At 37.0% G+C, this 227,183-nt stretch overlaps 13 protein-coding genes and 2 long non-coding RNA genes across 26 annotated transcripts; 7 read left to right on the top strand and 8 right to left on the bottom strand.

The window, feature by feature from the left end:
• Positions 1-13,582: 13,582 nt before the first annotated feature.
• Positions 13,583-27,553, bottom strand: klf13 (Kruppel like factor 13). The gene is made up of 2 exons (XM_083545905.1): positions 26,677-27,553; positions 13,583-14,725 (listed from the first exon to the last, which is right to left on the bottom strand). Exons 1-2 carry the CDS (start codon positions 27,122-27,124, stop codon positions 14,325-14,327), a joined length of 849 nt encoding a protein of 282 aa, XP_083402031.1. The 5' UTR covers positions 27,125-27,553; the 3' UTR covers positions 13,583-14,324.
• A 13-nt stretch (positions 27,554-27,566) lies between these two features.
• LOC310728481 lies at positions 27,567-52,733 on the top strand. The gene is made up of 3 exons (XR_014534269.1): positions 27,567-27,766; positions 44,936-44,986; positions 52,639-52,733. It is a non-coding gene; the product is annotated as an uncharacterized lncRNA (long non-coding RNA).
• On the bottom strand, positions 28,099-34,136 carry LOC310728478. 2 transcript variants are annotated; one of them, XR_014534265.1, is made up of 3 exons: positions 34,031-34,136; positions 33,535-33,647; positions 28,099-29,026 (listed from the first exon to the last, which is right to left on the bottom strand). It is a non-coding gene; the product is annotated as an uncharacterized lncRNA (long non-coding RNA). The 2 variants fall into 2 exon arrangements; XR_014534266.1 differs by lacking the exon at positions 34,031-34,136 and having other exon boundaries at positions 33,535-33,660.
• A 3,117-nt stretch (positions 52,734-55,850) lies between the features above and the next one.
• LOC310728452 (transient receptor potential cation channel subfamily M member 1-like) lies at positions 55,851-73,209 on the top strand. 3 transcript variants are annotated; one of them, XM_083545860.1, is made up of 27 exons: positions 55,851-56,240; positions 57,370-57,446; positions 57,891-58,074; positions 58,226-58,439; positions 58,523-58,647; positions 58,742-58,913; positions 59,402-59,576; positions 59,661-59,784; positions 64,387-64,459; positions 64,542-64,642; positions 64,742-64,906; positions 65,054-65,188; positions 65,339-65,389; positions 65,846-65,986; positions 66,065-66,094; positions 66,187-66,473; positions 67,194-67,422; positions 67,596-67,721; positions 68,238-68,369; positions 68,507-68,635; positions 69,351-69,602; positions 69,825-69,999; positions 70,641-70,661; positions 70,757-70,901; positions 71,062-71,264; positions 71,579-71,711; positions 71,906-73,209. In XM_083545860.1, exons 3-27 carry the CDS (start codon positions 58,072-58,074, stop codon positions 73,077-73,079), a joined length of 4,515 nt encoding a protein of 1,504 aa, XP_083401986.1. In that variant the 5' UTR covers positions 55,851-56,240; positions 57,370-57,446; positions 57,891-58,071; the 3' UTR covers positions 73,080-73,209. The 3 variants fall into 3 exon arrangements, with proteins under 3 accessions (XP_083401986.1, XP_083401984.1, XP_083401985.1); XM_083545858.1 differs by having other exon boundaries at positions 69,825-70,017; XM_083545859.1 differs by having other exon boundaries at positions 56,103-56,240; positions 59,408-59,576; positions 69,825-70,017.
• A 589-nt stretch (positions 73,210-73,798) lies between these two features.
• On the bottom strand, positions 73,799-82,086 carry LOC310728474 (ras-related protein Rab-8B). Its single transcript, XM_083545909.1, has 7 exons — positions 81,859-82,086; positions 79,158-79,218; positions 77,345-77,405; positions 77,170-77,247; positions 76,868-76,957; positions 75,849-75,965; positions 73,799-75,729 (listed from the first exon to the last, which is right to left on the bottom strand). Exons 1-7 carry the CDS (start codon positions 81,980-81,982, stop codon positions 75,637-75,639), a joined length of 624 nt encoding a protein of 207 aa, XP_083402035.1. The 5' UTR covers positions 81,983-82,086; the 3' UTR covers positions 73,799-75,636.
• Positions 82,087-86,399: 4,313 nt separating this feature from the next.
• Positions 86,400-87,921, top strand: rps27l (ribosomal protein S27 like). The gene is made up of 4 exons (XM_083545778.1): positions 86,400-86,518; positions 87,153-87,261; positions 87,500-87,610; positions 87,736-87,921. The coding sequence occupies exons 1-4, from the start codon at positions 86,513-86,515 to the stop codon at positions 87,759-87,761; spliced, it is 252 nt and encodes an 83-aa protein (XP_083401904.1). The 5' UTR covers positions 86,400-86,512; the 3' UTR covers positions 87,762-87,921.
• A 409-nt stretch (positions 87,922-88,330) lies between these two features.
• Positions 88,331-92,142, bottom strand: dnaja (DnaJ heat shock protein family (Hsp40) member A). The gene is made up of 8 exons (XM_083545777.1): positions 91,989-92,142; positions 91,590-91,732; positions 90,855-91,035; positions 90,237-90,341; positions 89,675-89,902; positions 89,322-89,552; positions 89,131-89,231; positions 88,331-89,020 (listed from the first exon to the last, which is right to left on the bottom strand). The coding sequence occupies exons 2-8, from the start codon at positions 91,719-91,721 to the stop codon at positions 88,808-88,810; spliced, it is 1,191 nt and encodes a 396-aa protein (XP_083401903.1). The 5' UTR covers positions 91,722-91,732; positions 91,989-92,142; the 3' UTR covers positions 88,331-88,807.
• Positions 92,143-98,742: 6,600 nt separating this feature from the next.
• Positions 98,743-106,593, top strand: acsbg1 (acyl-CoA synthetase bubblegum family member 1). Of its 2 annotated transcripts, none has more exons than XM_083545883.1 (14): positions 98,743-98,806; positions 100,513-100,577; positions 100,782-101,053; positions 101,190-101,278; positions 101,360-101,480; positions 101,560-101,640; positions 101,725-101,874; positions 102,588-102,764; positions 102,885-103,054; positions 103,156-103,386; positions 105,121-105,335; positions 105,426-105,565; positions 105,684-105,930; positions 106,005-106,193. In XM_083545883.1, exons 2-14 carry the CDS (start codon positions 100,529-100,531, stop codon positions 106,079-106,081), a joined length of 2,019 nt encoding a protein of 672 aa, XP_083402009.1. In that variant the 5' UTR covers positions 98,743-98,806; positions 100,513-100,528; the 3' UTR covers positions 106,082-106,193. The 2 variants fall into 2 exon arrangements, with proteins under 2 accessions (XP_083402009.1, XP_083402008.1); XM_083545882.1 differs by having other exon boundaries at positions 98,750-98,892; positions 106,005-106,593.
• Positions 106,594-113,761, bottom strand: idh3a (isocitrate dehydrogenase (NAD(+)) 3 catalytic subunit alpha). The gene is made up of 11 exons (XM_083545900.1): positions 113,622-113,761; positions 111,565-111,624; positions 110,511-110,594; positions 110,148-110,262; positions 109,883-110,070; positions 108,849-108,982; positions 108,636-108,738; positions 107,757-107,821; positions 107,528-107,612; positions 107,246-107,398; positions 106,594-107,087 (listed from the first exon to the last, which is right to left on the bottom strand). Exons 1-11 carry the CDS (start codon positions 113,646-113,648, stop codon positions 107,004-107,006), a joined length of 1,098 nt encoding a protein of 365 aa, XP_083402026.1. The 5' UTR covers positions 113,649-113,761; the 3' UTR covers positions 106,594-107,003.
• Positions 113,762-115,553: 1,792 nt separating this feature from the next.
• lrrc61 (leucine rich repeat containing 61) lies at positions 115,554-119,144 on the bottom strand. Of its 2 annotated transcripts, none has more exons than XM_083545907.1 (9): positions 118,863-119,144; positions 117,912-118,007; positions 117,678-117,824; positions 117,517-117,577; positions 117,343-117,428; positions 117,181-117,246; positions 117,010-117,078; positions 116,477-116,602; positions 115,554-116,302 (listed from the first exon to the last, which is right to left on the bottom strand). In XM_083545907.1, exons 1-9 carry the CDS (start codon positions 118,888-118,890, stop codon positions 116,196-116,198), a joined length of 786 nt encoding a protein of 261 aa, XP_083402033.1. In that variant the 5' UTR covers positions 118,891-119,144; the 3' UTR covers positions 115,554-116,195. The 2 variants fall into 2 exon arrangements, with proteins under 2 accessions (XP_083402033.1, XP_083402034.1); XM_083545908.1 differs by having other exon boundaries at positions 116,477-116,599; positions 118,863-119,088.
• A 1,694-nt stretch (positions 119,145-120,838) lies between these two features.
• On the top strand, positions 120,839-140,427 carry cib2 (calcium and integrin binding family member 2). The gene is made up of 6 exons (XM_083545910.1): positions 120,839-121,270; positions 123,897-123,931; positions 131,139-131,250; positions 135,958-136,105; positions 136,306-136,501; positions 139,418-140,427. The coding sequence occupies exons 1-6, from the start codon at positions 121,220-121,222 to the stop codon at positions 139,437-139,439; spliced, it is 564 nt and encodes a 187-aa protein (XP_083402036.1). The 5' UTR covers positions 120,839-121,219; the 3' UTR covers positions 139,440-140,427.
• A 5,185-nt stretch (positions 140,428-145,612) lies between these two features.
• Positions 145,613-150,199, bottom strand: sh2d7 (SH2 domain containing 7). Its single transcript, XM_083545855.1, has 8 exons — positions 149,972-150,199; positions 149,451-149,581; positions 148,452-148,600; positions 148,005-148,094; positions 147,612-147,777; positions 147,315-147,476; positions 146,119-146,808; positions 145,613-145,910 (listed from the first exon to the last, which is right to left on the bottom strand). The coding sequence occupies exons 1-8, from the start codon at positions 150,111-150,113 to the stop codon at positions 145,866-145,868; spliced, it is 1,575 nt and encodes a 524-aa protein (XP_083401981.1). The 5' UTR covers positions 150,114-150,199; the 3' UTR covers positions 145,613-145,865.
• Positions 150,200-153,217: 3,018 nt separating this feature from the next.
• Positions 153,218-175,757, top strand: tbc1d2b (TBC1 domain family, member 2B). The gene is made up of 13 exons (XM_083546657.1): positions 153,218-153,783; positions 157,085-157,235; positions 158,012-158,162; positions 160,151-160,323; positions 160,523-160,749; positions 165,969-166,316; positions 167,518-167,628; positions 167,818-168,014; positions 168,495-168,989; positions 169,178-169,295; positions 171,735-171,920; positions 173,094-173,215; positions 173,307-175,757. The coding sequence occupies exons 1-13, from the start codon at positions 153,442-153,444 to the stop codon at positions 173,500-173,502; spliced, it is 2,817 nt and encodes a 938-aa protein (XP_083402783.1). The 5' UTR covers positions 153,218-153,441; the 3' UTR covers positions 173,503-175,757.
• Positions 175,758-176,122: 365 nt separating this feature from the next.
• Positions 176,123-193,839, top strand: dapk2b (death-associated protein kinase 2b). Of its 7 annotated transcripts, none has more exons than XM_083546633.1 (12): positions 176,123-176,580; positions 177,526-177,691; positions 184,219-184,440; positions 185,340-185,478; positions 186,696-186,825; positions 187,013-187,061; positions 187,160-187,186; positions 187,465-187,617; positions 187,886-187,931; positions 191,593-191,682; positions 191,839-191,898; positions 192,175-193,839. In XM_083546633.1, the coding sequence occupies exons 2-12, from the start codon at positions 177,615-177,617 to the stop codon at positions 192,286-192,288; spliced, it is 1,107 nt and encodes a 368-aa protein (XP_083402759.1). In that variant the 5' UTR covers positions 176,123-176,580; positions 177,526-177,614; the 3' UTR covers positions 192,289-193,839. The 7 variants fall into 7 exon arrangements, with proteins under 7 accessions (XP_083402759.1, XP_083402758.1, XP_083402755.1 ...); XM_083546632.1 differs by having other exon boundaries at positions 192,172-193,839; XM_083546634.1 differs by having other exon boundaries at positions 176,436-176,580; positions 177,542-177,691; positions 192,172-193,839.
• A 16,223-nt stretch (positions 193,840-210,062) lies between these two features.
• Positions 210,063-221,515, bottom strand: ciartb (circadian associated repressor of transcription b). The gene is made up of 6 exons (XM_083546637.1): positions 221,354-221,515; positions 218,462-218,900; positions 217,874-217,949; positions 216,349-216,427; positions 214,303-214,432; positions 210,063-211,612 (listed from the first exon to the last, which is right to left on the bottom strand). Exons 2-6 carry the CDS (start codon positions 218,891-218,893, stop codon positions 211,196-211,198), a joined length of 1,134 nt encoding a protein of 377 aa, XP_083402763.1. The 5' UTR covers positions 218,894-218,900; positions 221,354-221,515; the 3' UTR covers positions 210,063-211,195.
• Between the last annotated feature and the right edge of the window lie 5,668 nt (positions 221,516-227,183).

The following is a 227,183-nucleotide window of genomic DNA, read 5'->3' as shown; positions in this document are numbered from 1 at the left end:
TTAGAATAGCTGGCTTCTACTCTGGGACTTGCACCAAAAAAAAAAAAAAAAACAAAGAATTGAACGAGATAGCGGTTTTTACTTTCATGTGGATGAGGGGTCAGATATAAAATTTGTGGGCATGACCAGCTGGTGAGATCTGAAGCTTGCAGGACAAATGAAGACTTCATTCATTAGCATGAACTATGCAGTGTTTTCTCATTCATCCTTAATAGCTGCCTGTTCAGTATAATGTTGTTTTAAAATAATTACATTTTTTGGGAACCCAAATGAAAGTCTTAATAAATATCATGGGGAGGAAAAAAAAAAAAAGAACTGCATAAATGCAATTTCCAAAGTACTCCAAAAACCAAACCAAGATCCGTCCTGGGCTATGTGATGCCCACTTTGGATTTATATCAGAATATAGATGTAGATACAAATATTTAAAACACTTTTGTACAATATAATACACATATTGTGTATAAACATACAAAGTTGTATTAGTACTACCTATTTCTTTTAACTTTAGAATTATGACCAATATGGAAAAGTACTTCTCAGTACTTCATTTGGAAAAGAATGCCAAATTGATACCATGAGTGCATCACATTCCATTTGGAGTTTTATGGGCTGCCCATTAGATTATGGTTCCTGTTGTATTTTTATAAGATAGCACTTGTTATATGAATCTCACATACCTTTTTTGGCAGTTTTGGGGATTACATGGCCTCTTACAGATGTTATGGAAATTTTACAATTATATGTGCTTCAGGTATCTTTTGAGTTCTAGGTGACTCATCGTGGAAAAGGGAATATGATTACTTTTTATGGCACCTCCTATACATCCTACCTCATGTAGTTCCTATGAGTTTACATGGCGTTCCCATGGTGACCCATGAATTGCAATGGGAATATTCTTTAGGGGCATCCTTACAGTGCAGCAAAGACAACTGCCTGCAATATCACTTTCAATAGTGCGGTTAAAAAGTGTTAAACATGCTTGTAATTCTGTAGTAAAATGTGGAATAATTATATTATTAAAGAGACATCAGCAAAACTGTGATTCACAATATTGAATTTCAGTCTTATTAATTTTATTTCAGATTTCTGTTTACAAATTTCTGGCCCAGCAGTAACTTTTATTCACTGTTTAAAAAAAAAAAAAAAGGTAATCTCTCAGTATGCCTGTTCTATTTACTTAAAATAACCCCCAAAGCATAGGTACTTTTAACAGAGGGGTGGGGTCAATGTTTTCATTGCAATTACAATTTGCCTTGCATATAACAGAGGCTATGAAAATGACAAAAAAAGCTTCTTAAAGTTATATTGAGTTGTAGTGGAGCTTTGTTTCAAACATCTGCCTGTTATATGCTTTGGATCATGACGACAGCAGTGCAAATTCTGTATGATATTAACCTAAGTTCATACCAAAATGTGAATTGAATGTGAATGAAAGAAAATGAGGGAAGGATAAGGTCATCATTTGCATGCCACAAGACCTTTTGTGTTCATGAGAGTGTGTGTCTCTTTGGGTACAGTAGCCTGTGTTAGATGAGTGAGTATGTCTCTAGTGCATTGTTAGAGAAAGAGACAGAGTGGGAGACAGTCTGGGGGAGGCACGATACCATGTGTGCGTAGTGTGAACGTTACTGCAGGATCTCGTGACTAGGCTGCGGCTTTAATGAGCTGTGCTGGTTTGTGCACTGCACAGATTGAGCTCCATTGTACACAGCTCATACCACACTGAGCCGGGTCAGGGGGACAGAGTCAGGTCATGCTTTCCACTACAAAAAAACAAAGGTCTCTGTTTACTAAATGACTGGTGTTTTTTATGACACTGTTTTACCATGGCCTTGATTTAAAAAAAGTTTTTTTGAGTATGAGACATTTTAAATTGCACTATATAATAGATGATGCAACTTACTTAAAGATGTAACTACAGCATTTAGCAAAATCAGTGTTGTTGGTTTTGATATATCAAATGAGATCCACTGCAAAAACAGACTGTGTAAACCTGCTGACACTGAAGAGGCCACGTGGAAGAGGAGAGAGGAGACACAGTGGAAACAGCTAAACACTTTCTGCTGGTGTGTGTGTGTGTGTGTGTGTGTGTGTGTGTGTGTGTGTGTGTGTGTGTGTGTGTGTGTGGAGAGAGGAAGGATGGAGGGAGGTTTCATGCATACCCTCCCTTTGTATTTTTTCATAATTGATGGTAGACAGAGACACTAGCTCCAGACACAACACACATAACACACACTTGATAGGAATGACAATGAAGCACAGTGCGAGACCTCTGTTGCCACTTGTGCAGGAATAATTTCCCTATGAGTGCTTATCAAAAACACTAATTATCATCTTTGCTTTCATGTCAGTTGCAGACACATCTGTCCCTGCTCTCACGTAACAAGACAAAAAAAGGAATTTAAATACCTCTGATAAATATTGATGCCTATCTGGCGCCCAGTTCTGCTTTAAAGCTTACAGAATGAAACATGAGGCCTTGATGTGATTTCAAATGGAATTCAGTGCAGCATGTTTCAACATACATCCTCCTTTTGCTTTCTTAATGAAATTTTTTTAAGCTTTTAAAAGGGGGCCTTAAAATTGTGATCTGGTTTTGGTGAAGTTTTGCAAACTTTTAGAAACTTGTAGAAATCAGTTTATATATTAAAGTTACTGAATAATTGTTGGGATGTGGACCCATAAGGTAAGCAAGCAACTGAAAAGGAAGAAAGAAAGAATTAAATGGAAATAGAAATGTTAGACTTTTTGATAAAGAGTTCTTTCTTGCTCTCTAGTAATTTTCAGCATAAGCAGCAGTGTGTGTGTGTGTGTGTGTGTGTGTGTGTGTGTGTGTGTGTGCCAATGCCAGCCAGTGTTGCCCCCACACAGATCGAGAGAGAGAGAGAGAGAGAGAGAGAGCAAAAGAGGAAGCCCAGAGAGGTCACACCTCAGCAACACCCACTGCAAGACGCCCACACACAGTCTGAACTCAAAGTCTGTCTGCCTGGTTGCCTCTGAGAGCTCTGGGCACCACTAGCCTACAACAACCCACTCTCTCTCTCTCTCTCTCTCTCTCTCTCTCTCTCTCTCTCTCTCTCTCTCACTGCCTTACTCACAAATGCATACACACATGCACAACCACACACTCAGACTGCCCACACTCTACTCTTTGTATCATTTCATAGATTATAAATTTAGCAGTACTGACCGATTCCTCTCTTAGCCATGACACCTGATATGCTTGACATCCCTGCAGGTAAAGGAAGCATTTATATGTTGATTTGTTGTTTCCATCTTGCACTAATTAACTGCAGTTTATGCAGATAACAGGCAGTGGTACAATAGAAAAAAATAAAGCAGAAAAACTGTCCTTATCTCTTCACCCTAAAACACATGAACACATGCACACACCCCTCCACCCACTTGTCATGCTCAGTAGAGGAACACTGTGTTCTCTGGGTTTGTAAAGCTGTCCTCACATGGCCCCTCCTGCTGCAGTGTACTCATTCACTGTGGAGGAGAGATTGCAGATCGTGAGAGTTCATGGTTTGGTTTCTGATATAATCAACAGTCTCCTGTTTTTTGAAACAATTTTACAGACTAAGGCCAAACAATACCATTACTAGTATATTAGTTTTACAACAGTGTAACTATTTAGTACTTATGTCATTAGCATCTATACATTACATATGACATAATATTACTTTATAAAGCAACTGATATGAAGTAACTGTGAACTCCTACAAACACAGACTGTTCCAAATAAATACTGCATTGTGCAACAATGAAATGCAGTACAAACCTTTTTTGAAAGTAAATAAGTATGAATTGTTTTTTATTACCAGACACTTACATATTAAATATGTACTTACATACTAGATACTTCCTGTAAAATGTAGGTTTAACCAGTAAGGTAATTTCTTTCCAAATCTCAAGGAAGTATGACATTGTCTCTAAAAAATGTTTTAGAAGTATACAAACAGTTTTTTTTTATCATATGCAGAATTTTACAGTTACATCAGTATGAAAGGGGCACGGCATAACACTCACTAGACTATAAGGTGTAAGTCCAACCCAATATTAAAAATAGCAAAGAACATATTAAATAAAACAAAAAAAAATAGCAAGGCCTAAAATAATTCATCATAGTAAAAACATTATGCTTTTTCCCCATGTCAAAGCAGCAGCCAAACTTCTAAACAAACCTGTTCAGTCAATATGATGATAAGAAGATATGGCTTACTGTGAATAATGGATGAATGGGTGTATCCATTAGAGTTGAAAAGATAGACATGCCACATTTTGCAAGGTAAGTTGACTGTCTAACTGGCTAATCATTATGTACATTTACATTGTATATGGATTATAATTTGAATGACAGTGTTTTTTCATTGCTATATATAATTGCATCCATTCAACAAATGTCCATCTAAACATAGATTTTGTCTACTTTTTTGAGTAACACATTTTTTTGCTATTTGACAGGTATTGATGCCATCCATTTATTTGCTTACACTTCTAGATATTAAAAAATTGTGGGACAGCAAGCTCACTGCTCATTCCAATAGGGAATATGTCATTCTGCCCCATATTCGCTATATGAACACTTCAAGTGTTGAGTGGAGAAGGAAGCAGCAAACAGGACTGTTAATCACAGCTTTTGTAGAGATGTAAGTTTTGCCAACTGCTGTAGTTTATGGGTGCTAAAATAGCTTTATAGCAAATAATGTGGAAATTAATTGAAATATATATCAATAAGTCTAAGTGCAGATTTGTATGTCTAATGCATCTTAAAAACATTCATCTATATTTTATTACCTCTCAAATGAGCTAATTTAACAATCTACTATAGGACAAATCCTGTTAATTTAGTTTTAAACCATTATTATTTTGTTATATGATTGTTATCCTGCCCTCCCAAAGTCTGGTGAAATAATAATAACATCCAACTACAGAGATATTATGTAAATTTTTCAAGCAGTGCTAAAAAATTTAAGTAAGCCAAATAAAGAACCAAACCTATGAATAGGTTTAAGACTGTAGTAATCTGTATTTAAAAAAGAATTATAAAATGTCTAATCTTTGCCTAGAGCTTTGGAACACTGTCCATCAAACATCTACCGTGTGAGTTGCAGGAGACCTTCCAGACTTACAGCGCATCTGCTTCAACCAAATTCTTTTGGTAGACTATATTACTTTAGAAGTTTATTAAGATACTGTAGAAGGAGAAATCCAGCTAATAAGCAAGATTGTTTAGTAATTTCAAAAATATATAATTGGCAATCGTTTAAAAAATATATATCTGGAGTGCTTGAGCATTTTGTTCAAATCTATGCTGGAAATGACATTATAAATTATTAAACATAGAGGTGCAAATGAGGCACTCTATAATACACTATGGCTTGACCTGCAATTAACCTTTCTTACTTCAATTTTCCAAAATTGACATTCTGATTTCTGCTATAAATAGAAAGAGCTGTTGACCTCAAGTGATTGTCTTCCTTTAGACACATTTTCTATGGCAACAAGACCTCATCTTGCCATAATTATTCTCACGTTTGAGGTAAATTGTCGCTTGCAGGTTAGCATATAGTTATGCCAAATAAACAATAGCATATAGTTTCTTATATAGCACTATATGCTATATAAACTATAGCATATAGTTTCTCGGAGAGAAGGGGTTGAGGTAACAGAGGCTTCCAGTGTACTCATCATAATAACAGAAAGACAGTAAAATTCCCAAGCTATCATCTGAGCTACATAAGCCTACCACACACTTTGTAATTAAATTTAAGAGGGAAATAAATTAACTGTTATAGCATAAACACACACATGCAGGCACATGATCCCACAGACCCCTTTTTTTCCCTCCCACCACACACCAGCTAACTGGCATGACCATGGTATGGACAGACAGAGAGACAGGAGGTGGGCAGACTGAGCAGGGAACACACCAACCTTCTCTCTGAATATTTTTAGCATGTTCTTCCTTCCTGTTCATCTCCAAAGTGAGGGATACTAACAGAACAAGGATGAAGCAGTTGGTGGGTGCCTCTGAATGTATTCAATACATTTTTTTCTTATATAACCTGGATATAAGCTATTACTGGGTTGTCAGCTTTATTCACTCATAAGTTGTATGCTTAAATATTTTATATCACAGAGAGGACATATGTGAACTCACACACATATTTCAACCCACACGTGTATCACAGCAAACATATTTCATTGTCATTGTTATTAAGCTATGTACAGGTTCCTTTGCTATATGCAATTGCTTCATTAAGGAAGTTTATTTCACATCACTTACAGTAAATATTTGCATGGGTGCAGACACAGGAACAAGGTGTACTTCCTGTATAGATGCAACCTAAGTCAGCAGGGCACAGTCTTTCCCACAACTGACATCAATAGAGGTGTTCATGCATTTTCCGCTTTCATTGAAACCCTGATAAACAACAACTGCATCCGTTGGCTGTTGTAAAAACACCTAATATACGTATACACTCCAATCTATTAATATGTGATTAATAAAAATATCTAATATATGAATACTATAACATTTTTAGTAACTACTGTAAATAAGTCAGCAACTGATATTAAAGTGATAAAAAAAAACATGTAGTTGGAAGAATAGAGAATGCAAATGTAAACCCACCAACAGGTTTTTAGATTAGCTAGTTCAAATGGTTGATCAAGTACAAGATTTTTAATTGCCAAAACTGTTGTATACTTTATCTTTTGAACAAATGCCAGTGACAAATATCATTATACTAGACACCATCTGTTGACAGAAAAAACAACAATTAAAGATAATAAATAACTCACACTTCACCACACTAAATCTGATTATTTATGCATTTATTTTCAAATGTAAACTTCACTATTTCATGCATACAAGTTGACACATACATTATTTGACAAATTCTTGTTAATTCTCATATTTGCATAGGACAGAGTCACAATATATCGTCTAGAATGTAAAAAATAATGTCATAAAAAGATACAGCAGAGCAACCATGACCAGCAACATTAAGAGTTGTTATAATTTATGGAACTGTACAGCTGTAATACTTCACTGTAGTGATTTGGTTGATTGAGTGAAAAAAAAAGTTATCATGATTCAACTGAAAAGAGGAACTGGCCATAGTTGAAATATGAGTTATTTTGTACAAAGCGCTTTATAGCTGCGCTATAGTCACAGGAACAGGCATTGCATGGTGATAGAAAATAAAGACTAATACATATATCAGGAAGGCAAGCCAATTATAGACATAAAAGTTGAGGATAGCTTGAAGCATCTATGACATCCTGAAAATTCTTTATACAACATCTGTGTTTAGCTATTTTAAGAATGGAGATTTATGGTCAGTACAAAACTAATGTGCATTATCTTTGGTACATGGTGTACCAAAGCACAAAGACATAATTAGTTGTGGCCATTGAATGACAGTAATTAATGTCTCTAATCTGTAGATTTTGGGTATCCAGCTACAAGAGAATCCTCATATATATATATATATATATATATATATATATATATATATATATATATATATATATATATAGAGAGAGAGAGAGAGAGAGAGAGAGAGAGAGAGAGAGAAATGAGAAGCCTTGAAGAAAATGAGACAAGTAAATTTCTTGTCTATTCTGTGCCAATATCATAGGTGTTGGGCCTTATAGATGTTTTAAATACAACTGGTTTGCTGAGTGGACAGCTCAAAAAGGAAACAAAAGTAGGGGTGGTTCATAATTTGAACCTCATATACTAATCCAGTCATGCATGCTTGTTAACAGCTGCTACAACAGCAGCCTTGTCCCTGCTGACTCCACTGGATGCTGCATGCTTCTCATTGGATCATGTGTTTGAGTCTGAAACTGACACAAACAACCAGATGCTTTAAAAGCATCAGTCATCTTCAGTGACCAAGAATAAGAGCGTGACTATTTTGCAAGCCTTCACATCCAGTAAAAATATACAGATTTTTCCCCCATATTTGAAATATTTTTTAGCAATTAATTGTTATCAACATTATGTCAACAACAACAACAAAACCATATTTTTCCCCCTGGTAAACATGTTAATTTTTGTTTGGAGTATATTTCCAGTCATTCCTTAAATGTGCTTGCACTTAATGTCAAAGGGTTTTTCCCTGCCAAGTCACACAATGACTGAATAGCAGTTATGCTGTCGATCATGGGTTCTTTGGAGAAAAATCTACCTGCACAAACATAGTGTATTCTACCTGTAGACACCCTTTATTTTGGGGATAGACTGTCCAGAAGAGCCCTCAGGCAATAACGGGCAAACAACAGTATACGCAAGTCTTTACAAATATGCGCTACTGGAACAATTAACACATTGAGCGAGCCATTCTGTTTATCGTGGCTTTGTTCGTCACTCTTTTGTTTCCTGAACTTCCTGGCAGACACATTTGGGAATAACCCTCTGAGTCATATGATTTGACGAATAAACTTTTTCTGTTCAGTTAAAAGCATTCTAATGTGCTTTTTGAAAGGACACGCTGAATTCCAGCAAACATCCCCACATATATCCACTCTAAAGAAGTCTTTGGTGATAAACCCAGTGAGGCTCTAGTTACAGGAACCCAGTACTGAACATCAGTTAATTGTACAATGTGGGTTCATTTGCTTAATGGCTCAAGTGGCAGGTGCTTTGTACCACTTTGGCCCCTGTTTCGTGCAACAGTTCAATGGGCTTAAACCTTGTTTTGCATGTCAGTCTTGCACTTATCATGGGAATGGCTACAAAATAATATGCACACCTGCATGTACACAAAAAGCAGGCTTGCAAAATCCCTTTTATGAGAGGCTCAGAGTTTACTGCTTATCCTGTCCTGACATGAATGGCTGTGTCTATTTTGTCCAGTAGGCACCATCATATATAATATAAGCGCATTGTCAGAACAGCAGGAAAACAAAGTAGTAGCAATGTTAAAAAAGTACCCAAATGAACTAGTCATAAATGTATTTCTGTAAAATACATCACAGTCCAAAACATAATATAAAATAAATACATAAAAGTAATGTTGCTTCTATGCATTGGTTTCATATAAGCAGCACATTTACAGCAAGTGAAATTGCAATCCTTTGGAATGGTTGGGTTTCTGATTAATATAACATTAATAGCATCCAAGAGTTTTGGATATTTAACCATGTATATTCTAAATTGTACAGCATAAAACAAATTAAGAAAACAAATCAGACAAAAACCAACATAAAGCTAAATTAATGTCACACCAAACGAAAAAAACAAAACAAAAAAAACCGGTAAAACTTAAGAATACTTGGTATCTAATGCACATCATTCAGTCCTGTACACGTACTTAAAAACACATCACTCATAGAAAACTGTACAAGGTTATTTAGTTAATGTCACCTATTATGGAATATGCATTAATTTTCTAAGGGTTTCTCCTTTAATTGCTACTTTAATGCCTTTGGCACTTATTATCAAAGCTAATGTGCTATTCACAAAATATTAGTGACATTTAGCAAAATCTAAATCTACTATAATTGATTAGTATAATTCTGGCAACAAATAGAAAATAAATTATGCTAAATTGGGAAATTTGTTTAATTCAACTGTGATTTATGATTAACATTAAAGAATCAGAAACATGAAACATCATGAAACATTCACTTATCTTCTTTTCTCACTAGCTTTACAGTTTGAGTTAATGAATGTGAATAAAATCGTTAATGTTGACATGATAGTTGGCCCATAGTTTCAGTTATACCGCTCTAATAACAAAATACTTCATACTTCATAACCTTCTGAGTTGCTTTATAAAGTACAAGTTTAAAAAACATAATGAGTAACACAATGGTCATCTATAACCAAGGAGAGGATAATATAATGTAACAGTAATAATAGCATGGGACTACACTACCTATTCACAATGCTATGGTCTCTATGGTTATGTGTAATTTTAAAATGAAGATAATTATATAAATCATGTGCAAGGCATTAAAGAAGAAAAGATTAGCCTTAGAAAAGTGAACTTTACCCCTTTATCTCGCTTCTCTCTACGACTTAAAAAAAAAAATATATATATATCATACCAAAGGTTATAACAAAGGTTCAGTGTCTGCATAAAGATGGAACTGGGTTTTTTTTTCTTCCTCAAGGCTTCAAATAACTGTGATTATGAAATGAAATCAAAAATAATTCTCAAGAAATGTGAACTAAATATGCTTTTATCATTCAGAAACTGGAAATAATAATAACAATAATAATTATCATTATTATAAAAAAACAACAACAACAAAGAAATACATATCACAAATAAACAAAGCCAGATGTATACATCCATGATCTATAATCACACGTTAAGTTGAATTGTAAGCTAAGGACAGAGCAAGTACAGTTTTACTCTAGACATACCACAATCTATGTTCAATGGTCTCGTTTCTGATTCAAGTTGTTTCAGTACAGTGAATATATGAAGTGATGATGTCTCACACTGACCTGGACTAAACGGGGACTAAGTGACTAAAGTGGATGCCGGAGATTGGAAAAATCCGAACAATATACCACACCAGTACCCAACATAGTGAGAACAATTTAAAGACCAGTCCTGATCATGGGTGCTATTTGAATATGCTACTGGCTTTGGACAGAGGAGGAATCACTATGTTCTCTGATCAACAGCAAAGAGCACATGGAAATGACCTACTGCACTTCCACTGTACTGCAACACTCAGCTCTATGTTGGTATGAGTAAAAGCTTATGGTCAGCATATGTCAGCAAAATGAATAGAAAGGTGTTATTATCTCCTCTTTGGGGTTGTTTGATTACAGGTGAGCCTAGAGAGTGTGTAGCTAATAAGTACTTTCTAAATTAGTGTTCCAGTGTTAGCTATAACAGAGTGGAATTGGTTATCACTTTGATTCCAACACCTCTGGAATCTGTTTAAAATGACCTAATAGTGAGAAAGCATTATGTGTGGTCTTGCTGCAGGAGTAACGCATGTCTGATGCTGTTTCATTTTGTTATGGTTGTTTTCTTTAGAGAGGGAAGAGAGAGAGAAGAGAGAAAGCTTTGATTATGTGTGCTGTTTTGAAAGACTCTGGCTGCGAGAACATGGGGGAAGGGAAGGGAAGGGAAGGAAGGGATGAGAAAAAAACAGGGAGGGAGGGAGAGAGTGAAAAGAGGGACAAGGCCTAGTATTCACAGGCCTTCACCTGCTCCTGCAGTCCAGAGATACAACATTCCCAGCTGGATTGTGCCACAGTACCCCAGTCCCATCTCCCTTCATGAGGTGATAAGTGTCAATGGGAATAATCACGTGCCTGACAAGTGAGAAAAGGATAACAGAGAGCATGTGAAAGTGAATTGACAAGTGTGAGATGGGTGAAAAATTATGTGCATCAGTGTGTAAGTATGTGCACGTGTGTGTGAGGCAGGTGCCAAAATAGTTTAGACATTGAAGCCTCTATTCATGGTAGGTTTTTTGAGCCTGAGCTGGTGAGGCATAGCTGTGACAAATGGCTTGTAAAAACATAAGACCACTTTCTTACAAGGGTCCTTCATCTTCCCAAACTTCTGCAAGCAAAGGACGGTAAACTGCTGTTTGTTAAAATGATATGTATTTGTTACTGCATGGATTTGGAAGCAACAATTTTTATTAGACTAATGCCCCTTGAATGAGGATCAAGTTTGAAAGCAGCTGCTTTAATGGTTATTGAGGTAAAATGTTTAGCAGCAACACTGACCGTTTCAATCAGTGTCTCTGCAACAGTCTGTGTAGAGGTCTGGATACGTAAAGAATGTAAAAAGTTCATAGAGTCTTATAGCTGTGTGCTGTCTCATCTTATTGTTTTGAGTCTGATCTATACAACTGTCTTTAAGGCAGTCGTCCAAAGAAAAAAAGAAAGATGTGTCTGAGTAAAGTCTGGAAGGTCTTAGTACTGGAAAACAATAAATTTATCTTTCTTTTCATCTCCAAGGATTCAGAATTCCAGATCTGACAGGATATGTTTGAAATTTTAATTGATACCATAAGCATTCTCATTGTTCATAAGCCCTTAACTCCTTTGTTCAACTTCCTTTCTTATGAAATCCAATGTCCTCAAACTTTGCAGGCATCCAAACAGAGAAGCTCCACCACCCTGCAGAACAGTGATAGATGACGGGATGCTCTTCTTTCCGTTAGTGCTTAGCGGGTGGGCAGGAAGAGGGGCAGCACGCATGGGAGTGGAGAGTTGTGTTCCAGTCTGAGGGCCAGAGGGGAGAGCTGACTGGATGTCTCTTCCGCTGAATTGTTCATCTTATGATAAAGACATGGGCTTTATCTGGCTCCCTGGGGGTCAACTCTTTTTCTCATGCCTCGTCCAGATAGCTGCTTTTGTTCTTTAGGCAAGCTTTAATCTGCCCCAGCAACCCAGCCCAGTAATTCTCCTTCAACCCAGTAAATTACTTCTCTCTGAAGACATGCAGTCTTCCAGGCTGCATTTAGCCTGCTAAAGCACAAACCCTGGGGAGACCCTTCAGCACTCCATCCATCCTCTCACTGTCAGCCTCTTTTTCGGAGGAGTGGGAGAAGCACAATGAGGAAAGCATCATTGCAGTGACTCTCTAACATGATATGAATAGCCTGGTTTTGAACATAGTGGCAGGTGGCAGTGAGTAAGGTGTTTAAGGCCACACGGCCGAGGCATCTGTCGTTACCTGAGACTGCCAATGTATCTCCCTTCCCCCAGCACTGGATATCACTGGCAAAAAAAGCTTCTCTATTCTCACCTTCAAACGTTCTAGTCTTTGGTGGTTTCTTCTTATGTGCTTTTCCTTTTAATTGTCTTTTAATACAAAAACAAAAAAACAAACAAACAAAGGGATCCAAGTGTGTGATAAACCTGTACTGTTGTGGAAAAAACCTGAAGCTGATGCATGTGCAGTCTTTATGGTGCAGTGCTGCTGCTTTGAAACTTTATCCTCCACATTTTAGGGGATTTGGTTCAGTCCTGTAAGGAGAACAGTGAGATCTATTCTACTCAAAGGGAAGGTGGTTTTATCTCCTACATTCACACATTGTAGGGATTTTCTTTTGCTATGTGCACACAATAAGCAATGTGGCTCGAATCAGATTCTTTGCCTTGACGGTTCGCACTTGTGTTTGTATGTGACCTTTATCTGTTCTTACTGTGTGAACAGAGTTGCACCCTGAAATGTGGCACACACATCATACTTATGAAATCAATAACATTATGAGGACGATCCACCATAATTGTGCCATGAAGTTATAAAGCATGTGCAGTGAAGTGAAAAGAAAAAAAATTATATAATCCTCCTCATGGTTTTATGACCACATATATTTTCAGACTAGATGCACAAATGATAGACCAAAAAGTTTTTGGTCATGCAAACCAAAAAATTGGATTTATGCCACTATGACATAGCCTTTAAAATGAGGACCTATCCAGAACAACCCACACAGTTTTGTGTGTGGAAGAAAAAAAAGAAAAAGAAAAACGAAAAGAGTTACTTCCAGTCTCAATACACAATGACTTCCACTCCATTCTAGTCCCTATTCCGTGGTACCACGTCTTACAGCCAGATCAGATATTGAGTTTTACGACTTAAAACTAGTAATATTTTCACATAGTGTGAAAACCAAATAATAAAAAAAAGACAAAAGGAAGAGTGCAATTTTTTTTTTTTTTTTTTTGAGTGTAAGGCTGTTTTATGTATGTTTTCTCTTCATGTTCATTCTTTCAAGCTAACAAGGCCATCCCTGAGCAGGGCACAAAATTCAACCCGTTGAATTTCTGAGTAAAGTGATTCTTGTATTGTGCAGTCAGTGTGAATATTAAAGGAGAAGGAAAGTAAAACAACTGTCTAAAATCCTGAGGTGTGTGTGTGTGTGTGTGTGTGCGCCACTCCCCCTAACCAGTCATAAATAAAAAAAAAAAGCGAGAAAAAAAACAAATTTATACCTGTTAATTCTGTCTACATGTTTGTTCACTTGAACAGATTTGATCAAAAGAGAGCAACAAAAATACAATGGAATCTGGCTGAGGCCAGAGGCTATAAAAATACAGACATATGGTACATCATGTAAATATTGCCATGGAAAAGGCATTCTCTGTTTTCTGTTTTTCTCTTTTATGAACTTGGTGAGAAAAAATTGCACTACAGGAAGCAGTTATGTACAGTAGAGTACACCACAGCAAGCAAAAGGATTAGCAAAGAGAGGTGGCGGGCTAACAAGTGTGCAACATCACTACTTTTGACAGAAAATTGTAGGTTTAAAAAAAAATTATAAATCAGCAATGAGCTGCAGGGGGCAGAAGGCCGAAAGTGCAGGCGGGTTTAAGGCGAGTTGGCTGGGCTGAGTGTGGGGCTGAGTGTGGGGCTGAGTGTGGGGCTGAGTGTGGGGCTGAGTGTGGGGCTGAGTGTGGGGCTGAGTGTGGGGCTGAGTGTGGGGCTGGAGGCATCCGATCGACTGTAGTCGCTCAGCGATCCGGGTCGTGTGCTGCCGACCACGCTCAGAGTGCTGCTGCCACTTTGCTGCCTCTTCAGCATGGCTGGCTGGAAGTCGGAATGGCGGCGAGCGTGCTTCATCAGGTGGTCACTGCGCATAAAGCGCTTGTCGCACAGTGGGCAGCCAAACTTCTTTTCTCCCGTGTGTGTGCGGTAGTGGCGTGCCAGCTCATCAGAGCGAGCAAACTTCTTACTGCAGTCAGGCCAGGTGCACGGGAAGGGGCGTTCTCCTGCATCACACACAAACACACACAGCTGTCAGTATTTACTCAGCACCAACATAGACCTCTAACAAGGGTATTTTCAAAACACAAAGAACAGCACTACATAGATTCAATATCAATGTATCCACAATACAATGTTATTTAAAAACATTAACATGTCAAGGTTTGTATTTCCACCTGGGCAAAGATCACCTAGATGTTTGTTTCTGATAAAAAGTGATTCAGGCCTGATGTTCATTTGACAGTTCTCTGAACCCATTGCAAGAGTGCTATGAAGGCTTCAAGTCATCCGCGCATACATTGCTAACAGTAGGGGAATCTGTGCCAGCTGATGATACCCTAGCAGTTTTTTCTACCCTTATGTAGACAAAGGGTTCTTTTAGAAACCACCAAGTCCTGCCATGCCCCTTTGTATCCCGGATTGCCTGTATTAAACAACTACAGACTTTCTGTTTCAGTAAAACTTGCTTATTTGTGTCGAGTTCATTTTTCACTACTTGAATCTATATAAGCATATAACAGAAGTTCCCACTGTTTCTATTACAGTGGTTTAAAGAAGGACCTGAATATTGGATGGAAACTTTGGGCCAGATATATACAATCATTTTGTGAAGATGTCTGGCTCCGACTATAGGACTCAAAGGAACATAACCGTGAATTAACGAAGTGCCACTTCTGGGTTTAACCTACTCATTCAGCATGTAGATTACAAATGAACACCCTGCATACAAATATAAAGGTTCTGATGCTTTTTAACATTACACTGAGGCACTACAGAAAATGCACTGACTTTATAATTTGTCCCCCAGCTGCAAAAATAGCCTTTACAGCCTTTAGTTTACAGTTGTTAAATTGGGTGAAAAGCCTCTAAACATTAAGTGAGGAATGTTAAGCATTAGATAAGAGAATAGTGTGCAGAAAAAACTGTCATATTAACTGAAGAAAAGTTAATAACAGACTTACTAATATATATATATATATATATATATATATATATATATATATATATATATATATATATATATATATATATATATATATAGTATAATAAGAAAAAAAAATTATATAAAAAATATAAAAAATTATATATATATTAGTTTTATATATATATATATATATATATATATATATATATATATATATATATATATATATATATATATATATATAAGTTTTATAGTATATATTATATTTAATAAAAGACTTTAAGAATTATACCTCCTCTCCCCCCTCACATCAAACGATAAAATGAGACTTTAATAGTAATCTACACTGGATATGATGCCAGAGGTGCCTATATGTTCTATATATCTATTTATCTATCAGTATATGCAGTCTATACAAGCATCTTACATCAGCTTACTTTAGTCACCGCTCTTTCTGACATGTTAGCTTATGAGCTAATGTTGGAACTTTTCCAACAGTGCTTCTGACACAGAGGTGTGTTACAAGGTATGGTTGCTGAAAGTGTTAACTTACAGTCTTAGACATTAAAAATGAAAGCAGTAGTGGAAAAGAAAGAAGCCAGACCTTTTAGTCATTATGCAAGGAAGTTAGACAAAGCAGAAAATATATATATATATAGAGGGCCAGACAGGCCAGTGCAACTTTGTTTTGTGGTTATTTCCCATAGATCCCAGTGAAAATTCACTGTGCTACTTCAAACACACATTCAGTATGATGCCAGATTGGCATGAGAGACGTTGGAGTCCCTTCCCCCACAGCAGAATAGTTGTAAGTGGACAGGGTCTATACTCGGTTCATGTCCTGCCATTCTCATGCACAGACCCAGTGGAGTTTCCCACTCTCTCCCTCCTGCACGCACGCACACACACACACACACACACACACACACACACACACACACACACACACACACACACACACACAGAAATACATAAACAACACTGTCTGGCCATTTGAGCTTTCAGAATTCAGTATTCAGACTGTCTGCACTCAAAATGTGCAAAAGACACAGACTGTGCATCCACTATCCATATTTTACCCATAGTATTTTATCAAGTCACAAATAACCAAGGCCATAACAGGTCCTGCACACCCACCTAAATATACCGATCCTCATGCCAGAACAAAATAGTCTCTAAAGTATTTTCCTTCACAAACAAACCACTACTAAATCCTCATTGCTTTTCATATAAACAAGTGTCCATAGACACAAAATATTAATCTTGCTCCTCTCTTCCATTTATCACTCACATACTGTTGAGATAATCAGGAAAGGGCACTCTCATTTCAGTCGTTTAAACATCCTGCCTCTATCCATTGTGTAATATAAACATTAGCCTAATAGCTCAAATCCAAGATTAATAATTTTCTAAAAGTAAAAAGGTTAATAATGACACAATAACCTATGACCTACAGTATTAATAATTAAGGAAGCAGTGTGGTCACATATAGCTATACACGTATGGATGCAATGGAATAAAAACCACTTAAATAGCTTCTATGTATTCTTTAAATTACCTTAAGGCAAATGAAAACAGATCCAAAAACAAATATTTAACTGGCTATAAGAAAAATGATTAGGCTCAGAACCTTTATGACATTACAGTCCTGCTTAAATGCACAATGCACATAGAAAACTAAACAAGAGCATGTTAAATTGACAAACCTCATTTAAGAGAAAGAAGTGTAAAAGAATAGGAAATGAAAACACCAAGATAATGTGGGAGTCTAAAAAGAAAATGTGCCACACCAGCATTAGTAGTGATTTAACTGCAGATTAAATTCCTGCTCATTCTGGAGCACATTCACACTGGAGCACACCCTGTCTGATATCCTTTGTGCTGTACCATGCTATATGGTGATTGTCCAGAACACTCCTGAGTGAAGAGGAAGCGTGTGTGTGTGTGTGTGTGTGTGTGTGTGTGTGTGTGTGTGTGTGTGTGTGTGTGTGTGTGTGTGTGTGTGTGTAGTCAGGTAAAACCTCCAGACAAAGGTGTCACGCAGTGTCACCACACATCTGAAACAAGAGCAAGCTGTCAATTCGAAAGAACTGCTGAGCTCAGGACTTTCTGACCGACCGTGTATCTATCTGTGACCATTGAATAACACTGGCACAAAGGCTAGTTTACTTGTTATTTACCTGAATTCTAGACTTAAAATAAAGAAGCAGCACTGACACTGGGCAGTTGCAGAATCTCGAGAACAAACAAAATTACCATCAGGGGTCTTTTGAGAAATCCCCTTTTGTTTCTGTGGGAAAACTATAGCGAGGCCATGGAAATGTGCTTCGCCAGACTTGCTCCACCCTCCCTTCCATGTACTTGCATAGATCACATCTCCCCTAGGCTTTTCCTTCACTTATATCATTATTACCAGACTTCAAGACCGGGGGGGGGTTGCTTGCAGTGTTGCTGTTGCATTGTTGTATTACATGACCTGGGTTGCAGGTGGTGGTCAGAGACCGCTAGTATGCTCAACTCTCCGTGGCAGGGAGCCAGCAGGACCATGTGTCCCTGTATTTCTAAGAACACAGGGCAGTAATTAGGGAAGGCTTTTGTTGTGTGCTCTGCACTAACGAACACAGTGACCCAGTTACCTAGAGAGGCAGTTACATCACAGAGTACTGAGAACAGAGCAGCAAATGTCTCCCCTTTGAGATGATACAATTATGTCACAAGTAGCAGACTTACATAAATAAAGCAGACTTTTAAAAGTTCTGATTAGCAGGCACATGAGGCCTACTAGGCCCATCGTTTAATACAGTAGTGAGATTGCATCTATCCTGAATGGATAGATTCCAGATGGATCAGTGGGAAACAGGAGAAAGGCTTTTTCAGGCCAACCGTCTGCTCCATGGACATCTGATCAGCCCTGTATCTGAGCAACACTAAACGAGACTGAATGACGAGCCACAAGACTTAACGTCAGTCACCTGTTCTAAGAAGAGCAAAGATAAAATTCCACCAGTCTCTTCAGTCGTGAAACTTTACAGCCAGCAGGAGAGTGAGACAGCTAACTAGGGAGTCAGACATGAACGACAGGAGGTCCAACTAATCTGCACTGACGGTTCAGAACTATAAGTATCATAAAGTACACTTCCTAGGCCATATTATTCCATTTTAAAGTCTTCTGAAGAAACCATATAAAAGTGTATATTTAACTTTTCTTGAGTTTAAACTTTGTTGGCTACCTATCAACCAGTGTCTCCTAGGAAGAGGGTCTACTGAAAGCTTGTCTTTAGTTAATGTGTGTGTGTGTTAAACCAAGAATTCTCACTGAACTGAGACATTTAGAAGACTTTTAAAAAGACATACCTTGTTGAACTTGCTGATGTCTGCTGATGATTTCAACTAAACACTTGCACTTTGCAACTGGCAAAAATATGATATTTTATACGTGGTTGGGGCAAATCTAGCCTGCCCCAACCTGCCTTTAATCTGATTTGAGACCTGATCCTTGCTGTGCTTAACAAAAATACAAAATATAAAATAACTCGTACTTAAGCATTTTTTATATAGAGTCAGGAGAAAGCCGTGCTCTCACCAGCACAAACCCACCTATAATAGTAGTTTGATGATGTCATGAAGTTGGCTTGCGGGATCAGGCAAGTGTTGGTTAGACCCTTCTGAATGAGGAACACGACACTCACCACATTGAGGTCCACTGAGCGAGCCCAATCATATCCATAGCAGGCCAAGTCAAATGTGAGTCCCAGACCGGCACCACAAGTGAAGTATCAGCCCTCATCAGAGGGATGTAATTTATTCCTGCAATTATAGATATGGCTGAGAGCCAGACAGGAGCGAGCCAACCCCACTTCTCCACAGTGAGTTAATGACAAGACTGCTGTGGAAGCTGCAGCCTCTGCAAGGGGTATAGTCTGCCTTTTTGTTCAAAATCCAAGATCAGCTTGTCATATCCAAATCCTCATTATGAACAGATAATAACACTGAACTGTTCTCAGATAAACCTTCATGACAAATCAGCTTCATGATACAATATTAGTCTATCAGAGTCGGTCATTATGAGAGTGCCGGCACTTTTATGCAAAATCCACACCAGCAGAATATTGTGGGTCACACCCACCACCTAGAGCAACAAGCCAAGAAATGAGCTCAGTGTAGCCATATATACCATACAGGCAAAAATACACGAACACTGGCCCAAAAACAACTTGTAATAAAGCCATGACTGTCTTTAATTGATCAGAAAGAAGAGCATTAACACCACACACTGTGTGAACAAATGAAACTGTTTTTGCTGACCAAAAAAATAAAATAAAAAATTATATATATATATATATATATATATATATATATATATATATTAGCTCAGATTAAAAAACAGACACTAAGAAGAATTGGTGGGTCTGTGTCAACATCTGTATGCATGTGTATGGAGTATGGAGAAGGGGCTGTATTATCACACACACAAAGAATGAAAAGGTTTTAGTCCACTGTCTGCTTTCACTGGTTTGCCCTGGACAAATATGCGATTAATGTTGTGTGAAATTTAGGTGGAACAAAGATGAGTGGTATATGGGTGAGCTGAAATTGTCTTGAAGACAGACTGGATGGAAAAAACACCTAAAAAAAAATCGCTTTTGAACTGTGAGTCTCATCTTGTGGTTTCGGGAGTGTCTGGGTATGAACAATAGCATCAGCCTTGTGTACTAGGGGAGGGTCTTTTCTGTCAGCCATTTCACTGTTCCATTTGTGATAACCATAATCCACTCCACCCACCATCTACACCACTCAGAAGAACTCAAACGCAGTAGAGTCAGGCAGTTACACTCAGATAAGTTCTAACTTCTTTCTACAAGAAAGAGGCAGGTTTGGAAGAATTCTACACCACAACATATTAGACTCATTAATTAACTGTATACTATAAAGGCCTTACAGGCTTTCCTTGCTGCAGATTGTGATCTAATCTTTTTAAGCCTGCTTAACTAAGGACACAGACAGCTGCTGTTATTATGAGCTGTTTATATCTACAGAAGTGCTGGCATGGACAGGAGGATGCTGAGCACCTTGAGTGTGTGTCTCTGTCATGCCCCCTGTTTGATTAAAAACAATATGATATAATTGTCCATGCAATCCAATCCAAAATAACACAGTAATCGATAATTAAAGATAAAGCGCTAAAGAGATATGCATTAAATAAAGCGCTAAGACATATGCAGACCCTTATTAGTGTCATCAGTTATCCCACTCACAAAATTAAAGCATTCAGAAAGAGTCTGAGGTCTTTTTACTCTGTATGAGAAATAGTAGAGCAATCCTCAAGTCCCCCACCCCTAAAGCCACTGCCCGTCAGATTGAATGCGCCTTTTCATCTTTGCCATAACCACCTCCCACACCGCATGCTACTCAGGATCCTCTGCTCATAATGTATTAACAGGGAGGGGTCAACCACCTTGCAGACTACAGTTAAAGTAAATATGACAGCCTGGAGACACAGCAAACCATCCACACAATAAATAAAGGCACATATACATCATCCCCCCTCTCTTTGCTCTCTTAGTTCCAAAATGAACAGGCTGAAGAGACCCAAATCAGACTGCCTGCAGCTGCAGCTGCACAAATGACCTACATCAACAGGGTGGGGGGGCATTTACATCAACTCATCCCCCATCCCCTGTGGGTCCACTCTGTACAGCATGTTCCAAGCAAGGCAAAGTGAGCAGCCAGGGCCAAACTTTGTGTTAGACCCTCCACTGGTGGCTCTATTAATCACCAAAAAGGCTTAAAAATACATGGCAGCCTTAGATCCTCTCTTTACTGCCAGGAGAAACTGACACCCTTAGGTCACATGCAACTAGAGGTCAAGAGAGGCCAGGCCCGGCCAAGTACAAAACACCTCAGCATCTCATTTTCTTAAAACCCTGGCAGCTAGGGAAATAGGACACAAGGCTAAGGGGGCGGAGTATTTTTTATAAGGTTCTGCCAAAGCTAACTAAAGGATATGTGAGCTCAAGACTATGTGAAGGACAGTATATGAGGAGGTTGAAAACCAGATATGAACTTTTATACCTCCCAGCCCCTTGTGTAAACTTTATACAACTTTTTGAGAAATAAAGTGTTTTATTATATTAATGCAAATAAATTCCATATTTAAACATTCTTGTCTGTGGATTAGTACAAAAAAGGTGCCTTGTGCTAGTACCACAAAAACACAAAGACACAGAAAGCCTCTAAAAACAATATAAAACAATATAAGTGCAATAATATAAGTGCATAAGCAGTGTGCAAAAACAAAAATAAAAAAATACACACTGTGAAAGGTGACATATTCAATTATGTCTTTGGTTAGACTGTGTGATTACTTGTGAGGACTATCAAAAGTTAATGTAGTTAAAACATGTCAAAAACATTGGGAATCATGAGAATTAGAGGTGCCTCGTCAATTTGTCTACACTAACCAAATATTACTTGACATGACGTGACCTTATTCGTGTTATTCAATTTCAGCATGACAATAAAAGTATTTTATTTAATTAGGCTCTGCAAAAGATTATGTGGGTTTATGAACAAGCAAGCATTGCAACATCCGTGAGATATGGAAGAAGCGTCACCAAACAGACCACCATCCCCATTGTGTAGAATCTCCCCACTAAAAAAAGCTGCTTTAGCTAATCTCTTGTCAATTTATTACTTTTTTACTTTGTTTTCCATAGCTAAGCTGTTTAAAGGAAGAGGAACCCACGCCCCACCTTTATGAGATGTCAGACAAATCTGTCTAGTAACCTTAGACCCTCTGAAGCCGTGCAAACCCATGAAGTATAACGAGCCATTAGTATTCAACACATACCCTTGAAAATGTCATGTCTTAACACACCTTTGACCTACATCCTGTAATTTAGTGCTAAGAAAAAGAAAAGAAGTGAGTACATAACAGCTGCCTAAAACCTCTTTGTGATTCAGGTAAACCCCTGCTTCAGTCTTTTAGACATTCACATAAACAACAGCAAAACAGCAAAAAGCCAGATGATAACTAGGAAATATACAAGACCATATTATGTTGAAAGAGGTTATTCCAGAACATGCATATATACCCTTTACAATCATAAGATTCCATCTTGGGTTTGCTAATCAAACACATTCGACCTTCCAGTATTTTTATAGAGGACAGTTATCAATGAGAATATCAAACCCAAGTTATATAAACCACAGATTATTATTATTATTATTATTATTATTATGATATATATATATATATATATATATATATATATATATATATATATATATATATATATATATATATATATATATATATAGGAGAAGAGATAAGAGGCTGAGGATGTGGCTTTGCACCTTATACAGGTGACAATTAAAAAAATACTGCTGTAAAGAATTTAAGAAACAGACCTTAAATGCACTATAAGCATTGTGTGTCAGACCAAAGCGTAAGAGTATCAGCTTTATGAACTTCCTGTAAATATGTAACTGTCTAATTGCACTGAAATTCTGGTTTCTGATATAGACCTCCACCCATTCCATCTCACATACACACAACATACTGCAACAAAGCAGTACTGATCGTTTCTGTTTCCTCTTCGGTGTATTACAAAAATAAAAATTAGCTACATTCTCAACCTGCAAGCATATTACATCACACATGAGACAACACATGTAGTGCTAGTCAGCCATCTGTGTGGGTGATTATAATTTATGAGCTTTGTACAAAACAACTTCATGTTCTAAAAAACTTAGCTTTTCTCCTACATCTCTCCAATCTATAAACGTTTTCCAATCAAAATGTTATTGGTATATTTATGACTTAAGATTAAAGCACCCCAATTTATGTTGGTGTGTAATATCATCTTTTGTTTCTCTATTCCCTGCATCACAACTCATCCACTTGCTTCTGGTTATCTAATGAATATAACGACAACTATTGTGAAATCTTAAGGACAAAGACAATGAGCAAAACAATCCTCAAGAACAAAAGTTCAATTTTAACTTCTGTACTCAGAGTAAGCCAAAGTCTGGCTGTACAGTCAAGCTAAGCTATAACAGATTTCTTGGGAAGCCACCTCAAGGTCATTCCACTAACCTTATCTCAAACAGGAACATTTTGTTACCACAGGTCACCACAGGATTACAGGGAATGGCCGAATGAACTTCAGACAGATGGGTCAATTATACAGAACAGCACTGCAAACACCCAAAAGCTAAAACAGTCAACAAGCTGAATTTGCATATGCTCTAGATGTGTGGAAAGCAGTGTGGAAAGCAATGTGGCAGTCACTCAATGATTGAAATAATGTTTGCATAGATATTGTCATTAGTTACCCTTCCAACCCCTTCCAATCTGAGAGATAAAATAAACAGTGATGGATAATCTTAATACTGTGATACAGCCAACAAAAACAGCAAACCTTTTTTTTATATATATATTTGTGAGATAACATTTAATATTTAACATTGTTCATACTATATTTGCATTTCAATGCATACAGTACTGCAATCCCCTTCAAAGCAGCGTGTCAAGCCCTCTGTCACATGATTCAAACTAGCATTTGATCACAATAGTACATCTGCTCAAGCTCCATCGTAAAACTTCTTTTCTCACAGCAAGCTAGAACATGTGACGACTGGCTTCCCAGCCACTCCAAAGAATACAGTGTATGTATGTATGTAAATTTGCAAAAACTAATACTGAAGAGGGAAAAACAACTCATTATTTTAATATTACCTCATGTCAAAAACATTAGCAGCCATCTAAAAAGAAAAAATACTGAGCTCTAAGTATTCTTTTAATTCGTCGAGAAATAGAGGTCTTTGCCGAGATTCTGAAACAGGAGGACAGATGGTCCAACATGGAGTTCAAACCAAAGTCGGCACAGAGTTCAGGGTGTTGCTAAAGTCAAATAAGGACTCCAGCCCACTTGGCTCACCGGTCTGTTTTTATAACACAGTGTTCCCCCTTCTTTTAGACTGTGGTGTTTAGGTGGGAGAGAAATCCATTTTCTCCTTGATCTACTGGTTCAGACTGAGACAAAATCTGCTGAGTGCTTTGGAAAAGACTAGGTGCACATAGCAGTTTGGGAAAGTCTGGATTTCTGAACTCAAGTGACCCATATTCTCCGATTACCAAAACAAATGAGACGGAATACTCATTATTCAAGCAGAACACCACCCTATTGCAAGACTGAACATTAAGTACGGGCCAATAAAAATCAGTAACTATTTTAGTATATATGTATATGATAGGCCACATTCCACAGACTGTGGTGATACCACGTGATGCATTACATCAGCCTCTGTGGGAATTCTAAACAAGAAAGTGTGATCTCATGCAATACACAGTGCAAATTATATACAGTAGGTGTGTGTGTGTGTGTGTGTGTGTGTGTGTGTGTGTGATATATATATATATATATATATATATATAAACACACAAACAAGGCTCAGAGAAGCAAGTGGAAGAGGCACAGAAGAAAATGAGTAATAAGTTAAATAAAGTGAATTATTTCCTTTGAAATTAACTATCCAGCTTGTGGACTTTCTTTAGCATTGCCTTGACTCCAGCCTTGTTCTAGCCTGCCACTGAAAGCTACATTAACCAAAAAACCTCTCCACTGCTGCTCACATGGTGCATCCCGTCTGCACTCACTGTCGCATCTGCAGAGGGTGTGCCATGGCAGCATGTACATCTAAATGGGTGTGTATTCTGCTAGCCACGTCAAGGAAAAACCTTATGGTGATCTCTACTTTTATGATGCCAGATGTGCTTAATGATATAATCCAAGATTTATATATTTATTTATTTTATTTATTTATTTATGTATTTTTTTTTGGGGGGGGGGGACTTTTTTGTTGCCTTTGTTGTATAAAATTTTTTTCATGGGGCATTATTGATCAAACAGCTCTGGAAGGTAAAATAAATACATCATTGGTTAAGGATATACAACTTGCTTGCTTTTAAAATATTTCTCTCTTTTTTTTCATGGGCAAAAGCTTTAAACGAGCAGAAGAAGGGTGGTGCTGTGTGCTTGTGCTCGGAGCTCGTCTAGCTGAGTCTGTTGCTGGCCAGATCAGCTGGCAGTGGAGCGCGCGGGGGTGTGGCACTTAACAACAAAGGGCTTCAGAAGCACCCACAGCTACACAACTCCAACCGAGCCCCACCCCCCTATTTTTTTTGTTGTTGTTATATATACTCGTTTATTCTAATAATTGCATGCTTTGGATTATCACGCAGAATGACAAAAAAAGAGAAGTTTTGGTCGCGTGAGGATGACGGCGCTACTGCGGGTGGGGGCGTCGCGCGCACTCCTAGGCTATCGGCTAGCTGCTCAGGTGACCTTCCAGTGTTGCCCGTTTAGACAATTTTTTTTTTTTTTCTTGCATAGGAAACACGCTTTCTGGAGCGTATAGGCTTTGGGTATAACTTCTTCCGTCCGTGGGTATGGGCGTGTGTGCTGATTGTAGGTTACGCGAGGTTTTGTTTACTGTCTGGAAAAGGACAAGTGGTAACCGCGCGCTAATTCCGCATTGACTTCCAGCACTTGGTGCCAGGACACAGTGTCCCCCAACCCTGAATACCTCCTACACACCAAGTTGATTGTGATCTCATCAGTATAGACGACACCGGATGTGTTGTCGTGAGTTAAATCGGTAGGAAACTGTTGCTATATGGACTACAGGCTTCTCCTGTGGGCGTGACGTTATTTACTGCGCCGCGCCCGACAGTCAAATAACGTATTAACCTACTTTTACTATAAAGAAAGTCTAACCTGAGCGAATTTGGGTGTCTGTGAAAAATTGTTTGGCATCTCTGTTTTATTTTAAGTATGCAAAAAAACAAACAAAAAAAAAACATGCTTGACGCACGCGGTGTTATTGACGGTGAGGGAGAGGCACTCAGAAATCCTCGTGCACTCGGCGATTTGAGTCCCAAACCGGGGGTTTTCAGTGGCCGCAGCGCTTCAATACACGAGCTGCAAAATGACAAAGCAGTTGCTGCAACGCGAAACAAAAACTGACCTGTATGTGTCCTTAGGTGAGCTTTGAGATGTGACGATTTGCCATAAACTTTTTCGCAGCCAGAATAGTGGCATTTGTGCTTTTTCTGTGGGGACTCTTGCTCAGCGCGAGCCCTCCATCGCTTGCCCCTTTGTTTGAGGGCAGAGTCGGCAGGGACGGCGGTAGGTGTGGCAGAGTTTCCATCCTCTCGCGCTGGGGTCGGTGGCGTGCTCTCTTCTTTCGCTTTTGCCTGCTCGGCGAAATTATTAGGACTCTGCTGGTTGAAATCCGCCAGAATTCGGGCCACGACGAAAAGCGAAGAGTTGTCCTTCACCAGCGCTTCCTTGGTCTCTTCTCCATTCCTGGGTGAAGCCGCAGTTTCGGCTCGGTTCTCCCGGTTCCCTTTAGGAGCGTGAACAATCGCGCGGCTGGACATGGAGACAAGGCACTCTGCTGCTAAATGTTCCATTTTGTTCAACACGCAAAACACAAACGGTGTTTCTTTATGACATTCAAACGCGAAATGACACTTTTCGAAAGCGCCCAGCTCCGTCGTCGATCCCTTTTTTGTATGATGCTGAACATCCAGCAAAACTCCCACTGTATGCTTACCGGCTTTTCAAGAGACCTGACATCCTGAATAAAAGCACGCGGAGATCCGAACCGTACAAACGCCGCACTCACTTTTTTTTTTTTTATCACGAGGGTTCAGGCAGCAAGAGACTGAGAAACTTGTGCTGGCTGAATATGAAAACTCCCCATCGTGGTCGAAAAGTCCATAACCCACGTAAAGTGACAGTATTGTGCTCCGCGCAGACCGGAGCTGTCGGTATCCACGCTGGGGGCGTGGTGGCCCGGAGTGTCGTCACACCGCGCGCGAGCTCATTGGCCCCCGCACAGTGTCCCAAAGTGCACTGGGCTCAAACTTCACCAAGTGTACTCGGATCCATCCCAAACCGGACACGACAATACCAATTAGTGTGCCTATCTAGTAGCCTACCAAATGGGGTAAAGTATTTAGTTTTTATATTCAGGATCTAGTGCAGTGTCAGTAGTTCGAAAGAGAATATATCCAGGCATATCACCTGGTTTCAAGAACACTAATATCCTGGTCAGTATACTGTCTGGTATATTCTACTAAGCGGATGCACTTCATAAGAACATGCACTCATATTAATTCAGTAATTTGTTTAAGATTTACAAAGTGTGAGGATTTTGGGAAATTTTTTGCTAAATTGTTTTGTATCATTAAAAGATCATTAAAATCACTTGTCAGAAATCACAACAAAATATAGTTTTTGCCTTTGCAACTATTTTTCTACATGCTATTGTTCACAACTGAGCTGCAGCAGTAATAATAATAATATTAATTTGTATTGTGGTTGGTTGTATATGAGAGTAAAACTATGGGAAAATATGATGTAAAAGATCAAAATAGGCCAATTTGAAGTTTTTAATCTGTATTATAAAAATAATAAAAAAGAGCTATACACATCAGGTTAAAGAAGTACAGGGCTTGACCCAGTATCACAAGGTTTAATGCCTATAGTAATAAGTTACATAAACATAAATGTGACTATGGAATGATGAGGTTCACTGCAAGTGTACCTTGCATGACAAAATGTTCTATTGCTGCTATTAGATGAAATGATTGTTCATTTCTGCTCAGCAGTCATAAGGAAGTAGTGTTTTATAACGCAAAATCGGACATTGTTTAAATAATCTGTTAGAGAAGATAAAGAGCTAGTTGTCATAAAAGTGCAAGCAGAGCCATGATACACTGACTGGCCCTCACATCAAAAACCATGTAAAAAAAAAAAAAAAAAAAAGCAAAAAAATTAGACTGTTTTAATTAGTCAAATTAATGTTCTAGGTTTTAACAGTAGAGAGGCTAATTATGAAATAAATAGATACAACACACTTGAAAGACCATCTTTATGAAAACAACCTTCATTGTTTGAAGGTTTGCTTTTAATTATTTAAACCAGAGAAGCAGACAGAAGACAGAAAAGCAGTATGAAATTTCAGAGTATTTTCTTATTTTAAAATCTGATGTTCAAAGATGATTTGGGGGGAAAGGTGAGAGAAGAAAAGCAAAGATGTAGTCGCGCACCCTTGAACACAAGTGCTGTTCATCTCTCCTGTGGGAAAGTGTGTACTCTCATTTCTGTTCACAAAAGGCTCTGGAAAGTTCCTGAATTCAGAGGGCCATCTGTCTGTATTACTTTACATATTCTTTCACCACAAGGACTGGGTGTTCTTGCATTTCATGTGGTTCTTCAGAGGCGCACTCCATGACAGCACAACAAGGGGGCAGTTCCTCTTTCACAAGATGGCTGCCTCAGAACGGGGGGTGCGCTTATCCGTCTGTCTACAGCAGACAGATAAGCAGGAGAAATGCATGAAAAGTAAATACCAGGTTACTGTTTACTGCATGTCTGTTTCAAAAACATTTTGGCTTGTTTTTTTATTAGACTTACAGTAATGCAGATATCAGATAACTGTATCAAGTGCAAACATTAATATGCCTTATTCTAATGCTTATAGACGTAATATAAAATTAAGCCCGAACACTGTACAAGAAGTACAGTATGAAATTTTGAATAGCTCTCACTTCACCCACACACATCCCACTGGGTGGCCTTTTACTGATGATCTGAGCTCACACAATATAAAAAATTTAGATGGTGGGTGTGATCTCTCCCACTACATGTCCCCTGCAGTGAAAGGATTTGTCTCATTTTGCTATTTTAATAGTTAGTACTGATTAATAGAGTTTTAGAGACTAGTTTTCAGTTTAAGTTCACAACAAAGCGATTCGCTTCAACAAAATGAGGCCTTTCAATATTCTTTATGCATTATCTGCTGTTATTTTAGTTAAATAAAAGTATATTATATACTAGGTCTGCAAAGTCTGACTATGTGCACCACTGTCATACTATTTATTTTAGACCATTGTTTTATAGAACATGCGGCTCTGTTGCCTGATTTGTAAGCAGTATGGGGGTCATATGGATGCACCCTATTCAATGTAATGTGACTGCTTTGTGTTTACATGACATTGCATAGAAACATGGGATAAAGTTCGGAAATTAAGTAGCACTAACAGTAAAAGTTTATAAGCGGTTGTGTGCATTTCCTTTCAGTTTCTTCCAAGGAATCCACTTGGAATAAACAGCCCTTCAGGTGTTTATACCATAAGAGACTGCACTTTTCCCTACAATATGTCAGAGTGCTCTGATGATCTCAATGATAACAAATCAGAAGGCTGAAGGTTATACGGCAATGCTACTTTAACTAGAGCAACCATCGTTCTGTAGACACATTATCTTGATATGTCCTAATGCTGACTACAAGCATAGTCTTTTTAAATAAGCTTTTTGAGTTTAGTCTGCTCAGTTAATAGATGTCTCATTTATGTGTTCAATAGAAGCATGCAGCGTTTAAATGTCAATGCACATCTTTTGACATAGACAAGACCCAGAGGTTGTTTACTTCTTGTGGTTTAGCTTTGTTCTGTCATTGTTGGGAAATGTCTCGTTTCCCATCATGGGCGCAAATACTCTCTTCCTGCTCAGAAAAGTCTGCATTTTTACTGATTTTATATCATAATGCCATGGCTGTGTCGCAGACTTAACTACTGCAGGAAACAGCAAGGCTGCTTTTATAGCAGTAGACTATGTGAGAGCTAGCTTTTCATGTGAAAGGCTTTGCACGACATTTAAACACAAAAAGAAGTGCCCACATAACACATACACACAAAGTATTACTACTACTTTCACTCTTTCAACAGCCCCTCCCCCCAGGGTGAATTTGTCTTTAAGAGCACAACCGTCTCCTCAGTGCATTTGCCACTGGTGTTCACAGGGCCTCTTATTGGCAACTCCCCACGACCTTTCTGGTCAATCATTACACATACTGATGTTTTCCTCTCACTTCTTTGGATGGCTGAAGTGGGTAAGAGTCTTGTACTTGTATCAGTGAGCTATCCAGCATGATGAAATTATATACCATACGTGTCCCAGTGTTTCACAGGCTGGTACAGTAGCCCATCGTGTTGCTTTTCAGATTGGTTCACACAGGAAACACAGGAATAGTTGTTCACAAATGAAGGTTTACCTATGAAAGGGAATAATGCTAAAGTAACAAATATACAAATAAGTATAAATACAAGTAATAGTGTTCAGGAATGACTGAAAGGATAAGGGGAAAAAATGGAAATCTACTGTCTCACTGGTAACCTGTGGTGAATATTAAGGTTATTACATTTAAAGTGAGTGTGGGAAGGAAACAAGTTTTTATATCAGACCAGCATGTAATACATACATTAATTCATTATTATATTCTGTACTTTGTTCTGGAAAAAAAATTCAAAAAAATAAAACAATTAAGATACACTTACAGACTAGTCTGGAACTAAAAACTAAATAATTAAAAGGGTCTCTGAAATATAAACAAATAAATATAGACAAGGAGCTCCATTTTAATATCATGTTTTTTTTGTTTCTTGGTGGGGGCTGAAGTTAGTCAGGTCTCAACAGACCTGTGCTGAAGGTAAGGTCGGTGAGTCAAATAAAGCCATGTCAGAATGTGTCATAGTAAAAGACAAACAAGTTGAGACTGTGTTACCACGGAGTACTACATTTTTCATGCATGATATAAAAAAAAGGCATGGACCTTAAATGTATATCCATCCCATAAACACTCTAATATCCATGTGACCTTCTTAGTTAATAATTGAATAATGTGGAGGAGATGAACACGACCATATTTACCACATTTATTGTAAGTAAATGTCATAATTATAGATGCATAATATAGTAAATTTGTGCAACAGCTGTGGTTAATAAAAATCCCGTTGACCACAATGCAGCAGAGCAGGACATTACCAATAGCACTGAATAGAATGAGGACAAATCAAACATTTTCATTCTCTGGCCTGTGTGAATTCTCTTTGGAGAGGATTAAGCAATGAACTGGGATTGTGGGATGTGTCTTGTTGAGTCTTGTTGGGTTGCAGTGAGGCAGCTGTATTTCTCATCCTCCCCACTCACGCTATACCATGTTACCCCTATAAGCTGTATTTACACAGTCCAATGACTAAGTTGATAAAAGCCTTCTTTGCTGTAGTTAGTTGCCTAGTTTGACCTCTAGGCGACATAATATTGATTAATGCTAACAGCCATTACTTTTATCTAGGAATCATCTACTGACTATTTTTTACAGACTCCATATTGACATAAACTTTTAATTAAAAAAATTTGGGGGTGCAAATGATCATATTTTATAACCTGCTTACTAACAGTGGATGAGTATCATGAAAACCAAATGATCAGTGACTTATATTTATATATATATATATATATATATATATATATATATATATATATATATATATATATATATATATATATATATATATATTAAGGCCATTATATTAACAGTGGTTAATATAACAATCATGGGAAAAAAAAGTGAAAGTGAATTTACTATCAATTCTTTAAAAAAAAAAATACAGATTCTATAATGGTTCTTGGAATTCCTTTTTAATTGAAAAACACTGGGTTTTACAGAGGGCCTTTTAGGATACCTCAGAAATAGGTCAACTCTTTTCCGATACCGTGTATTTATGGTGAGCACACAATAAAAGAGGATTAAAATAGGAGCAAATTTGGCAAAGGTTATGATTCAAATTATGTTTATGTAATTATGTAAATCTCTTTTTGTAATCTATTCTAGTAATCGCACATTTTCCCTATTAGCAAAGTAATGTAGGAAACTTAGTAGCCTGAAAAAAATGACTATCCAACAAAATAATTCAATATGCAGAAGTAAAACTTAATGAGCTTAATAATATTGAGTAGTTATTGCACTAGTCTACAACCAGTATCTACAACCTATACATTATACCTATACTTACACTTATTTAAACCATATGAAATGTAAATATATTGTTTACAGTGTTGTGTTTTCTTTAATATATCTTTATTGACTACAAAAGCCTGGAAAAAAAAACCCTAAAATGAGTATTGCAGCTGATAACACATTTGTGAGTCTTGGAAATGTTATGGCTGTTTTGGCCAAGAGGCCAGCTGTTTTGTTCAGGAGCATTGTATGTGGGACCACGTATGGGAAAGCAATTCTATTGTAATTTCCTTGTAACACTTAGTAGGATTAGGATTAGTGTTAATTGTTAACTGGTGCATGTGAAAAACATAAAAAAACGTCTTTACATGTAATGAGCGTGACATGAGTGGAACTATAGTAAGCCTGATTATATTGTTATTTTATACTGTGTATGTTGTAAAATGTGTGGTTTTAATAATTGTAGGGGTTTGTTGTTTTAAAGGCATGTTCACATGTAAGGGTGTCTGAAGGGGATAAATGTCCTTTTAGTAATGCAACACCTGTTGATTTGTGTTTGAGTGTTATGTTGTTAAGGTAAAATGCCATTCTCTCCTTCTTAATTCTGGAAATAATCTATAGACATTTTGGATGTATGTAGCTAGAGCATAATGAATGAAATGCCTCTCTGGTAATTCAGTCTGTAAATAAGCAAATAAAAAAAGTCACTCGTCTTCTAATTAAATGCAGCATTTATCATTAGCTCATTTAGAATTCATTTGCTGTAATTAGGATCAAGCAAAGCGCATTTTAACCGTCCGGTTTACAACAAAAAAAAGCTACAAAAATAGTTGCTATTTATTAATTAATCTTAACAAAACATGCATGTAAAGGAGTGATTCAAAAAAGCAATTTAGAAATGTAAAATAAAAGCATCTATTTATATTACTTTTATATTGTATGCTTGAGTAGATGAAATAAATTAGCATTAATAGATAAAAATTATATTTTTCTATACAGTACTGTATCTGTTACCTTACAGCGCTGAGGTTTCCATTTCAATTCTGATCTTGGATACTGTCTGCTTCAGCATGTTCTCACCACATGCCTGTGTAGGTTTCCTCTGAATTCTCCAGTTTTCCACCCACCTAACAAAAAGGCCCCAGGTGTGAATTAGTTTGGGACTGGTGTCCCCTTCCTGGGTGTATTCCTGCCTCATGCCCAGAGTTTCCAGAGAATAATCCTGACCTGGATAAACCAGTTACTTATTATGGAAGAATGAGCAATATAATATCATGAAAATCTGTTTCTTGATCATGTAGAGTCAACCATTCAATCCATAACAAAAAATACACATGCTAATTAATGTATTTTGTTACTATCATTGCTTGTAATGTTTATTTCAGTATAATCATCATTGCCAAATGTGTTGAAGTTTGCCAACAATTTTGTACTGGGTTTGTGTAATTGTGTCTATACGTGCAGTATGTATGCCAATGACCTTTCCATGACCTTAATTGCTTACACCAACCCGGATAGAAGCTTGGAAAAAAAGGTGTTCTGAGATCGTGTGCAGCTCACACCCAGCCAAACACACACACCCCCGCGCGCGCGCCCGCGTTCTCGAGTGGTTGTTTTGATCGGAGAGCAACAAGTCATTGGGTTCAGGAGTGGGTGGGGCTTCAAGGCTTCCACTGTGCAAACGCGCCCACTTCGTGTTTCGTCGTCCGCGAGCCCCTTGTCGCCGCGTGGATTTTGTCGTGTCCGTCCTGCGGCTCGCGCCGCGTGCGCCGGAGCAGACCAAAATATATGACGCACAAGACGCCACTTGGCCGTCGCGGTGCTGCAGAAACCAGTGCGCCACACTCCCCGAAAGTCGTTTTGCTCTTGTCCTCTGGTGAACCCGGCGCTGCCGAGAACATCCCGTTCCTGTGATATTAATAGCTCCCCCTGCGTCACAGGATTGTGCTCTGAGTGCCGCGCTAGACACGCGATGGGACTCAGCACGCGCGCCTGCCCGCAGCCACATACACAGTTATGAAACACAAAGTCAGCAGCAGCAGCAGTGTGCACCGAAATGCAGCTCTCACTTCTCAAACTCCGCAAATTCTACCTTCAGCACCAAACACATTGGACATTTAAATGTTATCAGTAACTACGTTTTCAAAGTAAACTATAACAACTCAACTAAACTACCCAAAAAAAAATCTCTTCAGTGTGTGTTGCTATTGAAATGTTAATCATACATATGTGGACCTGGCATGCAAGCCCTCAATTGCAATATGGTCATTCTTTTGATTGATATATATATCTATATATATATATATATATATATATATATATATATATATATATATATATATATATATATATATATATATATATAATATATAATTATTTCAGCTCGTGGTTCTTTGCTTATTTGGGAATTTCTAGCAATCTTAATGTTCATCAAATATGCATTATTTAAAAACAGCCTTGTGGAGGATGACTACAGACATTTGACACTGGAGTTCATCCAACATCAAATAAGTTAAAGTGCTGGTGGCTTTTAAAGATAAACCAGCTTGCATTAGTCAGCAGTTGGCTGTATCTCTAGACCCTTGCGTGTATATATAAACGCAATCCTGCCCTATTTGTGTTGGCTGCTCTCAACAGAAAGGGGTCAAAGAGTAGCTGCATTTCAGCACAATAACTTTAGAGCCATAACATAGCATAATAACACACAACATGTCACCAACTCTACATGGGTATAAAAAATAATCTAAGCAACGCAGTATGACCTTCAGGAAAGGTCTAATAGCAGGTTGTGAATCAACACCCTTTTCTATGTGTCAACACCCTTCATTATGACTTGCAAGATTATTGCCATGAGGCTGTTAATTTCAAATGCGAAAAAGCATTTTAGCTGACTGGAAACTGTGGCATCATCACATCGCACCCTCTATTTCACAATTAGCTTGTGGGAAAATGTGCCCTGAGGATAGAATATTAGCACAATTATCAAACTTTTGAACGCAGTTAAATGGATAAAAATATTTAACATTGTATATAACAGCAAAATGTTTAAAATTAAATACCAAGCTTTGTTTTAATAATTAAAACAATTCTGGTTTGTGTTGTCCAACAAAGCATCATAACAGATGATGGTGACCTCATCCCTTCCCCCATTCACAAGCATCATAGTAGACCTTAAAGCTGAGTTGCAGTGGGAGCTTTGCCCAGCCCTTGGGAAAAGAGGAGGATAGTGGGAAGGTGGAGGAAGGGACTGTGTGAGATAAACAGACAGAGGGAGGTAATTCTCTCAGTTGCTAGCTTCTGTGTTTTACAGAGTGGGGGTTTGATTTAAAACTTGGCCAAGCTTGCTACACCAAAGTCCAGGCCAACTATGTCAATGCAATTTCTTTACGGCACGTTTGTTTGATTAATAACTAAACCCATCACACTGTGGAAGTGTATTTTCCCAGCGAGTATATCTGTACACCACTTGATTTTCAGTAAGAGGGAACAAAGAGTAGGTGTTGACGCACGCCAAACCACTTCCTCTTAAGGCTCAATGTCATATACCAGTGACCTTATGTAATACCAGATTTGTATGACAAAATTGCACAAGAATCATGATGTGCCATCTATTGAAAAGCCAAAAGCTTCTAGTGCTGACAGCATTGTTTAAGTAGTAGAAAATCTCATATGGTATATCTGTAAACCTCTCAATTCTGTGTAGTTTATCAAACCAGCAATTACAGGTCTTAGTGACCCACATCAGTGCTCCATGGCTCAGTACAGCCTCACCCAGACGATTGGCACCATGCAAATTATAGTGCAACTCCAAACACGCCCACCGACAATTATGAGTGAGACACCAACCCCTATGGAAGGCAAATGCTCTGTCTCTGTCCCAGACAGAGGCACATGCAGAACTGGAATGACAACTGTGTGTACTTTGAGTCTTTAAATCATGAAGTGAAGGAGTCTCACTTTTGGTTTCTTTATTTTTTATTGTTATTATCTTTGCGTGGGTACTTATTGTACTGTCAATATAATGCTTTCTTTTCCCAACCCCACATGTTCACACTGAGCCTCAAACTCTTATAAAGTTTATACTGTTCACAAGAAAATCAGAAAATGTGCAGAAAAATGACAATCTGGGCCGATATTGTCTATTAAAGTTATTAAAGGTAAACAGTACACTTCTGTTTTTATGGTTCTGCTGAATAGCTCATGATTCCTTTCAGAATTGTTTCCCAGTTTCTAAGAAAATAATTATATCCTATGCGCATGACCTTATTTCATCATAGATACTGTAGAATGATAATATGATTAATCAAAAGCTGCTTAACAGTTTAACTAGCAATAGTTCAAACAGTAGTTAAAACCATGCTTGACATGCCTTGGAAATGAATCATTGGTTGTACTTTTGTTACTACTGTTTAACCAAAATGCTGTCGGAAGACATCGATTTAACATTTAACTCCCAAACTTCAGGAAGTTACAGTAGGTATTCAGGAAAGACAGGTTTGCACTTTTCAGATTCTATGTAAAACGACATGCTTTGTCTTTTTTTCAGGAGTAAAGAAAGAAAACAATAAAGGAGCCGATGAAGTAGAGATTGTTTATAATTGCTCTAATGTTAATAATAAGAGAAACTTATCTCAAAGGCAACCACATTATATGTATCTGTAAACATTTAAATGTTATGCCATTTATTAATAAATTGTAATCATTGGCGAACCACTGTGGTATAATTGGATTATTTTCCTGGAACAGCAGACCCAGTAATTTTTATTATTAGCTAACAGTTTTCATTACGCACAGGAAGTTTTCAGACCTCGATTAACATTGGCAGCTAGAATACCATTTTATTTCTTATTCTATAAACATTTTCTTATATAAACACATTCGCCTTACCCTACATTAGTCCTACCCTATAAGATACATTATAAAATTAATCTCTAGCACTGCTGAAGTAATTTTTTCACTTTTCTTAACTTCTTTATTTAGGGAGATTACATTGGATTCCGGTGTGAAATGTAATTGTTCATATTTTCATCATTTTCTAGCCATTCCAACATGGACTTGGCTATTGTATTTAGATCATTGTCTTGCTTGTGGACTCAAGTAGACTTTAGATTCAGCTCATTTCCATTGATAATGGCAAAATGGGCTTCTTGAGTTTTAGAACTGGCAACTTAAACTCAAATACATGAGGTTTATATTGAGCAGCACTGCAATCAAGCCTGGCTGTTTTCAGTCAGCTGACTCTAATTATTCCTTTGAGCGAGTTGATTCAACTGGGAAAAATTTTACACAGGACCGAATGGTGCTGGATGACCTTTTGAATTTATCACGTCAAGAAAACATCATCCAGGTTTTCTTAATTTTGAACATTGTTTTGTTCCCAAGGAGACCGTAAACATATTAGCACCATAAAGGTGAAAAAAGAAGTGAATACACAGAACTGTGAGTGCCTAATAGAAATAACGCCCTAATTTAGCAGCTTTAATCTCATCAGCAACACACCATTCCACCTGATTGTGCTAATAGTGCTAGCTAAGCTGTTACCTTCTCTAATTTTGCTTCTTCAGCTGTAGCTAAAATTAAAAAGTATCATATCAAGCAATAAGAATTATGCTCTGGCAAGCTAGATCTATTACAGTTTTTCTCAGTTGATTTGGAGTGTTTCTCAGATAAGAAATTAAATTCTCAAAACTACTTGTTCAACCTCCACATAATTTAGTCACTTGTGCTCATCATGAAAACATTTCTTGTTTCTTTGATCAGATTGCGAATGCTTCATTACATTAATTTAATTGATTGTGTACAATTGTCTGCTGTTTCCTACATTATCAGTTGTTAATGTCATGTTGATTAAAATATATTATACTGGTTTCACCTTAATAGTTTAAAACCCCCAAAAAATCTTGGCATCAGCTCATTGCATAAGTCATTGAATGCAAAATAGTTAAACCAGTTGTCATCATCTATCATCAAACATTTCTATTAAACTTTATCTGTAAATGTGACTTCAATTGATGAATTGGGCAGATGAATATTGTTACTAATAAAGTAGTGTATGGCATCAGATCAACTAATAATCAACTAGAATGAACACTTGTATAGTACAGTAAAAGTATGAATCCTGTCCTGTTTCTTGCAATCAATATAAATCAAATATGCAATCGAATGAATAAATTTGAGCTGTTGAAATTCATAAATATCATACAGAAGGAGGTCCTATTTTGTGCATTTTTAATCATTGTAACCCAAACCGTAGTTTACATCAGGAAATACTGAAATTGTGCAGCATCATACTGACAACATGACTAAACATTTTGATGATCTTGTTTGTGAACAATGACAAAGGGACTTTTCATTCTGATGGGACTGATATATTCATTGACACAAATATTTACTTTTGAGCAATGAACTAAGGATTTTTAGAAAAGTATATATGCAAGAAATCCAATGTATTGTGCTGCTTGTACAAATTCTTTTAAGAATGCACTTACTGATTTGCAAATATTAAGGATGAATCGAGAAATGCTCCAAAGCAGCTGAGAAAAACTATACTGTGTCGAACAGTTGTCAAGATTTGTCAACCACTACATTATTTTATTGTGTAAGAATTATTGCAGTATCTAATGTTACTAATTTTGAGAACAAGTGTTTGTGTCATGTGGATAAAAACCTGCAGCTTTACCAGCTGCTTTGCATATTAGATCGCACACGCCTGCATTGTGGGTTCCTCTATTTAAAATAAGCTGTACATCCTAGTATTCCACTCAGTTCTCATCAGCATCCGCATGTATGTATCAGCATCAGCATTTTTTATACTCTAAAACTTTAAGTGAACATAGAAGTATGTGCTGCAGCAAGTTCTGAGAGTTATGATGGAGAGAATTAAAAAATTGGTCTAATAAAAGAACGTGTTCAGTAATCAGTACATCAACGGTTTATTGTATTACATATTAAATTGTGTCTTTTTACATCAGTGTTCTGTCAAAAAAAATGAAAATGACTATCCTGTGCTTATATTATCAAAGAACATGATTTTGCCTTATTGACAAAAATGGGTTGCATGAATTGAAACATTCTTTAAAGTGAGCTTGAGTTAATATGTTGATTTTTTTTTTTCTATTGGCATGTTTTATTTACATTTTGACATTGCATCTACATTATTTGTAGCTGTTTTGTGAACAGCACATCATCATATGCTGTCTCTTATTAGTCGCTTTTAAACAAGTATCATAGCAGCAGTCACGTTCATAATTAAATATATTTTTGACACTGCTATTGGCTTTCTATTTAAGCCACACAGTACTAAATCAGTCGCTGGTACATTCATCACATCTTGTGTCCAACGACAATCAAAACATTCTTCTAAAACATGCAATTTGTGTGTGTGACAGCAAAATCGGGCCCAAAACTACACAATATCAAGCTAGCTTTACAATATTTTCACAGGTACTAAATTATCTTTACCTTTTTTAGTTAAGTGAAACAGCAGTTTCACCAACACAGTACAAGATCAGCAGCTTACTAATGACATCTTTGTTCAGAATAGCCTTCAGTAAGCTGCTCATGTGTGAGCTAAAGCCTGTTCGAGCAGGTAGTCCTATAGATTGTGCACTCACCTAGACCATAGCCAATTATTTCAACTCATCCTGATTATCTGGGGGTCTCAGCACCATCTGTAGCTTAGATCACCCAACTCACTTCCAATTAATAGAGCCACATATAAGGCTCCATAAATACAGGGCAAGACAGCTATCATCAGCAAGATTAGACAGATGCTAATAGATTGTCTCTGAGAGGGGCTTTCTCAAGGTTCAAACATCTTGACTAATCCATGCCTTGGACAAAAACTGTTTGTGCTGACAGAAATACTGAGTTTGTGCTGAGTGGTACTTTTGTAAATAGGAGCAAACCAAATCTTGCTGCTGAATTAGTTTACTATTATATACTTTTTTTTCTGAACTCTTGTGCAGAAAGTGTTTATCTCTGTAAACTTAGTGCCATACATTTTCCCGAAGACAACATTATGAGGTATGTGCCTTTTATAGGTTTTTTTAAAATAGTTGTTATTTTCATTCCCGTTGCCTCTTATTCTTGCATCTTAGCTTGGTCTGTAACCAAATAAGTCAAGAGTGCTTGCTCCTCTGATAAACAAGCAATTGTCTTTGGCCCTATCTCCACCGAATGTCCTTGTGCCGTTCATCTCTTAGTTAGATAATAACCTGCCTTCATGATCACAGACAAATTGTTTCATGTTGCACCTACAATTACATGCTTTGAATTTCAAGTGTATTCATGATTTAAACCTGAATTAAAGGTTATGTTCATGTCCGAACATCATAAAACAAAGTTAGTTTCAGTGTTATAAAAATGTACTATGCATAGTAGACTAAGGATAATGTGAATAATGCATGGTAATGCATTTTGTAGTGTCACTCTAGTTTCTTTTATATTAGGCTTTACTACTGATTTCCTGGTTTATAAGCTATCAGTGTATGTGATATATTGTACTCATTGTGTACACAGTGAATGTGTATAAAGTTAGTAGGTGGGATTTATATGGGACAGGAAGTGAACAGTAATTTCCTCAAAGTTTATGTGATTAAAGCAAGAAAAGTGGGCAGCTGTAATGAACTGAGAAGGGCCAAATTGTGATGGCTAGATTAATTGGTCAGAGCATCTAAAAAAATAACAGGTTTTATGGGGTGTTCCTGAAATGCAGTCATTAGCAGATACCCATAGTTGTCCACAGAAGGCCACTGGTGATAGGCATGGGGACCCAAGGCTTACTGATGAGTGTGGGAACTGAAGGCTGGCCCATCTGGTCTGATCCCACAGAAGAGCTTCTCTAGCACAAATTGCTGAAAAGGTTAAAGCTGGTTTTGATGGAAAGGTGTCCGAACACATGGTGCATTGCAGCTCGTTGCAAATGGGGCTTTGTTTAAAACAAATACATTTTGTTAGTTTTAACGAATGTTCCTTTATTAATATTTCAGGGTGATTTATTAAATAATATATACAAATGTGTTAGCAGTGAAAGAAATATTCAAAATTTGTACTTCCCTGATAAAAATATTAAAAAAAAAATCTAATTATGTGGCTGTCCACTTTTACCTTTATAACTGACTCCATTATATTTTATAATTGTGGTAGCTTTTGGATGCTATCAACTAAATATGGTATAAAATATAATAATATGTATGCAGAAATGTCAGCCATCTATGCTGACATAAATGCATTTTTTTTTACCTCATATGTAGGATAACCTTAGGGTTTAAAACCAGTGTAAGAAGTAAAAGTCACAATGCTCATGTTATTTTAGTCTTTGCTGTCTTGCAGACATGGAAATAACCATTGTTCCTCTCAGCAGTTCACTTGTGACATAAATATCCAAGCAATGCACTTGTAGTGTCTACAGTAAATGATAGCTAAGCACTGTTTGTAAAAGTTTCAATGGCTGTCTCTACTGCTGCTCTTTTCCAAAGGAAAAGGAAAACAACACCATGCGAGAAAAAATTGTGGAAATAATGTGCTTAATCCAGCCCTCTCAGGTCCACTATCTGGCTCTGGGGACTGTGCAGTAGATTGTGGTTTGATTCTGGAAGTTTACGCAGCTGACACAGGCATTAAGGCCTTGAAGTTCTCTTTTCTCCACAGTCTGTGAAGAATGTTTTTTTTCCAATTGAACCTTGAAATAGGGTTTGACCAAATATGACTTAGTTTACTGAAATCCCAGAGGGTTTGAGCCACTTCACACCAGAGAGAGACAGGGGGCCCTCCGAGTTGTGGATAAATTGTGACATACAGCTGAATAGAACAGGGTTGGGTAAAAGGTCATGTTAAACTGCTGGATTTATAGCACGTGGATAACTGAAAGACATGCCCCCAATTCCCTCTGCTGGTGAAAAGTGCTCCACATGTTTGACCAGTTTTCGGTGTCTATTATAACAAATTATACTGAGTTTTGAACATAAGGAGTTGGTCCAATGATTTTATCTTTATTCTACATAGAGTCAGGTACAAGAGAAGATGAAAATCATTCAGAGGTATTTCCTTGCTGGAATAAGTTACTAAGAACTGTTTACATAAGTTCTAATTGCCAATTCCTGGGACAGAGGAAGAGTCAGGGAGGGGGGTAAAATTAAAGACTTCTTTTGCTAAGTAGCCAAGAATATGGGCTGTGTTCAAAATACCACTACACTAATATGGCTTTAAGCATTAATTACATATAGTGTGTTCTCTAGTTTAAGAATTTTAGTTTTTAACTCTAACTTTGTTAAAACAGAAATATCACAGAATTGTGTTCATAATGTTCATCATTATGTAATCTGTAAACAATTGTAATACACTTATTGCCAAATCCATTTATGCTGGGATGTTAGGTAATTTTTTATTTACAGCGGTTAATATGACATGGCTGAGCTTCAACCATAGCCTTAGGTCAAACTTTCATCCAGCCACAGGTGGCATGTTTTTTTTCTCCTATTTGCATGTTTCCAGAGACACTCCTCCTTTTGTGAGCCTCAAGCACCTCCTCTCTGTTGCTCTGTTCTTTCTTCAGTTCTACTGGCTCCAAGCCAACCCCACCCCATCTCTTCTAAAGCAAGTTCAGAGTCTGACACCTTTGAAGCTATTAAGATATACACACCAACACAGGAGGAGTTTCAATTCATAGAGAACACCTGCTTGGTTCAGTTGGTTCAACCCCTCTGTCAACTACTTAAAAATTATTGCAGGTTTAATTATTTTTACATACATACATACATACATACATATATACATACATACATACATACATACATACATACAATGATATAATGCTGTTCTTTATTTCTCTCTTTCTCCTGTTCTTCCTTTGTGCCCTGATCAGTCCTCACAGGAAACACTGATCATCAAACAGTCATCCTCATCATTTCATTCCCTTATTTTTACTACTTTGTTGAAGCTTGCTCAGTGGCAGAAACTTGACAAAACCAGCTGCTGAAGGCTCTCATCCTGAAAACATGGGGTCCTCAGTCACCACACACAAAAACAAATGCTGTGTGAGCAGCATTTTATTTTTGTCCAAAAGTGTCTATATTGGCATCACCAACAAATAAATATTTTTTTTTTTTTGTCTCCTAAATTTTCAAATATTTTTTCAGTCTTTAAAAACAAGGCAAAATTGTTTAGCTCTCTGCTTTATAAAGGTCCGAAACTTAAGTTGATTTTATTCCTATTTTTTTCTTAATTTGTTTGTTTTAAGTCTAAGCGAATGCATTTTTAAAGCATTTAAAGTTGATAATGCATTAGTAGCCTTACCAACTATGTATTTATCAGCTTATAAGCTTCCTTTTGTTGCGCTCGTTTCGGACAGTTCCTTGACAACAGGAAAACATTGCCAAATGTTGTGGCCTCATTGTTGCCAGGAATGCAAAAGGAAATGCTTGCAGAGCTAAACACTAAAAACGATAATGACTATACACTCATGGCCAAATACTCAAACAGTACGATGTATAAAAAATATAAATAAAAATGTCTAGACAATGGACTAAATTAGAAAGAAGTGTATACGTTACTGATACCATGAAAGAGATATGAAAAGATATGGTGCAGATATATCTTCTTTCGCTTTAACCACACACACACTGTATAACAGGCATTAATGTACACATGTGATTAAGCAGAAATGACTTTGGGTGGTTGCAAGGTCCACATTAAACATAATTCTACAAATAGGCTTGATTCTGTTTTACAGACATTTGATACATTTAACATTATAGACACAACTGATTCACTGTCACCATTATGTCATACATAACTTATATGGATAATTAAGTATACAAAACATTCTTTGGGTTTGGTATTAACTGAACTTTGACCCTTTAAAGCTTGTGTTATACTCTAAAACCCCCGACAATTTTCATACTTTTCCTGCATTTTGGTCACACAGTTCATGTCCAGCACTCCACTTTCCGAACTCAGAGAGATCTTCAATACCACTGGCTGGGTAATGTGTCCTAACATGCCCAAGTATCCTTTCCATGCTAAAGCACCATTTTTCCCTCTGGAGTCTCTTAGACTGGAGTCAGTGCTTGGCATACATTCTCATAACCATGAAGAAAAACCCAAACAGAGTAAATCTCATACAACATATCCAATACTCTCACTCTGATGTTACTGAAACCAACGCCTAAAAATGTGTTTGTTTCCCTGTCCAGACTATTTCAGACTTTAGAAGGTTAAAAATAAAGGTATGACATGTTCACGTGCTCCTACTCTCTTTGTTCACACACACACACACACACACACACACACACACACACACACACACACACACACACACACACACACACACACACACATACACACACATACACACACACATACACACACACACAGTTATGGGACTGAACTCACTATGCACTCATTGTCCCTGCAGGGCCAGAAGTCTGTCTCCATACCAACCAGGTGGATCTGTCTGCTCTCGCAGGTAAGGCAGACACCTGCTGCATTATTGACTAGTCATGTAGGCCCACAGCCACATGTAATCTGATCAAATAGCAGTATCCCTTCTTTTGCCTATTGTCTGCCTCATCCTGGGACATCAGGCCACTGAAAAGGCTTAAATTAGGCCCCTTTTGCATTCTGTTTTTCCATAGTTTATTGCATATGGAGCCAATTTTTGGTTTCAACCTGCCTAACAGCTGTTCCCAATTTTCTCCCTTCTCCCGCCTTCAACAATAAGACATGTCACGAAGAAAAAAACATTGGCAAATTAACAAGTAGGAATCACAACAATACAAGCACGTGAGGTGCAGGAAAGGCTACATGGAAAACAACATTGCCCTCTATGTGCAAGTTAGTGCTTGTCAGGACTTTTCCACTCTAGAGCAAATAAAACTTCTGTAAGGATTAACTGTCGAAACTCCGAATAGAAAACCTGGTGGCTCTGAAAGGCTTTGTAATTAGCACACATTTGTATGAGTTCTTAATTTGGAAGAGAAAGACAAAAATAGACGATGACACTTGAGTGAAGACACTGACTACCACTTCTAGGACTCATTGATGCATGCCATGATTTACCCTGACACTAATCCATGACCTTTAACAAGCACACCAGGACAGGCTCTTCACCTGCTGTGTCTTTCACAGATGGAAGCACATTCAATTTCTGGGATGTGTAAAAAAAAAAATAAATGAGTAAAAAAAAAAAACGAAAAGAAAAACAAATTAAGTTGACATAGAATCAGGGAACTATCGTTGTCTGTCATTTTAACCAAATTATTTAGACAGAAATCGTTCAGACAAAGGAAAACGAGAAGGACAATGAGGTCATGCTATAGCACTGCACCCCTTGCGCGCCCTCTGGTGGATAATAATAATTACGACATGGCAAAAAAAAACAAAACAATAATGTCAATGTTTGAAAATTCATATTCAAAGATGATGATTAAACAACATTCTTGATTACTTTTTATGATAAAACAATAATTAGTAATTAACTGGATTTTACATTGCAGAACAGAAATGCTCTGAAAATGTCCTAAAGAAGAAATTATAAATCTTCTATCTTTACTTTTATTTAAAGTTGCATGAGATGTTTTTTTAATTAGCGTTTAGAGTAACTTTATAGGTAAGTCAGTGGCCCTTAAGGTCATATATATATATATATATATATATATATATATATATATATATATATATATATATATATATATATATATATATATATATATATAACCCAGCCATTGCGCTAGGAAGGGCATCCAGCGTAAAACATGTGCCAAATCAAATATGCGGATCACAAATAAGAATTTCATACCGGATCGGTCGAGGCCCGGGTTAACAACGACCGCCACAGGTATCGTTAGCCGACAGGGTACCGGGGGAAATTGGGCTACTGTTGGCCGAAGGAGGAGAAGGAGAGGAGGAAGACGTCTACAGAGACGGCAGGAAAAGGAGCAGTGTAGGAGAGTAGAGGTTCGGGTTGGTACTTTAAATGTTGGTACTATGACGGGTAAAGGGAGAGAGGTAGCTGATATGATGGAGAGGAGAAAGGTAGATATGCTGTGTGTTCAGGAGACCAAGTGGAAAGGGAGTAAGGCCAGGAACATTGGAGGTGGGTTTAAACTGTTTTATCATGGTGTGGATGGAAAGAGAAATGGTGTAGGGGTGATTCTGAAGGAAGAGTACAGTAAGAGTGTAGTGGAGGTGAAGAGAGTTTCTGATAGGGTGATGATCGTGAAGGTGGAAGTTGAAGGGATGATGATAAATGTCATCAGTGCCTATGCTCCACAAGTTGGCTGTGAGATGGAGGAGAAGGAAAGATTCTGGAGTGAATTAGATGAAGTGGTAGATGGTGTACCTAGGAAAGAACGATTGGTGATTGGGGCAGACTTTAATGGGCATGTAGGTGAAGGGAACAGAGGTGATGAGGAGGTGATGGGTAGGTATGGTTTTAAGGAGAGGAATGTGGAAGGGCAGATGGTGGTAGATTTTGCTAAAAGGATGGAAATGGCAGTGGTGAACACGTATTTTAGGAAGAAGGAGGATCATAGGGTGACGTATAAGAGTGGAGGAAGGTGCACACAGGTGGATTATGTTCTGTGTAGGAGATGCAACCTAAAGGAGATTGGAGACTGTAAGGTGTTGGCGGGAGACAGTGTAGCTAGACAGCATCGGATGGTGGTCTGTAGGATGGTTTTGGAGGCGAAGAAGAAGAGGAAAGTAAGGATTGAAAGAAGAATAAGATGGTGGAAACTAAAGGAGAAAGAGTGTAGTGTGAGGTTCAGGGAAGAGGTCAGACAGGGGCTTGGTGGTGGTGAAGAGGTGCCGGATGATTGGGCAACTACTGCAGGAGTGATGAGGGAGGCAGCTAGAAAAGTACTTAGTGTGACATCTGGAAATAGAAAGCAAGATAAGGAGACGTGGTGGTGGAATGAGGAAGTGCAGGAGAGCATTAGGGGAAAGAGGTTGGCAAAACAGACGTGGGATCAACAGAGCGATGAGAAAAGTAGGCAGGAGTACAAGGAGATGCAGCAGCAGGTATAAGAGGTTGGACACTAAGGAAGGAGAAAAGGATTTATACCGATTGGCCAGGCAGAAAGACCGAGCTGGGAAGGATGTACTGCAAGTTGGAGCAATAAAGGGTGGAGAGGGAAATGTGTTGACTAGTGAGGAGAGTGTCTTGAGAAGATGGAGGGAGTATTTTGAGCAGCTGATGAATGAGGAAAATCAGAGAGAGAGAGAAGGTTGGAGGATGTGGAGTTGGTGAAGCAGGATGTAGATAGGATTAGTAAGGAGGAAGTGAGAGCAGCGATTAAGAGGATGAAGAATGGAAAGTCGGTTGGACCAGATGACATACCGGTAGAAGCGTGGAGATGTTTAGGAGAGATGGCAGTGGAGTTTTTAACCAGATTGTTTAACAGGATTCTGGAAGGGGAGAGGATGCCTGAGGAATGGAGAAGGAGTGTGCTGGTACCGATCTTTAAGCATAAGGGAGATGTGCAGACCTGCAGTAACTACAGGGGAATAAAGTTGATCAGTCACACCATGAAGTTATGGGAAAGAGTAGTGGAAGCCAGGCTGAGAGAAGAGGTGACCATCTGTGAGCAACAGTATGGTTTCATGCCGAGGAAGAGCACCACAGATGCCTTATTTGCTTTGAGGATGTTGATGGAGAAGTATAGAGAAGGACAGATGGAATTGCATTGTGTATTTGTGGATTTAGAGAAGGCGTACGACAGGGTGCCGAGAGAGGAGTTGTGGTATTGTATGAGGAAGTCAGGTGTGTCAGAGAAGTATGTGAGGGTGGTGCAGGACATGTATGAGGACAGTGTGACGGCTGTGAAGTGTGCAGTAGGTACGACAGACTGGTTCAGGGTGAAGGTTGGACTGCATCAAGGATCGGCCCTGAGCCCTTTCCTGTTTGCAGTGGTGATGGACAGGTTGACGGACGAGGTCAGACAGGAGTCTCCCTGGACTATGATGTTTGCAGATGATATTGTGATTTGTGGTGAGAGTAGAGAGCAGGTTGAGAAGAGCCTGGAGAGGTGAAGATATGCGCTGGAGAGAAGGGGAATGAAAGTCAGTAGGAGTAAGACAGAGTACATGTGTGTAAATGAGAGGGAGGGCAGTGGAGTGATGCGGTTGCAGGGAGAAGAGGTGGAGAAGGTGGAGTAGTTCAGGTACCTGGGGTCAACAGTGCAAAGTAATGGAGAGTGTGTTAGAGAAGTAAAGAAAAGAGTGCAGGCAGGGTGGAGTGGGTGGAGAAGAGTGACAGGAGTGATTTGTGATAGAAGGGTATCTGCAAGAATGAAAGGGAAAGTTTATAGGACTGTGGTGAGACCTGCGATGTTGTATGGATTAGAGACAGTGGCATTGAGTAAAAGACAGGAGGTGGAGCTGGAGGTAGCAGAGCTGAAGATGTTAAGGTTTTCATTGGGTGTGACAAGGATGGACAATATTAGAAATGAGTTTATTAGAGGGACAGCACATGTAGGATGTTTTGATGACAAGGTGAGGGAGGCGAGATTGAGATGGTTTGGACATGTGCAGAGAAGGGACATAAATTATATTGGTAGAAAAATGCTGAAGATGGAGCCACCAGGTAGGAGGAAAAGAGGAAGGCCAAGGAGGAGGTTCATGGATGTGGTGAGGGAAGACATGCAGGTAGTTGGTGTGAAAGAGGCAGATGTAGAGGACAGGGTGGTATGGAGACGGATGATCCGCTGTGGCGACCCCTAATGGGAGCAGCCGAAAGAAGAAGAAGATATATATATATATATATATATATATATATATATATATATATATATATATATATATATATATATCTTCTTCTTCTTTCGGCTGCTCCCATTAGGGGTCGCCACAGCGGATATATATATATATATATATATATATATATATATATATATAGCGGATATATATATATATAAATAAATAATAAAAAAAAAAAATATATATATATATATATATATATATATATATATATATATATATATATATATATATATATATGTATGTATGTATGTATGTATGTATATATATATATATATATATATATATATATATATATATATATATATATATATATATATATATATATGTATGTTTCTTGAATGTTTGAATGTTTCTTGAATGTTTCTTGAATTGATGAATTGTGCAGATGAATCTTAAATTTCACTAATGAAGGCAAGTGTACAGCTTCAAATCAAGCTATAATCAACTTGTTCTCATTAACAAGTCAGAGGTGAATTTTGTGAACTTTCAGATGGTGAGCATATACAGACAGAGCAAAACACAGAATTACAATTTCTGAAAATAGATAAACAATTAAGAAATAAACGAACACTTGTATAGTACAGTAAAAGTGTGAATCCTGTTCGGTCTCTTGCAATTATTATAAATAAAAAATGCAGTCAAATAAATACATTTGTGATGCTGACATCTATAAATACAATACAAAATACATTCAGCCTTGTGCATTTTCAATCATTGTAATCCAAACCGTAGTTTGCATCAGGAAATACTGACATTGTGCAGCATCATACTGACAACATGACGAACAACTGACAAAAAAACACACCCAAGATGCACCCCAGTGCATCTCAAATCCATCTCTGCATTTTAAGGTGTATGCTAGATGACTGTCCTGCACACAGACAGAATGTTGATAAAAGAGCAGGTGTAGCCTGCATTATACCTACAGTAATGTTCCTCTGGTTGTGACTTGTACTTATAAAGCAGTAGACACCAAAAAACGTGCCCAATATTAATAATAAAGTACAGATCCAAATAACTGATATTGCACATTCACACCGAAACTAAAAAAACTATATTTTTAGGGGCATGTAAAACTATGATTAGGTGTTGGAAATCAGTTTTTGAAGCTGATATTACACATCCATGGCTTTTTTGTAGTAAGAAAGCCAGTCTTTTGTATTATATTTCGTGCCCAAGGATGTTTGAGTACACTTAATGAATGGACGGAACTGGTGGACACATTCTGTGATGTGTGATGGGTCTTCAGCTCTGCCAAGCATTAGCATGTGGGGCATTAGACTTAGTGACTGATTACGGGAGAGTGCGCTACAGCTTATCAAGCTAATTTGTATCTTCTTGCACAGAGTAATTATGCAGTATCTTAAGGCAATTGCAAAATGCAGATATGATCATAGAAGAAGATATGCAGTGTATTTTTACCATATTGACACAGATGGGGAAATAAGTTTCTCTTCTATGTGGATTTGTGATTCTCAATGCAGGTAAGACCTGCACACTTATGTCACATGCACTAGTGCAACATTACTGTAATATGTGTAAAGTTATACAATGTGTAAATCTTTAAATGACAGTCAAACTGCTATAACACAATTTAAGCTTTTCAAAACTATAGGTATAGTAGTATAGTGTCTAATAATTTTTTTATTTTATGTCTTTTGTCCTGATATAAACATTTTTTATCCTCTCATCTGTATATAGTGATATGTATATTTGTGTGTGTGTGTGTGTGTGTGTGTGTGTGTGTGTGTATATATATATATTTATATTTGAGACTTGTTGCATCAGTTAAACAAATGTGTATATATATATATATATATATATATATATATATATATATATATATATATATATATATATATATATACTGTGTGTTTAAGTGTGTGTGTATCTTTGTAGATCTTTTCTTGAGGTAGATTACCATATGATTGATCCTCTTAGTGTGAGAGGAGATGATGCGTACATGCTTGGTGTCCTTGTTTGCAATGTTTACACACCATAGCTGATTTGTAATCTATGCTTAGCAGGCCCAATACAATATCCTTTTTTTTTTTTTTTTTTTTTTTTTAAATAACAGAATATGAGAAATGGGAGTACCTCTTCACATAAATATTAACCGTGCACACATTTTTATTGATACTACAATGGCCAGAAGAGGGTGAACTTGTTCCTTGAAACCAGGGGTATTCACATTTTTCACAAGACTTGTTACATGTATTACTATTACAAATTATGTGACATATTTTCAGCTTTAATTTAAAGCATTTACATCCAAATTGTATGAACAATGTAAGAATTTTTCTTTGTGCCCTTCTGACGTATTTAAGGACAACAATTATTCGGACAAACATTTGATTAAATTGACATTTTTTAATTTTGGTAGAATTAAATACACTTTAGTACAGGACTCCTTCAAGTTTTTTTTTATTCCCATGATTTGTTGCTCCAACAATCCCATGACACATCAAGGCATTTGCTATAGATCTTGATTTAAAAAAAAAAAGGTGTTCTTGTTTCCAAAGCATTGACTTTGACTTCTGACTATTAACTTTGCACATTTTGTCTGTAGCCATGACTTAATATCCTTTAGAAAATGTATTTTGTGTAGTTGTCAGAGGTGTCTTAAAACAGTCTGATGCCATAATCATGTGTTGGCTGCCAGGCCACCTATTATAAGAGAATTGTCTGCAAGCTGGATTTGACCAGATTTGGATTCATGCTTTAAAGTGTAAACCTGAATACATGATAGTGCTTACAGAAAAAAAGGACAAAAACAAACAGATCCACCCAAACAAATAATAACTCACTGGTCATGCACATAGATTACTTTTATGTGTGAGCTTGATCTAAATTCAAAAAGGCCAAAATGTTTTGCAGTATTATACAGTAATCAGTAAACAGTGTTATTGTGTGTGCATGTACACAGTTGCTTACCTAAGCCCATTGAGGCTTAGGCAGAATTTTTAGGTGTAAAATCAGAAACTGACATCTGATGACATCTGTCTCACTCTTCTTTTTATTTTTCTATAAGCCATCTGCCTTTCCTTCTCAAACTTTAAGTCTCCAAGCCATTTTATTCAGGGCTATGGCATCCTAAAATAGGTTTATGTCCTATAACCATTTATGAAATCTCCATCCATTTAAATCAGACGCTTCCAAGAGCCAGTGCATTAAGCCTGATTATATTGTGCCAGGCGGCGGAAATGGGTCTATGTGTTGAGCTTGTCAGCAAAAGATTTTTATCCCTTGTTGCTGTCTGTCTTGTCAGTTGGAAATATTGGGATGAGAGAGAGAAAGAAATGATGCTGTGAGTAAAAGCACTGTGTGGTTCAGTAAGGACTTTTTATGCATGTGCAGGACAAACATGAATGTATGAAAGACTCATGGAGAGAGGAGCACGAAAAACGAGTGGCTCTTTCAGGAGGGCCTCTATCAGCCGCAACAGCTCAAAGGTAAGGGTTTGCAGCTAGAGTCATAAACATGTTCATCTGAAGTTGAATTGGTGGTGAGCTGGTATTTAACTGATGCCAGTGATAGGGGCTGGCTAGATCTGGTCTAGATCAGCGGTACGTGCACAGAGGTATGAACAATGGCGTTTGTTTAATTGTTTAAAGGAAACAGGATTATTTTGAGAAATTTGAATTGCCTTTTTTCCACATCTTGAACAATTTAGTGTAAGGTATACAACCAAAAATGCAGTCTGCATGACCCTTGGCAAGCCAGCAGTTTTCAAATTTGTTATAGTGAATTCATTTTTCTCTTTGTGAAATGCCTTTAGAGTAAAAAATAGAATTTAAACTCTACTAACCCTTCAAGAGTCTTTAGATATACATAATTTATTATTATTATTACTAAGACTTGAACATTTAGTACATTTAGATATTTAGGGATTTGTTTCATTTTAAAATACATTTATATGTTATTTATTTAAATTAATTCAGAAAATCTATGTCTGAGATTATTATGGAACGTTTTTGCAGCCAATGTTGAAATCACACTACACACTTGTTTACAGTCCTGGTTAGTTCTATGTACCTATAGTCCTGTTTATTCTGTTCTATGTATTGTTCTGCACTTGTCCCATGCTGTTATATATTTCACATTATGTAGACTTGCTGTTCTTTGTTGCACCCTAGTCCTGCAAAAATTATATTTTGTTCCAATTACTATAAGATATATAGAGGAAAGGCAATGCAACAAACTTCACTTCAGATTTGATTCTGAAGTATTCTTAAATATACACACAAAACACCATGTGTAATTAACACATGGCTTTATTATCTATTGCAGTCATGTGAAATATCAGCAATTCCAGTTCTCTGTATTAGGGGGAAGTAATGGGCAAGTGTGAAGGAAGCTGTTGTGTGCTAGTGTGAGAGTTTAAGAGCATGTGACTCACTACCACACTGCTGCTCAAAAGCAACAGGAGAAATTACTTGGTTTAAAAGTTGTACTTTAACGCATGTTTCCCAGTCAAACCTTTAACTTGACCTTCTTAACCCTATCAGAAACCTCTGAACCATTCTCAATACCAGCACAAAGAGGCTGTCTGATCCATCTGCATCTCTAATCTTCCGTAATGGCTGAGTATGAGCACACGCAGCTGGGCCAGATTAAGCCCTTTACTTTCTAATGTCAAAACCACAAAAATTAAGACCTTCCAAACTGCTATATAGGGTGTTGTATAATATATAATGTAGCTTGTAGTGTTGTAGAAATATGAATATTACACATTTTATTTTCCATAGATTAATGGTTTAAGGAATATTATTATACATTTAAATACAAATAATTAACACAGATTTTCTGTGTCACACAGATTAACTTTAATTTCAAATTGAATTTTTTTATATTAAGTGCTAAAAAAATATGTCAAAACTGTTGGATGTTTTAATAATATACAAAAAAAAACCAACATAGCTGACATTAAAATGGATCTTATGACTCTGAGGCTAAACAGTGGCATGTCGTGTCCATGTGATGATGGTTAACTGGATATTAAGCCACAGACACAATGAGTCTTTTTACAGACAGGGTGCTGCATTTTAGTGAGTTAAAACAAATTAAGTCAAACATGCCTATGTGACTTTAGGCAAAGTTGCAATTCCTAAAATGCTTACTTCCGACACCACAATTTTCTGAGTGTTCAAGCAAACACACACATAGGCAAACACACACATTTTATGAACTACTGAGTGCTAAATGTTAATATTTATATATATGTATGTAATCACACAAGTTATTTAGGTGTTTGTTGGTTTTTAACAGCTATGCAATTATTCACATTTATTTTTACACTTTCCTTGTCTTAGATTCCCTCCCCTGTTTTTGCCAATCTATTTTATTACAATTTTTTGTATTTTAATATATTTCTAATTTAATTTGAACTTTAATATCTGAATTCATGTACTCTCAAAGACTTATGCAGAGGAAATGTAAAATTAAGATAGAAGCGAATGCAGAATTAAAATATTTACATCTTTGCATGTAATAAACATAGAGAGAGTTAGCTTAAGAAAACCAAACCCAAGTTAAATAAATAAATACAGAAAAAAATTGATAAAGAAATAATATTTCTTACTGTGTTCCAAAGCCGAAAGTAAAGGAAATGCTTAAAATTACATCTCAATCGATTTCTTTATATTTCTGAAAAGCTTTAGGGGCATTCACAATCAGGTTTTTTTTTTTTTTTTTAATCTTAGAGCCTAATCATGTATAAATGATCTTTTGTTTTGAGAAACAGCTTCTACTAATGGCTTATAAAATAACTGAATACCGTTGATTGTTGCCAGGTTTGTTATAGGCTTTATTTATTTGTATGGAGCAAAAAAATCCAATCCTGTTCTAGAATTTAGTCCTCCCTTTCTCAGATAACTAACAAGGCCACAAGTTTTAAAGAGATTTGGGTTTTAAATTGTGTGGATATTTGGGGGAAAGTTAACTGAAGTAAAGTGCATCACTATAGCTGAACACAGCACAAGCTAGTAGCCTATGTCTTCCTTCAGACATATGTAAAGTAAATAAACAAACCATAGATAAATTACAATACTTAAAAGCAGCATAATAATTAAAGGAATTAAGCAGATGTAGTATAATGTATATCAGAACGAACATTATTCTAAAAGATATTCCCTCCCTCTCTCACACTGGTGTTGTGTTCATATTTCCAGGATGTTAATATTTACTTAATGAATACTTAAATAAATAAATGCCATGTCTAGTCAAGACATACTGTACTTTAAGTTTCAAGTTTTACTCCACTATAACATCGTTAATTTATTTGCAATTAGCAACAGATGACCTTATCTTCAGTTGGAGTCCAGTCATTTCTTAACAAAAGGATTTTTTTTTTTTCTTGTATTAGAATGTCTGGGCCAATTCTCTCAATTATGCAAATGGGTTTGAAGTGAAAGTAGTTAAGGATGGTGACACATCGGATAAAATCCTCTCACTATAGTGCCCATAGCTGTTTCTCGTGATTTTTCCCTCTCCTCACTTTGTTTTGGTACATCAACTCTTTTGTAGTGGTTACCCTATCACAGATTCTGGCTTTGAGCTGCTTGGCTAAGATGAAAATCCTCAAAAAGGAGTCACAGGAATTGGAAGATTAAGGCAAGAAGGAGGGGTTGAGGCTATCAAAGCAGATTTGCTGCTCTCCTTGTTCTAGCAGGAGATGAAAATACCCTGTAGGCACAGGGAGAGCGGTCATGGGACTCCCAAAAGGATTACCTTGAACTGGAATCATGAGACTTTTTGTGAACAAAGAGCCTGCTCACATGCTCATCATATGAACAGCCCCTCATAAAGTGGTGAAGTTTCATGTCCAGTAGGATTCAGTGGGCACTTACACACTGAGAGAGAAAGCTGCCCTGACCAGAGGAGCAGGAAAGAGGACACTGATGCTAAAAGCTGAGAGCATTGATTTCTCCTCTTTCTCTTTTACATGATAGGCTGCACAGGTAGGATTTGTTTTCAGTTGCTGAAACTTGAAAAAAACATTCACTTTTTATACTGCGAGTAAGTGCTTATTGAAGCAATTTATGGTGGGAATATGGATTAGAATTGGTGGTTTATGTTTAATGTTGATTTTGCTTTTGTATTTTCTTTGGTGTTTATGGTAATGTATGAAAGCATGCCAAACTGCCTTGTTGGCATTTACAATTACAACTTTGAGCTATTAACAGAATCTGTGATGCAGATTTCACAAATGAATTAGAACTTTAGTAACTTTAGGTTGGCCAACCAACTAAAATTATATTTTATCTACAAGCCTCAAATATAACTTAATTAACCAAATAAATCATATAATTCAATAAATTACTTTCTATTAAGGTATTGAGTTATTTAAAATAAGTGCTGGAGAATATTACTGAAAAAAAGGTTAAAAGATTACTTCTTTCTTGGTCTCTGGAGGAAGGATTTACACAAAAGAATAGCAGGGGGTAAGTCATGTTTACGTGGGTTTATAACTACCTCTTTTTCACTTTCTCATCTACTTCTCTTCATTTAAATGTACAGAAGAGATTTACTTCAAAGGCTTTCATCTTAAGTAGGACTGAACTGACAAGAAAGGCCTGTGCAAAAGGAGTTGTTTTCAAGTTATTTTCATTGAGTTACTGGAGCACAATCAAAAACCTAACTTTGCAGGCACTGACGTCCATTTAAAAATAAAAGTTAGTTTTTGTTTCACTTGATTCTCTTTGCTTTTTTTTTTTTTGTAATTGAAAAGAGGGCAATGACAATGTTCAGAGCAGTTCCGAGGTCTAATTTGCTATGCACTAATAATTTCAGGTCAAACCAAAAATGTACCAAAAAAATTATTTTTAGAATACCGATTTAAAATATGCTTATATGTGTCAAGGGATATGCTTGTGTTTCAGGGTAAATCTTACCCTTGTGTACTGGATTACTTAAAATTTGTTTAGCAAAGTTTATAACTTTAGTTATATACAGAAAATACATTAGAGACTAAAAGAACTGTAAAAGACTGTAACAGCACCTGGCATTTTAAATTAAATATTTATAAACTTGAATATAATAAAATATTTTATGATCTGTTTTTAAACTCTTTGTTGTTTTTTTTTGCAGGGGCTGAAAGCTTGGATTGAGAGGACATTTCAGAAAAGAGAATGCATTCACATCATTCTATCTAAGGATTCAAATCGGTAAACTTATTTGCCTAACTGAAACATAAATTTGAATAAATTCTCAGAAATTTCATCATAGGCATCAGCGGCTAAATATATGATCATACTGGTAAGGGCATATGGGGCATCTAACTGCTTTGCAGCTGTATGTGACTGGGTAAAAGGATCAAAAAAAAAAAACTGCTTAAGCAACAATCCACAGCCAGGTGACGAGCTCCCAGTGAAAATAACTAATGTAAACAAGTAAACATTTATTAAAAAGTACAGCTTGGACCCAGATAGTCAGCATTGAGGGCCAGACTTTTCGTGTACCATACAAACTATTTAAAAGTATTTTGATGGAGCAGTGTTGATAATCAGTATTTAATCAGAGAGGAATTTTCCCAGAGTGCCATTTTACAGCTTTATAACTTATATGCACACAGCTTAAAACTCTTTACCAACAACTTTTTTTCCCCTAAGGTGTGCCTGTGGTCAGCTGGTGCCCCAGCATGAAGCTATCCAAAATGAAAAAAGGGAGGACCTGCTAGTGCAGGTGAACACCCTTCAAGAGAAATGGACTGTACTCAAACACACACAGGTTTCCTCTACAGATGCTTATGGTACTATCGAGTTTCAAGGAGGAGGATTTATCAATAAGGCCATGGTATATATACATTTTATTACATTTCTTTAAGTATGATTGCATTTTATATAAGGTGATTGTCAGATAGACATCATTGACAAACATTATTCATGTTTTAAAATGTGTCTATTGATGAAAATCTTCTGTTAAAATATCAAAATCTTTATTTCAGTACATCAGAGTATCTCATGACACTAAACCAGACAACTTGTTGCACCTAATGGTAAAAGAATGGCATCTAGAACTGCCAACACTCCTTATATCTGTTCATGGAGGCCTACAGAATTTTGATCTGCAGCCCAGACTAAAGCAGGTCTTTGGCAAAGGCCTGATTAAAGCTGCAGTGACTACAGGAGCTTGGATTTTCACTGCAGGAATTAACACAGGTAGGCATATTTATCAGTTAGGACTAACACGCTACATACAGTACATAATGACACTTATAATAATTTTGTTAACTAATCTTCAGGGGTGATTCGCCATGTTGGAGATGCCTTGAAAGACCATTGCTCTAAATCCAGAGGAAAGGTCTGTGCCATTGGGATTGCACCATGGGGAATCCTGGAGAGCAAAGAGGATCTCATTGGAAAAGATGTGGGACTAAGCACAATTTATTGATTAGTATTCTCACTCTTATACCGGATGCCAAATTCTAGTTGTTCCATTAATCTCTTTGTGTTGTTTCCAGGTGACCAGACCTTACCAGACAATGTCTAACCCTCTGAGCAAGTTGGCCATTCTAAACAGCAGCCACTCTCATTTCATTCTGTGTGATAATGGCACATGTGGGAAGTATGGGGCAGAGGTCAAACTGCGTCGACAGCTGGAAAAGCACATATCACTACAGAAAATTAACACCCGTAAGCATTTTAAGGCAATCCATTAATGCCGTTCCATTTGCTGCTAATGCATCACTGAGTTCTTTTAATGTAAATGTCTGTTATGGCTATTTTTTAATAGCTTATAAATGGTGTCAGCATTATTAGAGTTTGCTAGCAGATATTGTATCATATCACATAGTATAAACAAAAAAAAAGATCTTGTCTGTGACCTGTGGGTTTCCCTTTGTCATCCTATGCCTGGGATTTGGAATAAGGCAGGGACAGCAAAGGGATGCTCAGCTGTCACCACTCACATCACATGCCAACCAGATCAAGCCACAGTATAATGCACTATTCAAATTGACCAATAAGGTCTCTGTTTATTAGTATGTTAGCTTTGGGAAGCCCAGGTGTGCTTTTTTCTCCTCGGCTTCTGTTAACTTTATTGTTTTAAGTTTAAACAGGTTTTTACATATTTAATTAATAAATACTGTTTTGTTTTGTTTTGTTTTTTTGCTGTGTCTGAGGTTTAGGTCAGGGTGTGCCACTAGTATGTCTGATTGTAGAAGGAGGACCAAACATGATCACCGTGGTACTGGAGAGCTTGTGCGAGGAACCTCCTGTGCCTGTAGTGGTGTGTGATGGCAGTGGCAGAGCCTCAGACATCCTCTCCTTTGCCCACAAACACTCAGAGAATGACAGGTAAGGGTAGGTTTAGTCAATGCAGTAAGGACTGACAGTTGCAAATGACAAACCAGCAGAATAAAACATACTTTTTGTTTACAGGACAATAAGTGACGATGCCCGAGACCAGCTAATGGTTAGCATTCAGAAGACCTTCAACTACAGCAAGAGTCAGTCTCAGCAGATCTTTCTTTTGATCATGGAGTGCATGAAGAAAAGGGAGCTGGTGAGTATGTGTACCATATACATATTGCAATTAGCAGAACCATGTCTAAAATGGATAGTTTACATTTTAATGTACATTGTATGTACACTGAAGAACAATATATATTATACATGTATATTTTCTTGCCCCAAACACTGTAATTGCACCTTCAAAATTATACAAGAGTTAAAAAAAAGAAAATTTGTATTTGTTAATAATTGGTATACAGTTATGTTCCTGTAACTAAAAGGAAAAATTACCCTCACAAGATAAACCTAGGGGCAAGTATGTGTACCTTTTCCTGAGAGTGTAGTGTTTGTATAGATATTCTATACAAATTTTATTTTTTATGAATGTTTATTTGGAAGTGGAGACCACACCCTCTATTAAATTACATATAGAGTGATTGTAGAACTAAAGAATGTAGGGAGAACATAGTAGAGATTCAGGCATGTTGCTTTCGCCCAAACATTAGCTATTAATACATACACTGTAGATATCTATTGTATTTACTACAATACTACGTAACTATAAATCGCTTTGTAATCAAATAGCAGCATATGTTGTGAAAAATGGACTGTTCCGCTATTTGTTTTTTATCTTAAAAATCTTTATTTAAGTATTAATTGTTTTGTATTTTGTGTAGCTTTTCTTAAATAAACACTATTCTAATTTTCACTGTCCTACATCTTCATTATCATTTGTGTACTTTCCATTATCTCGTAAAAAGAAAAACATCATCTCCCTGTGATCATTTGTAAATAAAGTCTACTTCCCTTCATCTTTTTCCAAACTGTGTGTGCTGCATTATATTAATTCTGACATCTTTGGGCTAATTATAGCTCATATGTAGCCCAGATCCTTAGACATTGAGAAGTAGCAGGTTTATGTTGTTATCCAAGCTCAGCCACAAATACATTTATGATATAATAATTTTTATAGTGTCTTTTAATATATTTAAATATATTTGCATAACACTAAAGAATATTTGTTGAAGGGGGTGCATAAACTTTTAATGTAATTTATATAGGTTTTATGGTGTATTCAGGGAATGAGTCTGCATTTCTGCCTGCTCCTGCACTAAATAACATATAAATAAAAGATTTACCCTTTGGAATAGTGAATTTCTTAATGACCAGCATAAAGGTACAGTGAATTCTTTCCAATCCAGAGGTCTGTACAGAGTTCCAGATACTTTAACTCCTGGGTCATTACCTGCATGTGAAGCTACTGTAGACATATTATTTAAGAAAGGCCATTATATGAGCTCTAAGAAGGGCTTTATGACAAGCATGAAGTCCTCACTCATTTCCAGATATAAAGGTTTTAGCTCAGTCTAATTTATTATTTTGCACAGTTAATGCAGTGTTTATATATTCTTTGTCCAGTAAAAATAACTAGCACTTATTTGTGGTGTGGACAGCCAATGGCAACAACATTTGCACTCCTGCAGTAGATTTGACAGATGGTAAATTATGTGAGGACAGAAAATAACGAGGATGAGTGCAGCACCACCTGCTTCAACCATGTTTAGTCCTTCTGCTGCTCAACAAAACATGGAAGAGAGGCACCACCTCTTCATAATCTAACCTCCTTCTTCATTTATTCAAATATGTTGCTTTATACATGGCTTTCATTAGATTATAGTAATTGAATGTGTAAAAAGCACAGTAAACAGTATGTTCAGTTATGCCTTGTTATTTGATGCATATTTTCATCGTTTTTACTGGTATCTGGTATTAGAAGTAGATATTCGGAAATCTGAATATGATTCAAAAGAATTTTAAAGAAACCTATATAAGAAATGAACAAAAAGAACACCATGCTATTAATTGTCTCTGATCCTGAATGTAGAAGGTAGAGTTCACCCTGAGGTTTGCCACAAGTATAATATAAGCACTAATGTCTGATTACAATGAACAGGCTATCAAGGATATAGGGTTGGGCCAAATGGCCATTTGATAAATGATATAAAACAGAAAATCAATATAATTTTTTTTTTTTTTTTTTTTTTCGGGACGGTGCTGTGAGGATTGGGCAGCAGTCGAAGGCGGGGGCCTGCTTAGACTGCTGCCCCCGCGACCCGAATTACGGATAAGCGGGAGAAAATGAATGAATGAATATAATTTTTCAAAATATTTTATATTTATGGTAATATAGAAATGTACAGAAATGTTGTCACTTTTAATCTCTTATTTATACTCATATCTAAATATTTACATGATGTCACAAAGATTCTTAAGCATGGGAAAAGGTGTATATAATTTCATTAATGTTTTGTTTTCATTACTTAATTAAAATGTACAGTGGGTACGGAAAGTATTCAGACCCCCTTACATTTTTCACTCTTTGTTATACTGCAGCCATTTGCTAAAATCATTTAGGTTCATTCTTCTTCCTCATGAATGTACACACAGCTCCCCATATTGACAGAAAAACACAGAATTGTTGACATTGTTGCAGATTTATTAAAAAAGAAAAACTGAAATATCACATGGTCCTAAGTATTCAGACCCTTTGCTGTGACACTCATATATTTAACTCAGGTGCTTTCCATTTCTTCTGATCATCCTTGAGATGGTTCTACACCTTCATTTGAGTCCAGCTGTGTTTGATTATACTGATTGGACTTGATTAGGAAAGCCACACACCTGTCTATATAAGACCTTCCAGATCACAATGCATGTCAGAGCAAATGAGAATCATGAGGTCAAAGGAACTGCCTGAAGAGCTCAGAGACAGAATTGTGGCAAGGTACAGATCTGGCCAAGGTTACAAAAAGATTTCTGCTGCACTAAGGTTCCTAAGAGCACAATGGCCTCCATAATCCTCAAATGGAAGACGTTTGGGATGACCAGAACCCTTTCTAGAGCTGGCAGTCCGGCCAAACTGAGCTATCGGGGGAGAAGAGCCTTGGTGAGAGAGGTAAAGAAGAACCCAAAGATCACTGTGGCTGAGCTCCAGAGATGCAGTCAGGAGATGGGAGAAAGTTATAGAAAGTCAACCATCACTGCAGCCCTCCACCAGTCGGGGTTTTATGGCAAAGTGGCCCGACGGAAGCCTCTCCTCAGTGTAAGACACATGAAAGCCTGCATGGAGTTTGCTAAAAAACACCTGAAGGACTCCAAGATGGTGAGAAATAAGATTCTCTGGTCTAATGAGACCAAAATAGAACTTTTTGGCCTTAATTCTAAGCGGGATGTGTGGAGAAAACCAGGCACTGCTCATCACCTGTCCAATACAGTCCCAACAGTGAAGCATGGTGGTGGCAGCATCATGCTGTGGGGGTGTTTTTCAGCTGCAGGGACAGGACGACTGGTTGCAATCGAGGGAAAGATGAATGCGGCCAAGTACAGGGATATCCTGGACAAAAACCTTCTCCAGAGTGCTCTGGACCTCAGACTGGGCCGGAGGTTTACCTTCCAACAAGACAATGACCCTAAGCACACAGCTAAAATAACCAAGGAGTGGCTTCACAACAACTCCGTGACTGTTCTTGAATGGCCCAGCCAGAGCCCTGACTTAAACCCAATTGAGCATCTCTGGAGAGACCTGAAAATGGCTGTCCGCCAACGTTTACCATCCAACCTGACAGAACTGGAGAGGACCTGCAAGGAGGAATGGCAGAGGATCCCCAAATCCAGGTGTGAAAGACTTGTTGCATCTTTCCCAAAAAGACTCCTGGCTGTATTAGATCAAAAGGGGGCTTCTACTAAATACTGAGCAAAGGGTCTGAATACTTAGGACCATGTGATATTTCAGTTTTTCTTTTTTAATAAATCTGCAACAATGTCAACAATTCTGTGTTTTTCTGTCAGTATGGGGTGCTATGTGTACATTCATGAGGAAGAAGAATGAACCTAAATGATTTTAGCAAATGGCTGCAATATAACAAAGAGTGAAAAATTTAAGGGGGTCTGAATACTTTCTGTACCCACTGTATATATAACATAATGTGTAGTTTAAACAATATATTTAGTCTTTTTATTTTATATAAAATTAAACAAAAATATATGACCTGCATTATTATTATTAAGATAAGGGTTAATGGTGTTAATAGACTCTCTTTACATTTACATTTGCGGCATTTATCAGACGCCCTTGTTCAGAGCGACGTACAAAAGTGCTTTGAGGCTCTAGCTATGAATAAATCTACACATCTGATTTTTACAAAGCAAATCTATTAAAAAAAAAACCCTAGTCCCTTAAACTCTTTGACATTGTGCCACATATTCATACCAGCTCAATCACACTTAGCATTTCTCCACATGTGACTGCATCTCTGATGGAGTGGTATTTAATACAAGCATCCTAAAATGCTTGATCCGAGCAAAGAAAAGCTCTATTCTGCTCTGCTAAATACAGTGTATTATATATATATATATATATATATATATATATATATATATATATATATATATATATATATATATATATATATATATATATATATATATATATATATTTTTTTTTTACTTTTATTTTTTTTTTTTTTTCATTTTTTTTTCATTCCTCCATTCATTCATTCATTAAATATTTTGTTCACTCATTCATTCACTTTTTATTTATCTTATTTTATTTAGATTAAGTTTAAGGTTTTTTTAATAAATTCTCCTACTGTAGATTACAGTCTTTCGATTGGGTTCAGAGGGGCAGCAAGACATTGAGATGTCCATTCTAACAGCTTTACTTAAAGGTACTCCCCAAATTTCACAAAATTTGACATTCTTAGCCAATCCCAAGTCTCCTTTATCTGTGCATGTACTCTGCTTTGTCAGGCACAAATGCTTCAGCCTCCGACCAACTGAGTTTGGCCCTGGCTTGGAACCGGGTTGATATAGCACGCAACCAAATTTTTGCCTACGGACACAACCTGCCAGTTAGTTGCATTTCGTACCCTACCTTTGTGCCATTTGTTGAAAAAGAAATACAATTGTTGTGCTTCACATCAATGGTCAACACTTCTTTGGTATTATAGCCTGCAAGTGCAGTGGCTAGTGCTACATCCACCGTGAAACCCAAAAGCTCCCCTGCAGCCTCACAGGGCACAGCAAAGGGCAGAGGTAAGAAGAGCAAAGGGGGGAATTCCAGGGGAGATGTTCAAGAGGAAAAGGATCCTAGAAAGCTAGAATTACTCAACTGGGTAAAGATTATGGAGCATACTATACTGTACTTTTGTTTTTGTGATAAATCATGTCACTCAGAATTGTACAATAGCAACTAATATATTTTCAAACAGCCATGCTTTATAGACACTGACATGTGACATCTTAACTGGTGCCCTCATCAGGTGAACTCCTTAGAGCAGGCGATGATGGATGCGCTGGTGCTGGACAGAGTAGATTTTGTTAAGCTCTTGATTGAAAATGGGGTCAATATTCATCATTTCCTCACCATCCCACGACTAGAGGAATTATATAACACGGTAAGCACCACAGAAAAAGCTGCCAAAGAGTATGTGAAATTGAAATTTTTAATCTTCAGAAAAAAATATTCACCCACTCTGATGTCACATGGGCTTAATTATTTGCCATTTTTTCCATTTTGCTATTTATTGAAAAAAAATAATCTTCAGAAGCTTGGACCTGTCAACACACTGAATGCTGTAGTTCGAGATGTTAAAAAAGTAAGTGTTTGATTTCGATAACACAAAAAATGTTTTTGTTAATTTAAAGATAAAAAGAGGATGCATTTTCAGAGGCTGTACTGTTTTGAAAATGTCTACATACTGGAAAAAGACGAAATTACTCCTTTTAATGTCTTTATAATGAAAATAATTTATAATGTGTTATTTAACATATACATGTGGTAAGGCCTGACTCTTGAATTATGAATCTTGAATCTTTTCATGTGTCTATTAATAGAAATTAACATATTGAAACTGTTTAAGGACAATTTAATTCCCATTCCTCTGACCTTACATTTATTTTGAAATGGCTTTTTCAATTTTTTTTCCTAACTAGGCTACTGTACATCCAAATAATTAAACTTTTCTTTTTTTTTTAAGTTCCTGTTTGTGGTGTTTGGTCTCTAATCACCAAGTACATGATTTTAATCACAGCAGTCTTCTCTGATATTTTAGGGTAACCTTCCACCAGATTATCAAATTACACTTATTGACATTGGCCTAGTGATGGAGTATCTTATGGGAGGGGCCTATCGCTGTAACTACACAAGAAAAGGTTTCCGTGCTCTTTACAACAACCTTTATGGTCTTAAAAGAGTGAGTAGGAGCAGCAGGTGTTTTTATGTATAATCTCAACACACACAAGTATAACTTTCTTTATTCTTATATTTACAGCCAAAAGCTTTAAAACTTCTTGGGATGGAGGTATTATTAATATTTTGCAGTTTGCTGTTAATTTACCTGTTCTGTAGTGAACCTGTAGCAGTTTATCCTTCATTTATTAATGACCCTTTTAGGATGATGAACCAAATAAGAAAGGCAAAAAGAAAAAGAAGAAAGAAGAGGAGGTGGACATTGATGTTGACGACCCTGAGGTCAGCCGTTTCCAGTACCCATTCCACGAGCTGATAGTTTGGGCTGTGCTAACAAGGAGGCAGAAGATGGCTCTGTTCCTGTGGCAGAGGGGAGAGGAGGCCATGGCTAAGGCTTTGGTGGCCTGTAAACTTTATAAAGCCATGGCCCATGAATCTTCTGTCAGCCAGCTTGTGGATGATATTTTTCAAGATCTAGATAACAACTCCAAGTGAGTGTTAAGTGGGTATAAAAAGACCAGGAGTTACGTGACACTCTAAGTTACTAATTATAACTTTTTTTTGCGGAGAAAAATACCATATATGCATAGTAGGTTGTGTTTATCTCACAACTGGTAGCTTTGTTTCATCCTGAACTATAATGCTCCAAATATCCATGTACAGTATATATACTCCGGGTCCTCTTGCTTCCACTTCCAAAACTGTTCTAAATTGCTCTAAATTCTAAATATATTGTGTCTGTGAATGTGTAAATGCAGAAAGGTGTCCTGCAGTGGAGTAGCATCCAATCTGACTGTGTTCTCATGATTGGCTTCAGTCACACAGTGTCCCTGATCAGTACTAATTGTTCAATGAAAATGAACAAAACATTTCTTCACAGCTTCTTGGGCTACATCAGAAAACAAATTTGAGTTTTGATGTGGTGTAATGTTTATACAGTACCTATATTTATGCATTTTTTATACACTTATACTAAAGATTCTTTAAAAAACAGTGGGACCATGATGTCATTGGTCTGTGTTTACACTTTTGCAAGATTACATCTTGCACCTAATAGTGGTCATAAATTTGGTTTTATGTGGAAGTCATAGAAAAGATTCACATGTTTATTACTTGCTGATGAACAGTAAACAAATGTTGTAAAACGTTGTAAGAGATTAATTTTTGTTGGCTTGCTTTAGAAAAGTTTCAGCATCAGATTTCTCTTTTAGGGAGTTTGGAATTTTGGCTTATGAGCTTCTGGACCAGGCATACAAACACGATGAACAGGTGGCCATGAAGCTGCTGACCTATGAGCTTAAGAACTGGAGTAACTCCACCTGCCTGAAACTAGCAGTGGCTGCCAAACACAGAGACTTTATTGCACACACATGCAGCCAGATGCTCCTTACTGACATGTGGATGGGCTGCCTGAGGGTTGGCAAAAATCCTGGACTCAAGGTGATTGTTTTTATAATAAGGCAGGCACCTTTATGTTCCCATCTATAATATATTATAATACTTCACTTATTTATCAACTTTGTGTTCTATGTGAAGAACAATGTGCCATTATACAAAAATATACAAGGCATATACATATATTGTTTCTCAACCATAAAAGTGCATCTCTTTAGGTGATTGCAGGCATTATCCTTCCTCCTTCAATTCTGCTCCTCGGTTTCCGTGTGGCTGATGACACCTACCAAGTCTCTAATGACAAATCATGTGCCAAGGACACGGAAGATGAGAATAAATCTAGGGTAACACTTGTCCTTTTTAAAGTTTTTTTTTCTTTCTTTCTATTTAGTAAGATAAGATAGTAAGTCTTTGTTTAGTTGGTTGTAATGAAATTTCATTATCCCAATCTTCAGGTAATATTTATATTCAGGTAAAAACTTGAAGGGGATGTGAAGAAGTTAATTTTATTTGTAGGATCCCTAACAAAAGCACAAGCTGAAATGCTAAAACTGTCAGAGTGGACTGTGAATTCTGGCCCAGACAATTCCTCAGCTTTTTCATTACAGAGATTTCAACCCTGACCAGGCAGTTACAAAGGCAGAATGAATGAATCCTCTAAAGAAAAACCCACGGAACATGTACATCTTTTATTGTATCTTATAGAATCCTGGTCCTGATGTGCATGTCTTTCTAAGAATCTTTAAAAAAATAAATAAAAATGTGTATTTGTTTAGAACACTTTTTCTTTCTTTGGCATTCCTATTTCTTTCTATCAAAATATTGAAATCTTCTCAACAACATGGCCTATGTTATTTCAGGATGCCAATACAGATACACATTCCAAGAAAGGCGATGAAGAAGATGTCATTAAGAGGCCGAGACATGTATCCATTGGAAAGAAGATCTATGAGTTCTACAATGCACCATTCACCAAATTTTGGTTTAATACAGTAAGCAGAAAACTATTTTCATTGATTATCATATTAAATATAGTAATTTCATAGTAATAGTTTATATTTTTATAGTAATAGTTAATATGAAAATTTCATATGAAATGATTGCTTTGCTTTGTATATATTTGTATTAGATCTCGTACCTTGGGTATCTTATGCTGTACAATTACATTGTCCTGGTAAAGATGGAACGTTGGCCACTGATGCAAGAGTGGTTGGTCATTTCCTACATATTGACACTCGGTTTAGAGAAAGTGAGACAGGTGAGGTTTGAATTTTCTTTAGAATAACAACCACAATATATTTCCCCTCAAAAAAAAAAAAAAAAAAAAAAGGAACTTCAGATTATGGATCCATCCACTATTTGCATGTCATGTATTTATATAGTGCATTTGTTTTTATTTTAACACGTGTTTTTTCACATGATGTACAAATGTTTCATGATTATTTACATGTAGAGTCTGCAGATTAATTTTTCACATTGACACGGTAGTCACATGTTTACTGGATGCTGCTGTTTATAGCTTGCCCTTTTGATCATGCACTTTACTTATATATTTAGGTGACTGGAATGATGATAGAGTATTATGCATGCCAGAATCAGATTAGAGGGAATTTCATCTCTTGGCTGAGAAGACAGATTTGTATAACCAGCAAGTGCATTAAAATGTCATGGTGAACTAGAAATGTCACAATGACACAAAAAAAGATTGGAAATATGGTCAAATAATTGGTGTTAGAATAACCATGATATAAACTGGGTGTTGAAGCAAGTAGAGTCTGCGTGTTTTTTCTAGACTGTTTGTGAAAGCTCTATCATGCTCAAAAAATCTATGTTGTGTAGGGCACTCCACTTTTAGGTTGCAGCGTGAATTCTACACTTTTGTCTTATGTTAAAATGGATATGTTGTTAAAGACAGTTTTAAAAGGAATGTAAATAGAGTGAATGTAGACCGGTTATGCTTTCATTTGTTTTAGATTCTGATGTCAGAGCCTGGTAAGCTCAAGCAAAAGATTAACGTGTGGTTAGAGGAGTACTGGAACATCACAGACCTGGTTGCCATCTCTATATTTCTGCTGGGTCTCCTCCTCAGACTACAGCCTGAACCTTACATGGGCTATGGTCGGGTTATATACTGTGTGGATATTATCTTCTGGTATATTCGTGTGTTAGATATTTTTGGAGTCAACAAGTACCTTGGGCCCTATGTCATGATGATTGGCAAGATGGTAAGTAATGGTAGATCACGCAAATAAAGAAAGCAAACTTTTGTGAGTTTGTGGTTTTATAGACTTTTTCAATTTATCATATTTTGCCAGTTATTACAGACTGAATTAACGTTTTAAACTGTTTGATTCTTTAGACCATTTTAGAAGGTATATTTGCATTTTCTAAAAAATGTGGAAAGCCTACAATGCCGCAACATTATTGTTGTGGGGTTTATTTTTCAGATGATTGACATGTTGTACTTTGTGGTGATTATGTTGGTGGTCCTCATGAGCTTTGGGGTCGCACGGCAGGCCATTCTACACCCAGATGAAGAGCCCACTTGGCGTTTAGCCCGAAACATTTTCTACATGCCCTACTGGATGATCTATGGAGAGGTGTTTGCAGACTCAATAGACCGTAAGACCAGAATTGATAGTAAGATTCTTTTTCCTGCCTCCAGGGCACATATTCAGTCTTATCTGTGCTTTTCTCTAACTTACTGAGTTACTGAGTGTATTGTAGTCACATGTACAGATAAATAATTTCATACTTATTGATTTCACTTATTTTACAAGTTGTTTTACAAATTGTTGTTAACTACAAATCTGTCAGTTTAGGGTTGTAACCTATTACAATAAATATCTCTTTTTTTGAAGCAGAAATTTCCAAAAAGTCCAGACCATTTATTTTTTCCCCTCTTCTCACTTAAATAAGTTAACATCAAAACAGCAGCTTGATTGATGTACATCGTCACTCTAATTACATATAGAACATTTGGAGATCATTCAGTAAATATGCAATAGCACTAGACCAATGATGTGTGTGTGTGTGTGTGTGTGTGTGTGTGTGTGTGTGTGTGTGTGTGTGTGTGTGTGTGTGTGTGTGTGTGTGTGTGTGTGGGTGGGTGGGTGGGTGGGTGGGTCGGTGGGTGGTTGGTTGTGTCCCATTTTCCTATTTATAGTTTTTTTTTTCTTAATTTTGTTAGAATTTATAGTAAATATTTGCTTCCTTTTTCCTGCTTTATCTCCGTCAATGTTCTTCTCTGGAATGCGCTCCAGTTTATGCCATGGAAATAAATCGTATGTAAACATTACATTCCACCATTTGTAATTTTGTTTAAAAATGGCAATATTAGCACTGCTATTCTGAACTGAGATGTGAGGTCTTTACCCAGCCCCATGTGGAGATAATATGTATGATGAGGATGGAAAGAAACTGCCCCCCTGTATTCCTGGTGCATGGCTCACACCAGCTATCATGGCCTGCTATTTGCTAGTGGCCAACATCCTCCTTGTCAACCTGCTTATTGCTGTCTTCAAGTAAGTGTACAAATCAGTATACAAATTTTTAATTATGACAGAGAAAAAAAGACAATGGAATTTTCACATTTACTAAACTACTCCTGAAAACACTAAGAAGACAGAAATTGTACAAAGTAAATACAACTGTAGTTATAAACCATGTTTGTATCCTTAACAGTAACACATTCTTTGAGGTGAAATCAATCTCAAACCAGGTGTGGAAGTTCCAGCGGTATCAGCTGATCATGACTTTCCATGACAGACCAGTGCTTCCTCCTCCTCTCATCATCTTCAGCCACATTTACATTCTTATTAGACGAATCTGCTGCAGTTGTGGCAAGAAAAAAGAGGGAGAACTGGACGAAAAGGACAAAGGACTAAGTGAATAAATTATACACAAATCCTTGTGACCACAAGAAACTGGGCTATTTGTTAGACTTTTGTACATTCAGTGTCAGTCATTGTTAGTGCAGTTATGTCAATGATCATCTATTCCCAATGAAAAGAACTATTACAGAGCACATGGCCATGTTCATTTGCTACAATACAGGCTCATATAACTGCTGAAGAATTTTTATTTGTATATCAATATCACTGAATCTCAACATGAATGTAGACAAAAACATAATCATACAAAATTACATTTTCAGGAGTCTGCATCATTGACAAATCATGGCATCTTTATTTCCTCGCAGAGCTTATCCTAACTTTTGAGGAGCTAAGGTGCCTGTATGAATTTGAGGAGCAGTGTGTGGAGGAATACTTCAGAGAGAAAGAAGATGAACAGCAGTCCTCAAATGATGAAAGGATAAGGGTGACATGTGAAAGGTAATAAAATATGTAAATCATTTTAATCATGTATGTTAATTGATTGTCTTACAATGGTAAAAAAGTGTAAACTGGACTTAATATAATAAAATTTTTCCACAAGGGTTCACAAGGAACAAATACAAATGTGTGATTTTTACCTGGCAATTAATTTTTTTTAATTGTTCTTTTTAAACTATTTTATTTTATGACAGGGTTGAAAACATGTCCATGCACCTAGAGGAAGTGAATGAGAGAGAGAACAATATGAAGGGTTCTTTGCAGACTGTGGATCTGAGACTAGCTCAGTTGGAGGACATCTATTCCCGCATGATGACAGCATTGGAGAAACTGGCTGGAATTGACCACAGTGAACTGAAGAGGACACAATCACGGACGTCATCTGTTAGTGGCTTTTCGCCTCTTTTCCGCACTGGCAGTGTTAACAGCAATGATGGATACAGCATTTATTGTTACCATATGGATGACTGTCCAGCTACTGAGGAGAAGGACAGGACCAATTCAAGCCAACTGCCTGTGGCAAATGTGAAGCAGCCTTTAAACACCCCTACATTCAATCCAAATGATTTTGGGCTGAATTTGGAGGTGGATGTTCCAGTAGTAAGGATCTATCCAAACTCATGTGGGAACACCTGGATCCCCTCTTCTGAGACGACAGACAAATCTATAGCTCAGGGTGAAACAGCACATAAAGCGTCATTATATTTGGTCCAACGGTCTAGTAGCACCAGCTTGTATAGTTCAACTGCAAGAGAATGTTTAATGCAGAGAGCCAATGAAGCCAATTCTCTTCAAAAAGGAATTGCAAGATCTTCAACTGCACGGCGGTGGAGTGCTGGCTCTGAGTATAAAGTGCAGCCTAATGTTTTTGGCCAGCCACCTCCAAACCTCCACATTAGTAAAACCATAGAGGCAAATGAAGCAAGTAAATCTGAGGGTCACCTGATACCAAGCATTACAAATATTCTTAGCACAGAAATGAGAACTCAAGAAGGCCAGAGAGGAATGAATAATATTATACAAGTGGACAGAATAGAGAATGGCTCAGAGGAAAGTCTAAATATGGTGGATAACAAAGAAGAAAAAGACAGAGACCCGAGCAAGACAAATGAAATATGGGGGAAAGCAGTTCAGGATGGAGGAATAAACATGCATGAAAAAATTCCTGACTCTTTTCATCTTCTGGTACCTGAAGAGAGAATGTTTCCACCAGGAAGATCCAAGAGCTGGAACACAAAATGTCACAAATCCTTAAGGGAAGGTACAGATAAGCCCCGGGGCTCCAGCAGTGAAAGAAGCCTTTTATATGGAAGTTCCCTAGAGAGGTCTGGAGAAGAATGTGGGAAAGTGTCACGGAAGGATGAATAAAAGAAAAAGATAAATCTGATGTCAAGAGATGACTGCTTAAAAAACAACTTTCTGTAACACAACTTAAATATGAATTCATCCATCCATTTACAGTGCCGTAGTCAAGAGTTTCAATAGGCGAAAGGTTGCAAGGTAGAAAGAAACCCTGGAAAAATGGTATTTCATACCAAGAAATCAAGAACATAGTATTACATTAAAACAGTTGCAGTGTCGTTGCAATTTCAGTCTCGTAACCATTTTATATTTGGTGTTTTGTAGATCACCCTACATGTGTGATTATGTAATTAACAATTTCCAATGTAGAGTTCTATATACTGTATGTATACTACATGATGTTGTAGCAATTAGTCTTTGTATATTGCAAGGAAAATTGTATGATCTTGCCTTAAATTTGGCTTAACTGTTTTAATTATTGTCAACACTCGCAGATTTGTTAACAGGCATGCAAAATATTCACTGTTATAATTTGTTGTAAACCCACTGTTATTGTCCAATTAAATTAGTTAAGTTATGGAACTACATGATTCATGTACAATAGTGCAAACTGTCTGCATGCAACATTTTAAGACAATTTTCTGAACATGTTGGAGTGCACAAAAGAGATTGTGTGCTGCTAATATTAAAAAGCACAATAGCACTCTCTAGTGTTTAGTAAGCATATTACAAAAACATTCCCGTAGTCGCGTATTAGGTCATGAAACAAAACGCACACATAAACCTTAAGGCTATGCAATTTTACTTTGGTTATGTGGTACAAAAATGTTTCACAATTAATAAAAATCACACTAGAAATTAGAGGTTACACGCTGTTCTTTTTTCAAACAATCATTTGCCTACCAGATGAGCAGGCTGTTTAAGAATAATTTCCTTTCTGAAATGATAGACGGTAATACATTGTGAACAATCACAAAAAACATTTCAAATGAATACACTCAGAAAACAGCTGCATATATGTATGGTCTCTGATGACACTGATCACAATGGTCCCATCTGAACAGCAAGGCTGGAATAATTATAATACATTTGCTTGGTAAGCAATTTTAAGGTAAGCGCAAAAGCATTGACGCTAGTGCATTATCTGTGCGAGTAAAATACTGACTTATGTACAGACATTTTCAAGGCCTCAACTTTTGGGCTGAAAAGAGGAAACAAAAATCTTAGCAAGAACTTTTTCTTGCTGACTCAATCTGTCAGTCTATTTTTTGCTATTCTTCTTCTTTCAAAACTTTGGTGCAGCTCACTACACTTTGATATTGACTATTTGAACTCACCCTCAAATTTCAGCTACAAAAGAGCATTTAAATGACTGCTACTTATGACATGTAACTGGGTACAGAATATGTAGCTATTAACATGAATTCACCCGAATACAAACTGACACACAACACAAACAGCAACAAATAACTGTCTATTTGATAATTCTATTTTCCTTCAAAAAGATACTAGTAATCGATATCACAGGTTATGATGTGTGTAAACCAAAAGTACTTTGGGCTTTAAACAAACAGCAATAAGAATAGGTGGTACTTTGTTAATATACATAGCAGCAAGAATGCCAACAAGTAAAATTAATAGCACATTATACATACAACAATAAAAGCATGCATTAGTGGTTTTCCTATACATTCATATACAGATATTCTATATTTTTTTATCATTCAGACATGCAAACCTTTGCCAATCACACAAGGTGTGTAAGGTGAATTAATTAACCAGTGATGCATGTAAATAATGCTACCCTTCCCTACATACAAAACCATAATCCAGCACAGATTAATGATTTTCCTGCTATCTATTAACTTTAGGTTTATTTAAATGTCTTTTGACAGGAGAATCAGCAAGCTTTGTTGGACTACAGACCAACACACAAGATCACAGCTGGGACCCTTGAACTAACGTGTGCTTTATACATTGTCACTTGTTTTGACTGCCTGCTGCTTTAAAGAGACATGGACAGACTGTACATGCGTACTTTTACCCATCATGCTCTTTAGCTGTCATGTTCTATATTTGAAGTCTCCACACTTTTGGGGAGTGTAGGATCTCTGTCAGTGCTATACATGGTTATGTGCCTGTGAGACAAACCGTAAGACACAACCCTTATTTTAATCTTTAAAAGGTGCCCTTTAATTATACACACAATTTTCCTAGTCATACTATAGATTTTAGAGATACTCATCTGCCCATAAACAATGTGTAATGGCAGTATAACACGTTATGCTTATAAAAGCTTTATAAAATATGAATAAAGGCTCTATAAAAGGAATAATTCAAGCTTTGATATTATAAAAAAAATGACAGTCAAACTCAAATATGTGCTTTGATTATCACAAAAAAAGGCCAAAAGAAACAATGACATTTCACAAACTAGAAACTTTGAACCCCTACAGTATCCTTTTTGCCAACTCAACGGTTGGTCTGTATGAACAGGAGTCTTCCTGCTCAGTAAGAACATGAGCGCGCACCTCTCAGTAGAGGCTCAAATGACCTTCCATACCAGCTGATTCTGCAGCTAGAGAGATCAAGTCCATAGTTGCATTCCAATCGATGGAGTCCATTAAATGAGTGTGCACCTGAATAAGCCGTGCTTCTTGGAACGCTTCTCTGTGATCTTAATTGGTGCCCCACCTTCTGAATTGCTGCCATCGTTCTAGAAATAGAAGAAGAGAAGTGACCACTCAACAAGAATGAAAATGCAAATAAGTCAATGATGTATAGTAGTTCTATTCAGATGCTTAACAATATAGCAGTGTTGTTTCCATTGCTCACCATTTTTCTGTTGAGTCTGGCCATAATGTCTCTCGCTAGGGTGAAAAAGGCCTCTTCTACATTTACACTGGTTTTTGCGCTGGTTTCTAAAAACTTGATTCCGTAATCTATTGCCAACTAGAAAACAAAAGGTAAGGAACAATACAATTTAAATCACAAAAACTGAAGCAAACTGTGATTTTGATGTGTAAATATTAAGGCAAAAGAGCTGAACTAATATGTATTATCTTTAGAGCCAAATTCCATCATGAGACACTGGATCACAATCTCATTAGATTTGGTAAAAGTGTCAAACCATTGACAATTTATCACTTAAATCCATGTAATTTCAAATAAATTAGTGATATTTTCACTTTGAGGGAAATCACTTATTGCTGAAAGTTTTGTTGAAAATGAAAATAAGCCCCATTCTGAAGGATTTTGTCTTTAGGAAAACAAATGATGTGAGTTTTATTGCCATGTTGCAGCTGTAACTGCTTTAGTTGGCTAATAGCCTCAATTAATAATCTTTTTTTTTTCTTATATATAGTTCAAGACATAGCCTGTGTTGGTTGAGTTGTTTGCTAAGTAGTCCAATCACAGTGAATCAAATTAATCTTTTATGAATTGTCGATGTATATTTTGCATGGCATATGAAAAAGGGAGAGTGTCATAAAGGGAAACAAAGACGTTTCACAAGGTGCAAAGTTCACACAGGTTTTATGAAACTCCTTTAGGTAAAAAAATAATAATAATAAAATTAAAAAATAAAAGGAAAATATACAGACAAAAAAGGAAGATACAGACAAAAAAAAAATCTAAACAAAGGTCCTTAAAGTATGTCGAGAGTCGACTTGGCTATAATTAGGAATTCAGTTTTAGATCAGGATAATGTACTGCTCAGTTATCAGAGCTTTGCTATTGGTATTGCATCAAAAATGGAATTTCATAATGGCACTATCTTTACATTACCTATTTATAGTGGGCTTTGTATTCACTGAGAATGGAAAGTAATAAAAAAAAAAAATGAAAAGCTGTACCTTCTCCCCTCTCTCCTTAGACACCTGTCTCTTCTCGTTCATGTCACATTTATTTCCGAGGATCATCCGCTCTACGTCTGATGATGCATGCTAAAGAGAGCAATAAACATGTAGCACATTCAACTCATTAATAGTGAAAATATTGAGACAATAATGTCTCCAGTTCATAATTTGACTGAATAAACATAAAACACATTACGAGAAGATTTGTAGTGTTTAAGCACTAATTAAGAATTGCATTTAATAAAAGACCTTTAGGTCATTTATGTCTGCTTTATGTCATCGTGGCTCCCAAAACTCACCTCCTCAATGTTCCGAATCCAGTTCTTAATGTTTTCAAAGGACTTTTCACTAGTGATATCGTACACAAGCATAATCCCCTAGCAGAGAGACCCAGACAAAAATAGGACAGATTTACACCTCATGTGTACCTAAGGATATTTTAACAGTATGATGGGAATAAAGATGTGGGCTCACCATTGCTCCTCTGTAGTATGCCGTAGTGATAGTCCTAAATCTCTCCTGTCCTGCTGTGTCCCTTTAACAAACCACAGTGAATGCATTTAAAATCAAGTCGAAAAGCTTTTATTGTCATTTCAACCATATGCAGTACACAGTGAAATGAAACAACGTTTCTCCAGAACCCTGATGCTACATAAAACAACATAAAACAACAATTACAGAAACAGAAAAACACAGGACTAGTAAGTGTCCTCGCCACATAAAGTGCATGTGTGCAACCTGGTGCAAACAGTGCAAAGACAACACAGGACAGTGCAAGACAATACACAAACCACAAAATAGCTCCGCCAGTAAACCTGTTGTAACGAGACAAAGTGAACAGTAACAAAAATGTAAACAAAATATTGTACAGCCCACTTTAGACCAGATACAGAGGTCATCATTAACCTTTCTTGGATTTCCTTGTCTTAGTTAGTTCTAAAAGAGGCCCACCCTTCCCAACCCCAACGTTTCTAACCTACACATCCTGTAAACAGAGCAGCCACACTTTTCACTGCACTATTGTGTGCATATCCTAAGCATTAGTCACAGAATGCCTGGGCCAGGCTTATAAGCACAGTGACCCCCAACAGGAAGACCAGCCTGTTTCCTGACATCATTTCTCTCGCACTTATAAAAATCTCCTAAAGGGTGCTGACACCAACTTATGAAGCTGTCACAGAATTACATAATTGACTAACGATTGAATCGTTTATTTTTGTTGACTTTTTTACATTTGTTTTTGTTATACAGGCTACCTGTAGTGTACTGTAACACAAGATATTTTGTCTTTATAACTTCAAGAGAAAAAAGGGAAGGCCTTATTATTAATAAAAGAATAAAACATCACTTAGATTTCATTATACGTTATAAAATTTTAGATAAAGAGTATTTCCTTCAGCTGCCTCTTTTTTTTTTTTTATTATTTCTCTTAAGGTTAATAAGACAAAATGTAGCTTGTCAAAATGACTTCTGCAATGAAGGCACCCCTAAATTAGTTGTACTGCTGCCTGTTACTGTAGCGCATAATCTACAAACTTCTTCTAAAGATACAAACTAAACTGCTCCTTGCATTACACATCGCCATATAAAAAAATACAGACGTTTTAATCCATCCAGTCATGTGGAGTTTTTGCTATATTTTTCTTGTGCATCTTGTTACTATAGAAATGACTTCATATTAGAATATGCTGTGCAGCTGAAACTACTGTAAAAGCTGCTGTTAGAGAAAATCAATCAACCAATTATTTTCAGCAACCAGAATCTGGACTCAATGGTAGAAAGAGACATACGACCCCAAGAATTTACTGCTTACTTTATTTTAAACAAATAGTCTTTTTTACTCATCAGTGTATGAAAAAATAGAGAAATGCAAGAACATTGCATTGGTGCTGTAGAGGATTTTATTCCAGGGACCTTATTTTGTTCCAAAAAGGTCATTTTGTTCACAAGTTTGTCTTTGTCAAATACCAAAGTAGGAATGTATGCATAACCCTAATGATTCTGAAGCTTATGGTCTGATCACAGAAGAAGCAGTGTAAGTAGATCACATTATACACAAAGACTACTATATTATATACCATATTATTTTATTATAAACTATTAAAAAAATAATATCAACAATATTATATTATTGTCCTCAATAAGCTCACATGAACTTGTGATATACTTCAGATCAGGCATGTAAAACTAATTTGTAGTCTGCAATGTAATACTTTTTTTCAAGATGCTTTACCAAAACACACAAAACAGCTAATAAAACTGTACATATAAAAGCTGTAGTGCTTACCATATCTGGAGTTTGATTTTCTTTCCATTTAACTCTATTGTCCGGATTTTAAAGTCAATTCCTAAAATGAGAATAAAAGAAACAATTACACCACATGGTAAATGCTAAATGAGGTCTTCGTGATTGACAATTGATTGTATGTCTGTATCAAATTATATTTGCTTTTCTAGTCATACTGAAAAATGTATGTGTGCCCTTAACAAAGATAAATGCAAAGCTCCTCAAAGATAAACAATTACTGATTGATGTATTCACAAGGAAGCTTCATGGAATGTCTTATCTTCGGTATGAATATCACCACGGTGCAAAGCTAACAGCAACTGAAACAGAAACTATTTTCTGCTTTCTGTCTACTTTTTTCCAAGTTGAAGAAAAAAAAAAACCCTTAACAAATATATGAACAGGTACTTTCTGCATGAAACAACTCACATTTTCAGTGTGGTAATAAACTGCTTTTTCCGTAAACAGTTTAGTCAGGAGGCAGCGCCATTTCCTGAGGTGCACGCATGTACTATAACACACTTTGTAATGACTCATTTGAGTAGTGGGAAAGTCCAGAATATTTAAATGTGACGCTTTGATCAAATCAAAATCCATATCTAAGACTATTTTTGAACAATCACCTCATAAACACGTTCTGTTGTAATAAAAGAGAAGGTGGTTACTAACCCCTGTTATAAACCACAGTTTCCTGAAAACATCAGACATAAAACTTCAACACTGTGTTAATCCCTTAAAAAGTCTTTGCTAATTCAAGCTTCATCACAATCGACAGACTTAATATAGCCCTCCGAAAAATTCACTCATATAAATGCTAGGAAAGTTTAATATAACAAGGGTAGACATTTGTGTATGTATTTCTTTTAAAATAACAAAAATCTGACTGATGTTACAGTTGATTAGCAACAGCCAAAGTTGATAAACAATCTGTAAAAAAAAAAAAAATTTAAAAATGAGAAGTTGAAATTAAGAACAAAACTCTGACAAAAGAGACACCCAGAGGAAGTAGCTAGCTAGGTAATGCGCTATCTGGCTTTCCTTTTACAGGAAAACAGCGAGCATTCAGATACGTATTGCTGCTTGTTTATTACTATGAAAGGTCAGACTAACTGGATTAACTTGTTGAACAAAATGCACCCCGAAGCGTACACTTGCTGGTTAACTTTATTCATCTGCCTCGGGTTAAAACTAGATAATAATTTCAGACATGTATACAAATAAAGATGCTTTGGTCACCTTTTGAATAACCTGAACAAGATAAGCAAAGTATTAACAGACCAAGAGAGTCAGAGGAAGCACTGGTGAATATCTCCTGTGCTCTGCAGGGAGTTAGCAGGGAAGCCTGCACTATGGCCAACACCGGGGTCAACCACCTCCTGGCACATGGAAGTAGCTGCCCATCACGCCTCTGCTTACTGCATTGTCTGTACAATGAAGGCGTGAACAAGCTGAATGTCACAAGGCCCAAAGTGGCTTTAAACAGTGTGGTCTGTGTTCAAGGACAGGCCTGATTCTGTGAGACAGAAGGCCTTTCCCAGCACAACAGGCCTTGGAATGACCAATGCATTACCATGAAATCTGCAGTCTATTGTTGTAAATTTGACATATGAGCATATATGTTGTGCTTAAATTTTAAAGCACAAAAAACATTTCATCTTTGCATAATGACAATAATATGAGCTTTAAAAATAGAATAACATTAAATACAAATCTGAGATTTAGAGACACTAAGATACACAACTTAAAAAGTGCCCTTTTTTCTATGTTCTGTATGTAAGACGTTTCTTGCACAATAATAATAATAATAATAATAATAATAATAATAATAATAATAATAAAAGATAATTCAAGAAAATTCTGGGTTTATCTTTGATTCATTTAAAACCAAATAAAATCAGGTTTACTTAATCAGACCAAAACCCTAGAAGCTAAATTCAAATAAAAGCAAACTAATATATATATATATATATATATATATATATATATATATATATATATATATATATATATATATATATATATATATATATCAAAGACCAAAACTGTACATCACTAAGTATCAGTTCACCCGATATTAAATATTAATATTCTTGATAATAAAAAGTCAAACATATCTCAGTTTTGAACGTTGAGTATTTGCATTGCCGTGATGCTGATTAGTGGTGAAATGTTGGTTGGTATCACACTAAAATGGTGGTACTTGATACGCAACTGTCTGTTGACCTAATACTACACTTCAACATGTAGACTGGCAGGTAAATACCAGAATACATCTGACTTCTGTTTAATAGTCCATGCCACATATCTGCTGCTGCGAAAGAACAAATGCATCTCCTTTTAAGGAGCTTCCATCGCTTGCACGTGTGCATTATTTGGACTCTTTCAATGAATTTCCATAGTTTACATTCCTTGCTCAAGATGTTTCAAGAAGATGACAGCATGCCTGGTTTTCAAAAATAAGCCTGATCTAAAGGCCTTTATTGTAACATAATATAAACCAACTTCCTGTTTCTCTTGACTATAGATAACGGTTTCCTCACAACCTCACATGACCTGCAGATAAAAATAAACATTATAATACAGCAAACCGGGTTGGTATGTTGGATTTAACAGAGAAACGCCCTAAGTCTGAAGCTGAACGAGCCCTATGGTGCACCGCCCACCCGACCCGACCCGACACGACCCGGCCCGGCGAACTGACCGATGGTGGAGATAAAGGTGGTGTTGAACGCGTCCTCGCTGAAGCGGAACAGAAGACACGTCTTTCCAACTCCGCTGTCTCCGATAAGCAAGAGCTTGAAGAGGTAATCGTAGGTTTTAGCCATTTGCCACACCGGAGCTCCAACCGTGAACGTGTGATCGCAGTGAGCGTCCTGGCCATACCACTGACACTAATTCATACAAGACAGGACGAGGGGGCGGGGTTTTACCTCTGACGTCAATGGCCTTCTATGGCGCGCGGATGGTCGCTGTAGACATTTTGGAGTCGGTTCTGATTCCCGATTCCAGGTTTTATTAATAAACATAACACCAATAATAATAATAATAATAATAATAATAATAATGATGATGATAATAAAATAATAATAATAATAATAATAATAATAATAATAATAATAATAACAATACATTTAAAAAGAAAACTAAATAAGATTTGTCATAACTTTCCCAGGACATCTTGCAAAACTGTGTTGCAAAAATGTGCCATGCGAATTAAATGATTGTTAATATCGCACAGGCAAGAGTCCAGTTGTATCAGTCACAAACAGCTGGGAACACGTTGCTTTTAAATAACAACTATATTAAATTTTATGCATTGAGCATATTGACAGTATATTAAGTAAAAGACATCAGACACGTGGCCTTTTTTGCTCTGGCAGTGAAAATATTTTAATACAAAGCTACAGTTGGATATAGCATTGCATCTTACTGTGGCAAGACTACCTTACAGCCTGTAGTGATGGTTATAACAAATAACCTATATAATATAGGTTATGATATATCATATCAAAACCTTGTGCTCCAGTACATCTGATCAAATGCACATTATCAAGGTTTGCTTGTTAATATTATGAATAGCAGCTATGCTAATTATTCTCCACTGCTTTTCGTTTCTTTCCATCCTGAGGTTGCACAAGTTCCAGTTGTGTCCCTCCTCAGAAGGATTATGTTCCTTCAAAGAAGTAGATGCCAACCCAGTAAACACCCCGAAACATCTAGAGACCGACCAGTGCCGTTTGGGTTCGACTTCATGTAGAGTTTGGCATTAGACCTCTTCTAATTTTTAAAGGCTCTGATATGAAGGGGTGGATGTTGGATGCATGATTATCTCAAATGTTGGGCTATTTATGAGTTGCTCAGTAGCTCCTGGTTCCACAACATCAACTGACTATAAAAAAGGACATTATTAATAATCACACACACTCTGGTACTCATTGTAATTCTCACTCTTCAGTGGTTTGTATTGTTTAAAGACTATAATCACGCCCTTGATATCACCCAAATGAGGATGGGTTCGGTTTTTGAGTCTGGTTCCTCTCAAGGTTCCTTTCTCATTCATCTCGGGAGTTTTTTCTTGTCACGGGCAACCCAGGCTTGCTCATCAGGGATAAATACACATAATTCACTTTAATTCTTAAGTTCTGTTAAGCTGCTTTGAGACAATGTCCATTGCAAAAAGCGCTGTAGAAATAAATAAACTTGAACTTGAACTTAAACTTAAACTTAAAATGTAACAGACTCCTGCTAGTCATGGAGGTATTTGTGGTGAAGCGAGACAAGTGGAGTGATACTGTTATCTCAGTGCTGTTATACTACATATCAACACTCTTGAAGTGGCACTTGTCCAAACAAATCTGTCGACTAAAACTAGCTTTTGCATTTTATAGATTTACATTTATTAACTTTAGTAACTTTTCTTATTAAATATCTTAACTGACATTAAATAGTTTCTACTATGAAACGAAACTAAGTGATTTCTGCTTGGCTGTGATTTGTAGAAGTGGTAGTTCAGTTGTTAAGTCTCTTAATAGCACTTAGTGCTCATATCTTAGTGGTTTAACTCTCAATGGCTCAGTTGTAAGTCAATCTGTATAGGGGTGCCTGCCAAAATCTGTAAATATATATGACTGGTTTAAAAGTTTTATTTAATTACACATCTGTAGCTGTTTTTACTGCTCATATGCTGCCCACATGGAAATAAAATGGGCACTCTGAGGTGTTATATGTTTCTGCAATGTGAGCTCTGTGCACAAGTTGAGCTAAACTGAGTCAAATACAGAATCGACTCCTGGTAATTGATTTAGTGTCCTAAGATTTTGTTTAATATGTTGTATCTCGTGCTACATTTGACTACTAATAAAATATCTACAAAAGCTTTATAAGATCATGAACATTTTGAAACTTTTGCACCTGGAATAAAACTTTGGGCTGCTGTGGAATGAGGGGAAAACTACTTTACAACTATGCAAATAACATTTACATATTTCTGTTATAAAATTAGATTTATAATTTACATAACTGGAGTAGAACAGTATGAATCTTTTATAAGTTATGAGGAAACAAGAGGAAGTTTTATATATTAAAACAAAGCGAATATCTTATCTCCGTCTCATTTTCGAAGTGTCTGAAATGTTTTCAAAGCTATCTCCATTTTACAGATATGCTCAATTTTATCTTTTTATTTTTGCTATGATTTTTTTTTCATGCTTTATTTTATGTTTTCTATGATGGCTGGGTATTTTTATTTAATTTTCTTTCTCACTTGTGTAACCGTGTGTATAAGGAAGTGATCACTTCCGATTGTCTCCCGGGGTTGCCAGTTGTTGAACTATATTGAATACCCCGCACTCGGTATCATATCAATTGTATTTATTTTTATTTACAGTTTTTCTCAGTTGCTGTGGAGCATTTGTCGAATTATTCTTAATATTTGCAAACCAGTAAGTGCATTCTCAAAACAATGTGTACAAACAGCACAACACATTGGATTTCTAGCAAAACGCCTGTACTTTTCTTAAAATCCTAAGTACATCTCTCAAAAGTAAGTATTTGTGTCAATGACAATCTCATTCCCATTAAGAATAAAAAGGCCCTTTGTCATTGTTCACAAACAAGATCGTCAAAATGGTAAGTCATGTTGTCAGTATGACAAACGACGGTTATGATAAACCACGGTTTGGATTACAATGATTGAAAATGCACAAAGTTGAATTTCTTCTGTACGGCATCTATGAATATCAGCAGCACAAATTTCTTTTTTTGATTGCATATTTGATTTATATTGATTGCAAGAGACCGGACAGGATTCAAACTTTTATTGTACTGTAAGAGTGTCCAATCATTTCTTGGTTGTTTATCCATTTTCAGAATTTGTAATTCTGTGTTTTGCTCTGTTGCCAAATCAAGGTTCACGAGATTCACCTTTTACCTGTTTGGAGAACCAGTTGATCTTTGGTTGATCTGATGCCGTTCACTTGCCGTCATTAGTAAAATTCAAAATTTATTTGCACAATTCATCAATTCAAGTCACATTTACCAAAAAAAATTGTTTCATAGAAATTTTAGATGGCAGATGATGACAACTGGTTTAACCATTTTGCAGTCAATGACTTATGCAATGAGCTGATGCCAAGATGTTTTTGGGGGTTAAGACTATTCAGGTGAAACCAGTATAATATATATTGATCAACATGACATAAACAACTGATAATGTAGGAAACAGCAGGGAAAAGTACACAATCAATTAAATTAATATACCGATCCAATAGCAATTTGATTAAAGCAACAAGAAATGTTCTTATGATGAGCACAATTGACTAAATGATGTGGAGGTTGAACAAGTAGTTTTGTGAATTTCATTTCTGATCTGAGAAATGCCACAAAGCAACTGAGAAACACTGTATTATCTGATAGAAAATATGGTAGAAAAGACATGTGGATTAGAAAAGCCTATGGCTTAAATAGTATAAGGACGCAATCCCTATACAGGGCAGGAAACAGGGATTAGATTTGTGAAACTTTACTGATAATAGAACTGAGTGGTTGTGGTTATGGAAGTTGTGCTATGAAAATGTTATTTTTATACTGTTATTAATGTTAAAATTATGGTTAGATCTCAATGTAGACTGCATATTTTGGAATATCAGGTATTTAGGTGCCATTAATGAATTTTATCAATTTATTACATCTTTCTAATCTTAAAAATATTGTACAACAGTGTTGCTTAAGTTTCAGTTCTGATTAGCCAGACGTTTATGCTTAATTTTCTGTAACAGTAACTCTGTCAGTGGTACCATCTGTAATATACAGAAAATCACAGTTATAGATAAATATGCTTGCTGTATGTTATCATTCATCATCCATCATGCAAGTACCTGAACAATGGATGCGTAATTTAAGTAATCTAAGGTTAATAAGAAACATATCGAAATAATATTGATTAATCACAACATATAATATATGATGATATGTTTATTAAACTTTCATAAAAAGGAGTCTCCAGTGTCAGGGTTAAAAGTGCTCCATAATGTAAGAGTATTCAGGACTGGATTATTCCCACTGTGGAATTTTTTTACTGTCACAGACCATTCCGTCATATTGTAACCAATACTTATCATGTATAATCTGAGAAATAAACCGATGAGGTAACATGGCATTTCAGATGGTCTGGCAATTTTTTTAACGTACATGTGGTTTGTCATTACCGGCATGCCTGGGCATGTCTACACATTCAATACAATAGAAAGACTGAGTTGCGGGGATTTATATAAAGTGGGTGGCAACCCAGAGTTGCTCTACTTTGGAAATCAGACACCGAGCTGCGCACATCGGGGAGAAAACGCTTGCTAGTCAACATGCCTGTAAGTACGCATTTTTTTTTCGGTACACATAAACATATGAAAGTGACAGCGGCACCCTCCTAACCCTGCTGTATTTTACTCTATTACAATATTAACTGTGTTATGAAATGGGTTTGTGAAACTTTTGCTGTAGGTTCACATGGCGTCTTTAAGTGGAGGTCTGAGGGCCTGCTCTTTCTCTTTTACCCATGTACCAGTACCAGGCAGCTGTTATGTGCTTGTTCGCCTTTTAAATGTGATTATCTGGGCAACATGTAGAATATTTACAAACTTTATTTTTCTTTAATCAATGTTTATATAAAATAAACCTTTACAGCCATTTTGTTTATTAGTACTTCAGTGTAAAATGTAAAATTGTGTATATGATATAAATATGCAATAAAAAAAATGTCCAATTTAATTGTGGACATTCCTACCATTTTGTTTAGATTATACTTTCATTTTTTTACTCTTTCAATGCAGAAAATGTTTTCGGATGTGACGTAATCAGCAGGTGCATAAAGTATAACACCTGTCCTATGACGTTAACAATTTTTTCCAACATAATTTAAAGTGCTGTTCAATATTGATTATTTTGATCATTGTGAATGAGAGCCTATTATTGAGCACTATTTTTGGTTTGCGTGTAAAACAGCTGGCTGAAGATTTACTAAACCCGAGTCTCGACATCGAGAGGAGGCAACATAAAAAGAAGAGACTTGTGCAGAGTCCAAACTCCTACTTCATGGATGTGAAATGCCCAGGTATACTACACCCCTATTGGTCATACGTGTTAATTCATCAAACATGCCTGCTGTACAAAGGATTTGATTTGGTGGTGTCAAAACATCTGTGGATGAGTAAATGTACACTGGGCTGTAACAATACAAAACTAAGCTGCTTAACAAATTCCAAAGTCTTCTGTCATATTTAATCAAGTCAAGGCCAAATTTATAATTTTGAAAATGTTAAGTGTTTGCTATATTATCCATCTGTCTGCAGGTTGTTATAAAATCACAACAGTGTTTAGCCATGCTCAGAGCGTGGTGTTGTGTGTTGGGTGTTCCACAGTGCTCTGCCAGCCTACAGGAGGAAAGGCCAGACTAACTGAAGGTGAGTGAAGCATTTCTAGACTATTTACATGTATGCATATTATAAGCATGATACCAAAACCTTTTAATTGTGCTGTAGTCATTTGGTACGAACCTAATTATTCATCTTTTTTTGTATTTCAACAGGTTGTTCTTTCCGAAGAAAACACTAATGAAAATAATCAAATTGGGTCTTTTGAATAAAAAGAAATTGTTAGTTTCCTTATCTTTCATTGATTGCAATGAGTGAAATACCACTACAGTGATTATTATGTGGAAGATTATTTCTACTGGATCACTTTTCTGAATAAAGTCTGAGCAGAGCATCTTTAAGATTTGTGTTTTCTTTTTTATTATACAGGCATTAATTTCATATTGTCATACTTTTTTGACCACTTTTTAATGTGTGACCTGAGTTTTGATCGCTTGCTGCAGCTGGCTTTGTAAAAAAAAAAAAAACTTTTTTATATATATTTATGCTTTATTGCACATAACCACAAAACATATTTTGAGCTAATGAATGAGCATAAAAGTGGTTCTTGTGAACAAAACAGATGTGATGCGCTTATTACAAGTTCAAAGCGTTTCCATTTTCAACAATTTGTAAGGTAAAGCTGGTTCTGAGTTTTCTGGTGTGCTTTAGTAACAAGCATTTGTCATTCGTTTGGTAAGTTATGCTTACAAATTTTTGGCATTTTAATCATTTAAAAGAGGACCAGAAATCAACAGGGAAAAAAAAAGAATCAGAAATTTGTTTTATTTGAGGAAAATTCTTTCCTTTGTTACACAGGTATTGTAAGGGGTGTTACCTTCATAGAAAGCATACAGATACCCTTCTTCAGTAGCTTGAGCTTTTTCATGTGGGAGAAAACAAGCAAATTACAGTTACAAATAAGAGACTCAAGTGTACAGAATGCAAACACCCATGAACATGCATTCAAAAGAGAAGCATAAATGTACTATAATAAATTTTAAAAAAACTTAAAGCAACATACAGATTATTCAATAATTTTCCATGTTGGATTGTGTAAATACACACTGATCTACTGAGGTGCTATTAGTCAGTATTACCTGTCCTTTCCACTTCAATGATTAACAGATTTCAGCATCAAGGAAAGTTCTAGGTTGCTAGAGCACTTTGAGACCCAGAGTTTTCAAATCAGGTATCAAATGTACACAGAAAAAGGAAGTGTTTTAATGGATTTGGTGAATAAAAGTTTCACTGAGTTTGACACTGTACTCCATGGCTTCTGGGACCATCATCTTCATATGCTTCTCTACTGTATTTTCTCCTCTGGGATTCATGGTCCACCTCACAAAGGTCTACCTCTTCCATATCATCAGTCAGCATGACTTCATCCTGCCTGGGCAGCAGGGTCTCCAGCTTGGAAAACATATTCTCTGGAAGCCAGTGATTCTCTGGGAACTCAACCTGGAGAATGCACAACAAAAAAATTTAAACATTCCCAGTCGAAAAGCAAAATGATACAGTTATCATTATGTAATCAAGTTTTCTTACAGGGGTCTATGTTACAAACTCACCTCAAACTGAATGATGAGCAGTCCTTTCTCATATGGATCTCTGTACACAGGCATTCCCTCATTCTGAATACACTTTGAGTCATTGTGTTTTATTACTTGACCTAAAAAGAAAATATGAACCATGTTTGGGTTTTCTTTTACTACCAACTGTATGTTATTGGATTTGGCCTTGAAACCAAAGCAGTATGTACCTGGAGGTGAGCTGATTATGAGCACTCTGTTATCTAGTGTTTGTATTGTCTTCTTGAATCCACAGAGAGCCTCAACCAGCTTTATCTGCATCTTCATAATTAGGTTATCTTCTTGCCTTTGATATACAGGATGGTCCTTTTGGTCCAGGACAATGATTACATCACCAGGCTCCAAGCCTGGTTCCTGATCACCTTCTCCATGGAATGTAATCTTTTGGCCATCTTTCATACCTTTAAAAAAAAGAAAAAAGGAAAATACTTTAAGTCTAGACATAGCTAATGAAAACATAGTAATAATATGCAGCCAGTATCTATAAACTAATCAGTCCATTATTAATCATTGGCACATGTACCTTTGTCAATGTGGACCTCAAGAATCTTCTTTTTGCGCTCCACTTTGTGCCCATTGCAGTTTTTGCATCGATCCTTGGCACTGAACCGCTCACCTTGTCCCTGGCATTCTGAACACATGCTCTGAATCTGCTGAATCATTCCTGGTCCAATCTGTTGTACCTGGATTTGTACTCCTTTGCCTTTGCAATTTGAGCATTTCTCAAGAGTTCCTTTCTTTCCTCCATAACCTGGTGAACAGAGTCATAAATTTAGTAGCATATTTGCACAAAACTTCCAAGTTATTTTTCTCTTGTTTTAGTCACCTAAATACTGTAACTGAATCTAGCATCAAAAGCACATATTACAGCACTAAATACCACTTCAAAAATAGTTTACTACCAGAAACAATACTACTATACACAATGTGGAATATAGTTTTTTGGGTTTTTTTGTTTATTACTTAGTGTGTTAGTTTTTTATGTAGTTACCTCATTTGGCTGTTGTTGCTCAGAACACTTGCTGAAGGAAAAACTCTTTTTGAGCTTAAAGCCAACCTCTTTAATGCAGTTTGTCAGTACTTACCATCACATTTCTCACAGATCACATTCTTCTGGAGACCTAATTTCCTTGTGGAACCACAATACATTTCTTCAAGTGTGACACCAAGTTGATGGACCACATTTTTCCCTATAAAAATAAAAATGTTGATTTAGAACACAATTTAAATAGTTTTTGGGGTTTTTTTTTTGGCAAACATTTGCATTATGCTGATTAATGACTACATAGGGACCTGCAATTTTGGGTGATTGTGGTAATAAAAGAATGAATTACCATACATTTTATAACACATTCAACCCCCTATAATTCACAGGTTCCAGGGGACCACTTTATATTCAGATATTACTGTGCTTGTATTCTTTCACACTTGGACAAAATCTTTTGACTTCAAATCAAATTGTATTTGTCACATGCATACAGGGTACGACATGCAGTGAAATGCTTTTTACGATGGTCCGGTATGAGGGAATAGGATGGGGAGATAAATAAAGCAAGAAAAGTCCTGCACTGTGCAAGTCCTGAGTTAAAGTGACAGTCCAGAGAGTAAAGGGTCATAGTGCAAAAAGAAAAAAATGTCCAGAAAAGAGTGCGGCGATGGAGAGTATTAAGCTTTAAGCATGAAGCATTGGAAGAATAACCCACCTCTCCTTTCTCTCTGTGTCCTTCCTCCACCACCAAAGAACATATTAAAGATATCCATAGGGGAGGAGAACTCTTCTCCACCCATGCCACCTTCTTTGATAGACTGTTCACCTCCTTGGTCATACAAATCTCGCTTTTTAGGATCTGACAGGACTTCATAGGCTTGAGAAATTAGTTTAAACTGTAAGGAGAAAAAAAATCTGTATAGATATGGCACTTAGCAAATTATAGACCAGGGTCCTCAAAATTAACTGTTTAATTTAGACTAAACAGGTATCAAAAAACTAAGCAGGTAAGAGCTGGTAGGGGGGGAAAAAGGTTCCTGTACTGAATTAAAAATTTTTGCTTGTTTAGTAAGGCAGTTAATAAGATGCCTTGCTCCATTTAATTAAGCAAAGAAATCTATAAAATAGCTATGAGATGTCAAATGTGGTCTACCAGTTTGGCTTGAGCCATCAGCCGGTCAGACTATTAGAATTGAATCAAGCTAGTAAAGTCAACATTTACATTTAAAACACGTAGATTGAACACAAACTGTTAAATAAAACCTACTTGAATACATTTATAAGTAGGACCAGTGTTGCATTACAGTGTATTGCATCTCCTGCAGCTCTATGCTTAGCTTAGCGCTCGGGGCAATTCCAGAAACTTCCACACGCTTCTGTCGCTGTCAGCTGCCTCAGAGTGCCACATGCGGATGAAAATAGACACAAGACATACGACACAGCAACTTACTTTTTCTCCCTCATTTGGATTTTTGTCCGGGTGGTATTTTAGTGCCAGTTTTCGATATGCTTTCTTGATTTCATCCGCAGAGGCTTTCGGATTTACTCCGAGAATGTCGTAGTAGCCGGTCTCTCGCACCATTTTTGGCAAAGCTGCGGAACAGAAGCAGAAATTATACGGCTGTGGACACTAGCTAGAGCACCTGGAAAATATCGGGGTTCGACCTAAATGCATGGTACTATTCTGATTAGCATCTATACAACCCTGAACAGGCAATACCTGATCACTGGTTTAGAGTTAAGTGGACCGGTCTTCCTTTTGCGAGTGATAACGCTGATCAAAAGGTATTAACGTCCTCCTGTATACTATTGTCAGGATATTATAAGAACAAACCGACAAACTACTTACATTATAGGTTTTTCCTAAGAAATCGCCTTGCTCCGGGTATTTCTAGTGCTTTGCCGGTTGGTGTGAATTTGAATGACTGACTGAAGATTGCCGCTGCGCTTTATATATACACACGCGAGACGCTCTAGAACTTTCTGGAACTTGGAAAAAAAAATACACAAGAAATTTCTACACCACTGACTCTCAGTCCAGAAAGCTCGAGCTGCCGATTAGAGAGAGAGAGAGAGAGAGAGAGATGGCAAGCATTTTGCAAAATAATGTTAATTGTTAAATGTAAATTGAGCAAGTCAAATATTAAGCTTTTAATGAATTTGAACAACATATCACGGACCGGCCTTTAAAGTGTGGCAGATAAGTACAAACATATAAATAAAAACTGGTATTTTATAAATATAATAATAAACGTGAATCCACTGTGTTGTTGTTTGTTCATTGTGCTAGCTTGGGGGTTTCACTTTAGCGGTAATGTATTACGTGTTAGCGCCTGGAGCAGCCTCTTTAAGAAGGTAGTGGATGGCGGTAAGACATGTGACCGAGGCATCATGACATAAATCAAGAGTGAATCATAGACAGATGTGGCGAAGACAATCCGGTAATTTTTCAAAATAAAACATCGTTCAGAATTACATAATAAATAAAACGGAAAGAATGTAAGTTATGTGTTCTTTCTGTGCGGCCCGGTACCAATTGACCCACGGACCAGTGTCTGGGGGTGGGGGACCACTTCTGTAGATTTCTCATTCCTTCATTAATCCGGGTTTCACTTATGAGCTTGTTATGAGCTGTTGATAGGATACACCAAACAAAAACCATCCCATAAGATATTTCTGAAACATTTCGACAGATGGTGGCACATGGTGGCACAGGCCGTCCCCAAAGTGTACTGTTTTATTTTCTGACTACTGATTTATTGTTAAGAACCTTCATATTAAAAAGCTCTATATCTATATATGCTATTTTTTGGCCCATTTTTGTCCAGACGTGAACATACTGTACAAAAACTTGACCAGTATATCTATGGCCACCTTCAACTTTCTAATATTCTGTTTCAATTCTGATTACTGACCATGTTTAAATCAATTCTTAATTATTGTTTTAGTCAGCTGTTAATTAATTTACTATAACAGCTGATCTCGAAAGTTGTGGCTGCATGGTAAATCTCAGGTTGAGGCTAATGCTCTTGTTCTTTACTTGTTTTGTATTTTATCATAAATCTAATAATAAACAAATAAAGACATATTTAACAAATGAAAGCTTGTAGTTGCTGATATGATAAAGTGTTTTAAAATGAGACCAGGCCAAGTGAGAGTCTTCAGGACAGATTTCTGGTTTCTCATTAACATCACAAGGGAAAAAAGATAGATTGGTGATAGAAGGAACTAACTTGTTTCACCTATGTTTTACAACAGTAAATATGTCTTTATACTAGTGCTGTCAATCAATTAAAATATTTAATTGCAATTAATCGCACGATTGCCCCAAGTTAACTCACGATTAATCGCAACTTAATCGCACATTTTTATCTGTTCTAAATGTTCCTAAAATATAAATGCCGTATGCAAATTTATGTTTATTATTAGTTAAACAATACTCAACATAGAGCATAAAGACAAAATATTCTTGTAAATGTGTTAACGTAATTATGGCGTTTTAAATTACCTAAATCATCAGGACACCAAACGCAATTTTTGCTATGTTTTCGCAAGGACATTTTTAATTGCCATGAAGGTGTGCACCATCATAACCCAGCCATTAGGGTTACACAAGCCAGTGCACTCTTAGTACCGGGCCCAAGCCCAGATGAATGGGGAGGTTTGCGTTAGAAAGGGGATCCAGCGTAAAACATGTGCCAAGTCGAATAGGCGGATCACGAATAAGAATTTCATACTGGATCGGTCGAGGCCCGGGTTACCATCGACAACTGTCCACAGATATTGTTAGCCAACGGGGTACTGGTGGAAATTGGGCTACTGTTGGCCAAAGGAGGGGAAGGAGAGGAGGAAGATGTCTACAGAGAAAGCAGGAAAAGGAGAAGTGTAGGAGAGTGGAGGTTTGGGTTAGTACTTTAAATGTGGGTACTATGACAGGTAAAGGGAGAGAGTTAGCTGATATGATGGAGAGGAGAAAGGTAGATGTGTTGTGTGATCAGGAGTACAAGTGGAAAGAGAGTAAGGCCAGGAACATTGGAGGTGGGTTTAAACTGTTCTATCATCCTGTGGGTGGAAAGAGAAATGGTGTAGTGGTGATTCTGGAGGAAAAGTACAGAAAGAGTGTAGTGGAGGTGAAGAGAATTTCTGATAGAGTAATGAACGTGAATCTGGAAGTTGAAGGGGTGATGATAAATGTCATCAGTGCATATGCTCCACAAGTCGGCTGTGAGATGAAGGAGAAGGGAAAATTCTGGAGTGAATTAGATGAAGTGGTAGATGGTGTGCCTAGGAATGAAAGATTAGTGATTGGGGCAGACTTTAATGGGCATGTAGGTAAAGGAAACAGAGGTGATGGGTAGGTATGGTCTTAAGAAGAGGAATGTGGAAGGACAGACGGTGGTAGATTTTGCTAAAAGCATGGAAATGGCAGTGGTGAATACGTATTTTAAGAAGAAGGAGGAGCATAGTGTGACGTATAAGGGTGGAGGAAGGTGCACACGTCCTATGTAGGAGATGCAACCTGAAAAAGATTGGGGACTGTAAGGTGTTGGCAGGGGACAGTGTAGCTAGACAGCATCAGATGGTGGCCTGTAGGATGGTTTTGGAGGTGAAGAAGAAGGAGTGTGAGGACTGAAAGAAGAATAAGATGTGGAAACTGAAGGAGGAAGACTATAGTGTGAGATTCAGGGAAGAGGTCAGACAGGGGCTCGGTGGTGGTGAAGAGGTGCTAGATGATTGGGCAACTACTGCAAAAGTGATAAGGGAGACAGCTAGAAAGGTACTTGGTGTGACTTCTGGAAAGAGAAAGGAAGACAAAGAGACGTGGTGGAATGAGAAAGTGCAGGAAAGCGTAAGGAGAAGGAGGTTGGCAAAACAGAATTGGGATCTACAGAGTGATGAAAAGTAGGCAGGAGTAGAAAGAGATGCGGCAGCAGGTAAAGAGGTATGTGGCGAAGGCCAAGGTAAAGGCATATGAAGAGCTGTATAAATTGTTGGACACTAAGGAAGGATAAAAGGATTTGTACCGATTGGCCAGGCAGAGGGACCGAGCTGGAAAGAATGTGCAAGTTAGAGCAATAAAGGATGGTGAGGAGTGTGTGTTGAAAAGATGGAGAGTATTTTGAGCAGCTGATGAACAAGGAAAATGAGAGAGAGACGGTTGCATGGTGTGGAGATGGTCAGTGGACAGTGTGACAAGACAGTGTGACAGCAGTGAAGTGTGCAGTAGGAACGACAGACTGGTTCAAGGTGAAGGTTGAACTGCATCAAGCATTGGCACAAAACCCTTTCCTGTTTGCAGTGGTGATGGACAGGTTGACGGATGAGGTCAGACAGGAGTCTTCCTGGACCATGATGTTTGCGGATGATATTGTGATTTGTAGTGAGAGTAGGGAGCAGGTTGAGAAGAGCCTGGAGAGGTGGAGGTACACGCTGGAGAGAAGGGGAATGAAAGTCAGCAGGAGTAATACAGAGTTTATGTGTGTGAATAAGAGGGAGGGCAGTGTAGGGGTGCGGTTGCAGGGAGAACAGTTGGAGAAGGTGGAGCAATTCAGGTACCTGGGGTCAACAGTGCAAAGTAATGAAGAGTGTGTTAGAGAAGTGAAAAAAATGTGCAGGCAGGGTTGAGTGGGTGGAGAAGAGTGACAGGAGTGATTTGTGATAGAAGGGTATCTGCAAGAGTAAAATGGAAAGTTTATAGGACTGTGGTGACACCTGCGATGTTGTATGGTTTAGAGACAGTGGCATTGAGTAAAAGACAGGAGGTGAAGCTGGAGGTAGCAGAGCTGAAGATGTTAAGGTTTTTGTTGGGAGTGATGAGGATGGACAGGATTAGAAATGAGTATATTAGAGGGACAGTTTTGGAGACAATGTGAGGGAGGCAAGATTGAGATGGTTTGGACATCTGCAGAGGAAGGGCATGGGGTATATCTGTAGGAGAATGATGAGGAGGGAGAGAAAAAGAGGAAGGCCAAGGAGGAGGTTCATGAATGTGGTGAGGGAAGACATGCAGGTAGTCGGGGTGAAAGAGGCAGATGTGGAGGACAGGGGGGTATAGAGACGGATGATCCGCTGTGGCGACCCCCAATGGGTGAAGCCGAAAGAAGAAGAACAGGTGTGCACCCTTTTTTTTTTGGTCTGTGAAGTGGAATATATGCCTATGAAACATTTCCACAGTAGGTGGCGGTAATGCTTTACTTAAGACTGCGAACCACCAATCAATCGGAAGAACAAAACGAAGAAGATTCAGGGTGGTTTTTGGTGCTTGATTTGAGATTTGGTGCATCAGTAAAACAAATGTTTAGTGATTACAAAAAATAGTTTGCTTTGTTTATTTATTTTTTATATCTGAGTAAAGAAAGGACGTCGTGAAAACATGTGTTGAAGGTTTTAATTTCGCCTCTTATAGTTTTTTTTTAATAGTATTTTTACATTTCATAAAATGGTCAAACAGAAATGCGTGTTGCGTTAATTGCACGTATATGAAACTAGTAATTTAAACAGTTACAGTCCGTCAAAAAAAAATCTAAGCAGTTCTGTGGTGAAGAAATCATACATACTAAGGCGAGAGTTATAATGTGCAGTAACGCTGATGTACTAAAAATATTTCACCACAGAATTAACATGAATACATGTCCCTTTCCATTGATGTATGGCATGTGACAGATTGTTCATGGCAACAAATAGGAAGGAGTCTATCCTGGAAATACTGGGTGTGAGGAATACACAGTGAATGGGATATCAGTCTATTTCTTGGCATAATGCACACACTTTTCATACTAATTCACACCTAGTGGGGAATACTAAACTACTAGGAACCAATCTACACCTACAATTGTTTCCAATTGGGTTTTTTGCATTGTGATTTATAAAACAAAGTAATAAAACAAACAGCATGGGTAAATATGTGTAAACATTAAAATATGAACGATAAATACAGGAACATATAAAGAAAATATAAACATGAAAATAAATGAATATAGTAAAAAAAAAAAAAGCAAACATAAAAGCAATTTTCAGGTCTGTTTATGTTTTTGTCAGCTTGACAGGACCATACGAATTTGTGTATCTTGTTTTAGAGCAGTAAACATTTGGTATTTTGAGTACAATTCTCTTATAATGATCACTGGATGTTCTACATGGCAAATAACTCTCTTAGGATATAGGACTCGCCTAGGCGCTAAAAAGATTGGTAACACCCTGCAAAATGAGTTAGGGTGCAGTGGCCAGGTCATACAGAGGTTTTTCAAACCTCTGTATGACCTCTATCTCTGTTTTGGAACAAGAGTAACCCTTGCAAGTCTCGCAAGTGTTTATCAAATAAATTGAGTCCCCATGCTGTGCGTCGGGTCCCAGCATTGCTGTAGAGGTTGCAGAAGCGGAAGGTCCACTTGCCAGTGCTCAGACCATATGCCACACACTGAAGGTTTGCATGGCCATATTTCCAGAAGGAAGCCTCTTCAGAAGCTGGCTCACAAGAATGCCTGCAAACAGTTTGCTGTAGACAACCTTTCAAAGAGCATGAATTACTGGAACAATGTCCTGTGGTCTGATGAGACTAAGATAAACTTGTTCGGCTCAGATGGTGTCTAGCATGTGTGGTGACGTGCTGGTGATGAGTACCGAGAAAATTGTGTTCTGCCTACAGTCAAGCATGATGGTGGTAGCATCCTTGCCTGGAGCTGCATGAGTGCTGCTGGTACTGGGGAGCAGCAGCTCATTGAGGGAAACAGGGATTCCAACATGTACTGTGACATTCTAAAGCAGAACACAATGCCCTCTCTGTAGAAACTGGATCAAATGACAGTTGTCCAACATGATAACGACCCCAAACACACCGCCAAGATGACAACTGTCTTGATAAAGGTAAAGATGATCGAGTGGCCAAGTAAGTTTCCAGACCTTAACACTATTGAGCACCTCTGGGGCTTCCTCAAGCGGAAGATGGTGAAGCGCCATGTGTCTTAATATCCAACAGCTCTGTGATGTCATTGTGGATAAGTGAAAGAGGATCCCAACAAAACCTGTGCAGCTCTGGTGAATTCAGTGCCCAGGAGGATTAAAGCAGTGCTAGATAACAATGGTGCTCACACAAAATATTGACACTTTGGACACAGATTTGACATGTTCACTGAGGTTGTACTTAAATTGTTGCAAGCTATTTTGATAATGGCTGTATATTGAGTTCTTTTCAGCAAACAGTAAATCGACCCTGCTATACAAGCTGCACATTGACTACTTTAAAATATATACAAGTTTCATTTTTATAATATTGTCCCTTAAGAGATATTCTAAAAAGGTTGCTAAAATGTGAGGGGTGTACTCACTTCTGTGAGATACTGAATCTTATAAAATCTACAGATCAAACTGTAAAAATTGTCCCCCTTTTTTGTTTTGGATTGTTTGGGATTTTTTTCTGTAAACAACCTGCAGAAAGCAAAAATCAGTTTTCTTAGAATATAATAATGATATATCGGTAACTGCTGAAAAACTCCTGGGCTACATGAGTCAGCATTTTTTCCTATAAAAACTGTAGAATTGTGACTTTGTTCACTGGTGCCACTGACACGCTCTCATGAAGGGGGGGTTGAGTAGGAGAGGAGGAGGGTCACCGTTTCCTCATTATGCCATTAACAGGACAACAGCCACAGAGCACATACCAGCTCAGCAGTAAGTATGATTAACAGTGAAATATCTCAGCAGCTATTCTGCAACAAAAATGAAGACACACTCAAGGAGGAACAATGCAAGCATGTGTATGTACTGTTATTATTATTTTATGTACTTTTATTATTTTCACACAAAGATACTATATATGTAAAACTTTTTGTAATATGACTAAAATAATTAAAGCAATTAAAAAGTTACAATTACATCATTGCAATATTAAATGATTAGAAATATAATTTGATAATTTCAGAAAAAAAATTATTTGGCAAAAAAAAAAAAGAATTCTCACCGACAGTATATTAGAAATATGGGTTCCCTGGTGGTCTAGTGGTTTGCCCGGATAAATGGGGAGGGTTGCGTTAGGAAGGGCATCCAGCGTAAAAACGTGCCAAAACGAACATGCGGATCATGAATACGGATGATCAGCTGTGGCGACCACTAATGGGAGAAGCCGAAAGAAAGTTTAGTATATTAGAAATATAGCAATGTGATTCTAAATATAAGTTGTTATCTTGTGACAGGGATCCCAACTACATTACACTTGTCCTGTGGCATTCTCTATGCCCCATGTGACCACAATTGCATACCTTCATGGAACATTTTACTGTAAACATCTGTACACCTTTACAATTATGCAATTACCTATATAGCCAATTGCGTAACAGCAGTGCAATGCATACATTTACAGATAGCAGCTTTGTGTAATGTTCACAATAACTATTAGAATGGAGAAAAATGTGATCTCAGTGATTTTGACCATGGCATGATTGTTGGTGTGAGATGGGCTAGTGTTTGAGATTTCTTTTACTACTGATCTCCTGGAATTTTCACACACAATGACATTATGTTGAAATATGCTACACTTATGATATGTTTGTTAAGAAATTGTGCCTATTATGCTCCTGTCCTAATTATTTTAACCAATGATCATGTTTGTCATCCAAATTATCATCCATCCTTAAAATTCAAGAGGTTGTGAATTTTTTGAAAATGTTCAATAATTTATGTCTGAATTACTGTGAACCAAAAGTATGTATTGGAAAATAATATTCAAGGACTACCATCAGTGTCTTTTGGTCCACTTCATTAACTCCCTGGCATGACAAGAATCGAAGATAAGCATAGAAGGAACCTTTATTAGGCTGTGTAGGGGCCCTGTCATCCAGTGACATATGCTGTGGATAATCTGAGAAAAAGCAAGCTGCATAAATTCGTAAAAAAAGCCAGTCGTTAGGGTTCAGAATGTAGGAAGTGTAACACACTTAATCAAAATGAGGAGTGAAAATAAAAATCAATAATTAAAAAAAAAAAGGGTAGCAGTCAAGTCAAGTCAAGTTTATTTGTATAGCGCTTTTCACAACAGACATTGTCTTAAAGCAGCTTTACAGAAATCAACAGTCAAGGTGAATGGTGTGCATTTATCCCTCATGAGCAAGCCATGGCGACTGCAGTCCTCCATAAAAAAAAATAAAAAAAGCAAAATGCCAAACCTTTTCTTTATATGAAAAGTTGCTTTATACCAAAAATAACTTAATATATAGTGTGTTATGTGTGCTCTGCATTCTAACAAACCCACAGAGACTTTGGCATTCAATAAATAAGCCTGACATTGTGTGAGCTTACAATGCTGACTCCATGCAATGTGATACCCCAGTGTGCCAGCGCACTATTTACTCTCATATGTTAGTGTTCTGTCTGTTTTTCAGCTCCGAGCAAACACCTATGGAGCTTAGGACACATCTCACAAAAAATGGAGAAGAACACACTACAGGTAATGACACAAGCCAGTAAGCCACCTTGGGTTGGTAAAGCCATTATGGGTTGATTTACGCAGCTTTTACTGTTGTCTGTTTGTATTTGTTGCCTAGTTGGCATAATAAATTTACAGCAGTGTCAAGGCAGTATATTGAAAAAAATATTTTTTCATTATCAAAATTATACAACACATCTAATAGTAATTTGTGCCATATTATAGCATCCAAAATTTGTGTGGAAGAATTTTTAGCAGATGATACTGTGGCTCCAGCCCATTGCCTTTGGACCACAGAGGCGAGTGGATCAGTGCAACTGAGAATAGATGACCTCTGTCCACAGAAGCCAATCACAGTGCATCAGATGTTTATGAACTCAGTTCAGAAATATGGCAATTTGTTTTCCCTGGCAACTAAAAGAAAAGGCAAATGGGAAAAGATTACATTCTCTGAATATTACCAGTGCTGTCGGATGGCTGCTAAGAGCTTTCTAAAGGTGATGTGTATTATAAAGATTTAATTATACACGGTTTTAAATAATTTTAATTATTTGCTAAATTATCGAAATCACTAACTGTTTTAGTAGATTTAAATTTTGATACACTTGGGTGATAATTTTATGCATTTTTTAGTTGGGACTAGAACGTTTCCATTGTGTGGCCATTTTGGGATTCAATTCAGCAGAGTGGTTCTTTTCTGCAGTAGGAGCTGTCTTTGCCGGGTAAGAGACCCATACACACCTGAGAAATTGTCTCTATAGCCATGTATCTATTTATTTTTTGATGTTATGTAATTCCATCAGGGGTATAATGACAGGGATCTATGCAACAAATTCTCCAGAAGCCTGTCATTATGTGGCCAATGACTCAAGAGCAAATATAATTGTGGTGGAAAATCAAAAACAGCTCGATAAAATTTTGGAGGTAATATGATTATATTATCCTTTACATGTTATGTAAGCTTATATAGGATTTTTACGTTATTAGCTAAATCTGTTCACAGATAAAAGATAAACTGCCACATTTAAAAGCCATTGTGCAATATTCTGGACCATTGCTGGAGAAACTACCCAATCTGTATTCGGTAAGTTAAAGAATAATACCATCGACATATACAGTGCATATGGCAATCATACCTGTTAGAAATTATGAGCATGTTTTTGGCCAGTGGGAGGAGTTCATGAGTCTGGGCCAAGAGATTCCAGAAAAAACCCTTGATGACATCATCAGTAGTCAGAAAGCCAATCAATGCTGTGTGCTCATCTACACATCAGGAACCACAGGCATGCCAAAAGGAGTGATGCTCAGCCACGACAATGTATGTGTACATGAACTACTAAGCCACCACTTGTGCTTTCTCCCAAAATTTTTTTTAAGAAAAAAAAGAAATATATATACTGTGTACTACAAATCAGCTATATTTTACATAAAATATCACATAAAATTGCATTATACTTTTGGGGAGGTAGAAAATTGAAAGCTTGAAATTTATACAAAATGTATACAAATTTGTCAAAATAGGAATTCTGAATGAATGTTTGGATGCATGAAAAAGCTTCTTTACTTGCCTTGATCAGAGGTGAGAATATGTAGAATGAAATTTACAGCGGTAAAAAGTCTTAAGAAACTTTACATACAGAATGTATTTATTTTATTTTGTGAAATGACAAATGGGTTTGTGCAAGTTTAAAACTTTTTTGGTAGTATGGTTTTTGGAAATTGCTTATATTCTGTGCTAGATTATTTGCAGTCCACACTGCACTGCAAATAATTCTATTTGCATATACAGCATACCGCCCTGTACTTTGCACTTATTGGTAGACCCTCCCCAGTGCAAACACACATAATGGACAAGCTCTGGTCTTTTGCTCATTTTAAAGAGTTGCTATATTATTGTGGATGTGTTTTAGGGTACAAGGTTTGCCCTTAATATTTTGTACTTATGCTGTTATAAATCATGTAAAAAATGTAATCTTATTAATATGCAATCTTGTAGATAGAAGCAAGCTTTTGTATTGTGAACTTTGCTAGATTACATGGACGTCTCACCACGTGAGCAGGGCTGGAGACATGCAGCCTGCTGAGATCAAACAGGAGTCTATAGTGAGCTACCTCCCCCTCAGCCATATTGCTGCACAGATCTATGACCTGTGGACAGGGATTCAGTGGGGGGAGTTAGTGTACTTTGCACAGCCTGATGCTTTGAAGGTACACAAATACAGAATATATTGTATACATTAATAATGCAATATACTACTAAATATACCCTGTTTTCTTTCTTATATTGCAATATGGTAATGAGTAAAGTATGATGCATTTTTATTCTAGGGCAGCTTGATTCAGACTTTGAAAGAGACCAACCCTTCTTCCCATATGGGTGTCCCTCGTGTTTGGGAAAAAATACTGGAGAAAATAAAAGAGGCACTCTCACACTTTCCATACATAAAAAAGAAACTGCTGACTTGGGCCATGGCTATTGGTTTAGAGGCTAATCAAAGGTTTTTGATTACTCAAACTTAGTGTGATTTTACACATCCAGTTGGTTATGTTGCTGTAACACTAAACGATTTTTGTTTCTGCAAATATAATTTTATAATAGGGATGAGAAATCAATTCTCTTCACTCTAGCAGATGTGCTGGTCCTGGAAAAACTTCGCACAGAGCTGGGCTTCTCTTGCTGTGAGAAATTCTTTTCTGGTGCGGCTCCTCTTGGAAATGACACAACCCAGTTCTACCTTGGTCTCAACATTAGGTTATATGAGGCTTATGGCATGAGTGAAAGCAGTGGGCCTCATTTTATGTCTGGTCCAAAAGTTTACAAGCAGTCAAGGTGAGTTTTACTAGATAAACATGGTGTCCTTTCAGTATATATATATATACAGTGGGTACGGAAAGTATTCAGACCCCCTTAAATTTTTCACTCTTTGTTATATTGCAACCATTTGCCAAAATTATTTAGGTTCATTCTTCTTCCTCATGAATGTACACATAGCACCCCATACTGACAGAAAAACACAGAATTGTTGACATTGTTGCAGATTTATTAAAAAAGAAAAACTGAAATATCACATGGTCCTAAGTATTCAGACCCTTTGCTCAGTATTTAGTAGAAGCCCCCTTTTGATCTAATACAGCCAGGAGTCTTTTTGGGAAAGATGCAACAAGTCTTTCACACCTGGATTTGGAGATCCTCTGCCATTCCTCCTTGCAGGTCCTCTCCAGTTCTGTCAGGTTGGATGGTAAACGTTGGTGGACAGCCATTTTTAGGTCTCTCTAGAGATGCTCAATTGGGTTTAAGTCAGGGCTCTGGCTGGGCCATTCAGGAACAGTCACGGAGTTGTTGTGAAGCCACTCCTTGGTTATTTTAGCTGTGTGCTTAGGGTCATTGTCTTGTTGGAAGGTAAACCTTCGGCCCAGTCTGAGGTCCAGAGCACTCTGGAGAAGGTTTTTGTTCAGGATATCCCTGTACTTGGCCGCATTCATCTTTCCCTCGATTGCAACCAGTCGTCCTGTCCCTGCAGCTGAAAAACACCCCCACAGCATGATGCTGCCACCACCATGCTTCACTGTTGGGACTGTATTGGACAGGTGATGAGCAGTGCCTGGTTTTCTCCACACATACCGCTTAGAATTAAGGCCAAAAAGTTCTATTTTGGTCTCATCAGACCAGAGAATCTTATTTCTCACCATCTTGGAGTCCTTCAGGTGTTTTTTAGCAAACTCCATGTGGGATTTCATGTGTCTTACACTGAGGAGAGGCTTCCGTCGGGCCACTCTGCCATAAAGCCCAGACTGGTGGAGGGCTGCAGTGATGGTTGACTTTCTACAACTTTCTCCCATCTCCTGACTGCATCTCTGGAGCTCAGCCACAGTGATCTTTAGGTTCTTCTTTACCTCTCTCACCAAGGCTCTTCTCCCCCGATAGCTCAGTTTGGCCGGACGGCCAGCTCTAGGAAGTGTTCTGACGTCTTCAAACATCTTCCATTTGAGGATTATGGAGGCCACTGTGCTCTTAGGAACCTTAAGTGCAGCAGAAATCTTTTTGTAACCTTGGCCAGATCTGTGCCTTGCCACAATTCTGTCTCTGAGCTCTTCAGGCAGTTCCTTTGACCTCATGATTCTCATTTGCTCTGACATGCATTGTGATCTGGAAGGTCTTATATAGACAGGTGTGTGGCTTTCCTAATCAAGTCCAATCAGTATAATCAAACACAGCTGGACTCAAATGAAGGTGTAGAACAGAAGGATGATCAGAAGAAATGGAAAGCACCTGAGTTAAATATATGAGTGTCACAGCAAAGGGTCTGAATACTTAGGACCATGTGATATTTCAGTTTTTCTTTTTTAATAAATCTGCAACAATGCCAACAATTCTGTGTTTTTCTGTCAATATGGGGAGCTGTGTGTACATTCATGAGGAAGAAGAATGAACTTAAATGATTTTAGCAAATGGCTGCAATATAACAAAGAGTGAAAAATTTAAGGGGGTCTGAATACTTTCCGTACCCACTGTATATAAGAGAAATTTACAGAACAGTACTTGACATTAACTTTTAACTTTTAGTTGTGGCAACGTGGTGCCTGGCTGCAAATATAAACTAGTGAACGTTGATACTTATGGTGTTGGAGAGGTGTGCTTATGGGGCCGGAATGTCTTTATGGGGTATCTTAACATGGAGGATAAAACCAAGGAAATCTTGGATGAGGATGGCTGGCTGCATTCTGGAGACTTGGGCAAAACAGATGAAGATTTCCTTTACATTACTGGAAGGATAAAGGGTAATTAGGTCATGATTTAATTCATATTTTATAGTTTATGTCTATAATTTTCATGTTGAACAATATAAAGATGCAGTAATTTCTGTTCAGAGCTGATAATAACTGCTGGTGGAGAAAATGTCCCTCCAGTTCCTTTAGAGGATGCTGTGAAAAAGGAGCTGCCTATAATCAGTAATGCCATGCTAATTGGGGACAAGAGAAAGTTTCTATCAGTGCTCCTCACACTTAAGGTAATGAGGAATGATACTTTAGTCATTCAGTACTCATATGTTTCTTGTTTAAGAAACAAAAACAAACATCTAACTGAAGCTAATAATCAAAGATTTTAATTATCTGCCTCTCAACCAGTGTGTAACCGATCTTGAAACCATGGAGCCCACTGATGTCCTTAACTCTGACACTGTGGAATACTTTAGAAAACATGGCATCCAGGCAACAAAGGTTTCTGATATAATTGGTGGAAAAGATCAAAAAGTGAACCAAGTCATTCAGGAGGGCATTGACCGGGTCAACACGAAGGCCCACTCTAATGCCCAGCGTATTCAGAAATGGACAATTGTAGAGAAAGATTTCTCAGTCTCTGGAGGAGAACTAGGTAAGTACAGCCTTTAAGCTGGGCTTAATTGGGCTGTTTAATTCTGCATACTACTAATAAATTGTCATTTTCAGGTCCAACAATGAAACTGCGACGACCATTTATCCTGAAGATGTACCACAGTATAATAGAACATTTCTACAGTGAATAGAAAAAAACAAACAGCCAGCTAACCAGAATAGATAAGGGTTGTCAGTACCATTGATTAGAAAGCCCTTTCAGAACTGGATTTGTTAGAAAAGGAAATGTCAACACTCATCTACATCATGGCTGTGACTGAAGTCTGACACCCATAATCTAGAAACATCTTAAACTGCCTTGCTCTTAGTGATACCTCGTTCTTATTGATCCAAAAATTATTAGTTATTTGTTAAATAAACTTAAATTATAGGTAAGAATAATGATCTAATTAATTAGAATACAGTTGTGCTGTTCTTTGATAAATGATGTTCAAGAAACAATGTGCAGTGTAATACTGACTGAGTTGGATACATATGAATAATCAGTGGCAACAAATAATTGCTTATTTGGACATCCAGGAACAGCTGTTTAAATCCTGGTGAATAATAATGAACTTTGTGACTGTGACTCTCTCTGGCATAGAAATCTTGCATCTGAAATCATTGTGTATATATGTCAAGAAAATAAATCCCATCGAAAAAATTTCAAAATATCAGCAACTTTAATGTATTTGTTGTCTTAAACTGAAAGTTTACAATTGCCATTAAATGAGTGACAAAGTGGTTATGTTATAATGTGAGGGACCAGAAAACATCTTCAGTCAATAAATAAAGGACATTGTAGGTTATACAGACAGAAAAACACATTTATACCGTTGACATATATAGTTGTTCTATATTGTTGACAGTATACAGTTGACAAACTGTTTTCATGTTTTGAAGATGGACAGAAAAACTTTAGATCAACATTCAATTATTTTTCACATACATACATATTTATAGTATAATTGTGCGCAGATACAGATAGGTCAATGAAGGCAATTTTTTTTTTTTTTTTGCCTTTTAAGGGCAGAAACCTGATCACAGGTAATCGGTAACATCAAGTGCCATGTCTCAGTCCATGTCCTGCACTCGTCTGCAAATCTCAGCTGTGAACTCTGAACACTTTGAATTGCCTCCAAGGTCTTTGGTCAAAACCTAGAATAATAAAAAGACAAATCGATGGTAGTACATATGAGAAAACGTTTTTTTCAATTAATTTTTGTATAAAATAATGCTATTTTTCCATCACAAAAGAATATCCATTCTATGTTATAAAAACGTCCCTTGTCTATTTTTTAGATTAAATACTATACCTTCTTCTCTCGGATGGTGTCATAGCAAGCGGTCTCAATTTTTTTGGCATGGCCATGCAGTCCCATGTGCCGCAACATCATCACAGCACTCAGGAGCAGAGCAGTAGGATTGGCAAGATCCTTCCCAGCAATATCAGGTGCAGTTCCATGTACCTTTGAGAGAAAGACAAGGTCACTTGTGATATTTTCACTCACAAACTTGACAAGAAGAACAGCTACAAATATGTCCTTCAGCAACGATTTAATGTAATAATATTTAAAGCAACAAAAACCCTCACATACCGATTCAAATATTGCAACACCATTAGCGCCAATGTTGCCACTAGGAGTTACTCCTAGACCTCCAATTAATCCCGCACAAAGATCACTAAAATAAAGAATCACATACAATTACACTATGCTGACCAGTAAAAGCATGGTTATTCAAGAAGACAAATATTTTTTCTGCCTTATTGCTTTTCGCTCACAGCAATTTTGATTACACAAAGGCAATTATAATATATAAACCCACCTCAAAATATCACCATACAGATTGGGCATAACAAGCACATCAAACTGAGTGGGATCCTGCACCATCTATAAAAAAAAATTTAAATAAAATAAAAACCACAAGATGTGACACTACAATTGAGGTCAAGTTCATGACTACCATTGTTGTTGACATGATTACAAATTGGGAGAAACAGACTGCAGTTTTAAGCCTCAAGCAGAAGAAAAATTAGTAGCAATCTGGTAATGATTACATCATAGGTATCTTCAGCTACGTGAACACTAATCCGGATAAATTTGAAAACGCCGTTTTCATCCAAAAATGTTCAGCATCCACACTTTTGTTTTCAATTGTTTCCCAAAAATTGCTCATCCACACTGAAATGTCTGAAAACAATTTACGTCCCTGTACTGCACATGTGAAAATGGTAAGACGCTTTGACCTGGGCTATTTTCACATGCCGTTCATTTACTTCCTGGCTCTTGGAAACGTTAAAGCAATTACTAAAAAATAATTCCCCCCCCCCGAAAGTCCACACTATCATTGTCATTGACAGACAACGCTGTCTCAGTGTGGACGGAAGGCTAAAAGGAAGAGTAAAAATATGCATTTTCCAATTAAAACATATTAGTGTAAACATGGCCACATCTGTCTTCAAGTTCCCACAATATTTTTCAACAGCTTCACAACACAGATGTTGACACATACACAGGTCAAATTAGATCAAATATTAATTAAAAAATCTGAGAATCTCTGAAAATCTATCAGAATCAAATGCTCCTTTCTTTTCCATTTTAAGTATAGGTAAGCTGCACTGCTGTAGTAAAAATAAATAGATCAAAAATGTTGCCTAAACCACAGATGTTGGCACTGCTTTGGCACCGTTAAATAACTACATACATTTAAACACACTGTATCCAAGTACATTTCAGTGAATTTGACATCCTTGTAGCTCTCAGCCACCTCTCTGCACTTTCTGAGAAACAGGCCGTCAGACATGCGCCTGTGGAACAGACATGAGGAAACTTAAAATGATAAAGATTTGCAAATATTTATCACATGCCATTAGAATTCTAACATTCATACTTCCACAAATCCATACACACAACTCACATGATGTTGGCCTTGTGAACAGCTGTTACACTGGTTCTCTGGTTATTCTTGGCATATTCGAAGGCATACTCAGCAATGCGACGACTGGCATCTTCTGTGATCAGCTTTATACTCTGCACAACCCCATCTACAATCTGCCACAAAGAAAAAGAAACGCAACAGCTGCTGAGATGACTAGACGTGATACAATGATCACAGGCATACTTTTCCAGAAATTTCAGGAACAGTGATTCATTTCCAAAAGTGGGACATGAACTGGAAAAAAGACGAGACCTGTTTGACTGACTTAGAATCGCTGTTTGACCCAAATAAAACCACTGTGAGAGTTTGTGTGATATTCTACAAACATGAATGCATACACTTTCATTAGGGAGCAATAGAAGGTGATAAGAAGCTTTTATGTCATGCCCTAATGATATAGAGTGGACAGGAGAGTCAAAGTAAATGTAATGCAAGTGTATTAACACTTAAGTATATTAGAGGGTGGGAAAAAAGTGGAGCATGTTCAAAGAAATTGCACAGTTGCACAGGGTAGAAAAGAAAGTTAGACAGACAGCAGAGGTGTAAAGCAAAGCAGCTGATAGGGGTTTCAATAAGTGTAAACTGTTTGTAGTGTCCAGAAAGGGGGGATTTTATGAACTACTAAAAGCTGGAGCAAAACTCCTTGATTTAAAGCAATGATGATGATGACGACGATAATAATAATTATAATAGTAATGACAATATTATTAATTATATATATTTATAATTTTTATATTGCATCACTGATATATTTGCTTTGAATTAAAAAACTAAACGCATACAGACAAAGATCATACAGAGAAAGAAACAAAGATTAAATAAACAAATTGCAAGCAAATATCAGAGATGGGGAAAAACATATGTAAAATAAAAATAGATGAAAAAAATTTCATAATATGATTAAAATAGAAGTACAATAATTATAGTGATATAAAAGTAATTTTAAAAAATGCCAGAAAAAGTTCAGAAATTAGAGTGAGGTTAAAAAGCATCGAAATTTCACAATTACATACCACATGCTCAATTCCACTGTACTCTCCCTCAGTGTTTTCTCTGATGGTAACCAAGTCAACATCTGTGTAAGGAGTCTTAAAGCCCTCAATGGATACACAGGGACGCACGTTGGCATACAGGTCAAATGTCTTTCTAAGCAGCAGGTTCATGGATGGATGGCCAGCAGCAATAGGGGTCTTTAGAGGTCCTAAACATAATACATTTAATTAAAACACAGAGCATTATAAAAAATTGAGATGTTTTAGACAAGGTTTATGGATGTACCTTTCAGTCCAATTTTGCTTCTGTCCATTGACTCTTTGGCTTCGGGGGGGATCATCCATTTTCCTCCAGGTCCTTGAATCGCAGTCACGTTTCTCTCCTCCCATTGAATGGGAACCTGCAGATTTAAAAAAAACATTTGCTGAAAAGAGCATTTGCTTTACACAATCGCATCCCTTTATATGAAGAATGTCACAATTCAGGAATGAAAATATACAGTTGAAATTATTTTATAAGAAAGAACTGGTAATATGATAGAGACTGAACATTGGCTTAGTACAGAAAATTCCAGTTAAATGCAATGATGGGGAAAACTGCAAGTTAGTGGTGGAGAAAAAGGAAAAATCATAGACATCTCTCACTTACTTTAGCTGCTTCAAATATCTTTGCTACAGCTGTGGAGATCTCAGGACCAATTCCATCTCCTGGAATTAATGTTACAGTATGCATCTAGAAATCAAAAAGTACAAAGAGGAAAAAAAAACAGGTTGGATGCCACCTTGCAATAAAGAAAGCACTGCAATCATTTGTGCATCACAGAATAAGACTTAAAGCTTTAATAAAAGTCCAGATATTAAATCAGTCTGTGACAGAAACATCAAACCCCTAATCAGTCACTGCCTGCACATTTCATCTAGAAATGAACACCATCGTCAGTTGCCAACGTTACAAATCAAAGCATAATGTAAAAACAACAGAATTCCGTGACTAAAACTAAAGCATGTGTGCAGATAGATGACTGTGTGGCTAAAAAGCAGAACACTAAAACACAGATATTGATACAATATATAAATTGATATTTAAACCCTTTATTATTAATACTTTGAAACATAGACAGATCAACAATTGGGGCTGTAAGATTAACATTTCTTTTTAATCTCAATTCTGCACTAAGCAACAGTTAGGGTAGCTGTTCGCTCCACCAGCTGCTAGCTCCATTTTTTTTTTTAATAATTTTAACTAAGAGACCACAGTCCCACCTTTAAAGCTTGGGAATTCACAGCTGGCTCATGTGGATAACATTGACACAATGTAAAGAAAAGTATAATCAGATAGTATTTTCAGGTCTACTTTTGCTGGAATAGCATGGGTCGGAGATTATAAAAGCTATGGCTAAATAATAAATGTTGACACCTTTCAAATCAAACGACTCATCACTAGCTTGTTAAGCCTACTAAAGCTGCTCCCATAGTCAATCTTATAAATGATGCAGCATTTTCCGCAGCCTGTGTGAAGAATGCCCAAATGCTGCATAAGATACAAGGCAGGCAGTTTCCATGACTACACTATTGCAGTTCACAGGTTGTTCCAAGTAATGTTTTTCACCACAAAAATAAAACATCTGAGAAAATTGAACTCTGAAGTGCTGTTAAAGAATATTGAGATTCAATAAATAATCCAAACTGTTGTTTTGACTTACCCCTCTGGTTACAGTTCTGGGCTGTGTTTGGCTTGTCAGTGCACCCAGGACACGGGACACCTGAGGAAAAAGAACATTGGCACAGGAAAAAGACTCAATGCATCACTCAAGACAAGATCTTCAAAGGCAAGTCAAGTACTTACATGACGAGTGGCAGTTTATGATACTGATGTAATAGAAATGTGACTATAGAAAGGCACAGACATGTCTTGCAATGCACAGTGTATGAATTTAGACAGGACAAAGGAAGTGTGTCTAGGCAAGAAATAAATATTCTCAATACAATGTCTTAAAATGTCCTATTAATCATAAATGCTGGTTACATATGTTTTTTGTGTACTATGTATGTTATTGTGTTACAGTAACAAATTGCTTAAAATAGCAGAAATCAATTGTGGAAATTAGATAAGTATTAGGACATCAGGCTACATATTTTCTAAAGCTGCACTGAAAAAATGGTATCTAAAAGCCCTTGTTCAGGAATGGTTTGAGAAACATGAGCAAGAGTTGACTGCCCTCAAGTTTTACAGATCACAATACAATTGTGATCTGTTAGATGTGGTTGACAAACATGTTTGTTTAATAAAGACCCAATCTATAAAATTTACAGAATTTAAACATTCTGCTGCAAAAATATGTGCCAGATACCACAGCACCTTCTTGGAAGGTCCATCTGTTGATGTGCAACAGCTGTTTTGATGACACAAGAATGACACACAATGGCCAGGTGGTTTTGAAGTTCTGACTGATAAATGCATTTCAATAATTAATCAAGACCTGTGTACAATATATTTAAAATATTTGTGCTTACTCTCACCAACCACTTTATTAGGAACACATACACAACTCAATCATGCAATTATTCAATCACAGGCTCACTGAAACTAAACAATTAAAGATTGAGGAAAAAAGAAAAATAATCAGTGAGCCTATAGCCATCTGAGTAACCATCTGAGTATAGAGTAACCATCAAAGCATCCATCTGCTGAACTGTCTCCGATGGACTTTTTCTTTTGCATCATTTTGTGACATCTATGTATGAAAATGCCCGATCAGCAGTTTCTCTTGACCAGTATCTGCACGATTTCCTGCACTGCTCTTCTCCCAAACAAATGGCTTATTGAATGAATAAACAAATGAGCAGGTGTGAACAAAATACCCAGTGAATGCAGGTGTTAAAATGTACACATACACTCCTGTGAAGCAATTTTCTGACAAACAAAAAAAAACATTTTTGAAGAAACTGGATTAAAGGCTAATGTACATTTTAATTCAACTTGAATCACTATTTATTTCATTTTTTTCACTTGTCTGTCTGAATTGTGGAAGTCCTTAAAAGTTGTTTATCTGTGCAAAAACATATGGATCAACAGAAAGAAAGGAAAAGCCCTCAGTGGTATATTTTTCATTAGGTTACCACTAGAACCCAGCTTCTGTCTCCAAGCATTCATCACATGAATCTGCCCCTGACCATGACAATCAGGAAAGACAAGAATCGAACTAATTCTGACTATCTGAGCTTTACTCTGCCTCTCATCCACGCACTGCATCCCTCCAACACTTCAGCAATCAAGCAGGATTTTCTCTAAATGATGTTCCTCACAAACGCTTGGTAGATAGTAATCTGATGATGTATAGGAGCTAAGCAAGGAGAACGTCACAAGCTTGCATGCGTTAGCATCTTTGCTAATCCTGTCGGTATGTGACAGAGGGGGAAAAAAAAAGCTAACTTTCAGCTAAGGAACAAAAGAGAAGACAAAACATTTCTAAACGTATGGAAAATAGATATTATAATGTTCACCGTAACCAGAAGTTCATGTTTAGGACATGTATAGTATGTAGTATTTGAGCTGAGTCTATCACACCTTTAATCAGTACCAGAGGAATGAAGGGCACAGGCACACAGGGCCTCTGTTCTGGCATCCCAGAGACAAAAAACTCTTCCCTTTATTACATTTATACCCACATTTCCAATTAGACCAAAAGCTACACTGATAAGACATGGGCTTTATACCTATAATTTGACCATCCTCGGAGCTACAGAATATAATTCATACCGTTGACCTCCACACGTTCCCAGCCATCTTCCTGGAGCTGCTTCAGGCGTCTGAGAGTATACCGCAGAAAACCAGAGCGCGCGCGCGCTTCATCCTCTGTGTAGGTGAACGTGAGATTTACGGGTTGCCATGTCCTGCGGAATCCTTATCACATCCACTAGCAGAGTAATGCACCAAATTACACGCATGGAATAAGTATAAGTACAATATAATAATAATAATAATAATAATAATAATAATAATAATAATAGCAAAAATTATTAGTACAATATTAATTATTTTTGCATTTAAAACTTGTTTAAGTTCAGTCTTTTCAACAACGCAGACGATAATAAGATTGCACATGGATATCCTTAATTTTTTTTATTTTTTCACTTGCCATAAATCACGATTGGTTAGTTGTCAATTAAATCAGATTTTATTTTTGGCTTAAGAGCGTCAAAGTGAAGCTCCTTCAAGATGTGCATATTAATTCACATATTCTAGATATAGAAATGCAGCAATGGAACAAGGGTTTAAATTAATCTGGCAACCAGATAACCACTAGGCAAACAGGCTAGACGTGCGGAAATAATAGTAGCAGACTTGCAGGACTCGCACCCCCTGCTGGATCGGATGTCAATAGAACATGCAGATGGCAGGTTATGTCCTGTTTATGTAGTGCTGTATATAATCTCACATTTACCATAGTGAAATTGTTAATAACGTCTTAATAGAATTAGAGTGAATTCAGGTTTGATGGGACATCAGGTCATTTAAGGACAGTTACACTGAGAAGTCTTTATTTTCCGGCTTGACAAGTGAAAGACAAAACGTATGTAACTGCGGTGGAAACGCGTGTGACAAAATAAAAAAATTTTTCATAAGGTTGTCATTAATCATTGTTTTGATTGCATTGTTTTTTATGCATATACTTTTGTAGCGCGATAAAACGAATAATAGATTTAGATTACATAATGTACAGATGTTTATCATCAGTTTAATTGCAGATAAGTGAACTGAGAAAAAGTGAAGGGATATTATGGATGCATAAATAGATGCATGCAACAAAAACAACTATATTTAAATGGTGCATTGATGTTTTGATGAGTATAAAATGGTGTATATTTGAAACAGTTGAACGAGACAGACTATAATTTAAAGAACATTCAAGAGATTAATGTTGAAACTGATGTTCTTCAAAAAAAAAAGTTTATACAGCAAAAATTGACTGTAAAACCCCTGTTAGGAAGTATGCTACAAATAAATATTGTAGCCATGTTATTATGAAAAAAAAAACTCTAAAAGCCAAAACAAATGAAACACGTCTTGAATGACCAATTAAATGGCTTTTATTTTAGTTTGAACAAAGGATATATTTCTTTATATTTAAATGATACAATCTTTTCTCACTTGCAGACAGTCAACACTTTGAGAATTAAGGTAAGTACATTAGATAAAGACATATAGGTATTTATTTTATTGATGGCAGGAACGCTAAGATCATTCAGAAATTCCAAATATGTCCCACTTTAAATTTCCCCCTATGATAAAAACGCATAAAGTATGACTATTAGCTGGCTTTTGAATAAAACGGCCACAAGATGGCGATGTACAACTGCAAATGACTTCAGAGTGAAGCGTTGAAAAGCAGCTGAACTCTTATTTATATTCCCCTTAATCCTATTGTGATCCAATCAAATGGGAAAAAAATTGTTTACTTCAATATACTGGTGTCTGCTCTCATCTGCATTGCTTAAAGCTGAATTAATTTGTCCAGATTACACATCAAACACTAATGATTGCTTCAGTGACTTTATATAGTTAAATGGTAACGTTAAAGTTACTATTTATTTTACAGTAATGTGTATCTGAGCAGTCTGCAATACAAGTCAAATTTTAAAGTGTTGTTTTTCTTGATGGAGCTAAAATGAAATACAAGAATACTGGCTCTGTTTTAGGAAAAGGTTGTTTATATACCATACAGTACATTTCAAAGTGGGGCATAAATCTTGTGACAATAACTAGGAACACGGTTGCTCAAATGTATAACACAACAATAAACCATTCTTTAATTAATTAATTATTATTCAGTAACCACCTTTTTTCCTGGTATAATGTAGCACACATGTTAAAAACAGGACACTGTTCTAGTAAGAGGATGCTTTATCAATTTAAATGCATCAAAAACCATGGTTTAGTTCTGAATCAGAGGATTTTATGCAAAATATAAAATGATGAAAAAATTACAAAAGCAATGTTCAATTCTAATTAGAATATACAATAAAAAGTCAATAAAGAGTGAATTAAAGGAAACAAAAGGACGGTCAATAAATACAAGCGTAACTGCATCAAAACACGTGTGATAATTCTGAAAAAAAGGTTTGAACATCTTGAGTCTCAAGTCTATAATTGTAAGGTCAGCATTGGAGTTACAGTAATTAAAAACACTGAATATTTAAGAGTTCTGGCATTGGTGATGTGTCAAGCATGTGGATATTTAAAACCAAATAGAAATAGTGGTGTAGCAACAAATAATGTATATTTTTTTCATCAACCAAAAACAAAAATAAAAAGTGCTTAATTGCATTATTTTCAAACGGAATACTGCTTTGGTGGGTTTTTGAGGCCGAGTGTCCTCTCAGTTTGTGAGATTGCATGGGCGGCTCTTCTGTTTAGCAGCCTGCATTCATGAAGAACATCTGTTTTAAGAACAAGGAGATAGAAAATTAAGCATTACAATCCTTAAGTCTTAAGTAATTAGTAACTCATGGCCTTATATGCGTATGGCCTTAACAGAGCATTTTGTCTGTCGAACTTAAAACATGGCAGTGACAGAATTATCAAAAATAAAATATTAAAGTAAATGGTATTACCATTGAATTGTTTGTAGGCTTCTTCTACAATAGCATTATTTGATCTCTTTATCTCCCAAAAGCCCTCGTCTACCCATGGCTTACAGTCCGGCACTTCTGGCAGCTGGCCATTTTTATACATGCCTGCTACAAAATATAAAATATTGACATCAAAGCAACTTGATAAAACACCACAAGTACTATGATAAGTACAGGTATTGTAGTATTTAATCTAATTCAATTTGTAGGTATAAATAAGATAAATAAGATTTCTTATCCCTTTTTCACATAAACTGTGCACAATATGTATTGTGAAATATGCATATGTATGAATATGTATCAATATGTATTGACTATATATATATATATATATATATATATATATATATATATATATATATATATATATATATATATATATATATAGTCCATACATTATCAAAATAGAAACTACTGGAATAGTTACAATTTATAAAACTAATATCAGAAAACAAATATAATAGATATTACTAGCTATTACTATAAATACAAGTCATTTGGACAGTTAGAAGTACCTTTAATTGTGTCATCAATATCTTTGCATAGTTGGTACAGATCACTTCCACGTCCAACCACCCGTTCCCCTACAGCAGTGTAAAGCAATTACTTGCATGCTTATTTGGTTGGCTGCTAAAATTATATTCAATTTGTAGATATTAGGGGTCTTAATGAAAAAACTTCCTCACCATCAAACACCTTGATGCTTGGGAAGATTTCAAGGATCGTGTTTCTGTATGTTGGGTTCTTGCAAACTGTTAAAAATGAGTGGATCAAGTTAAATTGTGGGCAAAAGAAAGCAACTCCGGATTAAAGTTCAAAGCACATTAAGAGTAGATTGAGAAGCTGACCTGGATTAGTGTAATTGTAGGTGTTGTCCTTCAGCCGAATACTCTCTAATTTCCGTAAAGTCTTCAAAGCATGGAGGCTATCAATGCTGTATATTATAAAATACAAGAATAAATTCCTATATAAAGAAAGGCAACTGTGGGTAATAAACCAAAATGGTTAAAAAAGCAGAGTACCTGGATATAATATTGCCTGCCATATTTAGATTCTGTAGACTTTCACAACTAGAGAGGGGTTCTCGAATATGACAAAACATGATAATAGATACTATATTCACTGATCATTATCACTGTTGTAACAAAATACACTACATAGACTACTCATTATATTCACTTACCAATGTTGGAAATCCTGTTAGCTGACAGGTTAAGTACAAGCAGAAGTCGAAGTGATGCAAGAGGTGCTAGATTTGTGATATTATTCCCAGAGAGGTCTAGCCTTTCCAGGTTTATACATTCTCCAATGCATCCGAGATCATATATTCCTACAACACAAGCAGCTCCACATTAACTATCAAATACAGAGACAACAAACTACCTAAAATTTATAATAACACCACCATGAAACCTACCTAGACTCCGTAGTTTAAGAAATAAAATGGACTCCAAATCAAATTCCCCAGTTCGGGACTTCAGGAGTCCAGGAATGATTTTTGCACACTCGGTTTCTGCAAAACAAAGAAAGATTAACAGGAAGGTTTTGTGGAAATGCAAGCTTATGACTTGCTCGGTATTTGTAGTAATCAAGGTCAGAAAAAAGAGTAATAATTCAGAGCAATCTGAAGAAAGTGAATGATTGAGTTTTACACTGTTCTGTCTGTGATTTATGGGCTTTTCTGGGTTGTTCAGTTTCCTCCCACTATCCAAAAACATGCTGATAGTTGGATGGCTACTCTTTAGCACTTGTGTGAAAGTGTGTATGTATGTGTTAATATGTGTTGATATGTGTGGACTGGCATCCCAACCAAGATGAATTCTTTCAGGGATATTTTGTGAGAGACTTTGGGTCCATCATGACCCTGACAAGGTTAAAGCTGTTACTGAGGATGAATGAAATAATTATTCATATTGGGATACATTAATGGAAAGAAGCTGGGTTTTGATTGATAGATAGATAGATAGATAGATAGATAGATAGATAGATAGATAGATAGATAGATAGATAGATAGATAGATAGATAGATAGATGGATGATAGATGGATGATAGATGGATGGATGGATGGATGCTTTCTTAGGCTTAGCACAAGAATGATGGTAAAACAACAGTTAATTGACCCAGGTGAGAAACAAGTAGAAAATGTACCTGCATTAAGATTCGAGTGAAAATAGATTAAGGTTCGTTTAGAGCTAATAATTTTATTTCGCAAAATAACAGTGTCGGTAATAAAGTGTATTTATTATCGCAGGGAATGAACAGCTACATCCAAACCACAGAAATAAGTCAACGCGCTATAAATAATGACCTAGCTCCCTAGCTTTTACACGTTTATCAGTCAAATTAAAGGGCTAGTAATGTACTTACCATGGTCTTTGTCTCTTTTTGCTTCCATATTTGTTCTAATTTATGTAGGCATTAGGGGAGAAAGACACGAGAGGATTTGATGTGTTTTTCTGCTGATGAACTCTGACGCTGTGCTGCACCATGCCTGGGTCTGATTCGCTGCACGGCTGCGCGTCAGGTTCAGGTTTTCTGTTATTTCATTTCACAAGATAATTCCCATCAAAAACCTCCTGATCTGTTGACACTATCGCTCGAGGGTTGGATCATTTGCACGAACCACAATTATACTTGTTTTTTTTTTTTTTTTTTTTTTTTTTTACGTTACCCGGAAGTCACTGCCATGTTTTACGTGCACCCACGCTGCTTCGTTGCTAAGGTGATGAAATGAACTCTTACTACATCAGAGCCCCTTCACCGCCATAGTAAACTGCAGGACAGAACAGTACACACTATTCAGTGATAATGTAGTACACAACAGAGTTATTCTCCGGTTTTAGAACGGCTTCATGCATGATATATTTCAATCTTTTTTTATTGAATCAGTTTTCGGTTTAATTTCCTTCAAATGAATTAACTTAATGAATATTTGTACTTATATTAATATACAAAAAAAACCCACAGTCTGGTAATCATTTAATCATTACATATATTTTACAGTAGCTTTACTGTAAAAACGAGCAGTGCTACATAAATAGTAGCTAAAGGTTTTTATTTTAAAGGAGCATTTTTCATTAGTTTGATAAATACATACAAAACAAAAACAAACACAAGGGGAAGAAGTGCATCATCATGTGTATATTGTGCAAAAATCGTGTGGACATCCAAAGAATTGCTGTAAAACAAACAGAATTCATATTTGATATGGCATCCATTTTTAAACATGTTTAAGAATTAAATGTTTAACTCTTTCTTTCTTTCTTTCTTTCTTTCTTTCTTTCTTTCTTTCTTTCTTTCTTTCTTGAAAAGTTGTATATTTTGTAATATTTTGCATGTACGCTACCAGTCAAAATCATGGCAAACCTTCCCTTTCAGTGGTTTTGCTTTCTCTATATTATTTTTTTAACATTGTAAATAAATAATGAAGACATCCAACATGTTTGAAAGAACATGTTGGAATTATGTAGTAAACAAAAAAGTGTTAAACAACCCTAAATATTATTTAGATTTTTGATCGTCCAAAGTAGTTTTAGTTTTGATGACAGCTTGCCAATTCATGACATTTTCTCATCAGACTCACAGGTTAGTCACCTTGAATTGTTTTCAGTTCACATGGATTCTTTGTCAAGAGTTCATTTTTGACATTTCTTTTGCCCTTTTAATGTGCTTTAGACCATCAGTTGTCTTGTGCAGGGGAAAGTACAGAGTCAATAGACCGATTAGTGCTATTACAACTATTTAACAAATTCATATTATAGCAATAAACATGTTAAGTAAAGAAAATAAGACAGTCCATCATTACTTTAAGAAAAGTAGAACGGTCAGTCCGAAAAAAATCTGAATAACTTTAAATATATCTGTGATCTAAAGCCAAATGATATGGTTTGGAATAAGCTGAAAATGAGAGTAAAGAAAAAGCAGCCAGTAAATACTCAACACCTTTGAGATTTTTTTGAGAACACCTTTGGGAACTTTGGGATTTTTGGAAAACCATTCCAGGTGACTACCTCATGAAGCTGACTGAGAGAATATCAAGTGTGCAAAGCAAAAGGTGGCTACTTTGAAGAATCGAAAATATAAAACATATTCTTTGACCGAACATGTTTTTGTTGTCTATATAATTCAATATTTGTTTTGTTATAATTGCAGTATCTTCGGTATTAATGTACATTATTCAAATTAATGGAGAAAAAAAATGAATAAGTGGTGTCCAAACTTCGAATGGTAGTGTAATATATCATATTTTACTCTCTCCCAGATTACATTTTCTATGATAAAATGCGTAAATATTTATTTGTTTGTTTATTTACCCCCACCCCAACTCACTACCGCCGTCTAGCGTCGTTTCATTGTAACTTCTCTTCTTGTTGATGTGCGCTGTCCCTCTCTCCGCTGATCTTTGGCAATGAGAGCAGCTGTGTAAAGCAGTGGGTGCTGAAACGGGAGTGAGTGTGAGTAATCCTACAGGCTATTCTGCTATTCATGAACCTCTACACTCGAGTAGGGAAGGATCGCGGATCACCTTGCACTCAAGTATTTATGGAGAGTGCTATTGGCATTACAAACATCCATAAGTAAGCCGGAGGTCTGCAATTCTATGCGTGGTCACGCTTTTCTCCGTCTGGCCACACCGTGTACATGCCATAAATGCCTAGGAAAGCCAGGACTCCTCCAACTCCGAATGTGATGCATCTGTACGATAGGAAAATCACTCGACTAAGATGGGTAATAAGCAGACGATATTTACTGATGAACAGCTAGACGCCTACCAGGTAAGAGACTTCTTGGTATATTCAGCCCTTTCCCGTCAGTAATTAAGCTCAGAAACAGACCTCAGCCTACAGGACCGCTGACAACTGCAAAAATCAGGGAAACCATATAGTAAGTCTGCATGTGTTACATTTAATGGACAGTAACAGTTACTGGTTATGAAAAGATACAAAAATTGCAGTACTAGAGAAGGATAAAATCCCATGTTAGTGCTGTTAGGATATTGCCTACAGGCAGATTTCTTATATATAATTTAAAAAACAAACAAAAAGAAAAACAGCTACAGCTCTTCAGTCTATTCCAAATACTATATAACCCCTACTGTGCATAGAGAGATGCATATTAATATTCATTATAATTACAAGTGTTTCCTCTCTCTCTCTTTAATTTATAACTTCAGGTAGCTAGGTTTGGTCTTTGATTACAACCCCTTTGTCTAGAATAAGCCACATTCTTTACACTGGAAGTCAAAAGGCTTGTGAGCAATTTCTGCAGCACTGGATGCTCCTGTATGCTTTGGCCAATGCGTAGCTCTCACTGCCATCATGTTCATTTGGCATTTCCTCTAAAATATCTAACTAAAAAAAACAAAAAAAAAAGAAAGAAAGAAAGAAAAAATGAATTAAAGGCAAGGTTATAGCTTTGATGCTTTGAATGTGAGTAAATAAATGCTGCAAACCACAAACTAGGCTGAACCTAAACATATGAATCTCGTGCTTACAGTGATTGTTTGTGATTACTTAAATTTTTTAACCAGATAAAAGGTAGCCATTTCTGTCTGCTTCAGTCTTACCCATAGCATAATACATACAATTACATGTACCTGCTTTATAAGGGGTTTGTTTATTTATCCTGTTAATCCTAGTCAGTGAATAGCACACTATGGTGGAAATGTAGATATTCCAAAACCACATCCATCCAACACACTATGCAGTATATATAATCATATCATATTGTTTCCAGTGTGAAACAAACTAAATAACCATACAGAGCACTAATGATAACATTTATGATTTTCCTTTTTTCTTTTTAAGAGTGTATAGTAGTTTATTGTTTAATATAGTAGCTAAAGTTTAGGACATTGCAATAATTTTAGTGACCTATCTAGTTTACCATCTTCTTGGATGAACCTGGAAGAAATCCAGTTAATTATTAATACTCAGCTATTCTATGAGGATTGTCTTTCAGCTTGTACAGTAATACTGGTAACCTCTGCAAATTTATCACCTGTGGTTCCTGGAATAATAAAGGTTTAAAGTGGAAAATCAAGAAAAATACCTGCAAAATATTTCAAAGACATCTACGGTTACTGAATGACATTATCTTTTTAAATGTACATGCATACATTTTAACTTTTAAATAAAATGCTGTCTAGAGCCAGAAATTAACATTCACACCCTTTCTGCTCTGTAATTAACACCAGCTAGTCCTTGGACTAGTAGAGCATGACCATTTGGCTGAAAGAAAGATTTCTCTAATCAGTCAAGTCATACCGTTTGTTACTTCGGCTTGACATAAGTCTCTACCATTTCCTTTGGGGGTATTGTACTTTTTCATTCTTGCACAATTGTTTTGAGTTACCAAATATAACTATATTTACAAATTGTAGTACATAGAGCAGACACAAAGTGCAAACCAAAAGCAAGAGCAATAATCATATATATAATATATAATAATATATGATAATAATACCATATATGCATATATGCATATATAATAATATTTAATTTTATATATATATATATATATATATATATATATATATATATATATATATATATATATATATATATATATATATATAACACCTTTATACTTGGTAACTTTATACACTATAAAAGTATTAGATGTATTTATATATGCAGTTTTTTTTATATATCTGTATTGCTAAATACAGATGTTTTCCAACCTGGTGAGGATTCAGCCACTTTTGATTAGTAGATATGCTGCTGGCCAAGAATCCATTTCAATTTTTCAGCATGTAATCATTACTAGATATGAGGACTGTGTTTTGGTAATAATTTACACATGGGACATCTATCCAGTGTGCTAATAATTCTCCCCTTTGTGGCCTTCCCTCACAATGCACATATCCAAGTCCCAATATTTCCAATTAATAAGCAAATAACATTATTTAAAGTCTATTGCTGTTAATCTTTAAAGCACTCTCACAAGCATCTCCAGTGATTCCTGGAATGGGTTTTTTAGTATAAGCCAAGTATGCAGCCAAATACCGGGTAAACATCATAAAGGAGAGATAAATCATTAGCTAATAAAATTCAGTACACACTGTATTGGCTATATACACGCTATGGTATATTGAGCCACAGGATTGGTAGGAGCAATGCCATGTGTTATCTATGGCATACAAACAGATCAACTATACATCCATGATAGAATTTCTAGGTTTCATATGACAGTATGCAGACACAACATTATCAGCTGATAGAAATCTTAAACCCTGTTGTGTTTAGTGACGACATGCTCAGGAGTTGCAAACGCCCCGAGTGATGTGTTGTATGCTTAACTATTTAGTTAACATAAATGACTTATCAGGAAAGGTTTCAGGACATTGTAGCATTGAGAGTGCTTCATTTTATAAGATTTGTTTTCTTTCTGTCTTTGCAGGATTGCACTTTTTTTACACGCAAAGAAATCCTTCGGTAAGCTATTTCAAATGAAAGATAGAGTTTATAGAACATTTTTTTGGATTTTGGGATATTGTAGTTGCCAATCTTTATTTGTATTTGATTATAAATGTATCCTGATTAACATTGTTTTTCAAAAATCATATTGCAGGTATTTTGTTTGTCTTGTGTATTTAAAAACAACAAACCATACCAAACATAATAATGTGGTAAAACAAATAGTTATGTTTATATTGTCTACTACATGTCTGTATATGTAGTTTACAATGAGTGACTGAAGTTCTGCTTTTCTCTGCACAATTTGTGCGATCGGTGATGTTGTATCATTGGTTATTTTCTTTTTACAGTATGTCCTGCTGTGTTTTATTCCTAATTTAGTTTTTTAAGCCCTTCATTAATCTTTCATCACTGTTCACTACGTATTCTTCCACTAGTGAGTGCTTAGTTATTCAGCAGTTATGCTACAATTATGCTACACTCGTACCAGTGTCATTCTCACTATGTTAGCGTCAGTGCTGAGAATCATTTACCACCAGATGTTATCTTGTTAGTAATAATTGCTTTACAGTGTAAGATGGAATAGAGGAGAGTGCATTTACATTTATTCATGTGGTAGATGTTTTTGGTCACTTCCAATTGAGCTGAGTATTAGGAGCTTTATTTTAGTGGTTTAGACATTGGATTTGAACTCAAAATCAGTAGCTCAGAAATATAACTGGTAAATGATCCTTGTCAGTAATTGTGCGATTGTGTGCCCATTTAGATTGAACTACTGGAGTAAACTAATAAAGGCCTGTGTGTACCTTGCTATAAGGGCTATAATTAAAATTTTGATCAAGTCCACTTATTGTGATTCTTCTTGACAGGATTATTGGTATAATCAATAAAACAATATATCATTCAGTGTTGATTGATTCTGATTCAAAAAGCCATCCATTGCTATATGTTGTAGCAAAAAGGCTGCTGTAAAGTAACTGCTCTTACCATTGATTTTTGCCTGAATTCAGACCATATGTGTTTTTATTATCAGAACATCTACAATGTGAATGACTTCAACCTGATACAAAAAAAAGCAAACAGACAAACAGACCCATATTGTCTGCAGCACTCACAAGTCTTCAGGAGCATTTTTTTGTCTTAGACTAGGAATAACTGTGTCCCAGTAAAGTGGAAAAGAGGGTTTACAACCTAGCCAGGCACAATTTATAACCACACTCTGCAAGAGTGTGATTATTTTTTTCTTTTTTCATGTGTCGCTATCAAAATCTCCCCCTCAGAAGACCTGGCAGCAAGCAGCAACCGTGTAATTGGTTGAACGGCTAATACGATATTGCCTCAGTCCTGTAAATACACAAAGTTTTACTTTGCACAGTTCTGTTTTTTCCTCTTTTAGGTTTTGCTGACAGGGCCAAATGCAGGGCTTCAAATATAACTATAGATTTTATACTGAAAACTGATCTAGCTTTAACAGCAAGAATAGAAGCAGTTATTTACTCAAGCCAGAACAGCTTCAATGTGTCTAGATTCATCAAGTCTCCAGGACTGTCAACACATCAGTTCAGTATCTCCTGTGTTCTGTTTTCATTCAGATCAGATAATTGTGAAGGCTATACAAAATAATTTACATGATTTTTAGCTTTATCAGACCATTCATTCAGCCCTGAATGTGGGTACAGTATGTGAATGTGGGTGGAGTAAGCTTGAAAGAAAGCACTTAAATCAGACTAGAAATGTTTCATCGTACAGTAGAATAAAGGTGATCAGTCAGAGTAACTTTGTATGGATTTCCAGTGACGTATCTATATTCAGGCATGTGGACATGAACAATGGTGGCATGTTTTCCTTTGTCAGACATTCTCGGTCTATCATCAGAAGATTGCAAGTTTTAATCGCTGTGTTACAGCCCTCTGTGGCCACAAGCCAAAGAAGCTAAACAAGCCTTGCTTGCTGTCTGGATGCGATGCAATTATTAACAATGACACTACCTAATTGTGGGTGCTTGTGAGCATGAAAAAGAGGGTAGTTAGCAATTTCCTTCAGGTTTGTTTCCCTGTTATGCAGCTTAAGCAGCAGCTTGTAAATTTGCTTACTGCATGTGTTTTAGAAAAAGGTAAAAAAATATATAATAGTGGGTGGGAATTGGTAAAATAACAATGAGAGAAAATGGGGTGAAATCTTTACAGGCAGGCATATCAATTGTAAATTAAAACATAAAATTAATCGATTGTAAATTCAGATGGCAGCTTCAAAATATGGAGGCTTTCTAGGTACTGTTAAATATACTGTCATTTTACTTGGCTTGTGATGTATATTCAACCAACCCATACACTTGCAGTTTCTAGGATTAACATCTGACAATGTCTCTTATTGATTGTGTTCAGTATCACAATCAATAAAAACAATAAAAAGGTTACTTCTTACTTTTTTTTTTTTTTTGCAATCAGTTCCACTTGTTCCTGGCAACTGTGATAATCTTTTTTAGTTATAGAGACACAATTTATTATGAGATAACAGAAATTTGGGTTTGATTGTATGTAGATATTGTTAACTTTGTCTTTGTACCTTTTTACCTCTGCTCCCTTATTGAGCCGACAATATTTTTTGTCAGAGGTATTGACCCGCCTGTGTTTTACAGCCTCCTTAAACAAGATGTTCATTAGCTATAGCCTCTGAGAGTTATAGCCTCTGGTGCTTTAGTCAGTTGTCAACAAATATTATATGACACTATCTGAGACATGCTTTAAAATATTAAGCATGTTTTAATATTAAGTCTCTACATAATTAACTTCACTATGTGGATAACATATTCCAATTCTCCCTCTGTATCCAATTAGATGGTTCGGTAGGAGTGTGTTATTAGAAGCTTCTATAAATATGATACTGAGAGGAGCAGCACTGCTTTCGCTAAAACCCTTCACCCCTTGCATTTGTGTTCTCACCTAGTCAAGGATCACTTTGCAAGCCTCGCACCTGACCTGGAACCCAATCTTCTGATTATAGGTTGACATCCAACCACCCAACTCCCCATCCCCCACGGGACTTACCTATGTTCATTTATTGCAGACACCATATATAGGACTATGTAAAGCAATAGTGTGATGACTGCTTCTGTGCTATTCTCCAAACAACAAGAAGACATTCAACAAATCGCTCCCGTTATATTCTAATGTAATTGACATATGGATCTCAGATTTCAGGATGTGCTGTTAATCGGGGCTGTTGAAAGATCAAGTTACTACTCAAAGAAATTAAAAGCAGATAGTGGGGGATGAGGTAGAGTGTAGGGTTACAGTCAAATAAACCAATTACTGTTAACTGTTGGGCTTTGCCTTGTCTGAGTTACTTTCTCGATATTAACTAAATCTTAAAAGTCATCTTCTGTCATTTCATGAAAGGTAAATGTTGCTGTTGTAATCATTATTCCTCAGTCAGATTTAAGAATTAATTCGTATACAATTCAAAATACAATTCTTATAAACATACAGTTATAGAGACAGACTACATTAAAATAGCACAGAAACTCAAAAATAGCGAGCTATAAACAATCATAATTTACAGTTTTTTGTGTTCTTGCTTGAGTCTTCTTTTATTTTTAGATAGTTCTACATGTGGTTTTACATATCTGTATTCCCGCTTATATTTCAACCTTCTTTTTCACTACATTTGCTGCCTGAATATTAATTTATTTCTATCACTTCTACTTTAAGAACACCAAGCATATCACATCAGATTTTGAGTTGTCAGCATTACATTGCTGTGTGAGCCAGACATTCATAAACACTATTAAACAATGGGATATGATCCAGGTTTCCATACTGCCTTTCACACAAACATTTATTTTAACCGGAAATACACGCACGCACGCACGCACGCACGCACGCACGCACGCACACACACACACATACACAAATCCAGGGTATCCAGGGTAACAGATCAGCAGAGCCCCTGGGCCTTTGCTTATTATTATATGTTGTTTCTGCCTATTTAAAGTTCTGTTCATAATGTGTGGATCATAAAAATCATTCTGAATTATTGAAGGATTACTATCCTAATGGAGAACCTGTAACATATCTTGGATACTGTGCTTACCAAGCATGAGTAAGTCATGATTGGATCAGGGACATCATAGCAACATGTCAGTGGGGACACATCACCGATTATGTTTATTTTACAAAGCCACAACTTAGTGATTTTATGTAATTAGTTCCTTTTAAATAGTTCCTTTTTTCAACCACATCTGACCTTCTAATAAGGTAACCTGATAAAAAAATCCTCTATGTATTTCATAGAGGAATAGATACTGATGACCCATAACACTCCAAATTGAAATTATGCCATGCTCGCTGTCTTTATGGAAACACAGTAGCATTTGCATAATTACAGAACACCTACTTAAGGCTTTTTCCAGTGGCCATGAGCTGCCTTATCCCACTGTAGCTACATTAATTAACTTAATTTGATATCCATTGCAATCATAAAATATGAATTGCAAACTTGCTAATAATTTTCAAAACAGTACATTAAATATTAATTTTTTTAGCTTTAAAAAATGCTTTAATATAACTAAACAAATATCCTGTCTGTTTAAGACAGTATATGCACTATTTTTTATATCTATTACTTAATGCACATTTTAACGAAGGGTGCGAATAACTGGAGTCCATTGTAACATTTCAAACTACGTTTTGGGTGTATTTGACTTATTTCTTGTGCGTAAAAAACATTTCATCTGAGAATTCTTTGGAATTTTAAGTAATTAAAATTGTAAATTAGTACAGGATAATAAATGAGTTAAATTATTTAATGAGGGGAAAAACTGTAAAGTGACACTTGTAGGCCAAAAGACTGTGTTATCAGTTTTTATGCTATATTGCATTAAAAATGTCATGGCAACTGGTTTTTAAGCTTGGGGAATTTCACATAATCAGAAATATATATATATATATATATATATATATATATATATATATATATATATATATATATATGTTAATTTGTTATTTTGACACTAATATATAGAAAAATCATATAAATAACAACACTGTACTTATATTTAATATTTATTGTCAAAACCTGATGGTTGTGCTGATGTTTTTACCATGAAGTGTCCATAAACAAAATGTCAGCCCTTTTTGCTGAAATGTATTATGTCAGTCTATTTAACAAAACAAAAAACTGAGCAAAAAAAAAAAAAAACTTAAAGTATGTACAGACATGCAGACCCACATACATGTACATATACACACATACACTCTCTGCAGCCCTGCATAAAAGATACCCATCAGATATATTAACACAAACATAAACATACATCTTTACACACATTTGTCAGTGATGGCTACATCAGCCAAGGGGATAAAGCTCGTGCCAAAATGAGTATTTCTCTAAGTGAAGAATGGCTGTGCTATTAGAATAAATAATAGGGATGCTGTGTGATATACTAGCTAAATGCTTGCTTGTGAAAGAAAAACCTAGCATTTATTTCCTAAGCATGAGGGATAATGAGATGTTTAAAATATTAGCTTCTAATGGCTACTAAAGCTCCTGCATATTCTTCAGCAGTAAGCCATTACTGGCTTTTATCTCCTGTCGTCAGAGTGCTGCATCACCTGCTGCTTATATAACTCCTTGCACAGAGTCATTCACAAGGATTTTTTCATGGACCAGGCTACCAGTGCACCAGTGTTTGCAGTACTGCTTGCAGTTTTGTCATGCTTTTATATTTAACATATAGCTGCTTTAAGCTCAGTATGTCTTGTATGCAGAATAATAATAGATGGACATTTCTTAGAGCACACCAAATTCTCTTTGTGTACCATTGTGCAGTGGTTGTTTCTGTGGAGCTAATAAGGAACCAAGTAGACATATTGTGGAATTTCAATATCCCTTAGTAAGTTAATGTTCCCTTGGCTTTTACTATTCATTATGGTGGTTCTATCTACCTAGCTCTTACGCAAGAAAAGACAAGCCTCATTTGATTCATTTGGGTGAATCATTCCTCTACAGTGACACTGAGATTAGGTTTGATAACAGGGCCAGTGGAGCACAGGAAACAAAATGGACAATCACCTTCCAACCTAATGGAGTTCTGTACTTTATGACCTTCATAAAACACACACTTCTTCCTGCCCAGCTGATGCACTAACACAGTGGTGACACTATTATGCAGGGTTAGGAAACGATCAGCACCAATCATTATAGGTTGCCATCTTCAGTGACCTAATTTGGGTACAAATGCTGTTTTTAAAGCTACAGTCTCTTCCTCTATTTTTTGTGACTAGGATTTTGATTTATACATACACAATATTATAATTAGGAAAAAATTTCAATTTATAATTAACTGTTATTGTAATTTATAATTGAAGATAAACTTTGTCAACCTTAAACATTATCAATTTTAATTTGGTAATATTTCACAGGCTCAAAAGTCATAGCACAGAATGTTATTTTCTAGATTAGAACAAATTTATTCTACATTTTTTATTTTGTATTTTTTATCAGAACCAGTCAGCTTTTGTATTCAGCACGTTTCTTGTGCCTGATGTTTGGGTGTATGTGTGTGTGCTTGCTTGCTCTCATATCTTTCCGATATTGATTTTTATGAAGCATCTTTGTGCTAATGTATTTTTCCCCATCTCATTAATGTCGGAGCCTCTTTCTCTCTTTCTCTAGTTGCCATGCTCAAACTGAGTCATCAGTCCACAGCACTCTGGAAGTGCGCCAAGTCTCTATGTGTGAGCAAGTGGAAAAATAGCCTTGTGAAATCTGCCTCTTTTGCCAATCACATTAATACATTCCCCCTCTGCCAGTAAAATGTTAGATTAAGTTTGGGTCATTGATAATTGAATTTCTCAAATGTATGAGAATTGCATTTTTCACAGCTTTCCATGAGACATCTGCTTCTAAATCTAAATCATAGTTATACGCTGCATTAGAAGATCAATCATTTGTATAGATGTCCTGTATATAGCTATGGATTGTGCCATTCCTGAGCACATTACTGCTTCACAAAAACAATTATCTGCATATAATGGTTTGAATGATGCTGCAATTGATCAGACTCAGTTGATTAATGTCCAGGCCATGTTCCTGTAAAATATAGAACATGGCCCTGTGTGTTCGTGTTTATATGTTCAGATATTTTATAATACATTATTACAATTACAGGCTTTACATTTAGAAGTGTCATTTAATTAGTAGTTATTTGTTGTTTTCTTTACAGGTTACATGGAAGATACCATGAACTGGCTCCACATTTAGTTCCCATGGATTACACAAATGAACCTGATGTTAAAGTCCCTTTAAGCCTTATAGTCAATATGCCAGAGCTAAAGGTAATGCCACTTTTTATACCTCAATTGATTGTTTACTTAAGTGTTAATACTCCAAACATGTGTTCAGTCATCCAGACTATACTTAAACAGACATGCGATTTAATAGTCTGAAACTGGATCCTAAAAACACTGGTTTTGATTATATAGTAGAGCATGTGAGAGGAAGGACAGCTTCCATAAAAGTCAACACACTATGAGATAATGCATCCATCCATCCATCCATCTTCTCCCGCTTATACGATGCCGGGTCGCGGGGGCAGCAGTCTAAGCAAAGATGCCCAGACTTCCCTCTCCCTAGACACTTCTTCCAGCTCTTCCGGGGGGACACCAAGGCGTTCCCAGGCCAGCCGGGAGACATAGTCTCTCCAGCGTGTCCTAGGTCTTCCCCGGGGTCTCCTCCCGCTGGGACGCGCCCGGAACACCTTCCCAGGAAGGCGTCCAGGAGGCATCCGGAACAGATGCCCGAGCCACCTCAGCTGACCCCTCTCGATGTGGAGGAGCAGCGGATCTACTCTGAGCTCCTCCCGAGTGACTGAGCTTCTCACCCTATCTCTAAGGGATCGCCCAGCCACCCTGCGGAGAAAGCACATTTCGGCCGCCTGTATCCGGGATCTTGTCCTTTCGGTCATGACCCAGAGCTCATGACCATAGGTGAGAGTAGGAACGTAGATTGACCGGTAAATCGAGAGTTTCTCCTTGCGGCTCAGCTCCTTCTTCACCACGACAGACCGGTACATCGACCGCATTACTGCAGAAGCTGCACCGATCCGTCTGTCAATCTCCCGTTCCACCCTTCCCTCACTCGTGAACAAAACCCCAAGATACTTAAACTCCTTCACTTGCGGCAGGAACTCCCCACCAACCTGAAGTGGGCAAGCCACCCTTTTCCGACTGAGGACCATGGCCTCGGATTTGGAGGTGCTGATTCTCATCCCAGCCGCTTCACACTCGGCTGCAAACCGTCCCAGTGCATGCTGAAGGCCCTGGTCTGATGAAGCCAACACGACAACATCACCTGCAAAGAGCAAAGACGAAATCGTGTCGTCACCAAACCGGACACCCTCCGACCCCTGGCTGCGCCTAGAAATTCTGTCCATAAAAATTATGAACAGAACCGGTGACAAAGGGCAGCCCTGCCGGAGTCCAACATGCACCGGGAACAAGTCTGACTTACTGCTGGCAATGCGAACCAAGCTCCTGCTTCGGTCATACAGGGACCGGACAGCCCTTAGTAAAGGGCCCCCGATCCCATACTCCCGGAGCACCCTCCACAGGCCGCCGTGAGGGACACAGTTGAATGCCTTTTCCAAATCCACAAAGCACATGTGGACTGGTTGGGCAAACTCCCATGAACCCTCCAGCACCCTGTAGAGGGTATAGAGCTGGTCCAGTGTTCCACGGCCTGGACGAAAACCACATTGTTCCTCCTGAATCCGAGGTTCTACTATCGGCCGTATTCTCCTCTCCAGTACCCTGGCATAGACTTTCCCAGGTAGGCTGAGAAGTGTGATCCCCCTATAGTTGGAACACACCCTCCGGTCCCCCTTCTTAAAAAGAGGGACCACCACCCCGGTCTGCCATTCCAGAGGCACTGTCCCCGACCGCCACGCGATGCTGCAGAGGCGTGTCAGCCAAGACAGCCCCACAACATCCAGAGACTTGAGTTACTCAGGGCGGATCTCATCCACCCCCGGTGCCCTGCCACCGAGGAGTTTCTTTATTACCTCGGTGACTTCAGCTTGGGTGATGGACGAGTCCGCCTCTGAGCCCTCAGCCTCTGCTTCCTCAATGGAAGACATGACGGCGGGATTGAGGAGATCCTCGAAGTATTCCTTCCACCGTCCAACGACATCCCCAGTTGAGGTCAACAGCTCCCCACCTCTACTGTAAACAGCATTGGTGGGGCACTGCTTTCCCCTCCTGAGGCGCCGGACGGTTTGCCAGAATCTCTTCGAGGCCAGCCAATAGTCCTTCTCCATGGCCTCACCGAACTCCTCCCAGTAGGCACACACGACAGTGAGAGACCTATCCCCGACCCGTAGTCGCAGGGAAACGACCCTCTCGTTCACCGGGGTAAACTCCAACACATGGCGGCTGAGCTGGGGGGCTATAAGCAAACCCACACCAGCCCGACGCCTTTCACCATGTGCAGCTCCAGAGTTGTAAAGAGTCCATCCTCTTTCGAGGAGTGTGGTTCCAGAGCCCAGGCCGTGCGTAGAGGTGATCCCGACTATCTCTAGTCGGAACCTCTCAACCTCACGCACAATCTCAGGCTCCTTCCCCGCCAGCGAGGTGACATTCCACGTCCCTAGAGCTAGCTTCCGTGTCCAGGGATCGGGTTGTCGAGGCCTCCGCCTTCGACTGCTGCCCGATCCTCTTAGCACCGGCCCCTTACGGTCCCTCCTGCAGGTGGTGAGCCCACTGGAAGGCGGCCCCACGTCGCTCCTTCGGGCTGAGCCCGGCCGGACCCTGTGGGGGAAGGCCCGGCCACCAGGCGCTCGCATACGTATGAGTGTATTATTTAGCACTTTTGGACTTCTTATGGTTGTCGACATACATATGCTTACTCTTAAACTTGAGTTTAGAAATGAGTTTATTAGCAGGACAGCACATGTAGGACGCTTTGGAGACAAGGTGAGGGAGGCGAGATTGAGATGGTTTGGACATGTGCAGAGTGGGGACATGGGGTATATCGGTAGGAGAATGCTGAGGATGGAGCCACCAGGAAGGAGGAAGGCCAAGGAGGAGGTTTATGGATGTGGTGAGGGAAGACATGCAGGTGGTTGGTTTGAAAGAGGCAGATGTAGAGGACAGGGGGGTATGGAGACGGGTGATCCGTTGTGGTGACCCCTAATGGGAGAAGCCGAAAAGAAGAAGAAGAAGACTCTTGAACTTGAGTATTCAGTGCAAAGCTTCTTTATTTAATTTATTAAAAGTAAGCAATATCAGCTTTTAAATGGTTCAGTTTATGTATGTATAAGAGCCACACTCTTAAAAAGCATTATTTCTTTGTTTTAAGAAAAAGGCTATATTAATGTTTGTTTTAAATTTATATTTAATTAATTCAACAATGGAATAACTGTCTTGTGCTAAAAAAATATTTATTACTATTGCTTCGGACCTGTTCTCTGAGTTTCTAGTGATCCCTCATTATCATGGAGGATAATCCTTACTGGTGATGTAATGGTACTTTACTGTAGATATGCTATGTGGTTAGAAGGATTGTAAACCCCCATCATAGAAGTGGCCCATACTAAAGGAAACTGCAATTGATGTGCCTCTGACAGCACACAGCCTCCAAAAGACTTCTTTGACTTCATAAACGTAAATCTCTATCCACACTCTGTCCCAGGCTGGCTGCTAATTAGCCTTTCATGTTCAAGTGATGTGATTCACCACACATCACTGAGTCAGAGTGCTTTTTTTTATCACTGCTGTTCCCTTGCAGACTGGCCTTTCTTTGATCCACAATTGGCAGCCCCTCATTCAATCTTTACTTGAATATTTCTAGGGGAGCATGCTCATATCATAGAGTTACTGCTTTCACTGGTTTCTCTGAATGACCTCAGACTTTCAGTCATGAAAGTTAATTCCAAAGAAAGATTTCTCCTTATCATAATTGATTTTAATTAATGTGTTGTTTATAATATTGGATTTTCAAATCAATGTCAGTGTTTAACTATTTCTTAGTGTTTTTAAAGCACTGTAATTTGTCAAAATATTTAGCGAGTTATATTAATTGATTGCCACCAGTTTTAACTTAAAAACAACTTCTGAAACCTTGAATGGCCCCTAAATTAGCTCCTGTCTGATGTATCTTTCAAAATTAAAAGGCCCTCTCATGTCATGAATGGGGTTTATTCAATTACAAAAAAAATTAGCTGTGTCCTAATAGCATACGTTAGTGTCCGTAACATCCAGTAAAAATCATTCTGTCATTAATGTACTTTATTGACAGTTACACTGCTAATACCAGAATGCCGTCAAATTCTGATTAGGAAGGTGTTCATTAATTTGCGTATTTGTTTTGGTTATTTTTAATAACATGACCCTAACATTTGATTTGCAAATGATGGGTTTATATTAATAGCTCAATAATAATAATAATAATACAAAAGATCAACTTTCCATTGGCCCACATCCCACTATTCTGTTGGTGATTATTTTCCAACATGGCCAAGTTGTGTTTTTTCCTTTTCATGAGACATGTCTAATTGAGAATGCTGGCTATGCCTACTTATCTTACTTTACAGGACATGACAAATAAATGGCTGGCATTTTTAACTTTGGAACAGCACAGGTTGGTTAGCCATGCACAGTGTGCTGTAACATTGCGCCAGAGCTCAGTCTATAGCCTTGGCCTCTCTTTGTTGTGCTCATAACACTGTTGAGTCAGCTGATTGTAGAGGCATAAAAAAATCCTAGAAGCCATTGGGAAGTTCACTTGGTAAGAAATATATAGGCAGTAGCGTGGAGAGTCAGCCTTTCTACTTTTTGCATGTGTCTCGCTCAGCAGAATTGGCTCTTATGTCTACACTTACGCAGTGCAAATAATACATACCGTGACTGTAACATTTCTCTCTCAAGGTTTAGCCTTGATTATCCTGCACTGACTAATATCTTATGTCAGTGCTCTTACATCAAGCCTCTCCTTTATCCTTTCAGCATGTGATTTAATACATCATGTAATCCATATGTGTTCTGCAGGAAAATCCATTTCGTGACAGGATTGTGGAGTCCTTCTCTGAGGACGGCTTGGGAAACCTCAGCTTCAATGACTTTGTCGACATGTTCTCAGTTCTGAGTGAAATGGCCCCTCGAGAGCTAAAGGCCATTTATGCTTTTAAAATATATGGTAATAGAGCCTCCTTTCATTAGCGCACATAAATTTCATAATGTCTCCTTACAACAGTTTAAGTGCTTCTGGGTTGTGGCTTTAGTGGGCCTAATAATCTGTAATGTATTTCACATTCTTCATAATGATACAGTAACGTTATAAAGGTTCAAGCAAATGCAACGATTAACTTCATTTTCTTTATGGTTTATCATGTGCAGATTTCAATGTGGATAATTACATCTGCAAGGAAGACCTTGAGAAGACTCTGAACAAGCTGACAAAAGAGGAGCTGACTCCTGAGGAGGTGAACTTAGTGTGTGAGAAGGCGATTGAGGAGGCTGACCTGGATGGAGACAGCAAGCTCTCCTTTGCTGACTTTGAAAACATGATTTCCAGGGCTCCTGATTTTTTAAGGTACATAATTATATGCATGAGTGGAAAAGCCTTTTCAGTAGAAAGCTAATGAAATGAAGCTTTGAACTGACCCTTCATTACTGTTTGACTTCTATTATTGTGGTTCCCTGTGCAAGAAATTTGTTTGTAAATCATTCATAACAGCATTTTGCTTTGGGATGCTAATGAAAATGCAGTTAATCTTTTAATTTTACATCTGTGTATAAAAAAAGACTTACTTTTGCAAACCTCCATTGATAAGCTTCAAGATTATGTAAAGATTACATTGACAATTTTACTGTATATGTATACAGATTTGTGGAATTTTTTTATATTAATGGCCTGAAAGTAAGCAATCTAAACAAGTTCATTAATCAACACAAATATGACTAGCCTTTAAATTTTTTTTTTAACGTTATTTCATCTTTTTGCCAACTTTTTTTGGGGTGACACTAAATGCAAATCAGTTGTTTTGTGTGGGCGCTTTGAAATATATAAACCTGGATTTAGTAGATATTCGTGTTTAGTAAGTCAAAAAATTATAAACTATATTTACACACATAAAAAGTTCAATATTGCTAAATGAGGTCTATTGTTTATCCACCATAAATCTGTTTGACATCAATTCCAGAAAATTGAGAAAATTATCAAAAGATCAAGCAATTGGAGAATATATTTTAGTTTTACATGTTTATTCTACATGTAGATTATGTTCTCACAGCTAAGCAAATTAAACATGTCTGTCATGATATATGATTATAGCTTGGAGGTGCATTTAAATACAAAAATGTTTAAAATGCTACAATGGTTCATACGATTCAAGTCAACTGAAAGGTTTAGGGTTATGGTTAAGGTTGAGCCTTTGTAAGCTTATGGATTTTTTCTCTTGAGTTATGTGTATTAAAAGTCAAACCACATCAAATCTGTGCTGTGGACTTTGCATATTTCTTGTTTCCTGTTAATTTAAATGTCAATAAACTACATGTGTATAACATCCGTAAATGATATCACAGCACAGACTCATTCTTGCTTGCTTTTTAATCCTATGTTACCATTGCAGCAAGCTCAGTCTGCTTACGCACTCTGAACTGTAAGCCCCTTTACTGTAATTCAGCTTTGATGTGTTCCAATGCTTTTTATGAGGCAGCCATTCCTCTGGTGGACATTTACAAGCTCCACAGCTGTGCCCCACTGCCTGTGAGGGAATGGGAGTGACAGAAGTCTAGTATTGCTTTGTTTATTATTCTGCGGCTTAGAATGATGTGAAGTACATATTTCTGCTTTTCATACAATGACAATTTAGAATATTTCAGTCCAAGCATGTTTAATTAAATATCATATTGCTGCAATTTGGAACAGACAGAAAGTGGCATTAATTTGCTGGAAACATTAAATGGATCAATCATGTCTTATATATTACTACATGAAAATGCTTTCACAAACACTGATACAGAGTTGGTTGGCCTAGACTTCTAATACTGAAAATTAGGAACAAAGCATTTTTGATAGGATAATATCCTTATTTTGCATTGTTATAATGTTGTTATAATGAACTTGGCTTTGCTTATTTATTTGATATATATTTTATGTGATTTACATGTAAATCACACAAGTGTAAGGACAAAAATATACTGACTTGAGTAAAAGTTTACTTAATAATAATAATAATAATAATAATAATAATAATAATAATAATAATAATAATAATAATAATTCACTTGAGTTAAAAGAAAAGTGTTGATCAAGGAAATTACTCATGTAAAGTGAAATCGGTATTAATACACAATTCAACATGTAATAGCTTTGCAATTAACTTTTTTCATATGTTTGCAATAGATGGAATTAATTCAGAAAAATGATCTACTCTGATCTTAGTTAACTAGCTAAATTAGATGTTCTAGGCATAATTCATGTGTTTCTATATAACTCTTTTTTTGCAATAAGTAATATGTGCATTTACTGACTTTTGCTGAAGCCTTTTGTTTATTGATTCGTTTTACCATTTCCCGTTTCTTTTTTTATCTTGTTTGTTCATGTTTCTGACTCTTATTTTGCCCATGTATTGTTGTTTGCCAATCACTTGACCTTCACTTGTTATACATTTCTGATTCTGTCTGCCAATTTGGATAGCTTGCCCTACTATTTAATACATTTTCTTAACTAGCACTTGCATATGCTCCCGCTATCGTGCATACTCAAATTTCATGACAGCAGGTTGGATTATGAGTTGTGAAATGCATAGGTCTCCAGGTTTTAGGTTGCAAATTTGCAAATGGTTATCATGCTTTTTCCATTGGAGGTCTTGCTTGATTAGGCAATAAAATGATTTTAAATTTGATCATACAGTCTTTTAATTAGCTTAATTTGTAACAAATCAAAAAGAAATATAGTGAAGTTTTTGTAAGAAAAAAAACTGAAGAAGTGCTATGATTTAATTAAATTTATCGGGTGCTAGATTAATTATATGCTCTGGCTTCAAAATTGTACTAAAGCTCATTGTTTCAAGTGCACCACTTTATGTTTCACACAGGGCCAAATTTCTTGTTTAACTTTTTTTTTTTTTTTTTTTCAATTTGAATATAATAGGCCATTCTGAGTGCAAATGTAATCAAAACGCCATCTGTTCCTCTGCCCGGTTATTTTCAATTTAACTTTCTATCCCATCATACCTGTCTTGTAGTCAGACATATGGATAATTGGAATTTTCTGAGTCAGCACTAATGGTGGTGGATTGTATGGCACTGAAATTCATTCCAGGTTTTCATGTGGTTATCACTCTTTCAAACCTCAATGCTATCATATGTTTGGAATTAAATGTCAGATTACAGCTTTCAGATTAATATTGCATCAACCACATTTCATGAAAAAAATCTGAATAGTAGTAATTAATTTTGTTTAATGCCTTAATCTCCCCCTTTCTTTTTTTCTCTCATGCAGCACCTTCCATATACGAATCTGAGAGGGCTTCTACTTCTTCGACCAAGATACTTCACCTCTGATCACAACTTGAATCCTTCTTAAATCCTTCTTGAAAAAAACATGGACACCTATATAGACCATAGCAGTGCCTGTCCTCTACAGCTCTGAAGAGTTTTCTCTTGGTCCTATCTGAACAGCGCTTATTTATTGGGGAAGCTGAATTTTGGATTTCTTTGGATCTATAATATAGTTTTTGTTTTTTTCTTCTGAGGAAGCACACTTTGGAATGAGGAATATTGAGAAAATGCATGACCATTTTTCCTGCTGGAAAGATTCTGCAGTTCTCAGAGTGAAAGTAAAAAATGCCTGGAGTTTGAACAACTGTGTGGGCATTTGTCATATAACCATGTGGTGTTTGTGGGAAGACTCCACTGTTATATGGACATATGGTGTTATGCTTGTTTCTTTGTCGTACAATGTCCATAGCACCACTAAATATATCAGACACTCTCCTCCTGTCTTCTCCTCTCATTTTAAATTAAGAATGCTGTGGTGGAGTGATTGACAAAACAAAGATGAGAGGAAAAATATTCTGTAGAGATTAACAGGAGAGAGAGAATGAGGGCTAAAAGCACAGCACTGGCATCACAGTCAAAAGACAGTCTTATCTTTTATACAGCTATGCAATCTTTCTCCATAAAATGCATGAATTGCATTCATTTTGCCCTCTGCTATAAAATTGCTTTTGCTGTATCTGATTCTCTTTGTTGTCTTATTGCTTATAGGACTGGAGCATGACGACAATCATATCAAACTGTTCTCCAGTTGTACCAAGGGCTCTGTCATCTTTTCTTACATTCAGCCATTTGGAAACCATACATTTTTACTGTGCTTTTATGTTCTCATTCTTGTTTGAACCTGATGTGTGTTAGCACCACCTTTCAATCTCTTAATGTCCACCCTTTTTCAATGTTATAGAGGGCATTTGACTTAACTTTGAATAAAACGTTTTCTGCTGTTTGTTGATTGAGTGCATCTGTTTCACACTGCTGATTTCTTTTACACCTTGTGCCAGAAGATGATAATATAATACATTCAGCAGGTATTTAGTACATATTTATATATAGTAATAATCTATTTATCTATTACTATACACAGCACCCTCCACAATTATTGGCACCCCTGTTTGAGATGTGTTCTGCCTAATAAATTCTAATAAATTAGTTTTTTCATTGCAGAGGCATAATCTCACACTGAGAATTGTAGAAAAATCTAACCTTTAACTGAAGTAAATAATAAAAAAAAACATGACTAAAAAATATACGTTTTTGTTTATAAAAATCACCTGTTCCACAATTATTGGCACCCCTAACAATTCCAATAAAATAAATGTAATTGATGCATTTTTGTAATTTTTCACTGTAATTTTTAAAGTTGATAATGTATGTATGTATGTTTTAAAGTATGACATGACAGATGCCTTTTTCTCTTATCCATTCTTCAACATGGAAAAGACAAGCGAACACACCATTCGAGTAAAACAGATGTGTATTGACCTTCAGGTCAAGTCAGGCAATGGCTACAAGAAAAGAGCCACTCACCTAAACTTGCCCATATCTACAGTCAGAGGAATTATTAAGAAGTTCAAAACAACTAAAACAGTAACAAACAAGGCTGGACGAGGACCCAAGTTTATCTTGCCAACAAGCACAGTGAGGAGGATGGTAAGAGAAGTAAAAACACTTTATATTGCTACTGACTGTTGCATGCCTTTCTTCATCTAAAACCCAGTATGCCTGAAAGCCCCATCTCCTGCAGCTGACACCAGTCGGCGTTCTCAGCATAGAACAGTTATTATTCCTTTGCACCTCCTGTTGTATAACCTTTAATGACTTTTTAAGTTGAATGAGATCGTTAGGAGCAGTGCTGCCTCAGCACCCAGCAGCATTATTATACCCACACACTGGAGTGCGGTAAATCTGAGCACAGAGATGCACACGTAACTGTCCTTGGCTATATAAACCAGTCTGATGATTTATAGCCACTTGCTTCTCCCTGCTTGAAAGAACAGAGCTGAACGTGATTCAAAAGAAAAAATTTTTATTTTACTTGGTTTGGTAATAATGATATAATAATTAATTTTTATTTGTGGGGGAAAAAAAAAACATGACGAAGGGGTGTGTTTAAACATGCAGTGAGTGTGCGTGTACTCCAGGTGGTGCTATTGCTGGAATTTTCTTCTAGTTTGATGAAACATTTCATACATTTCTGTTATGGATCTGCATGGTTCTACTTGCTACCAAAATGGATTCATTCATTTATTCGTCCTTTTATTTATTCACTTTTCCATAATCACTTTATTTTGGTCACGGTTACAGTGGATTTAGAGCTTGTACCGGGCACAAAGAGAATGAGGCATGAATACACCATTATGCCCTTATGCCATCTCTGGGAGTTTTTCCTTGCCACAGTCACCTCATGGGTTCTTGTGGGTGCTTAATAAGAAGCGTTTCTGAGGTTTAATATTTAAGGGTTTTGCCAACAAAGATAAAACAAATATCCTTAAGTGTGCTGAAAGGAACCAGAACAACTAAATAAAATGTCAATCGCAACAATTATGTTGTTTGAGAATGTTAAGGAAAAAGAAAACAACATTGTTCTCATGGACTCAATAGTACCACATAGAAACATTGCAGAGTCAGAGTGCAGCAATGTACATATATTAGAGGAAAGCAACCCGTATTAATATGCAATTAATTCCTGCTGCATTTACCTCCAGCTCCCTTTATGGGGCCTGTGTTAAAATCTGCAGGGTGAGGTAAGTGCTGATGATGCGGCTTCATTAATTGCGCTCCTCATCCGGAGCAGCTGTTGATTTAGATCCCCCAATAGGATGACTTCTGTTCGAGTCTGATACAGTCACTGAGCCTGCTGGACTGTAAAGTAGCCATTAAGCCCATTGATTCAGCAGCCCGTAGTGCAAAGCAGGGTGTTGGTGACTCACTCATACACACATTGTTCTTTGTGTGCTGTTATTTTTTGTCAAGCATTTAAGCCAATCTAAGCATTGTGACAGTTGTGGATGGCAACTAGGCAGAGCTGATATTAAAAGCAGCTCAGTAGAACCCAGACCTGTGATCCTTTAATAAGCATATTTTTTTCCTTTGTAGGTCATTGGTGTTTATTTTATTTAATTAAAGTGTTTTTTTTATGCCTGCTCTTTATTCTCGTGGTTGTGACAAACATAATTTAAAGTCTTGATTAAAAAAAATTAATACCTTAATTTTCTGGCAGGCCATTACATGACTGGTGTATAAATAAGAAAATATCCACATTGCTCCATTGTTTTTTCAGCCACTGCCATGTCTCTCTTCCTGCTCACTGACCCATATCTTTACATTCAAATTTGTATTTATAAGCATGCTTTCTTGTTTTATACTGTATTTGATTTTCAGAATTTGATCCCCTAATCTGTAACCTCACAATCTCTATTTTCTCTAGGAAAAAGACCATGTACATTTAGATGCATAGCCTAGAATTGGCACATTGCCTATAGTAATAATCTGAGCATCACAAGTTGTTACTCAATACAGTTGCTACAGTGGAACTACTTGAAGAGCAACGCTTGTGTGATATGTTCATTTTTATCCTAACGAACGGAAAACTTTACTGTTGTTATGTACTTAGTGAAAAACCAACTGTATAAAGATGCAAAATTTTGATGAATGAAATGTAAAATTTTTATTGAAGTTTAATACAAAGCTCTGTGCAATTCTGAGTAATTAGTTCATTAGTTCATAGTTCAAAGATTGATTTCAATGACATGAAGACATTATTCTTTAAGCTTCATATAGTTTCCGGTTCTTTGAATATGGTCAATTTGAAGCAAAAGAAAGGATTGCAGGACAGATTTTGAATCCAGGATGTGGATGCAGGACGTTTACTAAGCCTGAACAATAGTATAACCATCCTTATATAGCTTTTTATATTTATAATTTAGTTAAATCACATTTTTTTTATATTTATTGCATGCAACAGCAACTGATAAAGAAATACTGCATTTTATGTTATACATCCCATGAAAAGACTTGAGGAGATATAAATAATTGAATTTGGTTCTATTGATTGCCCCTATCATTGCCTTGCTTTTATTGGTGACTTGAGACCATACTGTAAATTATCGAGCTGACAGCTTGTCATGGTTGATGATCATTTGCTGGCAGAGCATAATGAAGACTAAGAGAATCACTTTGGGCTGACCTCAGATTACACACAGTACAAGTGTGTTCTCCAACTCAAACACCCATATGTGTTTTTTTAACATTCAAGATGTAGTCCTTTCATTTTCTCTTCATGTCAAGCAGTGATTTTGGATAAAGAAGCCTGGCATGCAGTTCAAGTATATTTAGTGGGTAGGGCAGATCACTGGAGTTCCTGTGAAAGGAAACTGCATTGCTACAGCATACAAAACATTTTATGCATTTATCTACTTCCAACTTTGTGTCAGCAGTTTACACTCTCATCAGAAGGTTAAATAGATGACATTAATAATTGCTATAATTGTTCTATCTTTATGTAAAAATAAAATGTAAGATTAAAATGATAGGAAATAACCTCAATTGCCTGAAACTATTACATTCAATACGCCATTTGTTATTGGATGATGTGGCAAATGAAACATTTTTTATTTTTATATATTATTATTATTATTATTAGTAGTAGTAGTAGTAGTAGTAGTAGTAGTCGTAGTCGTAGTCGTAGTAGTATTATCATTTCTTAATTTAAATTAAAACGAATGTGGGAAAGAACATAATAATACTTCAGAATGCAAATTCATAGAATGCACATTCCAGAGGAACATAATTTTGCCCTTTACTGGCTAAGTACACTTACCTGCAAATTGAAAAGGGGCATACCAAACTACTTCAGTAACAAAAGGAAATAACTTCATAACCTTGTTGAGTCCACTGTGATGCCTTTAAGCTAGATGTCATTTTTATTTTTTTTCATTGCCCCTGTGCACCAAGTATTAGCATAGACACATAAAATAACGTACATACTATATATTTGAAATTCCCCCCTTTTTCTTATTCGCATCTTTCTGTAACATGATATCTGTTACCTTGTTCTCTCAACAGTCAATTGCACAATATGACCCACCCTCAACCCATCAATGTTTCCATGTGTCACATTTTCTCAGATGTTTCTGATATATTTTGTAATAGAGCACATTTAAGATACACAACCTCAACTGTTTTCTAACATGCACTAACAACACAAATGGAGAAGTCTGCATGTCCCATGTCTCACACTTGAGGTACACATCCCTCAATGGTGTGGGGTCACGTGAATGATGCTCAGCCCACACTCGTTAGTCGTGACTAATAGTATCATCTATCAGGAGATTTACGGTGCACTGCAACCCAGCAGCTACAGCGCTCATGCTAATGAGAGTGAGAGGCGGGAGCTACTGTAGCTGCTCACAGGGCTCTTCCCCACCTCCACATGAATCTTACTGACAGTCTCGATCACCATAACCTGAGAGACTTACATTTAGCGTTTGGTCAGATGGCCCTTTTGAATCGTTCTTAAATTATTTAAAATTAAATAAAAAAAATTTTTTCACATGATTTTAATGTGGATAAATAATTATAAAGAGTTTATTCAAACCTGGGAGGCGATAAGGTTAAAGTTAAAATTGTTTTTAATATGTCACATTTCCTCCATGTGCACACACACATACCAGCTGTATCATAAAGTACAAATGGCTTTTCTGTGTCCATAAATTTGGTTTACAGGGATTAAAAGATAGATAAACATAATATAGTATTGGTTCTTTTCAAATCAATTTTAGATTTGCATTTCTGCAAAAACAAAAGATCGTTTTAGCAATTTTACATTGCAAATTAGTGAACACAGCATAAAATATAAGGTATTAAGGTATAAAAACACCCAAAATCAATTCAAATGTAATATTTTTAACAGACTCACCAGTCCAGTTCTCTGTGATTATGAAATTACCTTAGCCTAATACATCTTAAATGTCATCGGGTGAGCCGTGGATCTATTTGGAATTATTATCTTTCCACTATTATGGAATTATAGTTAATTATTATTAATCAAGGTCATGAGTAAGTATTTAGTTAATATAAAGAACTGTAAAAATAATGCCACGTTGCCAGAAAATGCAAAAAAAAAAATGTGAACCCAGTGTTTTCTGGATAATTTTATTAAATTATTAAATACAAAATAAAAACATACACACTTAAATATTTCTACACAATTCAATACGTATGTGTTAAGAACACAGGAATCGAACTAATATCTGCATTTTATTCATATGAATGTATTTAGAATAGCCTTAACATAAATAAGGTCAATAAACTGACTTTTGTTTTTAGTGTAACTTACATGATTTGTGTGTTTACAGCATATGAAAAAGTTGATATAGTGAATAAAAATTCGATCATTTCTTCCAGTTTTCAGGGAGAAGTCTTTTCCATTTGTCACTCTGCAGGAAGCAATGAGTTAATTATTACACAGTGTTAAAATTATTATTATTCATTGACTCATGCAAATGTAAAGACAGATAGTTGTATCTACAGCAAAGTTAAACTGAAAACACTCATAAACATAAAATATACAATAAAACATGCTTGAAAGATATGTGTATGCATATTCCAATTGGTTACATATGCACATCATAGACATGCACTCACCTTAAAACCCCATGCTGACTCATTTGGCTTTGGTTTGAAGTCTGGTAGTGTCTCGTAGGTGTTTACTTGAACAAAGTTATCCTCTGGGTTTGTAGTGGACCTTGATTCAGGAATTTGCTCATAAGTGTTCTCTAACAGCAAATCGTTTGACCTGATTTCATTAGGCACTTCAGCATATGTTACATAATTCTTCTCAGGCTGCTCTTTGCCATTTTGATTGGCAAATTGGCCAGCTAGCTGATACAAGGAATAATCACGTAGCATATCCAGACTGTGGCTGTGGTTTGGCATCTCTTGGCTGCTGGTTTTCTTAGCGTTCTCTCTCTGTACTTTAGGGGACAGCTGAGGTGGGTTTACGGTGAAGTTGTTCAGCTTGTACAAATTATCTTCCCTTGTGTTATCATCCAGTAAGGGGAGTGATTTACTCCTGCAGTCTGAAAGGCTGAGTTCTGAGTAAACAGTACCCTTTCCATGTGCACGCATGTCCTTGGCTGTAACGTCTGGTGGGGCAAAACCTGGCACTACTCCACTGTGTCTTGGCTGTACAGATCTTGCATCACTAGCTCTGCTTTCCAGAAGCCTGGCCTGTTCCAGCTGGGCATATAGTAGTGTCTTGCTCTCTGAAATGCTTTTTTCCTCCAGGGAGCCAGTTTTTATTGGGCAACCTCTTTTTGGAACTGGAGGGATACCCTGTGCAAGGTAATTGGTTAATTGTAATCAATGTGGAATAGGTGGTAATATTGTGGCATATATGAATATATTTATTCGTTTTAGGATATATATATATATATATATATATATATATATATATATATATATATATATATATATATATATATATATATTTATATTTATATATATATATTTATAGATATCTTAAAGCAAATAAATATATTCATAATAAATATTATTTTTATGTATGTAGATACACACACGTGTACATACATACATAAAAATTATATTTCTTTTACACTATATTAAACAAATATATATATATATATATATATATATATATTATAAAATATATATAATATATATATATATTAAACAAATATATATATATATATATTATATATATTAATATATTTTAAAAATAATATTGCGCATGTAAATTGTGTGTTAAAAATATTTTTTCTTTATTTAATTTCATTTTAAAACAACTATCTATTACCTAGTATATTTATGCTTATACATACTGGGGTGTTTTTGGTGCTCTTAGGTGGCAAGGTTGGAGCACTCTGGTACTGGGCTGCCTGTTCGGCTCGCTGGTTCCACATCTTTCTCACTGCCTCGACACTCACTCCTGACTTTAACTTAGGCTCAAACTGCACCACATCATAGAGATCATTTGTAGGCACCTAAAAGATAATTCAAGACACCATAACTCTGTCAGATGTTTTTTTTTCATTGTTAACATATTTTGCATTTACATTTAGTATTTTATGTAAAATATACTATACTAGGTACAAGCATTTGAAAATAAAGCAGTGTACCTCAAAACAAGACACTGTCAAGTATTCACCAAATGGCTCAATTGGACTGGTCTTATAATACTCGATAAGGCTGGTAAGTGTATCATGCATTTCGGTGTCTCCTGTAACAATAAACTGCCCCTCCTTATTCTGGTTGATGACAAAGTGCCGACACCGGTCACGTCCTCTAAAAAAAAAAAAGAAAATACAGGAATTTAGATAAGAAGTTTTGTTTTAACAGAGAACTTCACACCAACTTCCTCCATTTCATATAGGAAATGCAAATCACATTGTATACAGACTGTTTTACAAAAAGCAAAAAGTACAGAGGAGGAGTCAAATGAAATTGAATGCCTGCTCAGTGAATGGTGTCTACTGTTAAAGCGTGCGATCGGTTGATATGTTGAGACTCACCGATATGACAGAATGTATCCAGTGGCTTTATCACTGAGGCGAATAAGGAAACAGCCCAGTTCTTTATCTCTCAGATGATCTTCTGCATCCCTGTATAATACAGGCCAATGGTTTTTTAAACAACATTTTTATAATAACATCATTACAAAAACCTTTTTGTTAGTTAGTATAGATAGTTTGTAGGTTACACCAAGCACTCTGATGTGAAAACTGCTAAAGTGATATAGTTGAAACTGAATAAGTTTACAAATTAACAAGCACAGTGAATCATTAACAGAACTCTGACAAGGATGTTTTAGGAGCTTACATTTCAAATGAATTATATTCATAACAAAATCAAAACAATTTCCACAATTTTAAAGCCCCAATTTAATTTTGTAAAGTTAGACTACTTTTTCTAATGGCTAACAAAACAATACTTTTTTTTTAATAAAAAAAAAAGCTTACTTTCTGCTGATAAAGCCCTGGAACCAGGCAGGAAAGTTGCCTTTGTGAAGGATGAGTGGAGCCTGGGTCTCAGTGAACCATTTGAGGGCCAGCTCCCTCAGTTTGCTTGTGGTGTTCTCCGGCTGCATCTGCTCCATCTTGATGCGATCCTGAACACGATCACAGGGAAGAGTATTTAACACGGGCTCTAAACACATAGCTCGCTAAGCTACAGAGTGGATCTGGCACCCTAATTTGCCTACTTTCCGCCTCATGCTGTAAAAAAGCCTGCAGCAGTCTCAAAACGGTCTTTGTTCTTGTTTATCTCGACTGTATTGGTTAAGACAGAGTGGTTACTTTCTCTGTAGTGACATTACACTACTTTTGGTCATATGGACACTATAGGTTACTTATTATAGTAAGCATTTTACAAAATGAAATTGATAAAAAAAGATTATTTGAATGCAAACATAAATAGGTAAGGTAATTTACTTATATTTAGCTACAGTTAACTTCAGATTTAATATACTAAGTTTAAAATCCAGTCATATAGGTTTACACATATATTAATTAATGTTTGAATCAAATACACTAGTGCTAATACACACAGGTTTTATTCAGAAACTACAATTGTCAAATCAAGTTACAAAATGATGTAATAGTGGAATCTATTAACCACATTGATCATAGCCCTATTTTATATTAGCTATGCCCCATTATAAACATAGTTTATCATTGAGTGGACTATACATTGCATTTTGAAAAATACCAAATATTTTGAAAGCAGATAATTAAAAAATCTATAGTAAAACAAAATTCATAAAAAAAACTATTAAACATCTTATATCTGCATATCATTACTCATGATTTACATAATGCTAATTAAAGTGGAATAAGTTAGTAAAAAATGTTAGCTGTATTATCCACACATATTATGCATAAAAGCAGTGAAATCATTTCTAAAATCATCATAACAGTTTTGCTTAATCTTAATATACTATAAGGCATTTAAAAGCTCACCCTCATGCAAAACAGTAGGCAGGTCACAATCCTGTGTGGCTTCTTCTGCTCCATTGAGCTCTTACCAGTGATGGGTTTTAAATTCGTTTTGCAACAACAGTGTCCAAGGCGATGTTGATTGCACCCCAGAGCTAATGAGCACAAAAATCAGCAGAATAATAAATTATTTTTTAAACATTTATTTAATTGATACTAACAGCTGCTCAGCTGCTGTTGAGTACCACTGACAGACCAAAACCCATTGTGAACACATTGTATAAGTAAAGGTTTCAGGCAAACTTATAAGCACTGAATTCCTAAATATATCACATTTTAAAAATAAGAAACCATAGGTTTTTTTTTTTATATATAATGAAATAATTCCTTAATTTTCTATAATCTACATGTGCCATCATACAATAAACAGTAATAATATAGGAAAAGGAAAAATAACCATTTTTTTGTAAACCATTCAAAATCAAAAGCTTATTTATTATAAATAAATTAAGGAAAGCAGCAGTTACTGAACAGTGGAGACATACCTGTTGGTGAGCGTTGCTGCATGTGGTGTGATTTGAGTCTCATGTTGCTCAAGACAGATGTTCTCCTCAGCTGCTTTAGAGAAAAGAAAAGGCGTTCTGAAGGTGTATAAACAGTTACACCATTGATATACAGTGCTGACATTTACATTAGACATCTTCCATGGTGACTGGAAAATTCAGGGGCAAAAAAAAATTTACAGCTCATGTAGGGTTGAATGAGAGTACGAAAAGGAAACACACACACACACACACACACACACACACACACACACACACACACACACACACACACACTCACTCAAACACACACACACACACACACACACACACACACACACACACACACACACACACACATGAACACACATGCACATGTAGATCTGAGGGTTTTCACCAGCTTCAAGTTTCCTGAAGAGAAATGGAACTGAGCAGACAGAGGAAATAATTGTGGTCTCAGTGTTTTCACATACAGCAACTGCAAGCAGTGGATGATACCCGTCATTTCCTGAAGGATAAATTGACATGTATTTATTTTACAGTAGATAGAGGAATTGTACAATCATTACAATATACAGGCATAGAAAATAAATGTTAAACATAATCAATGTGTTAAAAGGATCTTTACTATGAGTCTTTGGGTAAGCACAAGACTGTCTTTATGTGAACAGCAGCAGTTCATAGCAACATTTCAATATAATAAAGGTTATCCACTGAATCATGAAATTATGAGATTTTGACATTAAATGCTTTTGTATCTGTGAATATTTAGGGTATCTATGTGCGATCATGAACAACAGCAGCAAACAGCAAGAAATACAACTACTAAAAGCTCCATGTCAAAAGGCTACAGTATATATACATCAACAGTGGTCTCATACAGACAAAAGTCAAGGTTTTATTTGACTATAATTGCATAATCATTTTAATAAGATATAAGTTTACTATGATCTTTACAAAAAAAATTTACAAAAAAAAAATCTTATATAAAATAAATAAATACAAATACAATTGATACTCAAAAATGTCCCACAAAAATGTTTTTTCCCCTCAAATGTATGCTTTGTGGATTTTGTCTTACTATGTGTTCCACTGAAGAAATTCCTCTAGGATACACACAGTTACCATTAGAATGTTTACTGTAATAAGGAGGTGCTTCATGGTTAGTCTGTGTGTGTGTGTGTGTGTGTGTGTGTGTGTGTGTGTGTGTGTGTGTGTGTGTGTGTGTGTGTATGTGTGTGACCTGCCTTTTCCCCTCTGCGAGTGGGACATACAGACTCGTCAGAGCTGATGCGTCAAAGGTTTCACATTGAACCCAGACACACATCAGGCCCACATACAAGCAATTTAGACCTTAAAAATGGAATTAAATCAGATTTTACTTCAACCTCCAACTGGGCCTATGTAACTCCTTTTCACTGGCTTTTACCTTTTCATTTCTTTTATGATTCACATGAGGTAATCACTGTATGATACAGTGTTCCCACTGCACAACAGGCTATACAGGAAAGATCTGGGAAGTACAGAAAATGACGAATATCTAACACTACAGGTTAAAGATTTTTACCGGAAAGATTGAACTTCAGCAATACTCACCTATTCTATTATTCATGGAAAATTATTTAAAGCGCTAAGGCACCGAGCTCAGTGAATCATGGTAATGTGATCACAAGCTTTACTGTTTGCTAATACTGAGACAAAAACATACATTTCCACCTTCACTTGAGCCTAGTCAAACCATGTGGTATGGCATATTGTCTATAGGATAGCAAACCATCCTATAGAATTTTCATAACTCATTTATTCAAGAAGTAAACCACACCAATAAAATCAGTCATTTAAAAATTATAAATTTTTATATTTTTGAAGATAGTTAATAAATTAGGTCACAGTTACTTCATTTTCCTTTTTCTTTTTTTCTTTTTAGGTGACAGACAGGAGGTGTTAGTTCGGCTGAGAATCTTGCAATTGTGAAAGCTTTGACATTTCTGAAAGGTCACTAACCATTTGAGACTGAAAATAATAGCATACTGATGCTATGTTTTTATGGCTCAGCAGAGGAGAGAATTTAATTTTATCAAGCATACAAAAAATGTGGTCAGAGTGCAGAGAGGAAAAATGGATCAGAATTTTTTTTTGTTTCTATGGGATTCATTCAAATAACAACAACAATGACTGCAACATAAACACAAAACAATATAAAACATCTGTATTTTAGTGAAAAGGTATTTTAGTATACAAGTTTGTGTCTGTGTGTGTGAGTGACTGTGAGTGTGTGTATTTGTTAAAATAAATGTAACATCAGTTGCATTAGTGACATCAAACAGGTGTCACACTCCTTAGGTTTACAGAGAAACATCTGCGAAACAGGAAACCAAAGTGTTTCCCTTCCTGAATGCCTTAGCTCTAATATAAACAACTTCTACAGTGGCAATGGCAACCAGAGACTGACAGTAAACCTTATGACATGCTGGAACACAATGTTCAACTGATCAAAACAAAGTACAATTTCAATCACTGAGGGGAAAAATGCATACATAAAACATGTATCCAAAGATTACTGCATCAGTTGTAGACATATTGCATTATTATTTTATATTATTTTGTATTATTATTACTGATTTTAATTCTGTTTGTAACATTACCATTAAGATCTTTTTACACAGAGTAGAAACTAATAAAATATTGAAATGCTGGAAAAAAAAACTAACAAAACTATTATTTTTCTCATTATTATACTGAATATATAATAAAAGAAGTATGGTGGGTGATAACTGTCATTTTTAAAGATTACACTGCAGTCTATTTGGCCTTGTGGCTAAATCTTACACGGTTCCTTTGCGCCCCCTATTGGTTCCAAATGGCTGCTTTTACTAATGTCGACACGTTCACTATTTTAAAGCATTTTTTTATGTCCTCTTTATAAAATATTCGTTTAACGATTAGGAGTTTTTTTTTAGATTTTATAAATTGTTATATAACAGAAGGTAAAATAAACTATACATTTAAGATCAATTAAAAAATACTTTATTATGGTATTGGGTATACAATGTGCTGTATGTCTGTACTGTTATTCGGTACAATTAGTAAAATCTTTTTTTATTCACGGAGCATTTTGCTGATTTGGTTGACTTTAAAACTGATAAAAGATTCAACTAAACTGTTGTAACTTGGCAGTGACTGGATTCAGGTCTGTTCTGGTCAGTAGGTCAGTCAGCCACCGAGGCGCCGCGTTCCTGTTTTGCGCATGCGCAAAACACAGCGCGCAGTAACCCTACTAAGTAGTGTGGAGGGGATGTGAAATCTGCATAAGCATGCATACTCCTTAGTAAGGTAGTGTTCGCCTTTGCCAGTCCAGTCCTTCTTCCGCACTACATTTCCCGCGAGTCTTTGCTGCAGCACAAGAATGGACGACAAGTCATGTGGATGAGAGCACAACGGTGCATCTGCCGAAGGGACAAGATCGGAGAAAGATGAGGGAGGAGGAGGAGGACACCGCCGTTAGCACGGCCCGGAGCTCGCGCGTTCTCGCGACCAAGTCCGTAGACGTGGCCGAGTGCGATGGCGTGAAGGAGCAGGCGCCCGTTCTGTGCGGCTACCTGAACAAACTTGCAGGCAAAGGGCCTCTAAAGGGATACAAAACGCGCTGGTTCGTCTACGACCAAAGGAAGTGCTACTTGTATTACTTCAAGACTCCTCAGGACACTCTTCCTCTTGGCCACATTGAAATCGCAGACGCCTCTTTTACGTACGATGTGGAGGGAGAAGAGGGGCAGTTTGAGATCCGCACCGCGGGCAAAGAGTTCTTCCTCAAGGTAAACTACACATAAGCTCCAGACGTGCCCAAGTCTGGAGTTAGCTGTCTGTGCTAACCTGATAAGATGTTTACTCAGTTTTTAAATATCAGCTGCATGTCTTTTGTCGGCACTGTCAAGCCCGATGGTTTCCTGTTTGTCTGACATGGGCATTAAAAGTAGGGAAATGGATCATCATTACAAGTGGTTTTGTTGGTTCAGCTCAGGTACATCTCCTATCCTCAACACATGAACACACTTTCAGTTCAGTTTATTTCTGAGAAAACCTGCCAGTATGCCAATTACATTTAATTTACAAAAAGAAGGAACAGTGCATGCAAAAAACAATCTATCAAACTCATAAAAATGAAAATCCTAAAAAAAAAAAAATAAAAAAAAAATCTGTATTGTCTGACCAGAACCCAGGCAGAAACCCATCCTTGAGCTGCTAGAACAGTTTGAGCTGCTGATAGAATGGAAACCTTTTATCAATTATTGCTACTTATTATAAATCGTTCAACAAAATGACACACAAATGACAGAAGTGATAAGGAAGCTAGATATGTTTATACACTTATTTTTCTTGCATTCAAGAAACCAGCAAAGTAGACCTTTCCCCATAAACTTGTCAACTTGTTCTCCAAGTACACAAAGACATACATAAAAAAAAAAAAAAAGGTCTGCAAACTTTTGCACTTGTCATGTTGTTATTTTTCTTGGAAAATGGAGGAACATCTGCAAAACATAACATGCTTAATGCCTCTTTGGTATTTATGTTTGTCAGCATTTTGGACTAAGGCGAATTGTTTGCATTCAACCGGATATGTATGACTGCTTTATTTTCCAAAATCCAATACTAAATACAATTTAGGAGGCTGTCGTGCTTGTCTAGACCTTGTACGTGTATGGCCCCTATTTTATACACACCTAAAAGAGTTAATATCAAATCCTAGCAGACTCAGCACTCGCAAAAGGAATCTCTTAGTCACTCCGTCCGCTTGCCTCTCCTTAAAAGGGTACAGAGAAACAGATTTGATTTACCACACTAATTTTCCCAAACTGCTTTAGAAATATAAGCAGCTGTTCTGCTTCCGTGAGGATGTTTTGGGGTCTTTTTTGTGGCTTTTTTCCCCAGATTTTAAATATTGTAAATAAGCTTATTGAATAGTGTTTAACATTTAAACTTAAAAACCATTGAATTCCTAGTGTTCTGTGTGAAATCCTCTTACATTCTGTCAATGTTCACATTGATTTTATCCAGATCTCGTGTTTCCTTCCAAAAACATGTTTTAAGTGCACTCGATTTCCTCTAGGTGGGAATGTGTGTGCACAGTGCTGTACGATGGGCTGGTGTCCCATTCCAGGTGGATCTTCATCATGTGCCTAGCATTCCTAGGATATGTACCAGATCCACCAATACCCTGCCCTGGATAAAGATGAAGATGATTGATGACACACATTTATATTTAGACACTGCACATAGCTGTAAGATACAGGTTTAGAGAATGAGATCTGTTGCACATTTTATTGGCATTTATAAGATTATTTTCAGTAGCAAATATTCCCTCTGGTTTAACCGCTAACTTCAGCGCTGAAATGTTTTATTAAACTCAGTCTTGGACTGCTAGAGAGTTAGTAAAGTGGTAATGAAATAGCATATTTAACACAAGGCCACAATCTACAGACTGCATCATAAAGTAAGCTGTTATAAAGTACTGCTTATATAACATGAGGGGTAAATAAACATTTAAAGTTGAACACATCCACATTTCTTTTGTGAAAATGTAGCGTCTTTATTTCCAATCTGGATAGATTTCTGGAATTTGAACACAAAAAAAGCTCTCTTACTATGCTAGAATTCAAAGGTCAGTTTTAAGGGAAGACTTTGGTGTCTTGGTAAGCTTAAGACCTTACATCAGCTCTAATAGAGCAGACATGTTCATGCATCTGCGCTGAGACGGTTGGTGGAATTAAACAAAAACACAAAACCAAACCCCCACACACCTGCATGTAGGCAGCCCTTTTTTAGAGTCTGGGCTAAAAAAAAAAAATGGGAGAGATTTGAGACTTAAAACAGAGAATGCAGCTCACAGAAGCAGATCTTGGCCTACAGAGATGTAATTAGCTACTTAAAAATGGAAATAAGAAGGTCTGTGCAAGATTATCTTGAGACATCACCATGGTGTATTAAATCATAGGTTGAATTTTGTGTTGAACAATCTGGCACTTCTTTTCTTGCATGCTAGAAGTCAGAAGATCTTTATTGAGTATGTATCTTGCTGTAAGTTTGACATAGTGGCCTAAAGTTAGAGCTGGTAAGTAACATTACTACATTTTATTGTAGTCTCTACAAGCATTTTTAGTGATCACGAGCTAGAGGAAAATTTACAAACTTTGTAAAAGAAATTGCTACACATTCAATACATTAAAAAAAAAAATATTTTGTATTGTTTTATATTTTCCAATACCCAGATGACATTCCTTATTGTTGTATCAGTCCACTCCTTTCTGTCTGTATTTACTCAGAAGTAAAAGCCCTTGTTCGCTCTCTCCATGTACTATTTAAATTGTCTTTTTTTTTTTATTATTAAAGTTTTGATCCTTGTGAAATAAACAGCTTATTTTATTTCACTGAATACGAACTAACTTATGTATTATTTTCTGGTGGATTAACATATTAGGTCAGATATTTTAAACCTAAACACTGTAAACTAGAACCGAGACTGAAACTATCATGTTCAGACTCAGTCATGCTCACACCTGACCGTGTTCCTCTAAAGTAGACACAGCAAAGCACTGTTTAATCAGTCCTGATAACATCTGCATAGAAAATATAAAAAGATCACAGTTGTTGTTGTTTTTTTTTTTTTTTTATATATATTTTTTTTTTCTAGGAGGAAGTTTACAAACCAAAACAAAAGCAGAGGAATGCACATGCCTGAGTTTGAATAGAAACAGATTATCATGTATTACTTAAGATCCAGGTGGTGCAATGTATACTTTTTTTTTTATCATTATTACAATCTGAATTTAGTTTCAATTAAGATATGCTAGTATGTGTTTATTACTTATGCTATACTATGTTTTACTCCCAAAAAATGCATTTATACTGGTATATTTTTGGGAGAAATCTGGAAAACCCAGAGGAAATGCATACCTATTTGCACACAAGCACTACCTGCTGCACAACAGTGCTTTCTTGATAAATAATTGTTATATACATTTTTAGAAAAAATATTTGTGATTTTTCATTTGAGCTGTTATCAGACAACCCTAGCTGTAGATGTCCGTTCACTCCCCTCATGTGTCTCTCTTTCTGCAGGCGCCCAGCAGGCAGGTGATGCAATACTGGCTTCAGCAGCTACAACAGAAGCGATGGGAGTTCAGTAACACACGAGGATGTGGCAACCGAGACAGCATGTGCTCCCCCACTCCTCATTTTCCACACACAGGCCTGGTGGCCAGAGATGCTGGTAAGAGCCTGAGAAGTGTAGGCTGTTTGAATTCATGCCACAAATAAACCCATACACACTCTCTATGACAACATGTGGAATTGCTCTAGGTTTCCGGAAGCAACAGTGTTGCAGGATGTGCTGTTGCAGCATGTGGGAAAGTCTCAGGCTGTTGCTTAGCTCACTGCTGCTGTACAGGCACTCATCAAATTGAGAAGTGACTCAACCAAATATGTCTTTGCTTACATGAAGTGGCTTAATATTTAACACACTTAAGCTCACTCTCTCTGTATACACCTACACTTTCACTTTCTTATAATGATAAAGGTGGTACTGACAAATACACAGCAGATTAGACTTTTGGTCTTTTTACTGAGTAGATTTTGGCTGATTCTATCAGTCAGATTATGTTTACTTTTAAATGTATCACATTTAGCAAATAATCTTATCCAGAGTGCTTTGAAGTCTCCTTCAATAGGGAGGACTTCAGTCTAAAATACCATCAGTTTGATAGTCAATCAGGTCGAGAGTCTAGACCTTTAAATGAATCTGTAGTGTTTGGTTCATATTTCTTCTAATATTTCATAAAAAGGTTTGAGGTGTGCCCTTTGCTTATCACGGTTTACTCAAACACTTCAGTGCAAAACAATGTTGATTTTGCAAGTTAGTCAGCATTAGAGACCAGCTGTAGTGCAAGAACTGTTAGTGAAGCTAGTGAGTCTGGTCATGCAGTCAATGCATTGCAGGAAAAGTTAATCATTTTTTGCGGAACACTAATTGTTTACATTGTGGCTCAGATTCCACGCCCCCTGAGCTGCCTAACGAAACTATGGAGAGTGTGCGCAATGATTTCACAGAGGAGGCAGATGCTAATGGTTTAGTGGGACTCCAGACTGCAAGGAACCCAACCCTTAATTTCTCTCTTCGACAATGGAGAACCGAGCTGAGGTGAGAACTTGTGAAATGCAATTCAATATGCAGTTCCCAACATATAATTCTGATTAAATTATACTTGTGAAATGTACATATGGACACAGTGTTGTCGATAAAGAACAACAAAGATAGGAGTTGAAAAAAAGAGAAAACAGCATTGTAACATTGTTATGATAACATAAAGATAGGATTTTATTTTTATTTTTTTTACATTAATGCATGTCCCACTACTGCAGCGTTCTTTTTTTTTTAAAATGCATGCTTGGCAGATACCATGATATTGGGTTGTACTATTTTTACTACATGTGTACCTTTTTGTACATGTGTGTTTATTTCAATAGAAACATTTCACAATATTAATAAGCTTCCCTCCCCTATATTCATACATACTTTTCCTCATCATACACATGGGCATTTGCATGACACATGCTGTTCTCATAGATATATTCCCTTATTAAAATGTAAAAATCAATAGACTAATTTCTTTCCAGTAATTTTCATATGGTATCATCACAATTTGAATGATAAAAAAGTGTTGCACATATGCAAATGCTTGTCCAGTTTTGTGATTGGTGTAAGACAGGGGTACACACACTATTTATAAAATGACCAAATCAAAATGATCTACCTACTATAAAAATGCATAAATAAATATCAATGTCATGTTTAATGTTAATCTATAGGTAGGTTGCGATCGACGTATTGGGCACCCCTGGTGTAAGAGAACAGTAAATTCAACAAGGAAATCTTGTTCACTGTTTTCTTTTAGTAAAATGACTACCCAGAAATTAAATTATAAACATGACAATGAACAGATTCTACATTGATCTGTATGTAAATATACAGGGCACATTAATAATCTTACACCCAGTCTAACTATAGTCTGTATTACGCTTGAAAAGCCAAAAAGTAATTTAGGCGCCTTATATAAGCTATAAAAAGCAACCTCTATGTCCTAAGTAGACCCTACCTGCTACGACCTGAAATATTAGATGACTGACATATTTGTCAGCTAGAAATTATATCCAGGTGAATCATCCTGGTTGTATCTGCGTAGACTGTAAGATGAGTATAACTGACCCAACAAGAGATATTAGAATTATTTGTTATAGTTGCAAATTTGGAAGATGCATGTGTAAGTAGCAACTTCCACGAATACATTTAATTCATAGAAAGGGATTCTGTTAAAGTAATAAGAATTGATGTAATTATAAATATAATTGCTTATACACATATAATAGAAAGCATAATAACAAAAAAACAATAATTCTTTACATTATAGAAAAACAATAATAATCTTCAAACACACCTGTATGTAATGTTACATACATGAGTTCCGTAATGATTTATAATGAGGTACAGATTTTCATCCCTAAACAATATCTCTCTTTTTTTTTTTTTTTTCTTTTTTTTTTTCTTTTGGACTAGAGTACACTGTGTGACTGGTGAGGTGGATGTGTCCAACCCAGCCTTTGTTCATGCTGACTTGACATGATTATCAGAAACAATGATACAGTCAGATTACATGTGCATTATGTATCACAATATAAAGATTAACTGTGCTAACAAAATGCCAAAAACATTTGTGCCAGATTAAACAATTGTTTTATTTATAAAAAATAGCTTGTTACTCTGTAACAAATAATATAGTATAATAAGGTTAATAATGTTACTCACAGGTTTTTCACAGAAGCATATTATGATGCATCTTATCAATGCTTTGGTTTCTATCACAGTTTTGATATTTTGTTATTGCCAGTTTAAAATAAGTTGTTGTAAAAGTTTAACTTCATGTTCTAACATTTCACACTTCATTAGTACTTAATTTGATTTCATGTGTGTCATTCCAGCATGTGCATACAATTTTTTTTATATTTTTTTTGTTCCGATTTTTATAGCCAGTGTTTTTTGTGTGCATATCCTCCATAGCTGCTTTTTGCATTGACTACAACACACACACTCGCTCTCTCTTTCTCTCTCCCTCTCTCTCCCTCTCCCATCAGGAACAGTATGTCTCAATTGCGGCCCAACCGAGGGGGAGAGAGCAGACGCAGTGTGTTTTATACACCCAACAATGAGGAGTGGGAGTTGGTGGATCACCCCACTAAGGACACTCCAGAACACAAACCTCCATCAGAGATTCAGCGGCGTGAGAGCCCTTCACACCTCCACAGACGTAAGAGATGTCTTTCATGCTTACTGTGGCTTCTGAAAAACTACAGTAATATTTATAAAATCTATTTCCTCTTTTCTGTTTTAATGACTTCTAGCAATGCAGTAGTGCATAGGAGAGATACTTGCATGTTTTTTTATTATTTTAATGAATGTAAAAAGCACCTTTAAAGCTAATTTTGAAGCTCTGTTGCTTGTCCTAGACTCCATCGGCTCAGCGTTCACATTCGATTTCCGGAACTCTTCACGCATTAAGCGTCCTTTCCAGATGAGCGCGGCTAAATCGAGCCGCAGTGCAGAAACGTCACCAGTGGAGTGTAATGGTAGTAAGACTATAGAGCTGCAACTGCGTCTTCAGAGCCAACATGATGAGTTAACCCACATGCAGGAGGAGCAGAATCGCCTGCAAGAGGAGCTCAGCAGTCAGAAGGTACAGGAGAGAGATGACTGAATAGGGAAGATTAGAAATTTAGAAACCCTAAACTGTGAAGTCATGCAATACATATACTGAACTCCTTTTGAGACATAATCCTTTTATTCAAAAGGGTGGGTCATATCAGTAGTATGTTTTTTAACCCTGATCCTTTGTTATATATGGCAGTTGAAACTAGGATGTTAGTGTAATAATGATTGAGACTGTGCTAAATGGCTAATGTAGATACTAATAAGGATAATTATATAAGTTCTTATCTATTATCATCATAAAATGAAGATCATTCAAATTCAAAACAACTTAAAAAAAAAAAAATTCTAAATTTGTATACCTTATATACATATATAATTTTATTATTATTATAACATTTTGTTCTTTTGTAAAAAAAAAAAAAAAAAAAAAGATGAATTCTTTAATATTTATTTCGATTAAAACCTGAACTATACTGCCAGAAGTTTGTAGACAGCTTTTTGTACCTGTTGTTTTAGATTTTCTTCCCCTGTGCTGTTATCATAACCTCCACTCTCCTGGGAAGGCATTCAATGTTGAAGCATGGCTGTGGGGATTTGTTCTCATTTAGCCACAAGAGCATTAGTGAGGTCAGACACTGTTGCTGGCTGAGGAGGCCTGAGGTGCCTTCTCAATTCCTGTTTATCCTTATGGTGATCACTGTGGTTGAGTTCAGGGCTCAGTGCAGGCTGTTTGAGCTTTTCACCTGCAGATTTGAGGTCTCTTAGTTCTAGGGAAGAGAAAAGTTACAGCAAGCAATGGCACTCAAGACATACATTTGGCCTTGTATTGCAATCTTAATAGTCAAATTAATATTTTAATTATAGATTTTAAAGTGATAGCAATACTGGCTTATGTACTGGACATATGGGTATATTCATGAAGATTTGTTTATTTAGTCCAGCCATTGACTTGTGAACTAAAACATATAATCTCATGGCACTTATTAGTGGTTACCAAACTGCAAAATATGCCTACTGATGTATTGCTCTCTGGCTACTGTAAATGTTGTAAATGTACTATTGTGTAATGTAAGATGTGTGACGGACAAGACTGACATTTTTTCCCATGCCGAGAACTCAACTAAAAGTGTGAGTTAAACTGTCTTTTGAATCCTGCTGCCAGTTCCCTAATTGCTTCTCTGCTCAACCAAGATGGGGAAATTCCCGTGTGATTGTGTGTGTGTGTGTGTTTGTGTGTGTGTTTGTGTGTGTGTTTGTGTGTGTGTTTGTGTGTGTGTTTGTGTGTGTTTGTGTGTGTTTGTGTGTGTGAGTGTGTGTGAGTGTGTGTGAGTATGTGTGTGTGAGTATGTGTGTGTGAGTATGTGTGTGTGAGTGTGTGTGAGTGTGTGTGAGTGTGTGTGAGTGTGTGTGAGTGAGTGAGTGAGTGAGTGAGTGAGTGAGTGAGTGAGTGAGTGAGTGAGTGAGTGTGTGTGTGTGTGTGTGTGAAATAGAAGTTCACACATTTAACCTCAACATAAGACAATTTAATCAGATCCCAGGTTTGATTCTTTGCATAATATCTGTGAGATTTTTTATTTTCTTTCTTCTATTTTTTACACTGGTTACTTTAAAATGCGCATAGGAGTCGGTGGTTCCCCTCAATGGGCTTTACTACCACCCTGAATGAATTCTCTTACCTTGTGCCCTGTGTTTATCTCACTGGATCCACCACCAGCTTAAATACAATAAAGCTGCTAAAGATGAAAGAATTACAGTGAGGAAAATAAGTATTTGAACACCCTGCTATTTTGCAAGTTCTCCCACTTAGAAATCATGGAGGGGTCTGAAATTGTCATCGTAGGTGCATGTCCACTGTAAGAGACATAATCTAAAAAAAAAAATCCAGAAATCATAATATATGATTTTTAAACTATTTATTTGTATGATACAGCTGCAAATAAGTATTCGAACACCTGTCTATCAGCTACAATTCTGACCCTCAAAGACCTGTTAGTCTGCCTTTAAAATGTCCACCTCCACTACATTTATTATCCTAAATTAGATGCACCTGTTTGAGGTCGTTAGCTGCATAAAGACACCTGTCCACCCCATACAATCAGTAAGAATCCAACTACTAACATGGCCAAGACCAAAGAGCTGTCCAAAGACACTAGAGACAAAATTGTACACCTCCACAAGGCTGGAAAGGGCTACGGGGAAATTGCCAAGCAGCTTGGTGAAAAAAGGTCCACTGTTGGAGCAATCATTAGAAAATGGAAGAAGCTAAACATGACTGTCAATCTCCCTCGGACTGGGGCTCCATGCAAGATCTTACCTCGTGGGGTCTCAATGATCCTAAGGAAGGTGAGAAATCAGCCCAGAACTAGACGGGAGGAGCTGGTCAATGACCTGAAAAGAGCTGGGACCACCGTTTCCAAGGTTACTGTTGGTAATACACTAAGACGTCATGGTTTGAAATCATGCATGGCACGGAAGGTTCCCCTGCTTAAACCAGCACATGTCCAGGCACGTCTTAAGTTTGCCAATGACCATTTGGATGATCCAGAGGGGTCATGGGAGAAAGTCATGTGGTCAGATGAGACCAAAATAGAACTTTTGGGTCATAATTCCACTAAACGTGTTTGGAGGAAGAAGAATGATGAGTACCATCCCAAGAACACCATCCCTACTGTGAAGCATGGGGGTGGTAGCATCATGCTTTGGGGGTGTTTTTTTGCACATGGGACAGGGCGACTGCACTGTATTAAGGAGAGGATGACCGGGGCAATGTATTGCAAGATTTTGGGGAACAACCGCCTTCCCACAGTTAAACCATTGAAGATGGGTCGAGGCTGGGTCTTCCAACATGACAATGACTCAAAGCACACAGCCAGGATAACCAAGGAGTGGCTCTGTAAGAAGCATATCAAGGTTTTGGCGTGGCCTAGCCAGTCTCCAGACCCAAACCCAATAGAGAATCTTTGGAGGGAGCTCAAACTCCGTGTTTCTCAGCGACAGGCCTGAAACCTGACTGATCTAGAGAAGATCTGTGTGGAGGAGTGGGCCAAAATCCCTCCTGCAGTGTGTGCAAACCTGGTGAAAAACTACAGGAAACGTTTGACCTCTGTAATTGCAAACAAAGGCTACTGTACCAAATATTAACATTGACTTTCTCAGGTGTTCAAATACTTATTTGCAGCTGTATCATACAAATAAATAGTTTAAAAATCAGACATTGTGATTTCTGGATTTTATTTTTTAGATTATGTCTCTCACAGTGGACATGCACCTACGATGACATTTTCAGACCCCTCCATGATTTCTAAGTGGGAGAACTTGCAAAATAGCAGGGTGTTCAAATACTTATTTTCCTCACTGTATTATTGATTAGTCTGAAGTGAAATAGACAATGTTGCTTCATTTCCTGTTAAGTTGTTTTAGATTTGGTTGTACATTGTATACAGTATAGTCTGGGATTTGGCATAAAAGAAAACATACTTTTCATTAGGCAGAAACCTGTTGAAGGAAAATGTGAATAAGTGATTGCAAGCATGCATAAATATCATGTATATCTTTAGAACACAGAGAATGAAAATGGAGCCTGTGTTAGATCATTAATAAGTAAATGAATAATTATCTCAACTCGTATTTTTATTAAAATTATCCTGTATTTATTTTATATTATTTGGCCAAGAGTTTTATTTTTTGTCGTTCAGCTTCACGTAACCCATAATGCAAAGCATGTTTGATTCACTTCCTGTTTAGTGTAATTAGTGTTGCATTGTTTTATTCACTGCAAAGTTGAACCATTTTAAGAGAAATTATTGATATTTAGTCAAATTTGAACAGAATAAATACTGTATATACTTTGCATTGGTAATGATGCCTAATTTGAAGAATAGTGTTGACAGCTTGTGCTAAACAATTATATATACACTGTAATTTCCGGACTATTAAGCCCATATATAAGCTGCACCCACTGAATTTTACAAAAGATTTTTATTTTGAACATAAATAAGCTGTACCTGTCTATAAGCCGCAGGTGTCTACACTGAAAGTAATTAACTTTACACAGGCTTTAACGAAAGACAGTGTCTGCTACACGGTGTAACAGGTGAAATATGTTGTGTCTCTCCTTTAAGAGCAGAGCGGCATTTTGGGAATAGCCTGCCAAGACATTTTTCCAGTATTACTGCATGTGTGGAAGACCGAGGAATATGTTCTTATTATTTTCTGATGCTATTTCTAAGTTTCTTTGACTAATCCGTACCGCTGTTGCCAAGAAAAATAAAAAAGCACGAGTTTTGTAAACCTGTCTGTGCTTATATGATTTCTGTTGCAACTGGAGTTTTAGTGAGCTCTCCCTTCACCCAGACTCAACACGTTACAACGACTTGTATCTAAACAGTAGCCTACCAAGAAAGTCATTGTTCACTGTCTTCCTCCTTCCTTTCACAACAATTTCTCAGTTTTTGAGAAATTATCAGTTTTTTATTTGGCATCTTCGTGCGTTTAAAAATCCCCATCGGTGGAAGTTTTTCTCCCGATGCCGTGCAGCTCAGAACACAGGTGAGGTGCGTTTTTTTTCGTTTCCGTTCGAAAATTTCATTGGTCTTATGTTATGGGGCTCAGTTTTTTGGCTTGAAGTTTGTGAAACCCGGGAAAACCCAGGAAAAATCCATAAATTGGCCGCTTCGTTGTTTAAGCTGCGGGGTTCAAAACGTGGGGAAAAAGTAGCGGCTTATAGTTCGAAAAATACGGTAACATGAGATAAACCTTTTTTTATTACATTTAATTCACCAAGGTTTCGAATAAAAATATCTAAATCAGATGAGTAAAGACTTTTTTTTTATGTTCCATTATAAATGAGCTTTTATAAATTCCTTTATAAAATGTGCATGCAGCCCATTTTTGTTTCTGCTTCGGCTAGTATGTCAGTTGTACTAAATGCTTGAGCTGATCCTCATCATGAGACCTTGCATGACCATTGACCCTTCTAGTTTAAGTGTTTTACTTTCTTAGTCAGCACAACTTATATACAGAGACCTCAATAAGACAGTGTTAACTGAAATGGTGAGCACATCCACAAGTAATTTAGTTGTATTCTCATGACTTTTTGACTCCAGAAGACCTTGATCATAAGCACAGAGGAGTCACTGTGTTGTTTCTGTCAGCTCATTTAGTGTGAGTGCATTGTGAGATGGTGCTCTCCGAGCTTACAGCTATAGGAACTTTCCTGATGAAAAAATTTCTCTTTTCCACTAGGAGCTAGTGCGTCTCCTCCAGCAGACTCTGAGGACTGCTCAGTGTGATCGCCGGCCAGGAGAGATGGACATGGCTGGAGCTTTGGCTGAGAGAGATGGCCAGGTCCAGGCTCTGTGTGGTCACATGGAAAGACTGGCACTGGAGAAAGAGAGCCTACAGCAGGAGCTGAAGAGCCTAAAGATCAAGGTGGGAGAAATAAACGATCAGTTGGGTATGCTGATGGAGACTATCCAGGCCAAAGATGAAGTGATCATGAAGCTGTCGCAGGAGAACAATGAAGTGAGCACTGAGGCAACCGAGTGTAGCTCTCCTTCAGACCGGGACAGACAAGAGCTCCAAAATCTGAAGGTAAGCAGACCTGATAATATATAATCTAAATACTAACAAAATACTACATTATTAACACTGTATAGTTGCTACAATATATACTATGGTGCTATGCAACTAGCACATAATTAAGACATAAGAATGTGGTGGCATATATTAAACATATACTAAGCATATATAAGATTTTGATAAACTGAGTTCCTTATTTAATATGGAAAAAACATCCACAGGGCACATGGGCTTTTTTTGACACTCGTTATTTTGACTCTCAGTGATATTATTAAACAGGATGTGAGGCATATCTTCTGAATAAATGCTGTTCCAATGCTGAGATGCATTTGCTCTGATCTGATAACTGTCAGTGGCTCAGCATCTCACTAAGACACTTTTGTTTTTTCTTTTAACCACACACCTTTAAAAATAATTTTTTAATTTATTAAAACATCTAATATTTTGCAGCAGTGATACATAACTTTTTCTAAGTTGTCAAAACTACTTCAGTAATCCCTGCTTTACCGCAGTTCCACTCTCGTCCCCCCGGTTTATCGCGGAATTGTGGTTGCCACATACCGTAATTTCCGGACTATTAAGTGCACCCAAATATAAGCCGCACCCATTGAATTTTACAAAGATTTTTATTTTGAACATAAATAAGCCTACACTGAATTAAATGAACTTTACACAGGCTTTAACGAAAGACGTGTCTGTAACACGGCTTGTATCTAAACAGTAGCCTACCAAGAAAGTCATTGTTCACTGTCTTCCTCCTTCCTTTCACAACAATTTCTCTCAAGAGTTTTTCTTTTGGCATCGTCGTGCGTTTAAAAATCGCCATCGTGTTATCATGGATAACACGATATGATAACACGATAGACCAAAAAACTTATAGGGAATTGTTTTTATAGAGTTTTATGTTGAAATAATGAAATTTATTAATACAAATATAATTCTTAATTATAAAATGAAGTAAAATGTTAATACAGTACAGAACTGTTTACATAAAATAGCATTTTTGGGGTGGCGTCCGTTTATTGTGGGTACGTTTTGGAGCATAACAACTGCGATAAACAGGGATTACTATATGTTAGTGATAGAATTTATAAAATGATCCTGGAAATTTTCAGGTGTTTTTATTTTTTACTAGTTTTACTTGAAGCACTTGAAGTCACTGGTGGGCATTTTGTTCATATCATGAGCATTCTTGTACTTTTTGGTGTTTCAGGACAGTCTTCAGGGCTACAAATCCCAGAATAATTTCCTGAACAAAGAAATCCTTGAATTGACAGTGTTACGAAGAAAAGCTGAAACCAGAGAGAAGTTTCTAGAGGCAAAAGTGAGTGTAAATGTGTATAGTGTTATTGTTTTGTTTTTTTTTCTTTTTCTTTTTGTTAATTCATCTTATTGAAATCCTCTTCCCATTTTGAAGTGGAAGCATCTGTACGTATAGTGTAGAGATTTTTTTTACCGCTCTGCCTATATCTTTGCCCTCTTTCATTTGCACATTCTCTTGGTTTTAATGCAGTACAGTGCTCTGGAGGCCAAGCTGTGCCAGGTGGAGAGTAAGTACTTGGTTCTCCTGCAGGAGGTAAAGACTCCAGTGTGCTCCTCATCTGAGCAGGGCCCAAGCAGAGATGTCATTTCTAGACTGCTGGAGGATGCTCTGCAGGTGGAGAGCTCTGACCAGCAGGAGCACATGATTCTCAAGCCCCATCCTGTCAGGTAGAAACATTTTTACTTTATTGTTCAAACATCTGCTTCTGTGATGCTGAGATTAGCCCATAATTATAAAGTTTCTGTTCCTAATATACAGCAAGATTTCAGCAATATTTTTGCATGGATATTCACATATTCAATAAATATACAATTCCTTATTACTTACTAGAATAAATATGTAATGTACTTATGCAATATACTTATGGTAATATCAGTTTATTTCATATATGTCTTTTCTATAGTCACATATCATGGAATGATAATGCACCTATTTGATGGAGGAACTTAGAATGTTTCTAAGCACCAAAATTATTATTTTAAATTTATTTTATTTAAACCATAATTCCTTTTAAGGTGTAAATTCTCACAGACAAACAAAACTAGTAAGAACATACATATAGATACATACATACACACATCTACTAGGTACAGGTTTTATTCCCTTTAAGGAAATATGTGTTGATGTAAATCTTCTTTCCTTTTTAGTGAGTATGACATATATGGCTTCAAAACAGTTCCAGAGGAGGAGGATGAGGAAGAGAAGCTGGTAGCCAAAGTCAGAGCTTTAGAGCTCCGATCTCTTTCTTTGACTGACCAGGAAGTGTCTGTTGGAGTGAAATGGGAAAACTACCTGGCTGGTACCATAAACAGGGAGCCAGTGCGCTCTCCTGAGCTAAAGGCTTTAATTCGCAATGGTGTTCCTCACGTGCATCGCTCCAGAGTCTGGAGCTGTTGTGTTAACTTCCATGTGAAAAAGATCCGCGAGTGCCAGAAGCCAAATTACTATGAGAGCCTGTTGTGCACAGCAAGGGAAAAACCAAACCCAGCTTCAAAACAGATAGAGCTGGACCTGCTGCGTACACTGCCCAATAACAAGCATTATGCCTCACCTTCAGCTGATGGCATCCAGAAACTTCGAAATGTGCTGCTGGCATTCTCCTGGAGAAACCCAGACATTGGATACTGTCAGGGACTTAACAGGTAAACAAACTTGTAAATGAGACTGCTGTACAACATTAAGTATATAGCACCCTTGATGTACTGGTAATGTAGCCCAAAGTTACTGCTATATTAGTGAGAAATTCAAAATCATCATGTATATTTATTAATTTTAAAGTTGCGATAACCTTATTTCACTGTTTCTTCATTATTTATTTAAATCCTTTTAGGCTAGCAGCAATAGCTCTTCTCTATCTGGAGCAGGAGGAGGCTTTCTGGTGTCTCATCACCATTGTGGAAGTTTTCATGCCACGAGACTATTACACCAAGACTCTTCTTGGCTCACAGGTACTATTAATAGCCCTTTTTTTATATTGGAAAAATTTTAGAACTACTTCAGTTGGAGTAAATCCAATTAACATGTGACTTTTAGATGCCTGTGATTCATTAGTTAGCCCTGTTCTTTACCTGTTCTGTGCTATTTCCTTTATCACAATATTATTTCTTGTTTAAACATATATTTAATTGAGATGTTTAGTATGGGTGTAATATTTTTAATCATGATATGAAGCTCTTAGATGGCTTGATTTTTCTTGAAATTAGTGTAGAAATTAGGCAAAATGGTGCACAGTCCACACTGGGGGAAACAGGAAGTTATCACTTTGTGTCATAACTAAGGCCAGGACATGTACTCTATAATGCTTTTGCTGTAATAATAATAATGCAGTAGGTAGCAGAAAAGTAAAAAAAAAAAGACCGGAAATTGCAGCTGGGTCTTATAAACCACTTCTCATTCTGCTTTTTATATTTTGCTTTTTTCTTCGGTCAGATATTTTGTTTTGTTGTAGCTTTTTATTTTATGCCAGTGGTCTTCTGTCCTTTTTAAAGAATTTTGTTTGATCTTTTTGTACATTTCATTACTGTAGAGTTTGTAGATCGTATTTGTGCAGCCTTAAAGAGGTTACAATGCCCTTAAACTCTCATATTCTGTTATTAAGAGGTAGAGTTAGTATTCCTGTAGTTTCTAAGTAATAATTTAATTCACCAAAACTCATTTTTATTTAAAGACTTCATTGTAAAATCTGATATCTTACTGATTAATTAATACGTATCTGAGCACTGTAGTGTAAATACAGTGAGAAAAATAAGTATTTGAACACCCTGCTATTTTGCAAGTTCTCCCACTTAGAAATCATGGAGGGGTCTGAAATTGTCATCATAGGTGCATGTCCACTGTGAGAGACATAATCTAAAAAAAAAAAAAATCCAGAAATCACAATGTATGATTTTTTTAACTATTTATTTGTATGATACAGCTGCAAATAAGTATTTGAACACCTGAGAAAGTCAAGGTTAATATTTGGTACAGTAGCCTTTGTTTGCAATTACAGAGGTCAAACGTTTTCTGTAGTTTTTCACCAGGTTTGCACACACTGCAGGAGGGATTTTGGCCCACTTCTCCACACAGATCTTCACTAGATCAGTCAGGTTTCTGACCTGTCGCTGAGAAACACGGAGTTTGAGCTCCCTCCAAAGATTCTCTATTGGGTTTAGGTCTGAAGACTGGCTAGACCATGCCGGAACCTTGATATGCTTCTTACAGAGCCACTCCTTGGTTATCCTGGCTGTGTGCTTTGGGTCATTGTCATGTTGGAAGACCCAGCCTCGACCCATCTTTAATGCTCTAACTGAGGGAAGGAGGTTGTTCCCCAAAATCTCGCAATACATGGCCCCGGTCATCCTCTCCTGAATACAGTGCAGTCGCCTTGTCCCATGTGCAGAAAAACACCCCCAAAGCATGATGCTACCACCCCCATGCTTCACAGTAGGGATGGTGTTCTTGGGATGGTACTCATCATTCTTCTTCCTCCAAACACGTTTAGTGGAATTATGACCCAAAAGTTCTATTTTGGTCTCATCTGACCACATGACTTTCTTCCATGACTCCTCTGGATCATCCAAATGGTCATTGGCAAACTTTAGACGTGCCTGGACATGTGCTGGTTTAAGCAGGGGAACCTTCCGTGCCATGCATGATTTCAAACCATGATGTCTTTGTGTATTACCAACAGTAACCTTGGAAACGGTGGTCCCAGCTCTTTTCAGGTCATTGACCAGCTCCTCCCGTCTAGTTCTGGGCTGATTTCTCACCTTCCTTAGGATCATTGAGACCCCACGAGGTGAGATCTTGCATGGAGCCCCAGTCCGAGGGGGATTAGCTTCTTCCATTTTCTAATGATTGCTCCAACATTGGACCTTTTTTCACCAAGCTGCTTGGCAATTTCCCCGTAGCCCTTTCCAGCCTTGTGGAGGTGTACAATTTTGTCTCTAGTGTCTTTGGACAGCTCTTTGGTCTTCGCCATGTTAGTAGTTGGATTCTTACTGATAGTATGGGGTGAGCAGGTGTCTTTATGCAGCTAACGACCTCAAACAGGTGCATCTAATTTAGGATAATAAATGTAGTGTAGGTGGACATTTTAAAGGCAGACTAACAGGTCTTTGAGGGTCAGAATTCTAGCTGATAGACAGGTGTTCAAATACTTATTTGCAGCTGTATCATACAATTAAATAGTTTAAAAATCATATATTGTAATTTCTGGATTTTTTTTTTTAGATTATGTCTCTCACAGTGGACATGCACCTACGATGACAATTTCAGACCCCTCCATGATTTCTAAGTGGGAGAACTTGCAAAATAGCAGGGTGTTCAAATACTTATTTTCCTCACTGTAATATGTTAGATTTATGGTAGAATGCATGTAAAACAGTATATTTTTTGGACTGCAGGTTGACCAGCGTGTGTTTAAGGACCTGATGAATGAGAAGCTGCCAAGACTTCATTCTCATTTTGAGCAGCATAAAGTGGACTTTTCTCTCATCACCTTCAACTGGTTTCTGGTGATGTTTGTGGACAGTGTGGTCAGTGACATTCTCTTCAAGATATGGGATGCGCTTCTCTATGAGGGACCCAAGGTAAGAATGACTATGTGCAGCATGTTGTTTAAGACTTTAAAATGCTTCTGTAACAGTATAGATAATGATCAGGCTGCATTAATCATAGTGTGCGATGAAATGATCACATCGCAATTGTGTCTCTTTTTTTATTTATAAATAAAGAAATAAATACTATGTAAATGTATTTTAATATCATTAACATCCAACTCCTTCCAGTGTTTATCTTCTCAAAAATGTAGGCTAGATTTGAAATGCTCCTTTTTTTGCTGCATGTCATGCTGCAGCTTTCTTCCTTTTTATTATGCAGGGGTGTGACACTGCAGGAAATGCTTTGACTGATTCATTTGACAGTGATCTAAACACGTCAGAGTGAGGCCTGTATTGCCACTCTGAGCATGTTTAATAACTGGGTCATTTAAGGGAGCAAGAATAGAGTAGTACCATAGACCTAACAAGAACAGAGTTTTTCTGAATTGATGATAATTCAAAAGTCCCCTGAACAGTAAGGGTTCGCTTTTAGCCCTGGTTTTTCTTATATCCCTCGGGGAGTTCACCTGGTGTGCTGTATTAAAAATCTGATCTAGATCTTTAAAAAAACAAACCAAAAAAAAAAGCGCCACAAAAATGTAATTAAATGAACTGTTGTGCCTCCATGGCAAAGGCTATTCTATCATAATTAACACCTGACATGTTTGAGACATGAGGTATTTTCTCAAGAGCCGTGCTGCCTGGTCAGTGGTCAGAACGTTTTCAATTCCTTTTCTTTTTTGGGGATTTGTTCCTTCTGTGTTAAGTGAAATGTATCTCAGTGTGGTTTTAGTGTTGAATTTCATGACAATACCACTGCGGTGTTTTAGATGTAGTGGTATGTTTTGGGATATGAATGCTTCCTTTTTCTCTCCTCACTTTCCCCTTTCCATTTTATTGTTAAAGTGTAATTTCAGTCTTATATACCTGTGAGAATCTTCAGGACGTTTCTGTACTTTGTGGTAGATTGTATTAAGGAGAGAAAAGAAATTGATATTTTGTTTATCAATAATATGGTCATTTATATTTTATAACAGCAAAAACACTAAATAACTGATGTCCTTGAAGAGTTGTTGAAGATGTTTGTTTATCATAAATATTTATCAGGGTGAATGTGGATTTTCCACACTTCACTTTTTTATTTAATTTTTTTAACCTTCACAGATCATCTTTCGCTTTGCACTCGCTCTCTTCAAGTGCAAAGAGGAAGAGTTTTTGAAGTTGCAAGACCCCATGTCCATTTTTAAGTATCTTCGATACTTCACACGGACAATTCTTGATGCAAGGTGAAGTGTTTTTATAGGAGTTTATTTGTTGAAATTCATAAAACACTGATGTTTTAGATTTATGAACATACAAATATTTTCTCTCTTGCAGAAAGCTGATGCAAATGGCTTTTGTGGACATGAACCCATTTCCCTTAAGGCAAATCCAAAACCGTCGAACCTTTCATCTGGAGAAGGTTCGACTTGAGCTCACGGAGCTGGAAGCCATTCGCCAGACATTCTTGCGCGAGAGAGAGACCTCGCAAGATGGACGCACACTTATCAGTGATGACGAGGAGGACAATTAAACCTTTATTTCTTCTTCTTTATTAACAGTTTTAAATATTTACAGTAAGTGATCTGTATGGTGAAGTCTTTTCACTTGAAACTTAAAGAATCGATCCAGCTTTTTCCTTTCCAAGAGTTGTCAGTTCTGGTTGATCGTTTGAATTAATTTTTTTTTTTAAGATCAGGCCACATATTGATAATAATCTTATCTTACAATGGGCATAAGTTTACCTTGACAAAATTTCATTTCAGGCTGGACATTCAGTTCACATTCACCAGTGTCAAACATCCATGATTTACACTTTATTGATCGTCAATTGTTTACGGTTTTATTTTATGCCCATATTAGCTTTGTGCATTGTTTTTTGTTATTCATGTTCATTCATTTATGTCTAGTAACTTTTACCCTGGTCAGTGCTGCATTGGATTCATATCATATGCTGGAAACAAGGAGCATAACTCGATTATACCCTGGATAGGCTGTCCAACCACATCTCTCTCTCTCTCTCTCTCTCTCTCTCTCTCTCTCTCTCTCTCTCTCTCTCTCTCTCTCTCTCTCTCTCTCTCTCTCTCTCTCTCTCTCTCTCTCTCTCTCTCTCTCTCTCTCTCTCTCTCTCTCATACACACACACAAAAACACGCATTAGAGTCAATTTAAAGTAAGACTGTATGTTTTTAGATATGAGAAAACCCAAAGCAACCCAGGGATAACATAAAACACACACACCTGTTAGTGTAGCATCATTACACTGATTTTGCTTGTTAAATTCAATATTCCAGGTTTTGAATGTCCAAAATATTCTTGGTACTTCTTTTACTGTTTTCATTTCCTTATGAAGCACTTAAATCACTTTAAATAATGGACATTCACCTAGTTCAGGGAAGCTGAAGATGCTATAGGTTGAACTAAGAAGTAGTGAATTCTTTCCTTGTGTGCATGTATCTGCAGTAGCTCAGTTAACATTTTTGCTACAGTCATGTGGTGACACTTAGCTGCTGGAAAACAATCTTTGGACAATGCACATCATTTAATCTCACAGAGCCATGCTGCCTATTTTCTGTTTGAGTGACGTTTCGAACTGGTTTGATTTTTCATCTGTCAAGATTCAGACATATATTCAGTGCTGTTTAATTTGTGTGTTATTCAAGTGTTTAGTTCAGGATTTTTATAAATTGCCATTTGTGGAATTGAATTTTGACTGCAACAAATTTATAAAACTGAAAACAATTTCCTAAATGTATTGATACAATTTATGAACATTAACATGACCAGCAGGCTCGTGTTTTGGTATTGATTGAATGAGGTTTACCACCCAGCAGTATGTAGACTTTTTTAATGATGATGAAAATAATAATAATATTTTATGTGCAACAACGATACACATTTCAATCCTTAGGCACATTGCCCTTTTAGTGTTTCATTAAGTTAAAAAATGAATTTACATGGAAATTCACAGCCTGTGTGATGAGGGACAATGAATGTCAGCCTGTTGCCCTTTTATAATGCTGGCTTTATTTTTTACATGTTTTTCTTATTCTATATTTTTAAAGGACTTAATTTCAATTTGCAACATTTATACTTGTATCAGGGATATTATATCCAGTTTACTGTGATGTGTACCAGTATTTTCCCATAGGTTATCTGACCGGTCACGCCCTCCCAATTTAATATCAGATATCGATCAGTATATAACCTTTTGCATTTGACGAAAAAAAGAAATCAGTTTAATCTTAAATCAAAGCTGTGAATTTTTTTTGTTGTTGTTGGGAGCAGGTCTCCCAGAATAGCATAGTTTTTGGCTTTTTTTTTTTTTTTTTTAAAGTAGGATTTTGAGAAGACCTAAACATTTCCACAGTGTACTTGAAATTATTTCTTTATATTTGTATTCCCAACATTGTAATAATTTCACTTTGTTACAGGGACATTTGTAGTGCACTGCCCATGATATTTGGCCAAAATCATAACATTTCTTGTCTAAACCTTTGTATTTTTTCTATATGAATTACCTATAGGCCTTGTTGTTTAAGCAGATACATTTTATCATTGTCTTTTCCACTGCTTTTCTTGAATAAGCTAGCATGTCTTATTTGCATTGTTATTGTTCAGCAATGCATTGCACTGCTGTTTGCATCATTGTGTATCTTTTCCTCCTATATATGAAACAATGTAGAAATCAAGTAATGCATTTAAATGTATCAAGTATTTCATTGTGTAATCATATTTGCCTTGTCTGCCCATATGACCTGATCAATAAATTTCAGCAGCATTAAGGTAATTGCTGTTTCATTGGTGACGTGTGTTATATGTGCAGGCATGCCTGTTTTTTTTTTGTTTGTTTTTTTTCTGGCTAAGGGTTGTATAGCGGAAGGAGACTACAGGTCAGACCAAAAAGGAAACTGAAAATAGGATAACGCTGCAGCAGGACAATACCTTGAGGTTCACCTCAAGTTCCTTCCTGTTATTTATCCTTACTATATTTATGTCCTTGCTGACTATATGGAGAATTCATCTCCATATCCACTCTCAATGTTCTCTACATGATATTTTATAAGTATTTTTATTGTCGAGCAAGTACCTTCTCCTGCAGGTGGCAGTATTTCCTCTTGCCAAGTTTTATTCAGACGGGACAAGATGTTCATTAAAAATGTAGTTTACTAGAAATGTCTTGATACTGCATAAGTGTACTGTAACTAATCAAGAAAGTTATTCACTTCTTTTAGGTGGAAAGACTTTTGTTTTGTTTTTTCCTCTGAAGCAAACTGACTCCTGAATATAAAATGCCGTTATCTTACAATACATTTGTATAGTATTAAACTATAATCTAATACAGAATAGTATTTTAGGTATTAAAGCTAGGTTGTTATTTAAGTGGCTGACCTCAGTATTATGCTACAGAATAGACCTCGCTATTTACAGCTTGCGCATGCGCAAAACAAACTATGCAGGCGCGTGCACTCAAGTGAAGTCAGTCACTCGGTAAAGAAGCGCGAGCGGCGCGTCTACGGCGCAACCGGGAGCGGCGTTCACAACTGCGCATAGTATACTATCACCGAAACAGAAAAACAGAGGGGGAAAAGTGCACAGAGTAAAGAATAAAGGTAAGGAGACTTTCTGAAGACTTCGTTGTGAAAGTTTGAACTCTTTTGATCTTTTATGACTGAGTGAAGTCTTGACATTGTTTTCGCGTAACGTTACTCGCTATTGATAACACGGGCTGCGGAGATATGAACGGAAGACTTCTTAATTCAGCTGGTTGTGCTGTTCGGGTGAAGTGCCACAGCTCCTGACTGGTAACTACCTAAAAAGTAAACATTTACAACATTATCAGCACGCTGTAATATTTAATGACTTGTAATTGACGTATGCTGATTAATTATCTTAACACCAACTGTATAACTTATCATCATCATCATCATTATTATCATTGCAGTGTCAAATTGTTATTATTAGAATTATTTCCTGACAATCTACTTATTGATTAATTTCAAGACTCCTATAGCCCTACCTAATATACAGTTGTATAGGCCAAATCAGATATCACTCACATGGCTTGCACACCCAATTTAAAAGAAAAATAGCAAAGAATATTAAATATTATTACAGTTATGGCTTTTATACCCGTTTGGAACATGTGCACAATGTATACACACAAAATATCGTGTATAGGCTGAAGATTGCATGAATATTGAATCAGTAGTTTAATACTGGTACAGTAAGTGTTTTTCCAACTAAAACACATCATCTTTTTATAATTCTATAAATTCTATTAATTTGTTGTAGTCATATAATGCCCATGTTCCCATGACAATCAATCCTGTTCTCTGAAGGTAAAAATTACTTTGTGATTTCCTTTTATTTTAAGCACCTATTGTAAAGGCTGATGCATTTGAAAAATCAAAGCAATTGGGATTTCCTCAAGTAAGACATGTGATGGAATGCAAGTAACATGCTGGAACGTGTGCTTAATAGATGAGTATGCTATGTGTGCTGTTTTAGAAATGCATTACAACAGAAATATAATACAGATGCACATTTTTTTACAGCAATTTGTTCCTGCAGTGACTGGTGAAAACTGACTGGAGCTGAAGGCCCATTTCTGTGCACGAATTTTATGAAGACTTAATTGTCATCAATGAGGACACTGAGCATGGCTGTGTTCAAGCAACATAAAGTGGAGGATATCTATGAACTTGAAGAGGAGCTTGGAAGGTGCGTACTATGATAAATTATTGTTGTATTGACCCAAAGCTGCTTTATCACAAGTGTAGTTTACGGTTTGCTTGTATGAACATTGATCATATTGCAAGCATTATGCTTTATGGTCCTCTTGGGTACATGGATGTGACTAACAGATGTTTGCTGAGGCTGGATATTAGAACATCTGCAGTGGGATTTGCAATCATAGATTGAATAAGTTAGGAATTTTGGGAGCACGCAGAAATGACACACATTATTAGACATTAAATGTAAGTATGTTAGTAGTAACATTTTTATTGTAGCTCTTGCTAGAGCTATTATGACATTAGTAAACACTGTCATATCCAGCCTTTTAGACAATCATGAAAGACTCGATTTGTTCTTTTTCTCTCTGTTACCCAATATTTTTTTGTTCTCTGTTGTCAAGTACACTCCCCCAAAAAGCTGCCCAAACAGGCAAGGCCAGCTCTCGTCACTCAAATTATGGATATTAACTGTGAAAACATTACTCATAGCATCTTTTCATCAGGCAGTAGTTATAAATCTATCCAGAAAGGAAGTGGGGTTATAGTGTTGAATTGCTTGATAGCTTTCAGGAAAGGTGTAGCCATACATCCAGATGGGGGTCCTTTCTCTGCCTGGCATCTGAATAAAGACGCTGTGAAAAGAGGTTTTGCACTTAACCTAGGGCTAGGTCCAGCTTAAATCTGAATCATTAAACATTGTAGTAAACACCATTTTTCTTTGCAGATTAGAGCAAGCGTTATTATCAGATTAAAGATATTGTTGTGAGCTGTGCGTTATTGTTTTGAATATGTATGAAGAGCCTCCATCTGTATGGCTCAATGCTCTTTCCCCTTAAATTATATTTCATCGTATGTGACGCACCACGTCATAAATAGAGGTGATGTGAATGCAATGTTCTACAACTCAGCCAAGGTAGAAGGGAGCTTTGATTTTGGTTTTAATTAGAAGTCAAATCTGCGTTCAGATCAGCACCCACTGGAATAGCAACATTTTTTTGTATTTCCAGTGGAAGGGTTGTAGGTGTGATCATATTTAAAGTGGGCTGCATTAGTAATTGTCCTTCTGTGGAATGATCTCTATACCACAGATGGGGAGTACTGATCAGCAGCTTGTGAATTTTAAGCAAACTGTAAAAATTCTGATCTACTTTGGTCAAGTTTAGTGGAACTATTGCTGTGCACAAACACTCAACACCTAAAATGAAAGAGGAAACAGCATATGTGGTTTCACACAAATGCCTGCGATCCGTGAGACTCATGCAGCTGACAGTCAAGCATGCTACAGATAAGTGTCTGAGAAACACAAAAGTGCAATAATTAAAGTATAAAAGACTAGAAGATTAGATGTAATGAAGTAGTAGCCATATTGGAAACACAACCAGTCTTTCATTGTGTTCCACATGGGCACTGGTTACTGAACACGTCACTTCATGCATCATTTAACTGTGCATTGTGGGGGAAAAGTGTGGTCTTACACACCTCTTCCATGATGCTGATGAGTGGCTGTATAAAGCACTTTAAATTAAGCGATGGGCTGCACTTTGTTGGTAAACCCCCCCTTTGTTATATATTTTGCTTCCCCAAAACACTGGATTGGCCACCGGAAAATGTCACAACCTGTCATAGGGCTGTTGCTGTCACTCTGTTAGCAGTTAGTTTACATGAGCAACATGTCCATTGAAAGACTACCATAATAGGAACACCTGTACACATGTTCATTCATGCAGTTATCAGCCAATCATGTGGTAGCAGTACAGTGTACCATATATGGTCATGCAGATAGGTATCAAGTGCCTTACTAAACAAACAATTCAAACTTATGTTATGTGACAATGATGTGAATGAGGAAAAAGGAGATCACAGTGACTGTGACCATGACATATTTGTTGGTAACGGAGAATTTCAGAGACAGTCTTTAGGGTTTATGTAGAATGATGAGGAAAAAACAACTGTCTAGCAGGTAGACCTTATTGATGAGAGAAGATTTGTTTGACAATTCCATGAAATTACTATATTCTCTCAAAATGTAACAATTTTGGAGTTAATATTATGTACCGTTGAACTGATTTAGTAGATTAGTACCAAACAGTTTTTCTTACATTTGTGATTACTGTTTCAAGTGTTAGTCTGGGAAAAATTCTTTAAATGTTTTGTTCTATAAATGTTATTGTTATGTATAACAGCATCAAGCTGTGCTGAAATGAAGTAGCGACACAGACTGGGTACAGTATAAAGCAGCTGCTGAACGGTGAGTGAAGTACATTTGCATAGGAGGGATAATGAGCTGTGTGGGATTTTTGACCCCTGCTGAAAAGATTAGTGTTTCAGCAGAGATGACAGCCAAAGTAAAGTGTTCTTCTGAGCATGACTTTTTCAGTGTGACATAACGGCACTTCGTTATTTTTGCTTCATAATTGCATAGGAGGAAGAGAACTGTTGTCATCTTTCATGCAGCATTTTGTGCAAGTCATATACCATGTCCCCATTATTGTATGGTGGAGCCCAAGAAATCACTTTTTAACAAATCTTTGGATATTATTAGAAGGTATTTAAAATTTTGGAATATTTAAAACAAAAAAAAGCACATGTCCATTATCTTAAGTATTTAATCTATAAGAGTTTATTCTATTTCTAAGTCGCTATTTTAACATAAGTGAAAATGTGATATTGACCATGTTAATTTTGTTTGTTTTACTAAATTGTTCTATGCCAGTTCAAGTGCACTGGCAAAAAGCAGATAAACCAAATGCAAAGAAAACAAAAATTTCCTCATTCTACTTGTCTTTCAAGGTGTTATAAATATAACTGGAAATGAAACTTTGAAAAGAATTCAAAATAGAAGCACATTTTTACTAGTGCTTTCACACCTGTGGACTGCACTGCAGTATCAGTTCTACTTTGTTAAACCTAATAGCCTTTTTGCACTCCCTCACAAATGGATACCTTAGTTAATGGTAATGATTTTACTGCCGTAGGTTGCCTCAGGCAGTAAGGTTCAAGTCATATATTGTATGTAAATGTTAGGATGGCACCATTCATTCAAGCACATGGCCTTGACATAGTTACCAAACAGCATGTGTTTGGAGAGGAAAGCCTAATGTTACAAGAGCGGCAGGCAGGTTTAGAGCTGCTATATTGCTATGGAAAGCCTCTTTTGCCAGCTTTCTTTTGAACATTAACTCCAACAGAACACTTTGGTTGGTTTTAGGGTCTTCCTGGAAGGGTGAAGGTGTTGATTTTAATGTCATCAATGTGTTCTAAGCTGGAATTGTGTGATTTAAACTCCAAGGATTTATGAGGCATTGAGGGTGTGTAGCTGGTTCTGTGACCTTTGAGGTATTTCTAAGAAAAGCTTGCAAAAGCTCATTATATTTTTTATTGCACTTTTACAAAGACATTATTCTGCTTCAAACCCTTCTGGTTTTATTTCTTTTGTTGCAAAGGGCCACTTCACATAAATCAAATCACTTAATTTTATTTCCCCGGGTTGATGCTATAAGCCCGGTCAGCTAGCAGAATGTTTTACACTGGTCTCTGGGTTAGTTCTGCTCTATCTAAAACAGATGCATCCAACATTTCAGATGGTCAGTGACTTAGACCCCAATGTTTTAGTTTTCCCAAGAGTCTATTAATGAAGGCCAGCAATAGAGCTTTTACATTCCAGCCGACTATGTTTTGGTTAGCTGTACAGTACATGAGTGCGGGTCCCTGGTGATCTATTGGTTAGGATGCAGGTCTCTCACTGCTGCGGCCCGGGTTCGATCACCGGTCAGGGAACCAACCCCAGCCACTCTTAGTGCCGGTCCCAAGCCCGGATAAATGGGAAGGGTTGCGTTAGGAAGGGCATCCAGCGTAAAAACATGTGCCAAATCAAACATGCGGATGATCCGCTGTGGCGACCCCTAATAGGAGAAGCCGAAAAAAAGTTTGTTTTTTTGTACAGTACATGAGTGCATGTGTGGGTGTGTTTTATCTCTCTGGTTTATATTGACCAGGAAGAGCCTCACCTATTTTTCCATATTGGAGTGAATGTACTGTGTTTTTTCATAAGGGTTTAATCATTTCCAAAATAGGATAGTTCCTGTTATTATGTACTTAATGTATGTTTCATGAGGTAGTTTTGGCATGTGGATAATCTTATGCTACATCAATAAATATATGTGTGATGTCTGTAAATAGGTTTAATAAGCTTTTATTACATTTTCTGTAAACATACAATAGGAAATAACTTTATAAATTTGGCAATTTTCAAGATATATTTTATCTTGCTAAGATGTGCAATGGAATAACCAGCACTTCAGAAGTATTTACCAAGTTTTAGGCCAAGTTGCTCTGACTTGAATATTCTCATGTGATATAATTCATTGTGAAGCCCAACACATTTTAATCTTTGTATGATCAGGCTTAGATTATGTGGAATACAATACCTCTATACAAATCTCTGTCGATTAGCTGTTTAAATTATTCTATACTGCTCATTTTGAATGGTAGAATTTAAATATTACTATTGTACAAGGGCATATTTCATATAAATAAACTTGAGTGTGTTTAAGAAGATAAATATTAGAAAGCATATGCTATCTAAAATGAATAAAAAGCTTGGTTTGTATTAGGTTTGTATTCCAACTTTCAGACATGCACCAACCTGTGAGACCACTTTGTACATTCCTGTAAGGATTTTTAAATGGAGAGTTTAAAACATTAACTATAAACATGTGAGTCCTATCAGGGTCTCTCCTCACCTAGGCAGCATCTAAAGCAGGGATGACACTGGTGTGTGGCATTCAATTCAGTAAGTTTAAATCAAATCATCTACCGTAAAAGCACTGAGCTGATCACATCTCTTTCTGCTGGGGTCCCAGCGAGAAACACAGGAAATTCCTTACTATAATCATCTTAGAATTATATTTGCCTTGTGTTATTCCACTGTGTTTAATCAGAATGTTTTTGAAAATCTTATACAAGTATTTTTATTTTTAATAGGAAAAGTGGAAGTCTGTCATTTTGAACATGGAATAATGAGACAAGCTTGGTTGTGTTTAATAAAGAAATGAATACTGTTTCACAAGCATCCTACACAAACATCCTACAATAGCTTTAAGGTGTGGTAAAGTCTATAGCCTCTGACCCTCTTCGGGATGACAGTAATAGAGAGACTGTTTTTTTAGCATATTTCCGACTGGAGGCACCTTCTGTCTTTTGCTCTGTGTTTTAGTCAGTGCCCTCTCCTGGCTCTCCACCTCCACACTGTCTGCATTCTCCAGCTGGCCAGCTGGAGTGTGAACTGATGGAACGCTGCCTTAATAGTGGAACCTGATAGAGTGATAGAACAAGGGGTGTATAAGTGCACTTGAAAATCAAACGCAGCCCTACTTAGTCAGCTTTGATACAGCTTCCTACTCATACATTCCACACACTGTGTTGTGCTGATGCAGTCTGGCAAAAATTCAGGGATTAAATCTGACACAGGAAGAGACAGTTCCTACATCCATTCTTAGTGTTGAAAATTAATTGTTTCTGCCATTACTGAAATGGATATGACAAACACACACACACAGGAGATCTAAAACAATGGGCTGATGTATAGTGTAAAATAATGAAATCTTCATGAGTCATTGCTGTACCAGGGGAATGTTTGCTTATTTCAAATGCTCGATGTATGTGATTATTCAAGAAAGGCTTCTGCCTTGACAACTTGACGCAAGAATGGCGTTTTTTAAAATAACGCTATTCCTTTCTAATTGCTGTCGTACAAGTTCGTTTTATACAGTAGGAATCTGATGACCTCCTCGGCCGCAGACAGTTATGTTGAATACAAGGAAGCTGTGTTGTAAGAATTCAGGAGGAAGCAAGCGCAGAATGCTTGACACTGTAGTAAAGAGAGTAGGAGGAAAGCATTTTTTTTACTTGTGCGTGTGTGTGTGTGTGTGTGTGTGTGTGTGTGTGTGTGTGTGTGTGTGTGTGTGTGTTCTTCCTACTCCATAACTCCTGTGTAATGCTGTACAGATGAAGGCTTTCCTCTCGCTAATTAATTTCCACACAGGCTCTATAGTGTAATATAGGCAGTGTAAAATTGCATATTTCCTGGACATCTATCGTTAGATAAATGAAAGAATTTTATTAGATGTCTAGTGAAATTATTCAATGCACTATAGTTATTTGTATAACAATGGACATTGTTAGAAACAGCCCAACAGAAATATATCATTTCAGGGTATAAAGTATAATTTTTATAAATTTTTTTATTGTATTTTGTAACCAATAATTAAATAAAACAGCTAAAAGCAGCTCATATTTTTGTCTTTCAACGTTCACGTTCCAGAACATTTATATTTACTTTTTAAAAGAAGGTCAAATTACATTTCTCGAGACACTACACCAACCTTTTATTTGCTAACTCTTGAAAGGTAATGTCCAAATGCTAGAACAATTTCCATGATGCTGATGCTAACTAACATTTAGTCATCTACTGTGCTTCAAATAATTTCTAACCAGCCTTTTTTTGTCTTTCAGTGGGCAGTTTGCTATAGTGAAGCGATGCAAGGAAAAGATTACGAGTACTGAGTATGCAGCAAAGTTCATAAAGAAGCGCCAAAGTAGATCAAGCAGAAGAGGAGTACGGCGAGAAGAGATTGAAAGGGAGGTGAACATTCTACAGCAGCTCCAGCACCCCAACATCATCTCACTGCATGACGTCTACGAGAACCGTACCGACGTGGTACTCATACTGGAACTGTGAGTGCCTTATACACACAAAGCCTGTGCATTATATAAGGAGCAAACTGTGAAGCTGGAATGAGTGTGAAATGAGTGTGTTACTGTATGACAGACAGCTCATTCACTTTTAGTGCCCAATTAATAAGACTCATTTTATATTGATTTTAATTAGCACATAGATGCAAGTGTGTGTAGGTCGGTCTATTCTATGCAAGTATGCTTTCAAGATGTTCCCATGATACAGTGTGTGTGTTTGATGTGCACTAAAAACATTGTCTGAACTTTGGCATCCCTGTAAAGCTCCAAATGTGTTTCTTTATAGACAATTGTGTGCCTAAGTGCATGGCCATCCAATTAGGACAAAATGTGGGTTGGATTCAGTCAGTTCTGTGGGAAAATGTCAGAAGCTGTCGAGGGCCGGTCGGCTGCTGATTAGCGCTATAAACTAAAAGCATCAATGTCCAGTCACAGAGAGTGAACACAGTGTTCGTTTGCTTTACAGACAAACTTAATACTTTTTATAAAAGTGCAAAGAACATGTGCGTAGATAGCTCTGATAAGATCTGTGGTTAAAATCAGTTTCCTAGCAGATTCTTAGCAGAGGTAATAACATTTTTATATTTATAATCACTGAATTAGAAATTGCAGAGAAAACGTAGAAATTCAAATGAATTCACACATCACACATTTTTTTGTTTAACCAGATTGAGAGCTTCATGCTATTACCTACATATTACATAATTATTTGTTTTTCATTCTTTTGAGCAAATATGCAAATGAGTATGTGTGAGCTGCAGAACGCTATCTTTTGTGCGTGTGTGTGTGTGTCTGTGTGTCTGTGTGTGTGTGTATTTCCTGTTAAAATAAATGTAACATCAGTGTGTGTGTGTGTGTGTGTGTGTGTGTGTGTATGTAAGGGTATCTGGAGGAGAGCTCTTTGACTTCCTGGCCCAAAAGGAATCCCTGAGTGAAGAGGAAGCCACTGAATTTCTTAAACAGATTCTTAATGGGGTCCACTACCTGCACGCCAAAAAAATAGCACATTTTGATTTAAAGGTATCTTCTTTGTTATACCTTTTTTTTTTCAATAACATTTGATGCTTTATTTACATAAATACTGTTGACATAAACTCCAGTTTAGTGCCAACATTCTATGACAATAGTTTATGCAGTTGTGTATTTCTTATTTAATATTCTGGTTTCTCTGCATCTATTTTTACACCATACCAAGCTATGTGCTTCAGTAGGACATGAGTTCTTCAATAATCCTTTCTTTTATTGTAAAACTAGATTATTTCTAAAACAGGCTGGGGCACTACTCAGATCTTAACTATAATGCTTAGAAAACAGCCTATGTGTATTAGACTGTATTATGCACACCTATAAGGAGATGGAGGAAATAGGAAATAAAATTGTTGCCATGGTAGCAGACCATTTCTACACTGGCCTATATAAAGGGATTGTTTAGCAGTGTTGCATAGCAACACCTGTAAGTTGCCAAAGGGGGCCTGCACCTGTGTGTGGGGCTTGGGGAACATTTTTCTTTGATGTAATAATTTAAAAGATACGAAATGTTATACATGTTTTATTCTTGCACATTAGAAATACAGTCTGTTGACCTTTTGAAACTTACTGCACTTTAAACATTTTAAAACAAGTATTTTAGTAACAAGTAAAAACAAGTATTATTATTGTTACTTCTCAATCGTGTTTAAATACTGGGCATAAACTGCCTTAGACACACATGCCTGTCATTATAATTACTGGCAAGGCATCTCCAGAGATGTCTCATGAGTGCATTTTGTCGACGTGTCCTAGTCCACACATATACGCAGTGCAAGGTTATCAGCCACACATGGTGAGGGATGTCAAGCATGCAGATTTTACTGATAATCTCCATCCTGTTTATATAAGCTTCTCACTCTCTAGGCCACACAAGGGCTTTAAAGCACTTCATAGCTGATATTAATGCCAAAATACTGCAGATCCGGTGAGATCATGGAAATTTGAGTTTTCAAAAACAAAACAAACAAAAAACATATTAAGTGTGAAATGCCTATTATGTAAATACAGCATGCAAATACAGCATCATTTTGTTAGTAGTCTGCATTTTATTTTGTAATATTAAAATAATTCTCCTCCAAAGAATGTTGGAACGGCAAGGCCATTTCTTTCAGAGCAAACTGTCTTTCTTTAACTGGCACACATTTTTTGATGTTTTATTTTGTCATATTTTAATATTTTAATATATATTTTTTTAAATTTTATTTCAGCCTGAGAATATTATGCTTTTAGACAAAAATGTCCCACTGCCACGGATCAAAATTATTGACTTTGGATTGGCACATAAAATTGAAGATGGGGTTGAATTCAAAGATATTTTTGGGACACCAGAATTTGTTGGTAAGTTTAAGTATAAGAACAAGACATTGTCATCCCTAAACTGTCCAAACATTTTAAATAAATCACCTTCATTCAAATAAAGTACTATTATTTCAGCACCAGCTGAAGTTCAGCACTTCTGGCTATATTGCATTGCAATGCTTGTTATTTGAAATATCTTTAGAAATATCTTATGATCTACTTTCAGCTCCAGAGATAGTCAACTATGAGCCTCTGGGATTACCAGCAGACATGTGGTGAGTGATCCTAATTGGGTGTGGATTCTATGAATTGGGATAAATTGTGCCATGTTTCCTGTCATAATTTTGTGTTTTTTAACTTTTTTTCTTTACAGGAGTATTGGTGTCATCACATATATTCTGTGAGTGTGAAATGAAGATTGTGGTTTCTGAGTTTAAAGTGCTATTTTTTTGGGCTGATGTGACTGTTAGAACACTTAGTTTTAAATTGTTAACAGAATTAGTCTTGTGTCTGTATGATAAAATACAACCAAATCTGCAATATTCATACAACACGTATCTTCCAAGCATGAATATGAGACTAATGTACATTGTCTTCTTATATTGAAATTTAATGTTCAAAAAAGTGAGTGGGTTATTGTTTTGATGAGTCTTTATAGAATTTCTTTCACTCCTTTAGACTGAGTGGTGCTTCCCCATTTCTGGGCGAGTCTAAACAGGAGACACTGGCAAACATTTCAGCTGTAAGCTACGAATTTGACGAGGAATTCTTCAGCAGCACTAGCGAGCTGGCTAAGAGCTTTATTAGGCAGCTTTTGGCTAAAGACACAAGGTGAGAGTTTAAGGCAGAACAGAAAGAAAATCAGTATTGTCTGCTGTCGGCAGTGTTCTTTTCACATTTTGTTTGTGTTCACATGTTTGAACATGTAAATATTGCATCACCAAGCAATAGAGAGTAATGGATTGAATTTGCTTGAAAGATTGCCTGCAGGAATTGTGTTTGAACATGACTAGGCTGCCCTAGCTGTACAGGCATTAATTTTCTACTCTCTGCAACATATATTATTTTTAATCTGTTTTTATTTTGTCACTAATTACAGAAAGAGGCTCACAATAGAAGGTGCTCTCAACCACTCATGGATAAGGGTAAGCATTTGATTGACTGTGTATGTAAAAGAATGCTCTTCTGTGTTTGTGTGGTTTTCTTATATTGAATATTTGAAGCATGGGGTGTGACTACTCCTCCTAAGTACTGTGAATTGGTAGATTTTGGAATAATGCATGGCAGGAGCAGAATAACACTCCAAAGACTATAAACACTGACAAGACTGTCAAAAATAATTAAACACAGAAATAGGTACACCATGTTCACTGTTAAAATGATTTTATTCAAGTAGTCAGTTCAAGTAGGCTTTCTTGCCATTTCAACCTTATACAGTGCAGTACACAGGGAAATGAAACAAGGTTTTCCCAGGTCCAAGGTGCTGCAATAAACAACATAAATTAACAAGGCAACCTTAGGGAACACAGAACTACACAGAACTCTAAACAAACAACACAAAGTGCATATGTGCAACATTTAGTGCAAAAAAACAAAAGACATTATACAAGGAGATAATAGACACAGTAGCTGTCAAAAACATTAAACACAGCGACACTGTAGCATCGACCACACGGTACAGACGGTTGTGCACGCGGCTTGTCCGTATAAAAAATTAAGAAAGAAATACTATACATGTAAACATTTGGTTTGATGTAAACATTAGGTTCAACTAAACATTCCTGAGCACTGCGTACATGGATAAAGGAACTACCTGTTTTAGACACTCCATGAGCCAGAAATTTTTTGAAATCTGTCATTTACTTTAATCTTTTATTGATTTTATTTATAAATGTCTTAGTTGGAATGCCATGCATCACTCTTTTTAGTATTCTCTGTATGCAGTATGCTTTTAAGCACACTTTTCAGAGCAAGATATTTATAGGATTGGACAGATTTCTTGGAATCCTGTTTTTCAAAGTTATTACATAATTGATCATCTTTTAAGGTTGCCAGTGGGTGGCAGACAGAGGTTGGTGGTTGGATAGCACCCATATCACTTCTCCATCACACTGACTGACAAAATGTAGCCGACTCTATAGTGAATTCTAAGAAGTTTTGCTTGAGACTATTTGTTACACAACTTCCTACTATTATCTACCCCCTGCATGCACATTTTTGCATCATAGAAGAGCTAATCAACACAACCACACTAACAGAACTTACGGTCTGATCTGATCCCTGCAACCCCATGACACTAACTTCTCTGATCATGCATCCGGCCTGACGCCCCATCCTGTGAATGTTTGATGTGATTGATCGAAAATCTGCACAGGATCTACCCTCACTCAGTCTCCCTTTGGTTCCTATGTCTGAAGAACCATGAGCATGCAGAAGGCACCAGCTTAATTCAGAGGAAAAGTGCACCATGTCAGCTGAAGACCAAACGCCTGAAGGAGTATACTATCCACTCCCACTGCAGCATTCCACCTAACAACACATACGTAAACTTTGAGCGGTTTGCCCGTGTAATGGAGGACATCTCTCTCATTGATAGCAATCTGGAGGAAGTGGCCCAGAAGCGAGAGTCTCTTCAAGAAGATGTTGAAGCTCTTGTTTCTATCTATAATGAAAAAGAGGCTTGGTACAAAGAAGAGAGTTTGAGTGTGGGACAGGGCCTCTCTCAGCTCCGGTATGAGTTCCGCAAGGCAGAGGCTCGAAGGAAGGATCTTCAGGAGGACCTTAAAGTTACTGAAGCTACCCTTAACATCATCAGCAGCCGTTACTCAGAAAGACAGGCCCAGCTAAGCTCTCTTAGTGAGGAGCTGAACACAGAGCTGCAATGGCTTCAGGAGCTGATGAGTTCCTTAAATGGAGAGGTGGAAAATGGAGGACGTTGCTCCACTCCTGATCTCAACAACCAAGTAAATGAGGCTCTGAAGGAGATGCTGAGCAGAAACTGTGGGGAAGAATCACATTGCAGCAGCCAGACAGAAAACACAGAGTCATTCTTTTAAATACTGATTCTGGTGCGATTTCCTATTTTTCTTATGGCAATTTCTCAAATTCATCAAATGCAACATCACATTATATGAATAATGTATTGGGTAAAACATAACCTTATCTTTGCACAAATAGAATGATTTTTAAAGGAAAGCAGTTCAACACTTATTTTCATTTTTGTGCAATCTTTCTGTTAGAAGTTGTCGGGATTTACCTTTCCTGCACATTTTGTAATATGCTATATATATATATATATATATATATATATATATATATATATATATATATATATATATATATATATATATATATATATATATATATATATACCGTATTTTTCGGACTATAAGCCGATGTTTTTTTCCCACGTTTTGAACCCCGCGGCTTAAAGAATGAAGCGGCTAATTTATGAATTTTTCCTGGGTTTTTCCTGTTTCACAAACTTCAAGCCAAAAAACTGAGAGACATAATGAAATTTCCGAACGGAAACGAAAAAACGCACCTCACCTGTGTTCTGAGCTGCCTGGCATTGGTAGAAAAAACTTCCACGGAAGGAGGAAGACAGTGAACAATGACTTTCTTGGTAGGCTACTGTTTAGATACAAGCTGTTGTAACGCGTTGTATCAGGGTCAAGGGATAGCGCGCTAACTCCAGTTGCGACAGAAATCATTTGAGCACAGACAGGTTTCCAAAACTCGTGCTTTTTTATTTTTCTTGGCAACAGCGTTATGGGTTAGTCAAAGAAACTTAGAAATGAGCATCAGAAAATAATAAGGACATATTCCTCGGTCTTGCACACATGCAGTAATACCGGAAAAATGCGGCGGCAGGCTATTCCCAAAATCGCCACAACATATTTCACCCGTGTAACAGACACTGTCTTTTGTTAAAGCCTGTGTAAAGTTCATTAGTTTCAGTGTAGACAGCTTATAGACAGGTGCGGCTTATTTATGTTCAAAATAAAAATCTTTGTCGAATTATAGTCCGGAAATGTATAAATATATGAGAGAGAGCGAGGGAGGGGATGGATGGATGGATGGATGGATGGATAGATAGATAGATAGATAGATAGATAGATCGATAGATCGATAGATCGATAGATAGGTAAACCCAACATCGGTACTTCTTTGGGTTTAATTAACATTAAATCATTTAATAACGTTTCTTTCTTTATTTATGATTTCTATTTCTGCCATTTCTCACTAAACCACTGATACAGTTAATAATAAAATAAAAAATTTTGATATTAAAAATAAGACGTGAGTAAGCACAGCTTTTCTTATATGCTTCATATCACTATCTACAGTACTTTTTTAATCCTAAAAGGTCTGTAATACTATGAGTTTCTTTCTTTGTGTTATCTGTTTGCTTTCTTTCTTAACATGTAATCTGTATGCAATATGCATTAAACAAATAATGTTTTTTTTTTTCTTCATTTTGATTAATAAAATATCAATATTATTGTACACATACTTTCAACACTTGGAAATTTGCTTTACTTTAGATCGTTTTAAATAACAAGCACTTGTATGCATTTATTTATACATCAAATAAAGAATTGGAATAAAGAATAAAGAAATGATTCAATCATGTTTATCTCAGACTAATTTACTGTATTCTCTGTATTCTGTGATAACCTTATATGTCAAAAATAAATACTGCAGGTTATAACAGTATTAAGTGTTGGCAATGCAGACCCTGTTAGTCATTTCATCTATAATTTTGTGAGCTGGTTCTTTTATTTATGTTTTTTTTCTCTCTAGCCTAAGGACTCTAAACAAGCTCTGGTGCGCAGACTGTCTGTGGTCAACATTGAGAATTTTAGACGACAGTATGCTCGCCGCAGGTGGAAGGTATTTACTTTACATCCTGCTCTGTCTAGGGCATTCCTAAATTAACTATGGCTTTATAGCACATCACATGTTGTAGAGACCTTAGTAATTATCTATAACTGAGATTTATGATCAGTTTTCAAACATCTGACCTGCTTACTGGTATTCTCTCAATAGTTCTCCTTTAGGATTGTAGCCTTGTGTAACCATTTGACACGTATGATGAAGAAACCACGGGTAAGTGGCTTATACTGAAACTATTCACCATATCTACAAAATAATTTTATGATGATAAAGATATAATGGCATCATAGGCATGAGAATTACTCTGACATTTTTGCCTTATTTAGGTCAAGGTGTGGTTTATTCTGTTTACAGTAAATGCTGGTGTTAGGTTTCCAAATAAGAATTTTATTTTTGTTACTAGCAGTTTTTTAATGATCCCTGTTAGCATTAGTTAATAGATTAATATTTATATTCAGAACCGTATGTGTATCTGTGTTTGGTAAGCAGGAAAGTCCAAAAGAGCTCCAAGATGACCTTTTTGCAAGGGATTGTGAGAGCGATCAGGAAGAGGAAGTATCACAAAGAAGACTCAGGACAAGAAAGAGAAGCAGCACCTCCTGAGGCTTCACAGGTTTCTTGAGCACAAAAAACCCCCACATCTGCTGCAGGCAGTAAGACCTCAGTCTCAAATGCACACTGGTGTGAAAGGGTCCAGGATATGTCTTTTACAGATAGCTACCCCAAAAAAGACAGAGAGACTGAGCCATGGTTAGTGTACATATGCCCTGGACACATTAAATACATACAGTGATGTAGAACAATCCAGTGAGTGCCAATACTGTGATATTAAAAAAGTGTTTTTAAAGCTGCAATTAATTGATGCCCTTATGGTGTAGAATAGATTTTTACATATGCTTATAAAGCCTTTGAGTGCAATGTTAACCTGGAAAGTGTCTTCAGTTCTCTGAAATTCTCATTTTTATAAGTGCTAGTTCTAGTCTCCTGTTTTACATAATCCTGTTGTTTAATATGTGCCATGATTTTTTGCATACAAACTGCCATGCTGTTTTTAACCAAAGCTACCATCCTGTAACTTACTATTAAACCTAATTAATATTTCCAATAGTAAATATTTTAAGCAAATGTAATGCAAATGTCTGTAGCATATATATGTATGTATATATACGTTATATGTATGTACTTTATACATGCATGTATGCATTAATGTATATATGTATATTGGTATGTTGGTCTGCATGTATGTTTTTTTTTTTTTTTTTATGCATGCATAAATTAAACTTCAGTTGAGCTGGTGAGGGAAAAATCAGCCACAAGAGTGAATTTTCTCATATATATTGTAAAGTTAAGTCATTGAACAAGATTTGTCAGCCATGGCTTGCTGCGATGTTTTTTTAAAGGATATAGACTTGAATTGCCATACAATTAATTGCTTTAATGACAATTTTATACATATTCTTAGAATCAGGGAAAATGTGCTACCTCCGAACACAGTTCGAGGAAAAATGCGCACACTGGTATAGACTTGTGGAGTATTTTGGTATCTGCTTTTAGTCATGTATTTGTACTGGAAAAATGGTACTCCCACCCTTTACCAGTGCACTAACTTTGTTGTTGTAACACCTGTTGTAACACCTGTTGTTTTAATAAGGCATATTACACATGCTGCACGATCTCTTTTTGCTTAAACATGCTGCTGTTCTAGGAATGTGGTGCTATATGGTTTATTTAGAGATGAAGTGTAGTTATTTAAAGAAAAAAGAAAGTACCAAGTCTTAATTCATCAAACAAGCAAACTCATAAACTGCTTTCTCAGTACAGTATCTCACTGATCCTTGGACCTGGAAATATGGGATTGGTTCTGTGTATTTGGCCACTGTATTACGCAAGAATGATTGACTGCAGTTTGAAGACCATTATATTAATAGCCTGCATGGCCATGCCTTTACATTATTTTAGATTCATTTGTTTAAGAACCTGGTGCAGTTGCTGAGGTGTATTTTTAAGTTTACTTGTGTTTTATGATCAACTTTATGTACTGTCATTCCTTTTGCAAGTAGTCTGTGTAAAATTAAAACTAGTCTAGGACTTATTCTCAATGTACAATGCCTTATTTTGTATAAAGGTTAATAAATGTTTAATATATTTATTATATTTCTTGTTCACCTCATTTAGTTATTCATTCATCGTTCGGAGAGTTCTAACAAGACAAGTGCTGTTGGGCTTTTTTAAGTTGAGAAAAAAAATCAGTCAGGGGGTAGCTCAGTGGTTATGATGTTGGGACCACTTCTGATTGTATGGTCATGTGTTCAAAACCCATGAGCAAAGCCCTTAACCCTCAACTGCTCGGTTGTAAGTTGCTCTTTGTAAAAGGCTGTCTACAAATAATATTGCCTTTAAGCTTATGTCATGAAATAGAAGCATTTTTATTATATCCATTTTCTGTTTTAATCCTTTCTAAACCATTTACATTAGTAATTTGTTAAATAAAAAGTGAACGAGATCCCCTGAATTTTTTCGAAAGCTTTTACATTGAACAGCAGGTGACTTGCTAACATTGACATGTTGCTTTCAATTCAGTTAAAAGTTTAAAAAACAATATTGACACACACTTGGCAAACACTGAGCTGTGTTAAACAGCTTTCAGCTTAGTTCCTTGTGATTTAACTAATACAAATTTTCAGTTGTGTTTTGTTCTCATCCACATTGTTTCCCTGCATGTTTTAATTGTTGTTAATGTGTTTTACATTTATACATAATCATTTGGAGAGAGTTGTATAAATATTGTTGCTGAGGCACAATAGCACCATAGAACAAATTTACACAAACTGTGGCCAATCGACTGGTTCATTAAGTAAACTTGAAAAAAGGAACTGGTTTTTAGACTCTAATCCTAGACCAAGATAAACGTACAGCTTGTCCAAAGTCAGTGATTGTCTGTAGTGACTGTACCAACCATGAGTCTAATTCCAAGCCCTAATATCACTGAGTGTAGGTAGCAGATATTACATGATTTCATTTGATGTATGTATATTAGGATGTTTAAAGGTTGATATCCTTACCCTAATATGTTTCACTTTTATGCGCTTACTATTAGCTACATCAGGCTTTATGGTAGTAGGAGAAAACAGATAACCCTAATAATCATATGGTTATGTGGCAGTTATCTTTATTCTAACTGACTCTACTGTCCTCTAATAGTAAAGACAAGTCTCTAAGGATCGTCCACAAACACTGAGTGAAATTGGAGGAGAGGCCATGGCTGCTGGTAGAAGCTGATTCACCATTTCACACTTGCAGGCATACTAACAGGATGAACAGGATAAAGTTCAAAGGATGGGCGGATCACTGTTAGGATATCTGACACTGCTGCAGTGCTACAAGAGCTGCTCACTTTTTGTCATTTCTTTTGCCATTTATAGGCACAACCCCATTTTTTATGCAATGACTAATATCTAAATCAGTTGGGTCCACATTGCAATGCAAATGTTGCGGTTTATCAATCATTAATGCCAGTCCTTGGACAACTGGGCTCTTGTCATTTGATAAAAGTAGGATGGGGTGTTCTAGCAGTTTTCCATTACAACTACCACACAGGCTTTCATTCTAATTGAGTGGTAAAAACACTAGTCTATAGTGGTAATTATCTAGTACCTATCTAGTAAATAGTGTTAAAAAAAAAAAGGAAAAAAAAAAAAAAAAGATTTTAGTTTAAACATTTCCACAGCACCATCTTATGTTATTAAGGAAAGTGCTTCTGAAAAAGCATTGAAAACAGAAATGCTGGTTAATGTCGCCCTCTGCCGAACGAATGCGCAACTGCACAATGTTTCATCACATGTAGAGCTTTTTGGTGTGGGTGTGTACATTGGTGAACAATGAACTCGACTTAAAGTAGAGATACAGTATTTAAAATATAACTCCAGTAAAAGTGCTCCCTTTAAACTCTCACTTGAGTTAAAGTACAAAAGTATTTGCCTTCAAATGTACTTAAGTATCCAAAGTACTACTATCTATTATGGCTATAATGTTCCTATTATTATTTTTAGTATTTTAGTTTATTTTAAGTATAGTCTCCTACTTAACCCAACCATTAGGGTTGCACAAGCCAGTGCACTCTTAGTGCCAGTCCCGAACCTAGATAAATGGGGACGCTTGTGTGCCAAATCAAATATGTGGATCACGAACCAGAATTTCATAACGGATCTGTTGAGGCCCAGGTTACCAACAACCACCAGCTGGGTACCAATGGAAATTGGGCTACTGTTGGAGAGCAGCAACAAGTCTACAGAGACAGCAGGGAAAGGAGAAGTGTAGAAGAGTGGAGGTTTGGGTGAGCACTTTAAATGTTAGTACTATGACTGGTAAGCTGGGAGAGGTAGCTGATACGATGGAGAGGAGAAAGGGTGACGTATATAAGAGCGGAGATAGGTGCATAACGTTGGACTATATTTTATGCAAGAGATGCAAACTGAAAGAGATTGGGGACTGTAAGGTGTTGGCAGGGGACAGTGTTGCTAGACAGCATCGGATGGTGGTCTGTAGGATGATTTTGGAGGTAAGGAAGATGAGGAGAAGAGTGAGGACTGAAAAAAGAATAAGATGGTGGAAACTGAAAGAGGTAGACTATAGTGTAGGATTCAGGGAAGAGGTCAGACAGGGGCTCGGTGGTGGTGAAGAGGTGCTGGATGATTGCCCAAATACTGAAGAAGTGAAGAGCGAGACAGGTAGGAAATTACCGGTAGAAGCATGGAGATGATTAAGAGAGATGGCAGTGAAGTTTATAAAAGATTGTTTAAAAAAATTCTTGAAGGTTAAAGGATGCCTAAGGAGAGACATGTTTATTGTGGGAGCCACAAAAAAATACAGAGTAGTTGTGTGTCTCTCATCCCTGCTGATATATCTAGATTGGCCTGAGCTGCAACCAGCTACCAAAACCCAAACCAAGCAAGCTGATGACGTTAATAGATTTTTGCCATCTGGTTATCAGCTTTCTTATTAAGGGTTTCTTGCTTTAGTAAAATGATATATTCCTTCCATATGTGAAATCCCCCTCTCTCTCTTTCTATAACTGCAACGTGATAGTGGTGGTATTAAGAGGTGGATTAAGTCGAGTGAATCCTCACTGAAGACCCAGGTACCAAATGCACGGCCTGCCACAGGAATGTACAGTAAGTTATATTGCTTTAACTCCTGGAACTTTTGATTTCACTTGATTATTATCAGTGACTAAGTCCTTTTTTTTTAGAGACAAACTCAGGGTGCCTTCTCAACTATTTATGGTGCTTATCAGTTGTCACCAGGTATAGACATTTGCATACAATACCTTGCTTAGACTGAGTGGCCTGAATGTGGAAACACAAAGGACCATTTTGACAGAAAATATAATCAGTATTGTCCAGTTCACTACATAATGATATTCACTGCTCATCACTGATCATGCAAGGTGAACAAGGTATAACAACATACTTTCAAAAGAACAAACTGTGAAATTATACACTAAATAATATAGGGCAGGCATAGCGCATGTAAGAATTAAATGTCCAAAATACAAGCAACAAAGAGTGCAAAATTGTGAAATTGGCTCAAGGCTAGCAACCACACTAATGTTTAATGTAAATAATAGAGGGACATCCACAGCTTTGGAGGGCAAGCCATGTGCAGCACCAACAACAATAGGCTCGATATGGTAAGTGAAGAGCTCCTTAATCATGTTTGTGTAGTCTGAAAAGCATGCAGGTGGAAGGGAAAACAGGCTAATTGCTGAATGACAGAAGTATTTATAGTGACTACAGGCAAACATCACTTTGTGACCTTGTTGGAGTATCTATGTACACATGCACAATACTAAGCTTATACACAATCCCTTGCAGTTAGGATAGGTAAAGTATAACCACTATTTCTCACCTCAGTAGAGTCTTTGTAAAGTCTCTTTTAGCATTATTCATGCACAAATTCTCCAAATGCCTTTTTTCAATGAAAGACTTGGGTTTGGCTTTTATTACCATCTTACAGGCCCTTGGTCAATTTGTTTCTATACACTGATCTAATAAACAACTGAACGATGTTTCCCGGAAGAATAACTGAAGATTTAAAAGAATAATTATCTTGCCAGGTGGATAAAAATTCTGAATTTGAATAAAAATTTTGGAATACATTTTGTATAAATCATAGACAACAACTCATAGATTCAACTCATGTTAACAATAACAAAGTTCCTTTTCTTGTATTTCTATTACTGCATAAATGCACTGGCTAGAAAATAGATTACATATTAGAGTCAAACCTACTAATAGTGATCACAGATATCAGGGGGAAATTACAAATTTCACTCTCTTCACTTACTGGTTATATTTGGGCCTTGATGATCATGGAGAGGAGATGAAATCCTGGAGGGCTTTCTTCATTATGCACTGGAAGAGGAACAGATATTCTCCTATTCAAAGCTGCTTAATGAAAGTGTCTGTTTAAAATGCTTTGCTTATTCTGTATTATAGAAGCCCACATTTGACTTGGTGTAACCCGCTTTTCTCTTATCATATGCAAAGTATTTTCTAATTTTAGTATATGAAAGCTTTCCTAAAAAGGGAAAGCTAGTCTAATATCTACAGACAAGGACCACTCTGACCTGGATCCTGTATAACCTCAGTACAGCTTCTGAGTGATGTAAAGCCTTGGCCAACATTGTGTTTATATGCCTGTTGTGGCAGATGGCCACTGACCTCCTTCTTCTTCTTTCGGCTGCTCCCATTAGGGGTCGCCACAGCGGATCATCCGTCTCCATACCACCCTGTCCTCTATATCTGCCTCTTTTACACCAACTACCTGCATGTCTTCCCTCACCACATCCATGAACCTCCTCCTTGGCCTTCCTCTTTTCCTCCTACCTGGTGGCTCCATCTTCAGCATTTTTCTACCAATATAATTCATGTCCCTTCTCTGCACATGTCCAAACCATCTCAATCTCGCCTCCCTCACCTTGTCACCAAAACATCCTACATGTGCTGTCCCTCTAATAAACTCATTTCTAATCTTGTCCATCCTCGTCACTCCCAACGAAAACCTCAACATCTTCAGCTCTGCTACCTCCAGCTCCACCTCCTGTCTTTTACTCAATGCCACTGTCTCTAATCCATACAACATCGCAGGTCTCACCACAGTCCTATAAACTTTCCCTTTCATTCTTGCAGATACTCTTCTATCACAAATCACTCCTGTCACTCTTCTCCACCCACTCCACCCTGCCTGCACTCTTTTCTTTACTTCCCTAACACACTCTCCATTACTTTGCACTGTTGACCCCAGGTACCTGAACTCCTCCACCTTCTCCACCTCTTCTCCCTGCAACCGCATCACTCCACTGCCCTTCCTCTCATTCACACACATGTACTCTGTCTTACTCCTACTGACTTACATTCCCCTTCTCTCCAGCGCATATCTCCACCTCTCCAGGCTCTTCTCAACCTGCTCTCTACTCTCACCACAAATCACAATATCATCTGCAAACATCATAGTCCAGGGAGACTCCTGTCTGACCTCGTCCGTCAACCTGTCCATCACCACTGCAAACAGGAAAGGGCTCAGGGCCGATCCTTGATGCAGTCCAACCTTCACCCTGAACCAGTCTGTCGTACCTACTGCACACTTTACTGCCGTCACACTGTCCTCATACATGTCCTGCACCACCCTCACATACTTCTCTGACACACCTGACTTCCTCATACAATACCACAACTCCTCTCTCGGCACCCTGTCGTACGCTTTCTCTAAATCCACAAATACACAATGCAGCTCCTTCTGTCCTTCTCTATACTTCTCCATCAACATCCTTAAAGCAAATAAGGCATCTGTGGTGCTCTTCCTCGGCATGAAACCATACTGTTGCTCACAGATGGTCACCTCTTCTCTCAACCTGGCTTCCACTACTCTTTCCCATAACTTCATGGTGTGACTGATCAACTTAATTCCCCTGTAGTTACTGCAGGTCTGCACATCTCCCTTATGCTTAAAGATCGGTACCAGCACACTCCTTCTCCATTCCTCAGGCATCCTCTCCCCTTCCAGAATCCTGTTAAACAATCTGGTTAAAAACTCCACTGCCATCTCTCCTAAACATCTCCACGCTTCTACCGGTATGTCATCTGGTCCAACCGACTTTCCATTCTTCATCCTCTTAATCGCTGCTCTCACTTCCTCCTTACTAATCCTATCTACATCCTGCTTCACTAACTCCACATCCTCCAACCTTCTCTCTCTCTGATTTTCCTCATTCATCAGCTGCTCAAAATACTCCCTCCATCTTCTCAACACACTCTCCTCACTAGTCAACACATTTCCCTCTCCATCCTTTATTGCTCTAACTTGCAGTACATCCTTCCCAGCTCGGTCCCTCTGCCTGGCCAATCGGTATAAATCCTTTTCTCCTTCCTTAGTGTCCAACCTCTTATACAGTTCCTCATATGCCTTTTCCTTGGCTTTCGCCACATCCCTTTTAACCTGCTGCCGCATCTCCTTGTACTCCTGCCTACTTTTCTCATCACTCTGTCGATCCCACTTCTGTTTTGCCAACCTCTTCCCCCTAATGCTCTCCTGCACTTCCTCATTCCACCACCACGTCTCCTTGTCTTGCTTTCTATTTCCAGATGTCACACCAAGTACTTTTCTAGCTGCCTCCCTCATCACTCCTGCAGTAGTTGCCCAATCATCCGGCACCTCTTCACCACCACCGAGCCCCTGTCTGACCTCTTCCCTGAACCTCACACTACACTCTTCCTCCTTCAGTTTCCACCATCTTATTCTTCTTTCAAACCTTACTTTCCTCCTCTTCTTCTTCGCCTCCAAAACCATCCTACAGACCACCATCCGATGCTGTCTAGCTACACTGTCCCCCGCCAACACCTTACAGTCTCCAATCTCCTTCAGGTTGCATCTCCTACACAGAAGATAATCCACCTGTGTGCACCTTCCTCCACTCTTATACGTCACCCTATGATCCTCCTTCTTCTTAAAATACGTGTTCACCACTGCCATTTCCATCCTTTTAGCAAAATCTACCACCATCTGCCCTTCCACATTCCTCTCCTTAAAACCATACCTACCCATCACCTCCTCATCACCTCTGTTCCCTTCACCTACATGCCCATTAAAGTCTGCCCCAATCACCAATCGTTCTTTCCTAGGTACACCATCTACCACTTCATCTAATTCACTCCAGAATCTTTCTTTCTCCTCCATCTCACAGCCAACTTGTGGAGCATAGGCACTGATGACATTTATCATCATCCCTTCAACTTCCACCTTCACGATCATCACCCTATCAGAAACTCTCTTCACCTCCACTACACTCTTACTGTACGCTTCCTTCAGAATCACCCCTACACCATTTCTCTTCCCATCCACACCATGATAAAACAGTTTAAACCCACCTCCAATGTTCCTGGCCTTACTCCCTTTCCACTTGGTCTCCTGAACACACAACACATCTACCTTTCTCCTCTCCATCATATCAGCTATCTCTCTCCCTTTACCCGTCATAGTACCAACATTTAAAGTACCAACCCGAACCTCTACTCTCCTACACTGCTCCTTTTCCTGCCGTCTCTGTAGACACCTTCCTCCTCTCCTTCTCCTCCTTCGGCCAACAGTAGCCCAATTTCCACCGGTACCCTGTCGGCTAACGATACCTGTGGCGGTCGTTGTTAACCCGGGCCTCGACCGATCCGGTATGAAATTCTCATTTGTGATCCGCATATTTGATTTGGCACATGTTTTACGCTGGATGCCCTTCCTAACGCAACCCTCCCCATTTACCCGGGCTTGGGACCGGCACTAAGAGTACACTGGCTTGTGCCCCCCTAATGGCTGGGTTGCAGATGGCCACTGACCAAATCACTGAATTACTCCAGAATTACACTGTTTCTGCTACCCTCTAGTGGTTCATTTCTTTTGCCCTTGATGGTCAGATATTTTTCTGCAAGAATATGTAGAGCATTAAGTCTCTGGAGAGCTACTGAGCTTCTTCACTTTATCTGGGTTGAAGAAACTGCGTTTTTTACATGTACCAGTCTGAGAATGTTTGTTCAGTCTACAATAGCTTTTGTTACCATATTATTATACTATACATTTTTTAATTTTTGAGTACATAAAAATTAACATTCTTATTCAGAGGTTTTTACAGAACATGCAAAGAGGTAAAAGTGCACTATACCTAGTACATCTGTAAAGATTCATAAACTATTGCATTCTAGTTTGTACAAGTGCAAGAGTAGAGTAGTAGGTGGTAATAATGTCAATACATACACAATATATTTAATACGAAACATGATCAACACAGACTCTGTGAAGAGAAATTTACTACGTGAAAAGTCTGTTCTACCAGTAAAAAGCAAGGACACCTAAGCATCCCAATGTTATGATAAATGCCTGTTTAGACCTTAATTGTACAATCCAGGCTCTGAGACATTTAAACCATGAGTTAGCATGCTGATGCTTTATACATTCAGCAATACATTCAACAATAAGAACTCTATCACAGGAGCACTGAATGTTCCAAGCTAAGAGTTTCTTCTTAAAGCATATCCAGACTAGTGGTTTCTGGAGGGTACTGCTTTATTATCTGCTCCAACTAATCAACAGCCATTTAACTACACCTACAGTCAACAATATAGCCATTGGAATAGCAAATGCCCATAACAAACATTCACAGGTATGGGACCATCATTTGTCATTCATTAATCTCCATTAATTGAGTATCCCTATTCCAGAAGCACTGGGTATAATGCAGAACCAGTGGAAGAGATGCTTTACCAATGCCATTTACCAGGCACATTCTTACTTACAGGGTATTGCTGGTCTACCTGTTTCTGTGAGGTAAGAGGAAATTGAGAACCTGGTGCTCCCAGTAATATATTTATTAATTTATCTATTCAGTGACCTTGTACTGACTTCTTCTTCTTCTTCTAAAATTTTCCTAATACTGTATTAACATCAAATACATGCATGCTTCTTTACCTTGTTTAGTTTTAGCACACAGCACTAATGCTTTATTTGCCTAATTCCTTTAAAAAGGAACTAACAATTAGTCCTACATGACTGCGTGGAGGTTATTAGAGTTTTCTTTTAATCCTGTGCAGCTTTAGGCATTGTTTTATGAAGGCCAAACACAGTACAGATACCATGAGATACCAGTGGGTACAACCAGTTAATGTAGAGTTGCTTAAATTAGTCTCTGTTGGTTACCACCACTTTTCTCTCCTTCTCCCTCTCCTCTCTCTCTCTCTCTCTCTCTCTCTCTCTCTCTCTCTCTCTCTCTCTCTCTCTCTCTCTCTCTCTCCATCACACACACAGACACACACTAAATAATTATCCAATACTGTATATGACTACTTGGTGCTTTACTAGACACCCAAAAAAACACCTTTTTGCCATCTCTTATTTGAGTTTTCAATGGACTGTTCTTTCTATTTACTTATACTGAAAATAGGCTGAGCACTCATATGTTTTTTATAAATAGTTTATGAAAGGATTACAGACAATGGGTATTTAAATAAGGAATATTAATAAAAAATAAAAAACCTCAGATATTAAACTATGGCCATGCAATGACTACTATATCTGGTTATTAACAACCCCCTGCCATGGTGTATATAGGTTAACACCGGACAAAAAAGGATAGGATAAGTATGATTTTGGCAAAAATAGCTCATGTTGGATAATTTCATGCATTTACTCAATTAATAATTTTAACCTGCAACCTGTATCACCCCAAGACAGTAATGACTGACTTTGGGCCCTGATTTACTTTTGTTTATCTTTACCTCCAGTCATGCACTTGCTTAGTTCAATCAACTTTAACCCCCCTGTGCTGATTTCTCTTTTTTTTTGCCCTTTGTTTCTACATCATAGGCTTAAGCTAAAGAGAATAAAAAAAATCAGACAATCAGACAAAAGAAAAGACATAACGGCATTTGGGAAAGCTGTGATTATTATAATATTCTACTCCCTAGGTACATCTACAAAAAAAAAGACCAGTAAGAGGTGTGAGGTACTCTGTGAAAAATAAGATCATTATCTTCATATGGTGAGAACAAATTGCCTGTTGAATCTCTTAACAGTGCAGTGAGCAAATTTCTAATTTGAAGAACAATAAAGCTATCTCTATTTAGTTCAACTGAACTGTCATTTAGAGCAAATCAAATATGACATTGCTTTAATATAAGTATAAATCACAGTAACAGCTTTGTGGGAGTGCTTTCTCTGAGTGCAAATTACACTAAACCTTGCTTGGGAAAAAAAAGAAAAACTCAGTCGGATGTTATTTTGTTGATGTGCGTAAACATTTGCATAGAGTCAAAGTAAATACAACTTTTTTTTATTGTAATGTAAATTTATTTGCATCTGGTGCCAAGTATTTTTTCCAATTTCAAATCAACAAAAAGTTTAATTTAAGTTACACAAAACATAAACTAAAGAACCTGTAATAGAAATACATCTGTTTAACCACACAATTACCACATACCGAACACACAACAAGCTATTAGTATCACAATTACATTTAATAATGCCCTTATAAAATAAGCTGTCTTAACTGAAGTATTCTAGCACTGAATGTATGGAATATACAAAAACATGACAATATAATTATAATCAGACTATGCAGACTATTCCTGTTCTTTTAGTTTTCCAATAGATATAAAAATTATTAATAGTCACTGAGCAGGCTAAAAGTCAGTGACACAAACCATGGTATAAAAGGGCAGAAATGTTTTTAAAAAATGCCTGCTATTCTTTCTGTTCTAGCTGCCTTTGCTACGTTTGTATACTGACATAAAAATATATAGTTATTTTAAATTATATATATGTTTATATAAATATTTTTATAGTATTTATATTAGCACTGATGTAGTGCTATAGTATGCCTGGCTGAAATTTATTTCCTATTAACCTCATACAGCTTTGATTATACGAGGGGGGTCATTATTGAATTTAGGAATTAGTAATTTTCCCAGAGGTAACATGATTATTTCCAAAGCTATTTATTGTCCTCACCAGTCATTATTTTAGTCACACAACCAAGCATCAGGACATTGCACAGAAGCTAATATTTGGACTTCTCGTTGTCATTCAGAAGTGAACGGAAATGTCTTTTGCATGTTCTTTCTATAAATGATGGCCCTTCTAGCCCTCCAATGTATCCTGTCAATCACTCCATCTCTCACTCTCTATTTCTCATTATCTCTTTCTGAAAATAACATGCCCTCTATGAATATATAAACCATCAACCATGTCTTTCAGAGTTAAATTTTACATGACCTTGCCAGTCATACAGCTTTAATAAGAATGCCTTCGATTCATTAAACCATTCTCTCCACCTTACTCTGAAATATGATAAATGGATTTGAAGGATTTGTGAAACAGCTTAAGTGTGTTTCACATATAACAGAAAGGAAGGACACTGGATGGATGCACATAGACAAAAGCTTACCTTATTTCAAATAATGGTTATTAAGTGATATGTGAAAGAGTGAACTGACAAACTCTGCAAGATAATAAATTAGCATAGGTTCACACAGTAAACAGTTAAAGAATGTAGTGTTTTTTGTACATTTCTTTAGGACATTTTTCATCTGATTCATGAGCACAATGTACAGTATTGAACATTTCAAATAGTTGTAAATTTTTCCATTTAAAAGCTCGTCTGTGTCCTCAGCAAACTTGGCAAAAGTACACAGATAAAGATGAAGAAGTATAGATACTCATGTTTTAAAATACTCTGGTAAAATTACTGGCTATACTTTTTTACTTAAGTTAAAATAAAGAAGTTTGGGCTCTGACTTAAGTAAAAAAAAGAGCCATTCCTACTACCTACAGTTGAAACCAGATATTTACATACACTTCAGAAAAAAACACAAAAACTTTTATTTCTTTACTGTCATACATTAAATCAGAGTAAACTTTTTCTTTTTCAAATCAATAAATATTAACATATTTTTTGCATTTGTTAAATGTCAGAACCGAGCAAGGGTGAATTTTTATGTATTTTTATTATCACTTTCATCAAAGTCAGAAGTATACATACACTAAGTTTATCGTGCCTTTAAACAAAAAAAAAAAACTCCAGATGATTTCATTCTGAGCTTAAGAAGCCTCTGATAGGTTAATTGATTCCATTTGAGTTTATTGGTGGCACACCTGTGGATGCATATAAAGGCACATCTCAAACACAGAGCCTCTTTCTTTGACATCATGGGAAAATCAAGAGAAATCCACCAAGACATCAGAAAAAGAATTGTTGACCTCCACAAGTATGGCTCATCCTTAGGTGCAATTTCCAGATGCCTGAAAGTCCTACGTTCATCCGTGCAGACAATAATACGCAAGTATAAACAACATGGGAATGTACAACCATCATACCACTCAGGGAGGAGACGGATTCTGAGTTCCAGAGTGGAACGTTTTTTGTTGCGAAATGTGCAAATCAACCCCAGGACAACAGCAAAAGGTCTTGTGAAGATGCTGGCTGAAACTGGTAAGACAGTGTCATTATCCACAGTAAAACGAAAACTGTACCATGAGCTGAAAGGTTACTCTGGGAAGAGAAAAACATTACTTCAAAACCACCATAAAAATGCCAGACTACAGTTTGCAACTGCACATGAGGGAAAAAATCTTAATTTTTGGAGACATGTCCTGTGGTCTGACGAAACAAAAATTTAACTGTTTAGCCATAATTATAAACGGTATATTTGGGGCGAAGCTTTGAAGCCTCAGAACACCATCCCAACTGTCAAGTATGGGGGTGGTAGTATAATGTTGTGGGGCTGCTTTGCTGCAGAAGGGACTGGTGCACTTTACAAAATAGATGGCATCATGAGAAAAGAAAACTATGTGGATATATTAAAGCAACATCTAAAGACATCAGCCAGGAAGTTAAAGCTTGGGCGCAAATGGGTCTTTCAAATGGACAATGACCCCAAGCATACCGCCAAATTAGTTACAAAGTGGCTTGAGGACAACAAATTCAAGGTATTGGAGTGGCCATCACAAAGCCCTGATCTCAATCCCATAGAAAATTTGTGGGCGGCACTGAAAAGGCAAGTGCGAGCAAGAAGACCTACAAACCTGGCCCAGTTACACCAGTTCTGTCAAGAGGAGTGGGCCAAAATTCCAGCAAACTATTGTAGAAAGCTTGTGGAAGGATACCCAAAATGTTTGGCCCAAGTGGAACAGTTTCGGGGCAATTCCACCAAATACTAAGGAAGTGTATGTATACTTCTGACTTTGATGAAAGTGATAATAAAAATACATAAAAATTCTCCCTCGCTCGATTCTGACATTTAACAAATGCAAAAAATATGTTAACAGAAAAAGTTTACTCTGATTTAATGTATGACAGTAAAGAAATAAAAGTTTTTGTGTTTTTTTCTGAAGTGTATGTAAATATCTGGTTTCAACTGTATTTTAGTGTCAGGCTGGTAACTGAACCTTACATCATATTAATATTGTAATTTGCTGTCAATCAATTAAAATATTTAATTGCGATTAATCACATGATTTTCATGAGTTAACTCACAAATAATAGCAACTAAATTACATTTTTATCTGTTCTAAATGTACCCTAAATTCACACTTTTTAAGTTTTTAATACTGTATTTAACATGGGCATGGACAAATATGGATGCTTTATACAAATGTATGTTTATTATTAGTGAAACCATACTTAACATAGAGCATAAAGACAAAATACTCTTGTAATTGTTTTAAAGTAATTATGGTGTTTTAAATTACATAAATCATCAGGACACCAATCAGAACTTTTTTGCTATTTAAAATTAGATATTTTGATATATATATATATATATATATATATATATATATATATATATATATATATATATATATATATATATATATATATATATATATATAGTTTCGGCGTTATGAGTAAATACGTTCATTTTGACAACCCTTATTAATACATTAATACAAAACAAATTAAACATTTTGCTAACTAATGAATGTATCCAGACTGAATAACTACCATATAGAACACAAGCAGAGAAAAGATGATGATGATGATGATGATGATCAGGTGATCAGGAATGTCTCTGTTCTCAGTCATGTTTACTTCGCTGACTCCCTCTGTCTCATACTTCTACTACTTGCTCATTGTTAGCTTTGTAAACTAACCTACATCTGTGGTGCTTGAGAGCCAGGAAATGATACACCAGTGGTAGATTGAAAAAATGCGCAATGACAGGAAATACGTTGATGGGCTGAAAATGGCACTCATTGATATGAAAAAATATTGGCATTTCAACAAATAGATTCAAACTAAAGTAACGAATCTGTTCGAAATTTAAGGAGTAGAAAGTATAGATATTTGTGTAAAAAGTTAGAGTAAATGTAAAATGTTGTTCAAAAATAAATAGTGAAGTAAAGAACTGATACCTGAAAAATCTACTTAAATACAGAAACAAACCTCTGGTCCTCAGTGGAGCAGTAAAAGTTTCTGAAATATCAACTAGGTTGCTAAAGATCTTAGGGACATTGTACTTTATAAAAACACTTGGATGGAAAAAGCTGCAAAGCAAAGCAAGCTAACAATGAGCAAGGCAGAAGGACACGAAAAGTATGAGACAGAGGGAGTCAGCGATGTAAACATGACTGAGAAGAGAGACATTCCTGATCACCTGATCATCATCATTATCATCTTTTCTCTGCTTGTGTTCTATATGGTAGTTATTCAGTCTGGATACATTCATTAGTTAGCAAAATGCTTAATTTGTTTTGTATTAATGTATTAATTAGGGTTGTCAAAATGAACGTGTTTACTCATAACGCCGAAACTAACTTAAATTGCTGTGCTTTTGAAAAATAAAGAAAACCGACAGGGTGCACTAAATCTCAGTGAATACTTGCATCACAGACATAAATTAATTACATTTTAGATAGATAGATAGATAGATAGATAGATAGATAGATAGATAGATAGATAGATAGATAGATAGATAGATAGATAGATAGATAGATAGATAGATAGATAGATAGATAGATAGATAGATAGATAGATAGATAGATAGATAGATAGATAGATAGATAGATAGATAGATAGATAGATAGATAGATAGATAGATAGATAGATAGATAGATAGATAGATAGATAGATAGATAGATAGATAGACCATACAGCTTGTCAGGTTTGGAGAAAACTTGGTTGTCTGTATTTGATCTCACCAGCCAAAAAATTAACCTTTAATTTTAGAAAATTAAGATTTTCTTTATTAATCCCAGAGGGAAATTCAGAGGAAAATATAACCAAATGATCTCAAAACTGGTTTCTTAAAAAAAATAAAAATAAAATGCAGTGCTTGCTTGTGTGTGATAGGTGCACAAGAGATATACAGCAAATTATCTCATAATTTAATGGCACTTCATTTGTCTTGCCTGGATGCATGACTTCTCCACATAATGATTGGAAGATCTCTCTAAGGGGCAGAAAATCATACCCAACTGCAATTCATTTAAATGCTGAAAATGAACTTGACTGATCTTGCACAGAAGCATAAACACAATATTAGTATGACAAAAGGGCTAATAACTGCAGTAGTCCTTAGTAGCCCAATCCATACATTCGTATTATTAATATTATTATTATTACTATTATTATTATTAATAATAGCTTGTTATTTTGTATTTGCAATTGCCAGTTCTTGCAAATAAATTGCAAATATAACAATTACCATACCAAAACTATCTACACTTGCATAGATAAACTACTGCTAAACATCTTCCCCCTGAGAGTGGTCATGGCTGAAATAGATATGTACACTCTTACAACAGACACCAATTGTTCACCTATTTGAGAATTAGAAGCCACCAATGATTAGACAGACAGGCCTGATGTAGCTGTGAGTGAATGCAAAAGAGAAACCCAAGTGAATGATTCACTCTAAAGAACTTTGCTTTATTGAGGATATAGTTTTGATTTTGGATGTGCCTCGCCCAACTGTCGTTTTTGAACTATTCATTATTTTCAGACTAAAGATAAAATCAGTTTTTAATGGCAATTTTTATTTTTTACATGATTTTCATTTACGCTCTGGTATGTGCCTGGCTTGTTAGGTTTTATTTGGTTTCAATGCCGTGGTGAGATTATTCAGCCGGATGAGCAGTGTATCATGAATACATATGTATGTATCTATGTTTGGATAGATTGACAGGATTGTTGTATTCATAGGCTAAAATGTTTTGCATTTAATAATTAATCAGACTTCAGACTTTATAAATAATTTATCTTCAATAGTTCCATTAAGTAAGCAAGAAATGTAAGTAATAAGTGGTTCAAAAAATAAAAAATAAAGCTTGAGCAGCAGAAATACGCCAAACAAATATAACCACATTTATTTTGAAAGTATAAAATAATCACACTGTAAAGGCCACTTTGCAAGGGTAGATTAACAACCTCAAATTTTTACACAAACTTTGAATATCCCTTAAACATAAATGTCACTGTCCCACTTGAACAAAGAGTTTGCAAATATATAAGCTATGCATCTTTTGCCAGGAGTTATGACTATTCCTGCCTGATTCATTTTAGTCCATCATTCAGAGGTTGCAGGTATTCCAGGTGGTTCTCATTCACTTCAAAACCAGTGTACAGGCACAGCTTGACATTAAAATAACAGGCACTGGATGCCCTCAAACTTGGAGATGCTCATGAGAACAAAAAAAAAAATGCAGTTCACATTCTATACATTGGCACCAGTCAGGCCTGTGGAGCTTCTCCTTGCAGAGAAAAAGGCTCATACCCAAGACCCCGGCACTACAGGTAAGTTTGGCTCACCTTGATCTTAGCAGGCTCCCTCTTTCTGATTCTATGTCAGTGAACGTTAGTTCTTATTCGTTCTATTCACAACCATTGACACGGTGTCAGATTGAGGTAGAACCGTTGTACCAAAAACGTATCTATACCTATGAAGTAACAGTCACATCAATCTACTCCAGTGGAGCGGATACAAAAAAAAGAAGCAAAATTCACATTCATCCCACACATTTTATCTACATCTATGATGGGGTTTACTGACACATTGGAATTTCTGAAGTGTTCCCTAAAAACACATTACTCCTGCTTTTTTCCTATCCCTTTCTGAAGTAATGTTTTCCTTTATTCACAGATACCAATGTACTGCCTCTACACATCAAGCCACTAGTCCTCTGCCTCACCAGGCATATCTGGGAGACAAACTGTAATACACCCGAGAGGATTCAAAGCTGACAAATCCAAATTAGATGAGGACACACTACCACACCAGTGACATGCTGGTGCATGTGTATCTGCAGGCTGTGTCAGACTAGGTGCTAGGCTTGGCCATAGCTTTGCTCAGTGTGTCCCTGAAAGGCTGAAATGGAGCAGGGAGCTTGCGCTGGGGTGCGCTCGAGTGCACTGGCACGACATAATATAAGTGCCTGCTGTTTAGGCTCTGAATACCGAAAGCCCAGTGTCTATGGACTAGGATAAGGTGTCAGCACTCATATTGCTCGTCCCCCTGGAGGCTTTGCGGTTGATGATGCTCTTTGTGGATTTCAGTAGTCTCTCCAGGCATGGGGCACTGATCTTTCCTGGAGGTGGCTGACTAGGCACCGAGTCCATGTTAAGTTCAGGAGTATCAATAGTGGAGGAAACTGAGTTGTCCTGCGTCACATCCTCATCTCTGTGTGCTGTTAGCAAGTTCCGGACTGTGCGTTGGCCCTGCTCAGCAGTGGGTGAGCAGATGGGAGATGTGTGAAGCCATTTCAGATTGGTGGCAGAATAAGGTGCTTGAAGGAGAAGGTCACTGACCCGCATGGCCTTAGCAACCACCGGCGAAGCACCAGTAGTGCCAGAGTTGAAGAGACCAACAGAAACGGGGGTCAGAATCGAGGACAACTGTGACAAAGATAGAAAGAGACGGGGGTGTGAGGATTTTAGTTCTACTTATTTTGAATACTCCGTTTTAAATATATACAGCGTTACCTAAAATATTGCCATGCCTCATGAAAATGTGAAAATACATGAATGTGTTCAAACAGCATTTGCTAGCAGTGCAATTTGTGAACATAATAAGCACAGTTATATTTAAAATTTTGTGTCAGGAGGAAATCTTGGCAAAAAGCCAGCTGTTTCAGACATGTAAAAACTTTTTGCTATGGTCCACATTGTACTTTTATTAAAACTGACATGTTTAATGTTTAAACTGGCTTATGTTTATTAAAATCCATTATTTTGTGTGTGCAGGTCTCCAACCATCTGCCTCTTGTTGAATAGTCTTAGATTTTTCCATTGTTAATAGATTACAAATATATGTTATATGCAACCTTATGTTAACACACACGTGACAAAGACAAGATAAAGGCAACAATGCTCCTATGGAATGCATTTAAAAAATATTTATTAAGGCTATTCATTAACAATATCAATATCAGGAACAAAGGTGAGTTGTTTTCACAATATTGTTTAATTGAAAATTTTAAATATTGTTTATAATGTTTAAAGAATATTTTTATAAATAATACTGACTGAAAGAGTAGATGAGGGTGTATGCCTATTCACTTGCACTAGAAATCTTGTTCTGACTCTAGAGCTGTGCTATAATTGAAGTTAGACAGAGACTCATTAATTTCCAACTGTGTGCAAGGTAGAAAATTTATTAGACATAACTGGAAGTTGCTCTAGGAAATGATGGATCGTAATTAAAAAAATTGTTTAAAGAAATAATGTATAACTTTCTTTTTCGGCTTCTCCCGTTAGGGGTCGCCACAGCGGATCCTCCGCACGTTTGATTTGGCACATGTTTTACGCTGGATGCCCTTCCTAACGCAACCCTCCCCAATTTATCCGGGCTTGGGACCGGCACTAAGAGTGGCTGGGGATGGTTCCCTGACCGGGAATCGAACCCGGGTCGCAGCGGTGAGAGCGCTGCATTTTAACCACTAGACCACCAGGGGACCTTAATGTATAATTACATTTATTTCAAAAGGTTATATATAAAATGCAGATTTACCTGGAAGCATTTTTAAATCCCTTTTTAAAATGCTAAATCTTTCAACCGCTTAGAATCAAGATACAGTGAAACCCGGATATATCGATGTCCTAGGGGGTCGCCAAAAAGCATCGAGATAACCGATGATCGAGATAAACGAAAATCAATATGGCGGCATTATATTAACGTGCTTGAAATTTCTGTATGTACATGATGTGCGTTAATAAATGAGAATGCGCATGCACGTGTTTTTGGAGGTTTTTGTTTTTTTTAACACAACAGCGTTGCCGCGATTTGTTTGATGAAGGCATGCTATAAAAATACATACAGTACATGTTTGTTAACTGTCAGGAATCCACCTGCCACGCCCCCTTCGGCCCCCTTCGGCGTAGCAGGTGCTTTCTCGGCCGCTTTCTCTGAAGCTCTCGGCTTCAATCGCGCACATATGGTGCTCGTTTATCATCATCACCAGCTCCTATTTAAACTTCCACACTCTCACTGTCCGTTATTGTTGGTATATGTTGGTTCACGGCGGTCGTTGTTATCGCGCATGCGTATCCCGGTACGTGCATTCCCACCGGCACTCTCTCAACGTCTGCGCTTTGGGAAGAAAAAGCGCATCCTGCCCCCGATCCTGCCGGTGTTCATTCTATGATTTTGCTGCTCATCTCACGTTCTCCCGTGTGCTGTTCAGCGCCGCGCTTCTACTTTTGCCTCCCGTTCATCGCATAACATTTAACAACAAAAGGCATATGTGCAGTAACTAACAGCAGAGATTCACCAGTATACAATACAACACCTGTAGCAGCTGTAAGGCTTGATTTTTCCGCCAGTTTCGCGAATTCTTCTGCGGCTGCACAGTGACGTTAAATGGCAAAATCCCCCCTGTGCTCGAGATATTAGGGTTCGGCGACATAAAAAAGATAAATTACCGACATAACCGATAAAAAATGCTGAGACAAAGCGAGAATTTGGCGGTTACACTTCAAAAACGTCGACTTAATAGGGTTGTCGAGGTAACCGAGGTCGAGATAACCGGGTTCCACTGTATATATAAAATAAAAACATTCAAACATATATTGCACTGTTGATCAGACATTGTGAAATTGATCATAGAGACCTACATGTTGCCCGAGTATTTAAAATCTAATTAGTAATTGTAAATGGATTATTTGTCTCTGTCCAAATTAAATTTTTTTAAAAAGATGATAAATGTCTGCTAGTTTAGAATTATACAAATTCCCATGAAAATTTTTAATAGAAACTTTCAACCTTACCAGCCTGACCTGTTATTTCCTATATAAAGGAGTAAAGTATGTACAGTATAATGGGTATTTTTGGCTGTGTTTTCGGTCTACCTTAGAAAAAAGGTTCATAGCGTTCCTGTCTTGGTGAGGAATGCTTGTAAGCATAATACCTTTGGTTCCAAATGTGTAATGTTACCTACTCTATCAAATCATTAGTCTCACACGTAATGCACACGTTTTAACCAGACACCCTCCTTGTCTAACATTTTAAATCACCATGCATGTTCTGCCAGGAGTTCTGCTTTAAATCATACAGTATAAGACAAAGCCACAATAGCAAAGCACATTACCTTGGGTTTTTTCAGCAGTGTGGTCTCTTGTGTCAGCTCCACAGCAGTGGTTTGGTGGTTGGGTTTTACATTAGGGAACCAGGTTTTCAACATTTCCTCCATTTTCAGGATGATGTCAATATAGCGTTCACTGTGTGACACAAGATGAATTAAATTTAGCAAGGAAAACCAACATGTATCTGGAATTAAAATGTGGCATGATTTCTAACCACAGGCATGGTTACACTATCTACAGAGACACACTATCTGATCTGAGTGAGTGTGACAGTCTGGTATCCTTTGCTGAACATAACTGGTATCACTGGATGCAAAAACATGTCTTGCCACAAATACAGCTCACACATGTTTATGCGTACACGTGGCACAGAGCACAACGTTTCTCTCGCCTCTAAAAATAGGTGCATACGCCGACAGCGACACACTGGCAAACACACTGCATACAAAAAAGAACAAAGTGGAAAAGTGGAGGAAAAGTGACACGGACTTGAATATCCACCCACATACAGGTTGCTGTTAATTGACTTCTAACAGGATTCAGCAGATGTTAAGGTAGATTAGTGTAAATCATAGGACGAGATTCTACCTGTCCCAGCCCTATTTAATTCACACGATGCATTATCCAACATGACCCTTGCCAAGAAAGTTAATTTGATTATCATGCCAGCATTGAGGCCTTGCTCTGAGTGCCTGCCAGCTGGCAAAAATTGTTAAGCGCAAGGGAGGGGTTTCACAACGGCTTCTCTTTGCCACCCCATGCTGTGTGTGCCCACAGGGAGGTGGCCTCTCTTCCGTTTCGTCTCTCTCTCCAGCAGCTGCTGGGTCAGATGAGGCCATGTTGGCTCAGTGCCCTGATCTTCAGAAAGGGGGGGGATCTGCACTTTAAATTCACTGGCTATTCGATTCAAGTGACAGAGTCTCAACAATGTATTGGTTTGGCTTCATGCAACGTGGTTTGAAGCTTACTTTTTTTTTTTTTCATTAAAAGTTGCAAAAATCACAGTCATGATAAGTGGATTTGCTTTTGTGTAAATTAAATTAAACCAAATTACCCTGTCTCATAGGAATTTAGAATTTTTCATGTGATCAGAATTGCTGCTTATATAACTGGGACTTAACCCACACTACACTGGCACAATAGATATTCTAAGAATTACAATGCAATTCAAGAAGAACAGACTTTTTACAGTGCAGCACAATGCAACAAAGAAAAGAGCCAGGCTTTATGCCAAGTACTGTTCTCAGAATTGAGAATGATGTGTCCATTACCCGCTCTGACTCACGCTGGGATGGCAAGTCATATAAAGCACAAAGGATTTTCTACCTCCCAAAAGCCTTACTGTAGAACATTACATTGGTCTCACTACAAGACAGCTAATCGACTAAATGTAAGGTTATTTCCAAATCAGACCGTATAGAAAACGATCCAACAGTGCTGAATGGCTCTCCCTTCAAGCCCATAATGCCTATGTCACAGCATTCCCTTTCTAAGAATCACATTTAGATCCCAGAGCACATGAAGGCCTGCTGGGACACATCTACAACACCAACATGAGCCACCTAGTGCCTCAGCAATACTCGAAATCCCCTGGCTTATCTGTACAGCACTAACATATACTGATAATAGATATTTAGAAATCCACAAGAATGTGCAGAGCAAGCAAACAAACCAACAAATAGATAAACAAAAAAAAAACCTTTAAACCAGTAGTGGGCACAGACTTTCCATAAACACTTTTTATTTTTAAAAAGAAGAAGAAAAAAACCGGTGCGAGTGTGCTGCTGGTGTTTCTATACCCAAACTGAACAACAAATAGTAATTTGCCGATTTGGAAACCTGGACAGTTCCTAAGATGCATCACTATTTAGTTTTCTATTGTATAGTGTCTCAAGCTTTCTGATAAACTCCAAAAAATAGGTCGCCTGCTATTAATGTCAGTGTAACATTATTTGTTATACTATAATAGGGAATATTTCAGACCTTGTGACACAGATGGGTGAAACCCATAAACGGGTATATGAAGGGATTGTAGGACAAGGAGCTCTTACCCCATACAAGGATTCTGAAGGACCCCCATTATTCTCTGGATCCGATCCATAGCTACACTCTCCTGGAAAGTGCTGAGCCCTGTGAAAGGAAACCACCTCATTTTATTTTTTTTTGTTTGGTTTTAACACTCAATTTTAGAGTCATGTCTTTGACAGGCTAGGCTGTTCCTGTGCAGCAGATGGGTTCTTGTGAAGTGAGTGGGAAGGCAGACTCTCTGTCTCTGTGGCCAGGAAGTCTGGGGTCATGCGGAGCTCGGGCTTTGACAGAGATCCCAGTACGACTGCTCATGAATGCTCTCCTGGCTCATAGCCTGCCTATATGCCCACCAAACCATGCAGAGCTAAAACCTAGCCAACAAAATGTAACATTCAGCACCTACTGGGCTTCATACCATGTGGTAGCGTCTGTGTGTCTGACTCGTTTACATTTCACTAGTCCTCCAACCCTTAATATTCACAATAAAAAATTATAAAGGCAATGTAATTTCATAGCTAATATGCAAAAACACTCCCATTACATGTTTTACTTCTCCTAATAAGCATTACAGAGAAAGAAAAGAAAACATTAAATACAGACAGGTGACAAAAGAAGGAAGAGAACGGTGACTGTTATGCTGTTGGGAGTGTTCTCTTTCAGCAGATTGCATGAAGGCTCATTGAATGGTTTAACAAGTATGGAAATGACGTAAATGTTTGGCTATAAGCTTAACAGTCATCTGATCTCAATCCAAAAGGTACACCTAGGGGAGATTTTGGAGCAACATGCTAAACATGTTTCTATAGCCACAATCAAAACACTAATCAATAACTTTTGATTATTATTTGTTTGTGACTTCAGGATTGTTTTAGAAACTTATAGAATATGTGTCAAGTTGGATTGGAGCTTAGGAAGGCTACATACCTCAGGACAACACTTTTTTTGGTTTTTCCTTTAACTTCTGTGAAGCCTAATTTTTTATACATTTCCAGAACACGTAGTTTATTCACATACCACTGACCAGTTAAATGACGAGGCCATATACATTTTTTTTTATAACTAAAAAGGTTTGCATCAATCAGTGGCCACAAATCTGCTTTAAAAGCGGCTTAAGAGCAGGTGTTTTCTGCAAAACTTATTATTACCCCTACACACCAGATCCATTAGTTATTAATAATCATATACAAATGTAATGGTCTCATAATTTAGTTTGGCAACTAAAATTGCTGTAATTTATTGTAGGAGTATTTATAAACTTAATGTTGTTTCACTTGACAATATACAATAATTGTATTATTGAACAGGGAAGGGAAGTATTTGCATAATGCTAAAGAAAACCAGGGTGTAGAAGCTATAGGCAAATATGAAAGTATGGGCTACAGGTAAGAATTAGGATAAATAAGAGGTGAGGTAATGCACATGAAAATAGATACCCCTGGTAGTGTTGCATGGAGCTTTTGAGGCTGTAGTGGGGAGTAAAGTTGTGTGCAGTAAAACAGCTGCTACAGAACAATGTAAAAATAAATTTTTGTGAAAGCTTCTACTCACGTTCTCTGTATCTGCCAGAACGGAGGCCATTCAGGATTGAAGAGAGTGGGTGAATGTAGCACTGCAACTCCACACACTGTAGAACAAGAACAATCATTCAATGTCCTTTTTTCTGACACTATCTGACAGAGAATAACTCTACTGTAGAAAGTGTGGAGGACATAGTTCAAAATAGTTTTTGTTTCTGAATAAAATGCATTTTCAGTGTGTAATTTGTATTTAGTTTTTATGCCATGTAAATAAATACATATACATTTTTGTACTTGACATGTTGGATTTTATATACGAGTATAGTCAAAATAGCCTCAAAAAGACAGAGCAATCTGGGCTATTAGCATTATAAACCAGTACCAAGGTTTTACGGTATGCACTCTAAATGAAATACATCCTGCTGTCACCCAAAACTGAAACAAATTTTTTTTATAACCAAAGAGAAAGGGAAAGGCCTTATTAAAAAAAATAGTTCCACTGTGCTAATTTCATTTGCTCCGTTTGTGTGAATCTAGATTATGTGGGTGATATGAGCCCCTCTCTATAAAACTTGCACTTGCCTAGCACTGAATGTACCTGAAAGAAAACATGCCTCACCTTGCATGCAAACAGCTTGTCCTTCTCTGTTGGGCTCTCTGTGAGATGCTTCTCTTTTTGCTCTGGCACTGGCAAGCTCCACACTCTCTTCTGCGCCTGTCTGCTTTTGCCTTTAGGGCTTACAGTGGTGCAGCTGTGGCCAGATTTGTCTTTCTGCCCTGATGGTGAGGGCTCTCTGTCTCCAGTGCTAAAAGAGCTGGTTGGGCTGGAGGGGGGGCTGCCCATGCAGCTCCTATCCTCGATATAGGAGTCAATGCTTTTCCTGCAGGATTGAGGGTTACAGCTGTTTTGAGGTGCAGGAGTTGTGGACAAAGTGTGCTGTTCCCGGTTACATTCAGTTTCCAGCTCACTGTCGTTGTCTTCATCATCATCACTGGCCAGCCAGTCAATGGAATAATCCGAATCTGATGCCGACATCCTCGGCCGCTTCATTACTGGCCTGAGAAAAAGACAAGACTGTAAGGCTAACCGAGATGCAATTAATAGAATGAAATACCATGTATGTGGGCATATTCAGGCAGAAAATATACACAGGCAGAGAAAGAAACGCTTGCTATTTCTTTAAAATTCTCCTACATATTTAACTATAGAAAACAATCCAAGAGAGTAACAGCCTAGCATTTAAAATAAACAATCGCAGGTTAAGCATGGGTGTAAGGTGCCAACACAGTGTCTGTTTATCTGACTGATGCATCCCAAACCCACAAATCCACCATGTATAACATTTTATTAAATAAATGAACAACATTCTGCCTGCAACTGACAGCATTCGGGAGTCTGACTACACATTCTGTACTTCCGGTGGTGTATTAATCGAACAAGAACAATGATTAATCTACATGTGGAAAAAGGTATATGGCCAGTTTTTGGTGTATAAATAATTACTTACGGATGGATGATCTCATAGTTGAAGCTTTTAACACGTATACAATTACAAGCTATTCAAGAATGGAGCCTTTTGATTAACCAGGTGGCTTAAAACATGTACCAAGAGCCTCAACTACTCATTCAGGAAGACTGGATCACAGCAGCCATGACAGCCACCATTAGATGGAAACAATAGTCCCCTGATGACAGCCATTTTAATGGAGCTGCAACGCTGACATTTATAACATAGAATATGGGTAGTAGAGTCCCAGAAAAGTATTTTAACAGCATTTGGAACAGAATGCTGGTTTTGGAACAGGACAGAAAACCATTCTAGACAGACTCTTATTTCTGCAGTAAGCATTCCCACTTACACATTAGTAAGCATTTTGCTAATGAGAATGTTAAGAGAAAATAAGAAAAATCTATTTTGGGATTTATTTGGACTTTACAATATTTTACCATTCCTGAAAGTAGGAATGAAGAAGTCATTTCATGTATTTTTCATAGTAATTCACATGAGCAGTTTATTTTGAGATCACTTATCTAAAAGGTAGCAATTAGGTAAAATGAAAGTTACCCACTCTCAGGAGACATATAATATTTATTATATTAATAATAAGTCCCACCAAAAAAAGTTTCATTCAAATTCTGCACTTTAATTAAAAAATAGTAAATAAAATAGATACTTTGTGTGAACATATTCAGTTTATTTGTTTGTTATATTTAACTGGAAACATAGCCCAGAAAACATTCACAACATTCTTAATAATTACCTTATCCATAGTATCATAAATGGGTCAGGTTCAACTTATTTCCCTCATTACCTGGGCATGTTTAGCCTACATTTTTTTTTCTTTTTTATAAAACTGAACTGAAAGTAGATCTGATAGCACATGCTCTAGAATAACAAAGTGCACATTATATAATCGAGCTGCAGAGACACAGCAGTAACAGCAGGCCTCTGAAATGTGATGAAGTACTAATGGTATCAATCCTGGCTTGTGAAATTCGTTAAGCTTTCAAGCATTTCAAAGGTTTTAAAGTGTTTCACAACGCTGAGTCCCGGCAATAAGTGATAGGAAGACCAGCCATGATAGTGTGATTCTTAACAAACAACAGCAACTGGAGCTGATGAGCACAAAAGGTGATTTTGGAACATTACAGAAAACAATTGTAGGTAGACTTTCATTTCAGCTTTTTAGCTTTTTTTTTTTATTTATGAAATTGTCATAATAAAAATAATATTCGAAATGCAAAATGAAGCAAAAACCAACTGGATTTATTTCCAAATTCATTCCTGAGAGTGAGAATGAAGTAGTCTACTTCAGCATGGAAAAATCTTTATACTGTCTAATGACCTTCAAGACACTAAAAAAAAGATTTAGATGAATAAACACAGATACATTCAGATGATACCGTATTACATAGTGGCCTGTTCCAGCACTCCACTAGTTTCCACGACATTTTAGTCATGGGATGAGGAAGGTGACCTCGTGAGATAAACAGTTTTAAGGTAATCTAAGGTGACTATTAGGTAAAGAATAAAACAAAATCACGAAGTGCACCAGCATCAATAGGCTATTACCTGTAGGATTAATAGGGTGGGGCACTGGATGACAACACTGAGCCTGAACCCAAAAACCACTCAGACAGAATGTTATTGTAGGCTAAGATTCAATCGCAGATTATACAAATTATACACAGATGTTTTAAATAGACGCTTTGCGATCATTTCGCACAGCTCCAAAATAATGCGTTCATTAAGAGATCTTTCACAAAAAGAGAAGGAAATCCCGCATGTTTTGTTCTACAGACTTATCAGAAAGGGTTGTGTAATACAGTAACACACTTGTGGGGGAGTCTGAATTTCACTGCATAGCTGTAGACAAGTCTACACTCTCTTCTCATCTCTACACATAAAGCATTGTGTAAATGCATGCGGTAAAAAAAAAAAGAAGAAAATTCAAAAGTAACTACAAATGTCGAACCAGTTCCGTTTTATTACTGTGACCGCGCTCGTACCTTTTGGTCAGGATAACAGGGAATGGTGCGCGTTCCTTTGTTTCAGAGGTAAGTCCAGGACACGACGTGCTGCGCGTCGCTGAGCTTCGTGCTTTTCCGTGCTGCGGAGCTGCGACTGAGCGGCCCGTGTTCCTGCTCCCCAGGCAACGTGTCTGCGGGGGCGTGCACAAACACACCGGGCTCTCCCATTCGCGTCTCCGCAGCCTGAACTGACCAATCAGGCTCTGGTAGAGAGGCGGCAGTGGGGGATAGGCGAGCCGAGATAATATATGCAAATGAGATGAAAATACAGAAAGCACGTGGACACGCGGATCGGTTTCAGTCCAGCAACAGCCGGACGGACTGTCAACTCTCCGGCTCTGCTTTGGCTCCCGGTGGCAAAATTATTCACGCCTCATTAGATCAGCGAAGCTGATGCGAATGGCCCCTGAGAGAGAGCAGCAAACCGATCACCATATATATATATTTCACATTTCTTTTTCTTTGCTGCTGTAAAAAAAAAAAAAAAGATATATCTTCTATTCAAACATTCGATCCCCCAGAACAAAGCTGACAAATGCCAAATGCCATTCTTGATCGCTAATAAAAACAGTACACCGTGTCCTAAAACATGTTTCACCAGAATTGCATTCCAAAGGATATATTTCTTTCCAAAACACAAATATACCGTCCAATTACAAATAAACCACAAACATTTACCGGTAGAACCACAGCTAGACTGAATTTTTAAATTATTATTTATTTATTTATTTATTTTGGCTTCTTGCGTTTTGGCCACGCACTCCCATTGCTCCTCCCCTTGGCTGCACGTGCTTGACGTTAACACCGAACGAGGTAACGTTAACGAGTTCAGCAGTAAAGGAATGAATGGAGCGGAGTGAACGTGACGCGCCGTTGCGTGTGCCTTTCCCCCCTTTGGGTTAAACACGTGACGTGTTACGCAGTCAGAGCGTAAACACTGCAGTATGTGAGGGGAGGGGGGGGGGGGTGCACTGAGCATAAGTATTACGCTCAGTGGCCATGTTAATGGGTTCAAGTACTACAGAGGATTTACTCTTCCCTGTAGAGCTATTTTGAACCCAGCAGTAATGTGTTGTTTTAAAACCATGGCAATACTCCTACCCCAGATGCACCTGTGCCCCACACACACACACACACACACACACACACACACACACACACACCACACACAGGACAATCCCAGTGTTGTGTCCTTTTTTTACAGACAGATAGGGTACAGAACTACAGCCAAATACCTACACCTATGAAAAATCTAAGTGGACAAGAGTGAATATACTAAATGTATTATATATACTGAATGTATATCAAATAAACTGGTCACTCATTTTTGATTTGATCTTTCAAATCAATTTAATATTATTGCTAGTAATGCTTAAACCATGCTATTTAGTTATCTTAAGGTGCACTGTGGCATCAGATAAATCAAATCAGATTTGCGATCAGAAAGGTTACGCCCTTATTTTAGACCCTTTCAGCTTTTTTTTTTTACTGACACAACTAGGTGTGAAATTGTCAAGTGTCTCACTTATCAGATAATCTAGCAGCGAGATTCATGACAATAACTGACATGACAAAAATGTGTGGGCATTTCAAACTTGACTGCTATTATGTCAAAACAGACCAGTTTGAGTAAACTGGACTGGTGACTAACATGCACGTGCACTAACATCTCTCTCTCTCTCTCTCTCTCTCTCTCTCTCTCTACTGTCCTCAGAGGAGTTTTTTGAAGACTGAGCAGGTAAAGCTAGAGACCGGAGACATGAGTCACTGTTTTTCGTAGAAAAGCCTGAACATGTGTGAGAGAGAGCAACCCATCCTCTCTTCTCCTCTCATAGATGAAGGACAAAATGTTTCTTTTACTCACCCTCTTACATACTTTGTCAATCATCATACACCGATGAAATCTTGGCACGTTTTAAAGTGAAGTTAAAAAGGATCCATTAGGCAGCTTAAACCCTTAAACCCTTAATATATTATTTAGAAAGTGCCATTTGCAGCATTCTGTATTTATAATGAGATGAATATGGAAAGGTAAGTTGTCCCACTGGTTAGTCCTTGTAGTTACAAAACTAAATGTGATTCTGCAGTCTTACATCAAATAAACGTGAAAAAATGCATCAATGATGGATTGTGTTTTCTGGGTATTGTTTTCCACTTGACAAGAAGAACAGTAGGGCATTAATACACTTACTGATTGTATCACCCTGATAACCATACCCTGCCAAATGTGACAGTATTTCTGCTTTGTTTCCGTTTTGTATTTGCAGAAAACAGTTACAGTTTGTTATTACTGTTTATCACGAATAATTTCACTCGATATATACTGCAATTCATGTGGAAAGATATAGGGACAAAATTAGTTCATGGTATATCATTAGATTACAGTGAAGCTCAGCAATAATTGACTCTGTATAATTAATTATAGATTTGTATGTGGGATGTTACTCAAGCCTTACCGTTACATGCTTTTCAAAGAATTGAACTTTATTAACCTTAACACCCACTCTGCCATTTCACCTCTGTTATGACGTGTTCACAAACCAGGGGCCAGAACAAGTGACATTTTCCAGCTCTTCACCTCCTCCACCTTTCCAACACACACATACACTCACAGTGGTGATGATCCTTAGGTCAGGTCTGAGTCAGAGACAGGAATTGGTGCTGTGATTTGCAGGTGCTGTCAGACAGGCTCTGTAATTCAGAGCCTAATAGGAATGGAGAGGATGCTTGCAGCTGTGCTCTGGCTCTGCATATGTGAGGTGATAGAATGCATAGATGCCAGTTCTTCTTCTTTTCTTCTTCTTCTTCTTCTTCTGGCTGCCACTATTAGGGGTCACCACAGTGGATCATTCGTCTCCATACTACTCCATCCTCTACATCTGCTTCTTTCAAACATGTCTTCAAATGCATGTCTTCCTCAACACATTCATAAACCTCCTCATTTGCCTTCCTCTTTTCCTCCTTCCTGGCGGCTCCATACTCAGCATTCCCCTACACCATGTCCCTCTTCTGCACATGTCCAAACCATCTCAATCGGGCCTCTCTCACTTTGTTTCCAAAATGTGCATAGATGGCAATTAAAAAAAAAAAAAATCATTGTTAAATATTTAGTCCATCACATACAGGAATTTTGCTTTGCCATATTGCCATATACAAAAAATAAGACACACATTACGAAAATTATTATTTTTTTAAATCACTATACAGTAGCAGACATAAGTAATACAGAATATAAATGACAGTATATGCATAAATGCTGTTAGACTTAAATGTTTTAAGACACAATTAACAATACAGTACATACAGATAAACTGTGAAAACACATTCATTGTTAATATTAGTAAATCCAGGCTTGCTGTGTGAAATACTGAGTCAGCTTGTGTGTAAATGGGAAATTTTCACTTGAAGAGTGTGGCTTAGCAGCAATATACAAAATTAAAAATGAAACTTTTCAGACAGTTTGGTTTTTGTGCCTTTCCTGGAATGAAACTTCTGAAATGAGTGATGGGTGAGAGGTGGGTGGGATCTGCAGCAATCTCGGTGGTCTGACACACTAAAAAAGAGATAAAGTAAAAGAAAAATTACAGCCAACCTTTGTAATTTACTTGGTAATGATGCCTATACAGCAGCTGTTTGTTGCACTAAGGAGCAGCGAAACTTCATAAAATAAAACTTTTGAAGATGTCTCTGGAGATAAGTATTAGAAGAGGATGTTTAAAATTTTCTTTATCTGTCACAAGATATGTTAGTGCTTCTGTGCATTTACTGTGATTTTATTCCAAATGCATACAGAGATTTAAAGTCCTCAAGAATATACAAGATTCAATAAAAGTTAAAAGCAAAATGAAGTGTGCATCTTCTCATTAGCTCAGCTGACTCAGCAACAATATATATATATACAGTGGGTACGGAAAGTATTCAGACCCCCTTAAATTTTTTACTCTTTTTTATTTTGCAGCCATTTGCTAAAATCATTTAAGTTCATTTTTTTTCCTCATTAATGTACACACAGCCCCCTTTATTGACAGAAAAACACAGAATTGTTGACACTGTTGCAGATTTATAAAAAAAAAAAAACTAAAATATCACATGGTCCTAAGTATTCAGACCCTTTGCTCAGTATTTAGTAGAAGCACCCTTTTGATCTAATACAGCCAGGAGTCTTTTTGGGAAGGTTGCCACAAGTTTTTCACACCTGGATTCAGGGATCCTCTGCCATTCCTCCTTGCAGATCCTCTTCAGTTCTGTCAAGTTGGACGGTAAACGTTGGTGGACAGCTATTTTTAGGTCTCTCCAGAGATGCTCAATTGGGTTTAAGTCATTGCTCTGGCTGGGCCATTCAAGAACAGTCACGGAGTTGTTGTGAAGCCACTCCATCGTTATTTTAGCTGTGTGCTTAGGGTCATTGTCTTGTTGGAAGGTAAACCTTCAGCCCAGTCTGAGGTCCAAAGCACTCTGGAGAAGGTTTTCGTCCAGGATATCCCTGTGCTTGGCCGCATTCATCTTTCCCTTGATTGCAACCAGTCGTCCTGTCCCTGCAGCTGAAAAACACCCCCACAGCATGATGCTGCCACCACCATGCTTCATTGTTGAGACTGTACTGGACAGGTGATGAGCAGTGCCTGGTTTTCTCCACACATACCGCTTAGAATTAAGGCCAAAAAGTTCTATCTTGGTCTCATCAGACCAGAGAATCTTATTTCTCACCATCTTGGAGAACTCCATGCGGGTTTTCCATGTGTCCTGCACTGAGGAGAGGCTTTCGTCGGGCCACTCTGCTATAAAGCCCCACTGGTGAAGGGCTACAGTGATGGTTGACTTTCTACAACTTTCTCCCATCTCCCGACTGCATCTCTGGAGCTCAGCCACAGTGATCTTTGGGTTCTTCTTTACCTCTCTCACCAAGGCTCTTCTCCCCCGATAGCTCAGTTTGGCCGGTCGGCCAGCTCTAGGAATGGTTCTGGTCGTCCCAAACGTCTTCCATTTGAGGATTATGGAGGCCACTGTGCTCTTAGGAACCTTAAGTGCAGCAAAAAAATTTTTGGAACCTTGGCCAGATCTGTGCCTTGCCACAATTCTGTCTCTGAGCTCTTCAGGCAGTTCCTTTGACCTTAATGATTCTCATTTGCTCTGACATGCATTGTGATCTGTAAGGTCTTATATAAACAGGTGTGTGGCTTTCCTAATCAAGTCCAATCAGTATAATCAAAAATTTCTGGACTCAAATGAAGGTTTAGAACCATCTCAAGGATGATCAGAAGAAATGGAGAGCACCTAAGTTAAATATATGAGTGTCACAGCAAAGGGTCTGAATACTTAGGACCATGTGATATTTCAGTTTTTCTTTTTTAATAAATCTGCAAAAAGGTCAACAATTCTGTGTTTTTCTGTCAGTATGGGGTGCTATGTGTACATTCATGAGGAAAAGAAATGAACTTAAATGATTTTAGCAAATGGCTGCAATATAACAAAGAGTGAAAAATTTAACGGGGTCTGAATACTTTCCGTACCCACTGTATATACGTTTATCACAGAATTACATTTGCCACATATTTGCCACTAATTTGTTTAGCTGATTTTCCCGGTCTCTCGCGGATAGCACGATAGACGAAAAAAACTTATAGGGAATTGTTTTTATAAAGTTTTATGTTAAAATAATGAAATGTATAAATGAAAATATAATTATTACTTATAATATGATAAACGGGGTGGCGTCCGTTTATCATGGTTTTGGAACGTAACCACTGCAATAAACAGAGATTAATATATATATATATATATATATATATATATATATATATATATATAT

This window comes from Silurus aristotelis, assembly GCF_946808225.1.
Source record: "Silurus aristotelis genome assembly, chromosome: 7".
NCBI lineage: Eukaryota > Metazoa > Chordata > Actinopteri > Siluriformes > Siluridae > Silurus > Silurus aristotelis.
The sequence above is the reverse complement of the archived record's forward strand: the minus strand, read 5'-3'. Positions and strand labels throughout refer to the sequence as shown.

What these genes read in the sequence shown, in the direction of transcription:
- klf13 (XM_083545905.1), bottom strand. Translation starts at nt 27,124, where the DNA reads ATGGAACATTTAGCAGCAGAGTGCCTTGTCTCCATGTCCAGCCGCGCG. An exon ending in TCACCTAAGGACACATACAG is followed by an intron (nt 14,726 to 26,676) that starts GTCAGTTTTTGT and finishes TGTGTGATGCAG; the next exon opens with GAGAACGCCCCTTCCCGTGC.
- LOC310728452 (XM_083545858.1), top strand. An exon ending in AGGATCTCATTGGAAAAGAT is followed by an intron (nt 58,648 to 58,741) that starts GTGGGACTAAGC and finishes TGTTGTTTCCAG; the next exon opens with GTGACCAGACCTTACCAGAC. An exon ending in ACCTTTATGGTCTTAAAAGA is followed by an intron (nt 65,987 to 66,064) that starts GTGAGTAGGAGC and finishes TTATATTTACAG; the next exon opens with CCAAAAGCTTTAAAACTTCT.
- LOC310728474 (XM_083545909.1), bottom strand. Translation starts at nt 81,982, where the DNA reads ATGGCTAAAACCTACGATTACCTCTTCAAGCTCTTGCTTATCGGAGAC. An exon ending in CATACTACAGAGGAGCAATG is followed by an intron (nt 77,248 to 77,344) that starts GTGAGCCCACAT and finishes TCTCTCTGCTAG; the next exon opens with GGGATTATGCTTGTGTACGA. An exon ending in CTAAGGAGAGAGGGGAGAAG is followed by an intron (nt 75,966 to 76,867) that starts GTACAGCTTTTC and finishes TTTGTTTTCTAG; the next exon opens with TTGGCAATAGATTACGGAAT.
- rps27l (XM_083545778.1), top strand. An exon ending in CATGGATGTGAAATGCCCAG is followed by an intron (nt 87,262 to 87,499) that starts GTATACTACACC and finishes ATCTGTCTGCAG; the next exon opens with GTTGTTATAAAATCACAACA. An exon ending in AAAGGCCAGACTAACTGAAG is followed by an intron (nt 87,611 to 87,735) that starts GTGAGTGAAGCA and finishes GTATTTCAACAG; the next exon opens with GTTGTTCTTTCCGAAGAAAA.
- dnaja (XM_083545777.1), bottom strand. Translation starts at nt 91,721, where the DNA reads ATGGTGCGAGAGACCGGCTACTACGACATTCTCGGAGTAAATCCGAAA. An exon ending in ATCCAAATGAGGGAGAAAAA is followed by an intron (nt 91,036 to 91,589) that starts GTAAGTTGCTGT and finishes TTCTCCTTACAG; the next exon opens with TTTAAACTAATTTCTCAAGC. An exon ending in TGCTCATCATTCAGTTTGAG is followed by an intron (nt 89,021 to 89,130) that starts GTGAGTTTGTAA and finishes TGCATTCTCCAG; the next exon opens with GTTGAGTTCCCAGAGAATCA.
- acsbg1 (XM_083545882.1), top strand. Translation starts at nt 98,813, where the DNA reads ATGATTAACAGTGAAATATCTCAGCAGCTATTCTGCAACAAAAATGAA. An exon ending in TGGAGAAGAACACACTACAG is followed by an intron (nt 100,578 to 100,781) that starts GTAATGACACAA and finishes GCCATATTATAG; the next exon opens with CATCCAAAATTTGTGTGGAA. An exon ending in AACTACCCAATCTGTATTCG is followed by an intron (nt 101,641 to 101,724) that starts GTAAGTTAAAGA and finishes GTTTTTGGCCAG; the next exon opens with TGGGAGGAGTTCATGAGTCT.
- idh3a (XM_083545900.1), bottom strand. Translation starts at nt 113,648, where the DNA reads ATGGCTGGGAACGTGTGGAGGTCAACG. An exon ending in TGGATACAGTGTGTTTAAAT is followed by an intron (nt 107,822 to 108,635) that starts GTATGTAGTTAT and finishes TTTTTTTTATAG; the next exon opens with ATGGTGCAGGATCCCACTCA. An exon ending in GTGTTGCAATATTTGAATCG is followed by an intron (nt 107,399 to 107,527) that starts GTATGTGAGGGT and finishes TTTCTCTCAAAG; the next exon opens with GTACATGGAACTGCACCTGA.
- lrrc61 (XM_083545907.1), bottom strand. Translation starts at nt 118,890, where the DNA reads ATGGAAGCAAAAAGAGACAAAGACCATG. An exon ending in GCAGGCAATATTATATCCAG is followed by an intron (nt 117,429 to 117,516) that starts GTACTCTGCTTT and finishes TATAATATACAG; the next exon opens with CATTGATAGCCTCCATGCTT. An exon ending in AAGCATCAAGGTGTTTGATG is followed by an intron (nt 117,079 to 117,180) that starts GTGAGGAAGTTT and finishes ACACTGCTGTAG; the next exon opens with GGGAACGGGTGGTTGGACGT.
- cib2 (XM_083545910.1), top strand. Translation starts at nt 121,220, where the DNA reads ATGGGTAATAAGCAGACGATATTTACTGATGAACAGCTAGACGCCTAC. An exon ending in ACACGCAAAGAAATCCTTCG is followed by an intron (nt 123,932 to 131,138) that starts GTAAGCTATTTC and finishes TTTTCTTTACAG; the next exon opens with GTTACATGGAAGATACCATG. An exon ending in TCAATATGCCAGAGCTAAAG is followed by an intron (nt 131,251 to 135,957) that starts GTAATGCCACTT and finishes TGTGTTCTGCAG; the next exon opens with GAAAATCCATTTCGTGACAG.
- sh2d7 (XM_083545855.1), bottom strand. Translation starts at nt 150,113, where the DNA reads ATGTCAGCACTGTATATCAATGGTGTAACTGTTTATACACCTTCAGAA. An exon ending in GCCTACTGTTTTGCATGAGG is followed by an intron (nt 148,601 to 149,450) that starts GTGAGCTTTTAA and finishes GATCGTGTTCAG; the next exon opens with GATCGCATCAAGATGGAGCA. An exon ending in AGTCAGCATGGGGTTTTAAG is followed by an intron (nt 145,911 to 146,118) that starts GTGAGTGCATGT and finishes TGCTTCCTGCAG; the next exon opens with AGTGACAAATGGAAAAGACT.
- tbc1d2b (XM_083546657.1), top strand. Translation starts at nt 153,442, where the DNA reads ATGAGGGAGGAGGAGGAGGACACCGCCGTTAGCACGGCCCGGAGCTCG. An exon ending in AGGAGCTCAGCAGTCAGAAG is followed by an intron (nt 160,750 to 165,968) that starts GTACAGGAGAGA and finishes CTTTTCCACTAG; the next exon opens with GAGCTAGTGCGTCTCCTCCA. An exon ending in TTCTCTATGAGGGACCCAAG is followed by an intron (nt 171,921 to 173,093) that starts GTAAGAATGACT and finishes TAACCTTCACAG; the next exon opens with ATCATCTTTCGCTTTGCACT.
- dapk2b (XM_083546629.1), top strand. Translation starts at nt 177,615, where the DNA reads ATGAGGACACTGAGCATGGCTGTGTTCAAGCAACATAAAGTGGAGGAT. An exon ending in GGATTACCAGCAGACATGTG is followed by an intron (nt 187,062 to 187,159) that starts GTGAGTGATCCT and finishes TTTTCTTTACAG; the next exon opens with GAGTATTGGTGTCATCACAT. An exon ending in TCAACCACTCATGGATAAGG is followed by an intron (nt 187,932 to 189,203) that starts GTAAGCATTTGA and finishes CTATGTCTGAAG; the next exon opens with AACCATGAGCATGCAGAAGG.
- ciartb (XM_083546637.1), bottom strand. Translation starts at nt 218,893, where the DNA reads ATGAAGCGGCCGAGGATGTCGGCATCAGATTCGGATTATTCCATTGAC. An exon ending in ACAAGCTGTTTGCATGCAAG is followed by an intron (nt 217,950 to 218,461) that starts GTGAGGCATGTT and finishes CTTGTTCTACAG; the next exon opens with TGTGTGGAGTTGCAGTGCTA. An exon ending in CTTCAGAATCCTTGTATGGG is followed by an intron (nt 214,433 to 216,348) that starts GTAAGAGCTCCT and finishes TGTGTCACACAG; the next exon opens with TGAACGCTATATTGACATCA.